Consider the following 234,589-nt stretch of genomic DNA (forward strand, 5'->3'; position numbering starts at 1 on the left):
GTGTGTGCTGATATGAAACTTCATGGCAGATTAAAACTGTGTGCCCGACTGAGACTCAAACTCGGGACCTTTGCCTTTCGCGGGCAAGTGCTCTACCAACTGAGCTACCGAAGCACGACTCACGCCCGGTACTCAGAACTTTACTTCTGCCAGTACCTCGTCTCCTACCTTCCAAACTTTACAGAAGCTCTCCTGCGAACTGGCAGAAGTAAAGCTGTGAGTACCGGGCACGAGTCGTGCTTCGGTAGCTCAGTTGGTAGAGCACTTGCCCACAAAAGGCAAAGGTCCCAAGTTCGAGTCTCGGTCGGGCACACAGTTTTAATCTGCCAGGAAGTTTCACTTTATTATTTGTTTGGATCTGAGTCTCAGAGATTGTTGACACAGCAGCTGGAGACAGCAGTCACATGTGCACAAGTTGTGTCTGAGTGATTGTGTGTGTGCTCTCATTTTCTGACAAAGGCTACAGCAAAAGATTTAGTTGTGAGAACGTTATTGTCTTACCTGTGTGCCTGTCTGCAGCTCATCGATCATCTTTACTGTGAGTTGCTACCTATCCTCATCAGTACTGATTCTCAGAGTATTTGAGCAATTTATCTGTTGCACGGTTTGATCAGTGTGGTCTCACTTCATTAATATGCTGTCTGCGACACGTGAATAGCTGCCACATGAGTGGATTCCCATGACGGTCCAAACCTGTAGGCCATTTCTACGAGTATGTCTAACAGATTGGGCCTGCCAATCTCGAGCCCACTGTTTCCCACTAAACTGGAAGCCCTGCCCGTCAGATCTAGTCTCAATGATCTGCCGGCGGGCTGGCACTGTTTGTGTGTGGCATAAGGTGGCAGATATTCTCAGTTTATCCACAGATCCGGGACTGAGGTGCTCCTCGCAGGTAAGAGGTCGTAGGTAATGGGTATCAGGAATTCTGACTATCTCACTGCAAGTACATTGTACAGTTCAGTGTTTTATAGACATTTTATTTATTGTAGTACATCTTGGCATTTTCAAAGTACTTTATATGTTAGAAAGTATGGACAATAAGTAGAAGAAAATTGTGGCAGTCACTGGTGGTTTGTACACTATATACTCATATATTTCTTGAAAGAAAAATCACACAATACCTGTAAACTAATAGACATAACACAGTGGGTAATAAAATACAATAATGAACGTGGTAGAACCAACATTTTGTTGGTGGTCATCTATAGTGTTGATTTACACAATTCTTCCCTGCCTCTCTTTCAAGAGACCTTTTTTCTGAGGTTATTAAATCAGTGTCGATATTTTAAATCTGTCTTGCAACACCATGAAAATGCATATTTTTGTAACCAGATGTGTTTTGTGGTATTGAAATAAAATAACAACAGTGGTCTTAATGAAACACATATACTATCTCCATCTAAAAACAGTTCTTTACAAAAGATGTTGATGTTAGATCCTTACTCACACAGGGAGGGGGGGAGGCGGGGGTTGTTTAGGAGTCCTTACTTTTCTTCCAACTTATGTCTCTGCTTGCCATTGAGATCTCAAAATTTGTCAGGGAAAAATGCTATAACGTGTCTGGAAATCTGGGAAATATCAGGGAATTTCACTTGGGGAAACTTGAGGCAATCCTGTATTACTTGTTACAAGAGAAGTGACAGAACAAGTGGAGTGATGAAATGAGAGAGGACGATAATGGCAATGACAAAATGCTATGTGGGATGATGGAAAATAGAAAATTAGCTAAGGAACATTCCAAGCTCCTTATAGATGATAATCAAAATCTCATCGTGGCTGACGTTAAGATTAAAGAAACATGGAAGTCTTACATTGATGACTTGTTACACGTAAGTTATACACAAGAAGACACTGCTCTATCACATCCATTAGGCTCAGACAATGGAACAAAAATTTCTTGGAATGATGTGGAGTATGCCTGGAAATACACCGAAACTGGAAGAATCAGCTGGTGTTGATGAAATGAGAGGAGAAATGATGAAAGCTGTGGAAATTACTGGAAAACAATGGATCTACAGACTCTTTTGTCAGACATGGAAAGAAGAGAAGGTACCTCCTTATTGGAAAATGGCTTTCATAGTTCAAATTTTTAAAAAATATGGTACAAAGAAATAATATAACTGTAGGGGTTGCTTTCTTCTGTTGAAAAACTTTTTATTTACCAAGATTGCATGGACGGATATGACAATTACTAGCTTCAATCAGTTAAATGGCAGTCATCAGATCACATAACAGAAAGCAGTGTCTACATCTGTTATTAAAGTGAGACACTTTGTCACAAAGTTGTTTAAAATTCCAAATTTAAGAACAGTAGTTACAATATACACTGTGTGATTACAAGTATCCGGACACCTGGCTGAAAATGACTTACAAGTCTGTGGTGCCCTACATTGGCAATGCTGGAATTCAATATGGTGTTGGCCTGCCCTTAGCCTCAATGACAGCTTCCACTCTCACAGGCATATGTTCAGTCAGGTGCTGGAAGGTTTCTTGGGGAATGGCAGCCCATTCTTCACAGAGTGCTGCACTGAAGACAGGTATTGATGTCGGTCGGTTAGGCCTGGCACGAAGTTGACATTCCAAAACATCCCAAAGGTGTCCTATAGGATTCATGTCAGGACACTGTGCAGGCCAGTCTGTTACAGGGATGTTATTGTCATGTAACCACTCCACCATAAGCCTTGCATTATCAACAGGTGCTCGATCATGTTGAACGATGCAATTATACCAAACGAGGTGTCATTTGGCATTTGCTGGCACGATGTGTGGCTTATGAGCAGCTGCTTGACCATGAAATCCAAGTTTTCTTACCTCCTGCCTAACTGTCACAGAACTTGCAGTGGATGCTGATGTAGTTTGGAACTCCTGCACGACGGTGTGGACAGATATCTGCCTATTACACATTATGACCCTCTTCAACTGTCAGCAGTCTCTGTCAGCCTGTACACTTTTCTGATAAATGTTGCCCTTCCCATTTCCACTTCACAATCACATCATAAACAGTGGACCTAGGGAGGTTTAGGAGTGTGTAAATCTCACATTCAGATGTATGACACAACTGACACCCTATCACCTGACCACATTTGAAGTCCTGCTCCCTCACGATGCCTAATGACTACTGAGGTCGCTGATATGGAGTTCCTGATAGTAGGTGGCAGCACAATGCACCTAATATGAAAAAAATTATGTTTTTGGGGGTGTCTGGATACTTTTCATCACATAGTGTATGTACACTATGCACCGTTGCACTGTGTGGTGGAAGAGATATATCATAATGAGGCAACATAAGAAGCCATCTTGTCTGTAGACAATATCAGAAGAAGCTACCCAACTAACAGTAGTGGACAGACCATTATATGATTTGAAGGTGACTGTTTCAGTGGTTGAAACTATAGAGGAGTGTAGGTAATATTTACATCTACATACATACTCCGCAATCCACCATACAGTGCATGGCGGAGGGTAACTAGTACCACAACTAGCATCTTCTCTCCCTGTTCCACTCTCAAACAGAACGAGGGAAAAATAACTGCCTATATGCCTCTTTACGACCCCTAATCTCTCTTATCTTATCTTTGTGGTCTTTGAAATATTACTGTATCTCATTGATACTGATCAGAACCCCTCCGAGAGCATTAAAGATAAACACCAGTCCTAACTGCCTGATTGTAAAGTGACGTGTTTCCAAATTACATACAAAAATAACCACTATTTCAGTATACATATAATTCAAAAATGATGCTTTGCTGATTAACATTGTTCTTATGTGAAAAACACAATATAAATGTGAAATTAATACTGTAGCTAATCGAAAGAAATGTAGCACATGGTCAGGATGTACCAGTAAACCTATCATTATAAAATTACTACAGCAAATTAAATAGAACATATAAATAAAGCATGTTAATTGAATCTCCGATATATGTTAGCACTAAAATTCAGGCACTAGTTGATTTGTTATAAACAAATTTAGAAATGTAATTGTTACCTGTAACATAATTAGTCATAAAATGTTATCTTAACTCATTACTAAGTTGAAAATGGGGTCACCTTGTTCAGCAGTGTGATTGTAAATTTTTAGCAATGTGTATCTCATATTCGGTTTAACTTTTAATTGTGATTTTACGTAAAATTGTAATTTTCATTGTCTGTAATTGTTAACAAAAGTATAAATAGAGGTCACGCAGGCGCCTTGGGGCACTCGTTTTTTGGCTAGGGTTATGAGCAAATGTATTGTAGGCTCGCTCGTTTGTTGATTGTTGTGAACTCTGTGTTGTTTGATGTCAACTTTGGGTACATGTGATGTAACTGGTGCAGTTCACCAGGCTCGGACACCAGAGTGCTGGAAATATATTGGTGTTAAAACTGCACTGTACTTTGGAATTTATTTGTGAGTCTTCCGCAATCCTTTTCATAGGCTGCACAGCGACGAGACGAATCCAGGAATTTTACAACACCTCGAGAACTAAACAACTTTCACTGTTGGTAGAATTGACGTGAAAACAACAGCACATCGACTGGGCATTTCACTCAAAAGTCAAAAGATTTGCAACGTGGAGGTGGGAAAATTATAAACATCTCATCTTTCTGTCAAATATAAGTTGGCGGCAGTAAAATTGTACTGCAGTCAGCCTCAAATGCTGGTTCTCTAAATTTCCTCAGTAGTGATTCATGAAAAGAACGCCTTCTTTTCTCTAGAGACTCCCACCCGAGTCCCTGAAGCATTTCCGTAACACTCGCGTGATGATCAAACCTACCAGTAACAAATCTAGCAGCCCGCCTCTGAAGTGCTTCTATGTCCTCCCTCAATCTGACCTGATAGGGATCCCAAACACTCAAGCAGTACTCAAGAATAGGTTGTATTAGTGTTTTATACGTGGTCTCCTTTACAGATGAACCACATCTTCCCAAAATTCTACCAATGAACCGAAGACGACTATCCGCCTTCCCCACAACTGCCATTACATGCTTGTCCCACTTCATATCACTCTGCAATGTTACGCCAAAATATTTAATTGACTTGACTGTGTCAAGTGCTACACTACTAACGGAGTATTCAAACATTATGGGATTCTTTTTCCTATTCATCTGCATTAATTTACATTTATCTATATTTAGAGTTAGCTGCCATTCTTTACATCAGTCACAAATCCTGTCCAAGTCATTTTGTATCCTCCTACAGTCACTCAACGACGACACCTTCCCGTACACCACAGCATCATCAGCAAACAGCCACACATTGCTATCCACCCTATCCAAAAAAGAGTGAATCATTTTGTGGGGGGAGAGAGGGAGAATGCTTGTGGAGTCACCATATTGCCCCTCCAGTGCCGTCAGCACTGCACTGTCACGCATCAGCTGAGTGGGCTGCTAAGTGGTTACATGGCTAGCAGTGTTGTTATTCATAAGAGTTTCACCATCCCAACGGATATGTTATGCACCTAGTAGAGTATATTCTACCAATATTTTAATTCCACATTTCAGTCATCATTTCTCAGTAGTTTTGTCTTGTTATTTTCATGGATTCCAGTCTGTTTTTGATGTACTAATTTTGATGCAGTCTATAAAATGCCATACGTAATGAATTTTTCATCGTTATACACGATTCTTTTTATTGAGACAAAATGAAGATAGTGATGACACTTCCTAAGTGAAGAAGCACTCTTAACAACTTGCGGCTGAGACCTGTTGGAAATGTTTGACAAAGTATCCTTAAATTTTTCATTTATATTGCCATGAATATGCAGTTGCTGCACAGATTACTGTATATAGCAAGCAATGTTGTAGCCATGTAAATGAACAATATACTGCTAATTTTGTAGACAATGCAATTGTCAGCCACTATTTTAGAATGAACACAGACAGCAAGGAAACGAACATGCGCTGAAATGACCTTTAACGGTAGAAGCGATAATACTGTGCTCGACCAAAAACGACAGCAATGAGAATGAATTTCAGTAGCTACTTGGTACTACAGAAATTACAAATGACACATTTTAGCAAAGCACACCTGGATCAGCCACGACAGGCAGTCATGTAAAAACATATGTAGAATTATACAAGAAAAGCAACATTGGTCAGTTTGTAATAAGACTGAAATATGTCTGAATGTAAATATAAACACTGTACTGTGTTATTCCACATTGACATGAATGTAACATATTTCAAAATAATGCTAACTGTTGATCATAAACTTGTGCTTTATATATTCAAGTCAACCTAATGAATTACTTTTGTAACTACTTTTGCACATGCCCAGTTTGTCAAATCATGTTGTTGTTGTGGTCTTCAGTCCTGAGACTGGTTTGATGCAGCTCTCCATGCTACTCTATCCTGTGCAAGCTTTTTCATCTCCCAGTACCTACTGCAACCTACATCCTTCTGAATCTGCTTAGTGTATTCATCTCTTGGTCTCCCTCTACGATTTTTACCCTCCAATACTAAATTGGTGATCCCTTGATGCCTCAGAACATGTCCTACCAACCGATCCCTTCTTCTGGTCAAGTTGTGCCACAAACTTCTCTTCTCCCCAATCCTATTCAATACTTCCTCATTAGTTTTGTGATCTACCCATCTAATCTTCAGCATTCTTCTGTAGCACCACATTTCGAAAGCTTCTATTCTCTTCTTGTCCAAACTATTTATTGTCCATGTTTCACTTCCATACGTGGCTACACTCCATACGAATACTTTCAGAAATGACTTCCTGACACTTAAATCAATACTGGATGTTAACAAATTTCTCTTCTTCAGAAACGCTTTCCTTGCCATTGCCAGCCTACATTTTATATCCTCTCTACTTTGACCATCATCAGTTATTTTGCTCCCCAAATAGCAAAACTCCTTTACTACTTTAAGTGCCTCATTTCCTAATCTAATTCCCTCAGCATCACCCGACTTAATTAGACTACATTCCATTATCCTTGTTTTGCCTTTGTTGATGTTCATCTTATATTCTCCTTTCAAGACACTGTCCATTCCATTCAACTGCTCTTCCAAGTCCTTTGCTGTCTCTGACAGAATTACAATGTCATCGGCGAACCTCAAAGATTTTATTTCTTCTCCATGAATTTTAATACCAACTCCGAATTTTTCTTTTGTTTCCTTTACTGCTTGCTCAATATACAGATTGAACAACATTGGGGAGAGGCTACAACCCTGTCTTACTCCCTTCCCAACCACTGCTTCCCTTTCATGTCCCTCGACTTTTATAACTGCCATCTGGTTTCTGTACAAATTGTAAATAGCCTTTTGCTCCCTGTATTTTACCCCTGCCACCTTTAGAATTTGAAAGAGAGTGTTACAGTCAACATTGTCAAAAGCTTTCTCTAAGTCTACAAATGCTAGAAACGTAGGTTTGCCTTCCCTTAATCTTTCTTCTAAGATAAGTTGTAAGGTCAGTATTGGCTCATGTGTTCCAGTGCTTCTACGGAATCCAAACTGATCTTCCCCGAGGTTGGCTTCTACTAGTTTTTCCATTTGTCTGTAAAGAATTCGTGTTAGTATTTTGCAGCTGTGACTTATTGAACTGATAGTTCGGTAATTTTCACATCTGTCAACACTTGCTTTCTTTGGGATTGGAATTATTATATTCTTCTTGAAGTCTGAGGGTATTTCGCCTGTTTCATACATCTTGCTCGCCAGATGGTAGAGTTTTGTCAAGACTGGCTCTCCCACGGCCGTCAGTAGTTCCAATGGAATGTTGTTTACTCTGGGGGCCTTGTTTCGACTCAGGTCTTTCAGTGCTCTGTCAAACTCTTAACGCAGTATCATATCTCCCATTTCATCTTCATCTACATCCTCTTCCATTTCCATAATATTGTCCTCAAGTACATCGCCCTTGTATAGACCCTCTATATACTCCTTCCACCTTTCTGCCTTCCCCCTTACCCCTAGTGAGATAGGCCTCTATATCTTTACATTTGTCCTCTAGCCATCCCTGCTTAGCCATTTTGCACTTCCTGTCGATCTCATTTTTGAGACGTTTGTATTCCTTTTTGGCTGCTACATTTACTGCATTTTTATATTTTCTCCTTTCATCAATTAAATTCAATATTTCTTCTGTTACCCAAGGATTTCTACTAGCCCTCGTCTTTTTACCTACTTGATCCTCTGCTGCCTTCGCTACCTCATCCCTCAAAGCTACCCATTCTTCTTCTACTGTATTTATTTCCCCCATTCCTGTCAATTGTTCCCTTATGCTCTCCTTGAAACTCTGTATAACCTCTGGTTCTTTCAGTTTATCCAGTTCCCATCTCCTTAAATTCCCACCTTTTTCTAGTTTCTTCAGTTTTAATCTACAGGTCATAACCAATAGATTGTGGTCAGAGTCCACATCTGCCCCTGGAAATGTCTTACAATTTAAAACCTGGTTCCTAAATCTCTGTCTTACCATTATATAATCTATCTGATACCTTTTAGTATCTCCAGGGTTCTTCCATGTATACAACCTTCTTTCATGATTCTTAAACCAAGTGTTAGTTATGATTATGTTGTGCTCTGTGCAAAATTCTACCAGGCGGCTTCCTCTTTCATTTCTTAGCCCCAATCCATATTCACCTGCTATGTTTCCTTCTCTCCCTTTTCCTACACTCGAATTCCAGTCACCCATGACTATTAAATTTTCGTCTCCCTTCACAATCTGAATAATTTCTTTTATTTCATCATACATTTCTTCAATTTCTTCGTCATCTGCAGAGCCAGTTGGCATATAAACGTGTACTACTGTAGTAGGTGTGGGCTTCGTATCTATCTTGGCCACAATAATGCATTCACTATGCTGTTTGTAGTAGCTTACCTGCATTCCTATTTTCCTATTCATTATTAAACCTACTCCTGCATTACCCCTATTTGATTTTGTGTTTATAACCCTGTATTCACCTGACCAGAAGTTTTGTGCCTCCTGCCACCGAACTTCACTAATTCCCACTATATCTAACTTCAACCTATCCATTTCCCTTTTTAAATTTTTTAACCTACCTGCCCGATTAAGGGATCTGACATTCCACGCTCCGATCCGTAGAACGCCAGATTTCTTTCTACTGATAACAACGTCCTCTTGAGTAGTCCCCACCCGGAGATCCGAATGGGGGACTATTTTACCTCCGGAATATTTTACCCAAGAGGACGCCATCATCATTTAATCATACAGTAAAGCTGCATGCCCTCGGGAAAAATTACGGCTGTAGTTTCCCTTTGCTTTCAACCGTTCATAGTACCAGCACAGCAAGGCCGTTTTGTTTATTGTTACAAGGCCAGATCAGTCAATCATCCAGACTGTTGCCCTTGCAACTACTGAAAAGGCTGCTGCCCCTCTTCAGGAACCACACGTTTGTCTGGCCTCTCAACGTGCTGATGAATTTAGTACTGACCAACTACAAGCGAATAAATCAACACCATCTTCTTCTCTGTCAGACTGTAATGAATCTGATTTATTAATGAATGAGGTTTATTACAAAAGGCTCTGTCATACAGTCCCCATTAATTTCTTGTTGATAGTCCTCAGACTGTAATTTTTCTACATGTCGTACTCAGTCTGCCCATGCAAAAATTGTGATGCTCTCGATTACTGCTTGCATAAGACCCTCAACATCTGCAGTTTTAAAGGTATTCTTTTCTGTAACATAAGCTTTCAACTGCACCCATAATATATTGATGGGATTGTAATGGCACTGGTATGGTAGTAATCTAATTGCTTGTTGTTGAGTGATCTCATCTATCTCATATTTATGGTAAGCTGGCTTATTTGGATTGACAAGCAGCATCAGTTCCACTTTGGTTCATGACAGGTTGTGAAGGGTGTTATTACTCAGTAACCGAGTGATAATATCTGTCCGCTTGGTATGGGTAGTAGGGATTTTGTTGAGTTGCACTGAATAGACACTGGTGTTGTCCATCACAATAACTGAATTTGGTCAGAGATATTGCTATAATTGTTTTATAAACTGTAGTTTAAATACACTGCACATCATCTTGCTATGGTAACCCTCAGAGTTCTTTGACTATGAAGCCTTAAATATTAGTTTGCTCTAAGGAATAAATCCTGCATTCACTGACCCTGCACGTATGGTAATAAGTCGATTACCTTTAACTACTGGAACTTTAAAACCAGAAAATCCATTGCTCATTTTCCAGCACATTGACCTGGCATGGTTTTGATTCACATACATTTCTTTGATGTAAAATAAAGATTGCATCAAAAAATGTATACACACTTTGAACTGTCATAGACAATTTATTTCCTGTTCTACAAGGTCAAATATCTGTGAGAAAGTAATGTTATGTTTCTTCAACAGGTGGCAGCAGTGGCAAGGAAGTAACTGCAACATGGCAGATGTGCGTTTGAGCTTTGAAGCACGGAAGCAGATAATTAAGTGGTACTGAAAGCTTGAGAATGTAGCTGCAGTTTGAAGACAATGGAGAAGTGAGTATGGTACAGAACCACCTTCAAGGTTAACAATTACATGTCTATGAGACAAATTCGAAATTCATGGAACAGTGTGTGATGTGCATAAAGGTCTATCAGGGCAACCTCTTACAGCTACAAGTAATGATTCCACAACTGCAGTCTCGGAACTGTTTCAGCGTTCGCCTAAAAAATCTTCAAGGCAAGTGGCATGTGAGAATAATGTAAATGCTAGTAGTGTGCTACACATTCTGAAGAAAGGCAAGTTTCGTGTGTACATTCCAAGGCTGGTTCAACAGCTAAGTGATGACGATTCAGATCGAAGGTTAGAATTTTGTGAATGGGTTCAGGAGATGGTGAGACATGAACCGGGATTTATGGGTAGCGTAATTTGGCAAGATGAGGACCAATTCAAACTCAATGGAACAGTCAATAGGCACATTTGTGTGTACTGGGCTGAAGATAATCCTCACATTACAGTTGAAAAGGCTGTGAATTTGCCTGGTGTAAATGTGTGGTGTGGTTTGTCTGCAAGGGGACTCATTGGGCCTTTCTGCTTTGCAGATACTGTTACTGGAGAAACGTACCCAACAATGCTTGCTGACTCCATATTCCTTGCCATTCATGCATTATATGGTAATGATGAGTTTTATTTCCAACAAGATGGCGCCCCGCCACAGTATTGCAGGAACATATGAGCATACCAGGATCACAATGTGCCAGGCCAGTGGATAGGACGCAAGGGACCAATTGAGTTTCCTGCACGCCCTCCAGACCTCACGCCGCTGGATTTCTTCTTATGGGGCACAGTAAAAGATGAGGTGTACAAACATAAACCACATAACCTAGACACACTTTTGAATGAGATTCAGGGGGTGTGCGCAGAAATATCATTGGACACTTTGGTACAATGTATGGAATCAGTGGTGACTTGTACTCAGAAATGTATTGATGCTGAAGGCCACCAGTTTGAACATTAATCACATTTGCAGAGTACATTAATTTTTCCAATTGGACCTTAAGCTTTCCATTTCCAGAAATTTAACATTGTAGAACAGGAAATAAATTTTCTATGACACTTCAAAGTGAGTATACCTTTTTTTGACGCACCCTGTATGTGAGCTGTCCCATTGTCTTGGATCTCCAGCATTCTTCTTAAAAATATAATTCTTGCAGCTACAATATAACTTCTCTACTTAAGTAGTTTCTCCCATCATCAATCTTACAATATCAAAAGCCCATTTCCTTTAATATTTATAGCACTGTCCATTGACTGCCATTAAAATACAATTTCTCTTTCATTCAGGAAAGTAAATTGTCTGCAGTCACATATTCGCCTCTTGAATACGTATTAAGCATAGTGCGATGCAAAACATTCTTAGAGAAATTGTCCCGATTGCTTACTTCAGTTTTACAATTTCACCACTTCACTATGATTAAAAGGCGCTGACCCACTGGACCTGATAGACATGTTTGCCTCACTGGAGATACGCAGTAAAGTTCACAGTGCCACACTGCATGCCTCAGCCTTTCTTGCCTGTCTGTTGGCAACAGTAATACCACATACAGAAAGCTGGCTGAAAACTGAAATTAATAGTAGTGATATTTTTGGGGAAAATTTAAGTGTATATAAAAAGGATATGTTAATGGAACATGTAGGTGGTGTATTTGTCACAGTAGACAAAAAACTCAAATGTAACGAGATAGAAATTGAAGCTGCATGTGATATTGTTTGAGCATGACTCTGTATCAAAGGTGGGCATAAAATGATAATCGGATCCTTCTATCACCCACCATACTCATCTCCTGATGTAAATTAAAACTTCAGAGAAAATGTCAGTTCACTTTTACATAAGTTCCCCGATCATACTGTAATCATTGTTGGAGACTTTAATCATCCAATAATTAATTGGGAAAATTACAATTTTGTTAATGGTGAACGTGACAAGACAACCTGTGGAACTTTATTGAATGCCTTCTCTAAAAACTGCCTAGAACAGATATTTAGGAACCCCACTGATGATGGAAATATATTGGATCTAATGGCAACAAACAGACCTGACCTCTTTGAGAAAGTCGACATTAAAACTCGTATCAGTGAACAGCAGTTGTGGCAACAATGATTACCAAAGTACAAAGGACAAATAAAACAAGCAGAAAGATATATATGTACAGCGAACTAGATAAAGAATCAGTAATGTCATATCTCAATGAGGAACCTGAAACTTTTGGCACAGGTCAGGAGCACGTAGAGGATACTTGGCTCAAGTTTAAAAGAATCACTGGACAGATATGTACTTAGTAGAACAATTCATAATGGGAGTGAACCTCCATGGTATACAGTCACTGTAAATAAACTTCTAAGGAAACAGAGATTACTGCATAATATGTGTAAAATGAAGCGTAGGGCTATAGATAGAGAGATGCTAAATAAAATGTGTTTGCCTGTCAAGAGAGCAATGATATTTCACAAAAACCAAAGAAATTCTGGTTGTATGTAAAGGATGTTAGTGGCACAAAAGTTAGTGCCCAGTTCCTAGCCTATGAGAAAGAATTAAAATTGACGGTAACAAAGCAAAAGCTGAAATGCTTAACTCCATTTTCAAGAAACAGAGATTACTGCATAAGACGTGTAAAATGAAGCCTAGGGCTATAGATAGAGAGACGCTAAATCAACTGTGTTTGGCTGTCAAGAGAGCAATTATGTTTCACAAAACCCAAAGAAATTCTTGTCATATGTAAAGGCTGCTAGTGGCATCAAAGTTAGTGTCTAGTTCCTAATGAATGAGACAGGAACTAAAATTGACAGTAGCAAAGCAAAAGCTGAAACGCTTAACTCCATTTTTCAAATGTTTCTTTTCAAATAAAAATCCAGGAGAACTGCCCCAATTTAATCTTCGTACCACTGAAAAGATGACCTAAATAAGCACTAGTGTCAATGATGTTGAGGAACAGCTGAAATTGTTAAAATTGAATGAAACTCCAGGTCCCAATGGAATCCCTGTGAGATTCTGTCCTGAATATGTGGCTGAGTTAGCTGCTCTTCTCACTATAATCTATCATAGATCCCTCAAATAAAAACCTGTGTTCAGTTCTTGGAGAAAGGCACAGGTCACACCTGTCTGCAAGAAGGATAGTAGATTTGTTGCAGAATCTCAGAACATGTCCTGAGCTCAAACATAATAGGGTATCTTGAACAGAATGGCTTCCTCAATGTCAACCAGCATGGTTTTCAAAAACATTGAATATGTAATTTGTAATTTATTTGCGTGAAACATGTAATTACATACATAGCGATTGGTAGTACAATACAACAGTATACAATCTAATTTTACTTTATAATAGGAACTTAAGAATGTAGTCCAAATTATTTGACATAATAATACTTTAGATTTTAGTTTCTACAGTAGGCTATAGAAGCACTCCTCAATGAGCCACGATTTTAGATGTTTTTTGAATGTCTCTCCAGTTATTACCTTCAGTTCATTTGTCAGTGCATTGAAGAATTTTGCTCCATTAATATATGGACCGTTTGCAGTTTTTTTCAGTCTTCTGTGTATCATATGGTAATTTTGTACTTGTCTAGTATTGTGATCATGAATTTCTGCATTACGACAAGTATATTTCTTATCTTCTACAGTTAATACTATTGTTTCAAACATATACATTGAATAGATAGTCAGAATTTTAAATTCTATGAACAATTCCTTACATGATGTTCAAACATCTTTTTTGCCTAATATTCTCAAAGCTCTTTTCTGGAGTTTAAATACTCAGTCTACTCACACTTTTCTCACGTGACATACTGAAAGCTTTGGACAAGGCAACCAGGTAGATGCAGTGTTTCTCAATTTCTGAAAAGCATTTGACTCAGTACTGCACCTACACTTATTGTCAAAAGTATGATCATATAGGGAGGGCATCAAGTGACATTTGTGACTATATTGAGGACCTTTTGGTAGGGAGGACACAGTATGTTATCTTGGATGGAGAGTCATCATCAGATGTAGAAGTAACTTTGGGTATGCCTCAGGGAACTTTGTTGGGACCCTTGCTATTCATGTTGTATATTAATGACCTTGCAGGCAATGTTAATAATAAACTCAGGCTTTTTGCAGATGATGCAGTTATCTATAATGAAGTACTATCTGAGGGAAGCTGCATAAAGATTCAGTCAGCTCTTGATAAGATTTCAACATGGTGCAGAGACTGGCAATTTGCTCTTTATGTTCAGAAATGTAAAATGGCACACTTCATGAAATGATAAAACATAATGTCTTATGACTATAATATCAGTGAGTTGCTGTTGGAATTGGCCAACTCATACAAATACATGGGTGTTACACTTTATAGGGATAAGGAATGGAATGATCACATAGGTTCAGGCATGGGTAAAGTGGATTGTAGACTTTGGTTTGTTGGTAGAATACTGGGGAAGTGTAATCAGTCTACAAAACAGATTGCTTGTAAATCACTTGTGCGATCAGCTCTAGAATACTGCTCAAGTGTGTGGGACCCATACCAGATAGGACTGAAGAGGGTATTGAATATGTATGGAGAAGGACAGCATGAATGGTCATAGCTTTGCTTAATCCACACAAGGATACTGAAGGAACTGAAATGGCAGGCCCTTGAAGACAGATGTAAACTACCCTGAGAATGTTATTAACAAAGTTTCAAGAACAGGCTTTAAATGATTATGCTACGGATATGTTTATATAGATCTCCAGATACCCACCTAAAAAAATTCAATACTTGGCTTGATACTTTACTAAATAAAGCAGTAACAAATCAAAAAACAGTTCTTATATGTGGAGACCTAAATGTAGAGTTAAGTAAGTGAAGAAATTCAAAATCTGAGCTGAACATATTAACAGCCAATAATTTGGAGATTACAATCCACTACCATAGATCAAATAATAATAAGCTCCAAAACAAAATATAAATCAGTTGTAATAAAAGCTGGACTGGCAGACCATCATGCACAGGCTATAAGCTTTAGTGTAAACACTAATCCATCCTATAATTATATGAGGAAGTCTAAACACATGGGTAGAACTTTCAGTAATACTGCAGTACAAACATCCCAGAATTATCTCCAACAAGAATCGTGGGACATAGTGTATAGTACAGAAAATATTTCTGATAAGTTTCAGACATTCATGAATATTTTTAAATATTATTTTGATCTTGCTTTTCCATTGAAAGCCAAAACAACACAAACCACTAAAAGCAACAAGTGGATTACTAGTGGTATAAGGAAATCTTGTGCTAGAAAATGGGACCTTCACAATATTGCAAGAAGCTACAACACAACTCAGGAGTTTGATAGTTACTTTAAAAATATAAATCTATCTTAAATAAAATAGTAAAGGAGGCAAAGAAATGAGACAATGACAAATGCATAGAAGATGCTTCAAACAGAATCAAAGCAATCTGGCAAGTTGTAAAAAAAGAAACCAAATCTTACAAAAGCAGAGTTAATAATATGGTATTAAAGGCTGGCTTGGAAAACATTAATCGCCCACAGGAAGTAGCTAATATGTTTAATAACTATTTTATAAATGTAACAGAGAAACTACTACAACAGACTGCTAATAGAAAACAGCCTACAGAAACAGGGAAAAAAGTCTCAAGCAGATCAATGTTTCTGTACCCAACAAATGTAGAAGAAGTACAGGTTACAATAAAAAGTCTCAAAATGAAACACTCTGCAGGTGTAGATGATATACCTGATATCATTATAAAGAAGTGTGGGGACTTGATTACTGAGCCCTTAACCAACCTATGTAACCTATCTTTTGCTACAGGAACTTTTCCTTCATGTTTGAAAATAGCAAAAGTAAAGCCATTACACAAGAAAGGAAACAAAGATGATGTTTCCAACTACATACCACTGGCACTTCTGTCTGTTTTCTCAAAAATATTAGAAAGACTTTTCAATAAGAGGCTAATAGACTTAGAGGTAAATGGCATTCTGTCAGAATCTCAACATGGATTTAGAGCAAACCACTCAACCGAATCTGCAGTTCACTCCTTTCTATTAGAGGCACTGATAGCATTAGACAACAAAAAACTTAACATGGGCATATTTTTAGATTTGTCAAAGGCATTTGACAACATAAATCATGATAAATTGCTACACAAGCTAGAAAATCTTGGCATTAGGGGAACAGCTAACAACTGGCTCAGCTCTTATCTTAAAAACAGGGAACAATATGTGGAAACAGATCAAGAAAGGGACAATGTCATCAGGAAATATAATTCCAAGCTACTGACTGTTAAATATGGAGTGCCACAAGGATCAGTAATGGGTCCTGTTCTGTTCTTATTCTATGTAAATGACCTAAGCATAAGCAATGACAGCAGTAAAATATTTCAAACAAAAAATCTGATATCACCCAATCTAGAGCTATACGGACAGACAATTGCCAAAACAGCCTGTACCAAATTTCTTGGACTTCATCTACAAGACAACTTGAAATGGGAAGCACATATTGAGCAAATGAACAAAAAATTAAGTAATCCTTGTTTTGTGCTGCGTACATTAAAAAATTGTACCAGCTACAACACTCTTCAGTGTGTGTATTATGCAGTTGTACACTCTCACCTCCAGTATGGGATTATGTTCTGGGGAAATTCTGGAGATGCCATCAAAACATCCAAAATTTAAAAAAAATTATAAGAATAATGGAAGGGGTAGATAATCGCAAATCATGTAGACCATTGTTTCAAAAAAGGATGATCCTGCCACTTCCTTGCATATATATACACTTGAAAATATAATGTATTCAAAGTAAAACGTACATACAAAAAGACCACTCATCACTCAAAATCACACAATACACAGCTACGATACCAGACAAAAATTGGATGTACATGTTCAAAGTGCCAACACAAAGTTATTTCAAAACAGCCTTATCCATCCTAGTATCAAACTACACATTGCCTTACCAGATACCATTAAACACATACAAAACATTGGTCACTTCAAATCTAAACTGAAGTCGTACTTGGTTGATCTCTACTTTTACACAGTAAATGAATACCTACAAAACTAATTTTTTGTGTGTTTATCCAATGTAGTCTCATTCAGAAGAATATTTGTGTTTTATCTCTCTGTATATAATGTAACAACATTTATTTAAGTATTCATCATTAATTTATATATTAATGTGTGTTATTATGTACAAAGGTATATTATGTGTAAAACTGTTAACATTAACAAAAAATCCAAATATCTCTTGCACATTGTGCAGCTGTAGATTAAAATGGATCAATAAATCAATACTACAACCCCCTATGTATCACTCGTGCAGGGATTGTGAGTGTAAGATTGGAATAATTACTGCATGCACAGAGGCATTCAAACAATGTAAACTTTGGAACCTGTTGGATGAATTTATGATGCTGCAGCACAACTTCACAGCACAGCTGGCAAGAATAGTAAACAAGAGATACATCGATAGCAGGGCTCCATGTGTGAATGGAACAGGAAGAAACCCTAATAACACAAACAATGGGACATACCCTCCGCCATCCACCTCATGGTGGTTTGCAGAGTGTAGATGTAGATGTAGAACACTGGGGTGAGCACTAAGTGGTGGTGGGTTGTCTGCTTCGGATTCTCTTTTGAATAAGTTGTACCCTCAGAATACTGTAGTTCTTGCTTGCTTGTGTAGCACTCGGTGGTTTTTGATCCATCAGCCATACCAAACACTTCACAGATAGTATAATCGTCCAGACACATCCACTAAAGACGAAATCACCACTACAGCTGCACATACAGCAACAAGCGAAATAGACTGAAGTGTCGGAATGACACTATTGGCTGGAGTGTCACGGGGTACACTGTCTCTTGCTACTGCACATCACCCCACCACCCACTGTCTTAACTGCACACAGCTATAGTAACTGTTGCATCCTTCCTTCATCCGCAGCTCGTGGTCTTGCGGTCACATTCTCACTTCCCGCGCACGGGGTCCCGGGTTCGATTCCCGGCAGGGTCAGGGATTTTCACCTGCCTCGAGATGACTGGGTGTTTGTGTTGTCCTCATCATTTCATCATCATTCCTGAAAGTGGCGAGATTGGGCTAGCAAAGGTAGGGAATTTGTACGGGCACTGATAACTGTGCAGTTGAGCGCCCTACAAACAAAACAACATCATCATCGTCAGCCTTCCTTGCAATCTTGGAAAATAAAGTTTTCTGAAAGGAGACTGTAACACTGTATTTAAAGGTCACCTCCTGCAACACTGAGAGTGTCAGGTAATCATAACATAGATATCACTTCAACATCTCAAGTGAGTAACATTTCTAAATGAATTATAAAGGGTAACATTGGAGCCTGTAATGGTACTTGAATTCTGTAACCATTACGGCACCTCATCTGAACCTCTCGATACCAGTAGTATTCTACTGTGTTTCTGTAAAGTACTTCACATATTTCTGAGACAACATTCAAATTTGATTTCATTAATGTAGAGATACTTTGACACATCGATATGTTTATGTTGCAATGATATTATTCTTATGTGTATTCTTTCTTTTGTCACTATGATCTTTGACGTACTTGTACTTTGATTTTTGGGCGCGTAAGTAGTTAGTTAGAGTTGGACCTTGAAAAAGTCAAGTCTTGGACATCATGTTGGAAAGACGCATAACATAGTCAGCTTATAAAATGTGAACTTTAAAAATGAGGAAGATTTTTTCAAGTATGTTTTGTATTGTGAAGTGATGTTTTGTGTGTTACATGATATTGCAATAAAAGCAATTGAAAGGAAGTGTAATTTAAATTCGGAGTGCTGATTATTTTTTTTACGTCACTATTGTGCTAACTTTGAAAGGTTTAATCTTCAAGAATGGTTTGTGAAGTGCATCTACAAAACTTTTGAATATAGCAGAATAAAACCTAGGCCTTTTTGCATCTGAGCTTGGAATCATCACCACCTAGATTTTTGATGATTGAGCCATGATTTTACAATGAGACCAGCGTGGGAAACACGAAAAGATGAGTGCCTAGTTTATTCATTATTACATGAAATGACTTTATTAACTGTGCTCTAATGACACCTGCCACATAATAACATTGTTGTTGCCCAAAAATGCAGTATTTAGCAGCTTGAGCAACACCACAATCATTATTAAATTTTGACCTTTGTTGTGGTATGGTTGTTAGAAGCCCCACCGAAAAAAAGCTCTTGGAGGAACTGTATGGATGCAGGAATGGCAGATCAACAAGTGATTTAATTTCTGCTCTCTGTCATTTGATTGAAAAATACACTCTTAAGAATAAATAAAAGACATGCCATGAAGGAGTTATGCAAACAGGTTACAAATTGATATTCAAACAGGTATTGTCGGAAAATGGTAAACTTTGGGAGCTGATGGATAAATTCGTGATGTTGCAGCGCAGTTTCACTGCACAGCTGGCAGGAGTAGTAAACAGGGGACACATCAATAGCAGGGCATAAAATCTTTGCAAATTTTATTCTGTGTACCCATCTGGACAGAAATTATGTCTCGCAGAGAGGACGTGAGCAGTGTACGCATGTCTCAGCATTTGAGAGAGGATGTGTTAGGTTCAAAGAAGCTGGTTGGAGTAATAGGCAAATTGCTCAACACTTGAATAGGAGTGATGATGGTATTCAATGACATAAGCAGCAAAAGGTAAACCACGGCCAAACACAGCGTCAAGAAGGAAGCGATCATCCTAGTGAGATGACAGAACAAGAGGACTGATCAATTGTCACATAGGCACGGAATAGAAAAAAGTACCTACATCACTGAAACATTTTTATATTTTTGAATGTAATCTCCTTGAGATTAATGCATTTGGTCCAACAATGTTCCAGTTCCTCAATTGCATCTCAAAAATGAGTTTCCTCCAGGCCTGCAAAATAGTTGTTAACTCCAGCTATCAATTCTTTGTTTGCAGTGTATCTTCGCCCACCGAGAAAAATTTTAAGTTTTGGGAAGAGATGAAAGTCTGAAAGGGCCGTATCAGATGAATAAGGTGGGTGTGGCAACAATTTGTACCTTACTCCATGTGATTTTGCCACGGCGATGGCAGATGTGTGCGAGCGTGGATTTTCTTGATGGAAGATGACTTTCTTCCTTGCTAAACGTGGCCTTTTTTCGCATATTTTTTGTTGCAATTTGTCCTGGAGGTTAGCACAGTATTCTCCAGTAATTGTTTGCCCAGTGGGGAGATAATCCACAAACAGAATCCCCTTCGCATTCCAGAACACTGATGCCGTGACCTTTCCTACCGAAGGAATTGTCTTTGCTTTCTTTGGTGGTAGAGAATCAGCATGTTTCCACTGCTTTGACTGTTGCTTTGTCTCTGGAGTATACAGATATTAGTGCACCCAAGTTTCATCTGTGGTCACAAACCAGTGCAAAGATCTTCTTCGTTTCTCCTAAAACTGGCCAAACATTGTTCCAATATTGACTGCTATGTTAAAAATTCTTTAGTACACAGGTATGAAACTAGAAACCAATACAATCTGCATCTAGAGATGAAAAATAAAGTTAAGACTCAGCAGAGCTCGTTGTACAATGCTGTTAAATTATACAATAAATTAAACCAAAATATAAAATATTGACACAATTGGACAGTTCAAAACAAAACTAAAAAAAATTTTATTAAATAAAAATTATTACACAGTAACGGACTATCTGTATTAAAACATGTAGTGTAATTAAAGTACCCTGCATTGTAATACATGAGGAAATAATTACAATATGAAATCCAGAATTGTACAATACTATAAGAAAATTACATAAGGATATAAAACTAATGTAAGATACCTTAAAAAATGTGTGTAAATATTAATTTTATATGTATAAATTGTAGGTATATTGTATTGTATATGATTTTGCTGACAAAAGCCACACAATGTAAATTGTTACATGGATTAATAAAGAAATCAATCAACCAACCATTCTCATACGTAATCCATTAAATTTCGGGCATGCAGCCGCGCAAATAAAATTTCTTCTACTGATATTTTGGGCACGTATCGTCCTGCCATCTTCAGAGCGAGTTCCAAGACTGTCTTGGAACTCGCTCTGAAGATGGCCAGACGATACACGGCCGAAATATCAGTAGAAGAAATTTTATTTGCGCGGCTGCATGCCCGAAATTTAATGGATTATTCATTACGCCGCGAGAAGTTGAAAATGCACATTCTCATACGTTTTTGATCCAGTGTCAAGAGTCGTGGCGCCCATCTTGCAGATAATTTTTTTAATTCTGATTTTTCAGTTAAGATGTGATATACCCTTTCAGATGACATCTGCCACGTGTGAGCAATCTCACACACTTTCAGCTGGCAATCCTCCATGACCATTTTGTGCAGTTTTGCAACAATTTTGGCCGATTACTGCACGGATCATCATCTGAGCTCTCCCGACCAAATTTAAATTCATTTGTCCATTGGCAACAGTCGAATACAAAGGAGCAGAGTCTCCCAGTCTATTCTGGAAATCGGCACGAATGTCCTCTGCTTTCGTACCTTTCTTCACAGAGTACTTAATCACTGCTCGAGTCTCGATTCTTTCTGCCTTCACAAATCTCTAAGCAGGAACATCGATCTGTTGTAGAATTTTAGAACATGTTTTTTGCTCATGTATCATGTAATTTCTGAAAACCCAGAATCTACTCTGTAGGAATCAACATGGATTCTGGAAACAGTGATCGTGTGAGACCCAACCCGCTTTATTTGTTAATGAGACACAGAAAATATTACATACAGGCTCCCAGGTAGATGCCATTTTCCTTGACTTCCGGAAGGTGTTCGATACACTTCTGCACTATCGCCTGATAAACAAAGTAAGAGCCTACAGAATATCAGACCAGCTCTGTGGCTGGATTGAAGAGTTTTTCGCAAACAGAACACAGCATGTTGTTCTCAATGGAGAGACGTCTACAGCCGTTAAAGTAACCTCTGGCGTGCCACAGGGGAGTGTTATGGGACCATTGCTTTTCACAATATATATAAATGACCTAGTAGATAGTGTCAGAAGTTCCATGGGGATTTTCGCAGATGATGCTGTAGTATACGGAGAAGTTGCAGCATTAGAAAATTGCAGCAAAATACAGGAAGATCTGCAGCGGATAGGCACTTGGTGCAGGGAGTGGCAACTGACTCTTAACATAGACTAATGTAATGTATTGCGAATACATAGAAAGAAGGATCCTTTATTGTATGATTATATGACAGCGGAACAAGGACTGGTAGCAGTTGCTTCTGTAAAATATCTGGGAGTGTGCGTGCGGAACAATTTGAAGTGGAATGATCATATCAAATTAATTGTTGGTAAGGCGGGTACCAGGTTGAGATTCATTGGGAGAGACCTTAGAAAATGTAGTCCATCAACAAAGAAGGTGGCTTACAAAACACTCATTCGACCTATACTTGAGTATTGCTCATCAGTGTGGGATCTGTACCAGGTCGGGTTGACAGAGGAGATAGAGAATATCCAGAGAAGAGCAGCACTTTTTGTCACAGGGTTATTTGGTAAGCGTGATAGCATTACGGAGATGTTTAGCAAACTCGAGTGGCAGACTCTGCAAGAGAGGCGCTCTGCATCGCGGTGTAGCTCGCTGTCCAGGTTTTCGTGAGGGTGCGTTTCTGGATGAGGTATCGAATATATTGCTTCCCCCTACTTATACCTCCCGAGGAGATCACGAATGTAAAATTAGAGAGATTCAAGCATGCACAGAGGCTTTTCGGCAGTCGTTCTTCCCGCGAACCGTACGTGACTGAAACAGGAAAGGGAGGTAATGACAGTGGCATGTAAAGAGCCCTCCGCCACACACCGTTGGGTGGCTTGCAGAGTATAAATGTATATGTAGATGTAGATGTAGATGTAGAACAACAACAGAGCCACATCACCACTGCAGCTCTCTTCCAAGAACACTGATGTGGCACATTTTATAGGCAACAGTCCAACGAATATCACATGAACAACTCGTCGCGCTAATGCTGACCTCTCTCAGTGATTCTGGAAACTTTTTGAGCCACCCTTGTATCATTGTCTTCAGTAGAATTATCTTCAGTGATGAGTCCCACTACGAACTGAGCTTTGATGACCAGTGAAGACGTGTCTGGAGAAGCACCAGACAGTGGTGGGAAACCGACCTGACTGTTGCCTACTGTATAACCCACGAGTGACGGTCTGGGATGGCATTTAATTTCATAGCAGGACCCTTTTGGTTGTCATCCATGACATCCATAAAGCAGAGTGGTATGTCAATTACTTGATTTAATTTATTTCGTGTTCCATAGGTCCAACTGTGTTGGATTCACAAGAACGAGGAACGAGTCAGTTTTTTACAAATACAATCTGATAATCTTATAGCATATACAGAAATTTGAGTATATAATTATATAAAAATTTATACAATAAATTCTTTGGGCAGAAATACAGAAAAACAAAATACATATTTTCTTAGAATCATTAAAGCACTACAGAAAACAGATACAGAGCACACACAGATACACAGCTCAGGTTAAATAACATTCTCAGTGGCATTATGTCAACTTGTATTTTATAATATTAAAATTTTACAATTTATTTAGTTAAAAATTCATCTAGGCTGTAAAAAGCTTTTGCTAGCAGAAATATTTTTAGTGCTTTCTTAAACTTACTCTTGTTATGAATCCCTGTCTTTATTTCAGGAGGAAGAGCACTGAAGAGTTTTGCTTCAGTGTAGTGGACACCCTTTTGCGCCGAGCTCAAATTTCTGTGCTCGCTGTGTGTGTCATCCTTCCTCCGTGTGCTATGCTCGTGATAATTACTGTTTGGTTGAAATATCTCTATATTTTTACAAACAAAACATACAAGAGAAAAAATATATTGGCACATAGTTGTGTATAGTTTAAGTTTTTGAAAGCTATTTCTACATGAGGCTATTGGACGCAATCCATATATAATTAAAGCTCGCTTCTATGCAGTGAACACTTTCCTTGTAATGGCTGGTTGCCCCAAAAATAATTCTGTACTCAATGAGAGAATGAAAGTAGCCATAGTATGCCACTTTTGCAGTGTGAGATTCAACACATGTAGTGACAACCCGTAACGCATAGGTAGCAGAGCTAAGCCTCTTACAGAGATCAATAATATGTGAAGACCAGTTCATTTTCTTGTCAATGTGCACTCCAAGAAATTTTGTTGTTTCCATTCTTTCTATTGATTGATTACCACATGTCACACTTATCTCTCTCTCCTTTTCTGTTTTTGTACAGAACTCAACAAAGCTGGTGTTACTGGAATTTAATGAGAGACCATTCACCTTGGACCAATTAATGACATCTGAGAGTATGTGATTAATCAGTTCCTCAAGACTTGTCTGTTCTACTGCTCATAAAAATTGTGATATTATCAGCAAATAATGTAATTTTACACGGCAGGCTTGTACATGACGGTAGATCATTTATGAAATTTCAGCAAGAAAATGCCAGCCTGCACACTGCAAGAGTTTCTACTGCTCATACTTGTGCTCGACAAACCCTACCTCAGCCGACTAGGTCACTGGTGCCCTTCCCGATTGAGAACATTTGGAGCATTATGGGCAGGGCCCTCCAATCAGCTCAGGATTTTGATGAGCTAAAGTGCCAGTTGTACAGCAGATCTCAGTATAAGTGGTGCAGCAGGGAAATGGCTTGACTCGTATCTGTCAAACAGGAAACAAAAAGTTGTAGTAGATAGTCAAGATGGTGTCCCATTATTTCAGAATGGGGTACCATCACATGTGGAGTGCTGTGGGGCTCAGTTCTGGGCCCCATACTTTTTATTATATTAATTAATGATCTCCCTCTCTGTACGTAATATTGTAGATTCACCATTTTTGCTGATGACACTACACTACTTATTGATAATTCAATAGATAAACTTGAGGTAACAGCAAATACAAGGCCCCGTGAGTAGACAACATTCCATTGGAACTACTGACGGTGTTGGGAGAGCCAGTCCTGACAAAACTCTACCATCTGGTGAGCAAGATGTATGACACAGGCGAAATACCCTCAGACTTCAAGAAGAATATAATAATTACAATCCCAAAGAAAACAGGTGTTGACAGATGGGAAAATTACCGAACTATCAGTTTAATAAGTCACAGCTGCAAAATACTAACACAAATTCTTTACAGACAAATGGAAAAACTGGTAGAAACCGACCTCAGGGAAGATCAGTTTGGATTTTGTATAAATATTTGAACACGTGAGGCAATACTGACCTTACGACTTGTCTTAGAAGAAAGGTTAAGGAAAGACAAAACCTACGTTTCTTGCATTTGTAGACTTAGCGAAAGCTTTTGAAAATGTTGACTGGTATACTCTCTTTCAAATTCTGAATGTGGCAGGGGTAAGATACAGGGAGTGAAAGGCTATTTACAATTTGTACAGAAAGCTGATGGCAGTTTTAAGAGTCAAGGAGCATGAAAGGGAAGCAGTGGTTGGGAAGGGAGTGAGACAGGGTGGTAGCCTATCCCCAATGTTATTCAATCTGTATATTGAGCGAGCAAGCAGTAAAGGAAACAAAAGAAAAAATGGAGCTGGCAGTCGTGTGTGCATAAGGTGTGCTTGCTTTTTGCATGTGTATGTGTGTGTGTGTGTGTGTGTGTGTGTGTGTGTGTGTGTGTGTGTGTGTGTGTGTGTGTGTGTTCTCTTTTACTGATGAAGGTCATGGCCAAAAGCTTTATGTGAGTTTCTTTTAATTGTGACTGTGTTTTCTTTATGGTAAGTAGCAATCTGTCTTTTCCTCCATTGTTTATATTCCAACCTGGAGTTTCTATTGCTTAACTTTCACAAAATTAAATTATATGAATGTATCACCAACTTCTTCTGAAATTAAGAAAATTATACACTCTGTCAAGAATAAAAGTTCATCTGGTTTTTTTTGTTCAATAGAGTACTAAAAATCTGTTCCCACATAATAACCCCGATCTTACCTGAAATATGTAATGCATCACTAACTCGAGGCATTTCTCCAGAGAGACTGAAATATGCCATTGTTTAACCCATGTTTAAGAACCCGTCAGGTTAGCAGAGAGCACAAATGTGCTGCTTTTTGGACTCAGATAGGTGCGCCGGTCCAGGATCGAATCTGCCTGGTGGATTAACAATGAGGGCCGGTGTGCTGGTCAGCCTGGATGTGGTTTTTAGGAAGTTTTCCACATCCCACAACGTGAAACTGGGCTGCTCCATATGGCCCACCTCAGTTACACAACTTGCAGACATCTGAAACCCAGCTACCCCTTAATATTAACATTGCCAAATCCAAATCTAACCATTCTGACCCTGTGAAACAACAGGATAAAGGCGCAAGCAACGAAAAGAAACCCTCTTTAAGATAGGTGATAATTAATATGTCAACAACTATTGACTTGTTTCGCTGCCAACATCATTCTCCAACATTTTTGAGGAGATTTATCCATCTACATCTATGTAATTACTCTGCTATTCACAATAAAGTGCCCAGCAGAGGGTTCAATGAACCTCCTTCAAGCTGTCTCTCTACCATTCCACTCTCAAATGGCACATGGAGAAAACGAGCACTTAAATTTTCCTGTGCGAGCCCCGATTTCTCTTATTTTATAATGCTGATCATTTCCACCTACATAGTTGGGTGCCAACAGAGTATTTTCGCAATTGCAGGAGAAAACTGGTGGTTGAAATTTCATGAGAAGATCCCATCACAACAAAACACACCTTTGTTTTAATGATTCCCACTCCAATTCATGTGTAATGTCTGTGGCACTATCTCCTCTATATCACAATAACACAACTTGCCCTTCTTTGAACTTTTTTGATGTCATTCGTCAGTCCCAACTGAAGCAGATCCCACACCGCACAGCAGTATTCCAGAATATGACAGACAAGAGTGGTGTAAGTAGTCTCTTTAGCAGACCTGTTGCACCTTCTAAGTGTGATTATTCCAATTTAGGTTATTTGTAATTGTAATCCCTAAGCATTTAGTTGAATTTACAACCTTCATGTTTGTGTGACTGTTTGCATAATTGAAATTTAGCGGATTTCTTGTAGTACTCATGTGAATAACTTAACACTTTCTTTTATTCAGGGTCAACTGCCACTTTTTGCACCATATAGATATCTTATCTAAATCATTTAGGAATTTGTTTTGGTCATGTGATGACTTTACAAGATGTTAAATGACAGCGTCATTGGCAGACAATCTAAGGGGGCTACTCAGATTGTCTCCTATGTTGTTCATATGGATCAGGAACAATAGAGGGCCTATAACACTTCCTTGGGGAATGCTGGATATTACTTCTTTTTTACCTGTGACCTTTCTGACAGGAAATCATGAATCCAGTCACACAACTGTCCATGTCCATAGGCACGCAGTTTGGTTTGAAGGCGCTTGCAAGGAACGGTGTTGAAAGTCTTCTACAGTAGTATCTCGCCTTAGCAACAGTAGTATCCTTAGCAAATCAGGGGGGTTTCTCTAGTGAGAATGCTGTTTACACATTCACTCACCAGGTTTTACATGCATGTTGAGGGATTTGGGTAGCGATGCATGCAAACTAACCTTACATCCGCATAAAGAACCACAGTCCACCATCTAAAAACTGATCCCAGCCTTATGATATTACCTGTGGACAAAGGCTCCATCACTGTTGTTTTCAACCACAAGGATTACCTGGCAGAAGGACTCTACCAGCTGTCACATATGTCCACCTACAAACCTTGTCACAGTGACCCCATTCCAGAAATTCAGCAGGATCTCCTGTCTCTCCTCAAATCCTCACTCCCATCCCAGCTCCTCTCCCTGAAATTCACCTCTCTGCTCATCCCTACCATTCCCCACACTCATACCTTCTACATGCTTCCTAAGTCCATAAACCAAACCACCCTGGACGCCCCATTCTGGCCAGTTACTGTTCCCGCACTGAGAGAATCTCTGCTCTCATAGACAACCACCTTCAGCCTATTCTAGCTAAAGTTATGGAGTCTGTTATGAAAGTCCAGTTACAGAATTATTTTGAAGTAAATAAGCTCTTCCAGGACACACAGCACGGTTTTCGCAAGGGAACGTCAATGTTTACGGCAGCACTGGACTTGACCCAAAAAAATAAGGCAAGGATTTGAAGACAGAGGAAGTGTGGCACTGACACTCTGTGATCTTAGCAAGGCACTTGACTGCATTTCCCACAAGATACTGCACAATAAATTGAAGTGTTACGGTGTCGGAGGTGTTGTCCTGGCAACTTTTCAGTCTTATATGGAAAACTGGAGACAAGTGGTATCAATTCATGGAGAAACATCACAAGAACAAAAGCTGGAACATGGAGTACCCCAAGGGTCCATCATAAGACCTCTCCTGTTCCTTATTTATGTGAATGATATGGGTTATAACAACAATATGCTACAGTTTGCTGATGACATCACCCTTTTTGCAAAAGGAAGAACTGCTGCATAATCATTCCAAGAAACAGATGTACTCTGCCAAAACATTAAAGGATGGTTCATCAAAAATATAATGAAAATGAATGAAGAAAAAACACAATATCTGATATGCACCCTTAACAACTTTGGATGCCATGATAATATGGAGGCTGTCAAGCTGTTGGGCTTCACGGTAGACTGGAAACTAACATTGAACGAACACACAGTGCACGTGTGCTCCGAGCTCTCCCGTGTAATATACCTTCTGAGGAGGTTAAAAGGTGGACTGAGTGACCAATATCTCATAACAGTATATTATGCCCTATTCCATAGCCACATCAGTTATGGCTTACTGTTATTGGGACATTCTGCAGGTTGTAAGGATGTGCTAATTCTACAGAAAAAAGCTCTCAGAATAATCACATCAAGCTGTTAGGAATTATGACAGTCTTCAGCCAGTATGTGTTTCTATGTCTCATCTGCGTGAAAGAAAACTGAGGAGTCTTCAGCATGTGGCAAGATATACACAATCACAATACCCGTAACAAGAGGAGCATCGAAATATCCAGGTGTCAACTGATGCGAATGTGAGACAGCTTTCCAGTGGTTGCCCTACAGATGTTCAACTCACTGCCTCAAGAAGTGCAATCCCTGCCACTAGGAACATTCAGAAGGGGAGTAGCACAGGACCTGAAAGAACGCCCATTGTACTCCATTGGTGAATTCTTTAATAGTGACCAAAGTGAATGGACAAACAAATATTGTTTCTATTAAGTATAAATGTCTTAATTTTGTGAATATTTTTTTAACTGTATATACGTAATTAATCTTGATGCAGTCTGTCCAGTCATGACTGGTAAACGACACAGCTCTAGTAAAAAAAGTAATAAAATAAAGTAATATTACGTGGAACTTACCCTCCTGTATAAAAGATACCAACCATTTCCTCCGCCTCTCTTTACACTAACATCCCTAATGTCCACGGCCTTACTGCAGTTGAACACTACGTTTCTCAATGCCCAACAGATTCTAAACTGACAACCTCCTTCCTAGTTGCCATGACCGACTATACACTCGCCCAAAATTACTTCTCCTTTGAAGGCATTACCTACAAACAAATCTGAGGTACAGCTATGGGCACATACATGGCACCATCCTATGCCAACCTGTTCATGGGCCTTCTAGAGGAATCCTTCCCAGACACCCAGAATCCTAAATCCCTCACTTGGTTCAGTTTCATTGACGACGCCTTTGCGATCTTGATTGAGGGTGAGGACACCCTATACACATTCCTCCAGAACCTCAACAGCTTCTCCCCATTTGCTTCACTTGATCCTACTCAACCCAACAAGCCACCTTCCTAGATGTTGACCTCCGCCTCAAAGATCACTACATCAGTACTTCTGTCCATATCAAACCTAGTAATCACATGCAATACCTCCACTTCGACAGCTGCCACCCGTTTCATACCGTGAAGTCCCTCCAATACAGCCTAGCCACCCGTGGTCGTCACATCTGCAGTGACGAGCGGTCCCTCTCGAAAAATGCCGAGGGTCTCAGTGACCTGCACAGACTGTAATTATCCTCCCAACCTTGTACAAAAACAAATCTCCTGTGCCTTATCTTTCCAGTCTCCCACAACCTCCCAAAGTCTCACCGTCTGGCTACAGAATAGCATTCCCCTCGTCACTCGGCACAACTCAGATTGGAGCAACTGAATTACTCTCCACCACGGTTTCAACTACCTCTTGTCACAGCCTGAAATGAGAAATGTTCTGCCCAATATCCTTTCCACCCCTCCCACAGTGGTATTCTGCCATTCAACAATTCTCGTGCCTCGTATGCCTGGAATAGACCTAAAAGACCTGTCCCATACATCCTCCCACCACCACTTACTCCAGTCCGGTCACTAACATCACCTATCCCTTGACAGTCAGTGTCATACGGATCATTCCGACCAACACGAGCATTTCTGAATTGTATAGGTGGGAACTCTCCCTGTAATATATCCTACGGTCCCGTAACCCTCCTGGCCTCGACCTTCGTTACTGATTTTTCTCACTAGTTCAGCCTCCTCCCTGTTCACATTCCAGCGCTACACAACCCTCATTCCAGCCAGTTCTTTCACTTATCACCTTTTCCGCAACCCATCCCCCTTCCACCTCTCCCCTGCCTACTGTAAAACCTCCTGTGACTGCACCTAGCTGCCATACCTACGGTACTGAGTGCTGTGGGTTTCGAATCCGCACCAGACAGCACGGAGCTCGGTGACCACTAGAGGTCTCTGCAGCAGTCACGCAGTAAGCAGTATTTGTGCGGGCTCCTGGCCCCGAGTCGAACATGAGGGTGCCACTGTGGAGCATGTGGTCCCAGTGGCCAGTAGCAACATACCCTGTCATTTATTTAGGCAGCTGCGTCTCACTCAGCAAAGCAGTTACAGTGCTACAACGATGAAAAATAATATTACGAAGATGTCAGACCTTATTTCCATGATATAAAGAAGAAGTGACAATATTAAAAATGTAATTATTATTTTATTATTTTAATTTCTGTGCTCAGTGAATCAAAGACTTTCTAGTGCACGGAATAAACTAGCATTGTTTGTACTACGAAACTATACAGGGTGTTACAAAAAGGTACGGCCAAACTTTCAGGAAACATTCCTCACACACAAATAAAGAAAAGATGTTATGTGGACATGTGTCCAGAAACGCTTGTGTGTGTGTTTGCGTGTTTTTTGTCTCTATCAACATACCAACGCTTTTGTTTGGTAAGTTACTGATTTGTTTTTAGATATATTTTTCCCACGTGGAATGTTTCCCTCTATTATATATATACATACACAGGATGTTACAAAAAGGTACATCCAAACTTTCAGGAAACATTCCTCACACACAAATAAAGAAAAGATGTGGACATGTTTCCGGAAATGCTTAATTTCCATGTTAGAGCTCATTTTAGTTTCGTCAGTATGTACTGTCCTTCCTCGATTCACTGCAAGTTGGCCCAAATGAAAGAAGGTAATGTTGACTTCGGTGCTTGTGTTGACATGCGACTCATTGCTCTACAGTACTAGCATCAAGCACATCAGTAAGTAGCATCAACAGGTTAGTGTTAATCACGAACGTGGTTTTGCAGCCAGTGTAATGTTTACAAATGCGGAGTTGGCAGATGCCCATTTGATGTACAGATTAGCACAGGGCAATAGCTGTGGCGCGGTACGTTTGTATCGATACAGATTTCCAGAATGAAGGTGTCCCGACAAGAAGACATTCGAAGCAATTGATCGGCGTCTTACGGAGCACGGAACATTCCAGCCTATGACTCGTGACTGGGAAAGACCTAGAACGACAAGGACACCTGCAATGGACTAGGCAATTCTTCATGCAGTTGACAATAACCCTAATGTCAGCGTCAGAGAAGATGCTGCTGTACAAGGTAACGTTGACCACGTCACTGTATGGAGAGTGCTACGGGAGAACCAGTAGTTTCCGTACTGTGTACAGCATGTGCAGGCACTATCAGCAGCTGATTGGCTTCCACGGGTACACTTCTGCGAATGGTTCATCCGACAATGTGTCAATCCTCATTTCAGTGCAAATGTTCTCTTTACAGATGAGGCTTCATTCCAACATGATCAAATTGTAAATTTTCACAATCAACATGTGTGGGTTGACAAGAATCCGCACGCAATTGTGCAATCATGTCATCGACACAGATTTTCTGTGAACGTTTGGGCAGGCATTGTTGGTGATGTCTCGATTGGGCCCCATGTTCTTCCAGCTATGCTCAATGGAGCATGTTATCATGATTTCATACAGGATACTATATCTGTGCTGCTAGAACATGTGCCTTTACAAGTACGACACAACATGTGGTTCATGCACAATGGAGCTCCTGCACATTTCAGTCAAAATGTTCGTACGCTTCTCAACAACAGATGCGGTGACCGATGGATTGGTAGAGGTGGACCTATTCCGTGGCCTCCACGCTCTCCTGACCTCAACACTCTTGACTTTCATTTATGGGGGCATTTGAAAGCTCTTGTCTACGCAACCCCGGTACCAAATGTAGAGACTCTGCGTGCTCGTATTGTGGACGGCTGTGATACAATACATGATTCTCCAGGGCTGCATCAGCGCATCAGGGATTCCATGCGATGGAGGGTGGATGCATGTATCCTTGCTAACATTTTGAACATTTCCTGTATCAAAGTGTTTGAAGTCACAGTGGTACATTCTGTTGCTGTGTGTTTCCATTCCATGATTAATGTGATTTGAAGAGAAGTAATAAAATGAGCTCTAACATGGAAAGTAAGCGCATCCGGACACATGTCCACATAAGATATTTTCTTTCTTTGTGTGTGAGGAATGTTTCCTGAAAGTTTGGCCGTACCTTTTTGTAACACCCTATATATGATTGTTAAGTGAGAACTGATTCTATGTAAGACATTTTGTCTGTGCGGATTTTGCTCTTGTACTGGTTGGTAGAGAAAGAAAAGTTTCTTAATCAATGTATGTAATGTGAATGTATAAAGGCTATAAAAAGGAGAGAGAGAGATAATCCTTGTGGACAATCACCATATTGTATAAGAAAAGGTAAATACAAGTTATTCAAAACAAATATCTCTAAAGTGGATCGTCTTGTGATTTCTAAAGACTGAAAATTGCGGTGTTTAATCTAAACTTGTCCTGAATAACAGTGAAGAACATTTATGTCATCATATATTTTCTTCGTTTGACCACGGTTGTGATTCGTATGTTACTTTTTGTTATGCGACATGTTAGGAATATTTTTATTAAACGCGCAAAAGTGCACACAGCTTTAATCAAACCTGCATCTTTCAGAAACAATAACTCTTAATCAGTACAATTAGGCAAATACCATCTAAATTGCAACCGTGATCACAAAAGTGTTTCCTGGACCTGATTTTTAGAAATGTGTAGACTTGAAAGCGAACAACATTGCACCATCGCTGGCTCGCGACAATTAAAAGGAAACAAAACAGGGACTGAACAACTCTAAATTTTAACGCCATCAGCATTATGAAATCTGAACAATGTAAGTTAATTAATTAAATATTAACAGGAAGAGAATTATTAAATTTTAAAGATTAAATCATAGCAAGAATTTAAAGCATTTTAGAATCATTACATTTCTTTGCATTAGTACTTGAGTATCAGATACCATCATATCTGTTTAAAAGACAGTGCGTAAATAAAATTGCCACCTTTTATAATTAATATTATAGCAATTCACAGTCTGGTATTTATTTATTTATTTATTTATCTATTGTTCCGTGGGACCAAATTAAGGAGAAGTCTCCATGGTCATGGAACGAGTCAATACATGAAATTATAACACAATATTAGAAACAGATTAAATGAAATATAAAAAAAAAAACATATTCAGGTGACAAGTCGTAAGTTTAAATAAAGAAAATCAACAATGTAACACTGGAATTTGCTTAATTTTTTAGCTCTTCCAGGAGCTCCTCAACAGAATAGAAGGAGTGAGCCATGAGGAAACTCTTCAGTTTAGACTTAAAAGAGTTTGGGCTACTGCTAAGATTTTTGAGTTCTTGTGATAGTTTATTGAAAATGGATGCAGCAGAATACTGCACTCCTTTCTGCACAAGAGTCAAGGAAGTGCATTCTACATGCAGATTTGATTTCTGCCTAGTATTAACTGAGTGAAAGCTGCCAACTCTTGGGAATAAGCTAATATTGCTAACAACAAACGACATTAAAGAAAATATATACTGTGAGGGCAATGTCAGAATTCCCAGACTATTGAATAGGGGTCGACAAGAGCTTCTCGAACTTACACCACATATAGCTCGATCAGCCCATTTTTTAGCCAAAAATACCCTCTTTGAATCAGAAGAATTACCCCAAAAAATAATACCATATGGCATAAGCGTATGAAAATAAAGTATTCATGTGAGTCAGTTGATATCTCACTTACAGACATCGTGTTTACGTTGCATATGTTTACTTCCCGTTTACGAGTGGACGTTGTTTTGATTTCGTGAAGTTATCTCTTGTGACCCAGTTGCTTAATACTTTTCTGTCGATCTCAGTGTCTTGCTCGATTGTCTGTCATCATGCTCGTCCTTCCATTCCCATTTTTTCATCTCGTTTGTTCGTGGGCTGCTCCCGTTTGGTCCTGCAGCATTTTTGTTACTGGCAACCCCGCAACAGGAACTGTCGCGGTTACAACACCACCCTCTCTCCATCTCGTTCTCGTGTGCTCCCCAGCAGCACTTCACTGCACCCTGCCCCTCCCCGCACCAGCCTCCTCCTTACCCCCACCCAGTTGCCATTCCCATCGTGCACTGCTGCTGTTGCTCGCAGGGTGGCTCCAGCTGCCAGAGGCTGCAGTCATGTGTGTTGAGTTGCATTTGTGGGTGTGTGTGTTGAAAGTATCCTTCAGTCCATTAGTTCCCACAAGTGACTCTTCATCCAATATTTTTGCCACCGAGTCATCGACCATAGAATTGCTAGAAATAGCTCCATCTTGGTTTAAAAGCTCCCTGCCCTGTCCATTCTGAGTGAAATCGGAAAGTGTGCCACCGAATGACCACAGGAGATAACCTCCTGACACAATATTTTCATCCATAATTTTGCCTCGCATATCTTTCCCATTCTCTTCAAACTGCATTTTACGCACTTTAACAAAGCCCAATGTCGTGTGCAACTCTACAGCTTATTGCAACATGTTGCAGTAGTACTTCTGCCACTTTCCAAATGGCAACAAAACTTCCAATTAAAAAAAGAAATCCATTGGACAGAGTTCCTGCAACAATACTATGGCAAACTTCCCTGTATGGGGCCTCCCGGCAAACAATGCCATACGATCATTTCATTTCTTTTTCACTATGGCACTGATGAAGTGATAGTTGTTAAAAGAAAAATGCATATTTGTGGTTATGACTTATACAACTAGAGAAGTAGCATTGCAATTATGCTTCTTAATGTCGACTGAACTGATGTTCCTAAATGTCATAACCATTTCATTTTCGAAGAATATATCATGCACTTAAAAGACCATAACGCATCTGATAGATCGTGCATTCCTCTATAAACAGAAACGAGAAAGTTAATTAATTTCTATCTGTATGACACTGATTTCAAGGGTAGTCAAATGCTTATATTGTGACAGTCTTTTTGTTGTGCCTATCTGTGACTCAGCATCTCCACTATATGGTGAGTAGCAACTTTCCTTTTCATAATATTGTTACATTCCAGACTGGATCTTCCATTATAACACTCTTGTTGCATGCAAAAGTGTTGCCCCACACTAGAAACAGTATAATTACCTCAGATCCCTGCCAACTGCTTATTTGATTACTAATTGTCTTGAAGATAACTGCCTCACTGTCGAAGTGTACTGCTAGCTCATTTTCTTGCACAGATCATAATGTTTTCCTCACTTATCTCACTGTTTACTTTATATTAATACTGCTCAAATGGACGTGAGTCAACACAACTTATCACTGTATTAGCTGAAGCAATTTTGAAGGAACGGATATGGGCTTGCAGTTGTAAAACAATGAAATGGTATAAAGCAATATTTTTTTGACTGGTGCTCTTTATTCATAGGCTACAGGGTTAAAAATCAGTCAAACCACCAGAAGGTTAAAAGCTACTGTGCAAGCAGTCGAACACTATGTGCCAGATGTCAGTTTGTGGGATGGACTTCCAAGCCTGTTGCGCTCGGTCAGTCAATATAGAGGTGGTTAATACTGGTTCCAGATGACACTCGTGTTGTTGTCTGATGGTGTCTCATATGTGCTCGATACGTGTACCGCAAGTCTCTAGAGGAAAAAAGCACAGTCTTCAAGAAGGGTCGTCGAGCAGATGTGCAAAACTATAGACCTACATCTCTGACGTTGATCTGTTGTAGAATTTTAGAACATGTTTTTTGCTCGCGCATCATGTCGTTTCTGAAAACCCAGAGTCTACTCTGTAGGAATCAACACGGATTCCGGAAACAGCGATCGTGTGAAACCCAACTCGCTTCATTTGTTCATGAGATCCAGATGAGATTTGTTCATGAGATCCAGAATATATTAGATACAGGCTCCCAAGTAGATGCCATTTTCCTTGAATTCCCGAAGGCGTTCAATACAGTTCTGCACTGTCGCCTGATAAACAAAGTAAGAGCCTACAGAATATCAGACCAGCTGCGTGGCTGAATTGAAGAGTTTTTCGCAAACAGAACACGGCATGTTGCTCTCAATGGAGAGACGTCTAAAGACGTTAAAGTAACCTCTAGCGTGCCACAGGGGAGTGTTATGGGACCATTGCTTTTCACAATATGTATAAATCACCTAGTAGATAGTGTCGGAAGTTCCGTGCAGCTTTTCGTGGATGATGCTGTAGTATACGGAGAAGTTGCAGCATTAGAAAATTGCAGCGAAATGCAGGAAGATCTGCAGCAGATAGGCACTTGATGCAGGGAGTGGCAACTGACCCTTAACATAGACAAATGTAATGTATTGCGAATACATAGAAAGAAGGATCCTTTATTGTATGATTATATGATAGCAGAACAAACACTGGTAGCAGTTACTTCTGTAAAATATCTGGGAGTATGAGTACGGAACGATTTGAAGTGGAATGATCATATAAAATTAATTGTTGGTAAGGCGGGTGCCAGGTTGAGATTCATTGGAAGAGTCCGTAGAAAATGTAGTCCATCAACAAAGGAGGTGGCTTACAAAACACTCCTTCGACCTATACTTGAGTATTGCTCATCAGTGTGGGATCTGTACCAGGTCGGGTTGACGGAGGAGATAGAGAAGATCCAAAGAAGAGTGGCGCGTTTCATCACAGGGTTATTTGGTAAGCGTGATAGCGTTATGGAGATGTTTAGCAAACTCGAGTGACAGACTCTGCAAGAGAGGCGCTCTGCATCATGGTGTAGCTGGCTGTCCAGGTTTCATGAGGATGCGTTTCTGGATGAGGTATCGAATATATTGCTTCCCCCTACTTATACCTCTCATGGAGATCACGAATGTAAAATTAGGGAGATTCAAGCATGCACAGAGGCTTTCTGGCAGTCATTCTTCCTGCGAACCGTACACAACTGGAACAGGAAAGGGAGGTAATGACAGCGGCACATAAAGAGCCCTCTGCCACACACCGTTGGGAAGGTTGTGGAGTATAAATGTAGATGTAGATTGGAGACAGATTTGGTGACTGAACAGGCCACAGTGACATGCTGACACTCTGTGGATCATGTTAGGCTACAACAGTAGTACATGGCCAAACATTACACTGTTGGAAAACTCTCCCTGCGAAACTGTTCACGAATGGCTCCATAACAGTTTGAATCACGATATTGTCATACAGATCTGCAGTCAGACTGCATAGGATAACCACAAGAGTGCTCCTGCTGTCATATGAAATTTCAGTCTACACCATAACCCCAGGTGTAGGTCCAGACGGTTTGGTTGCACACTCTCAACAGGCCTGCTTTTAACCGACACACGGCCATCACTGGCACCGAGGCAGAACCAGCTTTCATCAGAAAACACGACAGACCTCCACCCCGCCCTCCAAGGAACTCTCGCTTGACACCACTTGTAGCGCCCCCAGAATTTTACGAATGTCTGGATACACTTGTGTTCCAGCAATTTTGAACACACGTTATTTTAAAGCAGGGTGTAAGGATGAGCACGGGATACTGCACCCATTTATTGTTTGTGCAGGCGAAACTGGAAGGGAGATAATTCGTCGGCGCTGGCAAGAGTTCAGCACGACCTGCCAAGAATAAACAAATATGGCCTGGAAGCTCCGTTGCCGGCTGCAAAGAGTAATGTAGCATTGTATTGTTAAAAAACAAATGGAGAGACTCGAAATAGTGACTGTTTATTAGGCGTTGAAGTTCTGTTGAGAGGAGGGGGACTGGACGTGGATAGTCAGCCACGATAAAAGCTTATGTATTAATTGTGTTTAAAAATGTGTAATTAACTGATGCTGGGTGCCTGGTAATGTGTGGGCTTACGTCATAAAGTTTAGTTGTTTTTTTGTCAAAGTGGGGAATAAATATTTTGTGGTGCATTGAATGATATTTCCAGAGTAGCGTATTTTTTAAATAAGAAGAGAGAGAGAGAGCGAGAGAGTGAAAATTTCGCCTTCCTAGGAGTGAAATCTTCGGAGAAGCGTCCGGTGCTAGCAGAAGACGTCGGCGCTGCAAGAAAGCGGAACCGGCATTCTTCAACAAGTAAGTCCACAAAAACGCTTAAGCTGTACAGAGAGAACTTAACATTACACCCAGGCCACTGCACACTGTATTCACAAGTGGCAGTCGTTCGGGGTCAGTGGAATGCGTGCTACTGGGCATCTGACTCAGAGTTGTCCTCGAAGTAGCTGATTTGCAACAGTTCGCTGTGTCACAGTGGTGCCAACTGCTGCTCAGATTGCTGCTACAGGTGCAGCACAATGTGCCAGAGCCATACGCCAAACACAGTGGTCTTCTCTCTCGGTAGTCCTGTGTGGCGATCCAGAGCCCGATCTTCTTTTGACTGTACATTTTAGTGACCACCTCTGTCAGCAATCGTGTACAGTGGCTGCATCCACGCCAAGTCTCTCTGCAATCTCCAGATGGAACACCCAGCTTCTCGTAGCCCTGTTACACGATCTCGTTCACACTCGATGAGGTGCCGATAATGGCATCTTCATTGGCTTAAAGGCTTCCTTTATTAATGTTGACACACCATATCTAATCTCAAAGGTAACTAATACTCATAACCATTATGGTGTGTACCGGGTGATCACAAAGTCAGTATAAATTTGAAAACTTAATAAACCAAGGAATAATGTAGATAGAGAGGTAAAAATTGATATACATGCTTGGAATGACATGGGGTTTTATTAGAACCAAAAAGAAAAAGAAAAACAATGTTATCAGGCCTTTTTTCTTCAAGGAAATGCGTGATTCTGGTTTTGTAACTGCTACCGTGACAGGTGAGAGGTACGCCGATATGTTACAGAATCGCATCATCCCCAGCCTGGCTGATAAACACCTGCTGGAACGTACAATGTTTATGCAGGATGGCACTCCACCCCATACTGCTAGACATGTGAAAGATCTCTTGCACGCGTCGTTTGGTTATGATCATTTGCTCAGCCGCCACTTTTGTCATGCTTGGCCTTCCAGGTACCAAGACCTCAGTCCGTGCAATTATTGGCTTTGTAGTTACCTGAAGTTGCAAGTGTATCACGATCGACTGACATCTCTAGGGATGCAGAAAGACAACATCTGACGCCAATGCCTCACCATAACTCAGACATGCATTACAGTGCTGTTCACAACATTATTCCTTGACTACAGCTATTGTTGAGGAATGATGGTGGACGCATTGAGCATTTCCTGTAAAGAACATCATCTTTGTTTTGTCTTACATTGTTATGCTAATTATTGCTATTCTGATCAGATGAAGCGTCATCTGTCAGACATTTTTTGAACTTTTGTATTTTTTTGGTTCTAATAAAACCCCATGTCATTCCAAGCACATGTGTCAATTTATCTCTTTCTATCTACATTATTCCGTGATTTATTCAGTTTTCAAATTTATACTGACTTTTTGATCACCCAGTATTTAAGACAAATCTGACTTGCATACTCCTATGTGACTGGTGCAAAATTTCAATAGACATCATCATTCAGATGTAAAAACAGGCCTACCAACTTTTGTATATGTCACACACCTCCTTCTTGTCATTGCAATTTTTTTCCCCATTAATGAATACAAAAAGAATAGCGGTGGTCACAACACACTTCCCTGAGGCACATCATCTCTGCATGTTCCAACTTTGTGTCAAGAAACTAGATCTTTTGCTACTCCTTTATCAAGCTATTTCCACTGCACATCTTGCAGCTTCAATAGAGGAACTCTGTAACTTTCCCAGTATTCTTCCCTCTACATCTGTCTCAGTGAAGCTGTGTGCTACAAACCTCATGATCATTTAGGTATAACAGCTCCCACAGTTTTCACTAATGGTTAAAAGTTTAACCACAGGAAAAATATGTGTTGGAACAGATAAATATTCAGGGATGTGTTACATTTATTCAACTATAAAAAAAAATGTTAACTTGAGAAACCATGTTGAGTTTGTTACGAGTGCAAAACAATTAATGACAGTGGTTTGGTTTTGAGTGTTCATTCCCTTTCTCTGCTTGATAATTCGATGGCTGACACAGTTTTCTTCTTCAGGTGCTGTGATCTGAATTATAGTTCATACTGGAGTCCAGGCAGCAGTACACACAGTGACAAAGCTCCCAGTGATGCAAGTAGACAACTGAGTCGCTCATCAAAATTTCATGTAGGTTATATATATATATAATAGAGGGAAACATTCCACGTGGGAAAAATATATCTAAAAACAAAGATGATGAGACTTACCAAACAAAAGCGCTGGCAGGTCGATAGACACACAAACAAACACAAACATACACACAAAATTCAAGCTTTCACAACAAACTGTTGCTTCATCAGGAAAGAGGGAAGGAGAGGGAAAGACGAAAGGATGTGGGTTTTAAGGGAGAGGGTAAGGAGTCATTCCAATCCCGGGAGCGGAAAGACTTACCATCTCCTTTTTAACCCTAAGCTAAGTCTTTCTGGTCCCGGGATTGGAATGACTCCTTATCCTCTCCCTTAAAACCCACATCCTTTCGTCTTTCCCTCTCCTTCCCTCTTTCCTCATGAAGCAACGGTTTGTTGCGAAAGCTTGAATTTTGTGTGTATGTTTGTGTTTGTTTGTGTGTCTATCGACCTGCCAGCGCTTTTGTTTGGTAAGTCTTATCATCTTTGTTTTTAGATATATTTTCCCCACGTGGAATGTTTCCCTCTATTATATTCATATCATTAATTTGAACCCAACAATTACGTTTGTTATTGTCACTGTTGCATTTCGAAATCTTTTCTGTCATCTTTTTTTCTCCTTCTGTTTTTGCCAGTAGTTTCACTTTATATTCTAAGTTCTAGGAGACTAATGACCTCAGAAGTTGAGTCCCATAGTGCTCAGAGCCATTTGAACCATTTGAACTTACCAAAAGAAAGCACTGGCAGGTCGATAGACAGGTCTATTGACCTGCCAGCGCTTTCTTTTGGTAAGTCACATCACCTTTGTTTTAGGTATATTTTTCCCACGTGGAATGTTTCCCCCTATATATATATATATATATATATATATATATATATATATATATATATATATATATATATATATATATATATATATATAAAAACAAAGATGATGAGACTTACCAAACAAAAGCACTGGCAGGTCGATAGACACACAAACAAACACAAACATACACACAAAATTTAAGCTTTCACAACAAACGGTTGCTTCGTCAGGAAGGAGGGAAGGAGAGGGAATGTCTGCTTGTGTCTGTGTGTATATGCGGATGGATATGTGTGTGTGTGCGAGTGTATACCTGTCCTTTTTTCCCCCTAAGGTAAGTCTTTCCGCTCCTGGGATTGGAATGACTCCTTACCCTCTCCCTTAAAACCCACATCCTTTCGTCTTTCCCTCTCCTTCCCTCTTTCCTGACGAAGCAACCATTTGTTGCGAAAGCTAGAATTTTGTGTGTATGTTAAAAGTTTTGCATCAGCCGGTTCCCACAACTCCTGAAGATAATTGTTGACTGTGGATGTTGTATCACAGATACAGTCCCTTTGACTGTTCAGAGATGTCACTAAACCTGCCCAAAGATGTAAACAACCATACATGAGCAGTGCCTATTAGACAGGGGACCAACAGCCAGTCAGTTCCAGTCATTCCACCAGGAAGGGGGTACATGGCTCGTGTTGTCCGTAGTTCAACCATGCCTACATGGTTAATACCGTGGTTCAATTGGATCTGCATTATTACTTTGTGCCAGGATGGGCTCTTGACAAGGGAAATGTCCAGGCATATTGGAGTGAAGCAAAGCAATGTTGTTCAGACATGGAGGAGATTCAGAGAGACAGGAATTGTTGATGACTTGCCTCACTCAGGCTGCCCAAGGGCTACTACTGCTGTGGATGACCACTACCTATGGATTATGGCTTGGAGGAACCCTGACAGCAATGCCACCATGCTGAATAATGCTTTTTGTGCAGCCACAGAACATCATTTTATGACTCCAATTGTGTGCAGTAGGCTGCATGATGTGCAACTTCACTACCGATGTCTGTGGTAAGATCCGTCTTCACAACAACGACACCATACAGCATGGTACATGTGGGCCTAACAACATGCCGAAGGGACCGCTCAGGATTGGCATCATGTTCTCTTCACCAATGAGTGTCGCATATATGCCTTCAACAAGACAATCGTCGAAGATGTGTCTGGAGGCAACCCGGTCAGGCTGAATGCCTTAGTGCAGCAAGGTGGAGGTTCCCTGCTGTTTTGGAGTGGCATTATGTGGGGCCGATGTACGCTGCTGGTGGTCATCGAAGGTGACATAACAACTGTATGATACGTGAATGCCCTCCTCCAACTGATAGTGCAACCATATTGGCACTGATGGATGACAATTTGTGTCCCCGTCGTGCACATCTTGAGAATGACTTCCTTCAGGATAACGACATCACTTGACTAGAGTGGCCAGCATGTTCTCCAGACATGAACCCTATCAAACAAGCCTGGGATAGATTGAAAAGGGCTGTTTATGGATGAAGTGACCCACCAACCACGCTGAGGGATCTACGCCGAATCGCCATTGAGGAGTGGGACAATCTGGACCAACCGTGCCTTGATGAACTTGTGGATGGTATGCCATGATGAATACAGGCATGCATCAATGCAAGAGGTCATGCTACTGGGTATTAGAGGTACCGGTGTGTACATAATTCTGGACCACCGCCTCTGAAGGTCTTGCTGTATGGTCGTACAATGTGCAATGTGTGATTTTCATGAGCAATAAAAAGGGCGGAAATGATGTTTATGTTGATCTCTATTCCAGTTTTCTGTACAGGTTCCGAAACTCTTGGAACTGAGGTGATGCAAAACTTTTTTTTATGTTTGTATTTTATATTATATTATTATACCATTGGGTGTTGGTGATTGTGTATATCCAGTGTCTCTGATCAAAGACATAGAAAATTGCGATAAAGTAATAAAATGATAGCTTGTCCTTGACAAAGCTGAAGTAGTTAAACTCACTAAGATCTAACAGCACCAGGCAATATCCAAAACAAGATGTGCTTGGTCAAAACACTTGTGTTCCCTGTGTTTTGTACAGCTGTGACTCCTAGACTGTGAAAGCTAGTGACAAAAACTGAATTGATGCCTTTGAAATGTTGGAGGAAGATGTTTCATTTTTCATGTACAGAAATAAGAACCATCTTCATCATCCTCATCAGGATTTCCTTCCAGCAAGCTGGGCAGGAACTTGTGAATGATATGCCTCCATTGATTCCTGTCCTGGTATAGCTTTTCTCTCTCCACTGCATCCCACGTCATTCCTGTCCTTTTAAGATCTTCATCAACATTGTCTGCCCATCTAGGCCACCCAATTAGTCTTTTTCCTGGTACTTCATCTGCTAATACCGATATCAGATGCATTCACTTCTCGTGACCGAATCACTTCAATCTCGCAGCAGCCATTCTTTCCTCCACGGTCAAGGTCACTCACAGGTCTCTCATATATATGATCCTGATTATGTATCTCTTGCTTTCTCTTTTTCAATTATTTTTTAGAGCTAACCTAAGGAACTTCACATCACATGGTTGTATTTGACTCTCTTATTTATTACACAGATCACCAGACTATAAGTCTTTTACACATTGCCTGTTAAGCTCTTAGAGAGACTCTCTTGTCCCAGTTAAGATTTCATACTTGGCGGAAGAAGTTGGGCCCCTTTGCCACTCTGCTTAAAACTTCTAGATTGACCATTTGCTCTTGCTCATGGTCAACTTAAATATTTTAAATTTCTTATTCTAGTATCCCAGTCTCCTCTGAATCTCCAGTTCCATATCACCCCAAATGGTATGTGAGCAGCAAAACCAAAAGCATTGGGATCTTTTTTTTCTACTTGTACTTGTGGTCTAGGTGTAGCATCTTTGATCAGTAATCAAAAAGTCCTTACTCCCAGGTTCAAACACTGCCACTGTACAAATTTTGAATAAAAATCATCAGCAGTGGCTGCTGAAGACATCCGGCATAAGAAATCATCCTCATTCAGCCAATGGTCCTGTCAAAGATGGTGGAGGTGGAGCAGAGGTCCAGGGCATTCTCATGCCCTTGGGCTGGGAAACTGCTCCTAAAGGCAGAGGAATCAGCAATGATCAATGACATGATGCAGAAAGCAATGGAAACCACAGCACTAAAGACACATAATGTCTATCCACAGGACATGTGGCCTGTAATTGAAAAACTGTAATGATGATCTCTCCATTGGCAAAAGATTCCAGAATAGGCCCTCATTTGGATCTCCATGAAGGGCCTGCCAATGGAGAGGTGATCATGATAAAAATATTCAATAACTAATGAAACAATAACATTCTACAAGTTGGGGTGAGTACTGTTAGAAGTTCGAATATGGCAGGGAAGCTAGATAACCTGAAAAGCAAAATGCTAAACCTCAATCTAGATACAGTGAGGGTCAGTGAAATGAAATGGAAAGAAGACAAAGTTACTGTGGACATATCACTGATACGGTTGTTCACATCAGAATAGACAGCAAACCAACAGTGACAATTCAGATTCTTTATTGGTCATTCAGCATTATTACATGCAATAGACTTCGTCAGTTCACTTAAAATTAATTTTTCAAAATAAATTTTTACATATTTATGTTGATATTGGGCATTTCTAAAAATTCTTCTAATGAATAGAATGGATTAGTTAACAAGTAGGTATGTACATTTTCTTTAAATAATTTGTCAGGCTTGATTGACACATTCTTAGACAATTTGTTATATATTTTAATTGCCATATACTTATGACTATTGTTAGTTATAGCTAATATATTTTGTGGCAACAACAGAGAAGTATAGGTTGTTGTATAATAGTCATACCTTTGATTTGTTACACTTAAATTAGGTTGTTCAGCAAGTATGTAGTTAACGCTGTCAAGAATGTATAAGTTAATAACTGTTAAAATTCTATATTTAATGAACAATGGTTTACAATGTGTCCTACTATATACCTTAGCCATTACTCTGATTGCTTTCTTCTGGATCACCATAATTTCATTTATTTTTCTGCTGTTTCCCCAGAGTATTAACCCATATCTTAAAACAGATTGAAAAAAGGCAATGTACGCTGTCCTTGCATACTCAAATGTCACACAACACATAAGTCTCTTCAACAAATATATAACTCTTGACAACCTAACCACTATGTGATCAACATGAGAGTTCCATGTTAGACTGTTGTCAAGTATGATACCTAAAAACTTTGCCTTTTGTTTTTCTATTTTTGTACTCATTGATAGACTGAACCACATATTCTGGGTCTTTTCCTCATTTAGTAGTAGACCATTTGCATTAAAAAATGGTGTTGCATTTTCTTTTGCCAGTGATAGTTTAGGTATACATACCGATGTCACAAGCAGAAGATGAAGAAATATAGAATGTTTATGAGGATAGTTAATGGGCAATTCAGTACATAAGGGGAGAGGAAAATCTAGTAGTCATGGGGGACTGGAATGAGGTTGTAGGGGGAGGAGTAGAACAGAGGGTTATGGGAGAATATGAGCTTGGTAGTAGGAATTTGAGAGGAGAAAGACTAATCAAGTTCTGTGATGAAATTCAGCTAGTAATAACGAATACTCTGTTCAAGAATCACAAGAAGAGGAGGTATACTGGGAAAAGGCCATGAGAATGGGAAGATTTCAGTTGGATTACATTATGGCCAGGCAGAGATTCCAAAATCAGATACTGGATTGCAAGGGGTACCCAGGACCAAATACAGACTCATGCCAAAATTTATTACTGATGAAGAATAGGTTCAAGTTTAAGAAATTAGTCAGGAAAAATCAATGCACAAAGCAGTGGGATATGGATGTATTAAGGAATGAAGAGACACACTTCAAGTTCTCTCAGGCTATAGGTACTGCAATACGGAATAGCTCAGTGCGCAGTCCAGGTGAAGAGGGATGGAATCTCTACAAAGTGGAACCACAGAAGTAGGAAAGAACAATGTAAGTACAAAGAAGGTAACTATGAAGATACCATGGGTAACATAAGAAATACTTCAATTGCTGTATGAAAGAAGGAAGTCTGAAAATGTTCACAGATATTCAGGAATACAGAAATACAAGTCACTTAGGAATGAAATAAAGAAGAAGTGCAGGGAAGCTAAGGCAAAATGGCTGCATGTAAAATGTGAGGAAAATGAAAAACAAATGATTGTCAGAAGGACCGACTTACTATATGTAAAAGTGAAAACAGCCTTCAGTGAAATTAAAGGCAAGATTGTAACGTTAAGGAGTGCAATGGGAACTCCACTGTTAAATACAGAGGAGAGAGTGGACATGTGAAAAGAGTACACAGACAGCCTCTGGGTGAGGGGAAAGACTTGTCTTATGATGTGACAGAAGAAAAAAAAACATGAGTCAGTATAGAAGAAATAGGGGATCCAGTACTAAAATCTGAATTTAAAACAGCTCTGGACAACTTAAAATCAAATAAGGCAGAGAGGATACATAACATTCCATCAGGATTTCCAAAATCCTTGGGTGAAGTGACAACAAAATTACTTTTCGCCCCGGTGTGCAGAATGTGTGAGTCTGGTGATTTCTGATTTTTGGAAAATATCGTCCATAAAGTTCCAAAGATGGCAAGGGCTGAGTAGGCTTAACAGCTCATGATTTCAAGTTGTTGACACAAATAATATACAGAAGAATGGAAAAGTGAATTGAGGATTGTTAGAAGATGGTCAGTTTACCTTTAGGGATCGTAGAGGCACCAAAGAGGCAATTTCGATGTTGCGGTTGGTAATGGAAGCAAGACTAAAGAAAAATCAGGGCAAGTTCATAGGACATGTCAACTTGGAAAATGCATTTGACAATGTCAGATGGTGCAAGAAGTTCGAAATTTTGAGAAAAATATGGGTAAGATGCAGGGAAAGATGGTTAATATAAAATATGTACAAGAACCAATAGGGAATACTAAGAGTGGAAGACCAAGAATGAAGTGCTTGGATTAAAAAGGGTGTAAGAGATGGATATAGTCTTTCACTGCTATTGTTCAATCTGTGCACCAAAGAAGCAATGACTGAAATAAACAAAAGGTTCAAGAGTGGAATTAAAATTCAAGGTGAAAGGATATCAGTGTAAGATCCACAGATGACATTGCTACCCTCAGTGAAAGTGAAGAAGAATTACAGGATTAGCTCAATGGAATAAACAGTCTAATGGGCACAGATTATGGACAGAGAATAAATCAATGAAAGGTAAAAGTAATAAGTAGCAGAAATGAGAACAATGAGAAACTCATCATCAGAACTGGTGATCATGAAATACCGGGTGATCAGAAAGTCAGTATAAATTTGAAAACTTAATAAACCATGAAATAATGTAGATAGAGAGGTAAAAATTGACACACATGATTGGTATGACATGGGGTTTTATTAGAACAAAAAAAAAAGTTCACAAAATGTCCGACAGATGGCACTGCACAATACAACGTTAGAGATTGCACATGACAATCATGTATAAAAGGAGCTATAATGAGAGAGAGAATCAGTCGCAGCATGTTGATGTTACCTAAACAGGCTCTTTTAGTGAATCTGTATTATCAGAATGGGGAATGCGCTAGTTCAGCATTACTATCCTATCACCATAGGAAGGGGATTCATTTTGTCCGTTGACAAATGCCAATTGTGGTGAGAATGATTTCGAAGTTCAAAGCCAGGGGTTGTTTAGATGATAGACCTCATAGTGGCCAACCGAGCACAAGACGTAATGCTGTTGAGATAGTTCAGGAAAAAATGGGTACTGTAGCGGGTTCGTCTATGCACAGGGAAGTTAGCGCTCGTGTAGTCGCATGTCGCACCAGCATTCTGTACACTACTGTTTGGTTGGCACTGATGCGTACCCTCCGACGCTATCCGTACAAAATCCATCGGCATCACAAACTGTTACCTGGCAATTTAGTGAAGCGGAGGGCATTTGCGGTGTGGGCATTTCAAAAGATGGCAGAAGATGAGGATCGGTTGAGTAACGTGTTGTGGACTGACAAAGCTCATTTCACGCTCCGAGAGTGTGTCAATGCCCACAACTGCAGAATTTGGGCAACTGAAAATCCTAGAACTGTCGTGGAAAGTCCATTGCATGACGAGAAAGTCACAGTATGAGTTGGATTTACCACATCTACCGTTATCAGGCCTTTTTTCTTCGAGGAAATCCGTGATACTGGTTTTGTAACTGCTACCGTGATGGCTGAGAGGTACGCCGATGTGTTACAGAATCGCATCATCCCCAGCCAGGCTGATAAACACCTGCTGGAACGTACAATGTTTATGCAAGATGGCGCTCCACCCCATATTGCTAGATGCGTGAAAGATCTCTTGCGCGCGTCGTTTGGTGTGATCGTGTGCTCAGCCGCCACTTCCATCATGCTTGGCCTCCCAGGTCCGCTGACCTCAGTCCATGCGATTATTGGCTTTGGGGTTACCTGAAGTCACAAATGTATCGTGATCGACCGACTTCTCTAGGGGTGCTGAAAGACAACATCCAACGCCAATGCCTCACCATAACTCCAGACATGCTTTACAGTTCTGTTCACAACATTATTCCTCGACTACAGCTATTGTTGAGGAATGATGGTGGGCATATTGAGCATTTCCTGTAAAGAACATCATCTTTGTTTTGTCTTACTTTGTTATGCTAATTATTGCTATTCTGATCAGATGAAGTACCATCTGTCGGACATTTTTTGAACTTTTGTATTTTTTTGGTCCTAATAAAACCCCATGTCATTCCAAGCATGTGTGTCAATTTGTACCTCTCTATCAATATTATTCCATGATTTATTCAGTTTCCAAATTTATACTGACTTTTTGATCACCCAGTAGATAAGTTAAGAAATTCTGCTACCTAGGCAGCAAAATAACCCATGATGGAAGGAGCTAGGAAGATATCAAAATCAGACTAGCACTGGTGGAAAGGGTATCCCTGTCCAAGAGAAATCACTAGTATCCAATACAGGGCTTAATTTGAGGAAGACATTTCTGAGAATGTACATCTGGAGCACAGCATTGTAGGGTAGCAAAACATGGGCCGTGGAAAAACCAGAACAGAAGAGAACTGAAGCATCTGAGGTGAGGTTCTACAGAACTGTTGAAATTTAAATAGACTGGTAAGTTATAGAATGAGGAAGTCCCCACAGAGGAATGGAATATAAGAAAAACACTGACAAGCAGAAGAGTCAGGACGTTAGGGCATCTGTTAAGACATCAAGGAATGACTTTCATGGTGCTAGAGGGAGCTGTAGAGGGCTAAAGTTGTAGAGGAAGAAAGAGATTGGAATACATTCAACAAATAATTGAGGATGTAGGTCACAAGTGCTACTCTGAGATGAAGAGGTTGCCACAGAAGAGGAATTCATTTTGATCTTCCACTTCCTACTTGTACGGTGCTTTCACAACCTTCATATATTATCCAAACTTTCTTAATTAATAAATGAGGACATTATGTTTTGTCAATATTTCCCATATTTTATACCTCAGTATATCTGTCTTACACTTGTTAAAAAAACCGGGAACACTGCTATCAGGTCCTTTTCTTTTTCTCAATACTTCTCCACTGACGGCTAAGGAGAAAATTAGATCTATTATTCCCCAGTTACTTCCGAATCCATTCTGCTGTTCCTCAAATTGATGAACCCATGCTTCCATCATGACACTTAGCAATGAGTACGTTGTTGTTGTTGTGGTCTTCAGTCCTGAGACTGGTTTAATGCAGCTCTCCATGCTACTCTATCCTATGCAAGCTTCTTCATCTCACAGTACCTACTGCAGCCTACATCCTTCTGAATCTGCTTGGTGTATTCATCTCTTGGTCTCCCTCTATGATTTTTACCCTTCACGCTGCAATGCTAAATTTGTGGTCCCTTGATGCCTCAGAACATGTCCTACCAACCGGTCCCTTCTTCTTGTAAAGTTGTGCCTTTCCTCTTCTCCCCAATTCTATTCAGTACCTCCTCATTAGTTATGTGATCTACCCATCTAATCTTCAGCATTCTTCTGTAGCAGGGACTGATGACTGGTGCTGTCTGGTCCCTTCAACCCACAAACCAACCAACCAATCTTCTGTAGCACAACATTTCGAAAGCTTCTATTCTCTTCTTGTCCAAACTATTTATCGTCCACATTTCACTTCCATACATGACTACACTCCATACAAATACTTTCAGAAATGACTTCCTGACACTTAAATCTATAGTTGATGTTAACAAATTTCTCTTCTTCAGAAACTCTTTCCTTGCCATTGCCAGTCTACATTTTGTATCCTCTCTACTTCGACCATCACCACTTATTTTGCTCCCCAAATGGCAAAACTCCTTTACTACTTTGAGTGTCTCATTTCCTAATCTAATTCCCTCAGCATCACCCAACTTAATTCGACTACATTCCATTATCCTCATTTTGCTTTTGTTGATGTTCATCTTATATCTTCCTTTCAAGACACTGTCCATTCCGTTCAACTGCTCTTCCAAGTCCTTTGCTGTCGCTGACAGAATTACAATGTAATCGGCGAACTTCAAAGTTTTTATTTCTTCTCCATGGATTTTAATACCTACTCCAAATTTTTCTTTTGTTTCCTTTACTGCTTGCTCAATATACAGATTGAATAACATCAGGGAGAGGCTACAACACTGTCTCACTCCCTTCCCAACCGCTGCTTCCCTTTTGTGTCCCTGGACTCTTATAACAGCCATCTGGTCTCTGTACAAATTGTAAATAGCCTTTCGCTCCCTGTATTTTACCCCTGACACCTTCAGAATTTGAAAGAAAATATTTCAGTCAACGTTGTCAAAAGCTTTCTCTAAGTCTACAAATGCCAGAAACGTAGGTTTGCCTTTCCTTAATCTTTCTTCTAAGATAAATCGTAGGGTCAGTACTGCCTCACATGTTCCAATATTTCTATGGAATCCAAACTCATCTTCCCCAAGGTCGGCTTCTACTAGCTTTTCCATTCGTCTGTAAAGAATTCGTGTTAGTATTTTGCAGCTGTAGCTTATTAAACTGATTGTTCGGTAATTTTCACATCTGTCAGCACCTGCTTTGTTTGGGATTGGAATTATTATATTCTTCTTGAAGTCTGAGGGTATTTCGCCTATCTCATACATCTTGCTCACCAGATGATAGAGTTTTGTCAGGACTGGCTCTCCCAAGGCCGTCAGTAGTTCTAATGGAATGTTGTCTACTCCCGGGGCCTTGTTTCGACTCAGGTCTTCCAGTGCTCTGTCAAACTCTTCACACAGTATCGTATCTCCCATTTCCTCTTCATCTACATTCTCTACCATTTCTATAATATTGTCCTCAAGTACATCACCCTTGTATAGACCCTCTATATACTCCTTCCATCTTTCTGCTTTCCCTTCTTTGGTTAGAACTGGGTTTCCATCTGAGCTCTTGATATTCATACAAGTGGTTCTCTTTTCTCCAAAGGTCTCTTTAATTTTCCTGTAGTATTTGTATTTCCATATTATAGAAAGGTTGACCCTGTTTTAAAGAACATAACACCAGATCTAATTTTGTGCTTAGTTTTCTGTATGTATTTGATTTTATAATTTATTTCAACTATTCCTAGTTAACTTTTGTTATAGGGTGAAATGAGTAATTGTTTTGTAACCTAAATTTTGTTGTTGATGTATAAACAAATATAAATTCTGTACTAATTACAATCATTTTGAAGATGAAATACTAGTAATCTTAAAGTATCTATTCGGCTATATTCAAAAACATGTTAGCAAAGCCAGCCTTTAATTAATTCCAAAGTAATTAACAGCTTTATCTAAAGTATTGTTCGCATAATGATATTTGTTAATTTCACAATTTAAACAAATAAACCCTTGTAGTAGAAGAAATTGTTAAAAAGACAGAATTTTTTATGTACTCAGTGAATTTAATGGGTTACATTTTATTTATTTATTTATTTATTTATGCATTTATTTTACCTGGCAAGATTAGGGCCTTCAGGCCCTCTCTTACACCTAACCAGGCATACTCAGATTCAACAAATTTCAGTGTCTACAGAAAATTAGGACATATAACATGTTATACAGTATTAATGTTAAAGAAAAAAAATAGAGATTATAAAAGTAGTACAATGATAATTATAACAATCAAAAAATAATTATAACAATCAAGAATAATAAAAATAATAATAATAATGATAATAATAATAATAATAATAATAATAATGACTATGTATATGAAAGTAAACATATTTTTCTTATATGAGTGTCAGTCCTATTGCTAGTTGGGAATTTTCTCGTTATATTCTTGCAGCTTGTAAGTTATTCTCATCAAGCAGAGACATAAGACGATGGAATGGGGTGAAAGAGATATAGAAGAGGTAGATAGGTTAGAGGAAGAGAAATAGAATGGTAAAATTCGAAGCTATGATGGAGAGGAGAAAGAAAAAGATGAGGGGGGGGGGGGGGGCACAACAATGGTGGCTATACCGTCCCTAATATGTAAGTCTTAAGTTCCCTCTTGAATGTTGAATGGTTTTGGATAAGACGCAGATCACAGGGGAGCGCGTTCCATAGTCGTATGGCTGAGATGGAGAATGACACGGAGAAAGATTTTGTGTTATGTAAAGGTACAGCCAAGATGCTAGACGTATCCGATCTGGTATTGCGGTTGTGGAATGATGATAGGTGTTTAATGTGAGAAGATAAGTATTGGGGGCACCAGTGGCTAAGAAATCGATGAAGTAAGCACATCGTGTGGAGATCGCGTGCCTTATGTGGGCGTATCCAACCTAGCTGGGAGTATGAAGGACTGATATGATCATACAACCGTATGTTGCATACGTATCTAACACAAGCATTCATCACTAGCTCGAGGCATCTCGAATTTTCATTATTTGTGCCATGTTGAACTACATCACAGTAGTAAAGATTAGGCAAGACTAGTGTTTGGACTAATTTTTGTTTAACATGGGATGGAAATATTTTTCTAAACTTTTGAATTGCATGTAGGGAGGAGAGCGATTTCCGGCAAGCTGTGACTGTTTGTTCTTCCCAGTTTAGGTGTTCATCCAAGATTATTCCAAGGTCTTTTACTGTTTTTTGGTATGGTAGTTGGGTACCATTGAGGAGTATTTGAGGGACTGTTTCGCGAAAGTACCGACTGATTAACTTTGGATGAGATATAAGTATGACCTGGGATTTGTTGGGGTTTAGTTTCAGACCTAGGTTCTGTGCCCATCGAGAAACAGAGCAAAGATCTGCGTTCATACTCGCTACTGCGTCAGCAATGTTCTTGGGGCTTGCACTTATGTACAGTTGGATGTCGTCGGCATATAGATGGTAGTTGCAGGAGTGAATCACTGAAGAAATATCATTGATGTACAGTGAGAAGAGTAATGGACCAAGGACGGAGCCTTGGGGAACTCCAGAGCGCACGTTTTTCCATGATGACTTTTCCGATCCACAAATGACTTGTTGACTTCTGTTTTTGAGGTAGCTGTCGAACCAGTGTATTGCGCTGTTTGAGAAATTCAACTGCTTCATTTTAATTAGTAATATATCAAAGTCAACTGTATCAAAAGCCTTGCTAAAGTCAAGCAGTGTTAGGATGGTAGCTTCACGTCTGTCCATAGCATGTTTAATGTCATCAGTTACTTTGATTAATGCAGTTGCTGTACTATGGTGCTTTCGAAAACCTGACTGATATTTGTCGTGGATGTTATGAGTTTTGAGGTAATCTGTCAGCTGTTCATGGACGATGTGTTCTAGGGCTTTAGATATTGCAGGAAGTATGCTGATCGGCCTGTAGTCACCTGGCGACTTAGGGTTGTCAGTCTTGGGTATAGGTTGAATTAAGCTTTGCTTCCACTCAGTAGGATATGTACTACTGACAAGAGACAGGTTGAAGATGTCTGTGATAACTGGAGTAATAGTGTTTACGACGTTCTTAATCATGCCAATGCTCACTCCATCATTTCCTACTGCCTCGGAAGAGATTCTCATAATTGCCTTGTGTACTGTGCCGGTAGTGACATGTTTTAGGAAAAACTTGTCTCTCGAGAGATTGATATCTTGGGGCTGGTAATTTGTCGCTGCGTGGCAGTTTACGGCTGTTGAGAAGAAATCGTTTAATTCTTCTGCAGACGCTTGATAAACAGCGTCAGATCTTCGCTTCCCTATACCGAAACTGCGCAGCTTTTTCCACAGTGCGGCAGGTTTTGATATGCCGCATACGACAGAGCGGGCATGTCTGATTTTGGCATTCCTCACGCTTTGCTTGGTTCTATTTCGGAGTTTCCTATAAGCTTCGTACGCCTCGGGAGTTGGGTTACGCTTGAAGGCCCTATGTGCAGCATCACGTTCATTCATTAACTGGCGTAATGCAGTGGTGAGCCACGGAGCGGGAGCTCTCTTTACCTTGACAGTGCGTTGAGGAGCATGTTTATCATACAGTGCAATAATTTTGCGACATAATTCCCGAATTTTTCCGTCTAAAGTCGGTTCATTGCTTATATCATGCCAAGGGATGTCTGAGCAATCCTTTTGAAGAGCGTCATGGTTAACATTTTTTAGGTTTCTGTAGGTTACCAGGTGAGATTTTTCTTTGGTAGTATGTACTGAGTAATTTAAGAAAATCACGTCATGAGCAGAAAGTCCTGGAGCGGATGTCTGATTGGCGCGAATTATTTTATCTGGTCGCTTTGTTGCTATTATATCTATGAGTGTATGGCTGTGTGGCGTGTGATGAGTTGGGTCCAGCGGTGCTAAACTCATATCATTGGAGTGGAACAGTCTCCTAAGTTTTTCTGCAGAGGGAGATTTTAACTGTAAGTCGATGTTTGTGTCGCCCATAATGATTATGTGTTCATACAGTGTCACGAGCGAGGACAGGGCAGACTGAAAGGAGGACATAGCACCGACGTTTGGAGGTTTATAGATTACTCCAATTAGCAGTTTCTGATTTGATGTATTTATTTCGAAAAACAAGAACTCTGCTTCTCCTTCGCCCTTTGCATCCGATGTGCATAGTATAGTAGGTCTCAGATCAGAGCGAATATAGGCACCCACACCACCCCCGCGTCGTGTTTCACGATCTGCCCTTAGGAGAGAGTAACCAGTGATTCGGATAGCCTCGGAAGAAATGTTTGGTTTCAACCAAGTTTCAGAGACGAGGATAATATGGAACAGCGATTGGCAGAACAGGTCACAGAACTCGTCGAAGTGAGCCGTTAGCGACTGAGCGTTCGCGTGGGCCACAAAGAGCCCGCCGCCGGAACCGGTCCGTCCCATTGTGGCCGCCTGTAGGACCGAGCGCGCTCCGTCTACCTGCTGGCCGGAAGAGGGACAAAAGCTGGATTTCGCGGGGGAAGACATATTTACAGGTGTGTCCAAGGTCGTGACTGACTCAAGCGTCTGTGGGCTAAAGGTGAAAGACAGGCTGGTGGTATCGGAGAAGGGAGCGAAAAGAAAGATGGAAAGTGGCAGTAGTGGTTACGATAAAGATAATAGTAGTAGTAGTGGTAGTGACGAGGATGAAAATAACAGATATAGAAAGGCGGTTTTAAGGAGATTCCTGTTAATGGAGAATTTTAATTGTAATTTCTGTAAATTTAACTTCAGACAATGTGTAGTTTCAGTACCTATTATTGTGAGGATAGATAAGGGCCCGGTTTTTGGTCACGAGACATGTCAGTCCACAGCCGAGTTTCAATCTGTGTTGGTTAGAGCAACAACAATGCAGCAGTGAAATAAGTGCTACACCAATAGGCCATGTGGTAAAGCAATGACAGTGTCTGTTAAATTTGTTTGAAAGACTGTGAACTGTGTGGTAAGGCTTTTACTGCTTGTAGATGTTCAACAGTAAACTATTGTAGCAGTATGTGGATGTTCACCTGCAGCCTATAATGAGGCTTATCAAAAGTTAAAACAATAGTGCACTGGCCATATAAGTGTGGAATGTTGGGGGCTTGTGAACAGTGAAAGTAAAGTACTGTGAAACGCAACTGTGCACCTGTCAGCTACGTCATTTACAGTAGACAAAGTTGCACTTCCACAACTCATTTTTCAGCCAGTACGTCAACAGCGAGGTCAACAAACAAAGAAGCAAAGCAAGCGAGCATTGTCACAAGGGAAGATCAGTTTGGATTCCAGAGAACTGTAGGAACAAGCGAGTCCATACTGACCCTATGACTTATGTTAGAAAATAGTTTACAGAAGTAAAACCTACATTTACAGCCTTTGTACATTTGAAGAAAGTTTTTGAAAATGTCGACTGGAATATGTTCTTTCAAATTCTGAAGGTAGCTGGGGTAAAGCACAAAGAGCATAAGATTGCATACAACTTGTACAGAAACCAGACGTCAGGTTCAGGAGTAGAGGGCCATGAAAGGGAAGCGGTGGTTGAGAAGGGAGTGACACAGGGTTGTAGTCTATTGCTGATGTTATTCAAGCTGTACGTTAAGCAAGCAGTAAAGGAAACCAAAGAAATCTTGAATGCTTGGTGCTCCACAGCTTTCAGATATTTATTAAAAGACACCTTCTATATGCCATGAGCTGCACTAGAAATGTTTTATTTGCCAAAACAGGTTTTTGGGGATTGTAACCCATCATCAGTGGCATCAGATACAGAGGAACAAACAACTACATGTGCATTGATTTCTGCAAAATAAAAACTACATATATAGCAGTAGTATAACTCTACTTACATTATGCACTTCTATAGCAATGACATACTTGTCAGTTAATACCACAGGATCTGAAATATGTCCTATAACAAAGTGCACAGTTTGACATGTATGTTACTGGTTCCAAACTTAAGCAGTGACAATTCTTGATAATGTTGATAACATAACTGTCATACAGAGTAAGCATGCAACTGACAGGTCAAGGAGTCTGTATTAGCTGTCTCTGTTATCTCTAAGACCATATTCATATATATCTGTAACATGCATTTATATAATTTTGTAAATTAGTTCCAGTAACTGCTCATGGTGGGATTTCTCCTTTATGACACCTAGCATGTTATTGCTATAGAATTACATAATGTACGTAGACTTATATTACTTCTATTGTTGTTGTTGTTGTGGTCTTCAGTACAAAGACTCATTTGATGCAACTCTCCATGCTACACTATGGAGTGAATAATCTAGTCTAATCTAATCTCTGTCCTGTGCATGTCTCTTCATCTCCAAGTAACTACTGCAACCTACATCCTCCTGACCCTCTACAATTTTCACCCTCCATGCTTCTCTCCGGTACTAAATTGGTGATCCCTTGCCGCCTCAGAATGTGTCCTACCAACTGAACCCTTCTTCTAGTCAAGTTGTGCCACAAATTCCACTTCTCCCCAATTCTATTCAATACCTCCTTGTAAGTTACATGATCTGCCCATCCAAAAGCTTCTATTATCTTCTTGTTTAAACTGTTTACTGTCTATATTTCACTTCCATTTATGGCTACATTCCACACAACTACTTTCAGTAAACACTTCCTGACACTTAAATCTATATCTGATGTTAACAAATTTTTCCTCTTCAGAAATGTTTTTCTTGCCATTGCCAGTCTACATTTTATATTCATTGTACTTCAACCCTCATCAGTTATTTTGCTGTCCAAATAGCAAAACTCTTCTCTTACTTTAAGTGGCTCATTTCCTGATCTAATTCCTTCAGCATCACCTGATTTAATTCAAATACATTTCACTATCCTCATTTTGCTTTTGTTGATGTCCATCTTGTATCCTCTTTTCAAGACCCTGATTTCTTCTCCCTGGACTTTAATTCCTACTCCAATTTTTTCTTTTGTTTCCTTTACTGCTTGCTCAATATACAGATTATATAACCCTTCTCAACAATTGCTTCCCTTTCCTGGACATCAACTCTTATAACAGCTATCTGATTTCCATACAAATTGTAAATAGCCCTTTGCCCCCTGTATTTTACTGCTGCTACCTTTAGAATTTGAAAAAGAGTATTCCAGTCAGCATTGTCAAAAGCTTTCTCTAAGTCTACAAATGCTAGAACGTAGGTTTGCCTATCCTTTATGTATGTTCTATGATAAGTCATAAGGTTAGTATTGCCTCACGTGTTCCTACGTTTCTCTAGCATTCAAATTGATCTTCCTCAAGATCAGCTTCTGCCAGTTTTTCCATTTGTCTGTAAAGACTTTGTGTTACTATTTTGCAAGCATGAGTTATTAAACTGGTAGTTCAGTAATTTTCGCACTTGTCAGCACCTGCTGTTTTTGAAATTGGTGTTATTATGTTATTCTTGAAGTCAGAGGGTATTTTGCCTGTCTCATATGTCTTGCTCACCAGATGGAAGAGTTTTGTCAAGGCTGGCTTTCCCAAGGCTATCAGTAGTTCTAACGGAATGTTGTCTATTCCCAGAGCCTTGTTTCAACTTAGACCTTTCAGAGTTCCGTCAAATTCTTCACACAGTGTAATATCTCCCATTTCATCTTCATCTACGTCCACTCACATTTACATAATATCGTCCTCAAGTGCATCTACCTTGTACAGACCCTTTATATACTCCTTCCACCTTTCTGCTTTCCGTTCTTTGCTTAGGACTAGTTTTCCATTTGAGTTCTTGATATCCACATAGGTGATTCACTTTTCTCCAAAGGTTTCTCTCAGTTTCATGTAGTCAGTATCTATCTTACGCATAGTGATATCTGCTTCTACATCCTTACATTTGTCCTCTAGCCATTCCTCCTTAACCATTTTGCACTCCCTATTGATCTCATTTTTGAAACATTTGTATTCCCTTTTGCCTGCTTCATTTACTGCATGTTTATATTTTCTCCGATCATCAATTAAATTCAATATCTCTTGTGTTACCCAAGAATTTCTACAAGCCTTTGTATTTTTATCTATTTGGTCCTCTGCTGCCTTCACTATTTCATCTCTCAAAGCTACTCATTCTTTTTCCACTGTATTCCTTTCCCCTGTTCATGCCAGTCGTTCCCTAATGCTCCCTCTGAAACTCTCTACAATGTCTGGTTCTGTCAACTTATCCAGAGCCCATCTCCTTAAATTTTTACCTTTTTCAGTTTCTTCAGTTTTAATCTACAGTTCATAACTAATATATTTTGGTCAAAGTTCACATCTGCCCCTGGAAATGTCTTACAATGTAAAACTTGGTTCCTAAATTTCTGTCTAACCATTATGTAATCAATCTGAAACCTTCCAGTGTCTCCAGACCTCTTCTATGTATACAACCTTCTTTTATGATTCTTAAACCAAGTGTTATCTATGATTAAGTTACGCTCTGTGCAAAATTCTACAAGGCGGCTTCCTCTTTCATTTCTTACCCCCACTCCATATCCACCTACAATTTTTCCTTCTCTTCCTTTTCCTACTATTGAATTCCAGTCTCCCATGACTATTAAATTTTCGTCTCCGTTAACTATTTGAATAATTTCTATCTCATCATACATTTCTTCAATCTCTGCATCAGCTGCAGAGCTAGTTAGCATATAAACTTGCACTACTGTGGTGGGTGCAGGCTTCATGTCTATCTTGGCTACAATAATGCATTCACTATGCTGTTTGTAGTAGCTTATCCACATTCCTATTTTTTAATTAATTATTAAACCAACTTTTGCATTATCCCTATTTGTTTTGTATTCATAACCCTGTATTCACCTGACCAGAAGTCTTGTTCCTCTTGACACTGAACTTCACTAATTCCCAATATATCTAACTTTAACCTACCCATTTCCCTCTTTAAATTTTCTGACCTACCTGCCCGATTAAGGGATCTGACATTCCATGCTGCAATCCATATAATGCCAATTTTGTTTCTCCTGATAAATATGAGGGACTATTTTACCTCCAAAATATTTTACCCAAGAGGATGCCATACTCATTTAACCATATAGTAGAGCTGCAGGCCCTCAGGAAAAATTTCGGTTGTAGATTCCCCTCGCTTTCAATATCAACACAGCAAAGCCGTTTTGGTTGATGCTGCTAGTCCAGTTCAATCAGTCATTAAGACTGATGTCCCTGCAGCTACTGAAAAGGCTGCTGCTCCTCTTCAGGAACCACACACTCATCTGACCTCTTAACAGATACCCCTCCATTGTGGATGCACCTACAGTGTGGCTATCTGTGTCACTGAGGCATGCAAGCCTCTCCACCAAGGGCGATATCCATGATTCATGGTTACTGCTATATATGTACAGTTATCATTTTGTAGAAATTTATGCACATACAGTTGTTTGTTCCTCTGTATCAGATGCCACTGATGATAGGTTATAAACTAAAAACTGGTTTTGACAAATAAAATATTTCTAGTGCAGCTCGAGATGAATAGAAATTTTTTTTAAAAAATAGAAACCAAAGAAAAATGTGGAGAAGGAATTATAGTCCAGGGAGAAGAAATAAGAACTTTGAAGTTTGCTTATGATATTGTTATTCTCTTAGAGACAGCAAAGGACTTTGAAGAGCAGTTGAATGCAGGGTCTTGAAGGCAATGATATGGACAGGGTCTTGAAATCAGGATATAAGATGAACATCTACAAAAGCAAAATGAGCATAATGGAATGTAGCTGAATTAAATCAGGTGATGCTGAGGGAAATAGATTAGGAAATGATTTGAATTGATTTTTATTGGTCCAGTTTTATCATATAGCACAAATTGTACAATTGATATTGGACAGGTCAAAGATAAGTTACAATAATACATAGTATTTTCAAAATAGTAGGCAAATTAAAATTAGGTACCTATTACAATTAATTTTGTTACTTATTCAGAAATTCTCTGACATAATAGAAACAGTGCTTTATTAGAAATTCCTTTAGTTTAGCTTTAAATATTGGATGAGTAGTATTTTTTTATTTACTCTGGTATCTTATTGTGTAGTATTACACCAATGTTAATTATACTCCTCTGATAGGTGGCTGTTTTGTGATATTTTTGATGTATATTTGATTCCCCTCTGGTACTATAGTTATGTACATTTTTGTACTGTAGCAGTTTGCCTGTTTCCAGAAGGTAGTCCCTAGTGAACAAGATAGTTTCATAAATGAATAAACTTGGAACATTCAGAACACCAAGCTCAGTAAAATGGGATTTACAGGATTCCATCTTTTTAAGGCCACTCATTATTCTTAAAGCATTCTAAAAACCTTTACACTGTGAGTTGAGTACCCCCCAGAAAATGATGCCATATCAGACTAGTGAGTGGAACTGTGCATAGTATGCTGCAGTACTGTTGTTTCGCTTATTGTACCCTTTAAAATTCTTAGGCCATAGTACACAGATGATAGTTTTCTACACAAGTTATTTATATGTGTGTCCCGCTTTAAGTCTTGCTGAACCCACAGACCCAAGAATTTTGTGACACTTACATTTTCTAGGGGATCAATTTTTAATCGGGCTTGAATAGACATTTGATTAGTTGGAGGAATTAAATAAAAATCGACACACACAGTTTTTTCAGTATTTATAATGAGTTTTTTTTTTGTGAACCACTCAGAAAGTCTTTTCATAGAACTTTGCTGTGGACCGCAAAGTTTCTAGACTGGATCCAGTGAGCAATATGCTGGTGTCATCGGCAAACAGGATAGTTTTTGTGGGACTCATATATTCAACTAAGTCGTCTACATAAATCAAGAAAATCCTTTCTCATAAGGTGAACCCTGCTCACTTACCATAGAACAGGCTTTAATGAGTACTGTGTCGTGCGGAGGTTACACACTTTCAACAAATTATTTACAAATATGGCCACAGAATTGATTAAAATTACCCAAACACAAAACATCAAGCAGTAAACTAAAGAAATCAGATGTACATAGAGCCAATATAAATTACTACAGTCACTAAAAATAATGCTGAAAAAGCCTTCAGAGTATCAAAAATTCTTATTCAGATGGCACTGATGGTATCCTAGCAAATACCATCAAGAAATGCATGCATACCACAGCTGAACCACTGATTATGAGTAGAGTGCATCCTAGATCTTCTTGCAGAAATTTATTCCAACAGCTGGGGATCCTCACCATGCCTTGTCGATACATCTTGTCACTAATGTGCTTCGTGAACAAAAATTACGCAATTTACGAAATGAATAGTGCGTACCATGATCACAATACAAGAAGAAAACATTATCTTCACAAAGATTTAAAAGATCTCAGCATGGTAAAGAAATGAGTTCATCATTAAAATATAAAAAGTGTTCAATAAACTTCCTGTCCATACCAAGTCAGTCATTGGGGATTATACTAAATTCGAAACAGCGCTAAAACTTTATCTTTTGGATAATTCTTTCTATTCTTTACAGGAATTCTTTGATAATGTGTAATACTTCTTGAATTTGTGTTTAATTTCATGCATTTCTAATAAAACTGATTATGTAGATTAACATATCACTTGCAGGCAGAATATTTTTAGATGAATTGCTTTAAATTTGTTTATGTAATCATCTATGTCATTACTGCACTATTATTTATGCAGTCATCTTTGTCATTACTGTACTATTATCTGTGCTGTTATCTGAATTTTTGTGTGTAATTATTTGACATGGGGATGTCCTTTTTCATGTATCTACTTTTATATGTTAAATAGGTTGCCTCATGATTATCTACATGTGGCTTCTGAAATAACCTGACACGTTCTACATCCTAGTGATACATTCGTGTCAAGGATCCACAGAACTCAAAAATAAAGAAATAAAATAAACACCTCTGCGACTATTCATTCCAGGAAAGTACTTTCCCAGAATCATGAAAATCACAAAAGTAATTCCTGCTTCCAAAAAAGGTATTAATAATAAAGACATGAACAATAATAGCCTATTACAATTTCATTCTGCTTCTCTAAAATATTAGGAAAAATTATTCACTAAAACTGACTGGCTTCATTGACAAACAATTTATACTGAGTACATCTTAACACTGGTTTAGAAACAACAGATCTACAGAAATGGCTTTATGACTGCATTAATACCATACTTACAGCTACTAGATACAATCGGGCAGGTAGGTTAGAAAATTTAAAAAGGGAAATGGATAGGTTAAAGTTAGATATAGTGGAAATTAGTGAAGTTCGGTGGCAGGAGGAACAAGACTTTTGGTCACATGAATACAGGGTTATAAATACAAAATCAAGTAGGGGTAATGCAGGAGTAGGTTTAATAATGAATAAAAAAAATAGGAGTGCGGGTAAGCCACTACAAACAGCATCGTGAACGCATTATTGTGGCCAAGATAGACACGAAGCCCATGCCTACTACAGTAGTACAAGTTTATATGCCAACTAGCTCTGCAGATGATGAAGAAATTGATGAAATGTATGATGAGATAAAAGAAATTATTCAGGTAGTGAAGGGAGACGAAAATTTAATAGTCATGGGTGACTGGAATTCGACAGTAGGAAAACGAAGAGAAGGAAATGTAGTAGGTGAATATGGATTGGGGCTAAGAAATTAAACAGGAGGCTGCCTGGTAGCATTTTGCACAGAGCATAACTTAATCATAGCTAACACTTAGTTCAAGAATTATGAAATAAGGTTGTATACATGGAAGAACCCTGGAGATACTAAAAGGTTTCAGATAGATTATATAATGGTAAGACAGAGATTTAGGAACCAGGTTTTAAATTGTAAGACATTTCCAGGAGCAGATGTGCACTCTGACCACAATCTATTGGTTATGAGCTGTAGATCAAAACTGAAGAAACTACAAAAAGGTGGGACTTTAAGGAGATGGGACCTGGATAAACTGAAAGAACCAGAAGTTGTACAGAGTTCAGGCAGAGCATAAGGGAACAATTGACAGGAATGGGGGAAAGAAAAACAGTAGAAGAAGAATGGGTAGCTTTGAGGAATGAAATAGTGAAGGCAGCAGAGGATCAAGTAGGTAAAAAGATGAGGGCTAGTAGAAATCCTTGGGTAACAGAAGAGATTCTGAATTTAACTGATGAAAGGAGAAAATGCAAAAAATGAAGTAAGTGAAGCAGGCAAAAAGGAATACAAACGTCGACAGGAAGTGCAAAATGGCTAAGCAGGGACGGCCAGAGGACATATGTAAGGATGTAGAGGCTTATCACATGAGACCTTTGGAGAAAAGAGAACCACTTGCATGAATATCAAGAGCTCAGATGGAAACCCAGTTCTAAGCAAAGAAGGGAAAGCAGAAAGGTGGAAGGAGTATATAGAGGCTCTATACAGGGGCGAAGTTCTTGAGGACAATATTATGGAAATGGAAGAGGATGTTGATGAAGATGAAATGGGAGATATGATACTGCGTGAAGAGTTTGACAGAGCACTGAAAGACCTAAGTCGAAACAAGGCCCCGGGAGTAGACAACATTCCATTAGAACTACTAACAGACTTCGGAGAGCCAGGCCTAACAAAACTCTACCATCTGGTGAGCAAGATGTATGAGACAGGCGAAATACCCTCAGACTTTAAGAAGAATATAGTAATTCCAATCCCAAAGACAGCAGGTGTTGACAGATGTGAAAATTACCGAACTATCAGTTTAATAAGTCACAGCTGCAAAATACTAACACGAATTCTTTACAGACGAATGGAAAAACTGGTAGAAGCTGACCTGAGGGAAGATCAGTTTGGATTCTGTAGAAATGTTGGAACACGTGAGGCAATACTGACCCTATAACTTATCTTAGAAGAAAGATTAAGGAAAGGCAAACCTACGTTTCTAGCATTTGTAGACTTTGAGAAAGCTTTTGACAATGTTGACTGGAATACTCTCTTTCAAATTCTGAAGGTGGCAGGGGTAAAATACAGGGAGCGAAAGGCTATTTACAATTTGTACAGAAACCAGATGGCAGTTATAAGAGTCGGTGGACATGAAAGGGAAGCAGTGGTTGGGAAGGAAGTGAGAAAGGGTTGTAGCCTCTCCCCGATGCTATTCAATCTGTATATTGAGCAGGCAGTAAAGGAAACAAAAGAAATATTTGGAGTAGGTATTAAAATCCATGGAGAAGAAATAAAAACTTTGAGGTTTGCCGATGACATAGTAATTCTGTCAGCGACAGCAAAGGACTTGGAAGAGCAGTTGAACGGAGTGGACAGTGTCTTGAAAGGAGGGTATAAGATGAACATCAACAAAAGTAAAATGAGGACATTGGAATGCAGTCGAATTAAATCAGGTGATGCTGAGGGAATTAGATTAGGAAATGAGACACTTAAAGTAGTAAAGGAGTTTTGCTATTTGTGGAGCAAAATAACTGATGATGGTGGAAGTAGAGCGAATATAAAATGTAGACTGGCAATGGCAAGGAAAGCGTTTCTGAAGGAGAGGAATTTGTTAACATCGAGTATAGATTTAAGTGTCAGGAAGTCTTTTCTGAAAGTATTTGTATGGAGTGTAGCCATGTATGGAAGTGAAACATGGACAATAAATAGTTTAGACAAGAAGAGAATAGTAGCTTTCGAAATGTGGTGATACAGAAGAATGCTGAAGATTAGATGGGTAGATCACGTAACTAATGAGGAGGTATTGAATAGAATCGGGGAGAAGAGGAGTTTGTAGCACAACTTGACAAAAAGAAGGGATCGGTTGGTAGGACATGTTCTGAGGCATCGAGGGATCACAAATTTAGCATTGGAGGGCAGCGTGGAAGATAAAAATCATAGAGGGAGACCAAGAGATGAATACACTAAGCAGATTCAGAAGGATGTAGGCTGCAGGAGGTACTGGGAGATGAAGCAGCTTGCACAGGATAGAGTAGCATGGAGAGCTGCATCAAACCAGTCTCAGGACTGAAGACCACAACAACAACAACTAGATACAAAACGACCCACTATATTTCATTATCTTTCAAAGCCTTTGGACACAGTGGATCACAAAAGCATTCCTGAACGAAATTGAACAGTATGGTACCGGAGGACTTACAAATGGAATACTTCATTCTTAAACAATAACACACACTTAAGTACATACACCCACAAACAACTCAGTTCAGTAATTGATTATCTGGCAGTAAAACTGTTAATCAAGGTGCGCCTCAGGGCTCAGTACCATTTCCACAAGCTTCCACATGCAACACAAGCCCCTCTCAACCACTTTTAACGGTATATAACCAACCAACTAACACTGAATTAAAATACCTGGGACTGATATTATAAAATAACCAATTATGGAATAAATATACTGATCAATGCACTGTGTGTGCTGCAAGCTTGCAACAGCCAGAAATCAGCAGCCTAATAAGTGCATGCGTACAGGCTGGCCTAAAAAAATGGTATGATATTCCGAGATAATTTTCAAGCTGCCCTCAGCACTTTTGGAATCCAGAAGAGAGCCATGAACATCATTAATGGAAACAAAACTAAAGACGTTTGCAAACCCCTTTTTCTGTAACCTGTAGATCCTAGTATTGCTTTGGTTACATGTTCTCAAGACAGTAAAATTCTTAGAAGACCACACAGTACCAACTAATGCAGACTTAAAGAAAACAGAGAAATTCACAAACATCACTAGAACAAACTCTAACCTGCATGTGTTACAAACACACAACCTTGTCAAAAAGCTTCCCAAATGTATAAAGCCTTTTCAAGACAATAAACAGCTTTGTGAAGCCATGAAGCCTTATTTGTTGTCACTATTTTTACTTTATATAAAAAGGAATACTTAGAACAGTAAACTTGCTAGTTATGTTGATGTGTAACACGTCACCCACTCAGTTAAGTAGATCTTTAAATAAACATGCTGCAATACATATTACTATATTTTGTCCAACATCTGTAGCACACTGTTTAATATCAGATCATATGGACCAAATGAATGAAAGTGCATTAGACTTATTTTCGTATGGTTTAAGGTTAAGCAATTACTTCTTGAGTAATTCCTTACCCCAGTTAAGATACTACAACACTCTAGGTTTATTGTTGATTAGGGTAGGTTATTAAAGAGATACGGGTGAAATTGAAGAAGTGTAACTAGCACTTTGTATTATTGTTTTTTTTTTCTTTAACAAGTAAAGCTATAAGCTGTTATAGAGATAGCATTTTACGCTGTAGGCTGTTGATAAGTATCTGGTGTAGAGAACTTCCCTGATTCCTCTAAAGATTGGAGGCAATAGAATTAAAGTTAATGACGGTGCAGTTTCTTAAAAGCATCTGTGCACAAAATGAGCGTGATTCAATTTTATTTTTAAGTAACATTCCACAGAAAGACATCTTTTTATATATTTTTTGTGTTCGTCGTTTATAACACACAAGTACACTGAAGGTTTGCGCGTCAACAGCTGTATTCCTCTTAAAACTCTCATGATAGCGTCGACTAATTATAACAGAGAAGCCAGGACAAACTACAGGCACGCATTTGACAAGTTTCTTCACGTGTAAGAAAAAATTGTGTAACATTTACAAATAAATAATATCTCGTAGCATAAAACATTCACAAGAAACAGGAAGGGTTATTTCGGACACTTGTTTACATTCAAAAACATCATCGCTTTTCCCATGTTTTTGTTCAGTGCCCGCAAATATCGTTGCTCTTTTGTCATCTGTTGATCTTGTGATTCGCAGGTGTAATGTTTGTTTTTTACGGGGAGTAGTCCAGGCCAGTTTGTCCTCGGCGAATATGTTGTTGCGCGAAACTGCCTATTTTTTAGCTTTGAGTGCCTGGCTCTCGGTATTTTTTGTGCCTTGTGATTCCCTGAAGAACAAGAAGCGTGCGTGCAAATGGGAAAATCCGTGCCGGTGTTCTTTTCCGTCGGGTCTTGCCATAGATTTCTCTGAATTGGGCTTCAGAAATGAATGGTGAGAGCGAAAACAAAGATAAGAAAAACTTATGTAATCTTAATTGTGCTACTCTGTCACAGTTATATCTGTTAATATTAATGTTTGTTAAGGGCTGTGTGGAAGAGAAATCTGGAGGAAGTGAACGCCACGAATAATTAATGCAGTTCGAATTTATGCCACAATGTAGGACTTCATTTAGTGTACACCTCATTACTGTACATTTTAGAGTTGTCACTTAGTGACCAATCGTTACGTGTGGACCGACATACAGTAGTTTACAACTTCTTTTCTGTTGCCATGGGTATTATTTTGAACCACGTTTTGAACACACACACACACAAGTCGGTCTTTGACACTCATGTTAAATGTCATTAGTTTGGAAACAAATGATAATGAAACGGAACAGCCCCGTTTCAAACCTATTAATGTGTCAAAAGACCACTCATTTTCATTGAATTACGGAAACAAAAACGCGACTTCGATCTGAATCATAAATGAATCAACATATCTCGTACTTTTCCGCCCATTCAGATTTTTAAAAAAGTATTTGGTTTTAAATGTTACAATAACTCTGTGGCTAACTCAGCTAAAAACGTGAACATATTGAGTATTACGTTATTAATGATTTCTAAACTGTTGTTTCCTTGGAATTTAGAATTTCCCAAAGTATTTGTTTTTAACACACTGTCCCAAACCTTTCTATTACGTTTTCGTTTAGTGCACCCCAATATAAATATTAAAAATGATACTGTAAAAAATTCTTTGTAGCGAGGTTGAGGCCTCTATGTAGTGTCACTTCTTTCAGCTCACATATTGCTCTTTCTACTGAAACTCTTCTTTTGCTAATAATTGCTACATCATGCCCCCATCTGGCTTTACTTTGTGCCTAAGTAACCAGATATATGAAGCTTTCGAATGGTTGCTTCAAGAGTCAGATTAAAAAGCATTGTAGAGAGGATGTCCCCTTGTCTGACTCCTGTACTAATAAACAATTTAATGAGTTCGTCAACCACTTACATTGCAGCCTTGGAACTAGCCAATGTTGCTAGGGTAATTGAAACATACGTAAATGGTATACCAAGCAGTAGCAAATCAGTCAGCATTTCTGCCCTATCAAGACTTTCGAAGGCCTGCTTGAAGTCTATAAAGGGATTATGAAGCTCAATATTATACTCGTATGCCTTTTCGTGTGTTTGCCTCAGTATAAATATCTGATCCGTTGTTGACCTACTATACCAATATTCACACAGATATTCTCCCAAAATATCTTCTGCATGTGGACTAACCTGTTTTAGATTAGATTCGGTGTTTGTTCCATAGGCCCAAACATGAGATGTCTCTCATGAGTGTGGAACATGTCAAAAAGTATAACATAAAAACAACATAGAACTTTTAATATAATATTCACTTCCCAGATCATGTGTCACGAGATGTCAAAATATGTGAAAACATTATAGTAAAATGGAACAGCTAATATTTACAGAATTAATACACTGTCAGAATGAAACATATTTAGCCTATGCACTTTTAATAAATCTATCATATGCAACATACCTAATATTGACTGTTGTGACCAAGTGCTGTCAAAATTGAAATGTAACAGAGATTTTTACATAAGTTGGTCTAACAGTCCCTATGAAGATATACATTTGTAATGTAGAAGGAATTTCCTATCAACAAGTCTTTCATACTCTGTATAAACTCTACTGTATCCAAAAGCAAGTTTTTAATGGTTGCTGGCAATTGATTGAAAATGTGTTTTCCTTAATATTGGACCCCTTTTTGTACCAAAGTAAGTGGCTTAGGTCTTCATGTACACTCATGCTCATAAATTAAGGATAATTGCAGAATGTGGTGCCACACAACGTGGTACTACACAAAACTGGCACTAATAGCATAAGCACATAGGGAACACACACGACACCAATCTGTAAGTCCACGGTATTGTTGATAAGTTGAGAAAACCATCCCGAAACGCATGTGCTACAAAACGCCACTGTTTCCTGCGCATGTACCCCGACATCAGTATGGGATATGATCACCGTGCACACGTACAAAGGCAGCACAACGGGTTGGCATACTCTGGATCAGATGGTCGAGCAGCTGCCGGGGTATAGCCTCCCATTCTTGCACCAGTGCCTGTCGGAGCTCCTGAAGTGTCGTAGGGGTTTGAAGACGTGCAGCGATACGTCAACCGAGAGCATCCCAGACATGCTCAATGGGGTTTAGGTCTGGAGAACAGGCAGGTCACTCCATTCGCCTGATATCTTCTGTTTTAAGGTACTCCTCCATGCTGGCAGCTCAGTGGGGCCGTGCGTTAACGTCCATCAGGAGGAAGGTGGGACCCACTGCACTCCTGAAAAGGCAGACATACTGGCGCAAAATGATGTCCCAATGTACGTGACCTGTTACAGTTTCTCTGTCAAAGACATACAAGTGTGTACGTGCACCAATCATAATCCCACCCCCACACCATCAAACCACGACCTCCATACAGGTCCCTTTCAAGGACATTAAAGGGTTAGTATCTGGTTCCTGGTTCATGCCAGATGAAAACCTGGTGAGATTCACTGGTCAGACTATACCTGGACTCATCCGTGAACATAACCTGGGACCACTGTTCCAATGACCATGTACTGTGTTCTTGACACCAGGCTTTGCGAGCTCTCCTGTGACAGATGGTCTGTGGAATGCACCTTGCAGGTCTCCGGGCAAATAAACCGTGTCTGTTCAGTTGTCTGTAGACTGTGTGTCTGGAGACAACTGTTCCAGTGGCTGCGGTAAGATTCCGAGCAAGGCTACCTGCAGTACTCCATGGCCGTCTGCCACTTCTTGTGGTGTTGTACACTGTGGACGTCCAGTATTGTAGTGCCTGGACACATTTCCTGTCTACTGGAATCATTGCCATAATCTTGAGATCACAATTCGTGGCACATGGAGGGCCCGTGCTGCTACCTGCTGTGTTTGACCAGCCTGCAGTCGCCCTAGTATTCTAACCCTCATAACGTCATCAATATGTGTTCTTCGAGCCATTTTCAACACATAGTCACCATTAGCATGTCTGAAACGCCTGCATACTTACTCGCTGCACCGTACTCTGACATGCAGCAACACACCTCTGTGTATGTGGACTGCTGCCAGTGCCACCATATGACAACCGCAGTTCAAATGCACTGCATGGTCAAGGTGATTTAAACCTGCAAACCACCCACCAGAGCATTGTTTCACCATGTAGCAGCATCATCCTTAATTTATGAACATGAGTGTAGATTGTTTGTATTCCTAGTATTGATACTATGTATTGAGCTATTAGTTGGAAATACACACACATTATTTGCAATAAATTTCATTAATAAATAAATATACTGAGAAGCAGTGGTTATAATACCCAGTTCATTGAACAGATTTCTACATGATGTTCTTGAATGTTCACCACAAATGAGTTTAATACACACTTCTTCACTCTCAAAACTTTTGCGTGGTTTGATGAATTACCCCAGAATATGATCCGATACAACATAATAGAATGAAAATAAGCAAAATACGGAATTTTTTTTATAGTTATATAATATTAGAGAGAATCTTATAGGTTACACATAGCAGAGTGATTCCTCAGTAATTCAAACAAATTTTGCGTACTTCCTTATGTCTTGTTGGAGTACACCCAAGATCCACTCTTCTGGGATTCTTTCCTGATTTTATATCTGCATGGTAAGTTTATGGAGACCAATTCCCCCATTTTTCAACAGTTTTGCAGTTATTCCTTCAGTTCCTGGTGCTTTGCTGTTTTTTTGGACAGTGCAAAATCCGTTACATATTCCAAGACAAAATATTATTTTACATTCACATTGTTTTGGCTTCACCAAATCACAAACAAATTATAACCTTCCAACATAACCTAGACCTTGGCCAATGCTCCGTATCAGTCTGTCACCACAATCTTCATTCTGCAGTAAAGCTTCTTATTGTGTGACATATTCATTTGCCACACCAACCCACTACATACTTATTACCTTTCAACCTAAGCTAGACCTCAGGCTATATAGTGTAGTATTATTTGTGATTGTACAACACATATGATATTTTCTGGATATATATTATTGTTAGTTAATGATGTATTTATTAAAATGCTGTCCATACCTGTCTTACCCCACTGTACATAATTTTGATTGTTGTGTTAACGTTTGTATTGAAAATTTTGTGCTCTGACCCTATCTCAGTATCTAAAGAAATTTAATAATTTCTGCCTCTGTAACATCCTGTTAAGCAGAAATTAAATGACATGATAAGTAACTTGGCTCCAAGAATAATCTCCTCTGCTCTTTACACTGAAATACAAAATCTCATTTACTTTGCTTATTTTCACACTGTTTTCTCTGTTAGTATCACATTGTGGAGTAACCCAGTGCATTCACAGATAATGTCACTCCAGAAAAGAACAGCTGGAAAGAAAATGCAATTACTTGATAGATTAGCAGCATAAAGATGTGTCTAGTTAACAGTAGTTTCCCACGACCAACCCACTGGTTTAGTTGCTAGCATAATTGGGGTCGACAGAACCGTCCGATTCCACGCGTCGGCTTTGACCAGTGACGTTAGGGTGTTGTTGTGTGTGACGTCATGACGGTGTGGAGTTTGGTTTGTGAGTGTGGCGTGTTTGTAGATCTCGTCGTGTTGTGGTTTGTTGTGCTCTTTGGTGGTATGTTCAGGTTTTCGTTTGTGTTGTGTAATGGGCTCAGTTTGCTTTTGCTCATTATCAAGAATTGTTCGAGTGTCGGCTGTGTTTGTAGTGGAATTCGTTTGTGAGTTAACGATTTTGTGTCAAGGTTAATTTAGTGTTGTTCGCTGTACATCGTGTGGTAATTTTAGTAAAATTAATCGGTTGTTGTTTTTGTTCAGGAATGAATATGAAGGATAAAATTAACACTGCGCAGGTGAAGGGAAGTGTTCGATCCCAGTGTGTGGCTGTGTATGTTGGTATTGGTATCGGGAGATGTTTTTGAGCTATATAGGCCAAGGGAAGTGTTTGTACCTAATTTATGGGATTGGAAGCTGTTAAGGGTAGTGTTTGATCCTAATTTATGGGATCGGAAGCTACTGTTGAACTGTATCGGTCAAGGGAAGTGTCCGATTCCAAATGATATTGTGTTTAGTGGTATTTGGGGAGCTTTGTGATTTTGGTTTTTTTTGTCGTTTTGTGTGGTTTTGTATGGGGGTGGGTGTCTAAATTTGTTTATATTTAGTTTGCCCCCACCCAAAAACACCCCATTTTCTGTGCTTGTCCCGTTAGTGTCATTAGGCTTTTTGTGGAAAGTGTGTGTGTTTGTTTTTTGATGTATTTTCGTCCTGATAATGTGTACGTAACGACTTTATATGTGCCATATTGGAATCGTGGTTTATGGTCGTTTCCGCCATATTTGTGACGCCATGGGTTAAAGCAGATGGGCCGGATCGGATGCTTCCGTATTGAACTGTAAATTCCAAGTTCGGTTCTTAGAATTTTATGTTGTGGAGAGTTCTAGAAAAGAGTTAATTTAACCTTGTGAGGCTAATAGTTTGGACAAGAAGAGAATAGATGCTTTCGAAATGTGATGCTACAGAAGAATGCTGAAGATTAGATGGGTAGATCGTATAACTAATGAGGAGGTATTGAATAGGATTGGGGAGAAGAGAAGTTTGTGGCACAACTTGACTAGAAGAAAGGATCAGTTGGTAGGACATGTTGTGAGGCATCAAGGGATCACCAATTTAGTATTGGAGGGCAGCGTGGAGGTTAAAAATCGTAGAGAGAGACCAAGAGACGAATACACTAAACAGATTCAGAAGGATGTAGGTTGCAGTAGGCACTGGGAGATGATGAAGCTTGCACAGGCTAGAGTAGCATGGAGAGCTGCATCAAACCAGCCTCAGGACTGAAGACCACAACAACAACAACGAGGCTAAATGAGAAGAAAGAGTGAAATAATTGGCAAAATTGACGTACATGCTGCCAAGGTGGATAGAAAGGTTTGTAGTTGGCTAGAAATTGCATGGCACACATTCATTTGCAGTGGGAGTATTATACACTCCAGTCACATTAATGTGACCATCTGTCAGAAGCCTGAAGAACCATTTTTTGCAGTACGGCTGTGAGATGTGCAGGAAGAGTGTCACTGAGGTTCTGTGAGGTAACTCCAGGGATGTGAAACTGTGACAATGTGATCCCACATATCCTCGATTAGGCTTAAATCTTGAGAGTTTGGTGGCCATGGGAGTACAGTAAAGGTGTCCTTTGAACCGTGCATGTACACTGTGAGCTGTGTGACACGTTGCATTGTCCTACTGGTAGATGCCGTAATGCAGAGGGAAAATAAAATGCACGTAGGGGTGGACGTGGTCCGCAGGGGTAGATGCATATTTGTGTTGATCCAGTGTGCCTTCCAGAATGAGAAAATCACCCAGGGAATGCCATGAAAACATTCCCCAGACCATAATGCTCTCTCCCGATTGCAGGGTGGTTTCTTTCAGATGTTTCACTCTGTACGTGCTAACATCAGTCTGTCCAGTGGAGCATAAAGTGTGATTCATCTGAAAAGACCACCTACTGCCACTCAGTGCTCCAGTTGCAGTATTCGCACGCAAATTCCAGCCTTCGACACCGATGAAGAGCAGTCAGCATGGGGACATGAACCGGGTATCTGATGCAGAGGCCCAGGTGAAGCAACGTTTGCTGAACAGTTTTGGAGGAGACATTGTTAGAAGAGAAAGTTATGTTGGAAGAGAAAGTTATGTTGAAGAAAGAAACAAAGCCAAACAGATAATTGCAGCAGCCAAGAAAAAATCTTGGGAAGACTTTGGAAACAGGTTGGAGATTTTGGGTCAAGCTGCTGGAAAATCATTCTGGAGTGTAATTAGCAGTCTTCGAAAGGGAGGTAAGAAGGAAATGACAAGTATTTTGGTGCTGGTGAATCCTGTCGATGCCTTGGGCAGATGGAGAGAATATTTTGAAGAGTTGCTCAATGTAGGTGAAAATACGATCAGTAATGTTTCAGATTTCAATGTACAATGGGATAGGAATGATGGTGAAAATAGGATCACATTTGACGAAGTGGAGAAAATGGTCAGTAGATTGCAGTGCAATAAAGCGGCTGGGGTGGATGAAATAAAGTCGGAACTCATCAGATACAGTGGAATGTCAGTTCTTAAATGGCTTCACAGGATAATTGAAATGGCGTGGGAGTCGGGACAGGTTCCATCAAACTGGACGAAAGCAGTAATCACACCAATCTTTAAACGTGGAAACAGAAAAGATTGTAACAACTACAGAGGTATCTCTTTAATCAGTGTTGTGGGTAAAATCTTCGCAGGTATTGTTGAAAGGAAAGTGCGAGTATCAGTTGAGGACAAATTGGATGAAAATCAGTGTGGGTTTAGCCCTCTTAGAGGTTGTCAGGACCAGATCTTTAGCTTACGGCAAATAATGGAGAAGTGTTACGAGTGGAACAGGGAATTGTATCTATGCTTTATAGATCTAGAAAGGGCATATGACCGGGTTCCTAGGAGGAAGTTATTGTCTGTTCTACAAGATTATGGAATAGGAGGCAAACTTTTGCAAGCAATTAAAGGTCTTTACATGGATAGTCAGGCAGCAGTTAGAGTTGACGGTAAATTGAGTTCATGGTTCAGAGTAGTTTCAGGGGTAAGACAAGGCTGCAACCTGTCTCCACTGTTGTTCATATTATTCATGGATCATATGTTGAAAACAATAGACTGGCTGGGCGAGATTAAGATATGTGAACACAAAATAAGCAGTCTTGCATATGCGGATGACTTAGTTGTGATGGCAGATTCGATTGAAAGTTTGCAAAGTAACATTTCAGAGCTAGATCAGAAATGCAAGGACTATGGTATGAAGATTAGCATCTCCAAAACGAAAGTAATGTCAGTGGGAAAGAGATATAAATGGATTGAGTGCCAAATAGGAGGAACAAAGTTAGAACACGTGGACGGTTTCAAGTACTTAGGATGCATATTCTCACAGGATGGCATCATAGTGAAGGAACTGGAAGCGAGGTGTAGCAAAGCTAATGCAGTGAGCGCTCAGCTATGATCTACTCTCTTCTGCAAGAAGGAAGTCAGTACCAAGACCAAGTTATCTGTGCACTGTTCAATCTTTCGACCAACTTTGTTGTATGGGAGCGAAAGCTGGGTGGATTCAGGTTACCTTATCAATAAGGTTGAGGTTACGGATATGAAAGTAGCTAGGATGATTGCAGGTACTTGTAGATGGGAACAATGGCAGGAGGGTGTCCACAATGAGGAAATCAAAGAAAAACTGGGAATGAACTCTATAGATGTAGCAGTCAGGGCGAACAGGCTTAGATGGTCTGGTCATGTTACACGCATGGGAGAAGCAAGGTTACCCAAGAGAGTCATGGGTTCAGCAGTAGAGAGTAGGAGGAGTCGGGGTAGACCAACGAGAAGGTACCTGGATTCGGTTAAGAATGATTTTGAAGTAAAAGGCTTAACATCAGAAGAGGGACCAATGTTAGCACTGAATAGGGGATCATGGAGGAATTTTATAAGGGGGACTACGCTCCAGACTGAACACTAAAAGGCATAATCAGTCTTAGATGATGATGATGACTGTTGGAAGCCCCATGTTCCAAATGCGTGGTCAGTTGCTCGACAGTTGCACATCTTTTCACCCGTAAACACCTCGGCAGCTGTTGATCGCCACTGTTGTCCGTGTCCCGTGGTGCCCCACAGCTGCCACAGAACCAGTTTTGGAAAGTGTCATTTGCCACGCATGGTATACTTTAAAGATGGTGGCACATGAACAGTTTACAAACTTAGCTGTTTTGGAAATGCTTTCACTCTTAGTGATCACGTCCTTTTAGACATCAGATAAATTGCTCCATTTGTGCATTATGACAATGACTGCACTGTTTTATGCATCCTCCCCTTCCCCCACAACATACTGGGTGATCAAAAAGTCAGTATAAACTTGAAAACATAATAAACCACGGAATAATGAAGATAGAGGGGTAAAAATTGATGCACATGCTTGGAATGACATGGGGTTTTTATTAGAATACAAAAAAAAAAGAAACACTCCATATTGCTAGACGCGTGAAAGATCTCTTGCGCATGTCGTTTGGTGATGATCGTGTGCTCAGCCGCCACTTTCGTCATACTTGGCTTCCAGGTCCCCAGACCTCAGTCTGTGCGATTATTGACTTTGGGGTTACCTGAAGTCACAAGTGTATCGTGATCGACCGACATCTCTAGGGATGCTGAAAGACAACATCTGACGCCAATGCCTCACCGTATCTCCAGACATGCTTTACAGTGCTGTTCACAACATTATTCCTCGACTACAGCTATTGTTGACGAATGGTGGTGGACATATTGAGCATTTCTTGTAAAGAACATCATCTTTGCTTTGTCTTACTTTGTTATGCTAATTATTGCTATTCTGATCAGATGAAGCGCCATCTGTCGGACATTTTTTGAACATTTGTATTTTTTTTTTTTTGGTTCTATTAAAACCCCATGTCATTCCAAGCATGTGTGTCAATTTGTACCTCTCTATCTACATTATTCCGTGATTTATTCAGTTTTCAAATTTATACTGATTTTTTGGTCACCCGGTACTTTATACATATCCTCCACTGCTAGTTCTGCCATCGGCTGTCTGTGGATGGTTATTGCCCGTTGACATCGAACATGTTGTTGTTGTTGTTGTTGTTGTTGTTGTTGTGGTCTTCAGTCCTGAGACTGGTTTGATGCAGCTCTCCATGCTCCTCTATCCTGTGCAAGCTTCTTCATCTCCCAGTACCTACTGCAACCTACATCCTTCTGAATCTGCTTAGTGTATTCATCTCTTGGTCTCCCTCTACGATTTTTACCCTCCACGCTGCCCTCCAATACTAAATTGGTGATCCCTTGATGCCTCAACACACGTCCTACCAACCGATCCCTTCTTCTGGTCAAGTTGTGCCACAAACTTCTCTTCTCCCCAATCCTATTCAATACTTCCTCATTAGTTACGTGATGTACCCATCTAATCTTCAGCATTCTTCTCTAGCACCACATTTCGAAAGCTTCTATTCTCTTCTTGTCCAAACTATTTATCGTCCCATGTTTCACTTCCATACATAGCTACACTCCATACAAATACTTTCAGAAATGACTTCCTGACACTGACGCACATCGAACATATGCGGTGGTCATATTAATGTGTGTGTGTGTGTGTGTGTGTGTGTGTGTGTGTGTGTGTGTGTGTATATATATATATATATACCACACACACACACACACACACACACACACACACAAAGATGATGTGACTTACCAAATGAAAGTGCTGGCAGGTCGACAGACACACAAACATACACACAAAATTCAAGCTTTCGCAACAAACTGTTGCCTCATCAGGAAAGAGGGAAGGAGAGGGAAAGACGAAAGGATGTGGGTTTTAAGGGAGAGGGTAAGGAGTCATTCCAATCCCGGGAGCGGAAAGACTTACCTTAGGGGGAAAAAAGGATGGGTATACACTTGCGCGCGCACACACACACACACACACACACACACACACACACACACACACACACATATCCATCCACACATATACAGACACAAGCAGACAAACTGTCCATTCGCATGAACGGACACAGGCAGACAGTGTTTGTTGGTAATGAGGATCACCCTGTGGCTAAACATGCCTCAGTGCACGGCCAGCACATCTCGGCACAGTGTTACACCGTCCGGGTTATCTGGATACTTCCCACTAACACCAACCTATCAGAACTCCGGAGATGGGAACTTGCCCTTCAGTATATCCTCTCTTCCCGTTACCCACCAGGCCTCAACCTCCACTAATTTCAAGTTGCCACCGCTCATACCTCACCTGTCATTCAACCACATCTTTGTCTCTGTTCTTCTGCGCCGACTGACATCTCTGCCCAAACTCTTTGCCTTTACATATGTCTGCTTGTGTCTGTATATGTGCGGATTGATATGTGTGTTTTTGTGTGCGAGTGTATACCAGTCCCTTTTTCCCTCGAAGGTAAGTCTTTCCGCTCCCGGGATTGGAATGACTCCTTACTCTCTCCCTTAAAACCCACATCCTTTCGTCTTTCCCTCTGCTTCCCTCTTTCCTGATGAAGCAACCGTTGGTTGCGAAAGCTTGAATTTTGTGTGTTTGTGTTTGTTAGTGTCTCTATCAACATACCAACGCTTTCGTCTGGTAAGTCACATCATCTGAACCTCTTCAGGTGTTGATGACACGCGACCTGCTAAGTTCCCTAACTTGAATTCAGCCACTCGTCACTTTGGCTAATCAAGTTTTTGTTTAGCTGTGTGCTGCTTGTAAAATGGTTCCTTTATTTTCGCCGCTTATCAGCTCCACTACTGGTGCAATCTATTATACTACGGAGAAACAGTTAGAGTCTGTACGAGCCCATGCTAGGTCCGCTGTAGGATTATGGTGCTTAAACGACAACAAAAATGTGTTCAAGGTTTCACCTTCTCAACACACACATCAATCGCTCCCAAACCAATCGAATTAGACAGCTAACAACCCAATTACCTCTGGGTGAGCTGCAACCATTAATCGTCCACCACGGACTGGATATCAATTTCACCGATTCACAAAAACTCAGCACCTACAAATCTACTTCTGTCTCTAACCAGGCGCACGCTGGTTTTACCACAGCAAACTATTTCTTTTGACCGGAACTGTCCGCAGGGCAACAATCAATTGATAGTACGAACACCTAAATTCGCCAAAACCAGTGTATCACCAGTGACTATTCATAAAATCACACAGAATCTCTGTACATTCAACTTTGGGTGGAAACAACCGTCCCAGCCACGTACATAAACAGGGGCATAACAAACTAAATAGTCACACTGCCTCGATGAGCTGCAACAAATTAAAATACTGGTTCTACTAATCAAAACTTCTTTCCCTCTCCCAAGCCTTAACTGCCAGCTGCAGTGCCTCAATACACCACACAGTGGGTCGCTCTACTATCAGACCAGATCCTGTATCCACTTAGTTGGTGAGAGGCCTACTTGGGAACTAACTAACTCTTTACACCCTACAATAGGAACCATTTTTACGTCAAACATGCAACGCCATGCCAACTTTTAACAATTAATTAATTATTCATTGATGCTGCCGCTCATCTAAGACAGCGGCCAGCTGCTGTGTGTCGCTCAGGCATCATCTACGGACCCAGTTATGGCGAGTTGGTGCATCGCTGATGTCACACATGCTCACCATCTGCAGTTATCCTTTTTTTCTTTCGTTGATGCTCTCGGATCATCTGCAACATATTTTCTTTCTTAACACATTGTACACGTATATTTACAGTAACCACCAGGTGTTGTTATTAAGTTATCAGGTAGGATGCTCAGCACTAGTAAGGGTGAATGTAACCCGTGCGTTTTGACACAGCACAGTGAACACCCGTAGGAATTTGTGTGCAGTGTACGATAATGATGCTGTTGACAGGAGTGCTTTTGCCCCAATGAGTTAAGAGAGTTAAAGTCTGAGGCAGTGCAAAAACTGAGTTCGAAGATCAGCCACGTTCGGGGCATCCTGCCACAGCCACTGCACCCAGCATGGTGAATCGTGTGGATGCCGCATCATCTTATCTTGACAGTTGTCTCTGCAGATACCGGAGATCATTGAAGTGTATACTGCTGAGTCAAAACGTTATGGCTACCTGCATAATAGCTTGTTTTCCCATCTTTGGAATGAAATACATCACTGATTCTGTGTATTAGGGATCTGCAATTTGTTGGTAGGTTTGTGTATGTATGTGGCATTAGATATCTATGCACAGGTCGTGTCTATCTATCTATATCCGAATCCCGCTCCAGTTACTGCCAGGTCTGGGTGTCGAAGAGTCCTCTCCATTTGGCTCGGTCCTCCCACCACTTTTCTTCCTCCACTTGCTGCCAGGTCACACCTCTCCTTTCTACAGATATTCTCACTCCCATTTTCCACCATGTTCTTGGGCGCTCTCTAAGTCTTTTCCCATCCATCTTTAGTTCTTCCATAATTTTGGGGAGTCTCTGCCCATGCATCCTCTTAACATGCCCATACCATCTTAACCTCTTTCTTTCAATTTCTTCTCTCATACTTTCTTGTTTGAGGTCCTTTCTAATCTCTACATTCCTTACTCTGTCCATTCTTGTTTTTCCCTGAACTGCTCTGAGAAATTTCATTTCCCCTGCTTGCAGTTTGCTCCAGTCCCTTTCTGTCATTGTCCATGTTTCTCCACCATAGGTGACAATAGGGATGTAATAATTCTTATACATAAGGAGTTTTGCTCTTTCTGAAACTTCTTTATTCCAAATCAGGTGTTTTATTGTTTGGTAGAAATTGCCTCCCTTCTGTAACCTCCTATTAATTTCGTTAGTTATTCTTCCATCCCTAGATATCTCATTCCCTAAATAAGTGAAACTTTCTACTACTTTGAGGGTTTCTCCATTCGAGGTAATATTTCCATTGATTCCTTTCTCTCTTCCAAATACCATTACTTCACTCTTATCTTTATTTATTTTTAATCCATACCTTTTCATTATTTCCTTCCACACATCAAGCTGTAACTGTATATCTACCTCTTTATCAACCCATATTATCATATCATCTTTTTGTCTTTTTCTTTTACTATATCTTTAACTGCCCTATTCATTCCCTCCATCACAACATTAAAAAGTGCAGGAGATAGAATACTTCCTTGCTTAAGTCCTTGTCTTATTTCAAAGTATTCAGAGTTCCCCAATGGTGTTCTAATTCTACAATTGTGTCCTCTGTATGTTGTCTTTATAACATTAATGTATCCATCTTCTATATCTATATTCTTCATTTCTTCCCAGAGTCTTTCCCTGTCAACTGAGTCATATGCCTTTTCTATGTCTATAAAAACCATTATCACCCTTTTGTTATACTCCCAACTTTTTTCCATCAATTGACGGATAGAAAATATCAGGTCGATCGTGCTTCTTCCTTTCCTAAACCCGTGCTGTTCTTCAGTCAGCTCCTTTTCTATCTTTTCACTTATTCAATTTAGTAAAATTCTTTCAAAAATCTTGACTGTGTGTCTCATAAGGGTTATTCCTCTGTAGTTTTAACAAAGTCTTTTATTGCCTTTCTTGAAGATGGAAACAATGTCTCCTGTTCTCCAGTCGTCAGGTATTGTACTATTTCTCCACACACTTGATAGTACTCTATACAGCTACTGCATTCCCACTGGACCTGTTGCTCTTATCATGTCCACTGATACTTCATCAGGTCCTGGGGCTTTCCCCCCATTCATCTTCTTCACAGCTTTTTCCATTTCTTCCCGTGTAATTTGTCCTAATTCTACTTCCCAACTTCTCTCAATTTCTCCATTATTTGTTGTTTCCTCATGTACCTGCTCCTCAGCATTTAACAGTTTCTTAAAATATTCTTTCCAGAGATCTTTTATATTCCCTGGATCTTCAATAATGTTACTGTCCTCTGTTTCCATCTTTACTGGTACTTCAGAAGCCTTCCTTTTATTTTTCATCATTTTATAGAACATTTTCTTATTGCTCTTCACATCTTCTTCAAGTTTTTTTGTAAACTCTTCCCATGCCTTTTTCTTTGCACAGGTCATGTAATTTGTGTAAATAATTGGCTGCTGATTTGCGTACGCAATGATGGCACCCAGTAGTGGTCCGGATGTGTTTCATAGGATTTACATCAGGTGAACCTGGTCACAGAGACATCAACGCGAGTTCACGATAGTTCACCTCAGACCACTGCTGTGTAGTGCAGTTCTCGCTCCAAGAAACGGACAGTTAAACTGCTGAAAGGTGACATTGCCGTCAGGGGAGACGTCAAGCGTGAAGGGATGCAGGGGGTTTGCAGCTGTCAGCGTGTCTTCGATTAACGTTTCCATTGATTGACAGTTGAACATGTAGGAGTGGCCTGCTGTGGAGCTCCATGTTAGATAATGTACGACGAAGTGTGTGCTCCGAAACATTTGTGCGTGCACCAGTATTGTGCACTTTCAGCAGAGATGCCACAGGTCACCATCTGTTCTACTTTGCAGAGCAGACAAGCCTCTGAACCCCACATTCTGTGAAAAGTTGTGGGTGTCCAACCTAGCAGTAGTTTCACTGCACTTCTGCCTCTTTCGATAGATGCTCACAACAGTAGCATTTGACCAGTTTTGCCGTTTTTGAGATACTTGTTCATGCACTCTTCAAAATAATAATATGCCCTTTATAAAAGTTGCTTATCTCAATGGATTTCCCCATTTTCAGCCCATATCTTCACTAGGGTGATCCCCTGTCCATGTCTGCCCAGCTTACATACTGTTGTTACCACATCATGTGCCCACAACGCCACCTGGTGAGATCCAACCTCACAGTGGCAGTGGTCATAATGTTTTGGCTCGTCACAACAGAGCACAAAATGCAAAGAAAAGCTATTTTGTCTGAAATATTGGAATAATTTGAGGCCAATGGGGCTGCCTTTGTGCCATGGCTTGTTAAAGGTGTCGAAACCTGAGTGCATCATTTTGAGGAGGAAACAAAAATGAACACACACAGTCACAAATTTTGTGTGTGCGTGTGTGTGTGTGTGTGTGTGTGTGTGTGTGTGTGTGTGTGTGTCTTTTGCATAATTCAGAAGAAGGCTTTTTGTCACATGTAAAATAAATTTTGATTGGTATAGTCATCAAATTCTAACTCTTAAGGTTAAATACATTGTTGTTGTTGTTGTTGTGGCATTCAGTCCTGAGAATGGTTTGATGCAGCTCTCCATGCTACTCTATCCTGTGTGAGCTTCTTTATCTCCCAGTACTTACTGAAGCTTACATCCTTCTGAATGTTTAGTGTATTCATCTCTTGGTCTCCCTCTACAATTTTTACCCTCCACGCTGCCCTCTAGTACTAAATTGGTGATCCCTTGATGCCTCAGAACATGTCCTACCAACCGATCCCTTCTTCTAGTCAAGTTGTGCCACAAACTCCTCTTCTCCCCAATTCTATTCAATACCTCCTCATTAGTTACGTGATCTACCCATCTAATCTTCAGCATTCCTCTGTAGCACCACATTCCAAAAGCTTCTATTCTCTCCTTGTCCAAACTATTTATCGTCCATGTTTCACTTCCATACATGGCTACACTCCATACAAATACTTTCAGAAATGACTTCCTGACGCTTAAATCCATACTCGATTTTAACAAATTTCTCTTCTTCAGAAACGCTTTCCTTGCCATTGCCAGTTTACATTTTATATCCTCTCTACTTCGACCATCATCAGTTATTTTGCTCCCCAAATAGCAAAACTCCTTTACCACTTTAAGTGTCTCATTTCGTAATCTAATTCCCTCAGTATCACCTGACTTAATTTGACTACATTCCACTATACTCATTTTGCTTTTGTTGATGTTCATCTTGTACCCTCCTTTCAAGACACTGTCCATACCGTTCAACTGCTCTTCCAAGTCCTTTGCTGTCTCTGACAGAATTACAATGTCATCGGTGAACCTCAAAGTTTTTATTTCTTCTCCATGGATTTTAATACCTACTCCGAACTTTTGTTTCATTTCCTTTACTGCTTGCTCAATATACAGATTGAATAGCATCGGGGAGAGACTACAACCCTGTCTCACTCCTTCCCAACCACTGCTTCCCTTTCATGTCCCTCGACTCTTATAACTGCCATCTGGTTTCTGTGCAAATTGTAAATAGCCTTTTGCTCCCTGTATTTTACCCCTGCCACCTTCAGAATTTGAAAGAGATTATGAGACAAAATTATGGGACATTATTTAATGAACAACCCTTGTATGTAACAGTTTCCTGTGGTCAGGAGTATTGGTAAACATGTTTACATTAAACTACGCCAGTGATGAGTAATCCAAAATATTTTGTACACTCCATATCCCATGTAGTGGCACCATGACGTTAAAGTTAGATCGAATTGAACCCACATGCTGATGTAGGCCTCTCAATACTTATTCTACTGCTCATTGTCGAAGAATGGAGTTGGGATGGAGGAATGGATCTGCTGTTCTCTCTACGAGGGTAGTTCGGAAAGTAAGTTCGATTTGGTAATAAAAGGAAATCGAATACAGATAAAGAAAGCAATTTATTTCACAAAAATCTATCGCTTACACTGGTTTTCAACATAGCCCCTGTAGTTTTCCAGACGTTTCTCATAGCATGATATAAGTATTGTCACATAATTTCCTCACCACAGTGTAACGTGTTCTTTTACCTCTTCATCGTTGTTGAAGTGCTTACCACCGAGGAATGACTTCAGGTGCCGGAAGAAATGAAAATCACTAGGAGCGAGGTCAGGACTGAACAGAGGATGGCCAAAAATATTCCTGCCAAAGCTCTGAAGGAATCGTTCTGTCACATTCGCAGTGTGTGGTTGAACATTGTCGTGAATGAAAACCACACCTTTCGGGACCATTTCTCGGCTCTCGTCCTGTATGTTTCTTAAGCTTCTTGCAAGAAACATCCTTATTGATTGCTTCACCTCATAGTAAAAAAGCAGTTGGTGAAATGCCTTGTCTGTCCCTAAGCCCTGTCCACGTGACCTTTTGAGGTGTCAGGAGTTTCTTGGGTTTAACCTTTTCTGGGGAGAAATGTGTCTCCATTCCATCAATTGCCGTTTCGTTTTGTGGGTCCCATAAGTGACCCAAGTTTCATCCCCAATGACTATCTGGGATAAAAATTTCTCACCATCATCATTGTACAGTGTGAAAAAATCAAGTTCGCTACCGATCCATTGCTGTTTGTGTTGTTCACTAAGAAGTTTAGGCACCCAACATGTGCCTCATGCCTAGTTTATGAAAACCCAGTTTTTCAGAACAATCCTATAATTTACTGTTTGTGAAATTGGTTGAAACACAGTAGCATTAATCGTAAACCAAAGGTGTTTTTTACACACCCATCCTTAAATTGTCAGACGCGTATTCTCACCACTGGAGCACTCATTGCATTTTTCCCCGTAAAGTTCACAGATTTGTCAACGAATGTCGCTTGCTTTAACATTCTTAGCATTCAGAAAGTGAATTGCAGATATCAGTTCACACGCAGTGGCATTTTTGACCAATGATGCAACTATAAACAATCACTACAAATGACACACAACACAGAATGAGCTGGAAATGGCATAATTTTGTTCTGCTTGAACCAGAGATATTACTGCACACGAGCGGAACTGTGACTGTAGCAGTGCCGTGGAGAAAAATCGAAACTGAACTTACTTTCCAAACTAGCCATGTTTATTACTAAATGACTAACCCAGGGTTCAGTAACCTGGACGAGTTGCAGATTATCTAACGGCCTTCAGAGGGAACAAAATTTGACTGAATTTAAAACTCTTTCATAGTCTGCTCAACAGGTTCATACCTGTAGACTTATGTTACAGGTTTAATACAGTCAGACAAGTTTTACAATTATACGCTGTATGTATGTCTTCAGGCAGTGTAACTCATGGCATGCAAATACCTGGAGTATATTCGCCTAGTATTTGAGGATGAGGACACTTGTAACTTCCAACATACTTAAACCTTGTACTACCATTGGGGTCAGTATGACCATACACACACACACACACACACACACACACACACACACACACACACTCTCTCTCTCTCTCTCTCTCTCTCTCTCTCTCTCCCCAAAAGTACTTTTAGTATTATGTGCCTCAATTTATAAAACTGGAACCCTTATAGGATTGCTTTGCTGTCCATCCATCAGACTGTTAAAACATTTTTTTCTTGGTAACGTGTAGATGCACCAAGTTCAGATTTGTGTCATATGTTGACGTCTATGGTCCCTTGGCAGTATAAAAATTTTACACTTCTGAGTCGGTTCAGTCAAAAGATACGGCCATTTATGCCACTCTTTTGATACCAGAAAACTCACTCATCATAACCTGTAAGGTACCTCCCATTTCTAGAATCATGAAATTTGGAAAGAAGCAAGGTTTCATGGTACAAGTAAAGGAAAAAATCCGAAAATTGTTAATTTGTACATATCAAAAGAACATTTTTTCAGTTTTTATCCATCTGTTGGTCTGTCTGTGTGGTAATACCCACTTTCCTCTGGAACAAGTTGGCATATTAAGCTCAGATTTATGTTATGTACTACAGTCTGTGATACTTTGGCAGTGAAAAACATTTACGTTTCTTAGTCAGTTCAGTCAAAAGATTCGGTCATTTATGCCACATATTTTGAAACTCTCAAACCCACCCATCAAAACCTGTAGGCTACTTCCCATTGACATAGAATGAAATTTGGAAAGAAATAATGTTTCAGAGTACAAGTAAAGTAAAAAAAAATCGAAAATTGTTAAATTGTAATGATATCACATAAAAAATATCTTTTTGCCATTAGAACATGCATTGCATTCATCATCCATCAGAATCATAATAGATGAACATTAATGCATGCAGACATAAAATGTAAGTTGTACTCATATTTTATTGACTGCATAAAAAAATATTTTATTAAATTTTATATATCTACGTATGTAAACTGAAAGTCCCTGTTCGCTTCTTTTTGCATGTTTGGTTTAGTCCAAGGAACTACTGTAGAGATTTTGACGTGGTTGTGGAATTTCCAGGACCAATATCTTGTCAGTATCTATGACGGTAATCCCAAAAGTAAGGTCTCCTATTTTTTTATAAGTACATAGACCTGTTTATTTCTACAATTGTTTACATCAGTTTACAGCTTAAACATTTAGCTATTTTTCAGCATCCACCATTTTTGTAGATGCTGTGGCAGTTTTTGTATGCCCATGTCATACCAGCTCACCGCCATGCTGTTCAGAAAGTTATGAACCTCTTCTTTCACCTTGTCGTCTGAGCTGAATCACTTTCCGGCCAAATGTTCTTTTAACTTAGGGAACAGGTGCTAGTCACTGGGTGCCAAGTCAGGACTATAGGGTGTGTGCGTGATTATGTTCCACTGAAACTGTTGCAGGAGAGCAATGGTTTGCCGAGCGATATGTGGGCGAGCGTTGTCATGGAGAATGTGTACCCCTTGCTCAACATTCCTCTTCTCCAGTTCTGAATTGCCCGTTTGAGTTTTTTCAGAGTCTCACAGTAACTGTCAGCGTTAATTGTGATCGCAGTGGGCATAAAGTCGACCAACAATACCCCTTTCCGATCCCAAAAAACGGTTGTCATAACTTTACCTGCAGACTGTGTTTGTTTGAATTTCCGCGGCATTGGCGAAGAAGGATGCCGCCACTGGCGTGATTGTTGCTCGGTCTCAGGTGTAAAGTGGTATGTCCAGGTTTCGTCACCTGTGACAGTTGAGTCCAGAAAGTTGTCCCGTTCGGCTACAAGGCAGTGAAGAAATGCGCGGGAAGCATCAACTTGTTGCCGCACGTGGTCCTCAGTCAGCATCCGTGGCACCCATCTTGCGCACACCTTCCGGTAGTTCAATGTTTCCGTTAAAATTCTGTGAGCGGTGCTTCGGGAAACCTCAGGAACCAATGTCAGAGATCATCCAGGGTGATCTGCCGATCTTCACGCATGCTTTGCTCAACTTTCAACACTGTCTCCTCGGAAGTTGACGGTCTCTCGCTCCTTTGTTCGTTGTGAATTTCGGTCCAACCAGCTGCAAACTCTGTACACGACTTGCAAGCATTTTTGACATCAATGCACGACTCACTATACACTTGCGTCAATTGGTGACGGATTTCAGTTGGTGCAGTGCCCTTTGCGTTCAAAAACTGAATAACTGTGCGCAATTCACACTTGGCGGTAACATCCAACAGGAGCTCCATTCTCGACGGCTGCCAAGCTGAGACTGAGCGCCTCAGCGTGGCGTGTGCATGTTTACACACAGCGCGTGAAGCACTCTTCATAACAGTGTGACCAAGAGCCACACAAAGAGACTTCTGTACTTATTGAACTGTGAATTTACTTTCAAAATCTTCTCTTAAAGAATTTACTTTATTTACTAACAATTCATCAAGAACATTGACACATTTAATCACACTAGGTGAGTGTGGAAGTAGTTGCCAGGGAGTAACTGATGAAAATGAAATTACCTTTAACAAATGGGAATTTTATATTCATAAAAGCCTTTTCAAAACAGATTTAAAATTTATAAGCAGAAAAGCACCCTCGAAATATCAAATTATAATTTTATTTAGAGGCAGAAAGAACAATATTGACAGTATGAGCGTTCGGGCCGAGAAGCTTGCCGCTCCCTTTGAACACGGGCGTAGTCACGACCGCTCACAACCACCTCTGAAAGACTACACTGGTGCAAATCTGCAACTCACCAGATTACTTTAAACTAAAAATTTTAACAACTCACACAAACACATTAACTATGCACCCCGTAAGAGGGATGGAAATGATACAAACACTCACACTAAGAAATTATTTGCCACCGAAAGTGCAATTTGTTTTTAAAAGGTCTCTTATGGTGGAAGGGTGGCAACTTTATAAAAATGACTATTTAAATAAAACCCATGAAATTCAGACTTACATAAAATGTACAACGTGCTCTACATTACATATATACCGCTTGCAAGACAATAGGCCAGATAAAAACATATTACAGGAATTCGGCCTTTACACCTTAATTCTATAAATTTGTTAACACCGAATCTGACAAACATGACAGAAGCAGCTATTAACATACGGCAGACCGACAGACAGACAGACAGGCAAATGCAGACGAGAGACAAACGAGCAAGCTGGGGACGAGAAACTGATCAAGAAAACAAGTTGAATTTAACAAGTAACTGAAACAACATATAGCGAATCACTTAACTTCAAATAACTGCGATTTCTGGCGAAGCCCTGGCGCAGCACCCCCAAAACGCTCTCCCGAACTGTCTGCTGCCAGCCGCTTCAACGGACGCAGAAAGGCGCGCCGATCTCCTGTCTCAGGGCATTGCAGCTCGTCCCGGCCAGACCGATGTCGTGGGTTGACTCCTGTTGCTCTCGTGTTGGCCGCGAAGCCACTACCCCTCGCTATACGGCGCGGCCCACTGGACTCACGTGCAGACCTCACATGCTCCGACGCTCAAGACGGGCAAGTCATCTCGTGTCCCAGTGCGTGACTGACCAACCGATTGATCCAACTGCCAATGTTCATTGCCTGAACAACCTCGAGCAGACTGGTGGCCTAACACGACACTGACTAAGCGATACACTCGGTCGGACCCACCCCTGCAGAGGAAGCATGCCCTCAGGCTACCCGACATCCCTGCCCCAGGAAGAGACCAACCTACCGATCAATCCGACTGCGAATGTCCATTGCCTGAACAACTCGAGCAGACTGGCGGCCTAACTCATACTAAAACTCCAGACGACAGACAGACACTGACTGCCCCACACTGACCAGGCTGACCAACTGACCAGACTCGCCGAAACTCACAGACTCTGCCTGGCCAACTGCACCAGTGGTGAGCTGATAGCGCCCCTTAAATGCACGTGAACAGGCAACCCCTCCCCTTTCCCACCAGAGGGAGACACCAAAGCTGCGATTGCCGTAGCGGCGCCACCGCCAGAAACGGAAGGCGACTGCTTTACACTATGCACTGCGGCGCACTCTTCAAAAGAGCAGATTTTACCACGGCTCACTTATAAAAAAATAGGAGACCTTACTTTTGGGATTACCCTTGTATATTGAAAATGGGCAAAAATCATTGAGATTCTCAATTACCAGGACGTGTGAACTACATATTATTACGTGATCAAGTTTGCGCAGATGGCTTAGTGCCCAAGTCCTACTCCCACTTACTCAATTTTTCCAAAACATATGACCTTTTGCCTTTGAGTCGATTATACGAAATGGTGTTTTGTTCAATTTTGCTTTTACAAAACATTAAAATTTTTTCATGGTTTTTTGCTCTGAGTACCACTTGGGTCATTATGACCCCAGTCTAAATCTCTCTTTGTTTCTTAAATGTAATGTTTATGAAAATAGAATGATGACTGTTATATTGAACAGCTGTAATACCTCCATTGCATTGCGTGAAAATTACTTCGGGAGGGTGGTTAGGACCCAAATGGGACTCAGTGAAATAAAAAGATCTTGCAATAGGAGGGTTAGCACACAACTTCAAACGTTTACAAAAGTTTTTCTTGGTGACACTCACTACACAATGATGATAGGAAAAAAAGTTTATTGCTTACAGCATTTTTGCTGTTCATACAGTTAGATTTAAGCATCAGGAATGATGTTTTAATTTATAACTTTTTCACTGCTAACAGGCAGTATCACAGTATACCATTGAATTTCCTGTGGAATTGTATTATTGTACGGGACGAAGCTCAGGAGACATTGTATCATAAATGTTGAGATGCATGAAAAACTAACTTTTGTTTAAATCAGAGCACAAATCTGCAAGACTATACTCACTGGTGTTAGATAATGAGAGCACTTGGCAACATCCAAAAACCTTTGAACATGGTTTCAAACTTTTTCGAAATGTTTTCTCGCTTACGTGCTTAATGTCCAATCATTAAGTAAATGCTGAGCTGTCAACAGGTTCACACAGAAGAGGAAGAAAACGAAGATTACTATATAAAAGGTGTAAAACAAAGCATAGGACTATAGGTAGAGACATGCTGAAAGAGATGCATTTGGCTGTCAAGAGTGTAATGCATAAACCCTTCAATGACTACCATAGCAGAATATTGTCAAATGATCTTTTACAAGCCCCAAAGAAATTCTGGTCATATGTCGAGGCTGTCAGTGGCGCCAGAGTTAAGTGTCCGGTCCCTAGCGGACGAGATAAGAATTAAAATTGAGGGTAACAAAGCAAAAGCTGAAAAGCCCAATTCTGTTTTCAATGTTCCTTTACAAAGGAAAACCTGGGAGAACTGCCCAAATTTAATCCTTATACCACTGTAAAGATGAGTGAAATAAGTGTTAGTGTTACTCGTGTTGAGAAACGGCCGAAATCATACAAAACTCCATGGCTGATGGAATCCCAATCAGATTCTATACTGAATTCGCAGCTGAGTTAGTCCATCTTCTAACTATTATCTACTATAGATCCCTCGAACAGGGAAAAACCTGTGCACTAGTTGGAAGAAAGCACAGGTAACACCTGTTTACAAGAAGGGTAGAAGTAGTGATCCATAAAACTGTCATCCAATCCTAGACACCCATTTGTTGTAGAATTTTAGAACATATTCTGAGCTCAAACATAATGAGGTATCTTGAACAGAATGACTTCCTCAATGCCAACCAGCACGGATTTCGAAAACGTCAATTGTGTGAAAGGCAGTTTGCACTTCTCTCGCATGACATACTGAAAGCTTTTGATCGAGGCAGTAAGGTAGATGCAGTATTTCTCGATTTCCCAAAAGCATTTGACTCAGTATCTCACCTATTCTTACTATCAAAAATGCAATCGTATGTGGTGTCGAGTGAAATTTGTGACTGGATTGAGGATTTTTTGGTAGAGAGGATGCTGCGTGTTATCTTGGACAGAGAGTCATCATCATTTCGGTTGTGCTCCAGTGAAGTGTTTTGGGACCCTTGCTATTCATTAATGACTCTGAGTACAATATTAATAGTAACTCAGACTGTTTGCAGATGATGCAGTTATCTATAACAAAGCATTGTCTGAAAGAAGTTGCGTAAATATTCAGTCAGATCTGTTAAGATTTCAGTGTGGTGCAGAGATTGACAACTTCCTCTAAATGTTAAGAAATGCAAAATTTTGCTCTTCATGAAAAAATATAGTATACTACGACTATAATTTCAATGACTCAAATGGAATTAGCCAGCTCATACAAATATCTGGGTGTAACACTCTGTAGGGATATGAAATGGAATGATCACATAGGTTCAGTCACTGGTAAAGCAGATGGTAGACTTCAGTTTGCCGGCCACTGTGGACGAGCGGTTTTAGGCACTTCAGTTCGGAACTGCGCTGCTGCTACGGTCGGAGGTTCGAATCCTGCCTCGGGCATGGATGTGTGTGATGTCCTTAGGTTAGTTAGGTTTAATTAGTTCTAAGTTCCAGGGGACTGATGACCTCAGATGTTAAGTCCTATAGTGCTTAGAGCCATTTGAACCATTTTTAGACTTTATTGGTAAAATACTGGAGAAGTGCAATCAGCCTACAAAGAAGATTGCTTACAAGTCAGTGGTGTGACTTTGTTTGATCCATTGGGCTGTGTCACAGAGATGCTGAAGGAACTGGACTGGAAGACTCTTAAAGATAAACGTAAACTATCCTGAGGAAGTTGTGTAACAAAATTACAAATATTGGCTTCAAATGATGACTAGAGGAATGTACTACAATCTACTACGTAACTGTAATAACTGGTACAATAGGTCGTGCTCACTGCTATTCACTTCATGGTTGTTTGCAGAGTATAGATGTTGATTTAGAAGTGTGCACATGCGCCCCCCCCCCCCCCCCCCCCCGGACACACACACACACACACCTTTTCCTGTGCAATGTGCCAACTAGACACACAGTGCTGAGAGTGCATTTCAGCATGGGGAATAGGATGTGATGGAGATTGTTGTGGGTCTGACCATATGTATAAACAAATCCGTGGTACTGCCATGGGTACTCCATTTGGGTATTGGTCCTTGCAAGACTGGTTATAAGTGGAATTCTGCACAGAAGGTCATTAAGCAATTCTTATATAAGCAACATAAACAGTGTTATCAGGAAACAGTGCGACAAACTCGGCACAATATTCGTTGACCCCAACAAATTTTTAAGTGACAAATGCTTGGGAAATGGTGGCGTCCATTTGAACAGACTAGGCTCAACGAATTTCAGTAAAATGGTTACAGACATCTGTAAAATCATTAAGAACAAGGGAAACTGATACCACGTGAAGGGGGTGAAAATTCAAAAGTGAAAATTGAAAATAAAAAATATCTTCCAGGAAGAAATTCCAATATAAATACAAGTACTAAAGATAGTAAGTTTCAGAACTTGTGTTTAACTCCAAACCTGATAGTATTTCATCAAAATGTACAATCGTTATCCAACAAAGTAAATGAATTTCAAATTTTGTTAGAAAACACCTCTGTATTATGTTTCACTGAACATTGGCTTGACAAAGAGAAACTTCATATGCTATGCATTCCAAATTTTTTATTGGGTAGATATTTTTGTCAGAAACTGTGTAAAAATTGTTTTAGTTGCATTTATGTTAAAAATAGCATAAATTTTAAATGTATGCTGTATGTAGAAAAATTATCCATAGAGAAAGATATTGAGGTAAATGGAATTGAAGTCACGGACAAAAAAATTGCTATAATTTGTCTATACAGGGCGCCAACTGGCAATATTAACATCATGTTAAAGAACCTTGAAAATATCTTACACAAGACTACACAAAAAAATAGAAAACTAATTATATGTGGGGATTTCAACATTGACTTTGCAAGTGAGTCCAATTAAAAAACTGCTTTACTGAACCTCTTAGCAACTTTCAATTTAAAGGCTACTATAGAAACGCCAACACACATCACAAAAGCCTCAGCCACAATCCTTGATCAAATATTTACAAATGTGCCCTTGAAACATACAACACAAACCCACTATACAGGCTCTGGGGACCACACAGCCCAAGAAATTAGTATAAAATTAGGAAAACTGTTTAGTTCAACTGACTGTCTAACTACTACATCTAGGAAGTATGATGACCAGAATATACAACATTTCCTTAACTATCTGTGTAAAGAAACTTGGGAAGACATCTATGAATGTAGAAGTACAAATGATAAGTTCAACAAATTCCTAAATAGTTTTGGCTATTTTTTTGAACTTTGCTTTCCACTCCATAAAAAGACAGTCACAAAAATTGATCTGAAAATAAAATGGGTCACAACAGGGATACAAATATCTGTGAAGAAAAAGAGGTTACTTCATGAAATATCTAGACAGCACACCACATCCCCAGAATTTGATTCCTATTTTAAGAATTACAAAAGGATTTTAACTAAATCATAAAAGAAGCAAAACGAATGGCAAATAGTTCCTTCATAGCAAATGCACAAAATAAAATGAAAGCCATATGGGGCATTGTAAGGCATGAAACAGGAGTAAAACAGAGAGAATACCATAATATCAAACTGAACGAAAACACTTCTGTAATATCTGATCCCCAGCAGATTGCAAATAATTTAAACTCATATTTCTCTGAGGCAGCTGAGATACTGGTGAAGCAAAACTTTCAATATGCTGTCACTGCAAATCAGATTAAAATTATCCCTAGTAACAAGTCTCTCTTCCTATACCCAACAGATGAACAGGAAATGCTAAAAACAATAGGGGAGCTAAAATCAAAATTTTCCTCTGGCACTGACAACATACCAGACCATATCATTAAAAAATGCGCACCCATAGTAGTTAGGCCCATGGTAGACATATGCAATAGTTCACTTTCGCAGGGAATCTTCCAAGAAAGGTTAAAAATATCTAAAGTGAAACCATTGTACAAAAAGGGTGAAAAAAAAGATATAACAAATTATAGGCCAGTCTCTCTACTATCTGTTTTTTTTCTAAAATAATTGAAAAAACCTTTTATAAAAGACTCGTAGATTTCATTGGAAAAAATAAACTTTTCTCAGCTACACAGCATGGTTTCTGAAAATGTAAATCCACTGAGACAGCTATTACCAATTTCTTAAATGAAGCTTTAAATGCATTAGATAAAAAAGAACACATAGCAGCAATATTCCTAGATCTTTCAAAAGCATTTGACATCATTAACCATGGTCTGTTGCTTAGAAAGCTAGAAAATGTTGGTGTCAGAGGCCCAGCCTATGAGTGGTTAAAGTCATATCTACAAAACAGACACCAAATAGTTGAAGTCTTGTACAAAGAAGGAAAAAATTTAACTTCCTATCAATCAGAAAAACAGTGTGTTAAATACGGTGTGCCGCAGGGTTCCGTACTAGGACCAATCTTGTTCTTGCTGTTTGTAAATGACCTGGAACCATCCAGCCCTAACTATAAGTACATTAAATATGCCGATGATACACATATACTTATCAAAGGAAAGACCCCAGAAGAGCTCCAAAATGAAATAAAAAAGAGCACTTCACATGTATCAGAATGGTTTGCAATGAACAACTTAATAATAAACACACGTAAAACAAACACTATGCATCTACACACAGCGCAGAATAAACAGCCTTTAACTGCAACCATAGAACTGTTAGGCAAAAGACTTGAAATTGTAAATAGCACCAAATTTTTGGGAGTTTGGATCCAAGATGACCTAAGATGACAGAAACACACACAACACGTATGTAGTAAATTAAATACCATTTGTTTTAGTATAAAAATTCTTGATGGATGCACATCAATGCAAGCCATAAAAAAATGTGTACTATGCCCAAGCAGAACCTCTTCTCAAATATGGTTTAACTTGCTAGGGAAATTCACCACCCAGCAAAAGCTGTTTTATTGCACAAAAAAGAATTATAAGAGTCATGGAAGGCTCAGCACCTCGATCTTCATGCAAATCCTCATTTAAAAAGCTTCATATTCTTCCATTACCATGCCTATATATCATAGAAACAATAATATTTATAAGGAAAATCGTAGATGAAAATAGCAAGATTGCTCCAAAAAACCAAAATATCCATTCATACAACACAAGGAATAATCAAGATTTACATATGCAGTTTTCACATACATCGCTAAAACAAAAAGTACCCTTGCAAGCAGGAAAAAAACTGTATAATAAACTACCTAAAAAAATTAAGGCAATAACTGGCATGCATAAATTCAAAACTGCAGTGAATGACTGCTTGCTACAGAATTGCTACTATAGTGTTGATGAATTTATATCTAGCTACAGTGTAAATACGTGAAGAATTTAAATAGTTTATACAATTAAGCCCAAAATAAGAAATGTGTACATGTAGAGTTATCTGTGTATTATATGTGGTCTATTACATATATGAGTGTGTCTGTATTATCAAGGCCGAAAGTATGAAATGTGTGCATGTAAAACTTTTGTGTATTTGTGAAATGTTATTCCCATATTTTAGATTTATACTGTTGTATACTGAAAACCATACAACAGTATTTCTGTTAAACTTCATTGCAAATTATTTGACTTGTCCTGTATCATTTTGTACCCCTGTACAGGTATGATTCACAGGACCAATAAATATACAATACAATACAATACAAGAATTTGCATATTTCTTTAACTAAGAATAAAAGAGCAATCTGTGGTTGTATCATTTTTAGATTTAGAGAAAGCTTTCGACAGGGTTGACTGGAACACACCTTTTGAAATTCTGAAGGTATCAGGGATAAAATACAGGGGGCAAAATATTATCTACAGCTTGATCAGAAACCAGACTGTTGTTATAGGAGTTGAAGGACGTGGAAGGGAAGCAGTCGTTGATAAGGGAGTGAGGGGGTGTCATAAAGTATCCCTGGTGTTATTCAGTCTGTATGTTCGGCAAGCAGCAAGGGAAACCGAGAAGAGATCTGAAAAATGAATTAAAGTTCAGAGACAATAAATAATATCTTGAAGGTTTGCTGATGACATTGTAGTTCTTTCAAAGATGGTAAAGGATTTGTAAGATCAGTTGTATGGAATGGATTGTAACTTGTGAAGAGGTTATTAGATAAATATCAATAAAAGTAAAACAAGGATAATTGAGTGTAGAGACATGTGATGGTTTAGGAATTAGATTAGGAACTGAGATGTTAATAGTAGTTGATGAGTTGAATCTTTGGTCGGCAGGACAACTGATGATGGCCAAAGTAGAGCTAGGGTATAAAATGCAGAGTGGCAGAAGCAAGAAAAGCTTTTCTGAAAAAAAGATATATTAGGTTGGTGCATAAGTTTCACAGCATTTTTGGTTTGCTTGTTGGTGTTCTGGTTGCTACGTGCTTATTTATCCATTGTTATTTTTTATTTGTAGTTCACTTGTGTCATTTGAGTTCACATATTGTTATTTTGAGATAGTGAGTGCAGCTGTGGATGCTAGGAAATGGAGTGACAAGTGGAGAAATTGAATTATTTATGACATATTCGTTCGAGTTCTGCAGAAGTGTGCTGGAGCCTGAGCAGCCAGAAACATTTGTGCAATGTGTGCAGATAAGGTCATTTGACAGGGCACGACAAGAATTCGGTATCCATTGCATCCAAATGAGGCCACCAATACTCTCTTATCGTCGTACCGTATCAATCTCCATTGACTATCACAGCTTGCCATGTCTCGTGTTCGAAAAAGTAAGGGCCAGCGGCACTGCCTGACCAAAAGCCATACCAAACTGTTGATCGTTGCAGAAGCATTTCCCTTTCTTGGATCGTGCAAGGATTTTCTGGCAGTTCTGCTTATTAACAAAACCATTTAAGTGCAAGTGTGCGTCATCACTAAAGACAATTTTGTTTGCAAAGCTGTCATCCTTTCAGAACCCAGTCAACAAACTGTCGTCTCTTGTGGTGATCCGTTGCTTTTGGCTGCTGCATCGACTGAATTTTATAGGAGTGGTAATGGAGGTCATAGTGGAGAATAATTTAAGCGCAATAGTTCGAAATTGATTTCGTGGGGCCAACAGCCACACTGTCACAAACTACCACAATGTTCTCCTCACTTCGACCAGTACGACAATGCCGAGGACTTTTCTGGTTTATTGTTGAACCCATCTCGAAGAACTTTCTTACAAGCCTGCAAACCTTATTATGTGCTAGAGTCGTGCAAAGTCATCTGAAAGTTGCTGTATAACTTTCTCCTATGTGATAAAACATTTTCATGATTAGCACACATTGCGCACACATGAACTGCTCTGTCGTGAGACATGAAATGCGAGAAATTCAAACTGAGGCAACAGTTGGAATGTTCCTGGAAATAGAAACAAATCAAAACAATGTCACCAACTGACAAACAAAAATTTACCAACCATTCTAAAACGAGGCTCTTTTTGAACCACCTGTTATAAGTTTGTGTTAGGGAGACCCTTGTGAAGTATTTGTCTGGAATGTAGCCTTCTGTGGCAGTGAAATGAAATGTGGACAATAAGCATTTCAGGCAAGAAGAGAATAGAAGCTTTTGAAATGTTGTGCTACAGAAGAATGCTGAAGATCAGATAGGTAGGTTGAGCAGCTAAGGGGTAGGTAGCAAACTGAATTCGGTAAAAATAAAGAATATTGAAACTGAGTGAGGAAATAAATGATTGTTTATGTTCGTTCTGTCTTAGAGTACAGATACATATAGACCAATTAGACACCAGGTGCTGCCATATGGAGGCCTGAAATCAATGCCTTAGTCATGTGATGTGTGGAATAAAACCCATTATAACCCCTGTCATTACACTTTACAGAATAATGTTGAAAATTAGGTAGACTGATAAAGTAAGGAATTCTCTTCATAGAATCAGTGAAGAAAAGAACACGTGGAAAATACTGAGAAGAAGAGGGGCAGGATGATAGGACATGTTTTAAGACATCACAGAATAACATCCACAGTACTAGAGGGAACCGTAGAGGAAGGCAGAGATTGGAATACACCCAGGAAATGATTGAGGGAGTAGGTTGTAAGCATTACTCTGAGATCAATAGCTTGTCGCAGGAGAGGAATTTGTTGTGGGTCACATCAACACAGCCAGCAGACTGATTACTCAAAATAACAATTAGAGACTGGTTTTCTCAAAGTGTCCCATAGCTGAATGGTCAGTGTAGATGGCTGCCATACAGAGAAACCAGGTTACTCTTTGAAGTTCTGAAAGCACCAGGCAAAAATAAGGGGAACGGAACATTATTGGCTACTTGTACCGAGACTGGATGGCAGTTACAGAGAGTTGAAGGATGTGAAAGAGAGGGAGTCATTGAAAAGGCAGTGAGTCACGGTTGTTATCTGTATCCGATGTTGTTCAGTTTGTACACTGAACAAGTAGCAAATGAAACCAAGCAAAAATTTGGAAAGGTAATTAAAATTCAGGGAGAAGAAATAAAAGCTTTGTGGTTTGCAAATGACACTGTAATTTCGCAAGAGGTGGCAATGGACTTACAAAATAAATTGAAATGAATATGTAATACCTTGTAAAAAAATTATAGGATACACATAACAAAACTAAAACAAGGGTAATAGAATCTTACTGAAATAAATGAAGTGATCTGAGGAAATTAGCTGGTTTTTGGTTGTTAAACAGTTGTCAGCTACAAAGCTAGGAAGTCTTTTCTGAAGGCATTTGTGTGGAGTGTAGCCTAATATGGAAGAGAAATGTAGAAAATAAACAGTTCAGATAAGAAGAGAACAGAGGCCTTCGAAATGTGGTGTTACAGAAGAATGCTGAAGATTAGAGGGGTAGATTGAAAACTAATGAGGAGATACTGAATCGAATCGCAGAAAAACAAAATTCATCCCACAGCTTACCTAAAAGAAGGGAATGGTCGATAGGACACATCTTGAAGCATCAAGCAATCATCAATTTGTTAAAGGTGGGAAGTTTGGGGCACTGAAAATCATAGAGGAAAGCTGAGAGATGAAGTAGATTCAGAAGGATGTAGGCTGCAGGAGTTATCCAGATATGAAGAGGCTTGCAGAGAACAGGGTAGCCTGGAGAGCTGCATCAAACCAGTCTCTCGACTTAAGACCGCAATAACATCATCCCTAGAAATTTTTATGAACATCATGAAAGCATCCTATAGGTGTAGGCCAACTGATATTTCAGGCTAAGGACAGAAGACTGGGAAAGTGGACAGGCCAAGGCCAACTGAGGTAATAGCAAAAAGTTATCGTCCCTTCCTTTTCATGTAATTTCTTATATTTCGTGCACACACATTCCTTTGCCAACTTAATGCTGAATGTCGTCATGAACAGAGATGCTCTATACATGTTTCAGGTTCATGGTGGCAGTGGAGACGAATGTGACACTCTTTTTCCATCCCTGCTCTGACCTGAAACTTGGCCCAGACTATGGGGCTGGCAACGATTGTTTCTGTGGCACTTCAGTAAGTTCTGACACTTTTTTTTGTGGGTCACACAATATTATTATTATTATTATTATTATTATTATTATTAGCAAATTCATCTAATAAATGGAAAACATTAAGAAAATAACTCGGTCAACTTTTCTTTGCGTTCTTGTTGTTGTGGGTCGTTCCATATCGACAGAACCTTGGCATGCAACCCACCGCCTGGATGAAATTTGGTACACACGATTTGTTTACGTATACAGTGACTGGTTTAAAATTTCAGGATTGTATCTTAAGCCATTCCAGAGCTAGAGCTAAAAAAATTCATCCACGGCTGTCACAGATTCAATAAGTGATTTTAAATTTATTTAATTTATCCTAAAATTGAAGTTGGAAGGATTTGAAATTTTCCATACTTCTGTAAAATTTGCTGCAAAATTCAAATATTGTATCAGATTTGTTGTAATCATACTATGAAGGGTCATTTGAGCCTTAAAAATATAGATTTTTTTTTTAAATGTTCACAACTTATATTACAAATTATTGGGTACAGACGGCAGCTACAGTGCCTCAGTATTATTGCTAGTATCATTGGAAATAGAAGAAAATTTCCTTTGAAACAGACTTTAAAAAATGACAGCTAGGTCTGTGATAGAACTAAATGTGAGACATTAAAAAAATAACACTTCATCACAGAAAACATTCCAAATTTCCCTCCCTGGTGTCACCACTGGCAATGTGTCTTTCAGAATGGATGCCATGAGAAGTTGTAGCTAATTTGATTAGTGCACAATCTGAACATTACATTTTAATTACACTGGTAAATTACAACAGAATATTTATAAAGCAGCATAATTAATTTACTCTTGTTCATTTCACAGGAGAAATAGACTCCTGTTGTAAAATTTAACTCACTTGGAGGAGTATGGCAAATAGACCTGTAGATTGCACAAGTTACCCACCTTACAGCATTGGTACTTTCCTGGAAGCAGAGTGCCATGAGGCTTTCATGCACTTGTTGTAAGCAACATTGCAGCTACCACATTCACTGATGTACAGAAAAAACTGCTGCTTTGGCAAAAAGGAATTCAGCAACATGGTGATTTAAGTAATGTTTGCAGTTACCATAAAATTGAGTACCTGGATTGGTTTCAAAATTATGCAGTTGTGCATTGTTGTGATCCATTTAAAAGGCACAAAAAAATTAAGGATGAAACTTTACTGGCAGATTAAAACTGTGTGCCGCAACGAGACTCGAACTCGGGACCTTTGCCTTTCACGGGCAAGTGCTCTACCATCTGAGATACCCAAGCACAACTCGTGCCCCGTCCTCACAGCTTTACTTCCACCAGTAGCTCATCTCCTACCCTCTGCAAGGTTTGCAGAAGAGCTTCTGTGAAGTTTGGAAGGTAGGAGACGAGGTACTGGTGGAGGTGGAGGCAAAGCTGTGAGGACGGGGCGTGAGTCGCGCTTGGGTATCTCAGATGGTAGAGCACTTGCCCGTGAAAGGCAAAGGCCCGAGTTCAAGTCTCGGTCAGGCATACAGTTTTAATGTGCCAGGAAAGTTTTATAACAGCGCGCACTCCGCTGCAGAATGAAAATCTCATTCTGGCAATTAAGTATGATTTGTGAGTTGTTTCACTTGATCTTTCTGAGCAGTTCCGTGAGGTATTACATGTTAGGCTCACTGTTATTCCAGGGTAGTAGTTGAGTTCAACATGCCGTAAGCAAATCTTAAGTGAAATTTCAGGTGCAGACTAAAAGAACGCAAACAAAGGCACCAGTCAGCATAGTAACAGTGAAGAAAAGAATATATCCAATGAAGACTGGGCAGAAGGAAAAGCAGCATAGGATGCAAAGAATTGGATAAACTTACTAAAAGTTTAACAGATATAGATGGTTCAACTGATGAAAATGCATACTCGGAACTTCACACCAAAAAGTAAGTTATGAGAAATGTAAAATAAAGGCAGTTAGGCAAACTCTATCAAAGAAAGTGGTTCATATGCTTCATGTTCAAGATGAAGAATTACGCAAAGACAGTAGTTCCGAATGTGATAGTATAGCAACTAGACACGAGAAAAGCAAAAGACTATGATTTAGATAGACTGGTTGAATCAATGAAAAAAAAAAAAAATACCAGCTGTAAATAAGTGGGAAAAGATTCGTGTTCTTATCTTTCCTCCTCCATCATGGACAAGAGCAAAAATTCAAAGAACTTTTCGTGTATCGCAAAGAGTGGTACGTGAGGCTAGGGACATTCGTAATACAAAAGGAATCTGTTCAAGAACTTTTGGTCTATTGCAAAGAGTGGTATGTGAAGCTAGGGACGTTCGTAATACAAAAAGAATCCGGTCACTGCCGGAATCAAAGCAAGGAAGAAAGTTAGCTGATGAAACTGTATTACCTTTAAGGAATTTTTATAAAGTTGATGAGTACAGTCAAAACATTTAATACTTCGTAATTTAGAGGAGTTGTATACATGCACTATTTAAGCAAATTCATTTTAACATTAAACTAGAATTTTCAAAATTTTCTCAAATGCATTCTAAATGGAGTGCATTTGCTGGTTCATCAGGAACGCATGCTATTTGTGTATGCACCATATACCAAAATGTTGACTTGCTTTTATGAGGCCTAAATTTAAATATGAAGGATGATGTAAATTCTTTCATAGATAAAATTGTTTGTAGTAAAGAAAACAGGGATTGCATGGTAATTAAGAATTTGTGATAAACACATTGAAAAGATTACATGAAAACAAAATTTCAACTTGAGGAAGACGATGAAATAAATTACCGGCAGTGGTATCATATGACAGAACTCAGCTTACTGATACGACCCTACCATTAAATGAATTTACTGATAAGTTAGTAACTAAACTAGAAACTTTAATTCCACACAGTTATACTGTAAACAAAAAATTCAAGCTGCATATTTGAAAGAGAGAGAAAATAATGTAAATGAAAATGAGGCATTTATACCAATGGATTTTGCTGAAAATTATGGTTTTGTGCTACAAGGTGCAGCACAAAGTTACTATTGGACTCATTTGTTGTGCACTATACATCCTGTTATTGTGTACTGCAAAAATCTTGGCACTGAGGAATGATGCCATTTATCATTATGTTACGTGCCTGAAGATTTAGATGATAATGTTGATTTGTCTGTAATATCCAGTCAAAAAGTGTAGAGCCAATGAAGTACCACTGTCCTGCTGTTAACAAAATATGGTATTATACAGATAGGTGCAGCACTCAACAAAAAAATTGCAAAAGTTTCGTTAAATCTGTGTCATCACGATGTTAGGTTATGCCCAAAGACAGGCTGTTCCAACCGAGCTCCAGGGAGCCGGAGCGTTCTGGAGCGCTCACTGCGGCAGCTCGGAGCCTGCGTGGAGGGGGGAAAGTGAACTCACTGCCCAGTGGCCGCATGCAGCCTCAACTGATGCAATAATCCATGTTCAATGACAGCTATGACTAACTGCGGGAGCCCTGTACCTCTATTGTAGGATACCTTTCTATTCATTGACAGGGATGGTCGTCCACAATGTCTTGTATGTCATAAAGTATTTAATTCTGCGAAGAGGTACAATATACTACGACATTACACACATCTTCACGCAGCGCACTACGATCAAGTAGAAGGCGTTGCACGCAGAGAACTGGTAGCCAGGCTTAAGAACGGCATACCAGGAGACGTAAGTTTAAAAACGGTTTTGTAATACGGAGGGTATCAAAACATGCAACATAGTTCGTGTTCTGTAATGCATTTATAATTTTCAGGTGAATGAGAGCGGAGAAAACACTACTGAATCTGCAATTTGAGCAAGCTACAGGGTCGTTCACATCATTGTGACGAGTGGCAAGCCATTTTCGGTGGGACCACTTGTAAAATCGTGCACGGTAGCAGTTGCAGAATGTTTCTTTCCAAGGGAGGTGCAGGCAATTGAAGGGGTTTGCCTGTCGAAGCAAACAGTGTCTCGTCGAATCCTGGACATGGCAGCGGATTTAGAGACACAGCTCAGGAAAAAGGGGGAGAGCTTTGTTGCATTTTCGCTAGCGCTTGACGAAAGCACCGACATATCGGACTGTGCTCAGCTTGCAGTCTTTGTGTGTGGTGTCGACATGGAGCTGCAAGTAACTGAAGAACTCTTGGATGTGGTACCACTCGGTCACACCGCAACACACCATGACATTTTTGAAGCTGTTTGTGAATAAGTGGACAATATGAATTTGCCGTGGGATAAGCTCCATTCTGTAGCGGCAGACGGTGCACCACAAATGATTGTGCGTCACCAAGGTTTTGTTTCTCATTTGAAAAATAAACTCGGGGACGAATTCGGGAAAGACATTTTGACTCTTCATTGTTTTATTCACCAAGAGGCACTGTGTGCTGAAACAGTAGAGCTAGGTGATGTAATGAAAGATGTCGTGAAGTGTGTGAATTTTGTGCGGTGTCACAGTACGAATCATCGCCAATTCAAAGGATTCCTGAAAGATATGGAAGCGGGGGTATGGGGGATATACCCTACCACAGTACAGTTCGTTGGCTGAGTCAGGGAAAAGTTCTTGATGTTTTCTTTGCCATTCGTGAGGAAGTATCCCTTTTTCTCTAAATGAAAGGTGAAGAAATGCGTTGTCTGAAAGATGTAAAATGGATATCAGACCTGGCGTTCCTAGCTGACATAACTGTGCATCTGAATAATTTAAATTTGTCATTGCAGGCAAAGGGCAACTAACAGTTGACATGCACGACCAGATCAAAGCATTCATGGAAAAGTTACGTGTATTTGAGAGGCAGATGAGTAATGGACATTTAACGTTCTTCAGTCGTCTTGCTTCTTTAAACCTGAAGGTACTACTTTCAGCAATTACTGAGCAAAGTTAAAGCAGCTCATCAAGTCGTTTGAAACATGATTCTGAGACGTTGCTAGTTTGGAAATGGATCTTAAGGTGTTCAGCACTCCTTTTTCAGTTTCCCCTAATGATTTTTCATCGTCACTTCAATTGGAGATTATCGATTTGCAAAATTCAACTTTGTTGAAAGAGAGGTACTACAACACGTCGGATTTGTCACAATGGTATCGTTCATTACAGCAAAAAACATTTCCCAAGCTTCACAACAATGCCGCTCAGATCATGTGCATGTTTGGATCTACGTTTTGATGTGAGCAGCTTTTCTGAGCAATGAAAACAGTTATAAAGTAAGGAACGATCCCTTCTTCAGGATGCAACAATGAAGGCCATCCTCCGCATTAACACTGTGAACACTTTGACGCCTGACATTTCCGATCTTGCAATGAAAAGAAAATTTCAAACTACAGAGGCCCAATAAATTTAGTATGCAATTTCTTGTAAAACAGTTGTTTCTTATTTATTTCCTGAACATCGTATTTCCTGGTGTATCACTTCACCACGTCTTAGCAGCTAAGAGTACGAGATTGTCGATCTTGTAAGATGCAGCTGGCACATCAAAACGCCTGCCTCAGCCAGCCGTGCTACATGCTGGCGTGCTGGCCCACTTGAATGGTCACAGCGAGCGACACGGCTCCCTGGAGCAGGGAGCCCTCCACGGCTCACAACGGAGCCGACGAGCTGGAACAGCCTGCCCTAAGATACATACTATTTATTGCCTCCACAAACCGGAATATACTTCATGGGATTTTGGGATCACTGCCTTGCACTCTTTCTTTGCAACAGGCCATTGAAAATCATCTTGTGCTGATATTCGCAGGGGTGGGGGGAGGGTGGGGGGCGTGAAACAGATGGAAATAAAGGCCAATTTACAGTGCCCATATAAGGAGCAAATTTCTGATCATAAAAAGATGTTTGAGTTTTGCAGAGAGATTTTTTCTAAAATCTATTTTTTTGTATTTACTCTACTGGCCATTAAAATTGCTACACCACGAAGATGACGTGCTACAGACGCGAAATTTCACCGACAGAAAGAAGATGCTGTGATATGCAAATGATTAGCTTTTCAGAGCATGACACAAAATTGGTGCCGGTGGCGACACCTACAACGTGCTTGCATGAGGAAATTTTCCAACCGATTTCTTATACACAAACAGCAGTTGACTGGTGTTGCCTGGTGAAACGTTGTTGTGATGCCTCGTGTAAGGAGGAGAAATGTGTACCATCACATTTCCGACTTTGATAAAGGTCAGAATGCAGCCTATCGCGATTGCGGTTTATCGTATTGCGACATTGCTGCTTGCGTTGGTCGAGATCCAATGACTGTTAGCAGAATATGGAATCGGTTGGTTCAGGAGGGTAATATGGAACTCCGTACTGGATCTCAACAGCCTCGTATCACTAGCAGTCGACATGACAGGCATCTTATCCACACTTCTGTAACGGATCGTGCAGCCACGTCTCGATCCCTGAGTCAACAGATGGGGACATTTGCAAGACAACAACCATCTGCACGAACAGTTCGACGACATTTGCAGCAGCATGGACTATCAGCTCGGAGACCGTGGGTGCAGTTGCCCTTGACGCTGCATCACAGACAGGAGCGCCTGCGATGGTGTACTCGATGATGAACCTGGGTGCACGAATGGCAAAACGTCATTTTTTCGGATGAATCCAGGTTCTGTTTACAGCATCCTGATCGTCACACCCGTGTTTGGTGACATTGTGGTGAACACACATTGGAAGCGTGTATTCGTCATCGCCATACTGGCGCATCACCCGGCGTGATGGTATGGGGTGCCATCGGTTACACGTCTCGGTCACCTCTTGTTCACATTGATGGCACTTTGAACAGTGGACGTTACATTTCAGATGCGTTGTGACCCGTGGCTCTACCCTTCATTCGATCCCTGCGAAACCCTACATTTCAGCAGGATAATGCACAACCGCATGTTGCAGGTCCTGTACGGGCATTTCTGGACACAGAAAATGTTCGACTGCTGCCCTGGCCAGCACATTCTCCAGATCTCTCACTAATTGAAAACGTCTGGTCGATGGTGGCCACGCAACTGGCTCGTCACAATACGCCAGTCACTACTCTTGATGAACTGTGATATCGTGTTGAAGGTGCATGGGCAGCTGTAAATGTACACGCCATCCAAGCTCTGTTTGACTCAATGCCCAGGTGTATCAAAGCCGTTATTACGACCAGAGGTGGTCGCTCTGGGTACTGATTTCTCAGGATCTGTGCACCCAAATTGTGTGAAAATGTAATCACATGTCAGCTCTAGTATAATATATTTGTCCAATGAATACCCTTTTATAATCTGCATTTCTTCTTGATGTAGCATTTTTAATGGCCAGTAGTGTAGAAGTAAGAGTTTTACGAGAACTAATCTGCAACAGTGATTTACAAAATTGAAAACTGTGGCTGGCACCAGAAGTGTCCACCAGTTGATAAATTCATCAACCAATACTCTGGCTGCAAAAAGAGTTACCAGTGTTAGTAACTATGCTTTACAATTTAACTTTTCTGATGGGGAAACACATATTGCAGAACCCTTGAAAATAAATTCATTTGTTTACTGTAAACACGATTCTGATTGGTATATTGGTCACATTGAAATTATAAATTTTGATCAGGGAGATGCCAGAATTAGATTTCTGCACTCAGCAGGTCCAACAGTATTTTTTTATTGGCCAGATAGATATGATATTTGTCGGATCCCATTTAAAAATATATGTTACGTACCATAGTACAACCGACAACAGTGACGGGCAGGCAATACCAAATTTCAGTAGACAAAAATTGATAAATAGAAAAGGAGTAGTTTGTAGCTAATTTATTTTTAGCATAGTTTGTAGTCTAAATTATGGAAAGGGTAGTTGCTACTCACCATATAGCAGAGATGCTGAGTCACAGATAGGCGCAACTATAGTGTGACCTCAGCAGCCAGAGATTGCAGTCATGTGTGAGTTAGTTGCATTTGTGTGAATGAATGTGTGTGTGTTTTAATTCTATCTCTGATGAAGGTCTTTGATGTGTTGGCAAATGTGCCAACACCTTGTAGATAGAGGAGGCCGAAATGCACGCTATCTAACGCAGACGGGCGTGAATTCTGGAACAGGATAGGTAGTGAATTCTAATAAGAAAAGTATGCAGCTCCTTGAATACTTAACTTTTATTCCTTGTTGGTTTACAACGTTCTTGATGAGACATTTCATACGATAACTATCAAACTATGTAAGGCTAATGGCGCCTTGCTAGGTCATAGCCATGGACTTAGCTGAAGGCTATTCTAACTGTCTCTCGGCAAATGAGAGAAAGGCTTCGTCAGTGTAGTCGCTAGCAAAGTCGTCGTACAACTGGGGCGAGTGCTATTCCGTATCTCGAGACCTGCCTTGTGGTGGCGCTCGGTCTGCGATCACACAGTGGCGACACGCGGGTCCGACATGTACTAAATGGACCGCGGCCGATTTAAGCTACCACCTAGCAAGTGTGGTGTCTGGCGGTGACACCACAGTCTAGTTGGCCAAAAGCTCTTTATCTGGCAGTCTTTTTGTTGTGCCTATCTGCTATTCAGCATCTCTGCTGTATGGTGAGTAGCAACTATCCTATCCTTTTCATAATATTGTTACGCTTTATCCTGGATTTTCCATTGCTGTAGCCTAAATTGTATTTGTAGATAATTAGGTGAACAAATTTCTATTCCTGCACATGTAAATGTGGTTATTATTTTGGATAAATTTTTGTTTCTGTGTGTAAAAATGGAATAATTTGTTACTGTGCCCTAAATATTGTTTTTATGACCACTAGTGTAAATCTCCTCCTCAGGGAGTCACACCTAGTGATACGTGGCTGGCGACCATGGGGCCCCGAGCTGAGTCCTGGCATTGCTTCCACTTACTTATGCCAGGCTCCTCACTTTTATCTTTCCTATCTGGCCACCCTCGGCCAGCTCTTGTTCTTTTCTGACCCTGACGCTATTAGGTTTCGAGGGCTAGGGGTTTTTCATTTTCCAACCTATACTTCTCATCCAGCGTCTGACCCAGAGCGGGCAGCTGCAAAAGGCGTCTGTATCCCACGTTAGGGGCGGCCTCCAGAGCTGCGGAAGGCAACGGAATACCACCGCAGATTATCTTCCCTGCATAATGCAGTCTCCATTTTATGCACAAAAAATGGCTTCCTCTCATGTTAAATCAGTGTCCAGAGGTAAAATAGTCCCCCATTCGGATCTCCGGGGGGGGGGGGGGGGGGGGGGGGGGGGGGGGACAACTTGAAAGGAGGCAAAAAATCAAAACGAGAATTGGTACCTGGAATGTCAGAACTCTGCTACAAGCAGGAAAACTAGAAAACCTTAAATGAGAGATGGAAAAGAATCATATGGACCTTGTAGGAGTTGCTGAGGTAAGATGGAATGGACATGGAGAGTTGCAGTCAGATGAATATATATTCTACTACTCGGGAGGAGAAGTAAAAGGAATTAATGGAGTAGGAATGATTATGACAAAGGAATTGGCTAAATGTGTGGAATATGTAGACTATGCAAATGACTGGGTTATTGGTGTAAGGCTGAAAGGAGCACAAAAAGATTTACTGATTGTCCAGGTGTATATGCCAACTTCAGAACATGATGACCAAATTGTAGAGGAAACGTACAATGTAATAGAGAGAATAATGGACGAAAATAAAAAATGCTGCAAAATTGTAATGGGAGACTGGAACGCCATTGTGGGAGAAGGGAAAGAGGGAAACATAGTAGGCAGTCATGGTCTTGGAAAGAGAAATGACAGATGTAAGTGTAGGCTTCCACGGCCGTTGTCTTCTTCAATAAAATTCTTCAGGGTATCAGACCGCATCGTCATAATTTAAAATGTGCGTTTTAAATTATGACGATGCGGTCTGATACCCTGAAGAATTTTATTGACGAAATGACAGAGGTGAATGTTTAATTGACTTCTGCAGGGAAAGGCAGCTGATAGCAGCAAACACATGGTTTGAGAACCATAAGAGGAGGCTATACACTTGGAAATCACTCGGGGATAAATACAGAAACCAAATCGATTTTATACTGGTAGAAGAAAGATACAGGAATGGAATCAAGAAGGTGCACACATTACCAGGTGCAGATATTAACAGTGACCACAACTTACTTATGGCAGAACTAGAAATAAGAATGAAAAAACTGAAAAAGGCGACAATGGTGAAGAAGTGGGATCTAGAGAAGATAAGGTCCAACAAAGAACAAATTACAGAAAAGCTGTCTCGGGACTTTCTAAACACATTACGAGACAAAGAAGCACCTGACAATGCCAACGAGTACTGGAATATGTTGAAAGAAGGAATCATTAAAGCAGGACAGCAAAATGTAGGATATGTAAAAGGGAAAAGGTAAAAAAAACCATGGGTCACACAAGAAATGATTTCCAAGATGGAGGAGAGAAGAAAATTGAAAAACAAGAACACTGAAGATGCAAGAAAGATATACCGAAGGTTAAATAACGAACTGCGAAGAGAAACAGAGCAGGCTAGGAAAAAATGGCTAAAAGAGGACTGTGATGAAATTGAAGAACTGGACAGGAAGGGAAGATACGACTTACTATACAACAGAGTAGAGACTATGACATGGGAACAAAACAGAGCAGGAAGTGCTACTATGGAAATTTTGAGTAAAGACGAAGAGGTAGTGTACAAAGATCGTGTCGATGTCCTCCAGAGATGGGAAGAATATATAAAAGAGCTATATGACACAAATAGCGAACCAGAAACTCTGGAGCTTGACTCACACAACAGTGTAAGTGATGATGAGAAAGGACCGACCATCATAATGGAAGAAGTAAAGGCTGCCATTGCTGCAATGAAAAATGGCAAAGCAGTAGGTACAGATACAATACCGGGAGAAATACTAAAATGCTTGAACCACAATGGAATAAGAGAAATATTGAGATTATGTAATAAAATATATGACAGTGGTGAATGGCCTGAGGACTTTTTGACAACAGTAATGATTCCATTACCGAAAAAACAAGGAACCAAGAAATGCAGCGAGCACAGGACAATCAGCCTCATTTCACATGCAGCCAAAATGATGTTAAGAATAATTAATAAAAGTCTTGAAAAAGTAATAGAGGAGAATCTCGGCGAGGAGCAGTTTGGCTTTAGACGGAATACGTGCACCAGAGATGCAATAGGGCTCCTACGAATCTTGGGAGAAAGGTTTATTGAAAAAGGAAGAGACCTATATATGTGCTTCATCGATTTAGAAAAGGCATTTGACAATGTGGTTTGGGACAAGCTGGCGACTATTATGAGCGAAAAGAGAGTGGACTGGAAAACCAGAAGACTTATAAACTCATTATATCTTAATCAAAAAGTTTCAGTTATAGTGAGAGGAGAAAGTACAAACTGGATCAGACTAGGGAAAGGAGTAAGACAAGGATGCTGTTTATCACCTACTCTTTTCAACCTGTACTTGGAAAATATGATTGACCAATGCTCATTAGATGACAAAGGAGTAGAAATTGGAGGAAGAAGAGTAGAGTGCTTGAGATTTGCTGATGACATGGTCCTTCTAGCCACAGGGGAAAAAGAATTACAGGATTTGGTGGACACCATTGCAACTAACGGAAAAAAATATGGAATGAAAATTAACACAAATAAAAGAAAAGTATTGGCAATAGGAGGAAATAAGGAAATAAAAATTGTGCTGAATGGAGAAACACTAGAACAGGTGCAAAATTTTAAGTATCTTGGAAGCAGGATAGACACCGACTAGAAGTGCACCACAGAAATTAAAACAAGGATAGCAATGGCAAAAGAGGCGTTTTATAAGAAAAGGAGAATCTTCTGCAGCGGTCTGGACAGAGAACTCAGAAAGAGACTCATAAAATGTCTTGTATGGAGTGTTCTTCTATATGGCGCTGAAACATGGACTATGAGGAAAAAAGACAGAGAAAGGCTGGAGGCTTTTGAGATCTGGACATGGCGAAAGATGGAAAGAATAAGTTGGATGGACAGAGTAAAAAATGAAGAGGTACTGAGAAGAGTGGGAGAGAAAAGACAGTTACTAGATGTAATAAAGAGAAGAAAAAGAAATTGGATTGGGCATATATTAAGAAAGAATGACGGACTGATAAAAACAGTTTTGGAAGGTTATGTAGAAGGGAAAAGGAAGCGAGGAAGAAAGAGATTCCAGATACGGGATGACATGATGGACGGTACAACATACAGCAGCCTTAAGAAGGAAGCAATGGATCGCAGAAAATGGAGAGGCAAAGGACCTGCTAATATAGCAGATAACTGATGATGATGAGTGTAAATCTCATTTCCCCAAAGATTTTTTAAGTCTGTTTCAAAGAAACTTTCCTCTCTTTCCGACGATGCAAGCCAGAATACTGGGACACTGCAACTACCCGTCTGCACATAGTGATACGCAATTTAAGTTGTGGACATTTAAAAGAAAGGCTAAAATGACTTCATAAGGTGATTACAACAAATCTGATACAATATTTGAATTCTGCAGAAAATTTTACATAAATGCAGAAATTTTCAAATCTTAAGTTCTTTAATTTTAATGTAGATTAAATAAACTTAAAACTACGTATTGAATTTGTGACTGCTGTGAATAATGTTTTTTTAGTATTTTAGGCAGAAATCAGGCTCCTCTAGTTCTGGAATGGCTTAAGATACAACCCTAAAACTGTAAACCAGTCATTATATATGTGAACAAACCATTTGTACCCAGTAGGGGGCTCGTCGCTCTTTGGCAGGTTCTTGCTCGGCTACCACGAGACCCCAGCATCTTTTCACTTCCGTGCTGCGTGTCTGACCTCTTGCTGTTCTTTTTCCCCTTCCTTGAGGAACATGTCTGGGTTGCTTTTGGAAATGTATTCTGCATTTTTGGTAGTCGGTATCAGAATATTCTCCACTGTTCCTTTTTTCTTTCTTTGTTCACCTTCTCCTACCATTCCTCCACTCCAGTGTTTGATGTTCCTTTTTTTTTTTTTTCCTTCCTCTCTGTGCGCTCCTGAAGGCCGGCTCACGTATCTGATGTGTAACGGGTTACTGGGTAACGCGTAATTCCCAGCCCCGGGTTGACAGGTGCGGTTCACACGAACCCCATGATACGGGCCGGGCCCAGGGAGGAGTGATTGCCCGAGATTGTACCTTCCCAAATCGCCAATTGGTCCCTCTGTCACGTGTTTCGGTGGTGTGACCTGAGGTGAGAACAGTCACCTACCCCAATTGGAAGGAGTGCGCCGTTGAAGACGTTGGCAATCGTGAGGGATTTTCTCACACTTAGCCAATCATCTTCACAGTTAATGGCTACGAAATGTTAATGGAATGAGGCTAACGATTCAAAGGTCCTCCCACCTGCGTCGAGGTTCCTCATGGTTTCCTGTACTGAAGTCGGTCAGTCCTTCGCTGTGGTAAATCTGTTTATTATTCAGAAAGGAGTTGATGCAATTCCTGGCCCTGCGAAATTCTGCTCTCGTTTAGGCAGTGGCACTCTGATTTTGGAGAATACTTCTGATTCTCGAGCACTGACAACTGTTTGGAGCATCGCTCCTCCACGGCTATCCTGTTCGTGTCGAAGCCCGTCAAATGCCGAATTCTTCCTACGGTGTTATTTACACTAGGCTGCTTGACGGTCTGACAGAGGCAGAAATCCAAACGTACCTCTACGATCAGGGTGTCATTGCCTTCCGTTGGGTGATGAAAAAAGTAGATACCTGTTTAGTGCCCACACGCACTCTCTTTCTCACTTTTGATGGAGCGGTTCTTCCGTCAAAGATCGAAGCTGATTATGAAGTTATCACCGTCAGAGTGTACATTCTGAACCTGACGCACTGCTACCAGTGTCACTATTACGACCACACTTGACTCCTGTCGACACCCCGCCAAATGTGTAACCTGTGGTAGGGATGCTCACGAGTGCAGTTGCCTGCCACCTCCTCCCCGCTGCGTCGACTGCAGTGGCAACCGTGCCACTTCCTCCTATGATTGTCCCGGCTATCTCTACGAGTGGGCTGTCCGGGAGATCTGGGTAAAGGGAAGTAGTGCCTGAGCCACTCACTCGCAAGTTGTCGGTTAGTCGGAAGCCCCGCGTTCTATCGTCTGGTACCTACAGTACTGTTTTTGCTACATCTCGTTCCACAAAGGATGTGGCCGTGCAGACGTGACCTCAAATTTAGTGACGAGGTTGTGAAATCCCCCAGCATCGTGGTAGCGTCCCCATCTCCTCCTCCAGCTGTGCGACACACCACCGAACTCTCGCCTCGTGGGGTGAAGTCACCAGCTACACGGCCGTCAGGCTGGGAAGGACAGGAGGAATACTCTCGTGAAGATGTCCTACATCCCTCCGGCCAACCAACACCTGAGTAATCCTCTGATAAGCAGAAAGGCTGCAAGAAGTCAAACAAAGGCAAACAGACTTCTCCTTCGGTGACTCAAAGATCCTCTTCAAAGGTAATGCCACACGATACCCTTGCCCTGCTGGCCTCCGTGCACCACCAACTGTTTTTCTGCCCTGGTCTCCGTAGGCCGACAGCAGAAGAATGCTGACTCTTCTGTAGACGTTGTGGAGCGGGATCCTCCTGCCTCTTTGCCCTGTAGCATCGAGTCTTCGAAGACTGGCACTCGGCAGCCGCCGACGGGACACCCCTTCATTTTTTCCTCGTCACGTCTCTCCTCCGATGTGACGGAGAGGATTTACGACTGCTCTTAGAATGGCAGTGTCCACTTCTTCTCTACCTCCAGAAAACAAAATTGCATCTTCACAACCGCTTTGAATTCTCACATTTCATCCTGGTCCATTTTGACCTTTCCCCCCCGAGGTTGGCATTCCGTATAACGAATGGGTCGTGCTGCTCGTACAGGATGACATTCGTAATCGACCTGTCTCCCTGACTACCCTCCTTCAAGCTGTTGCAGTTCACGCTTTCTTCCTCACTTGGCCTTTTCCATTTTGTACCGTTTACACCCCTCTGTCATACGATACCACCAGGGCAGATTTCTTCTAGCTTATTGGGCAGCTACCTCACCGCTTTCTGCTTCTCGGTGACTTTAATGTGCATAATCCCTTTTGGGGTCATCCCACAACCTGTCTGAGAGGCGCCCTCTTCTTAATCGAGTTAATCTTTTCTGCCTTTAACACCGGAGCATCCACGTCCCTTTCAGACTCCGTACACACCTATTCCCTTTTGGACCTATCGTTCTACACTGCCCAGCTTACCCATCGTCTCGAGTGGTCTATTCTCTCTGACACGTACTCGAGCGACCGTCTCCTGTGCACTATCCATTTTCTGACTTCTACCCGACCTCCGTGCACATCAAAATGGCATCTTATTAAGGCCGCCTACAGGCTTTACTCCTTCGTGGCGACCTTTGATGAACGACATTTCCCCAGTTGTGATGACCAGGTGGAATATCTTAGAAACTTTATCCTTAGCACCACAGAACATTCCATTCCTCAGAGTTTTTCTTTACCAGAACATATCTCGGTCCCTTGCTCTCTGCATTTTTAACGATCATTCTACGATGGCAAACAGCTTTCATTATAAACAGGTGCATGCACAGTGTCGTCGCGTTCTTTGGGGTAGCAAAAAGCTAGCTTGATTTCATTCACTACTTCTTTTAACAGTCCCAGTCCCTCTTCCATCATGTGGGCAAACCTCCAGTGGCTCTCTGGGACCAAGATACGTTGCCCAATTTCTGGCCTGACAGTATCAAATGATCTCATTGTGGACCCTATTGCTATCTCCAACACCTCGGACCACTATTTTGCAGAGATTTGGAGCTCCACCCACTATCACCCTGCCTTCCTCCATCGGAAACGAATGCAGGACGCTCGGGCAGTACCCTTATCTTCTGTAATCACGAGTGGTACAGTACCACCTTTACTGTGACGGAGCTAGATCGTGCTCTCGCTTCATCCCGATCCTCCACCCTGGGGCCAGACGCTGTTCACATTCGGATGTTGCAGCACCATTCTCTTGTGGGCGAATACTTTCTGTTTAATATGTACAACCGCATCTGGGCAGTGGGCTTATTTCCCAGATGCTGGTGTGAAGCCACTGTCATACCCATACCTAAGCTCATACCTTCTTTCTAGCTACTGCCCCATCTCCCTCACCAGTTGTGTTTGCAATGTGCTGGAAGGTACGATTCGTGCCCAGCTGATAGGGTGACTCGAGTCTCACAATTTACTAACCGATGCACAGTACGGATTTGGTGTGCGGCATTTTGCAGTTGACCGTCTCGTCACTTTGTCCACCCGTGTCTCGAATGGTTTTCTGCGGAAATCCCAGATTGTGGTCACGTTTTTGGATTTAGAGAAAAGCCTACAACACCTGCTGGAGGACCGGTATCCTCTGTACACTCTACATGTGGGGCTTTCGTGGCTACCTGCCCCATTTCCTTCAAGAATTTTTAAAAGACCGAGCTTTTGAGGTACATCTACATCTACATGACTACTATGCAATTCACATTTGAGAGCTTGGCAGAGGGTTTATCGAACAACAATCATACTATCTCTCTACCATTCCACTCCCGAACAGCGTGCGGGAAAAACGAACACCTAAACCTTTCTGTTCGAGGTCTCATTTCTCTTATTTTATTTTCATGATCATTCCTACCTATGTAGGTTGGGCGCAACAAAATATTTTCGCATTACGAAGAGAAAGTTGGCGACTGAAATTTCGTAAATGGATCTCACCGCGACGAAAAACGTCTTTGCTTTAATGACTTCCATCCCAACTCGCGTATCATATCTGCCACACTCTCTCCCCTATTACGTGATAATACAAAACGAACTGCCCTTTTTTGCACCCTTTCGACGTCCTCCGTCAATCCCACCTGGTAAGGATCCCACACCGCGCAGCAATATTCTAACAGGATGCACGAGTGTAGTGTAAGCTGTCTCTTTAGTGGACTTGTTGTATCTTCTAAGTGTCCTGCCAATGAAACGCAACCTTTGGCTCGCCTTCCCCACAATATTATCTATGTGGTCTTTCCAACTGAAGTTGTTCGTGATTTTAACACCCAGGTACTTAGCTGAATTGACAGCCTTGAGAATTGTTCTATTTATCGAGTAATCGAATTCCAACAGATTTCTTTTGGAACTCATGTGGATCACCTCACACTTTTCATTATTTAGCGTCAACTGCCACCTGCCACACTATACAGCAATCTTTTCTAAATCGCTTTGCAACTGATACTGGTCTTTGGTTGACCTTACTAGACGGTAAATTACAGCATCATCTGCGAACAACCTAAGACAACTGCTCAGATTGTTACCCAGGTCATTTATATAGATCAGGTACAGCAGAGGTCCCAGGATGCTTCCCTGGGGAACACCTGATATCACTTCAGTTTTACTCGATGATTTGCTGTCTATTACTACGAACTGCAACCTGTGACCTTCCTGACAGGAAATCACGAATCCAGTCACACAACTGAGACGATACCACATAGGCCCACAGCTTGATTAGAAGTCGCATGTGAGGAACGGTGTCAAAAGCCTTCCGGAAATCCAGAAATACGGAATCAACCTGAGATCCCCTGTTGATAGCGGCCATTACTTCGTGCAAATAAAGAGCTAGCTGCGTTGCACAAGAACGATGTTTTCTGAAACCATGCTGATTACGTATCAATAGATCATTCCCTTCGAAGTGATTCATAATGTCTGCATACAGTATATGCTCCAAAACCCTACTGCAAACCGACGTCAATGATATAGGTCTATAGGTCGATGGATTACTCGTACTACCCTTCTTAAACACTGGTGCGACCTGCGCAATTTTCCAATCTGTAGGTACAGATCTATCGGTGAGCGAGCGGTTGTACATGATTGCTAAGTAGGGAGCTATTGTATCAGTGTAATCTGAAAGGAACCTAATCGGTATACAATCTGGACCTGACGACTTGCCTGTATCAAGCGATTTGAGTTGCTTCGCAACCCCTAAGGTATCTACTTCTAAGAAACTCATGCTAGCAGCTGTTCATGTTTCAAATTCTGGAATATTCCATTCGTCTTCCCTGGTGAAGGAATTTTGGAAAACTCCGTTCAATAACCCCGCTTTAGCGGCACAGTTGGCGGTAACAGTACCATCGGCACTGCGCAGTGAAGGTATTGACTGCGTCTTGCCGCTTGTGTACTTTACATACGACCAGAATTTCTTCAGATTTTCTACCAAATTTCGAGACAATGTTTCGTTGTGGAACCTATTAAAGGCATCTCGCATTGAAGTCCATGCCAAATTTCGCACGTCTGTAAATTTTAGCCAATCTTCGGGATTTCGCGTTCTTCTGAACTTTGCATGCTTTTTCCGTTGCCTCTGCAACAGCGTTCAGACCTGATTTGTGTAGCGTGGGGGATCAGCTCCATCTCTTACCAATTTATGAGGTATGAATCTCTCAATTGATGTTGCTACTATATCTTTGAATTTGAGCCACATCTCATCTACATTTGCATAGACAGTTCGGAAGGAATGGAGATTGTCTCTTAGGAAGGCTTCTAGTGACACTTTATCCGCTTTTTTAAATAAAATTATTTTGCGTTTGTTTCTGGTGGATTTGGAAGAAACGGTATTGAGCCTAGCTACAACGACCCTGTGATCACTAATCCCTGTATCAGTCACGATGCTCTCTATTACCTCTGGATTGTGGGTGGCTAAGAGGTCAAGTGTGTTTTCGCAACCATTTACAATTCGTGTGGGTTCGTGGACTAACTGCTCGAAATAATTTTCGGAGAAAGCATTTAGGACAATCTCGGAAGATGTTTTCTGCCTACCACTGGTCTTGAACAAGTATTTTTGCCAACATATCGAGGGAAGGTTGAAGTCCCCACCAACTATAACCGTATGAGTGGGATATTTATTTGTTACGAGACTCAAATTTTCTCTGAACTGTTCAGCAACAATATCATCGGAGTCTGGGGGTCGGTAGAAGGAGCCAATTATTAACTTAGTTCAGCTGTTAAGTATAAGCTCCACCCATACCAATTCGCACGGAGTATCAACCTCGACTTCACTACAAGGTAAACATCTACTGACAGACACAAACACTCCACCACCAATTCTGCCTAATCTATCTTTCCTGAACACCATCTGAGACTTCGTAAAAATTTCTGCAGAACTTATTTCAGGCTTTAGCCAGCTTTCTGTACCTATAACGATTTCAGCTTCTGTGCTTTGTATTAGTGCTTGTAGCTCAGGGGCTTTCCCAGCACAACTACAACAATTTACAACTACAATTCCGACTGTTCCTTGATCCAAGCACATCCTGTATTTGCCATGCACCCTTTGAGATTGCAGCCCACCCCGTACTTTCCCGAGGCCTTCTAACCTAAAAAACCGCCCAGTCCACGCCACACACCCTCCGCTACCCGTCTAGCCGCCAGCTGAGTGTAGTGAACCCCTGACCTATTCAGCTGAACCCGAAACCCCACCACCCTATGGCGCAAGTCAAGGAATAAACGTGCGGCTTCTGCTCTGTCGCACACCTTTATGCGGGAAAACGGTGGGCATAATCATTCTATCCTCAGCGTCGTCCTATTTGCTATCGCCATTAACCCTATAATGGCTTGTCTTCCGCCGGAAATCTCTGACTTTCTGTTTGTTGGTGATTTTACCCTCTATTATGTTTCTCTTCAGCTATGGCTCGATCGTCTTTACTCGTGGAACGTCAAAAGTGGCTTTCGGTTTTCTTCTACATCTACATCTACATCCATACTCTGCAAGCCACCTGACGGTGTGTGGTGGAGGGTACCTTGAGTACCTCTATCGGTTCTCCCTTCTATTCCAGTCTCATATTTTTCGTGGAAAGAAGGATTGTCGGTATGCCTCTGTGTGGGCTTTAATCTCTGTGATTTTATCGTCGTGGTCTTTTCGCGACATACGTAGGAGGGAGCAATATACTGCTCGACTCCTCGGTGAAGGTATGTCCTCGAAACTTCAACAAAAGCCTGTACCGAGCTACTGAGCGTCTCTCCTGCAGATTCTTCCGCTGGGGTTTATCTGTCATCTCCGTAACGCTTTCGCAATTATTAAATGATTCTGTAACGAAGTGCGCTGCTCTCCGTTGGATCTTCTCTATCTCTTCTATCAACCCTATATGGTACGGATCCCACACTACTGAGCAGTATTCAAGCAGTGGGCGAACAAGTGTACTGTAACCTACTTCCTTTGTTTTTGGGTTGCATTTCCTTAGGATTCTTCCAATGAATCTCAGTCTGGCATCTGCTTTACTGACAATCAACTTTATATGATCATTCCATTTTAAATCACTCCTAATGCGTACTCCCAGATAATTTATGGAATTAACTGCTTCCAGTTGCTGACCTTCTATATTGTAGCTAAATGATGAGGGATCTTTCTTTCTATGTATTCACAGCACATTACACTTGTCTACATTGAGATTCAATTGCCATTCCCTGCACCATGCGTCAATTCGCTGCAGATCCTCCTGCATTTCAGTACAATTTTCCAGTGTTACAACCTCTCGATATACCACAGCATGATCCGCAAAAAGCCTCTGTGAACTTCCGATGTCATCCACAAGGTCATTTATGTATACCGTGAATAGCAACAGTCCTACGACACTCCCCTGCGGCACACCTGAAATCACTCTTACTTCGTAAGACTTCTCTCCATTGAGAATGACATGCTGCGTTCTGTTATCTAGGTACTCTTCAATCCAATCACACAATTGGTCTGATAGTCCATATGCTCTTACTTTGTTCAGTAAACGACTGTGGGGAACTGTATCGAACGCCTTGTGGAAGTCAAGAAACACGGCATCTACCTGGGATCCCATGTCTGTGGCCCTCTGAGTCTCGTGGACGAATAGCGCGAGCCGGGTTTCACATGACCGTCTTTTTCGAAACCCATGCTGATTCCTACAGAGTAGATTTCTAGTCTCCAGAAAAGTCATTATACTCAAACATAATACGTGTTCCAAAATTCTACAACTGATGGACATTAGAGATATAGGTCTATAGTCCTGCACATCTATTCAACGTCCCTTCTTGAAAACGGGGATGACCTGTGCCCTTTTCAAATCCTTTGGAACGCTACGCTCTTCTAGAGACCTATGGTACACCGCTGCAAGAAGGGGGGCAAGTTCCTTCGCGTACTCTGTGTAAAATCGAACTGGTATCCCATCAGATCCAGCGGCTTTTCCTCTTTTGAGCGATTTTAATTGTTTCTCTATCCCTCTGTCGTCTATTTGGATATCTACCATTTTGTCATCTGTGCGACAATCTAGAGAAGGAACTACAGTGCAGTCTTCCTCTGTGAAACAGCTTTGGGAAAAGACATTTAGTATTTCGGCCTTTAGTCTGTCATCCTCTGTTTCAGTACTATTTTGGTCGCAGAGTGTCTGGACATTTTGTTTTGATCCAACTACTGCTTTGACATAAGACTAAAATTTCTTAGGATTTTCTGCCAAGTCAGTACATAGAACTTTACTTTCGAATTCATTGAACGTCTCTCACATAGCCCTCCTCACACTACATTTCGCTTCGCTCAATTTTTGTTTGTCTGCAAGGCTTTGGCTATGTTTCTGGCAAAACTCTCTCGGTCCTCCCACGTGTCTTACCTGGCAGCCTGCTGTATGCAGTTCCTCGGTGTCCTACATGTCCTCAGTGGTACTTCCTGGGGTGCAGATTGAACCACCGCTCTCTCTTTGTACCGGTCCCATGTCTTTTCGAAACTAGACTGTGCGTGTTTCGTTTATGCATCTGCACACCGTCCCTCTTATGCCCTCTCAATACTGTCCACCATCGTGGCATCTGTTTGGCCGCTGGTACCTTTTACTCTAGCCCGGTTGAAAGTCTGTACGCAGAAGCTGCCGAACTACATCTGTCCTACCACCGTGACTTTCTCCCCGACAGATACGCGTGGCGTTTGTCTGCCGTACGTGGCCACCCGTCCTGTGCCTCCTTCTTCAGTGACTTCTTTTATCTCTAGTACTGGGTGCGTCCCCGTTCTGTTACCTCCTGGAGTTTGCTTTCGGATCTTACTCTGACAGCTTAACTTCATGCTATTTGCATCTTTCCTGGTGGCTTCGTGTCCTCAGCATTGTGGGGTGGCCCGTGGTCATCTCGCCCTTCATTCACTTCCTAAGGACCCTACTCCGGCCTCACTTTATCACGTTCTGTTTCACGACCTTCGCATGGAACTGTGCGACTGTATCTTTGTGTACACTGATGGCTCTCAGACTGACTGTGGTGTCGGTTGTGCCTTCGTCATTGTCACCGACGCTATTTGGTATCAGCTCCTGGCATGCTGCTCAATATTTACAGCAGAGCTCTTTGCGCTGTATCAGGCCACGCAGTACATCTGCTCAGACACTCTGTGTCCTTCAAAGCCTCTGTCTGCTGCACACTGTTCTTCCCTTAGTGCAACAGGTCCAGGAAAGCTCTGACTTGCTCACTCTTGATGGAGCCACTGTGATGTTTATGAGGGTTCCTGGTCACTTTGGTCTGACAGGATACGAGGCCGCTGACACTGCTGCCAAGGCTGCAATCCTCGTATCTCAGCTCGCCAGTTCTTATATTCTCTCCGATGATCTCTGTGTTGCAGTGTGTCAGCAGGTGGTGTCACTTTGGCATCACCACTGGTCCTCCCTACATGGGAACAAGCCCTGAGTTATGGTATATTGATAATTTTTACTTATGGACCGTCTGACAGCAACTGAATAAAACACAATTTTAGTGCCATACACGTTTTGCCTTTATTTTCTGCAAGGCATCATCAGTGGCCTGGAATATGTACATATGTTAGCTATTTAATTTACATTTTTTTCACTGTGCCTATAGGTTATAAACAGTTCTGATGGTTGGTATTTCCTGTTAAGTAGTAACGTTTTGAACTGTACTTACAGGTTACATGGACAATTGCTTAAATATTAGGCTCCTGTTGCACTTTTGGTGTTGTTCTTCTTCTTATGAATGCCAATTTGCAGTTTTTTTCCCCACATTCCACAATGGAAGAACACGGTGCCTTTACCTTTCATTAGTAAGGTTACAGATCGAATCGGCAAAATTTTGCTGAAACATAAAGTGAAACTGGCATTCAAACCTACCAGAAAAATAGGACAAGTACTTCATTCTGTTAAAGATAGAAGGCCACTATTATCATCTAGTGGTGTGTATAAAATTCCGTGTACCTGGGGCAAGGTCTATATTGATACTATGAAAAGAAGTGTGAATATGAGGGTAAAGGAGCATAAAAGTCTTTGCCGACTGGGTAAAATAGATAAATCGGCCGTTGCAGAACATGCACTTCAGTCCGGTGACCATGTAGTTAAGTTTTCTGAAACTACAGTTTTAAGTGCTACCACGAACTGTTATCCACGACTGTATAGGGAGGCTATTGAAATTTATAAACATGAAGATAATTTTAATAGAAAAGAAGAGGCCTTGAAATTAAGCGAGATATGGACAGTGGCGTTACAGAATCACTAAGTGATTTTTATCTATGACAGACTATTATCGATAGTTACTTTTTATCTTTGACTAGTTTTCTCTCTGCTACTATGTGCGAGCTAGACCACGCCCACTTTCCTCGGTATTTAGGCCGCTCTCCGACGCCCGACTCGTCAGTCGACAGGACTCAACAGGACCACCCATACCTCTGAGGATGTCCAACGTAGTATTGGACAAAACATTAGGAATAGAAGTATTCCATGGACCACGGCCATATAACCCGGAAGAATTATAAACAACAGTACCATCCGGTTGTGAAAGCCTTCATTGTATGATTAGTAAATATGCTTGTACAAAAAGTGTCTGTGCTATTAGTGTTGGTATTATCAGTTGAAATATGAGTTTTCTTAGCAGTTAAAGATCTGTGGCATGTTAACAGCTGTGAGAAATAATGCTGCTGTGTCTGTTCTTGTGCCCTGTGTGCCTGTAACAATATGTTTGCACGGGGCAGGCTGAAATATTTCAGAATATAATCTCACGGTCACACCCAGCAACAAACATTTTTACTATTGACATGAATTTGTAATTAATAGTTGGTGTATAACTAAGAGTTATGCACCTGACAAAAGTAGCATGATGGTGATACCCATAGTGCCAGTAAAGACTGGAAAGTAAATGTGACGCAAGCTGAGAAAGCATTATCTTATTACATACAGGGTGTACAGAAAGTCTGAGAACACTTCCAATTATTCATTGCACAAGAACCAATCATTGTCAAGATATCATACATGTGTCATTTTGAAGAGAAACCCTAAAAGTTGTTGTTCCCCCCCCCCCCCTCCCCGCCATTGTATATCGCTGCATCATAGGTTGTTTATTTTCCAAAAGGTAAATTTTTTTTTTGCCTTGTCACGTCGAAAATAATATGGGCCATTCTTCTTCGCCAAGAGCACTGTCACTGGATATTCCTACTTGGACATGTTGCAGCAATGGCTGATGCCTCAAATCCAATCGGACTCTCAGTTCATCTTTCAGCAGGATGGGGCTCCACCCCATTTTCATCGTAAAGTTCACGGATACCTGAACACGGAGCTGCCACATTGATGGATTGGCTGTGCTACAGAAGGGGACAGCTGTTTCACTAAATGGCCTCCCCGATCACCAGATCTCACTCTGTGTGCCTTTTTTGGGTGGGGACACATTAAAGATCTGGTGTATGTACTGCCTCTACCACGTGATGTAGCAGAGCTCCGAGAACGAATATGGGAAGCAATTGCCACAGTTGAAGATGCCATGCTGGGACGGGTATGGCAAGAATTCGATTACCGTATTGATGTCTGCCAGGTCACTCATGGTTCGCGTATTGAATGTTTGTAAAAATAACTTTCAAAGTTTCTCTTCAAAATGCAGTATGTATGACATCTGTACAATGTTTAGTTCTTGTACAATAAATAACAGAAAGTGTTCCCAGACTTCATGTACATCATGTATTTTGTTCTTTTCGATGTTATTTCTAGAGATTTCAAACAGACTTTCTTCAACAGGTTTGCTTGTTAAACTCGACGTCTAATGACTACACAAATTTGGGCCGTGCAAATGAGACATCTTTTGTGAATGAGGATGGCCTGTACAACCCCATCTACCTACAGTACAAATACGGAAACAGGTATTTACAGTAAATGAACAGTACTGGAATTCAGTAACAAATTTTGCATGCTGTCTGAATTGTGGTTCTGTGCCTGGTTATGTTACTTAGCATATAAATTTAGTGAGGCAAATTATATTAAACTCTGATGTTCTATAGCAACACTACATATAATGTGAAATTCAAATCATTGGCTACAAAAGTCAGTGAACTCTTCCCTAACAGTAACTGGAAACACAGGGAGAAAAAAACGATCTGGTACAAACACAGTCCACATAACAGTCGCAACTCTCCGTCTCAATTTTTGTAACACCCAGCGATAGCAGTGCATCGAGCAGCCATTGAGCAACACTTCCTGAATATGATACCGGATGAATGTGAATACTAAGTTTTATATTGATTTGTAACATACTTTTCACATTTTGGTTGTGTATGTAGTGCCATAAAAATTAACAATAACTGAAAAATTACACCACATTTATCATTACAGTGGAACCTCACTTAACGAGCACCTCCTGTAATGCGCAATTCGCATAACAAACAAAACAAATTGTAAAGAAATGGCTTTGCTTAACGAGTGATGTTTTGCATAATGAGTGACGACGATTTAGTGTGATGTCACCAGCTGTTTGTGCACAGCAGGGGAAACATTCAAACAACGTAAACCCCTTTCAACATCAGCAGAGGAACATGAACAATGTCTAGTTTGTACTGAAGTTTTAGTTCAATTGTCTTTCTGCTACCATCTTAGTGTAGCTTGTGATCACACATTTTTCTAAACTTGTTTTCACACAAAGTGTTTCTTCTGTGTGTGCAAATTTTAACAACCTTTATAGAAATGTCCCCGAAGATAAAGCCGCAAGATGATGACCATAAGACAAAGAAAATGGCCATAGAAACGAAACATAAAATCACGATGTGAGTGTTGCTGATTTAGCACGCACATACAATCAGTCTACATCAACTATTTGCTCTACCCTCGAGAACAAGGACATGATTATGGAGATAGATGCTTGTTCAGTACAGTTCCTCACAGTCGTTTAATGAACAAAGTAAGAGCATATGGACTATCAGACCAATTGTGTGATTGGATTGAAGAGTTCCTAGATAACAGAACGCAGCAGGTCATGCTCAATGGAGAGAAGTCTTCCGAAGTAAGAGTGATTTCAGGTGTGCCGCAGGGGAGTGTCGTAGGACCGTTGCTATTGACAGTATACATAAATGACCTTGTGGATAACATCAGAAGTTCACTGAGGCTTTTTGCAGATCATGCTGTGGTATATCGAGAGGTTGTAACAGTGGAAAATTGTACTGAAATGCAGGAGGATCTGCAGCGAATTGACACATGGTGCAGGGAATGGCAATTGAATCTCAATGTAAACAAGTGTAATGTGCTCCGAACACACAGAAAGAAAGATACCTTATCAATTAGCTACAATATAGCATGTCAGCAACTGGAAGCAGTTAATTCCATAAATTATCTGAGAGTACGCATTAGGAGTGATTTAAAATGGAATGATCATATAAAGTTGATCGTCAGTAAAGCAGATGCCAGACTGAGGTTCATTGGAAGAATCCTAAGGAAATGCAACCCAAAAACAAAGGAAGTAGGTTGCAGTACACTTGTTCGCCCACTGCTTGAATACTGCTCAGTAGTGTGGGATCCGTACCATATAGGGTTGATAGAAGAGATAGAGAAGATCCAACGGAGAGCAGCGCACTTCGTTACAGAATCATTTAGTAATCGCGAAAGCGTTGCGGAGATGACAGATAAACTCAAGTGGAAGACTCTGCAGGAGAGACGCTCAGTAGCTCGGTACAGGCTTTTGTTGAAGTTTCGAGGACATACCTTCACCGAGTAGTCGAGCAGTATATTGCTCCCTCCTACGTATATGTCGCGAAAAGACCACGACGATAAAATCACAGAGATTAAAGCCCACACAGAGGCATACCGACAATCCTGCTTTCCACGAACAATATGAGACTGGAACAGAAGGGAGAACCGCTAGAGGTACTCAAGGTACCCTCCACCACACACCGTCAGGTGGCTTGCAGAGTATGGATGTAGATGTAGATGTAGAAAGGGAGTGACAAGTGTATCTAAAAAATGGTTTCATATTCTGTATGATGTCAAAAGGTTGTTCCTTATATGAATAAATGAAAAGCAATTGCAAGGCAACACTATTAATGAGAACATCATTTGTGAGAAGGTGAGAGTGATTTTTGCCAATCTCGTTAAGATGATGACAGGATCATCAGCAGCCAAAGAAGTATTTAAGGGAAGCTGTGGGTGGCTTGAGGACTTTACGAAAGGAACCAGCATCCAAAAAGTTGTGAGGCACAGCAAAACAGCCAGCTGCAACACAAAGGCAGCAGAGAACTTCTTCAGCAACTTCGAGATGCTCGTAGGTTCTAGGGTCATCTGCCGCAACAGGTTTTTAATTGTGGTGAGATGGGTCTATTCTGGAAAGAGATGCCGAAGTGGACTGTTGTAACAGCGGAGGAGAATGCATTCCCAGTCACAAGCCAATGAAAGACTCGTCTCACACGATTATTCTGGGCCGCTGCAAGTGGCGATTCGGAAATTAAACCACTACTTGTTTACCGTTCACAAACTGCACAAGTCTTCAAGAAGTGTCAAGTCCAGAAGAGCAGGTTAAATGTGAAGTGGAGGTTCAACACAAGACTTCGGTGATGTGTGATCTTTTTTGTGATTGGATCAGTTTGGAACTTTGATGAAAAACTGTTTGCTTGAGGTGAATCTGTCACTTCGTGTCTTGCTTGTTATGGACAATGCTCCTGCCCGTTCTCCAGGCCATCAAGACCACCTTGTTGAAGAATTTCAATTCATCAAGATCCAATTTCTGCCTCCCAACACCACTCTATTACTCCAACCTATGGACCAGCAGGTTACTTCTAACTTTAAGAAGCTGTACACTAAAGCACTATTCGAGCATTGCTTTGAACTGACTGAAGCTACCAATCTCATTCTCAGAGATTTTTGGAAATATACCTTTAACATCGTTGCCTCTGTCAAGGTGATGGAAAATACATGAGAAGGGGTTACCGAGAGAACTTTGTTCAGCTTGGAAGAAGCTTTGGTCAGAGTGCATTGTCGAATGTGACTCTGAGGCATTTGAGCCTGTACCTGTGGAGTCTGTAGTCAGTGAGATTGTGTCTTTGACCGAGAGCATAGGACTAGAAGTGGATAACAGTGATATCAATGAGCTTGTGGAAGATCACAGCCAAGAAATGACCACCAAAGAGCTTATCGCGTTGCATTGTGTTTCACAGCAGGAAGTTGTGAAGTTCTTCAGAGAAGAGGGAGGAGGAGGAAGCAGTAACAGCAGAGTAGAAGCTTCTGGCACAATAAGAGGAATGCTGAAAGTGTGGGAATCGGTTGTATTGTACATTGGAAATCATCACCCCAATAAAGCAGTGGCTACGTGCACTACAAATTTATTTGACGATAACACTGTGTCACATTTTTGCCAAGTGTTGAAGCATTTGTAGAAACAAATGACTATAAATAGCTTCCTAGTAAAAAACAATTAGTGGTGTATTGTAAACAGTTAAGCACATATAGTATTATGTGCAATTTTCTTTGAATAAATGACATGTATAAGATAAAACTTTTAGTACTTTTCTGAATAGAATACATTATCATATTTTATTTTAAATTATATCAGACAAATTGTTTCCCTTAATGAGTGTTTCGCACTATGAGCAAGATTCTCTAATGAATTATGCTCGCTGTGCGAGTTCCACTGTATTTAGTTTCCTAAGGACCCTAAGAGATACAAAACTGTGCATTAAATTACAGTTTATTTATGATTCTCCTGTAATGAACAGACATTTACCGATTGATATCATTTTTCTTTAATAACAAAAAATTGCTGGTAAACACCAGAAGACATGATCTTTTACAGAAAGATCACATATCTAATGAAACAGATATCACACACATAGCCAAATCAGTGAATGTGGAATGTAGGAACCTATATGGAAGTGATACTTACATTATTTAATGTATCAAATAACCCACCACAACTGTAGCTTAAGGGATAATAAATCATCAAAATCAGTAAAACTGTTTCCCAGCACAGGAGAAACCAATTCCACAGTTGTTACTAAATCTGAGCCACCAACAGCAAGAATCTTCAACACATTCGCTTTTGAAAGAAAAGTAATTCATTTACAATAACATTCGTGTGTTAGGAAATCAACTTAAGTGTAAAAATGGGCGAATCATAACACACCAAAAAATTTTAAGCTTCAAGGGAAGTGCCTATGGCAGTAACAATAAACAACAACAGAAATACATGTTTTCATGCATGACATAGGTGTTTATATTCTATTGCTTTGGGAGATTCCACGGTGACTCGTGCTACATTTTAAAATCAGTGTTTTATTATGTTGACTTGTTATCAATCTATTAACCCATATTTTATTTTGTAAATCATCATTATAAATTGTTTTCTCCAGGCAAAGGTCTTCAATTGTTATTTAAGCAGGGAAGAGCTTTAAAATTAAAGAACAAGAATGGAATTTATGTTGTGACTTGTGTTACAAATTTGGAACATCCTATTTCTAATGTGCATTTTAGGTCAAAAGTGTCCTCAAACTATTAGGAGTATGGATCTAGTTTTTATCACAGAAAATGCATATTAGGTTGGCATTCAAATGACACCATTACAGATTTCTAAAAATATTTATACCATGTGAGATACTGTACTATATTGAAAAAGGCGTGTAACTCAATGTTACATGACTCGTGTTACTTGCTACTTCTGGTTGGAAAAACTTTTTTACTGCAAGCAGAGAAATTAAAATTTGGTATTATGTGTCAAATAAGATAAACTTAACATTAAAATTTTACTTTTGGAACACAGTGAAAAATTATAAAAGAGCGTGAAATTTTTGAAAATGAACTGTAAATTCAATTAAAAGTATCCTCTTGCGTTGGCAACATCAAATGGATTAATTTTCTTCAAAATTTCATCGCATTTTACAGGCCATTTCCAATAGTGACCAGCATTTTCCATTACACTGATTAAGTAATTATTTCCAAAAACTGAATGTACTTCTCCAGCATTGAATTTACTGTCATTTTCTACTTTGTACCAGTCTCAAATTTTCACACTTTCTGCAGTATGATGATCTGCAGCAGCAAAATTCTTTGGAGACATCAGATATGTTTGTAGTACTCCTTTCTTGTAGTGAAAGCAGTAAATGCTTTTTATGTTTTGTACTAATCGTGCTGAAGAAAATATTTGAGCCCACCGATTCCTCGAATTTTGTCAATAGACACATGAAAAACCTGCACAGTTGTGGTACTTGAGTAAAAGTTGATGCATCACCTACTACGGATTTTCATTTTTTTATTGCATTCCCCACTAGCCATTCTGCAACTGCACCAATTCCATCTACGGCTCCTTTACCATGGGATGTAGCAAATAAGTTCTAGATTCTTCTTCTTAAATTCTTCATATTTTCCTCCACTCTTTAACTTTTACCTCCTCCTACTCTGTCTTTCTGCTGCTACTAGGGCATCCTCTTTTTCCAATCTTAAAATAATACAACTGTGACCCAGATTATGTGACTCACGTTACACATTTAATTTTCTGTTTTTACAGTATTGGTTGAAATTGGGAAAATTAGTAGTGATATTAGTCTCACATTCATACTAAGAAGTAAATTACTGAACAAGATAAAGTTATCTCTATTATCTCACTTGGTATAAAAACTTAATTACATGAAAGTGATTCATGTCACATGAAAGTTCGTGCTGTTGTATTACATTATTTATTCCAACCTATAATTTACCTACTTCAGTTTTATAGTCTTTATGCAATACATTAGGGTATGTAACAGTAACATAAATAATGATATTCTAATTCTTACCTGCCAATTAGTTGAAATGAAGGTCTAAAATCTCCAGTAATTCACACTCTTGTCACATGAAAAACATATGGCCTTTAAAAATTGCTACAGATTATGGAGGGAAAGCAATAATTGGCCACAAACCATTGTTGCCATACAGTAAAAAGTCCAGCATTTTCAAAAAAATATATAAAAAAGTTCCAAATTTTAAACTTTTAAATATCGTGTTTCCTACTTTACACGGAATATCCCCTTTCGCACAGTAAGCTGCAAATATACGCACAACCGAAAATATTTCATCATGAATGAGTTGTAGCTTTTGTCATTGAATCAGTGCGATGCTGTTTTTACACGTATTTCATGATAATTCATGTCTTTTGATAATTTGCTAATGCACGGAAAGCAAAAATATATCAACTGTTTCGTTAATCAAGTAGGAAATAATTAAAAACAAACATTGTGCTTAGGAAGCATATGACTGACTGCTTTCTCACCACTTGGAATGCTAGTGTTGCTCCAGTTGTCAAACGGTATCAACTTTTGCACCAGAGAGTGTTGTGACTGCTTGTATTACTCTGTGGTACAAGTGGATCCATGAAATTTACTTAGTATTGCACACTCCACCACCAGACACAAGATGGGGTATTTATCTGCCTATTTAGTTGATCAATAAATGGCACATAATATAGTTTTTGTGGTCATCTATGTTGTGAATTTATTATGATTTGCACCTGCTAATCAGATCTCAATAATCGTGTTTCTGTTCTTCTTAGTGGACTACTTTTCCTTTGCAATCAATGCTAGAGCCTGAAAGAGACCTGTTATCCTTGTCAGATCTATGTAATTTCAATACCAATCTGTTAAAGCTTCTGTGTACATTGATAGATATCTGCCATCAGTTATGTAAAACACAGTTGTATTAAAATTGCTTGAATTACAGATGCCTTCCTCATTAGACCGTACACTGTGAGTAGAGTTTCACAGATGAATAGTGATGTGGGAACGATGGAAATTGATTAATAATAGCTTGAATAATTAGAAAAATTGATTGGAAGGAGTAGTTGAAAGAAATTAGAAGGTAATTTATGGATCTGTGCACAATCTTGGGTGGGCTTTAACTGATACCAATATCAACAGACCTTTAATATGAATACATTCGAGGTCAAGTAATGTGATTTGCGTTACATACTGCTGCACATTAATTGCATTGTGCTTAGCCTCGATTGTGACAGTGATGATGCAGGAATGCTCCTCCTGATACCGCATAAGTTCTCACTTGGTGTAAATCCAGTTGATGTATGGGGAAGGTTGTTAAAAACTTGTAAGGAAGGAGTGACATGTTCAATCCACTTGGTATGTTTACGAGACATATAGGTCCTCACAAACCTGTTTAATTCTTTTAACACCCTTTCAATGGGGGATGCTTCGGGATAAAATTTGGATACTAAAATGTGTATGATTTAGTTAGAATCTATAAACTCTTTCCATTTCCATCCAGCAAAATGAGAAGCGTTATCTGTTAACATGACTTTTGGTTTTCCCAATCTTTCAAAATAATCCTCTTTGATTCGTCTTATAATTGAACGGGCTGTAATGTTATGTACAGCACATAGTTTTACGTATTTGGTGAAAATATCATACAGACCTACTATATGCTTTACTCTCCCCTTACCTCTGGGATAGGGTCCGGCCACATCCAATGATACCTTTTCTTGAGGTTTTTAGCCACAATGGGATGTAGTTCAATCTGTTTGGAGATGTTAGAATGTTTTGCTTTCTGGCAGACAGTACACTTTCGTACAACGTGTAGTACTCTTTGCCTGTTGTTGTTATTGTGGTCTTCAGTCCAGAGACTGTTTTGATGCAGCTCTCCATGCTACTCTATCCTGTGCAAGCTTCTTCATCTTCCAGTACTTACTGCATCCTACATCCTTCTGAATCTGCTTAGTGTATTCATCTCTTGGTCTACCTCCACGATTTTTACCCTCCACGCTGCCCTCAAATACTAAATTGGTGATCCCCTGATGCCTCAGAACATGTCCTACCAACCGATCCCTTCTTCTAGTCAAGTTGTGCCACAAATTTCTCTTCTTCCTAATTCTATTCAATACCTCCTCATTAGTTATGTGATCTACCGATCTAATCTTCAGTATTCTTCTATAGCACCACATTTTGAAAGCTTCTATTCTCTTCTTGTCCAAACTATTTATCGTCCACATTTCACTTCCACACATAGCCACACTCCATACAAATACTTTCAGAAACGACTTCCTGACACTTAAATCTATACTTGATGTTAACAAATTTCTCTCCTTCAGAATCGCTTTCTTTGCCATTGCCAGTCTACATTTTGTATCCTCTCTACTTCAACCATCATCAGTTATTTTGTTCCCCAAATAGCAAAACTCATTTACTACTTTAAGCATCTCATTTCCCTGTCTAATACCCTCAGCACCCCCAATTTAATTTGCTAGATTCCATTATCCTCGTTATGCTTTTGTTGATGTTCATCTTATAACCTCCTTTCAAGACACTGTCCATTCCATTCAGCTGCTCTTCCAGGTCCTTTGCTGTCTCTGACAGAACTACAATGTCATTGGTGAACCTCAAAGTTTTTATTTCTTCTCCATGGATTTTAATTCCTACTCCATATTTTTCTTTTGTTTCCTTTACTGCTTGCTCAATATACAGATTGAATAACATCAGGTATAGGCTACAACCCTGTTTCAACCCATTCCCAATTACTGCTTCCCTTTCATGCCCCTCAACTCTTACAACTTCCATCTGGTTTCTGTACAAATTGTAAATAGCCTTTTGCTCCCTGTATTTTACCCCTGCCACCATTAGAATTTGAAAGAGAGTATGCCATTCAACATTGTCAAAAGCTCTCTCTAAGTCTACAAATGCTAGAAATGTAGGTTTTCCTTTCCTCAGTCTATTTTCTAAGATAAGTTGTAAGGTCAGTATTGCCTCACGTGTTCCAACATTTCTACATCCAAATTGATCTTCCCTGAAGTCGGCTTCTAGTGGTTTTTCCATTTGTCTGTAAGGAATTCGTGTTAGTATTTTGCAGCTGTGGCTTATTAAACTGATAGTTCGGTAATATTCACATCTGCCAATACCTGCTTTCTTTGACATTGGAATTATTATATTCTTCTTGAAGTCTGAGGGTATTTTGCCTGTCTCATACATCTGTCTCACCATATGGTAGAGTTTTGTCAGGGCTGGCTCTCCCAAGGCTGTCAGTAGTTCTAATGGAATGTTGTCTACTCCCAGGGCCTTGTTTCGGCTTAGGTCTTTGTCTAAGTTTGGCGAAATAACAATATTTAACTGTTTTGTCAGTGCACTTTGTAGTGCCATAATGGCCCTAAGTATTGTGTGTGTATAAGATGAAATCATCCACATATTCCTCTGGCAAACACACGTGCAATTGTTCTTGTTCAGGGTGGTTCCTATGGAACAGAACACCTTTGTGAATAATGAAAAACCTTTTTAACATTTTATCACCTTTTTGTACAAGTTTTGCTCTTACCTTACTACAGCACATCTTCCTGCTATAATTGCTCTATGTGTTTACACATGTGGACATAGTATGGTCAGAGTGTTTTGTCTTCCATCAACATAGCTCTTAGTTCACCTTTCTGCTCTAAAAGATAGTTAAATTCCTCTAAGCCTTGTGATAATCAAGAAAGAGCATCAGCTGTTATGTTCTGGTTTCCTGCTATTAAAACTATTTCAAAACTGAATTCTTGAAGAAACATACACCACCTGGCTATCCGTCGGTGTAGCAATTTACAAACTAACAAAAATGATAGGGACTTATGGTCACAGTATACTTTTGGGTGTTTACCCCAAAGAAAATATTCAAACTTTTAAAGCACCAAATTACAGCCAAACCCTCCAATTCAATAACTGAAAATGAATGTTCAGCTCTGGATAAGGTGCAGCTGGCAAAGCTAATTACTTTAGCAACGAGTTTTCCTCTTCTTGTACCATTTGAAAAAGGCATGAACCCAGACATTGAGAAGATGTGTTGGTGCATCAACAAAAATCCTTCTTCATGTCTGGTTGAGATAAAATATTAGCATTTAATAAGTCTTGCTCGATTTGACATTGTTTGTCCCATAATCGAGCGGTGTTTTTCCAGAGGTGACTGAGAAAAGCATCACTGTTTATAAGTTGGTCAGGGATGAATTTCCTGAAAAATGAGACTAGGCCTACATATGCCTTTAATTGCCTCTTGATTTGGGGAACAGGACAGTTCCTAATGGCATCCAATTTTTTAGGATCTGCCTTCCGAAGAGATTATGTGTCCTAAAAATTTTACCTTTTCTTGTCCAAAATTAGATTACTTGAGATTTGCTATTACTTCATGTTCAGAAAAGCGGATCAATACTTTTTCAATTGATCTTAAGTATTGTACCCAAGTGGGTCTATCTATTGCTTTTGCCTTGACTCACAGTTTTCGCAGGGTCGACATTGTTACAAACAGATGTGGCAAGTGGGGTGGCCGGATGCCCTTCCTGTCACCACCCCATACCCCCCGGGACGAAATCAGTGTACCCCACCTGTCTGCATCTAGTGTAAATCATGAAAGAGCGTGAAAGTGTTTCAGATGTCTGCGAGTCATGTAACTGAGGCGGGATGTGGGGACCAGCCCGGTATTCACCTAGTGGAAAATCGGCTATGAATCACATGTGGGCTGGCCAGCGCACCGGACCTGTCATTAACCCGCCAGGTGGATTCGATCCGGGGCCGGCTCCTATCCGAGTCCAGGAAGCAGTTCATTAGTGCTCTCAGCTAACTTGGTGGGTGTTCTACCCAAGTGGGTGTGGTGACTAAAAAGTCATTCGCTCAAAAGTTTGGGCCTTAGCACTTTGTCTAGTGCAGAAATAAGTACACCTGCACTTACGTTCAATCTAAGCTTCTGCCTCCACATACGAAGGCGGTATACTTCCAACTTTCATCATGTAATTTTATTTGCGAGTATGAGGATCAGATATAGATTATAGTAAGAAATTTAGCATCATGGAATTTCATGAGCAGTTCCTGTAAATTGTCTGGACATGTTCAAACTGGTACGATAATCTTAATGTTGCGTGCATCAAGGACCAAGCGCACCTTTCTATCTGGCTTACTCGTGGCCAAAATAGGACTACAATAAGGGGAAAATGGTGGTTGTATTGTGCCCTATTCAAGCATCCTGCTAATCTCTTCTTACTGCTTCCCTCTTTGTCTATGGTGTAGGGTATTAAGTAGAACAAACAGTTTCATGAGTATATATTCCCATTTTGTTCACAGTATCCTTAATGGTAACTGTTATTTTTTCAAAAAACATATATATAAGCAAGTATCAGTTCCGTAAGTCCTGCTTGCTGCTCTTGAGACAAGCTCTTTGATCCACTTACCTTTGTATTTATTGTGTTGACGTTTACCTCTTCTGCTGCTGACTGTTCGTATCAGTTTTACATCTTATCAGTACTTCCCGAAATAGATCTATTGCAAATAATTAGTTATTTACTGTGAAATGACATTGGCCCTTGCCTATATCAATTTGTACTAGGCGTGTCCTAAATGTATCCATCCTGATTAAAGAATCAACTATTAATTTCTCTATTATCAAAAAATTGCACTGTACAGAAAACTGTCCTAATTGGACGGGAATTAATGTTGTATTTTGCCTCCTTTCGATTTCTGACCAGTCGCAGTTCGTACCTTGCAGTTTTGCGCTGGCAGTGTGGGTATACGCCCACATTTCTTCACTTCCTGAAGAACTTCCTGTGACATCAAATTAGTTGTAGCACCTGTGTCAACCACAATGGGCACTTCGAGGCCAAATATGTTGGCTTTAACCCTTTGGCTGCTGAAGCCGTGCATCCATCTAGTAGGGTCGAGCGCGCCATTGATGCCGCCCAATCCTGGTACCTGCGCTAATTGCTTTCCCAATGGACCGTTTGCCTGTGGTTGAGCTCGTCGCTTTGCCGAGTTCACTCTGTGCTGAATATTTCTCGAGCCAGGGCATCCGCAGATGTCTCGCCTTCTGAGTGTGATCACTGACACACAACGTATCTCGATACTTTTTCCGTGACTGTGAATCTGCAGATGAATTACGGGACACACATGATGTGCATTGAAACTGCTTATGTTACTAAAAATCACTATAATAAACAATGTTGTTGTTGTTGTTGTGGTCTTCAGTCCAGAGGCTGGTTTGATGCAGCTCTCCATGCCACTCTATCCTATGCAAGTTTCTTTATCTCCCAGTACTTACTGCAACCTACATCCTTCTGAATCTGCTTAGTGTATTCATCTCTTGGTCTCCCTCTACAATTTTTACCCTCCACGCTGCCCTCCAATACTAAACTGGTGATCCCTTCATGCCTCAGAACATGTCCTACCAAGCGATCCCTTCTTCTAGTCAAGTTGTGCCACAAACTCCTCTTCTCCCCAATTCTATTCAATTCCTCCTCATTAGTTATATGATATACCCCTCTAATCTTTAGCCTTCTTCTGTAGCACCACATTTCAAAAGCTTCTATTCTCTTCTTGTCCAAACTATTTATTGTCCATGTTTCACTTCCATACATGGCTACACTCCATACAAATACTTTCAGAAACGACTTCCTGACACTTAAATCTATACTCGATGTTAACAAATTTCTCTTCTTCAGAAACGCTTTCCTTGCCATTGTCAGTCTACATTTTATATCCTCTCTACTTCGACCATCATCAGTTATTTTGCTCCCCAAATAGCAAAACTCCTTTACTACTTTAAGCGTCTCATTTCCTAATCTAATACCCTCAGCATCACCCGATTTAATTCGACTACATTCCATTATCCTCATTTTTCCTTTGTTGATGTTCAACTTATATCCTCTTTCAAGACACTGTCCATTCCTTTCAGCTGCTCTTCCAGGTCCTTTGCTGTCTGTGACAGAATTACAATGTCATTGGTGAACCTCAAAGTTTTTATTTCTTCTGCATGGATTTTAATTTCTATTCCGAATTTTTCTTTTGTTTCTTTTACTGCTTGCTCAATATACAGATTGAATAACATCGGGGAGAGGCTACAACCCTGTCTCATTCCCTTCTTAACCACTGCTTCCCTTTTCTGTCCCCCGACTCTTATAACTGCCATCTGGTTTCTGTACAAATTGTAAATAGCCATTCGCTCCCTGTATTTTATGCCTGCCACCTTTAGAATTTGAAAGAGAGTATTCCAGTCAACATTGTCAAAAGCTTTCTCTAAGTCTACAAATGCTAGAAATGTTGTTTTGTTTTTGCTTAATCTTTCGTCTAAGATAAGTCGTAAGGTCAGTATTGCCTCATGTGTTCCAACATTTCTACCGAATCCAAACTGATCTTCCCCGAGGTTGGCTTCTACCAGCTTTTCCATTCGTCTATGGAGAACTGGTGTTAGTATTTTGCAGCTGTGACTTATTAAACTGATAGTTCGGTAATTTTCACATCTGTTAACACCTGCCTTCTTTGGGATTGGAATTATTATATTCTTCTTGAAGACTGAGGGTATTTCACCTGTCTCAAACATCTTGCTCAGTAGATGGTAGAGTTTTGTCAGGACTGGCTCTCCCAAGGCCGTCTGTAGTTCCAATGGAATGTTGTCTACTCTGGGGGCCTTGTTTCGACTCAGGTCTTTCAGTGCTCTGTCAAACTCTTCACGCGGTATCATATCTCCCATTTCATCTTCATCTACCTCCTCTTCCATTTCTATAATATTGTCTTAAAGTACATCACCCTTGTATAGAGCCTCTATATACTCCTTCCACCTTTCTGCTTTCCCTACTTTGCTTAGAACTGGGTTTCCATCTGAGCTCTTGATATTCATAGAAGTGGCTCTCTTTTCTCCAAAGGTCTCTTTAATTTTCCTGTAGACAGTATCTATCTTACCCCTAGTGAGATAAACCTCTACATCCTTACATTTGTCCTCTAGCCATCCCTGCTTAGCCAATTTGCACTTGCTGTCGATCTCATTTTTTTTAGACGTTTGTATTCCTTTTTGCCCGCTTGATTTACTGCATTTTTGTATTTTCTCCAATAAACAATATGTAGAATTAATTATTGTTAGTTTTACCATCTTAAGCTTACCGCAATTAATGAAAAATAATTTCACACCAGATGTGTTTCGCTTTGATTTACAAAGCATCTTCTGTGTTCACTGGTTTTCTTGCTTCGTGTTTACATCCTTTGCGCACCACTGCTTTCCCTCTCTTCATTAGCGGAGGTTGACATGAAGCAGGAAAACCAGTGAACAGAGATGCTTTGTAAATAAAAACAAAATGTGTCTAGTGTGAAATTCTTCTTCATTAATTGCTGTAAGATTAAAACGCTAAAGCTAACAATAATTAATTGTTAGAGCTGCTGTGAAATATGGCCATGAAAACAAACATGATGTTTGTTTGAATCAACAATGTAGCACTATGCTTGTTTTAATTTTATGCGTAACGTATGTAATATATTTAATGGCATTTGAAAAATGCCGTTCGTTCGTGTTTTTGGGAGTGCAGTAACACTCCTGTAAAATGGCTTCAAAGTCAGAAATCATAAATGTTGGAGTATCTTTTATATCTTCTGAATATATTTTCCATCCTTCTTTTTGATCCGGGCTTTGGACCGGTACTGGCGAAGTTAAAAATGTATTATTTTTTTTTTAATTTTGTGTACAATTTTTATTTTTTATATTTTTATTTCCTTTTGGTTGCCCTTTACTTTTAGAATGTTATCAATGTCGCTTATTCTCTTCTGAGTGATTATAGATGGTTAATAGTTTTGTTTAGTGTGATGCGCACTACGCATAGTGGTATCTTGCATGCTCTACATTCGTATCTCGTTTCTCGGCGCACTTACTGCTTCAAGCATACTGCGCATTGACGCATTGGTGTACGTTTGTTCAAGTTTTCCAGCTCGGTGACCTATGAAAAATACCTCCCAGTAAATCTTAGAGAATTCTCGTCTTCAGAGTGGCTTCCTCTGCCAGCTTTCCCCCATTCTTTTGCACAAGTTTCAGCAAGGTCTCTTACCAGACACAAATGAAATTCCGCTAGTTTCATTTTTTGTCCTGTTACTACTCTGTGGAAAGCACGGGCATTTAAAATGCAAAAATCCAGTCCGTGGAAAAAGAACTATTTGTACCACTTGACAGTCTTTCGTACTGATTGCACTGATCTCGGCAGCATGTCACAGTGGTCAACAGCACCCATACTCTTGTTGTAATCTGCAACACATTGTGGTTTCCTTAATCTTTCACATAGCTTTCTGTTTGTCTTTTCCATCTCCACCATTTCTGCAGTATTACAGGTGGTCAGCATCCAGACTTCGATTTTGTCACACCATTTCATGGCAAGGATTGTATCAGTGGACATAACTGTATTACTCATTTTAGTTTTTTTTTTTTCTCCCCCTTCTAGTTTTGGCATGATCCGTCTGTTTTTGCGAACAGTACCACGTGCGTTTGTTCCACGGTTATGAAGCCAAAGGAACAGGTCTCTGCTTGAATACCAATTATCGACATAGAGAGTGTGTCCCCTTCCTAAAAATGGTTTCATCAATGGTTGCTATTATGTCGCCACTTTTCCCCAGATTGTGGAAGTTAATTGCAGTATTTGTGCCCATGTAAACAATGAAATCCAGGATATAACCCGTCTGGCAGTCACATAGCACAAATGTTTTTATTCCAAACCTACTTCTTTTGGAGGGAATGTACTGTTGACCGATAATTGCCCTGTGATCAACAAGAGGCTTTCGTCAATGCAGAGCTTTTGATACAGATGAGATGTGCTGTGAAATGTTGCGTGAATTTGACCAACAATATACCTAATTTTAAATAACTTGTCTCCTTCATTGCTGACAGAGTTGTCACTGAAGTGAAGCATTCTTAAAATTAACAGAAAACAGTCTCTGGGCATAATTTCGCCAAAAACAGGAGTGTTCAAGAGTACATCTGTGGACCAATAGTCACCAATTTTCAGCTTTTTCACACGAGCACATTGACATACAAACAGCGACGAAAGAATACAGTTCTTTGAAACCCATTTCTTTCCATCTGGACAAACGAGAATCCTCAGATTCTGGCGTATTTTCTTTTGTATACAACAAAAATCTGTCAGTTTCATCTGCTACAAATTTCATCGATTCTTCCATTCAAAATACTAGGAAATATGATAAAACACTTGAATCACTGTTGTGTCCAGAAGCTGAAGCATTGAACACGTGCGTAAATGGAAGAAAATCACTTTTCTTCCAGTCAGATGTGTCGCTAAAGCGAGCTCTTTTCAATGGCACTTCACTATCACTCTCAGACCCGTCAGATTCTGAATGATATCTCTCCCTTGTTGACAGATGTGTCGTTCCAGCTGAAGTACACTGCACAGGACTATTACTTTGAGATTCAGTCAAAGAGGAAGAATTACCGACGCGGTCAAAAATTTCGTTCTCACTGTCGCTTCTAGTGATGCGATTCTGTAACATATCGGCGTACCTCTCACCCATCACGGTAGCAGTTACAAAACCAGAATCACACATTTACTCGAAGAAAAAAGGCCCAATAACGGTAGATGTGGTGAATCCAACCCATACCGTGACTTTCTCGTCGTGCAGTGGAGTTTCCACGACAGTTCCAGGTTTTTCGGTAGCCCAAATTCTGCAGTTGTGGGCATCGACAGACCCACGGAGCGTGAAATGAGCTTCGTCGGTCCACAACACGTTACTCAACCAATCGTCATCTTCCGCCATCTTTTGAAATGCCCACAATGCAAATGCCCTCCGCTTCACTAAATCGCCAGGTAACAGTTCGTGATGCCAATGGATTTTGTACGGATAGCATCAGAGGGTACGCCTAAGTGCCAACCAAACAGTAGTGTGTGGAATGCTGATGCGACGTGCGACTGCACGAGCGCTGACTTCCCCGTGCATAGACGAACCTGCTACAGTCTCCATTTCTTCCTGATCTGTCTCAGCAGTATTACGCCTTGTGCTCGGTCGGCCACTACGGGGTCTATCATCTAAACAACCCATGGCTTTGAACTTTGAAATCATTCCCGCCACAGCTGCATTTGTCAACGGACCTTTACCCGTTCAAATCCCCTTCCTATGGCGAAAGGATCAGAATGCTGAACTAGCACATTCCCCATTCTGATAATATAGCTTCACTAAAAGCGGCTTTTCAGGTAACGTCAACATGCTGCGACTGTTGGCGCATCTGATTCTCTCTCTCATTACAGCTCCTTTTATACACTATTGTGATGCGCAGTCACTGATGTCCAGCGCCATCTGTCAGACATTTTGTGAACTTTGTTGTTGTTTTTTATTTATTTTTGCTTCTAATAAAACCCCATGTCATTCCAAGCATGTGTGTTAATTTTTACCACTCTATCTACATTATTCCGTGGTTTATTAAGTCTTCAAATTTATACTGACTTTTTGATCACCCGGTAGATCAGAGCTGGGCAAACACCGATTCATGAGCAGGGGCTCTCGCAGATGCTCGCAAGGCCTGCCTGCGGCTCTCCCCCACTCTGCAAGCCAGCACTACCCTCACCATCTACTCGCCTAGCCACGCACAGAGACTTACTAAATAAAAAGCCACGCACGTCACTATACTGTGCAGAGCCACTCAGTTGGTTTACTTCCCATTGTCTCTATTGTCTGTGTAGACACAGTTTGCATTGTTTGTGATAAAACAGAACTAGTGGGTGGAAAATGGCTGAAGAGGAGTTAACCCATTAGCGTTGTGCATTGCCATATGGCAACGTTTGTAAGACTTTTTTAAAATCGTCGATTCCACGACATCGACAAAGCGAGAGTGCTGGCAGTGCTGGATTCCATTCCGCAAGACTGTAAAGATCACTACAAGTAACAGTTTTAATGATACATTTAAATTCTGCGGTGTAAGCAGTGTTGGAAGTCGTCGTTTGCTGAATGACAAAGAAAAATGGAGTGTAAATTCGAGTAAGTATGTTTTACACAGTAACTTACGATATATAATTTGGTTTTTTAGTATGGTTGTGCTTTAAATACTCAAATATATATTCTTTGGAGGTTACTGCTTGCTGTGAAATAAATTACGTTCGCTTAGGCTGTTTGAACGTCGGCGTTGCCGTATGGCGACGCTAGGCGCTTGTACTCAGTAAAAGGACGAATTTTCTCTTTTTTGTTTTAGAAGAGGTTTCTCGCTTGCTGAGGCGCTGGGGATTATTTATAATGATGATTTTGAAGGTGATGTGTTTGTTGAGCCCCCAGATCCGAATAGAGAAGAATGATGGATTATTGTATGTGTGGTGGCTGGACGACTCGCTTGTCACAATGACCTCTTCTTCATGTGGTGCACAAGAAGTTGGCCAAGTCGAGAGATTCTCACAACTAAATAAGTGAAATATAATGATTCCCAGACCGAAAGTGGTAGCCAAATATAATACATATATGGGAGGTGCTGATCAGATGGATCAGAATGTAGCATGCTATCGCATTGCAATAAGAAGCAAGAAATGGTACTGGTGTCTCTTTACACGGATGTTAGATGTCGCCATACAAAACAGTTGGATTTTGTATAATAAAGCAAGAAACCAAACAGCTTGATTTCAAGAGAGAAGTAGCAACAGTGAACTTGCAAAGACACCAAGCTTTACCAAAAGGAGCCAGGAGACCATCTGCATTATCAAGGGCATGTTCTGACAGCCGCATACAATTAGGTTTGATAAGACTGACCACATCGTCCAGCACACAGAAGGAATGAAGAAGAAAAGGTCTGCACACAAGGACTGTAAATCTATTGCGAGAACGATGTGTTCAAAGTGTAATGTGGGATTGTATATTGACTGTTTTATTCCACTTCATGTAAAATGCTGAGTTCAAGGTTTGATTTTTGATTATTAATTGTATTGTATTATAAAGTATCAATTGTATGATGAAGACTGAATAATAAATTTACACAAAACTTGTATATGTAATAAGAAATTTCAATAACCTACTTATTTTAGTTGAAGTTGTAATCCATATAAATTTAGGTAGTGAAAGCGCCTAGCATTGCCATATGGCAACATCAAATATCTCGCTAATGGCGGTAATGACTTTCGCCGAAACAACTGTGTTGTGTAATTTATGCCTTTTACAGATATAATAACACTAAAAAAAAAACACGAAAAAATTAATTCCAGTGCTAATGGGTTAAAATCATTGAAACGAAAGTCCTTTGAACCGTACTTGTTAATCCATAGTGGGAAGAAGAGTACTTTTTTGTTAGAACGCAAAGCGGACCTCAGTGTTTGATTTGCAATGCAACATTGTCTTCACGGAAGAAGTACAATGTGAAGCAACATTATCAACTGCTTCACGAGAAGGATATAGTCAGTTTGAATAATGAAGAAAGAAAAGCCAAATTTATCGAATTGAAGCAGAAAAAGGAGAAAGACGTACAAGTACCTGTAGATAATTATAACATTGATTCACATTATTACTGTTATTAATAATATGTTACGTGCATTTTCGGTCACTTTTACTCTCTCCGGTACGTATTTACAGGACGAAAACCTCATCATCCACAACAGTGCGGCAATGACAGTAAGCTATGATGTAGCTCTTAAAATAACTAAAACAGTACAGCCCTATGGTGATGGAGAATTTGTGAAAGAATGTTTTGTTGCTGCCACAACAATTTTGTGCCCAGCAAGTCTTCCTGTTTTTGAAACCATTCCTCTTTCACGGAGAACGGTTTGCAGACGCATTGAAAAAATGGCACACGATGTGGAAGCTCAGTTGAGAAATGTGATCAAAGATTTGGTTTTCGTTTTGTTAGCATTGGACCAAAGCACTAATGTATGTGATGTTTCCCCACTTGCAGTCTTTTTGTGAGAAGTTGATGCTCAGTTTTATGTGATTGAGGAACTCATTGATTTAGTGCCAATGCATTACATAAAAATGGTCGACGATATATTTTCGTGCGTAGAACATATAATAGAGAAATACGAGCTATGTTGGGAAAAACTTTTATCGATTGCAACAGATGGGGCTCCCGGAGTGATTGGTCATAAGTCTGGTGCTGTTGCTTTGATACGAAAAAAGTTGAAAGCTGTCGGTGTCCAGCAGGAACTACCAGCTATACATTGCGTCTCACAATATTAATTTGCTAGCAAAATGTGCCAAACTAGTTGGCGTCATGGACGTGCTTTATAAAAACAGTTAACATTCTCAGATCGCATGGTTTGGCCAACCGTTGCAGGATCTGAATACAGAAGCTTCGTGTAAGCACGTTTTGCACTTACGTCCCAGACACACACGTTGTGCCACATACCATTGGCCTCCCAATAACCATGTACTGGTGCTGAGCTCGTGGAGTCCACATATGTGTAAAACCACCTCGGACTTTACTTGTGTTCCACCTGCACTATATACATTAGCTTGTCCGTACTCAGCTTTGTGATTGAAGCGCGCTCACAGCAGCACGGTTTACCCCCTGCAGTGTGCGTACCCGAGTGGCCAGCCACGTCGCACAGCTCTGCTATCCGCACTACGTGCCCTCACAGCTGCCCGGCATTGCCCTCGTGGCTCACGGTGCCCACCTGCAGCTTTCGTGCCCATCCCTGATACAGATAATTTCCCACATTACTACCTTCATCGTATTTGATAAAGCGAGTGTAGATCAAGCTCGCGCCCCCACTCTCTCCCCAGGTCACAGGGCAGGGGCCTACTGTGACCAGTTCAAGTTTTCCGGCATTGCAGTGGCATCGGTCTCTGGGTTAGGCATAATTTCTACTATGTGGAGTGTTGGTGTCTGATTATGCCATATAGTATCCAGTGAGGCTATCAACTAAAATTGGACTAAAATTCTCTTTGCCTTTGCATATATGCAATACTTTGTTGGCCAAATTCCTCTGTCAGTGGATTATTTTACTGTCTGGTATTGTTTTGGGTTTGCCAAGTGATCAGCTAATTATTGACAGTAACTTGTAGGCTGACCGTACTCTACTTGCCCGCTGTAGTTGTTTGTGTTAAATTTTTGCCCATTTCTTTTATATCCACCCACGAATTTATGGCTTTTGCCATTGCCATTTTGATTACCATTGCCATTACCATAGGTCCGTGTGGGGTAAGGTTGCCATCCGTGTTGTACTACAAATCCATTGTTCACTTGTTGGTCCACATCTCTGTGGCACTATCTGCATATTAACTGGCTTGGGTTGTACTGATCTCTCTTCGTACATCAGATCAATTGAATCCAGTGCAGATAGAAAGAAATTGGTGTCGTGTTTGGGATGATAATGAGCTGGCCGGTGTGACCATGCGGTTCTAGGTGCTACAGTCTGGAACCGTGTCACCACTATGGTCGCAGGTTCGAATCCTGCCTTGGGCATGGATGTATGTGATGTCCTTAGGTTAGTTAGGTTTAAGTAGTTCTAAGTTCTAGGGGCATGATGACCACAGATATTAAGTCCCATAGTGCTCAGAGCCATTTGAACCTTTTTTTTTGGGGGGGGGGGGGGGATGATAATGAGTTTTTTCCTAATGTGGGCAGGAAATTTTCAGCACATCTACTTGAGATACCGGATTCATCCAGTAACTGATTTTATTCAAATATTTTTCAAAATATCCACTTAAGCTTCCATGTTTGCTACTGGATGGAGCTGGGTTGAATACTTCACATCTAAGCCTCCCTTGTACAGCCTCAGACCAATATTTTTCCAGAAAGGCTCTCACCTTGCAGACTATTCATAGTCGTGGCAATGTGGTGCCATGTTCGTAGCCCGTAGAAGAGTGTCACCCTGTGTGTATCCGACAACAAATCTAATTTCTCGGCTCTGGTCCAGGTGCGAAGTAAAACATTTCGAAATGCTCTGATAAAGATCGTGAGGTTTGTTCTTTTCCCTTTGGAGGTAAATACCAGAAATTGTCGATGTCTAAGTAATCCTTTATGTGCAAGTAATGTTGTAAAACATGCAACACTGCCAGCGACAGGCACGTTTGTGTTCGCTTGTGGCACAGTGCATGCAAATTGCATTTGCTCGACAGATTCAACTGCTGGCAAGTGTTGCTGCATTCTGCAGCCTTTGTTATTTTCTTTCAGCAGGCTAGCCACATATTGTGGGTAACCGGTGAAAATATCTAACTTCTCTAAAAGCATGTGTTTGTTTCCGTCAAATGTTGTTTTGGAATGTCAGTAGTTTTAGCAATACTGCCTTGTAAATTTTCCTCTGCTTCCAGACTAAGATTTTCAATCTGCAGTGGAGTGTGAGCTGTTATGAAACTTCCTGGCAGATTAAAACCGTGTGCTGGACTGAGACTCGACCTCGGGACCTTTGCCTTTCGCAGGCAAGTGCTCCACCATCTGAGCTACCCAAGCACGACTCACGACCTGTCCTCACAGCTTCACTTCTGCCAGTACCTCGTCTCCTACCTTCCAAACCTCACAGAAGCTCTTCTGCAAACCTTACAGAACTAGCACTCCTGGAAGAAAGGATATTGCGGAGATATTGCTTAGCCACAGCCTGGGGGATGTTTCCAGAATGAGATTTTCCCTCTGCAGTGGAATGTATGCTGATGTGAAACTTCCTGGCAGATTAAAACTGTGTGCCGGACCGAGACTCAAACTCAGGACCTTTGCCTTTCGCAGGCAAGTGCTCTACCATCTGAGCTACCCAAGCATGATGCACGACCCGTCCTCACAGCTTTTTAATCTGCCAGGAAGTTTCATTACAGTGCACTCTCTGCTGCAGAGTGAAAATCTCATTCTGGAAACATCCCCCAGGCTGTGGCTAAGCCATGTCTCTGCAATATCCTTTCTTCCAGGAGTGCTAGTTCTGCAAGGTTTGCAGAAGAGCTTCTGTAAAGTGTTGAAGGTAGGAGATGAGGTACTGGCAGAATTGAAGCTGTCATGACGGGTTGTGAGTCGTGCTTAGGTAGCTCAGATGGTAGAGCACTTGCCCACAAAAGGCAAAGGTCCCGAGTTCGAGTCTCAGTCCGGCACACACTTTTAATCTGCCAGGAAGTTTCTTTTCTCTGCTTCCTTTAAACTGGAATCTATTTTAACTAGAAACTGACTTTCTTTCTCTTTTAAAGCTTCTACAGTATCTACATAAATTTTGCTGCTCTTATCCAGCGTTCTAGCTTCAGCTTTTTCTGTTATTTACTTTAATCCGCACATAACTTATCTCTCTGTTTTTTTGGCACATTTTGACTCTACCCCGTAGAGTCAACTTTTGTACTTCTGTTTGTAAGTTTTTGCAGATGTCTTGCAGCTCTCTGACTGCCTCTGTCACATTTTTACCGATGCACCCACTTGGGATTGATCCCCGGGACTTGAGAATTGCTTCACTAAGGTTCTGTAACACATCTGCAAGTTGTTCCTGTTTATCATCTACGGATCATATACTCTTTCCGTTAACATATTTATATTGCAGGATAGGTTGGTAATTATTTCTTGTTTTAGTTCTTTATGTAGCTCTGTCAACTACCCGGATAGCTTGTCAGATAATTCAGTGTGTATAGTTTTGGTCACCTCACTGAACTGTTGACTAATATTATTCCTGAAATCATTAAATGCCTGATTTTGCTGTGTAAACTGTTGTCCTATACCCTTAAGTTGTTGTGTTACACTTTCCTGAAATTCCTGTCGTTTTGTAAACTGTTGTGTTAGTTGTTGCAGGAGTTGTATCAAATTTTGTCTCTCACTAGTATTTACATTGCTTTTACTAATTTTTTTCTGTTCTTGCTTTTGCGATGTCATGAGCGAATAATCGAAGGAATTTTCGCTGTCATGCACTTCACTTCCACTATTTGAAAAAATGTTTCCCGGTGAGAACTGAGAAATTGTCTCATCGAGTGTAATAAAAGTGACATCATGAATAGTTACATTACCAGTGTTGTCCTATATTGATAGTGGGAAGCCAATCTCGTCATTTTGGTTACCATTGGTGAGTTCACGAGTTGGCGCGTTACCTTCACCTGTTGCCAAGCTCAGATGTCTGTGGATTATTCTACTGTTTGGTGTTGTTTTCTGTTTGCCATTTGCAATTTGTGTTTGCCATTTGCAATTTGTGTTTGCCATTTGCAATTTGTGTTTGCCATTTGCAATTTGTGTTTGCCATTTGCAATTTGTGTTTGCCATTTGCAATTTGTAATGAATGTGCAGCAATGGCCATTCCCTTTGACTTTGTTGTGAATAGTTTTTTACAAAATTATGAATAAAATTTTTTCAAAAATGAAATTTTGTCTGTATCGGTAGTTTTCAATTTAAATAGGTTTAGCTGCGTATTCACTAATGAACCTGATTATTATCTGACACAGTCTTTTAGAATTTGAATGATTTATCTTGCACTTTAATGATGACTTTGTACAAATTTTCGTCTTTTCTGTAGAAACACGCTTTCCATAAAGGATATTAATTGGAAGGAAAAGAGATTATCTACTGCCAGGGAGATGGCACCAGGCATGTCCACATAGGCATACTGCATAGCAGCTTTCTAGCTTTACTGCTGAAATCAGCATTCCCGGCTTGTCTCGTTTGTAGGCAGAATTTAATTTTAATTAGGATCTTCAATGTTTTTACCATTTCCAATCTTATGGACATGAAACAAACACAATGAAAGTTTCATTAGTTTCTTGTCACAATAATATCAATCATTTATCTCAACAATTTGTATCTCAACAGTTGAAAAGTTTTCATTTTTTGTGTGGTGCCATCTTGTCATGGTTGCCATTGAATAGGGATGTGGGACTCTGAAATTGATTAATAATTGCTTGAATAATTGGAAAAATTGATTGGAAAGAATAGTTGAAAGAAATTAGAAGGTAATTTATCAACCTGTGCACAGTCCTAGGTGGAATTCAACTGATACCAATATCAACAGACCTTTAATATGAATACATTTGAGGTCAATTAACATGATTTGTATTACATACTGCTTCACATTAATTGCATTGTGTTTAGCCTCGATTGTGACAGTGACGATGCAAGAACGCTTCTCAGGATACCACGTAAATTCTTCTCGTCTGCAGAAAACCTCCGAATGCAGGATCTCGGCGGCGAGTGAAATGATGAACAGATAGGAGTTGACCTCTTAACCGTACAAATAAACATTACTTTTCCAATAACTTTTTATAACGCTTCTTATGAATAGTTGAAATAGACAATTTTAACAACGCTGGTAGGACAGATCCAAGCATACGTCTGTACATTATCACTTATCTGAACAAAAGGGTGAAGTGTGTGTTTCTTACTTTGTTTCATACAGATATTTAACAATGTATCAAAACATTATCTTTGCCACGTGACAACTCGTTAATTTACCTTTGGCGGTGTCTCATTCAGTTTACATATAGCTGTTATATATATATATAAGAAAAGAAAGGAATGAAACAAATAATATGATTCAATACACAGAGCAAAATACCAGAGACTGAATAATATCAGGATGACAGTTTAAAACCATCTTTTGTTTTTGCTTCTAGGACATCACTGTTGTCATTGTGCGTGCCATTTGTCCACAACTGCGACACATCTGCAAGCTACCCACAGCAGGTGGAAATACTAAACACTCTCCCACAACATGCTGTCCAGAACTAAACTATTACCGACCGAGGTGCCGCTGTGGTTAGCACACTGGACCTGCATTTGGGAGGACGACGGTTCAATTCCGTGTCCGACAGTCCCGATTGAGGTTTTCAGTGATTTCCCTAAGTCACTTCAGGCAAATGCTGGGACGGTTCCTCTGACAGGGTGCGGCCGACTTCCTTCCCCGTCTTTCCATAACCCGACGAGACCGATGACATCGCTGTTTGGTCTCTTCCCACAAATCGACCCAACCTGATCCATCTTAACTATTAATACAAAATTTATTAAATATTATGATCATTTTTCATTATTTAGGAGGACAGATACCTTTAACTCATAATATGTGCACCTCAAAGGTCAAGTATTTTTTAGGAGAAAATGAAATGAAATGTTGTGGGTTGAGAGGGTATGTGATATTATTTCAGTCATTACAAAAGTGTTTCAGTTTGACAAAGAACACAGCAGTACAACGTTGCAACCCCTCTAGCCTTGATGCGTGGGCTGGTTTGGTTGGGAACCGTGTCGAGAGCTGTTGTATGCTCTCCTGAGGCTGCTGGCCCGCAGCTGCCTACTGGCCCTGGGACTGAGTCAAAGTCCAGGCTACTCCCTCACGTATTCCGTTGCGGCAGATCGCTGGGGATCATGCTGGCCACAGGAGTATCTCAAAACTGTACAGATAATTCATAAAGACACATGTTGTTGTTGTGGTCTTCAGTCCTGAGACTGGTTTGATGCAGCTCTCCATGCTACTCTATCCTGTGCAAGCTTCTTCATCTCCCAGTACCTACTGCAACCTACATCCTTCTGAATCTATTTAGTGTATTCATCTCTTGGTCTCCCTCTACGATTTTGAACCTCCACGCTGCCCTCCAATACTAAACTGGTGATCCCTTCATGCCTCAGAACATGTCCTACCAAGCGATCCCTTCTTCTAGTCAAGTTGTGCCACAAACTTCTCTTCTCCCCAATCCTATTCAATACCTCCTCATTAATTATGTGATCTACCCATCTAATCTTCAGCATTCTTCTGTAGCACCACATTTTGAAAGCTTCTATTCTCTTCTTGTCCAAACTATTTATCGTCCATGTTTCACTTCCATACATGGCTACGCTCCATACAAATACTTTCAGAAACGACTTTTTGACACTTAAATCTATACTCGATGTTAACAAATTTCTCTTCTTCAGAAACGCTTACCTTGCCATTGCCTGTCTAGATTTAATATTCTCTCTACTTCAACCATCATCAGTTATTTTGCTCCCCAAATAGCAAAACTCCTTTACTACTTTAAGTGTCTCATTTCCTAATCTAATTCCCTCAGCATCACCCGAATTAATTCAACTACATTCCATTATCCTCATTTTGCTTTTGATGATGATCATCTTATATCCTCCTTTCAAGACACTGTCCATTCCGTTCAGCTGCTCTTCCAAGTCCTTTGCTGTCTCTGACAGAATTACAATAGCATCGGCGAACCTCAAAGTTTTTATTTCTTCTCCATGGATTTTAATACCTACCCCGAATTTTTCTTTTGTTTCCTTTACTGCTTGCTCAATATACAGATTGAATAACATTGGGGAGAGGCTACAACCCTGTCTCACTCCCTTCCCAACCACTGCTTCCCTTTCGTGTCCCTGCTTTCTGTACAAATTGTAAATAGCCATTCGCTCCCTGTATTTTACCCCTGCCACCTTCAGAATTTGAAAGAGAGTATTCCAGTCAGCATTGTCAAAAGCTTTCTCAAAGTCTACAAATGCTAGAAATGTAGGTTTGCCTTTCCTTAATCTATTTTCTAAAATAAGTCGTAGGGTCAGTATTGCCTCACGTGTTCCAACATTTCTACGGAATCCAAACTGATCCTCCCCGAGGTCGCCTTCTACAAGTTTTTCCATTTCTCTGTAAAGAATTCGCGTTAGTATTTTGCATCCGTGACTTATTAAACTGATAGTTCAGTAATTTTCACATCTGTCAGCACCTGCTTTCTTTGGGATTGGAATTATTATATTCTTATTGAAGTCTATTTCGCCTGTCTCATACATCTTGCTCACCAGATGGTAGAGTTTAGTCAGGACTGGCTCTCCAAATCAGTAGTTCTAATGGAATGTTGTCTACTCCCGTGGCCTTGTTTCAACTCAGGTCTTTCAGTGCTCCGTCTAACTCTTCGCGCAGTATTGTATCTCCCATTTCATCTTCATCTACATGCTCTTCCATTTCCGTAAAATTGTCCTCAAGTGTGTCAGAAATGGTACCACAACACTATCGCACTGTGAGAAGTAACGACATAACGTTGTACCATAGAACAGGATGTATACACCTCGAGACAACTGGGAAATCTGGGAAAAACCTGGGAATTTTTTCATTTGGTACAAAACTGAGAAACAGCTGAGAATTTTTTAGGATTCTGGGAATTTTTCATTACTTTAGTTTACAGTTAATTTTCTGTAAAAGAATTTGACTTAGACCCTTGACTGCAGGATAATACTGCAGCAGTAAAACATAAACAAGAGAATAACACCAAAATAGAACTTCAGTTGCAAAGAAAACACGCAATGTACAACAACAAAGCACAGTGCACACACGAGCATCTGCCGACAGCAAAATGTCTTGAAGGCTTTAAGATGAAGACTGTGAAATACTTGGTAACAGCAAAGTGCTTTTGATGAGTGTGGCGTCACAACTGTTTACGTTTCTAACAGGTCATGGGAAAATATTGTGAATAGTGATTCCTCCATAACCACACACTTAAGAAACAACAGCAAAAAATTTTGACGACCATAATTATATGTCAAAGCTTAGTGTTTCTTGATGAAAAATAGCACCTCATAACTATATTACACAAAGCAATAATACACATTATTGTGTCATATTTTCCCGAAATTGAAGTTCCCTGCCAGGCCACTCAGAGCACTACTACAGTCCTTACCGTAGCATGGGCATCGTACTACTTACATTTCGGTGTTCTATGTTTGGAAACTACAACGCTATATTTTATACTTTCCTAACACCAAAATACACTACATGATCAAACGTATCCAGACACCTGCCTGAAAATGACTTACAAGTTCATGGTGCCCTCCATCGGTAATGTTGGAATTCAGTACGGTGTTGGCCCACCCTTAGCCTTGGTGACAGCTTCCACTCTTGCAGGCAAACGTTCGATCAGGTGCTGGGAGGTTTCTTGGGGAATGGCAGCCCGTTCTTCACGGAGTGCTGCATTGAGGAGAGGTATCAATGTCGGTCAGTGAAGCTGGGCATGAAGGCAGCGTTCCAAAACATCTGTAGGATTCAAGTCAGGACACTGGGCAGGACAGTCTGTTACAGGGATGTGATTGTCATGTAATCACTCAGACACAGGCCGTGCATTATAAACAGGTGCTTGATTGTGTTGAAATATGCAATTGCTATCCCTGAATTGCTCTTCAACAGTAGGAAGCAAGGAGATGGACTGCATACTTGTTAATATGTGATCAAAAGTTTTCTTGGGGAATGGCAGCCCATTCTTCACGGAGTGCTGCACCGGAAAAGGTATCGATGTCAGTCAGTGAGGCCTTGCATGAAGTCGGCATTCCAAAACGTCTCACAGGTGTTCTAAAGGATTCAAGTTTGGACTCTGTGCAGGCTAGTCCATTACAGGGATGTTATTGTCATGTAACCACTCCGCCACAGGCCGTGCATTATGAACAGATGCTCAATCGTGTTCAAAGATGCAATTGCCATCCCTGAATTGCTCTTCAACAGTGGAAAGCAAGAAAGTGCTTACAACATCAATGTAAGCCTGTGATAGTGCCACGCAAAACAAGGTGTGCAAGCCCCCTCCATGAAAAACACGACCACACCGTAACACCACCGCCTCCGAATTTTACTGTTGGCACTACACATGCTGCAGATGATGTTCACTGGGCATTCGCCATACCCACACCCTGCCATCGGATTGCCACATTGCGTACCGTGATTCATTACTCCACATGATGTTTCTCCACTGTTCAATCATCCAATGTTTAGGCTCGTTTCACCAAGCAAGGCGTCGTTTGGCATTTACCAGTGTGATGTAGTCTTAAGAGCAGCCGCTTGACCGTGAAATCATAGTTTTCTCACCTCCCGCCTAACTGTCATACTACTTGCAGTGGATCCTGATGCGTTAGTTTGCTACTAATGGAAAGACTGATACTGCTTTCCCAACCTAATGTAATACTTGGGCCATGCTACTGATTAGTCTATGATCACAGCTCATTCAAAGAACTGATGGTGATGCAAAAGAAATATTCTGTCTCCTGATCCCTGTCTTTTGAAGCACATGTGAAGTCACACACCACATTGTCATTATGTTACAGGATGTAGCCATTGTCATCTGGTTGAAGTGATCACTGTAGCAAATATCTACTGATACCAGTATTGCTGGCACCTGTTTTGATCACAACCGATTTAGATTCTTCCTACACGTCGGTCAGGGGCCTCAAGATGGCTGAAACTAGTTGCCAAATAACATAAGGTTGCGAATTTGGCAGCTGGAAGGTGTTTGACATTCTCTATCGAACAGCTGAGTCCTGCAACAATCTCTAAAAAGATGGATATACAGGAATTGGTAGGTTCAGTTGACATGGCTTGAATACAGCTATAAGTGGTTGTAGGATGCAGTAGTTACAGGAGGCAGTAATTATGTGGGGATGGAGATGATTGCAGAGGACAGATTGGCATGTAGGGTTGTATCAAACCAGCCTTCAAACTAAAGACTTCAACAACACCAGTTTTCAGTTGCGGCAGTGTCAAAATTTTGGTTCAACAGTGTTGGTTTTGACACAAAAGCATGAAAGTTTTATTGTATTATTCCCCATTTGTGTTCGCAGCTCGTGGTCTAGTGGTTAGCATTGCTGCCTCTGGGTCGCGGGGTCCCGGGTTCGATTCCCAGCCAGGTTGGGGATTTTTTTATGACTGGGGATTGGGTGTTTGTGTTGTCGTCGTCGTCGTCCTCCTCCTCCTCCTCCTCCTCCTCCTCCTCATCATCATCATCATCATCACCACCACCACCACCACCACCACCATCATCATCATCATCATCATCATCATCATATCATCATCATCATCATCATCATCATCATCATCATCCATGACAGTGGCTACATTAGACTATGTAAAAATTGGACTGTGTCAAAATTGGGACTTTGTACGGGCGCTGATGACAACACAGTTGTGCGTCCCACAAACCAAGCATCATTGTTCCCCATTTGTGCAGCACTTGTTTCTGTCAAAACTGTTAAACCTGTTTGTGTTCTTCACCCGAGATGCTTTTTCAGGACAACAACATTCCGGATCTTGTGTGACACCGAGTCGACTGATGTCAACAACACGAGGCTGACGGTCAGTCCTGGAAATACAGAGGAGAACCACCTGGTGAGTGAGAGCTTTTTAATTTCGATTTCCAGTGATCTGTGTAAATTAAATAACTGTTGTTGTTGTTGTTGTTGTTGTTGTTGTGGTCTTCAGTCCTGAGACTTGTTTGATGCAGCTCTCCATGCTACTCTATCCTGTGCAAGCTTCTTCATCTCCCAGTACCTACTGCAATCTACATCCTTCTGAATCTGCTTAGTGTATTCATCTCTTGGTCTCCCTCTATGATTTTTACCCTCCACGCTGCCCTCCAATGCTAAATTTGTGATCCCTTGATGCCTCAGAACATGTCCTACCAACTGATCCCTTCTTCTAGTCAAGTTGTGCCACAAACTTCTCTTCTCCCCAATTCTATTCAATACCTCCTCATTAGTTATGAGACCTACCCATGTAATCTTCAGCATTCTTCTGTAGCACCACATTTTGAAAGCTTCTATTCTCTTCTTGTCTAAACTATTTATCGTCCATGTTTCACTTCCAAACATGGCTACACTCCATACACATACTTTCAGAAACGACTTCCTTACACTTAAATCAATACTCGATGTTAACAAATTTCTCTTCTTCACAAACGCTTTCCTTGCCATTGCCAGTCTACATTTTATATCCTCTCTACTTCGATCATCATCAGTTATTTTGCTCCCTAAATAGCAAAACTCCTTTACTACTTTAAGTGTCTCATTTCCTAATCTAATTCCCTCAGCATCGCCTGAATTAATTCAACTACATTCCATTATCCTCATTTTGCTTTTGTTGATGTTCATCTTATATACTCCTATCAAGACACTGTCCATTCCATTCAACTGCTCTTCCAAGTCCTTTGCTGTCTCTGACAGAATTACAATGTCATCGGCGAACCTCAAAAAGTTTTTATTTTTTCTCCCTGGATTGTAATACCTACTCCGAACTTATCTTTTGTTTCCTTTACTGCTTGCTCAGTATACAGATTGAATTGCATCGAGGAGTGTCTACAACCCTGTCTCACTCCCTTCCCAACCACTGCTTCCCTTTGATGTTCCTTGACTCTTATAACTGCCATCTGGTTTCTGTATAAATTTTAAATAGCCTTTCACTCCCTGTATTTTACCCCTGCCACCTTTAGAATTTGAAAGAGAGTATTCCAGTCAACATTGTCAAAAGCTTTCTCAAAGTCTACAAATGCTAGAAACGTAGGTTTGCCTTTCCTTAATCTTCCTTCTTAGGTAAGTCGTAGGGTGAGTATTGCCTCACGTGTTCCAACATTTTTACGGAATCCAAACTGATCTTCCCCGAGGCCGGCTTCTACCAGTTTTTCCATTCGTCTGTAAAGAATTCGCGTTAGTATTTTGCAGCTGTGACTTATTAAACTGATAGTTCGGTAATTTTCACATCTGTCAACACCTGCTTTCTTTGGGATTGGAATTACTATATTCTTCTTGAAGCCGGAGGAAATTTCACCTGTCTCATACATCTTGCTCACCAGATGGTAGAGTTTTGTTAGGCCTGGCTCTCCCAAGGCTGTCAGTAGTTCTAATGGAATGTTGTCTACTCCGGGGGCCTTGTTTCTACTCAGGTCTTTCAGTGCTCTGTCAAACTCTTCACGCAGTATCATATCTCCCATTTCATCTTCATCTACATCCTCTTCCATTTCCATAATATTGTCCTCAAGAACATGGCTCCTGTATAGAGCCTCTATATACTCCTTCCACCTTTCTGCTTTCCCTTCTTTGCTTAGAACTGGGTTTCCATCTGAGCTCTTGATATTCATGCAAGTGGTTCTCTTTTCTCCAAAGGTCTCTTTAATTTTCCTGTAGGCAGTATGTATCTTACCCCTAGTGAGATAAGCCTCTACATCCTTATATTTGTCCTCTAGCCATCCCTGCTTAGCCATTTTGCACTTCCTGTCGATCTTATTTTTGAGATGTTTGTATTCCTTTTTGCCTGCTTCAATTACTGCATTTTTGTATTTTCTCCTTTCATCAATTAAATTCAGTATCTCTTGTGTTACCCAAGAATTTCTACTAGCCCTCGTCTTTTTACCTACTTGATCCTCTGCTGCCTTCACTATTTAATTCCTCAAAGCTACCCATCCTTCTTCTTCTGTATTTCTTTCCCCCATTTCTGTCAATTGTTACCTTATGCTCTCCCTGAAACTCTGTACAACCTCTGGATCTTTCAGTTCCCACCTTTTTGCAGTTTCTTCAGTTTTAATCTACAGTTCATAACCAATAGATTGTGGTCAGAGTCCACATCAGCCCCTGGAAATGTCTTACAATTTAAAATATGGTTCCTAAATCTTTGTCTTACCATTATATAATCTATCTGAAACCTTTTAGTATCTCCAGGGTTCTTCCATGTATACAACCTTCTTTCATGATTCTTGAACCAAGTGTTCGCTGTGATTAAATTATGCTCTGTGCAAAATTCTACCAGATGGCTTCCTCTTCCATTTCTTAGCCCCAATCCATATTCACCTACTACGTTTCCTTCTCTTCCTTTTCCTACTGTCGAATTCTAGTCACCCACGACTATTAAATTTTCGTCTCCCTTCACTACCTCAATAATTTCTTTTATCTCATCATACATTTCATCAATTTCTAAATAACTATAGCCAGTATTTCCACAGTGTGCAGCCACATGTCACTATTTAGGCATCTGGTTCTGGCGAAGTGATCTCAATCCTCAAGTGGCCGCACCTGTGTATAAAATGCACCAATCACAGATAACATTGTCTTGTACTGTTCTGTTGTTGCTTTACAAGTGCAAGCCCATACCTATTCTTTCATTATTGCTTCAGCTAACACAATGCTAAATGGTGCTCCCATGCGTCCAAGTGAGCAGCAGTAATATAAAATAAACTGTATGCTAGGTGAGAAAAAATGTATGATCCGTGCATGAATATGATTCAGATCCCAAGCTAGCAGCACAATCCCACAATGAGATAGTTTTATACAAAATAAGTAGCAATCTAATAAGCAGTTGGCTGTGATCTGATACAGCTGTACCGTTTAAAGTTTTGAGTGTGTTGTTTCTGTGGGGTAATACTTGAGCTTGGCATCAGAGTGATATAATACGAAAGTATCTCTTATTATTTTTCAATCGAACGCTGATTTAGCTCATATAATGAGATTTATTGTTATTTAATTAGAGTAAGATTGAACTGTGGTTTTGCTCATTTGTTTTTTCCTTGGTAACAGGAAGTCTGCTATTTTTTAAATATAGGGTCTTTGGAAATTCCCATTACAAACTTCTAGGACTTGTCGAGGGGTGCGAGAATGTAATACTTTGAATAGGAACCTGGGTCCAGGTACATACTGTTTCCATGCTACAGCAGTTTCAAAACATATTTGCTAGATAGTTTGCAACAGGTAGTCACGGTGGAGGAGGGTTACCACAGATTAATTGATGTTATTTGACATCTTTCCTACCTCTATGACGTGACGTGGTTCAAAACTCATTCATGTGTCTGAGTGTGTCAGAGCAACACAGTTGAACACACGTTTGCAGAATAAAGGAACATGAGCTTCTGAATGTCAAAGCTCACAATAATTGAACTGTTTATAGCTCTTATCAAGATTGTTATGCTCAATGTCCGACTCCATAGCATACACTTTTCAACACAATTATGCAATGGCTTCAATAGAGGGTGTGGGGCGGCGAGTAAGTTCTGACACTGGTTTAAAGTTTTGATACCGTTTTTAATCACGTGAGCCTGGCAACTAATTTGGTGGTCAGCCAGAAAGCGAAGGGAAACATACTGACATTAGTTTCCAGTCTGCACGGCCACATTCCGGTCCAGCCCACTGAAAGAAAAGTGTCTATTTCCCATTTCTTTGTGGGATCGGGACTATGACTTCAGTAAAAGTATAAGTTCCAATCAAGATTTAATTTAATTTAAGTTTCTCATAAACAACACTTAAAATTTTGTTATGTTCAATTGAAAACGAGTCTTTTTAATCAAACTGCACCTTTAGCAGTTCAGAGGCAACCTCCACGGTAACTTCCTACTAGATTGTTTTTCGCCCTGACTAACATCACTCAATTGAAAGTTCGCAATAAATGTTCAAAAATTAATGCTCGCCATAAAAGTGGAAATAAATTCACCACTTGCCACACGGAATTGAATTTCACACGGACGGCACACTAACAGTTATTTTACTGAATTCTAAACGATCCAGGATGGTGTACAGTCCTCGCGAGTTCTCTCGGGCTCATAATCTTTAATAATATAGTAACCAATTACTTCAGAAACTTCTTAATTTTTGCTGGTATGCAGATAAGCAGTTTGAAAGCACGTAGAAAGTTTCAGCTCGCTAGAAGGAAAACTTTGCCTAATAAAATTTATTTAGTGGAACTAACGGTAGATTGTTACCTCTGAACCATACCTTTGCTAAGACTTATATCAGTTGGTATTTATGTTACAAGTCTTAAACTTGATGTAGCTCTATTATTTGGTATATTTGATCATCTGGTTTAACCAGAATCCTCTATCATTAAAATTTCAAGTACTTAATCTACAACACTTAGGTACATTTTAGTTACAAAATTAGTTTTTATTTAATTACTTAAAAACTATAAGAGGTAGATTAACATGGACTCTCTGGTATTATTTTTGGGGTCTACTGCAGCATAAAACAAATTTTCAAGTTTCTAAATCCATTATTTAACACCTCTGATTTTTCCGAAAAACGTGGATTCTGGCATTAATTTTTGTTGTATGGTTTTGGAAACCAACATCTCTTATTTATAACTTCTAACTGCACCTTCTGACCAAATTCTGGCTTCCTAGTGTCATTATTTAGCGCCTCTCATTTTTCTCTTAAAACGGCATTTTTCCTTAGATGAAGTTTAGAACATCAAGGCTTGGTATTTGGAACATTATTATACTAAACTATGATTTAAGAAAGTTTTAAACATAAATTTTGATTTTTAATTTCATACTAAATTGTGGTGCAATACTTGTGCACTACATGCAGACGCATTAAGGTGACTTGGCGCTACTACCAGTGAACTGGGGTAAGGCCCGGTGCACTCGCTCGCCCCTGTACGTCACACACGAAACAGCGCTCGGTTTGCTTCGAGGGGTACTTTCACAGGCAGTAGGCACGACTGTGGTGCTCCGAGGAGACGCTGCACACCTGAATTGGAAGAGGCCTTAAGTGCATCGCATTGAAGAAAACCTGTCAATGAGTACACAAGCGATTGGGCAAGCAACGGATGCTGCACCCAGTACCGTCTGATATGTCGTCAGTGACTGACAGCTACATCTGTACCCTCTCCGACACTCTGTACCACGTCTGACACTTAAAGACACACGGAGGAAGCACAAACCAGGTCAGAGAGGTAAGACAGACATCAAATGACACCAACCGATCTGATGCAAACACTCCCCACCGTGACTATAACCTTGCATACCTGCCTAACAAACATTTTCAAATGGCTGTAGCACAGAAACAGTGTTTCCGGACATGGGTTCCAGTTCAAAATATTATCTACTCAGTTCCCTCTACAAGTCGTGTACGGAACAGAAATTTCTGAACATTGTGTATGTGTAAAGTGCACCGTGTGCCTGCTCGTGTTATAAAAATCATTGTGCCTGCTCAAGTGTTAAGACGTTGCTTAAGAGTGTACCAGACATCATTACTCTTGCTTCTCTTCACATATTTCTCTCAAATCCTCAGCATATTATTAACTGAAGTCATCATAGGCTGCACAAAAGAGACAGATATCTGTACATCTTTCACAGTATTACAATTTTGGCGACAATGGCAATTTTCAAGTGATGAATTCCTGCACGTACAGGTTCAGGTGGCTAACCTTTTCACCTCTAATCACTTCTGACTTGTTAAAAATATTTGTAATCCCTTTCCACCTGGACACCTAGTAACCAGGCACTCATGAAACAAAGACCAACATGCATTCACTATTTAATTAATTACTGGCATTCAGGCACCTATATTTTATTTCTTAATTTTTTTTTATAGAACCACTGTATTGTGAATCTTTATGTTCTCTTATCATAATAATCACTCTACAAAACTACAGGAATTCATCCGTTAGCAGACTTCGTCCGCTGTTAATACGTCAAGGGAAAGAAATTCCGACATCGAGAATTAGTTGTATGACACAAATGAAAGTTGGTAGGTGTGTTTCTACATCTGAAAGATGTTGTCTATTCAAATTTTGTGCCACCTGAATTAGAATAGCACCAGTAGCGCCACTGTGTGAGTGTCAAATCGAGTTTGCTTTAAATATATGCTGTAATGGTCACGACTGGTAGTTACTTTTGAGATTGGATGTGGTGAGTTAATGTTAGTCAGGGATGCCTTTAAGGTGACACAGACACTATTATCAGCACCTCGGCGAGTTTGAATGAGGTCGTGTAATAGGACTACGAGAAGCCGGATGTTCATTTTGCGATATTGTAGAAAGCCACTGTACACGATCACTGGTGGCAGTGACCGTGGGAATGTACAGTCTCGCGGAGACCGGGGTCCAGACAGCCACGTGGCACTACAGAGAGGGAAAACTGTCAGATTTGGTTTATGGCTCTGGTGCATTGTACTGCATCTGCAGCAGCAGTTTGAGCAGCAGTTGGCACCACAGTGACACAGCAGACTGTTACAAATTGGTTACTTCAGTGAAAGCCCCGAGCCAGACACCTTGTAGTGTGCATTCCACTGACCGCAAACCACCGCCATTTGTGACTTCGGTAGTGTCAAGCAAAAGTTCATTGGAGGGCAGGTTGGAGGTCTGAAGTGTTTTTCTTGTTGGTTTAGAGTTTTATGTACACTACTGGCCATTAAAATTGCTACACCAAGAAGAAATGCAGATGATAAACGGGTAGTCATTGGACAATTATATTATACTAGAACTGACATGTGATTACATTTTCACGCAATTTGGGTGCATAGGTCCTGAGAAATCAGTACCCAGAACAACCACCTCTAGGCATAATAACAGCCTCGATACGCCCCTGGGCATTGAGTCAAACAGAGTTTGGATAGCCTGTACAGGTACAGCTGCCCATGCAGCTTCAACACGATACCACAGTTCATCAGGAGTAGTGACAGGCGCCTTGTGACGAGCCAGTTGCTCGGCCACCATTGACCAGACGTTTTTAATTGGTGAGAGATCTGGAGAATGTGCTGGCCAGGTGAGCAGTCGAACATTTTCTGTGTCCAGAAAGGCCTGTACAGGACCTGCAACATGCGGTTGTGCATTATCCTGCTGAAATGTAGGGTTTCACAGGGATCGAATGAAGGATAGAGCCATGGGTCGTAACACATCTGAAAGGTAACGTCCACTGTTCAAAGTGCCGTCAGTGCGAACAAGAGGTGACCGAGACGTGTAACCGATGGCACCCCATACCGTCATGCCGGATGATACACCAGTATGGCGATGACGAATACACGCTTCCAATGTGCGTTCACCGCGATGTCGCCAAACACATATACGACCATCGTGATGCTGTAAACAGAACCTGGATTTGTCGGAAAAAATGACATTTTGCCATTCGTGCACCCAGGTTCATCGTCTAGTACACCATCGCAGGTGCTCCTGTCTGTGATGCAGCGTCAAGGGTAACCGCAGCCACGTTCTCAGAGCTGATAGTATGTCCTGCTGCGAACATCGTCGAACTGTTCGTGCAGATGGTTGTTGTCTTGCAAACGTGCCCATCTGTTGACTCGGGGATCGAGATGTGGCTGCATGATCCATTACAGAAGTGTGGATAAGATGCCTGTCATGTCGATTGCTAGTGATACGAGGCCATTGGGATCCAGTACGGAGTTCCATATTACCCTCCTGAACCGACCGATTCCATATTCTGCTAACAGTCATTGGATCTCGACCAACGCAAGTAGCAATGTCGCAATACGATAAACCGCAATCGCGATAGGCTACATTCTGACCTTTATCAAAGTCGGAAACATGATGGTACACATTTCTCCTCCTTACACGAGGCATCACAACAACATTTCACCAGGCAACACCAGTCAACTGCTGTTTGTGTATAAGAAATCGGTTGGAAAATTTCCTCATGCAAGCACGTTGTAGGTGTCGCCACCGGCACCAATTTTGTGCTCCTCGGTGGTCGAAACGTAAAAGGCCCCACCCACCACAGGTGAAGCTGTTTACTTGTCATCACATCTTGCTGTTTTCTCATATTCCACACCTCCTGTCACAAATGACAACAAACACTCGTGCACAGTTTATGTACTATACGAGAAGTGTGAAATGTTGTTTGCCTAAACAGCATGTAAAACTTCAGCTCTGTTGTGTTTTCTGGTGAAAACTGGTTCTGCCTCAGTGCCAGTGATGGCTGTGTGTCGGTTTAGAAGGGGGCCGGTTGAGGGCCTGCAACACACTGTACCTACACCTCGAATTATGAGCCGGGATGTGATTTTGTATGACAACAGGAGCACTCTCACGGTTATTTCCATGCGTGCTGACCACAAATTTGTGTATCAGTCTGTCGATTCGACCTGTTACGCTGCTATTCGCAAACAGTATTCTGTGGGGTGTTTAATGTGAGGGTAACACTCACCCACAGACAGCTGTCGTAACTCGACACGTCCTACAGGGTGTCCACACATTGCCACGGCCAGTTCGATCACCAGATCTGTCTCGGACGGTGCAGATTCAAGATGTCATCGGACAACAACCTCGGCGTCGTCCACAGTCGGCATTAACCGTCCCCGTACTGACCGACCGAGTGCAACAGCCCTGAGAACCCATCCCACAAACCTGTAAAACACAATTCATTGACATTTGCATGCTTGGTTCAACAATCTGTGGTTACACCATTTATTAATGTACCAGCATTTCACATTTTCAGTGGCTTATCTTGTGTTTACATTAACCTGCGATCTTGCAATTTTAACAACTTAAAAATATTCTTTGTCGTATTCTTCTCCTCAGCGATTACGGGCCCTGTAGACCGCGTGCCGCATTGACGATCTGCTTCCGTCTTCTTCTATCTCTCGCTGTCTCTCTCCACCCTGTGGAGATTCCTAATGCTGTGGCATCCCTCTCTATGTCATCTTTCCTCCGTGTGTGAGGTTGACCCAGTGGTCTTGTTGCTTGGAGAGTGCTGTCAGATGCCTTCTTAGGAATTCTGTTGGTTTCCATTCTATCCACAGGCCCAGCCCCTTACAGTCTCCTACTTTGTAATTTCTGGATGATAGTGGGTTGCTTCATTAACTGATAAATTTCAATGCTGCAATTATGTAGGTTTTCCTGGCATAATAAGTCTTGAAAACCTCTTTGGGTTTGCTACCAGATCCTAAAATCAAGTTGACTCCATATTTGAGAGAGGTGGCGCCACCCTTAGTGGAACACTGCTGGCAACGATATATCGCACTCAGGGCCGCACCGAAGAATGTTAAATTTTGATGCAAGATAATACAGAATTCCATGTCTTGCTAAGAGAAAACCCATTGTCTCTGTTGATTAAATTATCAGGAAAATGGATTCTCCGAGAAGCAGATTCGTCGGGCTGTTGTTGAGAAGTGTACAAACACTTCGACTGAAATGTGCAGGAGCTTCAGCGTGCATGAACCAAATGTTGTGTCGTACTTGTTAAGGCACATGTTCTAGCAGCAGAGGTAGAGTATCCCGTATGAAATCGTGATAACGTGCTCCATTGAGCGTACGTGGAAGAATGTGGGGCCCAATCGAGGCATCACCAAAAATGCCTGCCCAAACGTCCACAGAAAATCTGTGTCGATGATGTAATTGCACAATTGCGTGCGGATTCTCGTCAGCCCACACATGTTGATTGTGAAAATTTACAATTTGATCACGTCGGAATGAAGCCTCATCCGTAAAGAGAACATTTGCACTGAAATGAGGATTGACACATTGTCGGATGAACCATTCGCAGAAGTGTACCCATGGAGGCCAATCAGCTACTGACAGTGCCTGCACACGCTGTACATGGTACGGAAACAACTGGTTCTCCCGTAGTACTCTCCATACAGTGATGTGGTCAACGTTACCTTGTACAGCAGCAACTTCTCTGACGCTGACATTAGGGTTATCGTCAACTGCACGAAGAATTGCCTCGTCCATTGCAGGTGTCCTCGTCGTTCTAGGTCTTCCCCAGTCGCGAGTCATAGGCTGAAATGTTCCGTGCTCCCTAAAACGCCGATCAATTGCTTCAACGTCTTCCTGTCGGGACACCTTCGTTGTGGAAATCGATACAAACGTACTGCGCCACGGCTATTGCCCCGTGCTAATCCGTACATCAAATGGGCATCTGCCAACTCCGCATTTGTAAACATTGCACTGACTGCAAAGCCACGTTCTTGATGAACACTAACCTGATGATGCTACGTACTGATGTGCTTGATGCTAGTACTGTAGAGCAATGAGTCGCATGTCAACACAAGCACCGAAGTCAACAGTACCTTCCTTCAATTGGGCCAACTGGCGGTGAATCGAGGAAGTGCAGTACGTACTGATGAAACTAAAATAAGCTCTAACATGGAACTCAAGCGTTTGTGGGCACATGTCCACATAACATCTTTTCTTTATTTGTGTGTGAGGAATGTTTCCTGAAATTTTGGCCGTACCTTTTTGTAACACCCCGTATATATAGCATTGAACAATGAAGTATCTAAAGCGGATATCACAAAATTACATACATTAAGGTCACACCTGCTCCCTGCAGTCCGCACCTGCTAAGACCTGTGATTCACCTGCCTCATAGCTTTGTTTCCACACTTACACTGTTAAGAGTGCAGTAGCTGAGCGGCACCTGAATATTTGGTAGTGAGCAAAACTCAGAGCAGTGCTCAGCGTGTAGTGCTACTCCAGTCGGTGAGTGTAAAGGGTGAAAAGTCATTCAAAAACTGTCAAACATCATCCCGTCGAAAGTATTAAAATTTTTTACTGATCTGGCCCGTAGTGAAGAAGCCAGTCTTAATGTAAATTTTGTACAGATTCATAAACTCACAGCAAAAGTGTAGGATGTATTACCAGATCAATAACATCTGCATTATCTCCAGATTGAATATGTGTTTTGGTCCTCCAAGAGAGGAATATAAATGAGAATGGAAAGTTACAGAATCTGAGACAATTTCAACAAAGAACTTGTGTCTAGAACTGACTGTACTTTAAACTGCCCCACCTCCCCCCCCCCCCCCCCCCACCCCCCGCGCGCGCGTGCACACACACACACACACACACACACACACACACACACACACACACACACACACACACACACACACACGCACACACACGCGATTATTCTGCAATTCACAATCAAGTGCCCGTCAGAGTGTTTATTGAACCACCTTCAAGCTATTTCTTTACTGTCGCACTCTCGAATGGTGCGCGGGAAAAATGAGCACTTAAATCCTCCTGCACGACCTCTGATTTCCCTTATTTTATCGTGATGATCATTTCTCACTGTGTAGGTGGGAGCCGGCAGAACATTTCTGCTGCCGAAGGGGACAGTTGGCAGTTTAAATTATACGAGAATATTGTGGCACAGTGAAAAATGTCTTTGCTTTAGTGATTGCCACCCTAATTCATGTGTCGTGTCTGCAGCACTCTGTCCCCTATTCCGCAGTAATACAAAATGGGATGGTATTCTTTGAATTTTTTCGATGTCCTCTGTCATTCTCATCTGATGCTGATCTCACATCACACAGCAATACTCCAGAAGAGAGTGGGCAAGAATAGTGCAAGCAGGCTCTTTCTTTCTAAGTGTTCTGCCAATAAGTTGCAGTCTTTGATTTACCTGGCTCACAATATTATCTGTGTGATCATTCCAGTTTAAGTTATTTGTAATTGTAATCCCTAAGTATTTTGTTGAATTTACAGCCTTTATATTTGTGTGATTTATTGTGTAAACAAAGTTTAGCAGATTTCTTTAGTACTCATGTGGATGACTTCACATTTTTCATTATTTAGAGACAGTTGACACTTTCCAACCATATAGCATCTCGTCTTAATCATTTTGCAATTGGTTTTGATCATCTCATGGCTTTATAAGATAGGAAGTGACAGCATCATCTGCAAACAATCTGAGAGGCTGCACAGATAACTCCTCTATGTCATTTACATAGATCAGGAACAGCTGAGGGCCCGTAACACTTTCTCGGGGAATGCCAGATATTCCTTTTGTTTTACTCAATGACCTTCCATCAATTACTATGAACTGTGACCTTTCTGACAGGAAATCACGAATCCAGTCCCACAACTTAGGCATAATTTGATTGAAAGTCATTTGTGAGGAGTGGTGTCGAAAGTCTTCTGGAAATCTAAAAATATGGTGGAATCAACCCTTGTCAATAGCACTCATTACTTCGTGAGAAAAGAGAACTATTTGTGTTTCACGAGAATGATATTTTCTGAATCTGTGCAGACTGTTTGTCAATAAATTGTTTTCTTTGAGGTAATATGCCAGAGGTAGCATCCAGCGGCCAAAAAATGCAGGCTGGTCTCCGTGAAAAAATTAATTATATACTGGCTCAGTGGCCTCTTCATCTTCTCCATTCCCTCATTTTTCGATTGAGAAAGTTGAATGACGGATGAAAATTTTTGATCAAATGCAGACACAATACGGCACCAGATATTGTGTGCTGAGAACTACAGGCCTGTAATGTACTTAGATGGAACTTAAGTATGGTACAATTCCAAAGGAAGCTGTGTTCTGAAAGTGTCTGCCGGTAGAGGTGGCTGATTAACCTTAAAGGGTGTGTGTGTGTGTGTGTGTGTGTGTGTGTGTGTGTGTGTGTGTGTGTGTGTGTGTGTGTGTTTAGTCTCCTTTCCCCTCCCCCCTTCCCCCCCCCCCCCCTTCCACACACACACAAATATGTGCATAGGCTTTCTACAATAATTTATAGTTTCTGTAGGGATCAGTTAAATATTTATATTTTGCAGTAATATTATATTTGTTTCAAAAGCTTTAATCAGCACCTGGATGAAGGAATTCATGGTACAGATATGTTATTTTACTTATTTACAACAGACAATTAAGTTGTAAGTAATATAAAAATGACATACATTTTAATATTAATTATTTTATTATGGTACCAATTCTTGTTTTGCTTTTTTGCCTCCTTGCTACCCCTCCTCTAGTGCAATTTTAATCATTAATGACTGCGGCTTTCCTGTTTTGGTGTCAACATCATCCATATTATGCATTGTGGACAGGAGTCTGATCAATTTATTTTTGTCAACTATGTGACAGGCGATTTATTACTTTGAAAGCTACAATTTCAAAACTCGAGCAGACTGGTTTTTAGAGGCAAAAATTCAGTTGGGATCTGCCTTTTATTCTTGTGATGAGTGCGTAGAATGGTCAATTTTTTCTCTTACATCTCTTTCGCTAATTGGCAGCTCGTGTACCAATTATCAGTGGCCCCATTTCTCTGTGTATCTTTGATATCAGTGACCAGCCTTTTTATATTATCTGCTGGGATGTGTGGTACTTGAAATGGCTCTTCTGGCTGCTTTCTCAAATATGCTTCAGTATCAATGGTGTAAAAACTCTTTGCATTACACATGGAAAGTATTTTTATTCTATATTTGGCAGATTTGGATGGTGTGTACTGGATCTGGCAGGAGCGGCCTCTAAATGCAATCAAATCTAATCAACATTTGGTGTGTATTTTTCCTTCTTTTCCTGCTGCTGTTTATTTTGTAAGATTTGTGGTGGGTCTTATACCAGCACTATCGGGAAGTTGCATCCCTGGCTGATATAACAGGGCAGTATTTTGCTGACCACAATACACCACCAGATGAAAGTAGTATTACCTTTATCCTCTCTTCTCGGAGTAATTTTTTTGGTGGTCCGGATCCTTCCATCAGTGAAGATTCCTGGAATGCTTCTGCAAGTTCTCTCTATGGCGCTACTAAATAAATAGCCACACTTCTGACAAACAGGGGTATATTGTGCCCAATATTTTTACTATTACTTTTCACAACACAACTAACAATTGCTACTGTAATACCACTCTCTTGAGTACATTCAAACGTCCGTACGTGCATACAGTAGGACCTGAGAGAAAAACAACTACCATTCTTCAGTTGTTCATTACACCCTTATTGGTGTGTCATTTACTCTGTGGCTTTCGTATTCAGGCACTTGCAGTCCCATGGCACAAATGACTCCCAGACGACCAGTCGTTGTAATGCCATTTTTACTGGCCCCCTTCTCGATGGCTCCACCACTGCTCCACATTCACTGCATACAAGAAAGGAAAACTCACAGTTTCCCTTTCCCACTACATTTATCCTTATTCAACTTACTCACGAGCATCTCTTGTTGACGGCTTTCCAATGTGTTGGGATGTTTACAAATATCCTGAAACACTACATATTCCGTCAATCACACAAGAGATCTTGTGCTTAAGTCTGTAGTGTATTCTATTATTATTATCCTACTCTTACATCTTTAAGCTGCCTTTACATAATTTCTCCAACATAACTTTTTATAATCATTAATGATCACTTGTGGCTATGTGGCTTAGTTACTTAATTACTTTGTTCCTGTTTGGCAGGATTCATTAATTTTCTTCATACTTGTAATATTATTTCTCATATCTTGTTACTTTCCTTACTAGTGTGGCTACCTTTTCTTGATCAGCCAAAGTATCTGAGGAATGTGCATAGTAATACAAATATATTACTTGTCATTAATGTTATTTTTAAGTTCCTTTCATTTGTGATCCTCTTGACCTCATAACCAATTAACTATTTTCGTTTTCAATTTAAGACAATTTTAGCATCTATCTACTGGATATTTGTGAGACACTTATTCTGATATGATATATCATAATATTATTCCTCTTTGAATAGTTAAAGCAGTATTAACCTTCTTTATGTAGGTAGCTGATCTTTCGCTGTTATACTCATTATAAACTTTCTGAGTTTCCATTATACTGACATTTAGTTCTTCTCTTTTTAGAGAATTTTACTTCCTTAATATCCCACTTTCCAAGAATACGGACTTGTTTTCGAAAGCTTCTGCGCGCAATTATGGTGGGGTGTAAATTGTTTCCACCACTGCACACAAATCCTTTCACTTCTTTACTATAAACCATTGGAAAAAACCTCGTGTTATTTATAACCAGTTTTAAGAAAGATCTATGAATTATCCTTTTAACAAAACTTAACTTTTAGCAAAACTTACCCTCACTTCCACCAAAGACAACTTCTGTGTCCCAGTACTGTATTAATTCCTATTCTACTATGGTACAGGTCAATCCCTTTCTTGGTGCCCCTGCCCGCACAGTATAGGTCGGCCTTTCTTAGCTCCATCTATCTGCCTTTTATTCATCATGCCTGATTAGAGAGTACACTCCACGTTTCAGATATATTTATATCTTCCATTACTTTTCCTTCTGCTTTCTCCTATATTACTTTGAGGTTCCCTTTCGACCTCCATGTCTGTACTCTATTTCAGGTGTTACATCCTTTGCTTACTACATTCTTCACATCTCAACTCATCTATTGATGACACTACATGTATAAGTATTCTTAACTGCACTCTATTCTTTCTTTTGTTCTCTCTTTTCTTAAAACTCAAACTCCAGCTAGATTACCAATTCAAAACTCTACTGTTTCTACTGTCCTTTTCTATTAATTTATTTTCTGCACCTGTACCCCATCTTTCTATTTGTCATTGTATTATTATAGTTACGTCAAATACTATTTAGTACTTGGTTGCTTGTCCTCTCTCCCCTCCATATGTATACCTCACATCTCCTAAATTATTTGAACAATCAGAATGAAATTTTGACAAATGATAATACACAACTAGGAGAGTATTTTGCCAGAAGGTTAATACACAGAACTTCCTTATCTACAACGATACAACTGAAGCTACAGTTTTTATTTATCTATTTATTTATTTTCTATCCAGTACTGCAATTTCTAAACAGTCATTCACTTCTTAGTATGAAAATGAATGTGAAATTCCTTCTTGTGTGTTTCTGCAAACTGACACAGTGAGGTTTCCAGTAACGTATTGACCTCTCTGATCACCTATTGCGTGTTTAATAAGACACACTATTTCAAGATGGTGTGACAATAGCTATTCCAAGGTGAGTTGGTGAAATTTATACTGTGTTTTGGCAAAAAAGCAAAATTTAACATGACAATTAGGTAAACATATGTGTTACTCAAAACTTGTGAGTAGTGACACCTCTCTGAAGAAAAATAGGTTAACAGTTGAAATGAAAATTGTTGTATCTAGGAATCATGCCTACTCAGTTCACTAGACAAACAATCAAACAACTCGTATTAATAAGCTTTATTACAATAAGAAAATTACAAATACTTAACTTTGATAAATCCGTTGTAAGCAGTGCGCGGCGTACAAAATAATCAGTCTTCAGAATAGGCAAACAAAAGTCTGTGCTATGTAGAGAGTAGTAATGAAGTGGTTAACACTGGAGCTGTTATTGAAGTAGGCCATCACCAGTCGGGCGCGACGCTTGTATCCACTTCACGAAGAGGCCGCTGCTGTCACATTGTTGTCCTGGAAGGAGGTAGGTCAGTATGCTATTAGCTGACCTCTTCTCACGGCGTTCTATTTACTGTTGTTCCCGACTGGCGTTCTAGCGCTTGACTTTGCACCGTAACAAAAATAAGTCACCAATTATGTTGCAGTGTAAGAGGAATCCCGTAACCCAATGTATCTTCAATAGTGAACAGCTGGGACTGAAATGTACTAAAGGATTTTCTTCCTACACATCAGTCATACACTGTGTGATGAAAAGTATCCGGTCTGCAGCTCGCGGTCTCACGGTCGCGCTCTCGTTTCCCGAGCATGGAGTCCCGGGATCGATTCCCAGCTGGGGTGAAGATTTTCACCTGCCTCGAGATGACTGGGTGTTTGTTTTGTCCTCAACATTTCATCATCATTCATGAAAGTGGCGAGACTGGACTGAGCAAAGGTTGGGAAGTTGCATGGATTCTGATAAACACACAGTTGAGTGCCCCACAAACCAAACATCATTATCCTCATTCTCATCATCATCATCAAAAGTATCTGGACACCCCCAAAAATATACGTTTTTCATATTAGGTGCTGCCATGTACTGCCAGATACTCCATATCAGCAACCTCAGTAGTCGTCATACATCATGGGAGAGCAAAATGGGGCACTCTGACAAACTCACAGACTTCGGACATCCTCAGGTGATTGGGTGTCACTTGTATCATATCTCTGCACCCGAGGTTTCCACTCTCCTAAACATCCCTAGGTCCACTGTTTGTGATAGTGAAGTGGAAATGTAAAGGAACACAAGTGGAAATGTGAAGGGACACGTACAGCACAAAAACATACAGGCCGACCTCATCTGGTGACCGACAGAGACCGCCGACAGTTGAAGATGGTCGTAATGTGTAATAGGGAGACATCTATCCAGACCATCACACAGGAATTCCAAACTGCAGGATCCATTGCAAGTACTATGACAGTTAGGTGGGAGGTGAGATAACTTGGATTTCACGGTCAAGCGGCTGCCCATAAGCCACACATCACGCCAGTAAATGACAAACGACGCCTCGCTCGGTGTAAGGAGCGTAAACATTGCACAACTGAACAGTGGAAAAACGTTGTGTGGAGTGACAAATCATGGTACATAATGTGGTGATCTGATGGTAGGGTGTGGGTATGGCAAATGCCCGGTGAATGTCATCTGCCAGCGTGTGTAGTGCCAACAGTAAAATTCGATGGCAATGGTGTTATGGTGTGGTCTTGTTTTTCATGGAGGGGGGCTTGCACCCCTTGTTGTTTTGCATGGCAGTATCACAGCACAGGCCTACTTTGAGGTTTTAAGCACCTTCTTGCTTCCCACTGTTGAAGAGCAATTCGATGATGGCAATTGCATCTTTCAACACGATCGAGTACCTGTTCCTCTACTGTCTCTGACAGAATTACAATGTCATTGGCGAATTTCAAAGTTTTTATTTCTTATCCGTGGATTTTAATACCTACTCCGAAGTTACTCACACCTGTCTTCTCCATGGATTTTAATACCTACTCCGAAATTTTCTTTTGTTTCCTTTACTGCTTGCTCAATATACAGATTGAATAACATTGGGGATAGGCTACAACCCTGTCTCACTCCCTTCCCAACCACTGCTTCCCTTTCATGTCCCTCGACTCTTTATAACTGCCATCGGGTCAGTATTGCCTCACATGTTCCAATATTTCTACGGAATCCAAACTGATCTTCCCCGAGGTCAGCTTCTACTAGTTTTTCCATTCATCTGTAAAGAATTCGTCATAGTATTTTGCAGCCATGGCTTATTAAACTGATAGTTCGGTAATTTTCACATCTGTCAACACCTGCTTTCTTTGGGATTGGAATTATTATATTCTTCTCGAAGTCCGATGGAATTTCGCCTGTCTCATACATCTTGCTCACTATCGTTTTTCCATACAATTATTAAAACACGACAGAGAGACATAACGGAGTCTTCTGTCATCAATACAATATTCTCCTTCACTACTTCCAACAGCCTCTCAACAATGGGGCAACTTTTTGATTCCGCGACTGTAGAAAATGCATGGTTTTAAGGTGAAGAACTTGTCGAACTGTGTTTGGAGCGCATTTTTGACCGAAAAGGAAGTTACTTGAAGATTGTTCGATAGAGAGCAAAAAAGGTGAAATATCTGAGGGTACAAATGCAGCTGAATAAGGTGGGTGTGGAACAATTTCGCAACCAAGCAGTGTTTTTTTTGTCAGTCTAGCAGAATGGGGGCCGGTGTTATCGTGGAGTAGAATCACTTTGTGCTGGCTTCCTGGTTGTTGTTCTCGAACTGCATCTGGAAGACATCTCAGCTGTTGTTGGTTGCGACTTGGGGAATCATTTGCAGTACACCATACTGGATGTGTAACATTATCTTTTGTGGAAAGATACAGGTCTTTGTATGGGAAGTTGCTACTTTGTTTGGGCTCAGCCATTCTTTTCTTTTCCTTATGTTAGCATAAAGATACTATTTCGCGTCATCAGTAATGACGCGGGATTGGAATGGTCGGTGTTGCTCGTGAGCCATTTGATGACGAGCAATCAGAGGTGCACACACATGGACAACTGCTGATTTTTGTGATTTTGGCTCAGAGCATGAGGTACGTGTACACCAGATTTTTAAACCATCCCCGTTGCATGCAAATGTTGCACAATGGTGGAATGATCGTACTTCATCACATTTGCCAGTTCTCGGAGTGCACTGACGTGCATCATTGTGGATTAATGTGTTTAAACAATCTTCACCAATTCGTGAAGGTCTTCCCAAATGCGGAGAGTCACTAATGTCAGAACTATCCTTAAATGAGAAAACCATTGTCTTGCTGTTCTCCATCTAGTGGCATTGTCCCCATACACGGTGGAAATGTTTCTGGCTGCCTCTGCTGTTGTCACGTCTCTGTTTAACTCGAACAGAAGAACGTGTCAGAAATGTTCTGATTTCTCCACACGGCACTCCAGTTTCTAGCCCCTGCAGATCCACTCATTGTCTCGAAATGACAATATGTAAACTCAAATAGTAACACTGAACTACAAATAAGAAATGACAAACAATAAATAAACCCATAGCAACCAGAATACCAACAAGCAAAACAAAAGTGCTGTGAACTTGTGTACACACTTAATGATAATTATTATTATTATTATTCTCGTGTCAGAAATATACAGGTACATGTACATACATTTTACACATTTATGATTAAATTACTTTTCATCAAAACTTGGCCAGTTCCAGTGCATTTTGTGTTGCTCGTTGAAGATAATGTGTACAGGAGACTGGGCACAATCAACACAGAAGCATGTGCCGGACTGTCTGTTGTTCTCCACACTCACACTGAATATTATTTGCATCAGTGTATCCCCATTTAGCCAGGTTAAGTTTTGATCTTCCAACTCTGGATCTCTGTCTGTTCAGGGACTTCCAAGTTGTCCATTCCCTGTCATGGCCTGGAGGTAAAGCTCCAACAACTCTTTTCCAACCAGGGGGAAGGTAGGTCATAGCCCTTCATAGTTGTAACCTAGCTTTTACAGCAGTGGAACTAAGTTCCTTTGATGTCATAAGGAAACTCTTTCCCGACTTCAGTCGTTGTGGATGCGGTTTGTGCTCGTACAGAGGATAAGTGATTTTCCTGTTCCACTGCCTTTCTTTCCTTGTTCGCAACTCTCTCTCTTTGAACTGGTGGTGCTGCTATTCCTGCAAGTTGGTAAAACCGTTCGACTGGAGTGCGTATCGAGCAACCTGTTATAATTCTGCAGGTTTCGTTGAGAGCTACATCCACCTGCTTGGCATGAGTTGAATTATACCAAACAGGACAGGCATTCTCTGCCGCAGAATAGCATAGTGCCATTGCAAATGTTTGGATTGTTTCAGATTCACTATCTCACCGTGATCCGGTCAGTTTCCAAAGGAGATTGTTCGTGGTGGAGACTTTCAACTTGCATTTCTTGCAGTGCTTTTTGAAAGTGAGAGATCTGTCAAGTGTCACTCCTAGGTATTTTGGAGTCTCACAGTGTTCCAGTTTGACCCCCGACCGTACTATTTTCAACTTGCGAGTGGCTTCTGTGTTTCTCAAATGAAAACACACACTTGGGTCTTTGAAGGGTTTGTTTTAAGCTGGTTTGTGTTGAAGTATCTGGATAGATCTTAGAGGGCATTCGTGAGGTTGTTCTACACCTATTCAAAATCTGTGCTCTGGGTGGCTAGAGTGAAGTCGTCAGCGTAGAAGCAGCTCCCCGTGTTTGGAGCTATAGTTCGGTCGTTCGTGTATATATTAAACAGAATTGGAGCCAAAACACTTCGTTGCGGGAGGCCATTCTTCTGTAGTCTCCGTCGCCTACGCCGTCCCGGAAAGTCGACAGAGAACCTGCAATTCTGCAGAAGGAAGGCGATGAGTCTGGTTAGACCTAAATCTTTGGTCAGATTGTAGACCTCGACTAGTAGTAGCTGGTGATTGATCGTATCGTATGCTGCTGATATATACCTGCACCCTTTTCAGGGCCACAGTTAACAATTATGTCTATTAACATATATACTTAGTGATAATAATAACAGTGATAATGATAATAGTAATTAGAAATGTAATTTTAACAACAAAGCTTTTTGAAAAATATTATTATACAAAAAAAGACAAAATCTGAAGAATAATCTACAATGAACACCGCTCGCAATGCAGGTGCAATCCACATATGGATTTCACACTGATAGATGTGTCAGGGTATATGCGACCCTGGAGATCAGGGAAAAACCCGGGAATTTTTCCATCCGGGAGAAAACCTGGAAAAACCCGTGAATTGTTTAGAATTCCAGGAATTTTTCATTGTTTTAGTTTTAGTGATTTTGACTGGTAAGAATCAATACTCTAACAAAGGATATTACTGTATCCCGCTACTGCAGAATAATACTGCAGCAACAAAACATGAACGGGAGAGAAAAAAATGAAAATAAAACTTAAGTTGCAAAGGAAATGCCCTGTATTCAACAACAAAACAGTGCTCATACAATCGTCTGCTAACAGTAAAGTGTGTCAAAGGCATTAGGAACCCTATGGAATGCTTTGTAGCAACAAATTGCCTCCAATGAGCGTGACTTGACAACTGTTTAAATTAGATTCGTATGAGCAGTTGCGGGCGGGCTCTTGCGCATGCGCGGTTGAGTCACGTATGAGTAGTACCTTCTCCCGCTTCTGCTTACGGGAAGTGTGGCTGGGCGCCACTACTTAATATTGCTCCGGTTCGGAAATTTCGTAGGTCCGGGGCTGATGCACAGAGCAGTCCGAGTTGTGGTGGGGAGGTGGGTCTTCTCCACGTGACCTGTGTTCACGTTCATTGATTTTGTTGTTTCCTCTACGTTTATTGCTCTCACGTTAAATGATAACAAAACGGATTTTTGTGGCCGGGTGCTATCAAATGAATTAAAATACGTTCGCATAATTACGGCAGGATAAAATATGTTAAAAGTTTCAGATTTTATTTCCATCTTTGACAGTCAAGCATTAATCGCCTTACAGAACAATGAAGTTATTTTTGCTGGTTTGCTAAAGAGATTTGCCTTTTATTAATCCTTTCTACTGAGGCAGTCAATTTATTTGAAACGAAGTGTTTAATTTAGTTTCAACTGTTCGCTGCATTTCAAGTGCACGTATGGCATTATGCTATAATAAAGAACCAAATGTGAGTACTGGTACTCCAAGAAAATTTACATGCGGATGTGCATTTTAAGCCGAATTTTATGCACTTTAGTATGGTTCGCGAAATCCCGACGCTCTTGAAGTATCCTTTGAAGTCTTGTTTCTTTTATGACAAGATATTTTAATGTTTTACACGTACGAACGAACATACGGGCTTTGTGCGTCATCGTAGCTGGCACTTTCTTGCAACTGCTGAAAGGAACCTATTTCTAACAGGTTGCGGGAAAATATTGCGAATGGTGGGTTGAAAAGCATTACATTCAAAGCAGATTTCCTTTTACGCAAGATGAATTATGTGCTGTAACACGCACAAAAAAGATCAACATTATATGTGGAAGCTTAGCTTCTCTTCCAACTTATTAATCTTCGAGACCAATATTATATGTGAATGCTATGTATATCAATTTAAGCCATTAACTTTTCTTATTTGTGTATTCACGCTACTTAAGAGTGATCTTGCTATTGGCCGACTACATCACGTCTCCTACTGCTGTCATAAGCTGGCGAGATCACGTGAATGAGCTATGACGCCTACAAAAGTGCATTGCAATCTCAGTTCCCCCCCCCCCCCCCCCCCCCCCACGAGTTTCGTTTTCTAAAGTGCCTGGAAATTCTACTCCGGTATATAAAACCATAAACATTCAAAGGATTGATGAGTTTTACAGTGGTGAGGAAGAGTATACTGTCACTTAAAAAAGAAAAAGTATGTTTTCACCCGGGAGAAAGTGTATTTTTAACCAGGAAATCTGGGAAAAATCCGGGAATTTTTTTTCCTTCTCCACCCATACACCCTCAGGGCATCTACATGGACAAGGAAAAATAATTCCTGGATTTTACCCGGATTTCCCGGTTGAAAATAAACTTTCTCCCCGGTGAAAATACACTTTTCCGTGTTAAGTGACAGTATACTTTTTCTCGGCACTTATCAATCCTGTTATGGTTTACGGTTTTATACACCGGCGTAAAAAAACACGTTTTGGAAAGATCTTTGATGTGCAGCAACATATACACTGCGTATTTCCGTGTTACGAAGGTATAAATTCGAATTCCACCAAACACAGCATATTACTTTCCGAAGCATTAAAATCGAGATTGCGACGTGCTTTTGTAAGCCAGTCACAGCTCGTGTCTCCTGATCTCGCCAGCTGATGACAGCATTTGACACGTGATGTAGTCAGCCAATAGCAAGATCACTCTTTAGTAGCGCGAACACACAAATAAGAAAAATTAATGGCTTAAATTAATGTACAATTGTTGCTACAAGAAAAGCAAAGCTATCACATATAATATTGGTCTCTAAGATTAATGAGCTGCAAGAGAAACTATGCTTCCACATATATTGTTGATCTTTTTTGCGCGTCATACATCACATAACTGTGCCAGTAAAATTTTTTAATAACAACGTAAATGTCTGATCGTCTCGGCTCGAAACTCTTCATATGGTCGTCCTCAAAGAGTTGAGTTTTAAATGAGAGTCAAACGCTCTGTGATTTAAGAAATTCGTCGTACACTCTCTCACATAGTTTATCTTACATAAAAGGAAATTTTCTTTGAAAGTAACGCTTTTCAAAGCAATATTCGCAATATTTTTCCGGTACCTATTAGAAAGGTACGTTTCAGCAGTTGCCAGAGAGCACCAGATAATAGGCGTCACTGCACTTGCGCAGTTACGATGATGCAGGAAGCCCGCATGTTCGTACGTGTGAAACATTAAAAAATCTTGCATTAAAACGATTCTAATGTAAAAAACTGTCATGTCACACTCATTGGAGGCAATTTGTTGTTAAGAAGCACAGCACAGTCTTCCTGAAGCCTGTGACACACTTTGCTGTTGGCAGACGTTTGTATGAACACTGTGTTTTGTTGGTGCATTTCCTTTGTGACTTAAGTTTTATTTTCGTTTTTTCCTCTCGTTCATGTTTTGTTGCTGCAGTATTATTCTGCAGAAGCGGGATACAGTAAAATTTTTTGTTAGAGTATTGGTTCTTACCAGTCAAAATCACAAAAATTTAACTGAAAACTAAAACAATGAAAAATTCCCAGAATTCAAAAAGATTCCCAGGTTTTTCCCGGTTTTCTCCCGGATGAAAAAATTCCCGGGTTTTTCCCAGATCTCCCAGTTGTCCTGGGTCGTAGACACCCCGACCCTGTGTATGTACTGGGTCTAAATATCGTGTAAGTTAATTGGCTCGCTACAGTGTCCCCTCCTGATCCCCATCCTCGTTCAATATTTGCAGAAGTTCGAGCTGATTTCGGCAGCGGCGTGCCCGACGTACCGGCCCGCCATGTCGCCGGCAGATTTTGCCGCGGGAGCTGCCGCCGACGGCGGACTGTCGACGGGGTCGGTGCTGTGCATCCTGTTGTTCGTGTTTCTAGGGGTGTACTTTGTGGGCGGAGCACTCGCTCTTCGACTGCTGCGGGGTGCCACTGGCCGGGAGATGGTGCCCAACATCGAGTTCTGGTCAGCCCTGCCCGAGCTCGTCAAGGTACGGCACTCTGCTTTCGTCTGCTGTTGAAATCTATTATTGTTGTGGTCTTCAGTCTAAAGCAGGCTCGTCCAAACTGTGCCCCTGATGCGCTAGCGCCCGCAATCAGCCAGCGCCCCGGGCGAATTCGTTTGTTGTCGCAGTGGCCGAGCTGTGTCGCTCAGCTAGCCGTGCAGACCACCCGCCCGACCGACCGCCGCGCCACTCGACCTTATACCATTAACAGACACAACCAGGGGTTTGGATATTTTTCTAGCCGTGGAAAACGTGTTAGAGTCAATCGGTTTAAAATGGGAACGCCTGACCAGTATAACAACGGATGGAGCCCCTGCACTACGAGGGATACGCACTGGATTCCTGGGTTATGTCAGGTCAAAAATGGCTAAAGTTGGCTGTTCCTTATTCGCGGCAGTCCATTGTCTGATAATACCAGGAGGCACTTTTGTGCAAAGATTGTCAACATAATAAATGTTATGGACACAGTTCTTCGAATGGTTAATTATCTTCGATCGCATGGACTCACACATCACCAATTTAAAGAATTTCTGGTTGATCAGCTCGTGGTCTCGCGGTAGCGTTCTCGCTTCCCGAGCACAGGGTCCCAGGTTCGATTCCTGGCGGGGTCAGGGATTTTTCATGCCTCGAGATGACTGGGTGTCGTTGTGTCGTCTTCATCATCGTCATTCATCCCCATTATGGCCGGAGAAAGGCAATGGCAAACCACCTCCACTAGGGCCTTGCCTAGTTAGGCGGCGCGAGTTCCGCGTCGCTCCCCTTCGCTCTGTAAAGAAGTATGGGACTCATCATCATCATCATCGAAGCGGAATTCCCGGATATCCCCTACCACACGGAATTAAGATGGCTGAGCAGAGGAAAGGTGCTTCATCTGTTTTTCTCCTTGAGGGGTGAAATAAATACCTTTTTGAAATGAAAGGACGTCCAGAAGAATTACTTTGTGATCCTAAGTGGGTGGCGAATTTGGCTTTTTTGAGTGACCTCACTGGTCATTTAAATACTTTGATTTTCGCCTTGGAGTGAAATGTTCACTCTGTTGCTGATTTAGTGCAGACGATTCAAGCACTTAAAAAAAAAAAAAAAAAAAAAAAATGCACAAGAAAAATTGTGGACACTTTCCTGCACTAGACAGCGTTAAAGAAGATGCGGATTTTTCAGATTATGTCAAAATCATTTGCGAATTACAAGAACGGTTTGAAAACAAATTTTTGGAGATAATTGACCGTCAACCGGCCTTATATATATTTGTTCGCCCGTTTTCCCTTCGGGTAGAGGACGTCTCACAAGTGCTTCAACTAGAGCTGATGGACCTGCAGTGCAACATCCGCCTGAAGAACCGCTTTCTTAGTTTAAAACTTGGGATGACTTTTACAGATGTCTTCCACGAGAGAAATACCCTCTTTTGCACAAGCACACGGCCAAATTTGTCTCAATGTTTGGTTCTACATTTATTTGTGAGCGCTTTTTCTCTCTTTTAAAGCTTGCTAAAACCAAGAAGCATTCATTACTTGGCGATAAAAATTTGATTAATTCTTTGAGGTTAGCAGTCTCACGGAATATTGTACCAAGCCTAGACAAAATAGTTTCCTCGAAAAAGAAAAACGTGTAAAATCGTAATTGTCTTCTTTAACAATGCTGACTGTAAGAATTAAAGGGCTTTATAACCTTAATTCTATTTTTAATAAGTTTTCAAACTTGGTCAGTTAAAATTATTACGTACAAAACAGCAAACTTATGATCCGATTTCTAAACTCTGAAAAGAGATACAAAAAGCTGTAGCACGAAGTACAACAAAAAATATTTACTTGTAACTACTAACAGTAAGAATGAGACTCTATATCCCTTACATAAAAGTATTTTTAAAATAGAATAATTTGTTTACGTGTGATCAGACCATGGTACAGTACAACTCACTCTGCAGCTATCTCTCTCTCTCTCTCTCTCTCTCTCTCTCTCTCTCTCTCTCTCCCCCCCCCTCTCCCCCCCCCCCCCCCCCCGATGCCAACACTAGCGACACACGGTCGTGTACGGGGCGCTAAACTACACTGCCTTGCACCCGCGGGGCGCAGTTCTCCGTGCTAATCGATCCTGTGCAAGCCTCTTCACCTCTGTATAAATCCTGCAACCGACATCCACTCGGATCTATTTACTGTACTCGAGCTTTCGTCCCCCTCTACAACTTTTATCCTCCAAACTTCATTCAGTTACCGAATCGATGATTGCTTGTGTCCTATCGACCGATTCCTTCTTTTGGTCAAGTTTTCCATATATTTAAGTTCTGTCTTATATGATTCAGTGTCTCCTCATTCTTCTTGTCAAAACTGTGTATTATCCACATCTGTGCAAGACTACACTCTTTGCAAAAACCATCAGAAAAGACTGTACTTAAATCTGTATTCAGTGTTAACAAATCTATCTTCTTCAGAAACGTTTTTCTTGCCGTAGCCAGTCTACATTTTATATCCTCTTTACTTCGGCCGTTGTGTAATTTGCTGTCCAAATATAGTAGAAAAACTCTTAGTTTCCATTAGCATCACCTGATTAATCTGACTAAATTCTATTATCATTGTTTTGCTTTTATTGGTGTTCATCTTATATCGCACCGAGCGAGGTGGCGCAGTGGCTAGCACACTGGACTCGCATTCGGGAGGACGACAGTTCGATCCCACGTCCGGCCATCCTGATTTAGGTTTTCCGTAATTTCCCTAAATCGCTCCAGGCAAATGCTGGGACGGTTCCTTTGAAAAGACCCGGCTGACTTCCTTCCCCGTCCTTCCCTAATCTGATGAGACCGATGACCGGCTGTTTGGTCTCCTCTCCATAAAACTACCCAACCCAAAACCACAAACCTTCTCCAGACAATGCCCGTTATTTTGCAAATAACAGTGTATAAATCAGGTCATTACTTGCTGTGATCAGACATTCCAAACACATGGACAAACATTCATTTTTGTTTAGAGAAAAACTGGTAGCTTAATATTTACCTGATTATGACTGTACTGTTGAAGTAAATGTTTACCTCTGTATGTAAATAGTGAATCCTATTCACAGTACATTACTGCTTGTCTTGGAGCTTGTATGAACACTGTTATGTGCCATGTTGCTAACAGAACTTTGAAATCTCTGAATGTGGATATTCAGATGATTTGTAGAAAGATTTGCAAATAAGATATGTTTCTAAATTTATTTTTAGACAGTAGGGGTTCCCATTTCTTGCGCATGTTACATGGGATGGGAGTTTAAATAACTAGTTCTTTTCCCCTCCCCTCCTTGTCCCCCCCCCCCCCAAACCTCCTGACCTAGCAGCCCTTTCCTGTTCCCACCATGTCCCTAAACACTGCTGCAAGCAGCACCACACCCTCCCCCACCCGTACCCTCCTACCCCTACCCCTACCCCTCCCCCTCCCCCTCCCCCTCCCCCTCCCCGTCCCGGCCTCCTCAACCCCACCACCTAGACTGCTTCTCCTATGATGCACTGTCATACTGCAATGGTAACAGCGGTTGCTGCCAGATCACCAAAAAGTAAGTGCTGTGGGCCTTAGCTAGTGCCCGGATTGGATGCTGTCCGGGTCTGCTGAGCGTTGTCGGCAATCGGGGTGCACTCAGTCTTTGTGGGGTCAGTTGAGGAGCTACTCAACTGAGAAGTAGTGGCTACGCTTATGAAAGCTAACGGCCAGGAGAACGGTGTGCTGAACCCGTGACCCTCCATATCTGCATCGAGAATGAAATGGCGGTCAGTCAGTACCGTTGGGCCTCCTGAGGCGTTTGGGTAGAGGAAGAGATGAGGCACCATTGCCTATTTTGGCCGAAAGCTCAAATGTATACCATTCTTTTTGTGGTGCCTGTCTGCAACTCAACATCAGCGTCTCATCTACAAGGTCAGTATCAATCTATCTGTTTCATAATATTGTCACTATTTGTATATTTTGTTGATAAAAAAAGTGAATTTAGAATAAACTCGGCAATTCGCTGCCACAATACAAGAAATAGAAATAATGTTCCCGTAGACGTCACGTGCCAATGTTAACACCACGACATTGCCAACTACAACTGAAACGGGCATGTGACCGTCGGCACTGGACGTTGAGACAATGGCAGAGCATTAGACATGATGAGACAGCACAAATCCGTCATCTTTGAGGGGAACAGCTCCTCGATATTTGTACCGTGCGACGGAGAGAAGCTGGCAGCACCCTCATTATGCCTCGGGGGAATATTCGTACTGACATCCGTGTATCCGATGGAGCTCAGCACCGTGACAGTCGAGGAGTATCGTACACGGGCTGCAGACCGTGCACACCCCTTTATGACGATCACGTTTCCTGATGACGGTGGCATTTTTTGACACAATAATGCACCGTGTCTCGAGGCTTGGCGTGTGATGGACTGATTCACGGAACACAGTGGTGAATTTCAGTTGACGTGCTGGGGCCCCAGTTCACCTGATCTGAGCCTTATCACACACATCTGGGATGTTTTTGAAATTGAATTTTTGAATTGTGAGGCAGGTCCATCTGATTAGATTGAAACTACCTTCACATTTTCAGGTATAGTTGACAGTACCTTGCTAATGTAAGCAATTGCAGCACTCGAGCCATGGCTTTATCCAGAGCACTATGTGACTTATACAGTGAGAAACTTGTTTTACTAGGTTGCTGATCTTGCATCTTAGTTGCCTATGTTTTCTAACTCTCTCCCTATTTTTAGCTCTTCTTTCTTCTAATAACAGTCCTTGTTTATGGTGATTCAACTGTAGAAACTTTCGTTTCTGCTTCTGCTGGCTTTTTCGAGCTTCTTCCAGATACTTCTTAAATTATTCATGTTTTCCTTCTCTCTCTATAACTTTTCCCTGTCTTTCTGTTGCTGGTAGGGCATCCTCGTCTTCCAATCTTAAAATAAAACAACTGTGACTCAGATTACGTGACTCAGATTACACATTTAATTTTCTGTTATTACAATGTGGGTTGAAATTGAGAAGCCGGCCGGTGTGGCCGTGCGGTCCTAGGCGCTTCAGTCTGGAACTGCATGACCGCTATGGTTGCAGGTTCGAATCCTGCCTCGGCCATGGATGTGTGTGATGTCCTTAGGTTAGTTAGGTTAAGTCCCATAGTGCTCAGAGCCATTTGAACCATTTTTGAAATTGAGAAATTTTTAGTAGTGATATTAGTTATACAGTCACATTAAGAAGTAAATTACTGAACAAGATAAAGTTATCTCTAATATCTCTCTTGGTACAAAAACTTAATTACATCAATGTGACTCATGTTACATGAAAATTCGTACTGTTGTATTATATTATTTAGCTCAACCTATAATTTGCCTGCTTCAGTTTCATACTCTTTGTGCAGTTCATTAGGGTATGTAACAGTAATATAAATAATTCTATGCTAATTCTTACCTGCAAATTAGGTGAAATGAAGGTCCAAAATCTCCAATATTTCACTCTCTCATCACATGAAAAACATATGGCGTTATATAAAGGCTACAAATTATGGAGGGAAAGCAATAATGGGCCACAAACCATTGTTGATATACAGTAAAAAGTCCAGCATTTTCAAAAAATATAAATAAAGTACCAAATCATAAACTTTTAAATATTGTAAGTGTGTCCTGCTGTATATGGAATACTCCTTCACATTTGTCAGCTTTACCCACTTGCAACTAAATTGTGACATTCCAACCTAACTAGACCTCAGGTTATGCTACAGATCACTGTCACCACAATCTACATCCTACCTTTGAGACAAAACCATTAATAATATTTCAGCATAGAAGGTTCAGACGTGCTGTCCAGGGTGTTTTAAAACTCGATGGGAAGACTTCGGGAATGGAATCCTCGTACAAGAAGAAGAAAGAATGTCCAGTAAACATGGGCTCATCTCCAATACTGTGAAGCAAATCTCTCGTATGGCAAGCTCTTTGCTTTCCATATTTTCGGAGGAGGTAATATGGACAAGAACAAGAAAAAAAATTATTAGTAAACATGTGCTGTAAAATGAATACCTTAAGAACTACGAGCACTTGTTCACTGTAGAAGATAAGTGTTCCACAGTAGTGAAGATAAACAACTGCTTGTAATTCTTAAGGTATACATTTTAGAGCCATGTTTACTTGACAATTTTTTTCTTGTTTTGGTCCATACCACTGCCTCCCAGAATATGGAAAGCAAAGAGCTTACAGTAGAAGACATATGTTTCACAGTATCGAAGATGAAAAGGTGCTTGTAACTCTTCAAGGTATTCACTTTTGAGCCCACATGTACCGGACTTTTTTTCTTCTCATTATACGAGGAATCCATTTCAGAAGCTTTGCCTACCAAGTTTTGGAACACCCTGTATATATACACTGCCTGACAAAAACAGTGAAACGCCCAGAACACACGGTCAGATGCCTGTATAACTTGTGCATGTACACAATATCATCAGATATGTAAAAGATTAAAGTTGCAGTTGTCTGTGACAGGTAGAACAGCCACCAGGGTGCACTGGTGTTCTTCATGTTTAGTTGTTTTTACCAGGTCCAGTAGGGTATAAAGGGGCACAAATAGCATCACATGGTGAGTGATTCCTGGGAAGGAAACATGTACTTGTGTGAGACAGCATTATCAGCATGTGACAAAGCTCGAAAGGGGCCTCACTGTGGATATCCGTTCAGCTGGCTGGTCGAATCGTGCATTCAGATGTGACAGTGGCTCGATATCGGACTAGATGGGAATGTGGAGGCGAGCGTACTTGTCAGCAAGGTTTCTTTCGATAGTATCTGAACACCACTACTGAGGATCACTGCATTGTGAACTGAGGACAGGTAATGGACTCCCTGCAGTATTCTGTGTCACCCCACACCATTAGTCTGAGATGAGCAGCAGCCAGACTAGGGAATTATTGCCTCACATGTAGGCTACCATTACAATGATGACGGTGTACGAAGTGGTGCTGTGACTGGGAAGCACACACGGACTGATGTCGAGTGACGTGACATTGCGATCGGTGACGAATGGCGATTCTGCGCTACCCTGGATGACTGTAGTCAGTGAGTATGTCAGTGACATTGGGAGAGATCCCATTCTTCCAGTGTTTCGGAGAGGCACAGAGGTGTTTCTGCCAGTATCACGTCGTGTATCGTGGGTGGTAGTGACCGAGGGAACTCTGTAAGCACGACGGTACGTCTCGTGTCCTCGCAAGTTAAATCCTGTGCGACAGTACCGTGGTACCGTTTGTCGATGGGAAAACTCTCGTCCACACGTGAGGATATCGTTTTGCCATCAGTGGCTCTACACATGTACAAAGACCACAGTAAGGTGAATTATTATTGATGAACTGTCTGCCTGACAATGAACTGTTCCTGGGACCGGCGACATCCCGAGTTCTGTCTCCGGTAGAACACGTGTGACACCGGCTCGGACGTCAGCTCCGCCCCGATGCGAGTATCCGGGATGTCGAGAACCGTTTAGGAGAGTTGTGAGCCAGCTTACATTGCGAGAGGATACGACAGTTTTACGACACCCTTCCCGACCAAATTGGTGTGTGAATTTCTGCCAGATGGGATGAAAGTTATACTTGTAAGTGGGTTGGTACTGCCAAGTGGTTGTTTGTAAATTTGACTATATTTTGTAGTCATTGAAATAACATCACATTCCCTTTCGACCTGATAAGTTTTATTTTGTTTCCTCCTCCTGTTCTGAGTGTTTCATACTTTATATTATTAGGTTGCTGCATAAATTCATAGCATTTTTGTTTGCAGCTTGGTATTCCGGTTGCTACGGGATTGTTTGTCGATTCTCATCTTTTATTTGTAGCTATCTGAGTTTACATATTGTCATTTTGAGGTAGCTACTGGAGCTGTGGATGCTAGAAAATGTGCTGCCAAGTGTAAAAATTCAAATATTTGTGACATATCTTCGTGTTCGAGTTTAGTACAGGGGTGACAGTGGTGAAGGCAGCTAGAGACATTTGCACTGTGCACGGGGATAATGCTATTGGACTGGACACGGCAAGAAATTGATTTTCGCATTTTAAGGAGATCGTTTGGCACCAGTGGCTCTCCAGATTTAGAAATACCTCGGAGGTTTGATGAAGACCATTTAAAAATCATTAATCCATTTCAGTGTACTAAAAGCATTAATCTACAGTTATCCACGTCAGTGTACTCAAGAACTTGCAAGTGTGACGAACTGCGATCACTCCACCATCGTGCGACATTTGCACACAGTGGGGAAAGTTTCAGACATCAGGTGCACAGGTACCACACGCTCTGAGCCAAAATCACAAAAATTAACAGGCGTCTTTATGTGCATCTCTGCTTGCTCATCATCAGTTTCTTGTGAACAACACCGAGCATTCCCTTCCTGTGCGATTACTGGTGACGAGAAATGGTGCCTTCGTGCTAACGTAAGGAAAAGAGAGGGATGGTTGAGCCAAACAAAGACCTGTGTGAATCTACAAAAGATAATGTTACACATTTGGTGGAACACTGATAGTGTGATGTACTGCGGATTGCATCCCCAAAGTGTAACCGTCACTGCTGACATTTATTATCGAGAGCTGAGACATCTTGCAAACACAGTCCGAGAACAACAACCGGGAAGACAGCACGAAGAGATGCTACACCACAAATAATGCTCGTCCGCATTCTACTAGACGTACAAAAAACGCTGTGCAGGAGTTGAGTTGGGAAGTCATTCTGCACCTACCTTACTCACGTGATATCGTGGCCTCACATTTTCTTCTTTACCATTCTCTGTTGAACAGCCTTCGAGGAATATGTGACTGTAGGCTTTCCGGGCATAAACTATTGATGAAGGTTTCTCGGGTCTTCTGGCGAAGATGGGTAGTATGACACTTCCCGAAACATCGTGAGATATCGACGCTACCACCCGGCTGGAGACCCGAGAAACCTCCGTCGGCCTTCCAGGAACTTCTTTTCCAGGCGAAAATGTGCTCCTAACGTGGCTCGAGGAGTTCTTCCCTGAAAACCGAGTGATTTCTAGTCGAGAAATTGAAAAGTGAACCCAGCATTGGCAGACTATTGTAAATGGTGGAGGAGAATATATTATTGATGACTAAAGTCTCTGTTATGTGCATTTGTCGTGCTTATTAAACTTATGGAAAAATGCTATGAACTCGTGCGTCAGGATAATTACATCTACATCGATACTCTGCAGGCCACCGTACTGTGTGTGGTGGATGGTACCTCATACCACTACTTGTCATTTCCCCTCCTCTTCCACTCTGAAATAGAGCAAGAGTAAAACGAATGTCTGTATGCCTCCGTATGAGCCTCAAATTTCTCGTATCTTATCTCCGTGGCCCTTATGCGCCATATACATCGGTGGCAGTAGAATCGTTGGGCGGCAGTTAGCTTCGAACGCCGGTTGTCTAAATTTTCTCAATAGGGTTTCTCGAAAAGAAAGTCACCTTCCCTGTCGGGATTCCCATTTGAGTTCCTGAAGCACCTCCGTAACACGTACTTGTTTCTTGAACCTACCGGTAACAAATCTAGCAGCCTGCCTCTCAGTTGCTTTGATGTCTTCCTTCAATGCAACCGTACAGAACCCAAACACTCTAGCAGTACTCAAGAATAGGTCATACCAGTGTCCTATATGTGGTGTCCTTTACAGGTGTACCACTCATTCCTAAAATTCTCCCAATAAATCGAAGCTGACAATTTGCGTTTCCTACCACAGTTCTCACATGCTCATTCCACCTCGTATTGCTCTCCACTCTCCAGCATTACGCCCAGGTATTTGACGGTGTGGAGCAGGACACGGGGAAAACATGTATAAAAAATAAAGATGCTGTGACTTACCAAACGAGAAAGCTTTGGTAGATAGACACAATAAAAAACACAAACACACACACAAACAAATTTCAAGCTTTCGCAACCCAAGGTTCCTTCATCAGGAAAGAGGGAAGGAAAGGGAAAGACGAAAGGATGTGGATTTTAAGGGAGAGGGTAAGGAGTCATTCCAATCCCTGGATTGGAAAGACTTACCTTAGGGGGAAAAAAGGACAGGTATACACACACACACACACACACACACACACACACATATCCATCCGCACCTATACAGACACAGGCAAACATATGTAAAGGCAAAGAGGTTGGGCAGAGATGTCAGTCGAGGCGGAAGTACAGGGGCAAAGATGTTGTCCAATGAAAAGTGATGTACGAGGGGCGGCAACTTGAAATTAGCGGAGGTTGAGGCCTGGTGGGTAACGGAAGAGAGGATATATTGAAGGGCAAGTTCCCATCTCCGGAGTTCTGATAGGTTGGTGTCAGTGGGCAGCATCCAGATAACGCGGACGGTGTAACACTGTGCCAAGATGTGCTGGCCGTGCACCGAGGCATGTCTAACCACAGGGTGATCCTCATTACCAACAAACACTGTCTGCCTGTGTCTGTTCATGCGAGTGGATTGTTTGTTGCTGGTCATTCCCACATAGAAAGCTTCACGGTGTAGGCAGGTCAATCGGTAAATCACGTAGGTGCTTTCACACGTGGCTCTGCCTTTGATTGTGTACACCTTCTGAGTTACAGGACTAGAGTAGGTGGTGGTGGGAGGGTGCACGGGACAGGTTTTACACTGGGGGCGGTTACAAGGGTAGGAGCCAGAGGGTAGGGAAAGTGGTTTGGGGATTTCATAGGGATGAACCGAGACGTTACGAGGGTTAGGTGGACGGCGGAAAGACACTCTTGGTGGAGTGGGGAGGATTTCGTGAAGGATGGATCTCATTTCAGGGCAGGATTTGAGGAAGTCGTATCCCTGCTGGAGAGCCACATTCAGAGTCTGATCCAGTCCTGGGAAGTATCCTGTCACAAGTGGGGCACTTTTGGGATTCTTCTGTGGGAGGTTCTGGGTTTGAGGGGATGAAGAAGTGGCTCCGGTTATATGCTTCTGTACCAGGTCGGGAGGGTAGTTGCGTCATGTGAAAGCTGTTTTCAGGTTATTGGTGTAATGGTTCAGGGATTCAGGACTGGAGCAGATTCGTTTACCACAAAGACCTAGACTGTAGGGAAGGGACCGTCTGATATGGAATGTGTGGCAGCTGTCATAATGGAGGTACTGTTGCTTGTTGGTGGGTTTGATGTGGACGGATGTGTGAAACTAGCCATTGGACAGATGGAGGTCAATGTCGAGGAAAGTGGCATGGGATCTGGAGTAGGACCAGGTGAATCTGATGCAACCAAAGGAGTTGAGGTTGGAGAGGAAATTCTGGAGTTCTTCTTCACTGTGAGTCCAGATCATGAAGATGTCATCAATAGATCTGTACCAAACTTTGGGTTGGTAGGCCTGAGTAACCAAGAAGGCTTCCTCTAAGCAACCCGTAAATAGGTTGACGTACGAGGGGGCCATCCTGGTACCCATGGCTGTTCCCTTTAATTGTTGGCATATCTGGACTTCGAAAGTGAAGAAGTTGTGAGTTAGGATGAAGCTGGCTAAGGTAATGAGGAAAGAGGTTTTAGGTAGAGTGGCAGGTGATTGGCGTGAAAGGAAGTGCTCCATCGCAGTGAGGCCCTGGACGTGTGGGATATTTGTGTATAGGGAAGTGGCATCAATGGTTACAAGGATGGTTTCCGGGGGTAAAAGATTCATCAGACGATTGTTAGCCTCATTTTCATAATCTGCCACCACATAACCAGTCCTTTTAATACATTTACACGCAGTTTTTTCGAAATTTTCCCGAATTTCTCCACCCTTAAAGTGTTTTGGAGGCAACACAACTACCGAACCTTTGTACACATCGTTGTTTACCAACCTAAGTTCACCACGGGATCAACATAGCTCAGGTTAAACCAATACTTTTTCGACTTTTTTCACACCAGAACTCTAGTTACTTTCTAGTTCACTTCTATCTCTCCCAATATATTTTTATTTTCACTTTAGCCTCATGTTACACTTTCCACCTTCTAATAACATGTCACCCTCAAAACACCCCCACAACGACCCCATTAAGTTTTATTTACATTCCCTCCACAAACATGCCTTCACCCTAGCCAGATTACACTCGCATATTTTATTTACTCAGGCTTGTCTGACATTTGGCATCACCCCCAAAGGCCTCACACTTAAAGTTCCCATCTCTGGCTGTAACACTTCTTTCCATCAGTCCCTATACCAGTTCCAAACCGAACAATCCATTGCCCTCACACACCTAATCCTTCACCTACACATCAACTCAGCCAATGAACACACCTGTCAACTCCTATCCCTAATCAGAGTCTTCAATCTTCCCTCTCCCACATCCACACCGGCTGTTCAGAGCATCCTCCTACAGGCCAACCGCAAATTAGAACAGCATGCCACCCTCCACCTCAAAAAACTATCCAATCTCCTGGTTTCCCACCTCCGGAGAGACAACTCACTCACCCTGCACAACCTTTCCAACAAACCTCAACCTCCTCTCATTGCACACAGACCCAGTCTCTTCCATCTACTCAATCTCCCATTTCCAGCTCCACTCCCTCCAAAACCTCAAAATTCTAGTCAACACAATCTGTAACCACAACACCCCAATTCAGTAGCTAACTTTCCTCCAAAACTCTCTACCAGTCCAAAACCTCTGTCCTATCCAAAGGCCTCACCTTCAGCCCTACTCCCAGATTCAACCAAACAGCCCTCATCAAAGATTTACTGTCCTACACTCGTAGTCTCTGCTGGAAATATCACTTTGCCATGAAGAAAAATAATCCTAATCCTACTCCTAACGATCCAACTCCCCAAGACACTATCCAAATTGAACCCTGCCTGGAACAGTTCCGTCCTCCATCACAGCAGGACCCACCTCCTCTTCCTCAAAATCACCCTCTCCAAACCTTCCAGGAATTTCTCACTTCCAGCCTTGCCTCTCAGTCTTTCTTGAAAAACCTTAATCCTACTCCCAACATCACCACTGCTGAAGCCCAGGCTATCCGTGATCTGAAGGCTGACCGATCCATCGTCATTGTTCTGGCTGACAAGGGTTTCATGACTGTGGTACTTGATCATCGGGAGTATGGGGCTGAGGGACTGCGTCGGCTTTCAGACAACACTACATACAAAGTTTGCCAAGGTAATCCCATTCCTGATGTCCAGGCGGAGCTTCAAGGAATCCTCAGAACCTTAGGCCCTCTACAAAACCTTTCACCTGACTCCATCAACCTCCTGACCCCACCAACACCCTGCACCCCTACCTTCTTCCCACTTCCTAAAATTCACGAAACCAAACATCCCGGCCGCCCCATTGTAGCTGGTTACCAAGCCCCCACAGAATGTATCTCTGCCTATGTAGATCAACACCTTCAACCTATTACATGCAGTCTCCCATCCTTCATCAAAGACACCAACCACTTTCTCGAACGCCTGGAATCCTTACTGAATCTGTTGTCCCTGGAAACCATCCTTGTAACCATTGATGCCACTTCCTTATACACAAATATCCCACACGTCCAGGGCCTCACTGCGATGGAGCACTTCCTTTCATGCCAATCACCTGCCACCCTACCTAAAACCTCTTAGCCAGCTTCATCCTAACTCACAACTTCTTCACTTTCGAAGGCCAGATATGCCAACAATTAAAGGGAACAGCCATGGGTACCAGGATGGCCCCCTCGTACGTCAACCTATTTACGGGTTGCTTAGAGGAAGCCTTCTTGGTTACTCAGGCCTACCAACCCAAAGTTTGGTACAGATCTATTGATGACATCTTCATGATCTGGACTCACAGTGAAGAAGAACTCCAGAATTTCCTCTCCAACCTCAACTCCTTTGGTTGCGTCAGATTCACCTGGTCCTACTCCAGATCCCATGCCACTTTCCTCGACGTTGACCTCCTTCTGTCCAATGGCCAGCTTCACACATCCGTCCACATCAAACCCACCAACAAGCAACAGTACCTCCATTATGTCAGCTGCCACACATTCCATATCAGACGGTCCCTTCCCTACAGCCTAGGTCTTTGTGGTAAACGAATCTGCTCCAGTCCTGAATCCCTGAACCATTACACCAATAACCTGAAAACAGCTTTCGCATGATGCAACTGCCCTCCTGACCTGGTACAGAAGCAAATAACTGGAGCCACTTCCTCATCCCCTCAAACCCAGAACCTCCCACAGAAGAATCCCAAAAGTGCCCCACTTGTGACAAGATACTTTCCGGGACTGGATCAGACTCTGAATGTGGCTCTCCAGCAGGGATACGACTTCCTCAAATCCTGCCCTGAAATGAGATCCATCCTTCACGAAATCCTCCCCACTCCACCAAGAGTGTCTTTCCGCCGTCCACCTAACCCTCGTAACGTCTCGGTTCATCCCTATGAAATCCCCAAACCACCTTCCCTACCCTCTGGCTCCTACCCTTGTAACCGCCCCCAGTGTAAAACCTGTCCCGTTCACCCTCCCACCACCTCCTACTCCAGTCCTGTAACTCAGAAGGTGTACACAGTCAAAGGCAGAGGCACGTTTGAAAGCGCCTACGTGATTTACCGACTGTCCTGCCTACACCGTGAAGCTTTCTATGTGGGAATGACCAGCAACAAACTATCCATTCGCATGACGGACACAGGCAGACAGTGTTTGTTGGTAATGAGGATCACCCTGTGGATAAACATGCCTCGGTGCACGGCCAGCACATCTTGGCACAGTGTTACACCGTCCGCGTTATCTGGATGCTTCCCACTGACACCAACCTATCAGAACTCCGGAGATGGGAACTTGCCCTTCAATATATCCTCTCTTCCCGTTACCCACCAGGCCTCAACCTCCGCTAATTTCAAGTTGCCGCCCCTCGTACATCACGTTTCATTGGACAACATCTTTGCCCCTGTACTTCCGCCTCGACTGACATCTCTGCCCAACCTCTTTGCCTTTACATATGTTTGCCTGTGTCTGTATATGTGCGCATGGATATGTGTGTGTGTGCGCGAGGGTATACCTGTCCTTTTTTCCCCATAAGGTAATTCTTTCCGCTCCGAGGGTTGGATGACTCCTTACCCTCTCCCTTAAAACCCACAGCGTTTCGTCTTTCCCACTCCTTCCCTCTTTCCTAATGAAGCAATCGTGGGTTGCAAAAGCTTGATATTTGTGTGTGTCTGTGTGTGTGTGTTTGTTTTTTATTTATTGTGTGTCTACCAGCGCTTTCCCGTTTGGTAAGTCACAGCATTTTTTAAATATATTTTTCAGCAGAATATGAAGGAAAGGCTGGCCACAAAATGTGATTAATTCTTATGTTAGTGGCATAAAGGTGTATCTTGGTAACAGTTGTTCATTGGCTTCCACATTCTATCCTCCTATTGGCTGCCTGCATCTTATAAGTTACTACTGTGAACAAACGCACAGATGGCCCTCCCTTTGTAAAGTTTAGTTAGGTCGATGCAATGAGAGACACTGGTAAGTGCAGAGCAGGTAAAACTGAGCTCTACGGTTAACTTATCCAGACCTGTCACGTCTGTTGCAGGACGGTGTCACGTTCACTCTCAACGGCTGCCGAGTGCGGCCAGCCAATCTCTACGACAGCATCTGAGGACTCGGTGTCCCCTCGTGGTATGCCGATACTGCTGCCAGTCTGATATTATTTGAACCTGTCTGAACTGCTTTTGTGTCAGTGTTACAGATCTGTAAAAGCTGAACTGCTCAAAATGTATCTATCGCAATTCTGTCTGCAAGTTACTGCGGTGCGACATTTCGCACAATCGGGAGAAGTACAAATGGCAGTTTGTTATGTATCGACTTACTAAACACGGAAGTTGTTCTCTTTTTTGTTTAAAAAGCTAAGATTTCAGAAACATTCTGATGGTTAACACACACACACACACACTTTAGTAACAATAAATACTGGATAGCTCTCTTCGTATGAAGGGAGAATTTTGAGTTTAAAAGAGGTACTTGTGCCAAAAACAGTTGAATATGTTTCACAAACTTGCTGAGTGTACAGGAATTGTAAATACAGATGTGTTCCATAAAAGAATGCTGGGAATTTATATTTGTAACATAATTACAGAGTGTAATTCACAAAGTTTTTGATCCAGGTCATGAATGATTACTGAAAATGGAGCAGAATTTTTCCTTGTAATGTTTTCAGAAATAAAACGATGAGGATTTATTCTCTCAGTATAATGATATGTAATAGTTTACTGCTTTGGTGAGAGCAATATATTTTTTGTGCTGCTGTGTAACTTATCATTACTAACTTGTAAATATTTGTTTTTATCTTGTTTACAGTTAAAAAAAAATAGATGTTGAAACCACAAGAGTTTATTTTACAAGGATTGGAGTATGTTGTGTTTTTCTGTGGAAAGAGATGAAGACTGTGAGTGAAGTTTATATTCGTTTCTTGTTTCTAAACTTTTATAAAGCTTTAATTAAAAAAAAAGAGGGATATGCAATAATTGTGTGTTCATTCTGCTTAACATTATGCACACAAGAGGATAATTAATTCCTCATTGTGTTTGTCAGAATTCCTTCCTCTTCCCCACTTAGAATGTATTATTTACGTGCTTTAAGTTTGAAATTTTTGTACAACAGATGTTTACTGTGATGGAAGCCATAGACTTGAAGGAAGAAAGTAATAACGTACTTCATAAAATGTTTATTTGATTGGCTTCTCTTTTCTTGCAAACTAATACCTTGAGGGAAATAGAAATGCTAATGAGAATGCAAGAACTAGTTTTGGGAAATATAAATCTGCAAGTACTGCATTTCTTTCTCACACTCTAGTTTAGTTTTTGCCAAATAATACCTCACTTACGGTTCTTGTGGATTTTCCACTCATAATTGTCTGTGACATGGCATTGTTACTTCAGCTACTTGTGTTCATTTAATCTTTAAATTGGCTCAGTTGTATGAATACAGAGTTTTACATGTAAATTACTGTGATGGGTGGTAGAACAAACAAATCTCCGTATTTTAAAATAATTTTTATTCAGTTTCAGCCATTTGAATTCATCTTACATGGGGAGTATAGTGTGTTCATTCTAAAAATATGCAAAGCATGTGCAATTTCAAAACAGAACCATAGTTCAAAAACCGCTTAAACCTCTTTCGTACATAGTAGTGAGGCAGTCCTGTCTAATGCAGTTATCAAAACTTACTTTACAGACACACAGTCAGCCAATAGAGTTGTAGTATCTACAGATTGATCATTCAGATGTGCTGAATGGCAATTTTTGTCACCAACATAAATTGCTTCTCTACCAACCCTACCTCAACAAAGGTCAATTTAATAATGATTGTGGTGTTGCTCACGCTGCTAAATACTGGATTTTCAGGCAACAACAAAGTTATTATGTGGCAGGTGTCATTAGAGGACAGTTAATAAAGTTATTTCATGTAATAATGAATGAACTAGGCACTCATCTTTTCGTGTTTCCCACGCTGGTCTCGTTGTAAAATCATGGCTCAATCGTCGAAAATCTAGGTGGTGATTCCAAGCTCAGATGCAAAGAAGCCTAGATTTTATTATGCAATATTCAAAAGTTTTATAGCTGTGTTTCACAAACCATTCTTGAAGATTCAACCTTTGAAAGTTAGCACAATGGTGATGTAAAAAAAAAAAAAAAAAAAAAAAAAAAAAAAAAAAAAAAAAAAAAATCAACACTCCGGATTCAAGTTAACTTCTTTTTTATTGCTTTTATTGCAATGGCACGTAAAACACAAAACATCACTTCACAATACAAAACATACTTGAAAACATCTTCCTCACTGTTAAAGTTCACATTTTATAAACTTGTTACAATATGTGTCTTTCCAACATGACATCCAAGACTTGACCTTCTCAAAGTCCAACTCTCTAACTAACTAAGTAATAATCGCTTACGCGCCCAAAAATCAAGAGTTACAAGTACGTCAAAGATCATAGTGACAAAAGAAGGAATACACATAAGAATAATATCATTGCAACATAAACATATCGATGTACCAAAGTATCTCTACATTAATGAAATCAAATCTGAATGTTGTCACAGAAATATGTTAACTACTTTACAGAAAAACAGTAAAACATTGCTGCTATCGAGAGCTTCAGGTGAGGTACCGTAATGGGTACGTAATTCAAGTACCATTACACTTCCCAAACCACACAAGAGTTTTGGAACCCATGGTATAGATGGTTTCAAAAAGTCGATCCCACTGCTGGAGACCTCTCCTTATAAGTGTTGGAAAGGTTTAATCCTGCTACAGTCACATTCTTTTAAGGCATCTGTATGCCAGTCATATGATAGAGATTTTCCATCTTTCATATATTTTTTTGTTTCATGTTAAGTGTAAGAAAAATCATCTGCTATTGCTGTTTTCAGTGCCACAAGTATGCTCTCTCGAGCTCTTGCAAATTATATATATATATATATATATATATATATATATATATATATATATATATATATATATATATATATATATATATATATATATATATATAATTTTTTTTTTTTTTTTTTTTTTCCATGTATTGTTTCGTGTTTGCTGCTATCTCATTTAAATCCTGTCTGCCTAATAAAGTACGAAACTAGAGTGAGACAACAGCAAACGTGGAAGAATATACGTATCGTTTCATGTTTATATTCGTAATATTCTTATGCGTAATAGTGATACAGTCAGAAATGAAGCACATCAACTGACTAGATTTTTAAATCTAAGATGACTCTAATTTCTAAGCCGAATGTAATGTGTGTGTATGTGTGTGTGTGTGTGTGTATATATATATATCGTATTTACTCGAATCTAAGCCGCACTTTTTTCCGGTTTTTGTAATCCAAAAAACCGCCTGCGGCTTAGAATCGAGTACAAAGCAAGCGCAAGTTCTGAAAAATGTTGGTAGGTGCCGCCACAACTAACTTCTGCCGTCGAATATATGTAGCGCTACACAGGCATGCTTTGTAGGCACAAAGATAAATACTGGTGCCAAAACCTCTGCGTCAGTAAATAAATTAAAAAAAAAAAAGGTGGAAGACGAGCTTTTTTCTCCGCCCCGAGTTTCGACCACTGCATTTTGATACATTATTCAACGAAGTAAATACAAATTCCGTATTGTTCATCTTCAAATGTAGCAGAATTTCAATGTAATACGAAAATCCGACTGGCAAGACTGTTTGGGATGTTTGTCAATATGGCCAACTCTACGTTCTGAATTTTTCCCTACCTGTGAGAAGAGATGGTTGCTAATAGGAACCTGATGAAATGTGATTCACATGCAGTATTCTCTTCACCATAAGAATAATATGAATATAAACATTTTGCCATGTATTGTTTCGTGTTTGCTGCTATCTCATTTAAATCCTGTCTGCCTAATAAACTACGAAACTAGAGTGAGACAACAGCAAACATGGAAGAATATACGTATCGTTTCATGTTTATATTCGTAATATTCTTATGCCTAATAGTGATACAGTCAGAAATGAAGCACAGCAACTGACTAGATTTTTAAATCTAAGATGACTCTAATTTCTAAGCAGAATGTAATGTACTAAAGAGGCGTCTGCAAAGATTTTCAAATGGAGAAAAATTTTCAGTAAACTCTTGTTTAGAACATCTTCTATCATACGCAGTCTGTTACTTGGTTCTTTTTGATCATTATCAAAGAAAGCATCAGTGCAAATAACAACAAATAGCAGTCCCTTGCCATTGTTTCGCTAATGAGACGATTCCTCTCTCTCTCTTCTTTTTTTTTTTTTTTTTTTTTTTTTTTTTTTTTTTTTTTTTTTTTTTTTTTTTTTTTTTTTGTAAGCGGCGGTAGCGCGCACAAAAGCAAGCCATGCCACGAGCCGCGACAGGCCGTAAACACGCACTATCAGAATGCGACAAACAATGCATGACACAGTACAGTAATGCATTTTCAGCTTAGAGTAATGTAAACACCTATAACAAAGAAAACGACACTTATCAGATCAAAGCAAAATAAGCAATCGATTCAAACCAGACGAAGCACGTGAAAAGTGGAAGGGTACCCGTATAAATACGGACGGAGCGCCTGACGCATAGCAATGGCTACCTGGTAAAGCTTAACTGCTAAGCTTACAACTCGAACCAAACTACTGTAGCTGCATCGTCATTCATTCGACCTAAATTGTGTCTCATATTACAATGGACCAACTTTGTTTTGATTTGGAGGTGCGGCCTAAAACTTTTTTCTCCCCTCGAATTTCGAGTCCCAGATTTCAGGTGCGGCTTAGATTCGAGAATTTTTTTTTCTTTATTTCGAGTCTCATTTTTCAGGTGCGGCTTAGATTCGAGTAAATACGGTATATATGACAGAATATGAAATTTGTGTGATTTATGTCAGCAAGGTTTTAATTAAAGGAATTAAAAAGAAAACTGACACACAGAAATAACTCACAATTTCTTATTTATCTGTTTTCTAAAACACAGTATCTCCACTTTTATCCTTAGTCAGAACAGAAGAATTTGGTTTAAAATGTTTGTGTTGTATGAATTTACTGTCACTTTAGTGAGACAGAATCTTAAATAACAATTCAATCAACAAGCTAATTGATATCTAGCCGGGAACACATGGGGCATGGGAGGGCAGAGGGGACAAAAATTAAGGATGTAAGTAACACAACACAATATAGATTGCGTCATGTCTTAAAATGGGGGGAGGGGGGAAGACACATTAAGATACCACTTGTAAAAAACACCATCCTGCCATCACGAGATGCAGCAGAAATCGACAAATTAATTTCTAAGTATGTGTAATTTATAAAATCAGTGTTGTGCACAATGCTAGATGCCCTTTAACTGCTGATAAAAATTACGAGTGAACTTCCCCTGTATCCATTACATTCAGCAGACAAAAGTCATCGGACACCATTTCTTCTCACCACAGATACTGCAGTGGCCGACGGCCTTCAGTTAATGACCGAGAGCAGCAGCATTTGCGTAGAGTTGTCAGTGCTAACAAACAAGCAACAACGTGTGAAATAACTGCAAACAATGTAGGATGTACAACAAACAGATGCGGTAAGACAGTGTGGCGAAATTTGGTGTTGACGGGCTATGGCAGCACCTCTCCTGCGCTCATGATCATATCAGTTGGATCCTAGACAAATGAAAAAATGTGGTCTGGTCAGATGAGCCCAGATTGCAGTTGGTAAGAGCTGATAGTAGGGGTCTAGTGTGGTGCAGACCCCACAAAGTCATGCATCCAAACTGTCAACAGCGGACTGTGCAAACTGGTGGTGGTCCTATAAAGGTTTGGGACCTCTGGTCCAAGTGAACCAATTTTTACACTTTTTTGAATGACAATTTGAGCAAATGATTTGGCCATGCAGCTCACACAACACGAATCCGACGAACATTTATGGGACATACTCGAGAGGTCAGGTCGTGCACAAATCTTGCACCTTTTGCTATTATAGGGACTGCACAGCTCAATATTTCTGTAGGGGATTTCCAATGACTTGTCCAGAACATGCTAAGTTCAGTTGCTGCATTACGCTGGGCAAAAAGAGGTTCGACATGATATTACGAGGAATCCCACGACTTTTGTCACTTCAGTGTAAATGTAGCAATGATGCAGTGGAAAATCCAGGATTGAATGTAACAATATTACAGAAGGAAAGTTGCTACTCACCACATTGCAGAGATGCCAAGTCGCGATAGGCACAACAAAAATATTCACACAATTATAGCTTTTAGCCATGAAGGCCTTTGTCACCAATAGACACACATACACACGCACATTCACGCGAACACAACTTGCACACACGTCTGCAGTCTCAGGCAACTGAAATCACACTTAATGGCCGAAAGCTATAATTGTGCCTATTGCGACTCGGCATCTCTGCTATATGGTGAGTAGGAACTTTCCTTCTCGTAATATCGTAACAATGATACAATGTAAAAGGCAGAATACATTTTTATACATAAGAAGTGCTGCCATCTGGAAAGTAGGAGTAGTCAATCTTTGCACAGCTAGGTGGCGAGAGCTGCATATCTGACGAGTCAGTGTGTGGAGTGGCATTCAGCTGGGAGGACATGTTGCGTGTCCACAGTGATTTCCATAATCCTCTGTGTTTGGTGTGTGGCGATTTTACGATGGATCCGCGAACAGAACAGCGCACGAGTGTCAAATTCTGTGTGAATCTTGGTAAAAGTGCTACAGAAACCCTTGCAATGTGTTTGGGTTATGATCCAGAGACAATCGTCCCAGTGGAAGAGCCCGGGCTCTCCGGGAAAAAAAAAAAAAAAAAGGAGGCGAGACAGGTGAAGAGCAAAGTGACGATCGTGATCATCTTTTACTTTACTTTGATACTGAGGGAATTGTGCACAGAGGATTCGACCCACCCAACCAAACAGTGAATTCTGCGTACTACTGTGACATTTTGCAACGGCTCCGTAAAAACGTGCGGTGACGGCGGCCCGAACTTTGACGTCTAGGGAGCTGGCTGCTGCGTCACAACAACATGCCCTGTCACACATCCTTGCTTCCCAGGACCTTTTTGGCAAAGACAACATGGCGGTTGTACCCCACCCACCGTACTCGTCAGATTTGGCACCTTGCGGCTTTGCGCTATTCCCAAAACTGAAACTCAAGTTGAAAGGCAGTGTGTTCGACACTCATTCAAGAAGCATCGCTGGTACCTTCAAAGAACAGGACTTCCAGGAAACGTTTCACTAGTGGCAGAATCACTGGGACCAGTGTGTACGTGCACGTGCGGATGGGAACTACTTCGACGGTGATGGTGACAGTCAGTCCAAAGGTAAGGTTTTCAACAGAAGGCAGCACCAGTCCAGAAAATTTTGGATAGCACCTCGTATTTGGTATCTGAAGTGATGCACTGCATATAAGCTTTTAGGTTGTCAGTCAAAGCTGCACAGATACACACATTATGGAGTTCAGAAGACCCTCTGGGTGTGAAGCGAAATGGTTCCTCCCCTCACTCCCTCACACGCTGTGGCTGCCTGCAGTTTGTGTTATCGGCCTTCGCAAAACTACCTTTCTACTAGATTTCATAGGCAGCCATGTGTTCCATTGTTTGCAGTTCATGGTCTCTGATTTTCTAGAATTCTGTACATACAACAGTGAGATAAAAGATATTCTAAGTGACACATCACATCTACATTGTAAGCAAAAAACCCTACCACTAATGAGGTTTTAAATTAACATGAAATATGTATAATGGTGAGAACCATGGCATATCACTAATTATATACACGGTACCAGTATTAAAAAATTATTGATACAGCAGCTACTGGTATCAATATGGAGAATTTGAACAATGTTACATATAAAATACCAGTGCACTGAACACAATAGACGATTTAATATGTTTATGCTGCTCGAAGCAGTCACATTTTGTCTAGAGCAGCTTACAATTCACACTGGAAATGCAGCAGTTCTTTAAGTTGCGGACGTCCTTCTCAGCTGTGGATGACACTTGTTTATGAGTGCTGCAGTACGTACGGATTAAGAAGAGAGTGGTAGGTTCCCACACTAGCTAGCAGTGGTTGGCCGTCTTGGGCTTTCAGGGCCAGAGGAGTGATGTGGTTCAAATAGCTCTGAGCACTGTGGGACTTAACAGCTATGGTCATCAGTCCCCTAGAACTTAAACCTAACTAACCTAAGGACATCACACAACACCCAGTCATCATGAGGCAGAGAAAATCCCTGACACCGCCGGGAATCGAACCCGGGCGTGGGAAGTGAGAACGCTACCGCACTACCACGAGCTGCGGACGAGGAGTGATGTGCCAATGCAGAAATTGCTTGTGACATCAGCAAACAGATACATAGGGAAAGTACATTTATTCTGGAAAGTGATTGTTATTAATAAAGTTGCCTTTTGCCACTCTGACATTAGGAGTCTGTGAGTCATAAATAATATCTTTCAGTAATTTGTACAATTCCAGGAAAGATTGATATTAATAAATGACTGAGTAACTTTGGCATAACCAAAGACATACTATCTTACACGAACTATACCAATTTTATGCTCAAGTTACAGACTGTGCACCATAATTGGCAGTTGTAGATAGGATGCCTTTCGATCTATTTATGCGGTAGACTATTCTCTCATACAGTCAGTAACAATCAGTGTGAAAAGTTCGTTTTACAGTGTTTCTTACATAAACGCACCATAATGGCATCCCGTGTAAAAATTATTTGCACAAAAAACTTCCTCTCATTTCCTTATGTGAAAAACAGACAGTAGTACTGCACATTCAGAATCTGACAACACTGCTATGGTTTCGCAAGGGGGCATAAAACTACAAGAGCATCTCTACGCAACAGGTAGGAAGAATTCCTGCACAATAGCTCACTAAGTCAAATCGAAGACGGACTGGCTTAATTATTGTAAGACTTGAGTGGGAAAGCACGGCCCTTATACCGCCATCTACAGACACACCCGCTAAAATGAAACATTTCCTAGAGGTTTAGTACAACTGGGCGGTTCTTGCATACTGCAAAGGTGACGATATTTCTCTCAACAGGATTAAATCTTGGACACTGAAGATTATCTGCGCTTCTTGGTAGTATAGCTGAACGATTCTGACAAGATATGTATGTACTAGGTGACAAACAATGAATTCTGGGAACAGTACTGTGAAATCTTGTCATTTTCATGTGAAACGTGTCAAGTAAAAAGACAAAGCCCACAAGATATTTCGGTAGGAGTATATTTCCCATTACCATTTGCTGAAACAATACCATAAGAGAGATTGAAATATTCCTCGCTCAAGTGAGGGATTTGATTGCTCTCATGATTTAGGTGCCTTCTAATGAGGCACTGCTCTCTTATGCTCACCTGATAGTTCCCAACTTCAGACGCTATTGCAGTCAATTAAATAAGATTTATAATCAGAAACACGTAAACAATCCTTAACCATATATAGAGCTATTGGAACCTTATGCTGAACTAAGACACGGTGCACCAATGCAATCGACATCATTATATTGAAACAGATCTCGGTCAACTGACAGGTGCATCATGTCTGTAGTATTTTCAGTAGAAGTACAAGAGGGAAAACCATGTGCAGCACCTGGTTGTGTTAAAATATACGGGTATCATTATATATCAGTTTCATAAAAGTACGTGAAGCTTAATATTAACTACACTTTTATTTTTTACCCACAATATGAACTACATTTTACATACTGGTAATGAACATCATTACTCTCCCGCCAATGAAGTACAAACGAATCTTTCGATTCTCGCTTAGATATAAAAATTACTTAGGAATAGCAGAAAGCTGCGCCTTAAACATTTGCTCTTAACCATTTCCACTCTGTCAAGAAAAGTAATCCATCTGATATGCTATCACTTTTAATTTTCCTCGCCATTTAGCACCTAATGGAAAAAAAGATAAAACCATCATTTAAGAGAAGTACAAAAGTAGTGTCAATTGCATCAGACCACGAGATGTAAAATGTGTTTCACCTGCACTTTTATCGACATAACAGTAAAGAAAATAGTATTATGCATAAATTTCAGTCACCTAAAACTATCATTTACTTCCAGTTGATACTACTTTTACCGTAGGTGACGCTTTGTCTATATTGTACATTATCTGATCTTAAATATCTGGAAACCTATCAGTATAGGGTATATTACAATATATGGAGTATATCCACCCTTCACCTTTATGGGACCTTGAATTCTTCTGCGGACACTCAATGAGGTGTCTGAAAATCTGACAGAATGGCAGTCCTATTCTTTCCTCAAAAACTGGAACCAGAGAAAGTAGCAATGTTGGAGGCTGCGGTCTGGGGTGAAGTTGACATTCTACCTCGTTCTGTAGAGGTTTCACTGGTCTCAAGGTTTGGACCCTGGGCACAGGACCGTCCATTACAGGAATGTTATTGTGACAAAATCAATACCTCACAGGTGCTTCTGTAACACATGCGCACTGTCATGCTGTACAATTGAAGGACTTGGAGAGATATAGTCATAAGCCACAACTTTCACAAAATTGAGTTTTTCATATTGCGGCATTCTTAAAAATGTCTTCTTCACAATGTGTTGAATAAGTTCCATGTTACTGCAACAGATGGCAGATTATGATGGAGTGCAGTTCTATGCTGTGCCATCTGGTGGTAGTTTCAGAAGATACATAGTCACAAGCCACGGCAAAATGGCAGGTGGGTCAGGAACATCTGAAGCGTCTTTGCGTCTTCAACACATATTTGACACAGACAGTAGTGGAAGTGAAGAGCTTGACCCTTTGGATCCTGACAGTGATGAATCTTGGCATCCATCGACCAGCAGTTCCAGCTCAGATGATGTTTCGGTAAGTATACAGGGTGTTACAAAAAGGTACGGCCAAACTTTCAGGGAACATTCCTCACACACAAAGAAAGAAAACACGTTATGTGGACATGTGTCCGGAAAGGCTTGCTTTCAATGTTAGAGCTCATTTTATTACTTCTCTTCAAATCACATTAATCATGGAATGGAAACACACAGCAACAGAACGTACCAGCGTGACTTCAAACACTTTGTTACAGGAAATGTTCAAAATGTCCTCTGTCAGCGAGGATACGTGCATCCACCCTCCGTCGCATGGAATCCCTGATGCAGCCCTGGAGAATGGCGTATTGTATCACAGCCGTCCACAATACGAGCACGAAGAGTCTCTACATTTGGTACCGGGGTTGCGTAGACAAGAGCTTTCAAATGCCCCCATAAATGAAAGTAAAGAGGGTTGAGGTCAGGAGGCTGTGGAGGTCACGGAATTGGTCCACCTCTACCAATCCGTCAGTCACCGAATCTGTTGTTGAGAAGCGTACGAACACTTCGACTGAAATGTGCAGGAGCTCCATCGTGCATGAACCACACGTTGTGTCGTACTTGTAAAGGCACACGTACTAGCAGCACAGGTAGAGTATCCCGTATGAAATCATTATAACATGCTCCGTTGAGCGTAGGTGGAAGAACATGGGACCCAATCAAGACATCACCAACAATGCCTGCCCAAACGCTCACAGAAAATCTGTGTCAATGACGCGATTGCACAAATGCGTGCGGATACTCGTCGGCCCACACATGTCGATTGTGAAAATTTACAATTTGATAACGTTGGAATGAAGCCTCATCCGTAAAGAGAACATTTGCACTGAAATGAGGATTGACACATTGTTGGATGAACCATTCGCAGAAGTGTACCCGTGGAGGCCAATCAGCTGCTGATAGTGCCTGCACACGGTACGGATACAACTGGTTCTGCCGTAGCACTCTCCATACAGTGACGTGGTCAACGTTACCTTTTACAGCAGCAACTTCTCTGACGCTGACATTAGGGTTATCGTCAACTGCACGAAGAGTTGCCTCGTCCGTTGCAGGTGTCCTCGTCGTTCTAGGTCTTCCCCAGTCGCGAGTCATAGGCTGGAATGTTCCGTGCTCCCTAAGACGCCAATCGATTGCTTCGAACGTCTTCCTGTCGGGACACCTCCGTTCTGGAAATCTGTCTCGATACAAACGTACCGTGCCACGGCTATTGCCCCGTGCTAATACGTACATCAAATGGGCATCTGCCAACTCCGCATTTGTTAACATTGCACTGACTGCAAAACCACGTTCGTGATGAGCACTAACCTGATGATGCTACGTACTGATGTGCTTGATGCTAGTACTGTAGAGCAATAGTCGCATGTCAACAAAAGCACCGAAGTCAACATTACCTTCCTTAAATTGGGCCAACTGGCGGTGAATCGAGGAAGTACAGTACATATTGACGAAACTAAAATGAGCTCTAACATGGAAATTAAGCGTTTCCGGACACATGTCCATGTAACATCTTTTCTTTATTTGCGTGTGAGGAATGTTTCCTGAAAGTTTGGCCGTACCTTTTTGTAACACCCTGTATAAAACGGTTTATCTCTGGTGATTAATTTCCTGTGGCTTGTGACTTTGTTTCTCTCAACATTGCCAACGCATTTGACAGCCATCCTGTGTGTTAATGATGAAACTTGATGGGCACATTTATATTACTGCTTACTGGTGCAATAATGTAGTTTCAAAGGTAAAGGATGTGTAAAAAATATTCTCTCATTAATGTGATTTTAGCGAAATTTAATGTTTTGTGTGGCTTATGACTATATCTCACGCAAATTCTTAGACTATTTTGCTTTTCATATTATAGCTTGAAATAAGTAGAATAAATGAAGAATCACCAGAAAAACCAAAGCCTTCACGGAAAAGAAAGCGAAATATTGATCAGTGGAAGAAAAATAAAGCAAAAGTCAACGAAATGCTGGTCAGCAGTATATGTCTTTAAAAACCCACAAGACTGTTCAGGCTGCTACAATAGGAAGTCCCTGTACTTGTTTAAATAAATGCTTCACAAAACTGCTTGGAGAGGAAGAAACATTTTTCATTCATTTTGGGACATAGGAAACTTTAATGCCCAGAATACTTACCTAATGAGCTGTATGAAAATGGAACCGAAAAAGCAGAGGTTTGTTCACTATTTATATAAAAATGGTTTAATATTTTGTGTATTTATTTCATTTTGTTACATTTGTCGTAATTTCTTTCAAAGCTATCCAAAAAAGACTTCCAAGAAAATATCATCCAGGGATGTTACATTTTCTTATTATGTGAGGATATACGGAATAGAAGTCATGATCTGCAAGGAAGCTTTCCTAAGTGTTCATGGCTTACAGATACATGCACAAAGAGTGAGGAATTTGCAACATCAAATGAAGCAGGGATTTGCAGTGCCAAAAGAAGATGGAAGAGGTTTGTATGTTACTCCGTGCTATAAGTTAGGGATGTACTCAAACTGAGTACGATACAAATATTTCTATTAGAAAGATGATAAAAGCTCATCTTTTTTTTTCTTTCAGGAAAACATGGAAACTACCCACATAAATTTCAAGACGAAGCTGTACAAAGTGTTAGAAAATTTCTCAACTGCCATACCGAAATATAACAGTCATTACAGTAGGCAACAGAACCCCAATAGAGTGTATTTGGATTGTGATCTCAAAACTGCTTCCTTATTTCAAGATAAATACTCAGAATACTGCAAGGAAAAGCAGGTTCCTGCAGTATCTGAAAGTAAATTCAGAGAAATTTTCGTATCTGAATTTAACATAAGCTTCAAACTACCAAAAAGTGACACCTGTTCAAAATGTGATGGATTTCTAATTGCAATAAATAACCCAGAATTATGTGCAGAAGAAGTCACAGAAAAGAAACAACAATATGAACTGCATCTCAAAAAGGCTGACCGAGGACAAAATATGATTGCGTCTAACTGCTCTGGCTAAAGAAAATTCGAAAGAGCATCATGTGATAGCAATGGATATGCAGCAAACGTTCCCCACACATAAACTAACAGTTGATCCAGCATTTTACAAGAGGAAAATATGGATATACAACTATGCTATCTATGACTGTGGATCAAATAAGGGTTATATGTTTCTGTGGAGCGAGAAAGATGGAGGACGGGGTTCAGATGAGGTTGGGAGCTGCTTATTGAAGTACTTGGAGATAACTAATCCTCAGACAAAACATCTCCACATAATCACAGACAACTGCAAGGGTCAGGGAAAGAATTGGACTATTATTGCTTTGGAAAGGTCCCTTGTTGCTACCAAAAGATTTGATTCTGTCCAGCATTACTGCCCTGTGGTAGGTCACACCATGCTACCTTGCGATTGTGATTTTTGTCGCATTCAACGGTATGCAAGAAACAGACATCCAATAGTGTACACTCCAGATGAATGGGCAGAAGTAATAAAATCTGCGAGTCCAAAACATTTCATTGTAACTAAAATGGAAAGAGAAGACTTCAGAAGTTTGGAAAGCCTGAAGACATTGATCTCAAAACATGCAGAATCCACGTCTGGAGATCCCCACCATTTCAGTGAAACTACTCAATTTAAGTTTGAGTCTGAAGATCCCTTCAAGCTAAGTGTAAATCACTCTTATTCAGACATAGGAGCTTTCATGTCAGTAGATATTCGTGTCAAAAAGAAAGGAAGGCTAGTCGAACCAAATCCATATCAGCTGCCAATAAAGTACAGAAAGCCACTACTAATTAACCAGGAAAAAATTGATGATGTACTGTCTCTTATGCCATACATACCTGCAGCAAATCAAGATTTCTTTCAGTGATGTACTGGAAATAACGTGTACAATGATGAGGTAGAGGAACTTCCTTGATGTAACTGTATCAATGAAAAAGTATTTTATACATCTGAGATACCCGATATGTATATATTAATGTGTAAAAATTATACATTCTGCTTGCTGTGTAAGAGTAGTTAAAATAATTCCATACAAATTCATACTCTATGTTTTAAACAATTTTTTTTGGGAGATATAGTCATAAGCCACCATTGACTACATCTTAATTAGAATCATTCTAAAATTAATATTTTATAGCATGCAGAGAGTTGACTATTTAACAACATGCTTTGCAAGTATTAAGCAAGTGTTTGCAGTAGAAATAAAGTTTCTATTTTGTATTAAACATTTTCAGACCTCCGTGGAAATTTAAACTCGCTGTATCTCAAAACTAGTTCAATGTGGCTTATGACTATATCTCTCAGACCCCTTCAATTAATCATCGTCTATGAACAGTACCTCTATTCCACACAGCACACAGTACTGTAAAATGTGTTCATATCCTTCCCAACTTAGCGCAGAAAGGACGTGATACAATAACTACCAATAATACTCTTCTAAAAATAACAACACTACCTCTGTACTTCCGTTACTGGAACTACACATGATGCCAGGTAACATTCTCCAGATGTGAAAAACCCATTCCATCAATATTCCACAACACATAGCACAATTCATCACTACGAACTACTCTTTTCTCGTCTCCCACTGATCGGTCTCTACACAGTCTCAAACACTGTACCCCATTCTTTTTAATCCCCTGTTCTAGCTAGACTGCTGGTAACTCTTTGGAACTCAGGAGTGGTTATTTACACTGATTTTATGAGTCCCCCCCCCCGCATTGCTATCTGAAGCCCTGGTGATCTCACTTTAGCTACGGTCTTCCTTCGTGTTTCCGCCTCGCCATCACACCACTGACAGTTGACTTCAGTAGCTTTAGAAGTGCTGAAATGTGTGTGTAGGATTTGTTACTCCAATGATATCCAATGGCTAGTTCGTGTTTGAACTCTGATCTTCATCCTGCACTGTTCCTGGTGTTCTGCCACTGCTGATTTGTTGTATTGTTTGAGATGGATATCTCTCTCGTCTTCAGATAACCTTGCACTTATTGGACGTCCAGTCTCACCTACATACACCATACACCAGTCCGCATTTGCACCTGATTTCATACAATCTGGTGGCATGAAACTTCTCAATTGTATCTTTTGTAGAGGCCAGAACTTCTTTCAATTTGTTGTTGCTACGAAAAATTGGCTTAATACCTGCCTGAGGGAGAATTTTGCCCAGACGTTCAGTTTTTTAGTCGTGTGACTAGGGCCTCCCGGTGGGTAGACCGTTCACCGGGTGCAAGTCTTTCGATTTGACACCACTTTGGCGACTTGCACATCGAAGATGTTTGGTGATCCCTTGTAAGTATGGTAGCAGGACGGTGTTCCGTGCTTCGTTCTGCATTTCCCTATTGCCTTCTTCCTCATGTCGTAGCCATTAGCTCCAAATATGGACCTGAGGTTCTGTAGTTTAAATGTGAGATTGTGTTCATCACTGATCCTGTAGGTTCTGTTAGTTGAAATTTGCAGGGCCATTTTCTTTTGCATAGGATGGTGGTGGGAGGATGCATGCAGGTACCTGACCTGTGTTGGTGGGCTTCCAATAAACTTTGTGGCCAAGCTTCCTGGCAAGCTTACAGCAAATTTTCACGTTGAGAAAAGGCAATACCCCATTCTTTTCTATCTTGATGGTAAAGTGAATTTTGCTGTGCTGCTCATTGAGATGTTGGTGGAAGTTCTAAAGCTCTTCTTCTCCGCGTGACCAGATGACAAAGGTGTCGTCAACATATCGTAGCCAGCATTCCGAAGTAATGGTATGGACTGGAGTGCTGTTTCTTCGAACACTTGCATAAAAGAAGTCTGCTGCAATCGGCGATGGAGGGGAGCCTGTAGCTACACCATCCGTCTGCTCATGTAAATCCCCTTTCCACCTGAAGTAGGTGGTTGTCAAACAGTGGCGCAGTAGCTCACGGGTATCATGTGCCATGCGTTCCTCTAAAATGTTCAAGGCGTTCGTCATGGATCCATTCGTGAATAAAGACTTCAGGGCAAAACTGACCATCAGATCCGTACTCGATCAGTCAGCAGCACAGCAAAATTCACTTTAGCATGACAATAGAAAAGAATGGGGTATTGCCTTTTCTCGACATGAAAGTGTATCGTAAGCCTGACGGGAAGCTAGGACACAGTTTATAGGAAGCCCACCAGCACAGATCCCCCCCCCCCCCCTCTCCCCTTCCACTACCATCCTACACAAAACAAATCGGCCGTGCAAACTTTAACCAAGGGAGCCTACAGAATCAGCAATTAACACCATCCCAAAGTTGAACTACAGAACTTCAGGTCCATTTTTGGAGCTAATAGCTACGACATGAGGATGATACATAAAACTATGGCACTGAAGGAGAAGGGCAATAGGGAAACACAGAACAAAGCAGGGCACACAGTCCTGTTACCGTACATACAAGGGATTACTGAACGTCTAGGCAAAATTCACCGTTGGGCAGGCATTGCCGATTCTTTGTAGCAACAACAAAATAAAAGCTATTCTGGGCTAAGAGACAAGTTTCATGCCACCAGAGTTTATTAAATCGGGTGTGAATGTGGACTGGTGTATGTAGGTGAGACTGGACGTCCAATAAGCACAAGGTTATTTGAAGACGAGAGAGATATCAATCTCAAACAGTACAACAAATCAGGGGTGGCAGAACACCAGGAACAGTGCAGGATGGAGATCAAATTTCGAGAGGCTCGCATACTGGCAAAACAGCCGTTCAGTTTGAGAAAGCTACAGAAATAGTCAAGCAACGTGACAACATGAATAGAGAAGACAGATACCGACTTCCAGTGTGTTGACTGCCAGCAGTGACAGTTTTGCGAAAGGACAGCACACGCAAAGCAACAGGTGCGCAGTCGGCCACAGCAGCAGAGGGTACACAGAGTGCTGACGCGCCCTAGTCGATACTAGGCAGTTTATGAACAACGCTGCACTGCAGTCAGCACTCAAGTTTCCTATTCGCCTATTTCCACAAATGGCAAGCAATAAAGGAAACTCCACTGGAAAATGCCTATTTCCACCAATAACAACACACAATGCAAAGACCAATAAAAGAACACCTATACTCTTCTTCCTCACCCTCATATCCAATGATAGCATTCCTCCACAGTCTATATGTAACGAAACTAGTGCTCATTCAGCAGTCAGCAATACACCCCGAGGAAGGCGTCTTGCAATAGTCGCCGAAACATCAGAATTTTATTGACTGTCATTTGTTTATAATTAACTGAAATGAAATTTAAATTGTTGTAATGTAAAATTAATTGAAACCGTATATGAGATTAGGTAAACTTTTAATGAAAATCATGTAATGACTTAATTGTTGTTTTGTAAATCTTACATTTAACAATGTATTCGATTGTTTAGTTTTATATAAAAGGATGTGGCACATGAACCAGGAGTAGTAGTAAGCCGAAGAGAGTCAGAGGCAGTAAGAGTAGCAGCCAGTCGAAGAGAGTCAGTAAGGAAGAGACGTGTAAAAGAGAGACAGAGGCAGTGAGAGCCAGTCAGTCAGTGAGGAAGCTGTTTGTGCAAGACTCTTTTGGAGGCTGCATGACAGGAAATTATATCAGCAACGTCAAACTCTGTGACTTTCTGAAGGAACAACCCCCGAGGATATCGAAGTTGAGTATCTCGTCCTATGCAGCAGCTAGGTTGTTATGAGAACTTTTATTAACTGTGATGTAAATTTTCTAGTTTTCACTCACCATCATACTTGCGAATGCTGGAGGCCCAAACTATTAAGTTGTTCTGGTGGCATGATTGAAAATTCAGTATTACCACTGCCCAATTTTAGATAAAACTTTTCTTTCCTCGGAGTTCTGCTGTGAAAATACAAAATAGAAAATCTGATTGGGGTTTGAATTTTGATGGACTAAGTTACGGATAAGGCGGACTTCATATTACTGATTGAGATAGTGCTGTAATTTGAACGCTGTGAATGGCAGACCGGGTCGGCAACACTACAAAAAGCAACTGTAAGGAAATAGCGTCAGAAATAAGTAGAAATTTACCTTACAATTCTGTCAGTAGCTGTCTGTGGCTGCATCTGGAATACTTCTTCTTGTAGGAAGCCCTTTTTTCATTGTTCGCTGGTCCTCTAGTTCTCCGTCTGATGAAAATTTCTTGAAGTTCTCACTGTCTGGATTAATTTATAAATTTGGCGATAACCATTGTGAATCACTACTGAAATAACTTGAAGACGCCGTGTGTTTGTTTCATAATGTAGTCTTAATTTCCATTTAAAATCATTCTTTAACATCAGCGCCAAAAAATACGTCTTAAACGTATGAAGACAAGATAACAAGATAGAGTAATAAACTAGTAGTTAAAACAAGCACCTACGCAAAAGTAAAAGATCAAAATTACTACCGAGCGAGGTGGCGCAGTGGTTAGCACACTGGACTCGCATTCGGGAGGACGACGATTCAATCCCGTCTCCAACCATCCTGATTTAGGTTTTCTGTGATTTCCCTAAATCGTTTCAGGCAAATGCCGGGATGGTTCCTTTGAAAGGGCACGGCCGATTTCCTTCCCAACCCTTCCCTAACCCGAGCTTGCGCTCCGTCTCTAATGACCTCGTTGTCGACGGGACGTTAAAAACTAACCAACACCACCACCACCACCATCAAAATTACTTATAAAAATCTGTCGCTGGCGCAGTGTTCTTCTGCATGCGTGATCGTAAATCACATCTTTGCTTTGGCGGAAGCGCGGTAGTCAACTACTGTTACAATGCCTCCTCTACTGACACGCTCCGCAAGCGAGTGTGGCATATATATATATATATATATATATATATATATATATATATATCCGAAACATACAGGAGGCGGCGTGGATTGGCCTCCCTATTCGCCAGACATGAGCCCCTGTGACTTCTTTCTGTGGGGACACTTGAAAGACCAGGTGTACCGCCAGAATCCAGAAACAATTGAACAGCTGAAGCAGTACATCTTATCTGCATGTGAAGTCATTCCGCCAGACACGTTGTCAAAGGCTTCGGGTAATTTCATTCAGAGACTACGCCATATTATTGCTACGCATGGTGGATATGTGGAAAATATCGTACTATAGAGTTTCCCAGACCGCAGCGCCATCTGTTGTTGAAAATTGTAACTACTGTAATTTCGAAAGTTTGTCTGCCTGAAAATGTACTGTTGTCCCAAGCATATTGCAACAAACGGTGTATTTCTATCGCTGCTCGTTTAGTTTTAATTGCCGTTTCAAATATACCGGTCATTTTTGAAACACCCTGTACACCGTACAGACCAAGAGAAACTTCTTGTCAAATTCGAATATGGCGGACAATACAGACGACAGTAATCAGCTGGTAGAGCCATCTATCGGTAGGTCCGGTAGTTGAGCATCCCTCATTTCGCTAGCTTTAGACGCCTGCTAGCATGTAAGCAACGATAATACGCCGAAGTGCAAAGACATTAATATTACGAGTCGTAAAGAAGATACACACCAAAAAGACTGATATGCAAATAGCATTGTGCTCAGAAATATTTTTGTAATATGTAAAATTATTATTTTCTCTCATATATATATATATATTTTCTCTCATATATATATATATATTTTCTCTCATATATATATATATATATATATATATATATATATATATATATATATATATATATATATATATATTACAAAAATATTTTCTCTCATATATATATATATATATATATATATATATATATATATATATATATATATATGAGAGAAATATATATGAGAGAAAATAATAATTTTACATATTACAAAAATATTTCTGAGCACAATGCTATTTGCATATCAGTCTTTTTGGTGTGTATCTTCTTTACGACTCGTAATATTACTATCTTTGCACTTCGGCGTATTATCGTTGCTTACATGCTAGCAGGCGTCTAAAGCTAGTAGAGGTGGGCCAAACGGTTATTCTGGAGTAACCGTTATCACAGTTCCAGTTATTCTTTGATAACCGTTATCGTTAACGGTTATTAATAACTGCCAAGTTATTTTTCGCTAGCGAATACCGATAACTCCGACAGTTAAATAAAGACATAGTTGGAATCCATCAGTTTAGTTATCAGTATAACTGCGAGTAGTGTGAAATAGCAGGAATGTCGTATGAATCGTGTCATAACCTCAGCTTATTAACTCCGGGTACATTTTAGTTGATGTTAGAACGATTATTAGTGTTTCAGATTATATGTTTGTAGGTTATCGGTCGCTATTAGAAATAATATCTTCGCAGCTGCGACAGAAAGTACGCGGAACTTCGCCAAAGCACTGTTTAAGTAAAATGTTAACAACGTGCGTTTTTTAAGTATGAAGTAATATGTAAACTGAGTACTGTAGGTTAAATTCGAAGCTTAATTTCTTGTGCTGCTCACATAATAGAATAAAGTGTACAGCCTTGTAATACAACAAAAAATATACGTAATGTGACAGATTCGTTTACTCCTGTGCTGTAAAAGCTAGTCCTATTGGGGAAAGTGTGAGTACGCTAATCCAAGTTTTATGTCAGATTTGCAAACTGCTCGATTTCTCCAGCGACAGCATGTTTATAACATATGAAGACATGCAGATCGAAAAGGTTGACAGTGTTACATTTCTGGGACTACAACTCGATAATAAATTCAGTTGGGAAGGGCATACCACATTTTTTCATTCTATTATTTCATAAGGGAACATATTCTGTGGTAACTCATCAAACGTAGCAAAAGTTTTTCGCATTTAAAAGCGTGTAATGAAAATCGTTTGTGGTATCAATTCAAGAACATCTTGTAGGAACCTGTTCAAGGAACTTTGTATTCTAACCACTGCTTCCTAGTATATTTATTCCTTAATGAAATTTGTTACAAGTATTTCCAACCAATAGCTTAATACATAATATCAGTACTAGAAATGGGAACAGCAATCTACATAAAGACCTAAAATTACTTACCTTGGTCCAAAAGGGGTCCAATATTCAGGAACATGCATTTTCAATAAGCTGCCAGCAAGTCAGCAACCATTAAAAACTTGGTTTCAGATAAGGCACGGTTTACAGTGTGTTTGAATGACTATTTGATACATAAGTGTCTGATTCCACCCATCATCAATATGCCGGAAATGTCTATTTTAAGTGTGTGTATGACGTCACTACATACACATGGCAACAAACACGAAGATACATATAAATAATACAATAACATTTCCCACCAAAAATACAATCAAACCAATGGGACAACTGCGGGAAGTTGGGGGTTTTAGGGTGAGGACAAGCTAGTAAAAAAAAAACACACCATGATCCCAAAACACAAAATGAAGAACAAAAAGAAAAAAAATACAGCATTCTGCTACACCAACAAAAATCTGCAGGAATCGGACACTTCCCTTGAACAATATAGGTCAACTATAGGTGACCATACCAAAACACCAATACCCACAACTAAAAGTACGAAAATTGCAATCAGACATTTCCCTTGACCTACATAGGTCAACCTCAGATGACGATACTAAAACATCAACACACACAATTATGAAAATGGGAATCGGTCATTATCCGGTGACCTATATAGGTCCACCACAGCTACTGATGCCAAAAAACCAACACCTACAACTACGAAAAATAAAACCACAATCCCAAAAGTCCACAAATCAATCATCCCTACATAAATTAAATCACATTCAATACTTCATAAATACACAAAACATCACAGCTAGAAAAAAAAAAAATTAATTACCACCAGCAAATTCCGGCACTGCAACCTAGATCGACAGCCCCCCCCCCCCCCCCCCCACACACACACACACACACACACAAAACCAACTCATAAACACCGTGCCGTAATGACATTCACACACCACAACACCTTTACGTCGAAGCAGACGGGTGGAATCAGACGCTTCCAGTGACCCCTCCTTCTACTCTGTAGATGAATATCGTAACAGAGACTGATAGACCAGCTTAGGTAAAAATTCTGCTATATTTTAGTTTTGACAGCACTTGGTTGCAACAGTCAAGATCGGGTATTCTGTGTACGATAAATTTATTAAAAGTACGTAACTGTGTTTTATTCTGTCAGTGTACCAATTCTGTAAATATTAGCAGTTACTGTGATATATTCACGTATTTTCACAATCTCCTGACAAATGATGAGGATAATAATTATTATATTCCACTGTATTATGTTATACTTTCTGACATGTTATTTGTCATTCGTGATGGCCAGCGGCTATTTCCGTAGCAGTACGAAAATATTTGTTCGCTCCAGTTACTATCCTCTCTGGAAATATCACCTGGAACTACGACCTTTAACTGGAGTCACCGAGTCAGGAACGTCTAGACACACAGTTATTCCGTTACCAGCTTCCAGGTTATCTGTGGTGGTAGCCCGATAACTACCAGAGAACTAGAACTACGAGCCAATAACGATAACTGCCAGAGGAGAATACCGGCTCTGACAGTTATTTCCATAGTCGCTCGAATTCCTTAGTAACTTTCCTTGTACTACCCGTCCAAGCTAAATTAACACGTAAGGCGGTGGCTTAAGGGAACGACCGTACTTGTTAATGCCTGTACTGCAGCTCCTATCAGCCACGGCTCGGATATTAACTTTATTTAATTGTTTATGCTAAAAGTAACGAAGGCCCACGAAATAGTACACAGTTCTTATCAACAGATGGCGCGCAGTCTCACAGTTATTCCCATGGTCTATAGAACGCCTCCAAATGCGCAGTACGATCTTCGGTCAACAGATGGCGCGAGGCACTGTTGACACTAAACAGTTATTGAAATAACTGCCAGAATCAGAGGAACGGTTATCGCAGTAACCGTTACTTCTCAGTAACCGGTTATTTCTATCAGTTACGTTATTTTTTGCCACCTCTAAAAGCTAGCGAAATGAGGGATGCTCAACTACCGGACCTACCGATAGATGGCTCTACCAGCTGATTACTGTCGTCTGTATTGTCCGCCATATTCGAATTGGACAAGAAGTTTCTCTTGGTCTGTACGGTGTACAGGGTGTTTCAAAAATGACCGGTATATTTGAAACGGCAATAAAAACTAAACGAGCAGCGATAGAAATACACCGTTTGTTGCAATATGCTTGGGACAACAGTACATTTTCAGGCAGACAAACTTTCGAAATTACAGTAGTTACAATTTTCAACAACAGATGGCGCTGCGGTCTGGGAAACTTTATAGTACGATATTTTCCACATATCCACCATGCGTAGCAATAATATGGCGTAGTCTCTGAATGAAATTACCCGAAGCCTTTGACAACGTGTCTGGCGGAATGACTTCACATGCAGATAAGATGTACTGCTTCAGCTGTTCAATTGTTTCTGGATTCTGGCGGTACACCTGGTCTTTCAAGTGTCCCCACAGAAAGAGGTCACAGGGGCTCATGTCTGGCGAATAGGGAGGCCAATCCACGCCGCCTCCTGTATGTTTCGGATAGCCCAAAGCAATCACACGATCATCGAAATATTCATTCAGGAAAATAAAGACGTCGGCCGTGCGATGTGGCCGGCACCATCTTGCATAAACCACGAGGTGTTCGCAGTGTCGTCTAAGGCAGTTTGTACCGCACAAATTCACGAAGAATGTCCAGATAGCGTGATGCAGTAATCGTTTCGGATCTGAAAAATGGGCCAATGATTCCTTTGGAAGAAATGGCGGCCCAGACCAGTACTTTTTGAGGATTGCAGGGACGATGGGACTGCAACATGGGCTTTTCGGTTCCCCATATGTGCCAGTTCTGTTTATTGACGAAGCCGTCCAGGTAAAAATAAGCTTCGTCAGTAAACCAAATGCTGCCCACATGCATATCACCGTCATCAATCCTGTGCACTATATCGTTAGCGAATGTCTCTCGTGCAGCAATGGTAGCGGCGCTGAGGGGTTGCCGCGTTTGAATTTTGTATGGATAGAGGTGTAAACTCTGGTGCACGAGACGATACGTGGACGTTGGCGTCATTTGGACCGCATCTGCAACACGGCGAACGGAAACCCGAGGCCGCTGTTGGATCACCTGCTGCACTAGCTGCGCGTTGCCCTCTGTGGTTGCCGTACGCGGTCGCCCTACCTTTCCAGCACGTTCATCCGTCACGTTCCCAGTCCGTTGAAATTTTTCAAACAGATCCTTTATTGTATCGCTTTTCGGGTCCTTTGGTTACATTAAACCTCCGTTGAAAACTTCGTCTTGTTGCAACAACACTGTGTTCTAGGTGGTGGAATTCCAACACCAGAAAAATCCTCTGTTCTAAGGAATAAACCGTGTTGTCTACAGCACACTTGCACGTTGTGAACAGCACACGCTTACAGCAGAAAGACGACATACAGAATGGCGCACCCACAGACTGCGTTGTCTTCTATATCTTTCACATCACTTGCAGCGCGATCTGTTGTTGAAAATTGTAACTACCGTAATTTCGAAAGTTTGTCCGCCTGAAAATGTACTGTTGTCCCAAGCATATTGCAACAAACGGTGTATTTCTATCGCTGCTCGTTTAGTTTTTATTGACGTTTCAAATATACCGGTCATTTTTGAAACACCCTGTATAAGGAATATCGAAATGGTGATTTCTTGTTCCGCTTTCAACTGTACGAAGCGATGGAATAAGGAAAGTGACTTACCATTTCACAGGTAATAGGACTACCGATACAATACGATAAAAATACAGACTTAGTGCGTTTGCTAATTCGATGTTTTTGAACAGGTTTTCCTCTAAAGCACCCAGAGCTGCTAAAGAAGTGGATTACTTCCATGAAGCGGTAAGGTTTTAATCCTACGTCTTGCAGTTTTCTTTGCAGAATCCATTTGCTACAAGATGATTACGTGCTGAGCCTTGGAACGTGGAAGAAACGTCTCAAACCCAAAGCAGTGCCATCAGTTTTTGACTTTCCGACACATTTGATGCTACCAAATAAACAGCCACGACGACATCATGTTAGGATTTTGAGTGACAGCGATGCTTCTCCATTTGAGGTAGCTAATTAATTTCCTTGCTATGTGTGTGCTTTCTACTTTTGTGAATTTATTTCGTACGGACACAAATGGGCTACATAGGTCTAAGCAATGTTGTAATCCAGGTCCATATTTTTGTTTTTAGCATTCTGTCATGGAATCCGTGCTCGATTTGCCCCCTGCAGAAGCTACTGATTGCGTGGATAATGTTGTCAATGAGAATTACTCCGTGAAAAGCATGCCCCATTTATTCAATGCAGAAGCTGCGAATTGTGTCAAAAATGTTATTGTGATGTTTTCACACCCCCAAAGTTTTCATATAATATTTTTTCATCAAGCCTTGAGTTATTTCATTCATATATAATGAAATTTTCTTTATTTCAGAGTGCAGTTGGTTCTTCAGTAATTGATTGTGGTATACAGTCGAAAGTAGAAATGGAAGACAAGGTGACCGAAACTTGCAATTTTTTCTCAGACATTGTGCACAAATTAAAACGTAAACTGAAGTGCGTCCGTGAAAAACTTTGAAGAAGAGAGAAGAAAGTGTTTTCCATGGATGACATCATAAGTTCATTGAAGGAGAAGGGGCATCATCCTGTGAAGCTACATAACTTCCTCAATCATCAGAAAGGAACACAAGTGGAATCAGTGTGCAGTTTAGTGAGCAATTCTCTCTCGTCAAAGGGTAATAGATACACAACTTATGTGAAAAATGTTTGCTATGGCTGTGTACTTTTATTTACCAGCAGCATATGAATACCTGCAAAAATTAATGCCTCTGCCCATAAATCATTGATTTCCAAATGGGTGGCATGTGTTTCTAAGTACATTGATTTGAACACAATTGTAAGGTCCCAGTTAAGTGATTCATGTCTAATTGTAGACAGTATGGCAATTAGGAAACAAGTAGTTTGGGACCAAGGAACTAAGCTATACACAGGTTTTTTACACTTTGGGGGGGAAGTGCCTCAGTCAAAAGAAGTAATAGAGGCATCTGAGGCTCTGGTTTTCATGCTTGTCTCCATTAAAGGCAAATTTAAATGCCCAATTGCATATTTCTTTATCAATGGTGTACAGGCAAATAATCAGGCCACACTGATAAAATCTGCTGTAGAGAGGCTGCATAGTTCTGGCATTAGGGTTTGGTGTTACATGTGATGGCTGCAAGGTAAATGTAAGCACTTTACATTCACATGGCTGTACTTTAAACTTTTAAAAGGGTGATTTTAAAAGCGACATTCCTCATCCTGTGGAAAAATACAATGTTTATTGTATCTTGGACATGTCACATGATTAAGTTAGCCAGAAATGCTCTAGCAGAAGTATCTGCTATTGAGTCTCCAACTGGCATTATTAGATGGCATTTCATTGAGCAATTGAACAAGGTACAACAAGAAGGTATGACATTTTCCAACAAACTATCAGGACAACATGTAAGTTATGTAAATAGAAAAATGAATGTTTCATTAGCTGCACAGACTATGAGTTCTAGCGTGGCAGATAGTATAGAGTTTTTGAGGAGGGTTGGTGATCCAAATCTTAAAGGAAGTGAAGCAACAGTAGAATTTTTTTATTATATTGATAGGATTTTTGATATTCTGAACTCCATAAATCCATTAGGTAAAGGGTATGAGAGTCCCCTGAGACTTGACAACAAATCTTATTGGCTTGGTATTTTCAGAGACACTGAAAATTATATCAAAAGCTTAAAAATCATTGGTGCTCTAGTGATGCTCCGTGCTAGAAATACTTTTGCTTTTGGGATAATTTTCAATATGCAATCAGTCAGGCACATAGCCCTGGCAAGTATGCTTCGTGTTGAATCTCGTCTGAAGTATTTGCTAACATATAAACTGTCACAAGACCCCATAGGGCTTTTTTTCCTGCATTCGGTCCAGAGGTGATTGGAACAACAATCCAAATGCATACCAGTTCAAATGTGCCATGAGAAAGTTGCTCTTGGGTAACAGTGTCACTGCAATGAATGGGAATTGCTCAAATTTTAATGTGTGTTTTTTGCCACCTGTTTATGATTTTCATGCAAGAAAGCATGTAGTAGAAAGTGATGAAAGTGCTGCAGAAAATGAAGTAGAGAAGTGGTGTGCACTTCTTGATGATAAGATTAAGTTCTCATTTTACAAGCAAAACATATTCTATTATATTGCAGGGTATGTGTCATTGCACCTGTCAAGGCAGATCACATACAAAGACTGTCTTCACATAAGGAAGCCACCAGTAGTTAAATCTGCCTTGGAATGTGATGCTCTCTATGCTTTTGCCAATATGGCCAATAAAAATGCATTTGTAAAATTTTGTTAACTGGGGAAAACTGGTTGAAACAAGTGACTGCGTGTACTCTGTTGTAGAATATTCAGACAAACTGTTTCAGATGTTTGTGATTGCTGGGGATATGTGACAGAAGTATATTCAGGCCAAGATTTTGTATTGTGTTAAAAATAAAATTGTAGATTACCCATCTGCTGCTCTTGGTCATGATTACCATTATGAAATTGGGATTAAGGACTTACATCAGACTCAACTTATTTGTAAGATTGCATCCCTGTACTCCTGCATATGCTTAAAAACATATGGAAAAAATGTCTGCTGAGAAAATTTTAAACAACAAATCAAGTATAAGGCAGAAGTTAAATAAACTCATATTGTTTAATCATGTATAGTGCTCAAATTGGAAAAGATTATGTAATGGGACATTCTATGCAGATGGGTGTGACATTTTGACAGATTTCTTAAAACTATTTTGTACATAGATTTGTGGTTGTGCAATGATGAACTTGAAAGGATGAATCACATTGAAGTAAAATTAACTCTTTACATCCTGTGTAGATATTGTAACAAAATTAGAATTGTTTGTTATATAAGCTTATTTTAAAATGTTTGGTGTTACAAATTATGCACTTGCATTAAAAACAGGTGATTTGTGTGAAATTAATGAAAAAATTATGTTCTGAGATTTATTTGACAGATGGCTTTCAGTGTGAGAAAATATTTCCCTCAATAACTACGTTAACTTGAATTTATCACTTTAAGAAAACAGTTTAATCATAGGATGGGTGTGATCTAATGGAGTATGCAGTGGCCCTATGTTTCAAACAGTAATGTTTGTGGATACTCTGCAACGTAAGAGCAATAAAATTGTTACTCTGTTAATTTTTGTTTTAATACTTCCTAGAATGAACACAATGTTCCAATTGATTGAAATCATTCTTATTACTTTAGAACCATTCTAGAATAAGGGGGCCTGAGTCAGGCAAAACCTAATGTTGTGAATTTTGTCTTTACTTTGCTAGGAGGTCTTTCTATAATATTTTCCTGTGTTGGTGGGGGGGGGGGGGGGGGGAATTCAAATAATCATATGTAATTATCTTTCTAGCACTACAAAGTGCAGAATACAGTGATTACAGTTACACTTGGAAATCTAGGAAATTTCAGTATTCATGTTACATGCCTAAATTTCATCAACATTTACCTTAATTACACGGTTACACTTTTTGCTGATTTGAACTGTGTACTACATGTTAAAAAGATTTTGTTTGGTCATAGTAATAAAAGCATTTCATTTTGTTAGTTCATATGTCCCATACAGAACTGAAATTATCAAGTTATGATGCCAAAGGAAGGAATTAACATTAAGGAATCTTACTTCACAGAAAATATGTAACAATGGTTACACTTTTTGCTAGTTAACTTTAACATAAACCATTTAGTTTTCCATTAAGAGTGAAAGCAGTTGCACAAGTCATGTAAAGAACAAAGTTTCCCATAGGGAACTAAAGTATTTTACATTTGAGTTATTGTAGACCCAAAGTATTGTGCTCTTCATATTTCTATTTAAATAAGTTTGTAACGCAAATTCACAGACAATTTGGAATCTGTACATACATGGGTGTAGCCAGGCACTTTTCATGTGCCATGTGGAACCTTTAATTTTCTGGTTCAAATATAATTTATTTCATGAATTACCTTTAATACCAACAATGTCTGAATGCATTATTTACCATTTAGAAGAAGAAATATTAGTGTACAGAATAACAAATGTCACGAAAAATGCGAAAGATTGTTCTGTACAGAACTTTGAATGGCTCTTAATCAATAGCAGGTAAAAAGAAGGCTTCTATTAAATGTTCAAAGAAACCAGTCAGTACCTCTTAATTCACCATAGAGGTGATACAGTAATAAAACAATTTACTTTTTTTTCAGAATTTCTGCTAAGTATTAAAATTGTGAAGACCTATTCAATTAGCTGCTTTACCAATAACCTGTAGTACAAGCACACATATAAGCAGGTAACTATGGGAGTCAAGAATTATGTTAAAATTAAAGATACTGACTGGTACTACTTGCTCACAAAACATTGTAGTTGCTGTACAGTTTATGTGGTGTACCCAATGTGATTCCTGGAGGACATAATATTCTGTTATCCTATGGGAGTGCACTGGTACCACACCTATTGAAAGTAAGCTTTGCTGTGGAGTAGTTGTATCAGACATCTGTACCAGAGAGAGAGGAGAGAGGGGGGGGGGGGGGGGGAGGGGGGGAATCATGTTCTTAGGAGCAGCAAGCTTTACAGCAGCGTATGCTGTAAAAAGCATAGTGAGATTTTCCTTTTCATCATTTCCAACATTGTACACAACTTTCTTGCACTTTTATGTTATCACATTTGTCCCTTGAGAATGGAGGAGAGAGAGAAAAAAAAATATTTAGTGAGCTTTCATAAGAACTGAAAACTCTACTTGCGTCATTTGTTATTTTCAAAATGTTACTCTCTTTCCAAATACTGTTCTATTTCTTCAAACCAATTCTGAATTTCTCAGGTTATTACATATTATTTACTGTACATTGTCCAGCAATACTTCTGTTGTTACGGGATAGTTTGTAATTTGGTACTACCTTTGTGCCACTGGTATTGGCTAGTGTACTTTTGCAGATAAGAAAATCGACTGGACTAGAATGTCCTGTCAGTATAGGACAAATTCAGACCATATGGAACTTTTTACACTAAATTTGCAATATAATGTCACTCTTGTCTCACACAGATTGTAGCAGCCATTGGGGTGCTTGTCTGGCCAGCTTCTGCAGCTTTCGCTTTCAGGTTTGTTTTCTGCTTGGGTCCTATAATGACAACCAGTCATTCCAGTGATTGACACCATGTCAAAGACTGGAACCAAGATTCACAGAAATAAAATTCCATGGTTGTAATTCATAGTGTAATTAATTTTGATCACTGACATGTTTTGAATTCAGCTTTAAAATAAAACCATGGTACCAGTCATTGTTTGGGTGTCATACTGGAAAATTACAGTTTTAAGACACCCCAACCTCAAAATTAACAGCTGTGATTGATGTTATTTTCAACAAGCTCCTTCACTTCCTACATCACCATGGATCAGTCCGATATTATTACTAGACTTAACTTCCAAATGATACACATCATGCATTTAAGAGGAGCCTTAACATTGGCCTTTGTGTTTGTCTCATTTGAAAGTATTTCTTGTCTTGTATCAAAGGCTGAAGCACTGTCAAAAACTGGTGCTTCTACCTTATCACTCAGTTAAAATACACCATGCCACGTACAGGCATTAATAAAATCATGGCATTTAAATTTGTGATCAAAGAGAGAGCCAAATTTGTAAGTGCATGTTGCAATTACAGTGTCAGCATATATGCAGATCGGTAATGCATCACTACAGATAAAGAAAAATTATCATTTTTTCCGTTTATACGTAAGTAATACTTTAATAGTTCAGTTGTAATTTCTGTTGTCAGTAATGATACCCCTAAGCAAACGATGTCAACATTTTTTTTCAAGAGACGTCTTCACCGTTTTCCACACTTGATTTTCCGAATTATACCTGTAGTTAAACGCTTTGGCAAGTAAGCTAATTTGTTGACCTCCATTGAATCTTAAATATGGTTTTAAAACGGGCAAATAAGTAAAGCACTCATAAAAATAATTGTAAGCGATTAATAGGTCAGCTTGTCAAACTTCCAAAACACACTCGAATTTTGGAATTTCATAGCAGAACTGTCACTGTTTTTTCTCGCTAGATTAGAAACACTTCATTATGTTGATGTTTAGCTATCTAGAACATCCAATATAAAAGACCTATGAGGGCGCAGAACGAAAAACATTTTCATTCGTGTTTTGACACTTTGTTTTTTGCCAAATTCAGATATGGCGGACACTAGTGACCTCTGGCAGACACTCAATGGTATGATCTATGGCCGGCACGCGCTAGAGCCATCTATCGGTAGGTCCGGTAGTTGAGCATCCCTCATTTCGCTAGCTTTAGACGCCTGTACATGCTTAGCACAGCGTTTGAATTCAGTTCACAACTTCACATCAATCGTGTTTACAACGGAAATGTTTCTGTTATATTGCTCCAATGTCTTTAAACGTAGTATCGGCTTCTGAGTGTATGTGTACCGCCTGGATCTCTTGCGTATGACTTGAAGAAAATCCAAAGTTTGTTCATTCTGTCAACATGAAATTGTAATCTCCAGCAGTCGAATTTTGGTGGCGTCCACCGGGGTATAAATGGTCAATGAGGGCACAGGAAACACCTCACTGCCTACGACAGGCAATGAGCATGTCGTTTACACCAACCTGAAGACCTGCCGGCTTCCACTACACCGTACACTTCAAGGCATATTGACACTAAGTAAATATTTCTTGACCAGTGTTCCATCACGTTTGTTTCTTTTGTGCATTTTCAGTTCGATTTATATGAATCATGTGCTACATGCACAAGTCCTTTGCAGTTCATTAACATCTCCTTAAAATACATTTCTTGATAGAAGAAGTACATGAATATACAAATATTTACAATAAATCATTATATGAGATATTTACATTATTGTCACAGTACATATACAGAATTAAATGAAAAATATAGTAAATTTTTACGTTACATTCAATATAATTGTGCTGACATGTGAATTACATTCCATTCAGATTGAAATATACATTTTTATTTATTTTATTTGTTAGCTCATTCTTTCTCCTTTCTTTCCTTTTTGTTCGTTTCCCTTTTGTTACACTTGCAACATTTTAAAATAATTGTGGCAACTCACTAGAATATTCAACTTAAAATTCATCTTGCCTCCTGGAAAAAAATTTACGCATATTTCAAGCTTCACGACAGCCTTCTGTAGGAGGATAGGTTCATGGGATGGTTCCTGACTACTTCATAAATAATAGTAAAGTCATCTCCTACAGTGGGCTGCACAAAATAAAATAAGATAACAAAGTACATGTTAACGTAATATAATGTAAAATTTCCTATACCTAACACCGTTTCTGAGTGTGGTGTCCCCACTATTACCGTTTTTAAGAGTGGTGCCCCTCTAAATATCTTAGGATCCTACAAGTATGTACATCAGTGTGGTAACAGTATATATACCTAGTTCAAGTCAATCATGGATAAAGTTTGTGTAGTTCATCTCCATCCTTTCACGAGTATCAAGAAATATAAATAAATGTTGTGCTTAGTAAATAAATAAATCATCTTAGTTCTTGTCAGATAATTGCTGCTGCGTTCCATGCTGTATATTCATTCTGCACTTACCTTGTGGTACCTGTAAAATTCTATTCATAAATAAATATATGTGTGTGTCTCTCCACACTGTCAGATAATCACTAATTATATAATGTCAAATATTTCATCAACATGTATAAATTTTTCTAAGGTAGGGATGAGAGTGTGAGCCGTAACGAAGGGCTGACTTTTTGTTTCCCCTTTCTATTTAATGGTGCATTAGTTCAGTACAGTACATAAGCTTTAATTATACCATTAGATGACTGTGCTAAATATGTTCTCTTAAATAATTCTACCAATCTGAAGTGTCAAGCCTACATAATTCCATAAATTTCATTACAAATTCCCATTAGATTAATGTTAAAGTGAACAGAGATGATGTAACTTACCAAACAAAAGCGTTGGTATGTTGATAGAGACAGTAACAAACACACACACAAAATTCAAGCTTTCGCAACCCACGGTTGCTTCATCAGGAAAGAGGGAAGGAGAGGGAAAGACGAAAGGATGTGGGTTGGTAAGTAGTCATTCCAATCCCAGGAGCGGAAAGACTTACCTTAGGCCAGTATTACACTGTCAAAAATCTTTGATGGTCTCTGGGGTCTGGTCTGGTCTGGTCTACCCTACCCTACCCTACCCTACCCTACCCTACCCTAAAGCGAGGAATCCGAGTGTTACAGTGAGCCTGTCTTCTGAAGATGTAGCAATTCTTAAGCGAATATTGTGCTTTGTGATATGAGGATACACTTATCTGAGCACATACAGAAATGTATGCTCATCCATTCTTAAGTAATTGATGTGTGACTTGACGTATTCCACTGTAAGCTCACGTAACAAGTTTTGTTGAATGCTTTTATCATGTCGTCGTAAAACCCACGGCTTCACCCAGATTAGATTAGTTTTTCGTTCCATAGATCTGTGCTGAGGAGAACCTGGTAGATGTGGAACATGTCAATTTTTTTTAAGGCTGAAATAACAATACTAATAGTATGAATAAATACAATAAATCATTTGTTTCTATTAAAAATTTCGTCAGTGGAGTAGGAGTTGGCCACTAGTAAGTCTTCCAGGCTCCTTTTAAACTGATCTTTATTTGTAACTAAATTTTTTATGTTTGCTGGCAAATTATTGAAGATAAGTGTTCCTTAGTAGTGGACCCCTTTTTGAACTAAAGTAAGTGCTTTTAAGTCCTTGTGCAGATCATTTTTGTTCCTGGTATTGTATGTATGAACTGAGTTGTTTGTTGGAAAAAAGAGATATATTATTTAGGGCAAGTTTCATTAAGGAGTAAATATACTAAGAGGCAGTAGTTAGTATACCCAGTTCTTTGAAGAGGTTTCTGCAGGACGTCCGTGAATTTACTCCACAAATAATAAGTATTACACACTTTTGGACTCTGAAAACTTTTGTTTGACTTGAAGATTTACCCCACAATATTATACCATATGACATTATGGAATGAAAGTATGCACGCTTTTCCATTTTTATGTTGCCTATGTCTGCTAACACTCGAATTGCAAATACAGATTTGGTAAGGCGTTTCTGCAGTTCTGTGGTGTGCTCCTCCCAAATGAATTTCTTATGAAGTTGTAATCCCAGGAATTTAAGACTGTCAGCCTCGTATGTATGTTTCCTTTTTTTTCCCCCACTTCTTTTCCGCATGTGCACACAATGCAATTGCGGTACGTGCAACTGCTGCAGTTAATAACAAGTTGTTGTCAGTCATCTTGAACTTTGACGGAAAATTTGATGACAGTGTAATACCCCTTCTAGCGCTACGTCAAAGATATTTGACGGAATATTTGATCACATCTTTGACAAAGAAATTGGATAGTGTAATACTGGCCTTAGGGGGAAAAAGGGACAGGTATACGTGCGCGTGCGCCCACACACACACACACACACACACACACACACACACACACACACACACATACAGAAACAAGCAGACATATGTAAAGGTAAAGAGTTTGGGCAGAGATGTCAGGCGATGCGGAAGTACAGAGGCAAAGATGTTGCTGAATGACAGGTGAGGTATGAGCGGCGGCAACTTGAAATTAGCAGAGGTTGAGGCCTGGTGGGTAATATTCCACAGTGGCTGCTGTAAATAACTGCGCGCGCGCACACACACACACACACACACACACACACACACACACACACACACACACACACACACACGCACATATACCATATATTTGCGGATGTGTGTGTGTGTGTGTGTGTGTGTGTGTGTGTGTGTGTGTGTGTGTGTACACCTGTCCGTTTTTCCCCCCAATGTAGGTCTTTCCACCCCCAAGATTGGAATGACTCCTTACCCTCTCCCTTAAAACCCACATCCTTTCGTCTTTCCCTCTCTTTCCTGATGAAGCAACAGTGGGTTGTGAAAGCTTGAAATTTGTGTGTGTGTGTGTGTGTGTGTGTGTGTGTGTGTGTGTGTGTGTGTGTGTGTGTTTGTTATTGTCTCTATCAACGTACCAATGCTTTCATTTGGTAAGTTACAGAATCTGTTCCTCTTATTCAGCATCACTTCCTTTTTTACTTCAACAACAACAACAACAACAACAACAACAATAATAATAATAATAACAACACCTTTTTCTTATCTTATATTCCATTTACCTCTCTCCATATTACTATTTATCCTCTTATTAAACTAAAATTACATTCACTCATCTCATTCAGACACTCATATCAACATTACTATTATCACATGCCTCCTAAAGAAAATAATTCTGTTCAGTTCTCTGCCTCTAATGTGTGTATGCCTCAATAGCAACTCCTCTTATAACCAAATATCTTGTTAGCTATTGGATGGTTCAAATGTCTAGAATATATAGGCCTATATATACTTCTCTTTGCTTTCTAGACTTACCTGCATTCATTAGATTGTAAATAACTGTAGAACTTCAATGTAGGTAAATATCTCAGCAAATTGCTGCAAAACTTCAAGTAATTCAAGTTGTTGTTCCTTCATCAGATATTCAGATTCTGCGCATTTCTCATATAAAACATTAGGTTTAATTCCCTGAGATACACCTTCATTACAAGTTAAATAACATGTTTGCTGCTGGTGGATACACAAAATGTAACTGTTCAAACTTACCTTGTTTACTGTTTAAATTTTCCCTATTGTCAGTTGTTGTTGGTTTACGCTTAAATGACATTTCCCTTTTCCTAAATCTATGATAACTTGATATTCATTGAAAAAGCCAATTCCTAATATGCAACGCATAAATAATTTGTCTACTACCAGAAAACTGTAATTGAGTGGTATATTTGAAAATGTGAAGTTAATGATAGCTTGAAATTTCATATTCTTCGATTTATTGCCGGTGGCACTTGTTGTTGTTGTGGTCTTCAGTCCTGAGACTGGTTTGATGCAGCTCTCCATGCTACTCTATCCTGTGCAAGCTTCTTCATCTCCCAGTACTTACTGCAACCTACATCCTTCTGAATCAGCTTAGTGTATTCATCACTTGGTCTCCCTCTATGATTTTTACCCTCCGATGCAAATTTGTGATCCCTTGATGCCTCAGAACATGTCCTACCAACCGATCCCTTCTTCTTGTCAAGTTGTGCCACAAACTCCTCTTCTCCCCAATTCTATTCAATACCTCCTCATTAGTTATGTGATCTACCCATCTAATCTTCAGCATTCTTCTGTAGCATTACATTCCAAAAGCTTCTATTCTCTTCTTGTCCAAACTATTTATCGTCCATGTTTCACTTCCATACATGGCTACACTCCGTACAAATACTTTCAAAAATGACTTCCTGACACTTAAATCTATACTCGATGTTAACAAATTTCTCTTCTTCAGAAACGCTTTCCTTCCCATCGCCAGTCTACAT

General features: G+C 40.5%; 1 protein-coding gene across 1 annotated transcript; it reads left to right on the forward strand.

The window, feature by feature from the left end:
* The first annotated feature begins 68,471 nt into the window (after positions 1-68,471).
* LOC124720095 (cation-dependent mannose-6-phosphate receptor-like) lies at positions 68,472-198,441 on the forward strand. Its single transcript, XM_047245384.1, has 6 exons — positions 68,472-68,713; positions 101,522-101,630; positions 126,486-126,607; positions 157,320-157,416; positions 181,817-182,065; positions 197,511-198,441. Exons 1-6 carry the CDS (start codon positions 68,535-68,537, stop codon positions 197,574-197,576), a joined length of 822 nt encoding a protein of 273 aa, XP_047101340.1. The 5' UTR covers positions 68,472-68,534; the 3' UTR covers positions 197,577-198,441.
* Positions 198,442-234,589: the final 36,148 nt, after the last annotated feature.

This window comes from Schistocerca piceifrons, chromosome 11, assembly GCF_021461385.2.
Source record: "Schistocerca piceifrons isolate TAMUIC-IGC-003096 chromosome 11, iqSchPice1.1, whole genome shotgun sequence".
Taxonomy (NCBI): Eukaryota; Metazoa; Arthropoda; class Insecta; order Orthoptera; family Acrididae; genus Schistocerca; species Schistocerca piceifrons.

Bases quoted from the DNA above. Each gene is read 5' to 3' on its own strand.
- LOC124720095 (XM_047245384.1), top strand. From the start codon at position 68,535: ATGTTGTTGCGCGAAACTGCCTATTTTTTAGCTTTGAGTGCCTGGCTC. The intron at 101,631-126,485 runs GTAAGTTCTGAC...TTTCTTCAACAG, and splicing joins ATTGTTTCTGTGGCACTTCA to GTTTGCTTGTTAAACTCGAC. The intron at 157,417-181,816 runs GTGAGTGAGAGC...CAATATTTGCAG, and splicing joins ATACAGAGGAGAACCACCTG to AAGTTCGAGCTGATTTCGGC.